Here is a 282,262-nt window from a genome sequence, read left to right as displayed (position 1 = left end):
TGTGTGTGTTGTAATGGCCCTAGTGTATGTTGCTTTAAGACCCACGTTTGGGGTTTTTCCAGGCCCTGCACTCAATGTGACTGTGAGTTAAGCGAGTTAGTCTACACCATTTTGTTCTTTGTTTGTAAAATATAGATTAATCTTTTAACGGTAACCTGTGTCGTGAGGTAACCTATGTGTGTGTGTGTGTATGTGTGTGTGCCATCCAAGGTTTATTCATACCTCACACCTAGTATTCAGGACAATAGGCTCTTGAACCCCCATGACCATGACCAAGATAAAGCAGTTACTAAATATGTATAAATGAATCAATAAATAAATATCTGTGTTATCCCATTAGGCATTGCCTTTATTATTCAATACATTCTAACACTCAAGGGACTTGGTCAGAGTACCAACTGTAATGATTTTTATTAACATGAGTGTCATATGATTTATAAATTATGCATGAATTACATAAGAATAATTACTCTATCAGAGATGCAATTTGATGCCAGAGTAGGGGTAGCAAAGATGATTTCAAGGATGGCGATTAACTCCATGCACCATCTTTATGGCTTTACCACTGTTCAGACATTTTTTATTTTTTTCAATTTGAATGAACACATAAAGTGTTCAGTACAATCATGCAGTGCTTATCTAAGCACAGCTGGGCTTTTATAAATATTCTAGGAGTTCATAAAACATTATGTTGTTTTTTTTTTTTTTTTAATGTAGAGCATAGCCAAGCAGGAAGTCTAGCATATTAGAAATACACTGCAAGTTTTAAAGGACGCTGTGTGAGATTGCATCGCAAAAGACCGATTTATTGTATCCAGGTCACGTCGAGTCTCAACGGATCAGGGTATTAGGCCATATCAAAATCCATCCCGTACGCTGCCTCACAGATATGGAGCTCTTATTGCTAGAGGGACTGAAATGCTGCCTTTAGGCAGGTTATCAAAGAACAGAGTATGCATAAATAAATGAACTGACCTTCATATAAAATGAACAGGACATTGATCATGTTATTTAAAATCCATTTGACCTCTATGAGGTCACCCATATAACCTTTCCTTGCACTCATTCTTATCTTACACTTGTCACACGGTTTGCATTCATGGAGGCTGCTCCTTTGTGCAGCGTTCCTGTTTTTGTCTAGCATGGCGTCCCATGGTCCTGAAGACACAACTGTCTATTTCACCCCACTGTACAAAGATACAGTAATAACACATATTTACTTGAGTATTTGTAGTATAAACTGCACATCCAGTCCAATTCTTCTCTTCATTCTCTTTCCAGTCATGCTGTTTTCTTTTAAAAATGAACCTATGCAAGATTATAATTCATCCCAACTCACATGCTGGCGTAATTACAGGTAATTAGTTACATCAGGGGTGTCACTTTGAGCATCATGGCCCAACATGCACCAGACGTTTTGTTTCTGTGCAATTAAGTAATTATATATATATATATATATATATATATATATATATATATATATATATATATATATATATATATATATATTTATATATATATATATATATATATAACATCATTTTAGGTAGGAAGGTACTATAGTGCATTAACATTACAGCTATAACCAAGAAAGGTTGTGAGATTAATAATTAATAATCCAGTGAAAGCCAAAATGTGTGCCCACCTCCAGAATGGAGCTGAAATCTCCCACAGGTTCTGAGTACAGTCATGCTGAGTGACAGATGAGCTTGGAAGTGAAAGAAATCCCAGGCATCTGGAGTCAAAGTAATGAGATTTGAGCACAGGTAAACAAAAGCTAATAATACAAAATTACAACCAATAGAGTGGGAAAATCAAAGCCTGTAAAATCGACCCAGTTCCTCTTCATAAACTTATTTTCCTCTGGTGAAAAGCTAGTCTGCATGACTCATGGTAGATCATTTAAACAGACTTGGTGCCTGAAGTATATGATCATCTTGAATGCCCAGGCAGGACATCAGATAAATTATGGGTGCTGCTGACCCCATGGACAAGGTTGTTCAAGGTTGACATCTGCTGGACAGAATAGGCAATTCAAACGATTATGACCAGGGTAATACCATTACTGAATTATACAGGGTGGCCCAAAAGTGCCTACATCAGTGGATGTTTGTGGACGTTGACTTCTCGGTTGGTCCGCAACACTTCCTGTCTTTTTCAATGTGTTAATAAGTTTGGCAGCAGTGTTACGTGTGGTGTGCTTGCCATGTTTCCTGATAAAGTTCATCGCAACATTGCAGCAGCTTCTCGATCTAGCCACGAGAATTATTTCAATACATTCCTCTTTTATCAAAGGCATTCTTAATGACTATCTGAAAAAAAAGAATGTGTGTTTATATATATATATATATATATATATCAACTACGTATGAAATGATTTTTGGTAGACATTTTGCTAGGAAGTGTTAATTTCCCCGTATGTATGGAGACTTTTTGGACACCCTGTAGTAGATGTGAACCAGTATCTTCAGTATCACCCTGTAGCAATGGGACATTGAGCTCTACTTTTCGCTCTGAAATTTGAAAGAGTTAAATAAACCTAACTTTTTAAAATGAATCTTAATTATTCATTCATTTCTGATACTGGATATCAAAAAGTATTCTTTAGCACATAGGTTATTTACTGTATTTTATCTTCTAAATTGTTTTGCACTTGCCAAACTGTGTATGTTTTTGTACTCTAGTGTTTTTCCATTGCGCTCACTGTCAGACACTATATGTTCCTTTTTCATTCATAAAAAGTTGTGAAGGAAATGTATGTGATAAAAAGGGCAGAGCTGTAGTCATCAGCTTTGTCTGCTTTCAAGGTCATCAGTCATCACAGTAATATTATCAACATGAGCCCACTGAATTTCAAATATCGGTTGGTGAACCCCTACAGAGACTGTGTCCCTCTCTGTCCTTGACTTGCCACACACCTTCTAGCTAATGTATATATTAGGAGGAATGGACTGTGTTGTCCAGTCACAGTATATAGTGTAAGCTTCAAAATCAGAAATCCCACTCATACTGTATATGGCTCACTGATATACATACAGTGTATAAGTTACATGGATCATTAAGCTAAATTAGGTAGTATTATTCATTTTTTTTTAATTTTAATTTCTTTCTTTTGTCTTTTTTATTCAAATGAGGGCACACTTCAAATGCGCTGGAAATATTTTGGGCTCACTCAGGTACCTAAATCCTATGTGTTCTGTAAGGAATAAAACACAATGGGAAATGCTGTTATAGGAAAATAATCCACTGTGGGGTGCTGTGAAGTGAAGTTATTATTTTATTTAAACAGCAAAGTATTTTATTCCTCTTATAACTCATCAATTACAAATGCAATTACAATTATTAATTGAATAATGAACGTCATGTCACATCATACTTTTTAACCATTTATAGTTACATTTAATGTTGTGAAATGCCTGTGATGCAGGTTAGTTCCTGTTATCACTTATAAACAGCAATAAACATTGAGTCGAGCACCAGCCTCCTAGAAACCAGAAAGAGCAAAGTCCTTTGTTCTGAAGACTCTCCCAGTGGAAAACTTACTGTTACAACACGCTGACACTGAAGACCCCTTCCATAAATGTTAAACAGACATCTACTTAGAGAAAGCAGCACCATATTAGCGATAATTAGTTTTTCTTTGTTAAATAACAACACATATTTTTAACAATTCATTACAAATTGTAATGAAATTTGTGGAAATGGATGCAAATACAAGTTCACTGGCAAACAAATCCAAATTGAGAGGTAGAATCATAGTCAAAAAAACATTGCATGGCAAAACCAAAACCAGAGTCCGTGCGAGATGGGAAGTGCAGTGTTCGTCGGCCATGTTGGTAGGCCGAGATGAGTCCTGGGTGAGTTCTCCTGACAGTATGTACATAATCCACCAGACAAGTTGCTGTGAACTAGTTGTTACTATAAAAAGATAATATTCTATAGTTGTTACTATAGAAATGAAATGATATTGTGTATTATAATAAACCTTGTAGTTGGCACTGTTGATAAAGCTGCTGTGATAGAAAATTAATCAACAACTTCTGACCAGTCAGAGTTGAGATTCTAAATACTTGACATTTTTTTTTACTTAAGACCACGGAAATGTGCAACCATTTCCACAACTCGAATTTGTAAAAAAAAAAATAATTACAGAAGTTAAGCTTAGGGCTGGAGGTGGAGTTTATGTTAATATCTTTTCTTGACCTTATTCATATAAATAGACTGTAATTAGAATGTAATAGAATGTAACTACTGTATATCAGCCACAATCATTCATATTAATTCAACAAATACATGGAAGATGCTTTGTATGTAATTCCAGTCTCACAAGTTGATTGTCATTTGTTCCATCATAATAAATAAAGTAGATATCAGCAGATGTTTTACACCATTGAAGTCATTAGACTTGGAGTTGAACATTTTAAACCTCCTTTAATTTTAAAACTGCTATTATTTAGTTTATTTTTCCTACGGCTTCAAAATGTATATATTTGGACCTCCCATTCCTCCAATTATACCTTCTAACACAGAATTGACATTCAATTTTAACATTTTTTCTTGATTTATTGATATTATAACAGTGTGAGACAGAAGCCATTCATTTAGAACAATGACAATGACATAAGTTACACAGCTATAATTATATCCAAATTTAACATGAATGGGCAGATTGTCATCTCAGAACAAAAACCTTTTTTGTCATAATTGGACTGCAGTTGTCACACACCATGTCAGGTGCTGATATTGTTAGTGATGAATGAGGAAAGCACGTCTCCAATGGACACAAATGTCTCAAAACTGCATCACTGAGAAGTGGAAAGTTCCATCAAACCCGACTACTTTTTAACTCCCGCTGATGGATGTTGATGTTCACAGTAAGACTTTAGAGCTATCCAATTTAGAGCAATTGCTCATTACAATCATATCCACATGGTAATTATATCATCACAATGCATCCTTGCGCAATGTCCCTGCCTTGTAAATCTGTGTTCTGAAGGCCAAAGTAGCCACTATTCTAGATACTACTGCATGTGGACCTAATACACCATTGACTATGCAGTACATCTACAACATACTGTATATATACAGTGCCCTCCACTAATATTGTCACACTTGGTAAATATGAGCAATGGAGGCTGAGAACATTTCCAGTTTCCAAGGTTAAACAAGAAATACATACAGTTTTGTATACATGATAAAATGTATATATACAGTTTTATCATGAAACAATTTAAGGAGATGTACTACTAGCAAATTATCAGCCCTGAACCATCGGGTAGACTTTAAAATGTATGGAATTGCTTGATATCTTCCTAAATATAGGGCACAGGTATGCAAGGTATAAGACATGTTTGATATCAGCAGGTACACATTGCCTAATAATAATAGACATAGTAAGGCTGGGAAACTTGCTTGCATTTTGCAGTTGCTTTCTCACCAACAAAATGATGTCTCTTCTACAAAATTCATTACTTTTAAAGGTTCATGAAAAAAAAAAATTAATTGGAAGTTTTCCCCATTCATCCATTATGCATTTTTTCAGCTAGGCAACTGTACATCTGTGTGTATATATATATATATATATATATATATATATATATATATATATATATATATATATATAGATAGAGAGAGAGAGAGAGAGAGAGAGAGAGAGAGAGAGAGAGAGAGAGAGAGAGTAACTACAGGGCAACTCATAAAATAGATGAGGGGTTGCAAGAATGTGAAATGTAACTATGTGTGCACTATATGTAACTATATGTAACTTATGTATGCATTTAGCCTTATGCATTATTTCTTCAGTAACCGATGTTTCCTGGTTTGGGGTGTTGTGGATCAGGAGTCTATCCTGGGAACACTGGGTTTGAGGCTATACGTTTATCCCTTTAACTTATACATTAAAGCGTTTTATAATATTTTGCCTTTATGCTTTATGTCATATTCACAGGTGTATAGTGAATAAGTAATTGTATTTTTTTTTTTTTTTAAATAATAGTACGTATAATGCAGTAGTTAAGTACTATTTTGGAAGATTTGTATTCAAAAGACATTTAAGAAAAACCAACGAACAAGCAAAAATCTTCTTACTCCATGTGTTTTCATTTCGACCTATGAAGTGTTTGCTACATATCTCAAACACCGTGGGTTTTGTTTTTTCATTTTCTTATTCTTTTTCTTTGTATTTTGTCTTATGCTGGAGTTACAAATTCATCAAGAATGAGGTGTGTCATTTGCCTCCCATCTAAAAAGAAATACCCACCATCAAAATTCACCAACAATGCTACAGACGTATGTTGAGTTAACTTTAATTTTGGTAAATTAACTAGTTTTGAAATGTAGCTAGTTAAATTAGCTAGTTAATTACTAATCTTCCTTATCATTCATTTCAAAAGGGTTGTTAATCAGTCAGGTTTTTAAACATTCAGCTAGCCCAGTTACAGGTTTGTTTGCGATAGCAGCAATTTTCCTTTTGTCGGATTGTTTAGTGAACTAGCAAGTCTTGCATGAGTGGGCACGGCAAACTTGTGGTTAGCTCTTTTCATCAGTCAAAGATGTTTTCTTTTATACTTGAGTACTTGATTATGTTTAAATGTGGGTGTTTCTTACTTTCACTCAAGTAGAATTTTACCTCCAAGTACTGTTTGTACTTTTTTCCACAACAGGTCATATCTCCTTTTGAGATTATTACATTTGTATTTATTTCTTTGTCTAATTGACTCAGCAAATCTGAATTGCAGGCATTTGCACCAGGTCACCATGACTGTTTAAAGTGTAGTTTTAAATGTTGTGCAGAAAGAAAAAGTCACTTGACAGAGTCGTATGTCATCCCTTTTGGTGTTACATACTGCTCTTCAAATGTCTGCTCTTGATATGCTTTTGTTGTTAGAAAATACATTGTGATAGTAAAGACGTTCTATTGCTTTTTTCTTTGAGACTTAAATTCTTTCGAGGTATGGTGTATGGCTTAAACCCATAAATGAAGATTTACACATGCAGTTTCAACCACTCGCTGTTTCCCGAAGCCGTATTAAAGTATAAACGCTGTTGCAGTGTACTCCAATAGTCTCTCTAAATCAGAGCGCTTTGTTCACACCAAGCTGTGATCCTCTGCTGTAGTAGTTCACTTATTACTAAATAGCTACAGAGAACTCAGATTTTACTCTTTTGAGTGGTGCTGTCAATATGTGGAAATTAGTTTTAGTCCATATGTGCTCTTTTTTAAGTTTGTTCTCCTTTTTAAAATGACTTGTGAATTAATCCAAATGATATATGGACAGCTCTCTGCAAACATGAAAATGCCCTGCCTTGCTATTTCTGTTGTGCCACAGCCAGTTTCCTTTCTAGTCGTAATTACTTGGCAAACATGCTTTATAACTGTAAAATCCTCAGAGCAAATGTTTGACTTTCTGTCAGAGTCTGTTCCCGGCTTGTTGCTTCCCTGAGCTTTTGAATTCATTACTTCCCTCCTTTCCTTTCGAGTGCTGCCTATAGTATGCGTCATCAAAGTATCGATCATGTATTTTATCCTCTTTCAACAGTGCAATCCTTTTACTGTATGAAACAAGATGATTGTAGTTTGGGCTTCCTTTCTGAATGTGACTGATAAAATAGCCTCTAGTGGTTTACAAAGCACTGTGTGGTGGGATATAAAATCATGGCCCTGAACCATTTTTATACATTCAAAATGCTGGATGTGTGAATGGTTGGAACACTGTGTGTGTATGTGTGTATGTATGTATGTATGTGTGTGTGTGTTGTTAGCAATTATAGAGATTCTACAGTGGCCGCAATGTTTCAGCGCAATGGGCCGTTAAACTGTGTAATGGCCCTGTGTCGTAAATGAGAAGTCCTGCAAGTCGAATAGCAGCAAAGGATGATGGTAATATCGGGAATCTACCTTGACTTTCTTTTATTTCCTTCTAGCTGCGCCGACTTGCTATCTCGAAATTTATATGATTGCAACAAACGAGATTATGGTGGCAGTGTGAACTCCAATGGCCAAACATAGGCCTGCGGAACCACTCCAGTTATTGCACGCAGTAGTTTTATGGTGATAGGCGTGCTGCTGTTGTATTGATCTTGTAATGTGATGGAAAGAGGGCCAAACAAAGCCAGGTCCCGAAGAACTCACCTATGAGCAATAAATACTTTAATGTGTATATTGGAATTTCAAAGACATTGGGGAAGGCAAGACAGTTGAGATGAGGTATATTTTTGCATGTTTGGTTTGATGCAGTAAGGCGGAAACATGCTGCATAACAGAAAGGAATGTGCTTTCCAAGGATTTGCTTTAATGTCGTTATTATTTCATCTCCTGTGTGATTTCTGTCTGAAGGCGAAATGATAGTTTACAGTCAGTACATTCATTAACAGTGTTGTGATAACTGTTTGCAGCAAAGAGAAAGAATGTGAAGGTAAGTGGTACAAATAGAAGGAATGAACAACCTACAGTGCCCTCCATTAATATTGGCGCCCTTGGTAAATATGAGCAAAGAAGGCTGTGTCTTTATTCTTTAACCTTTTGATCTTTTGTGAAAAAATTCACAAAATACTCTGCTCGCATGGATTTCAAATAATTACAACACAGGTCTATTAAAAAAAACCCCTATCTTTGTTAAATATATGTGTGCCACAATTATTGGCACCCTTTTAGTCAATAGTTTGCGCTACCTCCCTTTGCCAAGATATCAGCTCTGAGTCTTCTCCTGTAATGCCTGATGAGGTTGGAGAATACATGGTAAGGGATCTGAGACCGTTTCTCCATACAGAATCTCTCCAGAACCTTCAAATTTTGAGGTCCACGCTGTTGGACGCTCCTCAGGGGACTGGGATGGCTATGGCAGGATCTTGATTTTGTGTTCAGTAAACCATTTTTGTGTTGTTTTTGATGCATGTTTTGGATCATTGTCCTGCTGGAAGATTAAGAAACATTAAAGAGCCACCACCCTATTTAACCGTGGGCATGAGGTCTTTTTCCATATGGCTACCTCTCTGTGTGTGCCAAAACCACTTCTGGTGTTTATTGCCAAAAAACTCTATTTTGGTTTTATCTGACCATTGAATCCGATCCAATTTGAAGTTCCTGTAGTGTCTGCCACTTGAACCATCCTCTTCACAGTGTGTTGAGACGATATAGACACACATCCAATTCCAGGTCGATTCATAACATTTCCAGTCGACTGGAATTTCTTAATTATTGCCCTGATGGTGGAAATGGGCATTTTCAATGCTTGTGCTATTTTCTTATAGCCGCTTCCCATTTTGTGAAGCTCAACAACGTTTTGACGCACATAACAACTATATTCCTTGGTCTTACCCATTGTTATGAATGACTAAGTGTTTATGTGTTCCTCATATTTATACACCTGTGAAACAGGAAGTCATGGTTTAATAATTTGCTGTTCCTAGTCACCCAGGTGTACTAAAATAATGTAAAATATCAATGGGAATATACTTCAATTATATTTTTCTCATATGAAATCATAGGGATGCCAATAATTATTGCATTGGAATACTGCAATTATTTAAACAAAGATTTTATATATATATATATATATATATATATATATATATATATATATATATATATATATATATATATATGTGTGTGTGTGTGTGTTTTGTTTGCAATTATTTGATATCCATGAGAGCAGAGTATTTTTGTGAATTTTTTGAACAAAAGATCAAGAGGTTAAACAATAAAGACAAATTTTCACAGCCTTCTTTGCTCAAATTTACCAATGGTGCCAATAATAGTGGAGGGAACTGTAGCTAAAATCCTGGTATTTCTCAAAAAACTGCACTGTTTAGAACATTCCACTCACTACTTCATGAAACCAGAGCTGTGGTATGTGTCTATTTGCTAATCCTTGATCTGCCTGCTTAAATTTCATACAAAAATAATACATTCGGTGAATGCTAAGGCCCCTATATTTAATGTGCCGGCAGCAGGACTAATGCATTTCAGGATCCTCATTGATAATTTGTGCTTGCCAGTGGTTACATTTAACTTTTGACCATGACATCTTTTACTGTGCTTGAATGGAGCTATTCTACCATCCTGCAGGTGCTACTCTTGCCATTATCGACAGTAGCACTACCTTTCAGATACAGCAAAAATTCAGCATCTGCTTTTTATCTGCATGGCTGAAAGGACACACCGGCAGATCATTAAAATAAACCTGACAAATCACACTTCTGACATGTATTGCAGGGGACAGGTGTTGAGAACAGTAAGGAGAAAAGGATAGATGGTAGTATCAGATTTAATTCTTATAGCTCAGCAGACATGGCTGTTTACAGAGCAGCACATATTATTCAACTGCCTTTGATTCTTGAATTTTAAGTAGTCAATAAGCATTTTAAATGCAATGAATTGTCTAATTAAATTGGCTAACAATGTAAATCAATGGGCTGAAGAGAAGCTGGTTAATTAAACAGACAGTTTTCCTAGTGGAAAGAACTCCAATTGTCTCAGGAACATAGAGAAAGTCTGGAGCACAGCAGAAAATAAGGCTTACCTTATGTTCAAGTAAGCACTCAGAAATTGAAACACATTGAAATACAACAACCACAACAAACTCATTATAGTCATCTTAGCACCACTTTGTTTTTGCTGTGAGGAACACATAATAATTTAGCATCATCAGTAAGATACTACTGCTTTCATTCAAATATATTTTGGTGTGATCAGCTAGCTTTACTTTTCCTAAATCCTAAGTGATGTAATTACAGATAATCCTTTAAAATGGACCATGCGACTTCCAAATCCATCAAATACATTGCAGTTATTATTAACTTAATTTGGAATTTAGACTTTGGATCGGATTATCCCCTCTACCCACTCTCGGCCTCTTACGGGCACTTAACAAACATCATTGTCATCATTTACAGTCAGTTCCAGGAGTGGGCTGGAAACGAAATCAGCTTGAGAATTTGCTTTAAAATGGCTACAGTTGTGCAAAATAACAAATGACAGTGCATCAACTAGGGTTATGATATAAGGCTACATGGGGTCCAGCTTAAAATGCCAAATAAATAAGAAAACTACAGTATAACCGAATTATTAAGAAATGTGATAAAGGTGAAACTCATTTCTATATAGTTCAATATTTTCTTTTATAAAGCACTGACTTTTAGTCAGTGAGTAATTTTTGGTTAGCAAGCAATTTTTCTGCTGCTAAAATCAGACTTTGTCAGCTAGCACTGGTGTTCCCATTTGAGAAAGATAGAACCACAAGCACTAACAGAAATTCAGAAGCACACATCAACGTGTTTCAGGGATATACACACTAAAATATACTGCTTGTATATACACACTAATATTTTGCTTGTATTTTTTCATTTGTAAGTCGCTTTGTATAAAAGCATCTGCTAGATGAATAAATGTAAATGTAAATGTAATATACTAGGTTATTTTTTCTACCCAAATGCTGGGTTGAGACTTTTGAGTCATTTACATTTATTTACATTTATTAATTCAGCAGACGCTTTTATCCAAAGCAACTTACAAAAGAAAATACAAGCAAAGCGATATATCAAGCAGAGAACAATACAAGTAGTGCTACTATACAAGATCTATTAATCGAGTTCCAGAAGAAGCAAAGTGCACAGAGTAGAGGTGTAAGTGCCAAAGTAAGTTTTTTTTTTTTTTCAGGGGTTGGTTAGGTGTTCACGGAAGAAGTGGGTCTTTAGCTGTTTCTTGAAGATAGTGACAGATGATTCTCAGGTCTGGATTGAGGTTGGAAGTTCATTCCACCACTGAGGAACAGTTAGTTTGAAGGTTCTTGAAAGGGACCTTGAGCCACGTTGAGTAGGTACTACTAAGCTTCGGTCGTTGATTGATCACAGATTGCGTTATGGAACGTAAGCCTTCAGGAGAGTGTTGATGTGGAGGGTGCTGTTCCAGACAAGGTCTTGTACGTGAGCATCAAGACCTTGAATTTGATGCGGGCGGCTACAGGAAGCCAGTGGAGGGAGATGAAGAGGGGTGTGAGATGGGTTCTCTTGGGCTGGCTGAAGACGAGGCATGCTGCTGCATTCTGAATCATTTAATTGGGATATTTTCTTAGTCTTTGGTAGTGCTTGGGTAGTTTTGTGTAACCCAACCATTGAGTTAGTGGCTGGGTCATTTTCACTGACAGTTGAATCAATGCACCCCTCCCCCAACCCGATGCATCAGCCCAGCTCCTTGGGTCAAATCAACTCAGCTCAGACTGTTTGAATTTGCCTCAGGTGGAGGTAGCAGTTTTTACTCAAGGTTTGAATCAATATATCTATCCATGTAATAATTAATACACAATAAAAAAAATGAAAAATGTGTGATAACAATCCAGTTTACATGACAATATATGCACCGCTATCTTCGTTAGCTTTGGCTTACTTGTTCGTAATGCCCACTGGTTTGTAACTTGGTTACTCAGTTCTTTGGATGTTTTAAACGTCTTCTTTGATCAAAATCTGACGTTTTCTTCTTAAATATATGACTTGAGTCGATTACTTTAAAGTCTATATATAAACACCACTTTAGCAGATCTAGCAATACATTTCTGAACACCTTCTTGTCTATAAATAAAGGAGATACCATGTTGACATATTCGTTTATAATGTGGTTTATTTGTCATTTTTTAAATAAAATTAACCCAGCGTTTTTGTAAAAAAATTAAACCATCCTTTGGGTTGAAAAACAACTCATTTGCTGCGTTAAAATTAATAACCCAACGCGAAGGGTTAGTTTAGCCCAAAATGTGTTCTGTCCTATATTTACCCAGCTGTTGGTCTAAAAATAACCCAATTTGGGTTGTTTTTAACCCAGTGGTTTTTTTTTTAGAGTGTAGTACATATAGTATTACATATAGTATCACCATTTCAGTTTTAAAAACTTACATTTTGACTAATTTCTTTTTATTTCTGCTTGTAATTCAGTTTGAATTTTAAATGATTTTACACATTAAAATATTTCTAAATATTTAGTAGTAAATCAAGGCAATGGTTTTAAAAATATTTATATTCTATGTACACTATATGGCCAAAAGATTGTGGAAACCTGACCATCACACCCATATGTGCCCACTTCCCAAAACTGTCGCCACAAAGTTGGAAGCACGTAATTGTGTAGAATGTCTTCGTAAGCTGTAGGTTTACGATTTCCCTTCACTGGAATTAAGGGGTCCAAACCTGTTCAAGCATAACAATGCCCCTGTGCACAAAGAAAGGTCCATGAAGACATGGTTTGCCAAGCTTAGAGTAGAAGACCTCGAGTGGCCTGCACAGAGCCCTGACCCCACTGAACACCTTTGGAATGAACTGGAATGCCGACTCAACCCCAGACCTCCTCGCCTGACATCAGTGTCTGACCTCACTAATGCTTGTCTGGTTGAATGAGCACAAATCCCCACAAATAAATCTAGCATAAAAGCGGAAGTAAAACTTGAAAAATTGTTCAACAAGCATATATGTGTGTGATTTTCAGATGCCTACATACTTTTGGCCATGTGTTGATGCACATATATAGAAAAAATATATATATATTTTTTTTTTAAAGTTCTTTCTATAATATCGCTCTCGACCTAGAAATCATAGGTGATGATCGACACACAGAATGTAGTCACAGTATTGAATACAAAACCCCTCAGACCTGGAGAGAGGAATCCATTATTTCTTCAAAACCAGCCAATTATCTCGCCACAATACTGTATGAAGCTGATGATTCAGCTGGAAAATTAATGTCTCTATGAAAATTCATTTACTCAGTGTACAATGCAGAAGCTATAAGAGTCGGGGTACATATGTGCCCATATAGCAAAAAAACAGAGAAAGAACAAGTAGCGTGAGCAATGCGTGAGGAGCCATGCTGTTATCTTATCCCACTGCGTATATGCTGCAGAGGCCTTTCTTCCTACACCAGACAGAAATTGATTGCTGGCTCTCCCTGACTGCAGAGCTCCATCTGCTAAACTTAAATGTGAAGTTCAAAGTACAGCATCTGAGTTCCTACGTGTGCTAAATCATTCTTGAAACCTTCCAAACAAATTCCCAACCTGCATTCCAATACTGTTTTGCCCTCACCATTTCTCCATGGGGAATGCTTCATTAGCGCAAATATTCCACAATTAGGGCACCATTTAGCCCTTATATTTCTTACTTTTAGCACTTTTTGAACCTTTTTTCTTTTTCCCCCCCTCGATCTTCAAAAAATGTAAAAGATTTCATCTGTGTGAATGTTGTGGGAAAATATAAATATTGTAAAAGTATAATGCATGACTCATTGAAAAAGGCTCTTTCAAATATGATATGTTAAATGGATTCACACTTTGATGCAAAAAAAAACAAAACATTTTTGAGGTATTGCTGTGGTTATAGTTCAAGGTAAAATGTAGTTCCTTTGGGCTGGGATGGACATATTAAAAAATATAGTAACACTTTTCAATACTGTTCTACATTTCATAGATAACTATGCAGGAAATATGCAGTAACTAAGCAGGAATGAATCAGTAGTTCTTCATAAATTTTTCACTTATTCCTATTAACTATTAAGAACTACTAGTTAATTACTAAGCTAGTATGTATGTAGTAGTGAGTTCATTATTAAGTAATTAATCGAGTCTTAAGCAGTAATTACTGAGTCTTACATTTCTCCTGCAGAACTGCTAGTTAATTATGACTCTTTTATAATAACTACTGATTTAATAATCCACTAACAAAGCCTTACCTTCTTCCTGGAGGTCGACTACCATAAGAGCAGCACAGTGTCAGAGTGTTGCGTTTATTTAGCCAGTCAAGATCTAAAGAGAGAAATCAACAACAACCTCACAAAAGTACAAGGCTGTAATGAGTAACAAATATTCTCTATTAACATACTTTCCTTTTTTTTTTTTTTTTTGGGGGGGGGGGGGGGGGGGGATAATTGTCTTTTATATAAGAAACATTGGTAATGAATTGGCATGTGTAATACTGTTCCACATCATTAACTACTGAAGAACAACACACTAACACTTCAGTCATTAGTAATGGGTTTCACTTTATTGCTTAAATTCATATCCATATAGTTAAAATACATGCAAACAACATTATTCAGTGATTCATATATAACGTGGAGCTGTTATGGTACAAAAAAAGGACAAATTCATGTAAATGTTGCATTTAAATTACTTAAAACATGTACATAAAATAAAAAAATAAATAAACTCAACACACATTTAGACTACCGATTGCTCATATTACATACAACACAAGGTTATTGTTGTTGTTGTTTTTTTGTTTTTTTTTTTAAAAATCTGTCAGTTATTAGACAAAAAAAAAGAAAAAGAAAAAGAAAGAGAAAGTAATGTTATATTTTTATCATTTACTTTAGTGCTTTATATTAATATCTATTTATGTACCTGCCGTTATGTTTTAGCCCAGTTATTATTTCGTAGCCGACTCGAATCTGGGTAAAGCCCTGCGATCTCCATGGTGTTTTTTAATTCAGAATCTCAAATGATTTCCTCTCTACTAGCGCCTCTCACTACATTTCATTTTAAAGTTATAATACAGTATACACTTTAAACACATACTTTTGAAACTGGTATATGGAAGTGCAAATTGCAATCAAGTTTGCAGCCTTCAAGATTCTAAAGATTGTTGCCATCTTAGTATACAAAAGACATCATGCACTCCATGGAATGGAAACTCTGAGTTTCTGAGGCTAGCAACCTGTCAAGGTCAGGTGTTTTGCAACACGCTCAGAAGAGAAGGTGCTCAACTGTACCATTTCATGGTACTGCAGTGGTACCCTCAATGCTGCTTTTTTGTACCTTTAGACCTTTTTTGTACATTCATTTATTTCCTTCTGCAACTGGCAGAATAAAAAGTAGAGCTAAATGAAAACAAAACATTTATGAGAAATGCAAAATTGTGTGTTGATCAAGGTTAAAATGTTTTCAAGGTTTTAACTCTGGTCTGTCTGTCATCAGATTTTTTCTTGCCAAAAAAATGTGATTGGGTCAATTGCACTATATGAGTTAAAAAAAACCTCCGTGAACATTTAACTAATAAAATAACACTCCAAGGTTTTGCTTTATTCTAAGTTTCTTTTTTTTTTTCTGCTAGCAGCTCCGTCTTGTTTGCACACATATCATTTTGAGAACCTTACAAAACTGCTACCATTAATATACCACCTATAAAAGCAAATATAAAACATATATAAAACATAAAGTTATCAACATGGAAAGAGCAATTGTAGAAAAATCATTTAAAGTTAAACAGTTTTAGTGGTATACGAGTTTGCTATCAATAACTATGTGAATAGTAGTGTCTATGGTAAATGGTCTACACTTATATAGCGCTTTTTTAACCTTAGTGGTTCCAAAGCGCTTTACACTGTGTCTCATTCACCCATTCACACACACACACACACACACACACACACACACACACACACCAATGGTAGCAGAGCTGCCATGCAAGATACTAACTTGCCATTGGGAGCAACTTGGGGTTCAGTGTCTTCCCCAAGGACACTTCGGCATGTGGAGTCATGTGGGTCGGGAATCGAACCGCCAACCCTGCGATTAGTGGACAACCCGCTCTACCACCTTTTGTTTGTCAAACTGTGAATATTTAGAGATACACAATATCTGAGTATTTTGCTATTTAATCTGTTAATACCGATGTGGCAAATACAGCATTATCCAGCTGGACATACTGTAAGTTCTTGGCTTGGATTTGTCTGATACATTCAGTTTCCCAGTTCCCAGGGGAAAGATAAATGCTAAAGGTATAAAATGTGCACCACCTCAGTGACACAATGATACAGTTGTAGTTTCCTCCCTTCCATCCCTTTGTGCTCCAGGTGGCCAATCGTTTTATAGCTTTTATATACTTCATGCCATATTGCATACAAGTAATGAAGGAAAACTGACAAAGATTTGCACTTAGGATAGTTAAAAAAAAATTTCCTCCATTGTCCTCTGCGTGTCGCAGTGTATGTAGCAGGCCGCCATGTGGACAGTACTACTCTGAGATTCTATTTCAGTCCATTAGGCATTGATTCCTGTTTGTGGACGCATGCAGGCTAGGCAACAATGGAGTGAAAGCAATTCAGGTGCAGCAAATTGTTCAGAAATGAACTTTTCAATTCCAAAATAGTACTCAGTGGCTGAGTCTTATTAGCTAAATGAGACAGAGGAATGATAAATCCTCTTTTAAATCAGCCTTAATTTAGAACTGGTTTGTGTTGTCATATCGTCCTACAGCTTTCATTGTTTTGTCTCACAGAAAACTATTACTGGCAACTACTCAAACTTACTGGCAACCTGGGTTTACATTATACTTGATGGTCTGTGTTTGCTGGTGAGCGATGAGTCCGGGTACGACGATTCATCAAAACAAAACAGTATATTAGCTTGGTAGGCTACATTTGTAATGCTTCACCTCTATGGCTTCACTCTTTAACACATTCCGACAGCACGTTCAGACAACACTCTAAAAAACACTAGATTAAAAACAACCCAAATTGGGTTATTTTTAGCCCAACATCTGGGTAAATATAGGACAGTAGAAAGTAACAATCGAGATGTAAAAATCTAAGACCTTTGTTGTAATTTTATCTGTAATGAGATAATGATACATAATTTTCAATCAATAGAATATTTCCATGCGCAAAGTATGTATTAAATGGCACACATTTATTCAGGCACAATATAGAACCACTCGTTAAGGAGAATTCCATTCGAACTCAGCTCACATTTAGTATTGGCTCGGCTTGCTTGGAACGACGACCGTGGCGGTACTAAAAAGTACCAGGTACTGTGCACAGTGGAAAGCCCCCCAAAAAGCGAGCCGAGTCGAGTCGAGTCGAGCCATACCGGGCGGTGGAAATGCGCCAATTAGTTCTGTTAGCCACTGACTGTCTGTGCCCTAACCCATCCTCCTAATACTAATTACTACAACTTGTCTGAAACACTTGCAAAATGTAGTTAACATCAACCCCCTCTCTGTATTACATCATGGTGAACCGCTGTAATGCTAAGTTATCGTTAACACTCAAAAAGGTGGAATGGGAAATTGGTATAATGGGTGTGTCTAACATTACCACGAGCAGTATGCTAAAGTAATGTTATTACCTCAAGTGAGTGTCTATGTTAGCATCATTCATCCCTACTGGTGACAGCATCCAGCTAGCTAACCCTCACTCGGATGCAGACCCAGAGAATTATGGAATAACCTCAGTCCATATTTCACAGCCAACATAAACACATGACACTAGTACTGTAATGCCAACACTGAAGAATCAGCACATGATATTCACTTCTGAAGCCTTCGCGATTGGTAAAGTTAATTATCATTTGCTCAGTTACTGTTATAAAATGAGTACTGCCTAAATATCACAAACTCGGAAAGGCATTTTCAGCAGCGTTAACGCTAAATAGTGATGAACGCTAATTTTCCTGCGGTCCGTGTGAAAATACCCCCTGAGGCGAATTCAAACTGAATTGATTTGACCCTAGGAGCTGGGCTGATGTGTGGGGTGGAGATGGGTGCGTTCATTCAACTGTCAGTGAAAATGACCCAACCACTAACCCAGTGGTTGAGTTACACAAAACTACCCCCAAAACTACCCAAGACTGAGAAAATAACCCACATAAAATGACCCAAAAGTCTCAACCCATTGTTTGGGTAGAAAAAAATAACCTAGAGTGTAAATCCTAATACACAACACTGAAAAGAGAGTAAATGTAAATAGCTTAAATACAGGCAAATTGATGTAATATTTCTCACTGCGATGACAACGTAGTAAATATAAGATGCTTAACCCTTTTTCTTGGTGTTTTTACTAATCTCAAGCTTGCAGATGATGTTGCTTCTTTTCAGAAATTCAATTCAATTCAATCATAGAATTATAAGCTTGCTAAGATAGGTTTGCAGTGAAATTGTGCATTCTAGTTAATAAAATAATATAAAAGCTCTATTACAAATGCAAAACTATTCCAACACTGATTGGGTATCATTCCAGGAAGTTGTGACAAATCTGGTGTTTTCCATGGTGCATGTACATTTGTGTGTGTGTGTGAGTGTGGAAGACATTTCAGCCAGAGGGACCGGTACTGGGACTGGGCATGGTCACAGCAGGGCAACATTTGTGTAGCAGCTGTGTGTTTTTTATTGCGCGCTGTGCCAGTGTGAGCCCTGCAGGGGAGATGAATGAGAGTGAGCCAAGGAGTTGGTTTTCACCTTGAATGTGACATCACTCTTCCTGACTAATCCTCCTCACTGGCACTGTGCTGAGCTCAAGTCAGGTGGCTGTTAGTCAATGACACAAGAAGACAAGGGCTGCATCCGGAGTCTTCCACACCCATACATCACCCTGCTAAGGGCTTAACGGGGCTTAAGTGCTCTATTATGACCCGCAAAAATTCGGTTATCTCCCGGCGATCTCTCATTACTTCTTATTTGGATATGGCCAGTGAAAGATTCTGAAGATTGTTGCCATCTAATCGTGTGTGTGTGTGTGTGTGTGTGTGTGTGTGTGTGTGTGTGTGTGTGTTGTCATGCAATATGATTAACCGTCTCTCCTCCTGTTTCTTTTTTTTGGCTCTGGGTGCTGTGACTAGGCCCTGATAAAGGTAGACTCTGAATGCAAATAGCACAGAGAGAACTGCCTGCAACCACTATTGTGATTCCAAAGGGAGAATGAAAAATCGTTTTCTGCTCTCCCTCTCAGAGGGCTTCTTTATCTGTTTGCCTTCTGTTTTATTCCTTTTTCTGGTTATGTCAGGTAGAGGGCAGAGGAGGATTGGAGAAAACGCACTCAAAAGGAAATCTTGTGTGCTTCCACAGACACTGGCTGGCTTGAGGGAATGACAGCATAAAGCAAGCATCCTCGGCTTGTCCCTCACCATAGCAATTGCAGGAATGTCATGTTCTCTCTATGTCATTACCACTGCCTGTGCAACCCACTGTGACAGCGGGGAGATGAGTCTGAATTCTTTGTCTTCCCCACCAGTGCCACTGCCCCCTCCCCAATCATCCAGCAGATGATGCGATAGCCTCAAAGCACTATAGTGCAGAGTGCTGGCATCAAGAGACTCAATGAAGCTACTGAATTCGGGCTCAGGATTGTACGTCCCTGCAGAAGTTAAGGTTTTGAATGTACTGTTCTAGGTGAGCCTATTTCCACAGAATAAATCAGTAGGGCCTGTTACTACAACCACCACCTACCATTACCTACCACCCACCTGCTCCATACAATAGTTTGCAACCCAGCTGCCACTCCAGATTCTCTAATGCCTATTGATCTCTACAAAGGCATGACGAAGGAATGATGAACAGAACAAGAATTTTGGATCTGCAGGCTGACATGTAAATCCAATAGTTTGAGCATTTTCCAATCTCATTCCAAAATGTATCTCGGGCAGGGCACCTTGAGCCTGACTTGTGCTAAAATGCACTGAGAATGCAGAATCTGGAGAAGCAGCTGGCAACTGCAGACTGAAATATGAAATGAGCTCAAAAGAGAAGCTGCAAACTGGAGTGGATCGACTGGTTTTTATAAATGTTAAGGAGAAGTGGTAATAATCCTTTTATCCTGCATTAACTATTTGTTTCATTTGACAAGCATCATATGAGCACATAATATTTATAATGTTCCTAAATGATTATTCAGCATTATCGGACTTTTCCCCATTGAAATTCCCATCATATTTCGATCATATCTCCGTTTTTTTTTTTTCTTGCACCTTTATCTCTGCATTTTGTTTCTAGAGGCAGATACATACGGCGCTGGTCCAGGCTGCTGCAGAATGATCCTTTGGCCCGACAGCTAAAAAAGATCAGATTCTTGCTGACATGAAAGATGAGAGCCTCCACGGGCTGTAGAACATCCAACCTTTGAGGAGGAGGAGAGGCCGGATCTTTGCGGGCAACCAGAAACATATAGAGCAAATGCAAGAGCTGTACCGCTCCTTGAAGTTCCCAGGGGGCTCAACTATTTTTCATCTTATCCAGAAGGCTGGACGTTGCAGGAGAACAGCCTGTCTCTGTGCCTTGCCTGGCACCAGACTGGTTACTATGCCAATAATCTAATGTCTTTTGGCTACTTTTGCTGTGCTGACTGAGCGTGATGGGGGGAAAAAAAAAGACCTTGAATTCTGTGAGCCAAGATGTTGTATAAGTGGTAGTTTTGACTCCTGGACATAATAGTGGAAGGGAAAACAAACAAGTCCAAAGCTGTGACAGGATCAAGTGTGAGTTAAGACAGCACTTAGAAATAATTGGAAGCTTTTACTAGGATAGGTTATGAATTGTGACTCCAGAGACAAACCAACCTCTGAATCACTTGTCTTGTTTACTGCAAACTGTAACACTTTTTAGGGTCTATATACATTCGTCACAGTGGTGTTTTTATAACGATTGATTAGTGTGCATCAGAGGTCCAGTCATTGCTCATCAAATCCACACAGTATCTCTCACTTATCACTTACAGCTCTCAGTCCAAATAGAATTGTGATAAAGAAGCTGGAGTAGATGGAAAAGCAGGGTACTCAAGCCCTGTGGCAGGAGTGTAGTGTTAATTCACCAGCGCTGATACAACACCAGACTGACAGAAACCATCTCCCAAAGTACTCCGACCCCTTGGAATCCTCTGGTCCTGCCTGTGGTTGGTGAGGTGGGTTTGAACCATGCCATGTCAGGCACAGGCCTGGAGCAGAGCTTTCATTTTGATTAATGGACCCCTCTCTGCCCCTGAGTGAGCAATTATCAGAGGGTCAACACGCTCGTTCATCACTACAAGCGGGCAGCTCCGTCTGTGCCACAGAGCAGCGTGAGGCTTGGTGAAGTGGAGAGCAGAGTAGATAAGATTTCCCTAGAGCAACAGTTCAGCTTAATTTTGGATCTGCTTCCCTGGCCGTGGCATGAACCCTTCATCAGAACTCCTGATTGCATCTAGACCAGAAAGCACAATTCCTCACACCTTACTCGAGTGGCTTACAGTTCCCACCTGTCCATGTGGCTCCTTTTTCTGCTCCAGACAGCAGCAGTCTAAACAGATAATGATCCTATCCTTTATATTTTTTTCTCCAGGTGCTAGCAATTCATTTTCCATGCTTTGTATTTATTAGCTAAATTGTTCTCTGGATGTCCTTACTGTGTGTAACTGTGAGTTTCAGAGCAGGTCTTGAAAACATAATATAGAGATAAATCTCATCATGTGTACATTTAAACCTATCAAGGACATCTGACAGATGAAATACATCATGTGCTTTATTCCTTGGCTGATGCTGACATTAAAAGCGGTATTAGACAGCCAACCAGTGATCAAAATCCCGGTGAGGCATGATCGATATGTAATTTTCAGAAGTATTATTTCTCTTGCCAGGTAACACATTAGACAAGGCACTGTGAGTCTGTCTGAATAGATTTTTGCAGGTTGCTTTGAATAATCCACTCTTCCTATACTCTCAATCCATATTGCCTGACAGCCAACAACCTTTTGGAGCACGATACAATTATAAACAGGAGAAATTTTGTGAGCCACATATTCAGACAGTGCATTGACTGACTAAGTGACCTTATTAGCTTGCATCCTGGGGTCAACTAGCCCCATGCCTGTGCATGTACCTCTATTATTACCAGGTATGCCGGGCTGTTGCAAATAGATTTGCAAATAGATTCTATTATCACCAGGCATGCAGGTTTGCCCCACTTTGCAAATAGGTTCAGCTTTAGTTCCACCATCTCAGCATATGTCATGACTGTCACATGGCCCTAATTTCCATGTGAAGAATGAGGCTGGATGCATTTCATATGAGGGGAAATTAATTACTGGCTGCTTTCTAATGGGGGGAAAAAAACTGGGCATTTTTTTTTCTCTAGGTATCATCACCTTCTGGCTAGACCTGTATTTTAACTGCTCTTTAACAGTAAATATTAGTCCATAATCAGAGTGGCTTCAGCCAGACCAGATGAGTTAATGGGTCTGGAGGAAGGCCAGGATTTGATTTCTTTTAAACACAGTCTAATGGGATGTCTGCCTATGTATTATTAATGCAGCCCATTGAAAACCAATCACTTCTGCACATTATTAGGGTGTTTTTCTCCTCACTATGTTTTTGTCTTTATTTTTAGTTGTTGATTTTATCTTGATGATAATGGATGCTGCTGCACTTCCTTACTTTTCAGCTACGGTTATTGGGAGGGCATCTATCAGTTGAATGGCTGATAGCAAGGTGTTATAGAACATAGATTGGTTTTACCTCTGTCTGTAGAGATACAATACAAAAATACTAGATAATTCACAAATCATCAACATTGCTGAATTAATACCCACATTTAATCCATTTGAACACTAATGAACAATGTTAGAGCTAAATCAGCATGTAAGTTTTGCTTTGTGGTATCACCTTCAAGGAAGAGACATTATGGTAGACAGCAAATGACTTATATCATGGCTTAACTCACATGATTAAACAAAAATAATAATAGTAATAATAATAATAAATACATTTGTCACATTTGTATTTTTTTGTTTGTTTGTTTTTTTTTTTACTTATAGGTACATTTGTGTGTTAATTATTCATAATAACAAGTACCATTTTCGTGTTAATATCCAGGAATAAACAGTGAGGTCCATAAATATATTTGGACATTGACAAAGTCATTGTTATTTTAGCTATATGCCACGGTTGAGATTGAATAACGAATATGTGTTAATTTGAGGTGAAAATCAGGTGTAGGAATTGGTAGGAATGGTGTAGAACCACTTTTTTCTTTTTCTTTTTTTTTTTTACACAGTATTTGGTTGCCCTTTTTAATGAACCAAAAGTAATTGGTAAATTGGCTACAGAGCTGTTCCATTACTAGGTGTATGTTATTCCCCTCATAATTTTACTTACAAGTAGCAAATACAAGCTCTAGAGTAGATTTCAAGTGTGGCACTTGCATTTGGAATCTGTTGATGTTAACTCTCAATATGAAGTCCAAAAGAACTATAACCTACCAGTGGAGCAAGCAAAACAACTGTGGTGGATGAGAGAAAAAAATTATTTTCTTGGTGAAGAAAAACCCTTCACAACAGTTGGCCAGATCAATAACACCCTCAAGGAGGTAGGCATACCTGTGTCAAAGGCAACAATCAAGAGAAGATTTCACCAAAGTAAATAAGGAGAGTTTACAACAAGATGTAAACCATAGGTAAGCCTCTAAAACAGATTTGACTATGCACTGAAGAAGATCTAAAGAGCCTTTACAGTTCTGGAACAATATCTTGTTGAGAGATGAGACAAAGATCAACTTGTATCTAAATGATAGAAAGAGGAGAGTTAGAGAAGGAATTGAATTACTCTTGATCTGAAGCATAGCACCTGATCTTATAGTGTGGGCATGTATGGCTGCTGGAACTGGTTCCCGTGTATTTATTGATGATGAAGCAGCAGGATGAATTCTGAAGTGCATAGGGCTATATTATCTGCTCAGATTCAGCCAAATTCTTCAAAACCCATTGAAAAGTGCTTCACAGTACAGATGGAAAATTACCAAAAGCATACATCAGAAGCACCTAAGACTTTTTTAAGGAAAAGAAGTGGAATGTTCTACAATGGCAAAGTCAATCACCTGACCTGAATCTAAATGAGCATGAATTACACTTGCTGAACAAGAATTAAAGACGGCTGCGGTAAAGACCTGGCAGAGTATTACCAGGGATGAAACCCGGCATCTAGTGATGTCTGTGGGTTCCAGACTTCATGCAGTCATTGACTGCAAAGGATTCGCCACTCAGAAATAAAAAAAAGATCATTTCATTTTTGATTACTTATGATTAGATTGATATGACCACGTATAAAAAGCGCTGCAATTCCTACACCTTTCATCTGCTTTGGGGGAAAATATCTTAATATTAAAAATCTGAACGTCTGCACTTTGTGCTCATATTCATTATTTAATTTCAACTCCATTATACTGTAGTAGACAGCTAAAATAACAACAACTTGGTCGGTGTCCAAATATTTATGGACCTGTTGTATGCAATGAATCAAAGGACCAAAATGGTACAATGTGGGTGGGTAAATATTGGGCACTGCATTATACACAAATATGCCAAAAACATGAAAAACCGTTTATATGCTTGGGAGCTTCATCCTTGTGCCACAGAGTTTTCTAGCAAGGAAACCAGCTTTTCAAGCAAATCATAGATAGTGTGATAGTGGTTAAAGCTCGGGGTTATTTATCAGAAGGTTGGGGGTTCAAATCCACACTCCACCAAGCTGCCAATGTTGGGTCCTTGAGCAAGGCCCTTAACCCTTTCCAGGAGTTCCATTTCATGGATAACCCTGTACTCTGACCCCAAGTACCTGGGATATGCAAAGAAAAAAAAATTACTACAATGTGACAAATAAATGCTTTCTTCTAAGTTCCTTAGAGCTGTGATTAATTTACTGTTCTTTGGCAGGCAGGCAGAGAATGCTACTGAGCATGTGCAGAGTGAGTGTCACCACAGTAAGTTGTTGCTAGAGCAATTGATAGTCTTACAACTGATCCAGTCTCTCCTATGTCTACAAATTATATCTTGGACAAATGTACCCCTATTACCACCCTTCTTACTATAACCATTATAATTAATCTGTCATGGAGCAGTCAGATGGACACACTTGCAGGTTTACTGGTTTTGTTCAAAGCAATTTAGCAAGCAAAACAAATGGCTAGGCAATACTGGGAAATGTGAGGCAGGCAAATATTCAGGTGATGTACAAACAGGCATAATACTGACAAGACTAAATCAGTTAAAGTGAAATAGGCAATGTTCCGAACACTAATCAAGACAAGCACACAATAAAGGCTTATGATAATCTCAGATGCAATACTGGAGCAAGACTTTACAAAATATCACTTAAGAATCTTGGATATAAAAAGTGCAATGGTCAATACTTTTTTAATTTCTTACTAGTACAAATAACCTGGAGTACCCTAAATGGCCAAACGTTGTGGTTACCTGTCCATTATACCCATATGTGAGCCTTCCCCAAACTGCTGCCACAAAGCTGGAAGCACACAATTGTCTAGAATGTCTTTGCATTAGCATTAAGATTTCCCGTCAATGGAGCTGCAGGGCCGAGACCATATGTGTGCCAGCACGACAACGCCCCTGTGCACAAATGGAGTTCCATAAAGACATGGTTTGCTAAGGTTGGTGAGGAAGAACTCGAGTGGGCTGCACAGAGCCCTGATCTGAGCACCTTTGGGATGAATTGGAACGCCGAAAGCACTCCAGGGCTTCTGTCCTGATATAACAGCCTGACCTAGCTAATATTCTTGTGGCTGAATGAACACAAATCCCCACAGACATGTTACGAAATCTACTGGAAAGGAACGTTCAAAAAGTACATGTCGGTGTGATGGTTAGGTGTATACGTACTTTTGCCATATAATGTAAATGCAGAGGCAATAAAATCATAATTATTAAGTGTCTGAAAATAAACATTTTGAAAACTATCACAGGCTACTGTGCTTGTTTGTGTTTACATGAGCTTTTTTTATTTTATGTTTTATTTTTTATAAACACTCCCCAAAGCCTCTTCACTCCACCCCATCTCAATCTGTTTGAGATAGAAAAAAAACCATGGCTGAAAGCAGTAAACTCCAAGCACAGCCAGATATTTCTCCTGTGAGCAAAAAAAAAAAAAAAAAAAAAGCTGTAGTTTGAAAAAAATGTAACAAGCATTGCAGGCAAAAACAGAATAAACGTTGCTAGCACTTTTCCGAGATGGAGCATTGTATTACCGGTGAATGGGATGAAACTGGATGCAGAATGAGTGATGTTGCTCCTGGACATGTATATGAAAACACCATCTGTATAATGCTTTGAAGTGTTTGACTAGCTTTATATAACAAATCAAGTAGATACATTTTGATCACTTTTTATAAGGCAGTGCTTTGGATGAAGCAATTTCATAGAAATGTATGTAATGCTAGCTAACTAGCTGACTTCCATTAGTAATCAGGTGACTTTAAGTGGGAATAATTGTGTACAGTAACTAGAGGTTATGTGATGTCTTTGTGGGCTGAGGAACATGGGAGTTGCATATGCAGGTATTACATGGTGTCACGGTGACATGACAGAGATGCCATGGTAATGTTCTAAGATGCTTCATCACCTTTATAGGCTTAATTCCCAATAACTTTACCTTTTATATGAAAGTACTAACAACATCAGCAATGGATATTTACTCTCCATTGCATCCAATTCACTTTTTAAAAACCATGTAGTCATATATTAGACTCTCTTAGATATGGCTAACCAACAAGCTTTTTTTTTTCCTTTGTGGGAGACAAGTTAGCAAGAATAATTGGCCTATCTTGAAAGCTAGATATACAGTCAATACAAGATTTAAACGCCGTTCAGTGGAATTTATTGGATGTTTTAATAGCGCTCAGTTTCAGTCAGTTATGAAAACATGTAAAATTCTGCATGTTCAAAGAGAGAGGAAAAATCTACTAAGATATCTCACTGCTATTTAGATGGATGAGCTAATACAACAAACCTGAATGAGACAAAAAGGAACCAGTGATTTTCCGACATAGGCTTGAAATGCTACCTAGTGTAGAGGTATGCATTTTGGTGAAGTTCCTATGGGCACACTGACACACACATAAAAAACAAACCCTCTATTTGGCACACCGTGTCTGTTCCACTCCTACTCCAATTTAGCTTTAGTCACTCTCATTAGTAAATACAGTTTGAAATCCCAAACACAGAGTGTATGAAAATAGCTCGTATGAATTAAATTTGCAGGCTAAGCTAGATATCACTAAAAACACTACTTTGAACTAGGCTGCAGGATTAGTCTAGGCTGTTTAATCCAGGGTAAGTTTACAGCTTTGAGTTTCCAACACTTTTGCTACGCGACAGTTTCTAACATTGTCACATTATTTAAAACCTTACTCTTACCTTGGTTTTAAATAATCTTTTCATTTGTGAATATTCTCCAGAAAAAATGTAGACACCAGTAGCTGCTACAAAAAAAAAGGTCTTTACTCCCACTCATCTTCTTTGTACAAGGAGAAAAAGAAGTGATTGAAATTAATAACTGAAGAATTTATACACGTCCCCCATCGTCCCATATCAAAACCCACTCTTGTGTTATTTATTACTTCCAATGTCAGTTTACTGATTGCAGTGTTGATGTTTGCCCAATATGGTACAACCCAGCAAAGTTAATGTTCCATTTTGCGTAATTACAATGTAATATTTAGTCTTATGGAGTCTTAATAATTTAAAGCAAAACATCTGAGGAAAATAGTGGTATTGTTTCCATTGTTTTTACATTGTCAAGTCAAGTCAAGTGGGTTTTGATTGTCATTCCTCTATAGAGCTTGTATACATTGGAACGAAATGACGTTTCCTCAGGACCATGGTGCAATACGGAACAGCAGGCAAGACTACATAAAGTGCAAATACACAACAGTAGCCAGGTTTCCACTGCAGTTTAAAAGCGATATTTTAAAAATGTCGACAAAACATAAATGCCAATGGTCTGCGTTTCCTTTAAATGATGTGATGCGATAAAATCTGGGTTTTCTCCTCTTGCAGTAGTCATTACAATTAAACATGGCGACGAATCTCCAAGATCTGATGAGTGTTGGCACGGTGATTTCAATTGCGTCCACAGCAAGACCCGTGATAGTGTTTAAGAGAAGGCGACGAGGGCATGTAATGAACGCAATCATGGAAAGGCAAGCCCCTTATATCTGGCAGCGGCCACGTATCCGGGAATTCTGGGAGATCATAGTCTGTAATGATTTTACAAAGGTCCTGTGGATCCAAAACTTCAGAATGCTTTGCTTAACATTTGATGAGTTATGCAACAAAATAGGATAGCGCTCGTAGCGCCTGCCATATCAGGCCTGAAGGAGCCAGTTCTGACCGAGAAGCGCCTAGCCATCGCCATGCGAGAAATGTGTTTCCATTTCATTTTTTCGAAATATTGCTTTGTCGAATTCTCTGAAAAACCACCTCATGTGAGCGTATAAACTTTTTTGCAATATTTGAGAGTTTTTTCAAAATTCTCACGTTTCCATTATCCGTTTATTAGTTCGCAATTTCAGATTGCGAATTAAGCAGGTTAAGCAGGTCACGCTAGTGTGAGACGAATGCAAAACAATAAATACACAGAACAAAACAATAAATACACAGGACAGTAGATACACAGGACATGGACTGTAAATTGTAAACATGGACTGTAAGCTATTGTGTAATGCACAAGTATAGCAGCAATACTGGCAGCAAAAACGAGTTCCATAGTGTAAAGTGACCGATGCAGCAGTGTAAAGTGCAGTGTAAAGTGCAGTAATCTATAGTGAAAGCCTTAACAGGTGCTAGCTAGCCAAATTGCCCCATTCATTAGCGAGCTTATGCTCAAATATCCAGACTTCACAGTTTCCTAGCAACCATGTTACAATGTTAACCACTTAAATCTGACCTGCAAGCAGGCTTTGTTTGCCTTTCCATGTTGAAAGCAGAAATTCAGTTTTTTATCTATCAAGTGATAATGCTGTGTGAGCAGCTGTAATGTAAGCAATATTGCATTACCTTTTCAAAATTTTTCAGTTATATAAAAAAATAACAATACAAGCTACAAAAAGAGTGAATGTTATTTTTGTAAACTTTTTCAAAACCTGTTTTATACAGCACTGAACATTCTGATAACATTCTCTGCTAGCTGGTACAACCCCGTTTTTGTGCATGACATCCTGTCAGGAATCAAATGGACCAAAAAAATAAAAATAAAATAGCCACACTTTTCGGGGTTTGGAATTGCACACAGTCTGAATGGGCTTTCTTTTTCCTGTTTGGATCATTGTGAGTCTATTGCACCCCGTACATTTGGAAGCTGTGCAATGCTGGGAAATTTTTTAGGTTTGATTCATTAAGCCCATCCAGGTCATTTGTGGCTGTGTGTGGTTCTGAACTTGCTGCAGAAGTGACCTCGAAACTGTGAGCAGTCGAGCAAAGGAGCCTGACTGTGACATTCCAGCAACTGAAACCGCAGCGTTCTGGAAAAAACATCCTGAGGCCAGAAAGTGAAGGGCGGTAAAGGAGGGCTTTCATGGTTTGGGACAGCATATCGTTTTCTTTTGTATTTGTTCCAAATATTCATTTTAGTATGACTTGGCAGGAGATGTGTTCACAAAAGGGTCAATTAAAAATTAATACTATGTCTTTTGGTACACGTTGTCTCTGCAGGCATCAATGTCTACTCTGAGCAAAGCTAGTACCAGAATAACTCCAACCCTCTTTGTCCCTAAATAACACCAGCTTTTCAAAGGGCTTAAATAGCACACACTATCACAAAGGCAGTAATTACTATCAGCCTTGATCAATCGAAATGGCTAGTTTATTACAATAATCTCCACCCAGTATTTTGCACTTTGAGACAGAAACTCCCATAAATGCAATCAGCTTTTAAAGCTTAAAGAGTGCTTCTAATGGCACATAATGTTAGTAACTCTGCCGTATAGACTTTATTGAATCTGGGCTGTTAGAATGCAGTTCCACGTTCAGAACAAGCTTGAAGACTCAATTAGTACTAAAGGTTGACTGTCAGAAGATGAGCTCATGTCACATACAGCTTTTGACAGCACTGTGATATCATGTTGTGTTCCTTCTGTCCTTGGCAGCCCGGTGACCTGTTGTATTGTGTTTGAAACAGAGCAAGAGCAGAACAGAGCAGAAATCATTTACATGCCATTTGCTTTTACATAACAATGATCAGAGCTAGTTAATATTAATGACAGTGTTTCTTGAAGTCTATTCATGGGTATAAACTTGCCTGTAATTGTTTCTTCAGAATCGTATTGCCTTAGAGTAGAGAATAAGACACTTGAGTTAAGACTGATATTTGAAGTCTTTATATTGCTTTCATGTCTGCCCTTTTATGCCTCAGCTTCGTCTCTCACTTTTTATACATACCACCCTTCTTCTTCATCTATTTCTCTCGTTCGCTCTCTTATCCTCTAGCCTCCCCGTCTCTATCCACAGCTCAGTTTTTTTTTTTTTTTTTTATTGCAATTTTCACACAGTCAGTCGGAAATCGAGTCGGAGGAGGACTGGGTAGCTGGATAAGACAGAACTGTCTTAGAAGGGATGAAAATAAAAGTCAATTTCAACCAGACCTGATAGCCCTTCTCCCAAGAGCAAGCACAGCACCTGGAGCATCTCAACAAGCACTCTGATTATGCAGAAAAGAACTTCTACTCTTTCGAGAACAGCTTGTGAGTTTTGCCTAAATGTGGAGGTCAGATCATTAACACATCCCTGCACACATTCTCTCTCTCATAGCACAACTGGCAGCTAAGCTGTAGCGGATGTAGTAGCATTGCATGTGTGCGGATGTTGTCCTACCTTAGAGGCTATTGTGATATGCACCAGAGGGCCAGATTACAAGTAAGCCCTGCTGCCCTAGATGAATTATCTGTCAATGAATCAGGTGCTCTCTGGCTCAGTACCTCTGATGGCAGCAAATTACTGTGACAAAGTAGCACTGGGCAGCTGTCAGGCATGAGCTCTCATCACGCACTACGCTCTGATGGCAGTGCAATCGCATTGCAGGTTCACCAGGTCAAAGCAGACTCTCTCACATTGACGAAAAAGAGGAAGGATATGTCCATTTCACTACCAGTGAAAGATCCAGGTGGAGCATTTGAGTTTTTTTGTGATAGGTATGTGAGGAGGTGCAGCACAAAAAAGGGACTTGAAGTAAAATGTGCTCACAAAGCATCTGGCCTACAATTAACCAAGGCTGATCACACCAAACTGCACCTGGGCTGTATGTGAAACACATATTGGTGGAAGGATCAACAGAGCCGTCACATATCTTAGGAGTAAAGTGCAAGTTTATGATCAATAACAGATATACAGTCAGGTCCATAAGCATTTGGACAGCGGCACAATTTTTGACACAATCAAGATGTGTAGATTTTCATTGCATTAACCGTTTATGAATTACAGCCATTTTTCCTTTCTAGGGGCAAGTTTCACATGCTCAAAAGTAATTGGACAAACAAACGTAATCATAAATATTGGGAATATTTGTAATACTTGGATGCAAATCATTTGCAGGCGATAACCCGAAGTCTGGAACTCATGTACATCATTAAATACTGAATTTCCTCCCTTGAGATGCTTTGCGGGGGATTTACTGTAGCTGCCTTCAGTTGCTGTTTGTTTGGGCCTTTAGGTTTATCCTTTTGGGCCTTTTAGTTTTATTTAGTTGTTAGGCCTTTGGTTTCATCTGCAGTAAGAGAAAAGCATGCTCAATTGCTGGTTTGCATCAGTGGTTTGCATCTTGAGGTAAACCATCTATATTTACATTAAAGAAGGCATCTCTTGATTGTAGACTTTGACAATGATACATCTATACCTACTCCAGAGTGTTCTTGACTTGGCTAGATTTTGTGAAGGGGTTTTGTTCTTCAACAAGAAGAAAGAATTCTGTGATCATCTACTTTAGTTGTCTTACATGGTCTTCCAGGCCTTTTGGTGTTGCTGAGCTCACCAGTGCACTCATTCTTTTTAAGAAGTTCTTGCTATCTTTCTGATAGGACTGGGTTGTTTTTTTCCAGCCTAACGATGGCCTCCTTCACTTGTATCAGCACCTCTTTGTACAGCGTTTCCACGGACAGCTACCAAATGCAAATTCAATGTTTGGGAATAAACCCCAGACCTTTTATCTCCCTAATCTGTCATGCAACAATGAGGAATCAGGCCATACCTGGGCATGAAACTGCTTCTCAGTCAAGTGTCTAATTACTTTTGAGCCTGTGAAAAAATGGCTGTAATTCTTAAACAGTTAATGCAAAAAAATTTGAAACTTGAATTAAATTAAAGCTGAAAGTCTACACTTCTATCACATCTTGATTGCTTCATTTCAAAACCATTGTGGGGGTGTACAGCTGCAAAATTACAAAAAAAATTGTGTCACTGTACAAATGTCATAGTGGTAGGTTCAATTTTTCCATTTTCTGTAACACTTATCCAACACAGGGCCACAGGGAGCCTGGAGCCTATCCCAGGGAATAAGGCGGCACATCGCAGGCACATTCACACACAACGGACAATTTAGAGATGCCAATCAGCCAACAACGCATGTCTTTCGACTGGGGAGGAAACTGAAGAACCCAGACGAACCCCCGACCTTGGAAGTGCGAAGCAAATGTGCTAATCACTAAGCCCATGTGCCCCTGGTATATTTAATATTTAGTTAAAAAAAAAAAAAGAAGAAAAAAAACTTTCACATTACTCCACACCCACTCTTGGTTTAAATTTGTATAGGGATACAGATATGGATACAAACAGTGGCTCTGCGTTACAGGGGCAAAGAGCATATGATCGTAGGCAGGTTTAGGCTCACATACTAGGTTAGTACATATCACACAGGTATTTTGGCTTAAAGAGCAGCCTAATTGCATCTGAAAATGGTTTCAAATAGCATAATACATCGGGTCCACAGTCTAGTCACACACAAGTCAAATACTATAGGATCAATACCATCCCAGGCTGCTAATCTGAGATACAAGATATTAGCCAGTGAGTCACTGAAATGCCTGCAATTTGTATCTGATTCTCCTACTAAGGTGATTGCGAAAAGAAAAAAAGAGAGAAGAAAAAAGAAAAGAACCATCCTCAGTTCACCCCAGCAGAGAAAAGAACAGTAAATCGCTTCAAAAGGCCACCTTGTTCACATGGGTGAAAAGGGTAAGTGCTGTCAGGAGCAGATATCTGAGTCAAATGATGGAGAATGCAAAGAATAGGAAAGAAAACCTTTCACTCTAACAATTTTATTCCTCTTATAGGAAGGCGTAGAGCTCAAGGATCTTTACCGTGCTTTCACTGAAGTGTAGTTTCAAAGCGTATAACCCCTTGAAAATGGACAGACACTCATGATAGTTACTTATATCGAAAGCCAGTAAGAAAAGAATAAAAGTAGCATGAAGGAATATGTATGAATGAGACCGATAGCTGACCTTTGGTTTATGACAGACCATTATTCAGAGTCAAAATAAGTCAAATTAAAAGAATTTTTGCTGATGAAACTATGCAATCTCTATAGGTCTGTATGCAATCTCCAGGGTCCCTGGTTCTATTGGGACCTCAGGTTACTGTCTGTGTGGATTTGTTCATGTTCTCCTTGTGTCCATGTGGGTTTCTTCCAGGTTCTCCGGTTTCCTCCGACCTCCGAAAAACATGCTGGAAGGTGGATCGGTGTCTCTAAATTGCCGCTATGTGTTAATGTGTGTGCATGATGCCCTGTGATGGATTAGTATTCTGTGCAGTGCGTGTTCCAGTCTCATGCCCAGTATTCTCAGAGATAGACTCCAGATCCAGCGCAACACTGACCAGGATAAAGTGGTTACTGAAAATGAATGAATTTTCAGAATTGTCAGATGGACTATATAATCCCAAGCTCTTGATATGCACCACTTAGTCCAAAAGGTGAAATATGCAATATCACTGGCTATATACGTAAGGGATAATCCATCGCTATGTGTGCATTAGACAGTTTAACGCACGACTTGGAGGCGAAGAACCTCTCAGAATGCTGTAATGCACACCTAGCTGTGGATTATCTCGCTTATACCATGGTCACTTGCCAGCATTGACAAGTTAAAGTTGAAACTGATGCTTGCAGTGCAAAATTTGACTGAAAGGATCAAAATAACGCTTCATTTTCGTTAGTTATTTTATATATGGGTCCTTAGATCTAGAATTCTCAGTCCCTTCAGGATTTTGCGATTGCAGAAATGAACGCAAAATCAAGGAAACCCTGCAATATTCTACAGGAGCTTGCAATTTTTTGCGCAACGCCCATTCATTCAAAGCCCTCTTCGATTCATGTGAACCGAAAATGAGTACAGCTAGCAGGCCTCCTTAAGCAAAAAAACATCACTGCAAAAGACCATGTAAAACAATTTTGTGCAATTTAAATAGTTTTCCGGGGGAAAAAACCCCAGCTTAAAACTCAACAAATTGCATCGCAAATGTCAAAAACAAAAGCGCAGCAAAATCAAGCATTTTTGGCCACAACAATCATTAAAAAAAAAACCTGTGAAATTCTGTACTGACTGCATTCTCGAAATCACACACAGCGATAAAGTAGCATGATAAAATTACATTTATTTTGAATGAATTATAACAAATAGTTATTAGAGAGAGACCGAGAGAGCGAGAGAGAAAGATGGTGCGTGTGTGAATTACCTGCATCTCTACTAATAATGGTGCTGTGAACACCATTACGAAAATAACTGAATTCTCCCCATTAAATAGCTGTCTCTCTCTGTATGCAAGTGTACAGTAACTGTATGTTACTATGGTCACAGTTGTTTATAGGCTACGCATTCATTTAGAACGGTGATTAAACTGAATGGTACCACCGGTTCATTATACGGGTTGAACGCACACTTTCCAGCCAATCAGACTCGAGTATTCAGACAGACCATGATATAAATGCTCTTATATTAGCTACTGGTATTTCATCACAATTTTGGGTGACTTTCATGCTTTGTCCTTCAATACCTTGCTAGATCAACTAGGCAGAGACTGTGTGAACTTAACCTGAATACGTTTATCATGCGGCTGTTTTGCTTGCATGTACAGTACATAATTCAAAAACTGCAGATAAGACAAAGATATGTATCATGTTTTCTTTGTATTTTTAAGAACAGAGAGCGGTAAATCAAAGTCAGAGATGTCACCTTTTTTTTTTGGTGAAATTTTGCTCGGGCTACATACAAACATTTCGAAAAATGACAAGTGTTTTAGTTCACCGAAACTGATAGTAATTTCTAATCGGTTCTGAGGATAATAGAATACGTAAGGTTACGTGTTGAGAATACCAAGAAGGCAACTGTTCTCCATTACTCATATGCAAATGAAAAGCATTACAATTGTGGGGAAAGACACTTCAAATGATTAAATTACGTAAGTGATTTAAAGCAATTAAGAAAAACATTACAAAATTGTCAACAATATGGCCTCCAGTACCACCAGTCTTTTTAATTGAATTACTTCAGCTGCAGATGACAATCGTAAAGAGGCGCAGAATAATCTGTAGCAGAATGTAGTAGAAAAGTCAATTTTCACAGCCTTGTTCTGAGCTAAAAGTATCTAATACCCAGGGTTTTTGTTGAGGCGCAAAGTAGTGGAGTGTAAAAATCAAGGTCTAGGATTTTCTGATTGTTCACCTGCAGGCACTCGGTCACGTCTCACTGCTACACATTCCAGGACATACAGTAGCAGCTGAGGAAAAACAGACACCTAAAGATGCCATCCATGGAAAATCCATGACACTATTTTTACATGAAAAATCAATGCGTTATTAATCTATTCAGAGAGTCTTTTTTTAATACGTTACATTTTCATTACCCTTTCTCCTGTTTAATAATATGTTTACTTACAGATATGCTGTTGTCAGAGATATATGACTCAAAAGATATTTATTTAATGATTGAGGTGATAAAATAGGGTGGAGTTCAATCGGGTATGTTATAATGGCTGCTTAGTAGAGATTCCATAATTCATGATGCCTCCTATTGTTTTTAGTTCAGGACGGCAGCCGCCAGGAGACAAACTGTTCTTGACTCAGAAGCAGAAGAAATCTCTGTGAAAATAAAAGAAAATGATGCCCTTTACAACAGGCAGACAGGATGACAGACTTCAGAATTGAAAATGAAGATTAAAGAAAATGACTCCTGAAGAAAGAGCAAGAGTTCATTTAGGCAGTCAGATGCAGTCTAGCCTGAGATTTTAGTTGGGTTTTTTTTGGCATTACGACAATGAATTGAACGAAAAAAAAGAAGAAAAAAATACAGGTTAATAGCATTGAATGTAATGTATTTTTCGACTGACAGCACCGAGTCCTCAAAGAAGGGCCTGGATGAGTCATATCTGACTCAGAACACAAAAGAACTCAAGAGCTATACTATTAGTTAGCTGCCAGCATCCTGATGAACTGTGCTGTAATTGCTTTTTGCAGTGTTACTGTGGACAATTGATTCCAAAAAGGCATATCCCCTGATTTTTATAGAAGTGTACACTGTGTGACATTTAATTAGCTGAAGTTGTGAAATTTACAGCACTTGGTGTTACTGTCAACAAATGTCATTGTGATTATGCAAATTAGCTCACTGTGTTTGAACTTACACGTCCACATGCGGATACACATGCCACACATAGCGATGACGTTAGCGATGCTGAGCGCTCTGCCACATTCTGGGCTCATCAGGCACCTCTTGGTACTCATGCAGCACCGCATGCAGCCGTTTGGCCCCGAATCGGCGCGCTTGCTCTCGGAGTAGCCCTTATCCACATTGCTGGTATGCTGCTGCATTATGACATCAGGGTGGCTCCTCTTCATATAATCCTCCTCCATGGCTAGTATCCAGACTCGAGTCTGTGGGAAAGTGTGAAGAAGATAGGCCGTGACAGACTCTCGAGCAAAAATAACCAATCGATAGTAATTATGTTACACTATCTGAGGCCACCCTTTCATTGTCATTAACTGATATGGAAATGGGTCGATAGTGTATGGATCATCGAGCTGCTATCTGCACGCTGCTGACATATACTGCGCCTTGGCAAGCCCCCAAAAGAACACCCAAAACCTTCAAGGGCAATTAGCCACAAATCTGACTGGCCTTAGTAGTTTCTTTTTCCAACTGTGACGCAATTTTGAAACAGGCAATGCACCTCCTCGAGTGTTTAGTCCCATTTTTGTACCATGACTCAGAAATCACATAACACATAACCATAAAAAACGGTACTCAGATAGCTAACTACTTTTTTACTATAGCATTACAGGCATAGAACAATGGAAGCACGTTTTAAGCTTTGGATTTTTCTGAACTCTCACAGTGTATGAAGAAGGTTATAGGAAAGGCCCAAATGATAAAACAGCAGTGCACTTTACCTCTGCTATAGCTTCCAGAGACTTTTATGTGTGTTATTGTTCTTGAATTGTTCTTAGGCCCTTGCGGATGCTATTCTTTTTTATCCTTTTTTTTTTTTTCTCAAGAAATCGAATTAGCTGGAATTAAAATCCTCAATCACACTGCTGTCACAGAAGGAGAGAGCACAGAACACAATAATAGCTGAGCCTTATCAAGTATTCTTTATTTACCTCTCAAGCTTCCTCTTTGTCTTCTTTTTCACCCTTCAAATGCACTCCAAATGAACCAGACAAAATCCTTCACATCATCTTCAGTTCTACCGTCACAGCTTTTTCGTTGTCGATAGAGTTGTTCTTTAGGGCAGTGGTTCTCTTTAACTCACAGCACAACCAAAATACTCAGTTCTGGGTTGGTGCATTTTTGAGGGTGTGTATTCTTGTTTTTCCAGCCTGTCAGCATTGAGTAAGACATTGTAATGTTCCCTGCATATCACAGATGCGTATGTGCTACCTTGATTTATTTTTTTAATGTGTCTAATTTTAGGAGGTGGAAAAGTACCTAAGGTATGTATTAGAGATGGACTGATACTAAATTTCTCAGCCGATAACCAATTATTCAGAGTGATTTCGGCCGATACCGATAACCAATACCGATAGTTCTGCCTTTTATGCCTTCTTTTAAATGTTTAATTAATTCCACAATTCTGAAAAAAATGCAAATAAAAACTTTATTCTCTCCAGTTCAACAAGTAACTGGTCTTATAAACAGAAAACACATTACTTAAATTAACATTAACTAAATTCTGAAGATTAAAGTAAGATTTCTTAACTTACTGAATGTTATTCATTCATATTAACATTCACACTAACCTCCTGTTAGGCTTCACATTCACTCACCACGGCCAAAATCATTTCTACTTCATCACTGACATCAAAATAGTAATATATAATATATCGGTGCAACTCTAGTATGTATATAAAACCAGCCATTTTGATTGCTATGAAATGTCTACATATGTTTACAGAATAGAGTGCTATCTAGATCAAATAGAAAATAGTGTCTCTTCATTACTGGAATGTAAATCAATACTGGGTTTTCACACACTCTCAGATGATAATTATTAAACCCAATTTAGTTGCAAAGTGCTGAAACTGGTGGCAAAATGGAGATGTGAGAGATGTTCCCATCTGGACCAAGGACTCAAATTTTCCATCTGCAGTTCATGTCCTCAGCATTCTAAACCACTTGGTCTCTCTTTTAAAGAAGCATGAACAGCCCAGACTAAGAAATGTATCAAGGAAATTGCAAAGCAGACCCATTTAAAACTTTTCTGGTCAGAGCCAGATCACCCTGCAGCTCTCGCTTGGTTTCCCACTGAAGCTAAGCAGGGTTGAGTGTGACTAGCACCTGGATGAGAGACCTCCTGGGGAAAACTAAGGTTGCTGATGGAAGTGGTATTAAGGAAGCCAGCAGGGGGTGCTCACCCAGTGGTCTGTGTAGGTCCTGATTCCACAGATTAGGTACACTATACTGTAAAAACAGCATCGTGTTTTGTATGAGACGTTAAACTGAACTCTGAGTCCTGACACTCTGTGGTCATTAAAAATCCCTGGACACTTCTCTTAAAAGAGTAGGGGTATAACCCCAGTGTCCTGGCAAAATTCCCCCACTGGCCCTCCACCAATAGCTGACGTTCTGACACACTGTGGCCGCCGTCACATCATCCAGGTGGATGCTACACACTGGTGGTAGTCTGAGGAGATTCCCCCCACCCCCATACAGTGTAAAGCAATTTGAGTGCCTAGAAAAGCACTACATAAATCTAAGGAATTATTATTACTAAACATGAAACTTGTTTGTGCTTGGCTCAATTACTTACATGCAAAAAATGCAAATATATTTAGTAAATATAGATGGATAGATAGATAGATAGATACTTTACTGATCCCACGAGGGAAATTGTCATGTTACAGCAGCAAGAAAATTGCAGAATTGCAACACTGAATATTAAAGATATGTACAACATGGAAAGGCGTAATAGTGATACTAAATAAAAGAAAAAAGAAGGAATAAAATCAGGTGTGCAGTGAAAAATATATGCAACATATTTGGCATATATTGTGCACATATTGGTTGTGCAGTAGTGTGTTCACATATCACACAGAGATGAGCTGTTTTACAGTGTTATGGTGGAAGGTAAGAATTATTTTCCTAAAACGTCCATTATGGTAGCGTAGCTGAATGAGTCTGCTGGAAAATGGGCTCTGCTGTCTTTGTAGTGTCATACAGAGGGTGGGCTGGATTGTCCATGATGAAGAGTAGTTTGTTCAGTGACCTCCTACTCCTCACTGACTTAAACGTCTCCAGTTTTTGTCAGATAATAGTTTGGGCCTTGCAGATGAGTTTATTCATCCTGCCAGCATCTCTGACAGTGATGCTGCTCTGCTAACAGACCACAGCATAGTAGATGGCACTTGCAACCACAGACTGGTAAAATATCTCCAGCAGCTTGGTGCATACATTGAAAGATCTGAGCTTCCTCAGAAAATAGAGTCTGCTCATCCCCTTCTTGTACACAGCATTGGTGTTGGTTCTCCAGTCTAGTCTGTTGTTCAAGTGGACATCCAAGTACCCAAGAGTAGTGCTCGACCAGTCCAAAGTCCTCACCCATGTTGTTTATTGGCTTGGTCGCAGTTCTCGTACTTCCAAAATCCACCACCATCTCCTTGGTCTTGTTTATATTTAGGAGCAGATGATTCCTGCTATACCACTCCACAAAGTTATCCACCAGTTCCCTGTACTCTGACTCCTACCCATCTCTAGTACACCCCATGACTGCATCAGAGTCATTAGAAAACTTCAACAGGTGGCATGATTCAGAGTTAAACTGGAAGTCTGAGGTGTACAGCGTGAACAGAAATGGAGACAGGACGTTCTCCTGTGGCTCTCCTCTGTTGCTAACCACCACATCAGACAGGGAGCTCCTCAGCAGCACAAACTGGGGCCTATGCGATCTGAAATATGAAACAAAATAGTGGTTTTAGTCACAATGTCTCATGGCCTTAGTCAATTCCCTTTGCTAAAAGGTTAGCAGGGCAGGGTGGTTAATGGCTGAACACTGTAAACATTTGCTAGCAAGCTTAAACTCAAATGTTATGTCAACTGGACAAAAATAACCCATGTTGCCTATAGTCCACAGAGCTAAAAATGTGCCATAGTAGTCACCCACCCACAAACACATTAACCAGAAGAGGCAGCTGCAGCAGATGTCCACATACAGCTGGCAGCAGCAGTCATAACAGCAGTCTCCAAATGGCCTATGTTACTATTGGACACAATGGCGTTGCTCTTCATATGAGGGGATGTGCTGGGGTCTTGCATCATTTCAGCCCCATTGTTTTCCTACAGTATTGCCTTGGGTTTACTACTTTACTACTACTACTTTATTTTAGTTGTTAGTACTAAAATAAGTAGTAAGGATTAGACCAGGAGCTTTTTTTTTTTTTTTTTTTTTTTTTTACAGATGAAGAGAGATTATTTTTTTAGAATTATTTTATGTACATAATCCAACTATTCAAATGTGAAGGTAAGTATGTACATGTGTGCAATTATATTTTGATTGTATATTGGCACCATAATGTTTTTCAGTACTTTCCACTTCATTTTGGATTACAATTGTCATTTTATAGGCCCACATGTTTTTAACTCTTTGAGATTTGGATTAAACCCATTCAGTTGAAATGACCGGTCAAAAAAAAAAAAAAAACCAACCTATAACAACTCCTTAAAAACCATAATAACTTTGATAATGGTGTGGTTTCCACGACTGCAAAAAAAAAAATTTTGTAAAAAAAAAAAAAATTAATAAAAAAAATCATGGCTCCCCTGGCTATACTTCATGACCCTACTCTGAGAACTGTGGGAGTAGATGGATTGTCCCATGATTAGCAGTCTTTTTGTTGCCTTCCAACTGTTTGAGCAAAGCTACAGACCAGCAGCATTTCCAAAACCACACAGTGATCAATTCACATAAGCTTTTATTTTCCTGTCAAGATGAAAAAGGAAGTGATTGTGCTTGTTTACTTTGGTATATATTATCAGTATGTATAACATTTCCAACACCATTGAAACACACTTCACTGAAGACAATGGCTTTGCCATAATGGGAGAGTAAAGGCAGCACAGTCAGTGTTTCTCCTTCAGAGCGGATTCAAAGTAGATCCTCTTTAGGATGTTGAGAACACTTAAATGGCCACTATAATGGAAATCAGAATTTTTCTCTGCATCCAAAGAGCTTAACATCATCGACTGGTAGAGGAGGAGGATGCAAGTGCGGAGAATGTATTGTATAAAATACAAACAAAACAACCAAAAAAACTGTGAAAACATGAATTGTGGATACAACAACAAACAATGACTATAACAATACAACAGGAGCTTAAATAGTGGTGCTAACAAGGCATAACAAGACACAAGTGAGAGTGATTAGTGAGACATGTGACATGCTGGGGCTGATGGGTATTGTAGTTCTCTGCCCATTGGCGCTACCATGACAACCCCCACTTAACACCTGGCACCCGAAGTGTAAAACACAGTCAGGAGAGAGTCCTGGACAACCAAGGGAGATGTCTCTTATTTAATAAGGGCCCTTAGGCTCTGTTTACGCTAGTGCGTTTCCGTTTTAAAAAGCATAACTATTGCTATGGTTATATGGTTATGTAATTTTTGACGTTCGAAAACGGAGACTTTAGGAAACGCCGAAGACCCCATTTTAGTTTGAAAACTCCAGGCCCGCATTTCAGTGTAAACAGACCAAAGCGAAGACTTTTGAAATCGAAGGCGTGGCTCCACCCACATTCACCCCCTGATTGAGTCTTCTGGATCATTGTGTATCCTTCCCTGATTCGTCAAACTCCTACCATATGATCATTACGCTACCTTGATCGTATACACAACAGCATGGAGACTGAACAGCAAGCTTTGCTGGCTTTGTTGTCATTCTCTGCAGCCATTGTGCAGTTCAATTCTGGATTTTATAATACTGCAGCTGCCTACATGCGCAAGAGGCGAGCTATGATTAGAGCAATTGGTAACAACAACAACAAGCAGCGTAAGCCCTACATGGAACACCGGTTTGTTGTGCCTGCCTGTGACTAGCAACCAATTCCTGTTTACACTTGTATGTGCATGCCCAGTGTGCATGAATGGTCATGTGACATGCGTATTCGCTCATGTAGTGTGGACGGAGATCGTTTCTGAAACACAGCGGAAACACCAGTGTGGACGAGGACCGTTTTCATTTTAAAACGCCGTTTTGAAACAACAAGTTTCATTGGGAGTAATATCCTTAGCATAGCCGACAGGAGACGCGACATTGTCCACGGCAGTGAGGCGGAGCGATCTCTTATGTATAGCTAAAGGGTGGCACAACGTGGAACTTTAATAGTGGTGCTAACAAGACATAATGATACACAGGTGAGAGTGATTAGGGATTAGTGCAGGGGCTTGTGGGTATTGTAGTTCTGTGCCCATTGTTGCTACCATGACACTTAATAGTGTCTCAAGTCTCAAAAGGTACCACTCCAGTTCATAAGGTCGATTTACAGAAACCAAACTCCAAAAACAGCCCATTTTGTATTTCTTGTTTCTTTGACGTCACAAAAGTGAACCTGCTTAAATATACCTGCCCAGTCATTTTACAATAGGTTAGCCCCACCTAGTCCTGATGACGTCAGCAGCAGTTAGTGAATGATCCTGGCTGTCATGAAACAAAATATATCTCTACAAAAGCATTCAGAGGACCAAAACATTCAAAATGAGTGGCTGAAGTTGATTTTCCAGATGTTCCTGAGCATTCCAATCTAAAGTTAAAAACATGTTTAGCGCATTTCTGTCCTGACTGTGTTTTGACTGTCATCTCCCAGACTTTCTTACACAACTCCACAAGTGATGTGGGGTGATGTGTGAGGTGAGGTGACTATCCAATCAGTAACAAAAACAGCCTGTTTAACTCGGATAGATTAAAAGAGGGAGCATTCTCAGGAGCCACACCTGATTTCACCTGTAGATCTTGCATTTCAATAAACAGACTATCAGGTGTGGCTTCTGCATGGTTGGAATGAAAACCTGAACTAACACCGGCCCTTTGTGGATAAGATTGGATACCCCTGATATATAGTATATAGCGCAAACAGGAGATGAGTGTAATGACCAAACACGAGTTCAAAATTCAGGAGAAGGTTCCCTCTGGTGGCATGGTGGAGAAGTGTTCATGACAGATTTGAAAGATTAGAAAATGGTTGAATTACAATTGGGTACATATATATATATATATATATATATATATATATATATATATATATATATATATATATATATATATATATGCAGTAAAGCATGGGTAGGTCATGCTGTTAGTCTAAAATCACTATTTCCTCATTTAACATGCATGGGATCTGTTGTCCACATAGGCTGCCTCATGCTCTCACTGTTTATCAAGTAAACAACTCAATTTACGTTGACTTATATTATTCATTTCAAACAACTGTTGGTCACTGTTTGTCAGGGTAGCAGTCACTGGACTGTTCTGGCTGCCGTGCAACATTATTCATTCAATGTTAATGGCTGCAATCCACTCAAGTCTGTTCTCAGACATGCTAATGGTGTTGCAAAACACAGACAGGCTATCCAGGGTTAATTGCTTCAGAGTGATAGGGGCAACTAAACAGATAAGGCGTCGTGCCTTGTCCTGAAAAGCTCTGTCAATGATGCTGGTGAAAAGTCTACAGGATTATGAGATGATAGTGAAATCTGCTGCCAATCATTTTTGCAAATAGGAACAGACAATCACAACCTCAGACAAAAGCATAGGAGAAAACTGATGGCTGTGCCTATTTATTTTAGCCTTCCAGTGTTATCAAGACACAATTTCCTTTCTTTTTGGCAGCTTTGATCTTCGTTTTGCAGCAATTTGCGGTGATTCTGCTAAGTAGCCTCCAGATCACACACACACAGAGTGTTGCTGAAGACTGAGATATCATAGCTGACTGGGCTCAAGCACATGAAATTAAACTGCATTATGGCATTGGGAATATACTTCATCTCATGGAACCAAAAGCATTACTTCAAGCAGATATGCCAACAGAGCTGAGTTCCTGCTAGAGGCTGTGAAAAAGAGTGATGAAAGATATTGTGATGCTGTGGAGACTGAGGGTAAGGTGGACAACGTAGTTTATTCTGTAAGAGAGGGCATCCTCAAGAGAGGGCATCCACTATAGTATACCACGTGGAATGGCATCGAGCTTCTGAAACACTCCTATTTTATCATGATCTCTTTCACTGGGGTTCTGGATTCCATAAACCAGCCATTCCTCAATAGCTCAGAGAGCATGAAACTGTTTTGAAGATGGTACAGGTGTTAGTGTGCATATACAGTATATGGGTGTATGTCTGAGTGTAGCCTCCTGATACTCCATGAATACCCCTGGATTCTGAATAACCTTTATTCTTGTCTCTATGTAAATGAAGTCCAAGCATGCGTTTGATATATTGCATTGTTTGAGTTTTATGGGAATGGGAAGAGTAGTCTGATGAGCGACCTCGGTGGTTCACATTGCATCATAAAAAAAGGAGTGAAAGAGCTTGTTACGCCGTTATGCTTGAAAACAAATGATCTGAATACATAACGGCTATATAACAGCGTGTATGCGGGCTAAATGTTAGTCAAGGTCTCTGAGTTCATATTAATGCTGAGCTACAGTCAGCATTCTAATTTCATGAAAATTACATCAAATAAGTGAACCCGCCTCAAAGATATAGGCGATGGTCGGATGTCATGCGGCAGATGGTTATCATGTGTCTGAAACACTGCATGAGTGATTGATGTTCTGAAAAAGATCATCACAGCATTGTTTTCACCTTGTCAGTGCAGCTTATTTCAATCATTAACCTCTGTCAGTCACTCTTTCCAACTCTTTCATAACGTCAGCCACATAACATAAGCCACCCCCCAACGAAAGAAACTCAGCACCTAAAAATCCGGATACTGTTGCGGACGCAGCTAAAAATGATCAAACGGGACAGCTGGGATATAAAAGGATGGCTGAAATAAATCTATTCTCTTAGCTGCACAGCCTGACTCTGGAGGGAGAGCTGCAGAGATGGCAGCCGTCAACAGGCTCTTCGCATCATCTATCAAAGGGGAGAATGCGTTGTTAGAGAGGGAGAGTACACATCACACTGGGGAAGTGCTGAATGACTGCTGATTTATGGACCGAGACTGACAGTGGCAAGCCGTGCAGGCAGGAAGGACTCTCTCCAACACCTGAGCTCCAAAAGAGATGGAGATAGAAGGAGAGTGAGAGAGGAAGAGATTGAGAGAAAAAGATAAACAGTGTCTGAGTGAATGTGTGTGTGTGTGTGTGAGAGAGAGAGAGAGAGAGAGAGAGAGAAAGACAGGAGGGAAAATCAGTCCTGTAAGTTTTAAACACATCCAGACAAATGGCTATAAAAAGCTTTCAGACTTGGTTTTTAATTTTAGACTTGCTACAGAAATCTGAACATTAAAAAAAAAAACAACGACAGTAGCTTGGAAAAGTTGAGAACGCATACACATGATTCATTCAACATGTTTTAGGTGGACCCAAGTTTTAAGTGATGCCTGTGGGTCATGCAGCAATGATGAGGAAAGTCAGGCAGCAGACAATGGCCTGATGGGAGATTTATTGGCAGCGGTGATGCCTGAGGGTGAAGCTCATGGGAGACTCTGCTTGTACGCACTGATAGAGAGGGACTAGCAGGCTAATAAAGCAGCAGGATGGAGCCACAGGGGCTAGCTTCTTTAAACGCCTGGGGAGTGTGCTAGTTTGGTATTTGGATATGTAATACATCTTTACACTGAAACACAGCAGGGCTTTTTGTAGACAAACCGGCACATGAGAAGGTCTGAATTATTGATGTCTGGCGTGGCTGACTCACTCATTCAAAGCCCAACGAACCAGAAGCCTAGTGCTGCAAATATGAGCCATGCAAATTTAATGATTTAATGATGAATGGGGCGTATGGAATATGTATAGTCACGCCGCTTACATATTGTACACGTCCAGCATCTTATTACTTGTTCTGACCCTGCATGGACTGATTTTTTTCTTTTTAATTCCATGAGGCACAAATTCCTCTGAGGCACCCAACAAGAAAATGATTGCTGAGTGTAAGAAGGAAGCTACATGACAAACAAACAAACAAACAAACACACACAAATATTCCCCAGTAATTTATCCTGGGTGGTTAAATATAAATTGGGAAATAAATCTTTTTAGCACCACTAAGCTCTTAATGTGCAATACAGGGTTCCACTTTCACCACCTGACCTTTTTCTATGGTCTTCGTTCAAACATGTGTATCATCCATAACAAAGCTCAGAGAGTCTGACAAAGGGAGCGTCAATAAACCAACAAGCAGCTTATGTTCAAAAGGAACTTTGTGTCTCACACCTCTTTCGCTGTGTACTGTTCTGCTCTGTAATCGAACCGGGACGTGCATTGTCCAATTCAAGGGAAAAGCGCAACAAGATGCCTATGACTATACAAATCCATAAATAAGGCCAAATTCAACTTTGTCTTCAAAGTCATTGTGTTTAAGCTCTGAAGCCTGGACTTGTACCGCTCCAAAGATAAATGGTGCGTGTAAACGAGCTAGATGATATGGTTAATGTGTCATGGCACACCTATGTCTGTTGCTCCTGTGACCTTCTCTCTCTCTCTTTTTCCCCCTGAAAGACACCATAGCAGATGGTTCGGCACATATTACAACAGATCAAAAAAAAAAAAGGTTGTGTTTATGCAACTTGTGTTTAAAGGCCATGCAATTTCATCAGCCACTGTGTTAATTGCATGTTCCGCTCATCAGTGACCTAAAAGAGCAGAGGCTCTCTACTTCATTAATGTACACGGTGCCCTAGCTCAGATTACTTCCCTTCCATGCTGTGTGTGTGTGTGTGTGTGTGTGTGTGTGTGTGTGTGTGTGTGTGTGTGTGAGGTTCAATAATGCCTAGCCTCACACCGGACCCCCTCTTATCCCCCTTTCAGCCAAAGTCCTTTATATGCACTGGGATTGCTTTGTCTGGGAAATGCATTCATTCAAGGTCATAACTGCAGAGTTTTCTTATATGAGTAGCTCAGAAAGACTGTAAAGCCTTCTTCTGAGGAAGTGATACCCTATTTCTACTTTTTCATTGAGTAGAAGCAACAGATATTTAGGTTCAATTGGATGATATTAGAGCACCTGCACCCTGTATTGGATGAAAAATGAATTCCTATTTCTTGTCTAATCCACTTTGGCTGAGATTAATTGTGATAGGCGGTCTGGTGTTCATTTCAGCTACCTGACAGCTGAGCTTCTGTAGGTTTACTGAAAATGTGTGGTTCAATTCATGTGAGATCAAAACTGTACAAGCTTTTTTCCTCTTTGTAAGGGTTTTATAAGGGTGTTTTTTCTCTACTGGATCCCCAGGAAGTAGATATATACTGTTTGATAGTGGTCCATGAAAACACCTTTCATTCATTAATTCATTCATCTTCAGTAACCGCTTTATCCTCATCAGGGTCCCTGTAGATCCAAAGCCTATCATAGGAACAGTCTGAATAAGATACCAGTGCCTCACATGGCATCATGCCCATTCTCATTCACATCTAGGGGTAATTTAGCATAGCTAATCAACCTACTGGCTAATTTTTGGGAGGTGGGAGGAAAGTGGAGAACCCAGAGTTAAAAAATAAAAGTATTTTAATATGAATTTTGTATATTTGACTTATATACAGTACATGTGGCATAAAAAATCATGTTTTTTTCTGGGGTGTATTTAGTTAATTAGCATTTTCCCATATTTTTAGTTTTGTACTTGCTAAGCGCAAAATTTACCATTAAAAACATGGTTTGTATATGTATATGTATGTATGTATACATATATGGGGATCATAGACATGATATTAGATGCTCAGTCAAAATTCACTCAACTCTACTCTCCCTCACTTCACTTCACTTTGCGGTCATGGATGTGAACATGCACTGAAAACCTTAACAAGTTGACTGTCCTCAGTTGACTGAGTAAACGCGTTCCAATAATCCATTCATCCATTTTCTGTACCGCCTAACCTACACAGGGAGTCTGGAGCCTGGAGCCTATCCCAGGGAACTCGGGGCACAAAGCAGGGGACACCCTGGATGGGGGGCCAGTCCATTGCTAGTCACAATCGCACACACACTCACACACTACGGACAATTTAGCGATGCCAATCGGCCTACAATGCATGTCTCTGGACTAGGGGAGGAAACCAGAGTACGTGGAGGTATGGGGAGAACATGCAAGCTCCACACACACAGGGCAGAGGCAAGTATTGGTCCCCCAACCCTGGAGGTGTGACGTGCTAACCACTAAGTCACCGTTCCACCCATTCCAATAATTTCATTGCATTGCATAATAATATCTCCCAAAACTTGTATATTTAAGTTCACTTAACTTGGTGGTCATGTAGACTGTACTTACATTGTTGTGTTCACGTAATGTAGTGTTCATATAGTGTACTTAAATAAGTAAGGTCACTTAACTTGTTCATTTCAAGAGTACTTAAATACAGGGTGTCCCAAAAGTCTCCATACATTGGGGAATTGACCACTTTTAGCAAAAAGTAACTTTATTTACAAAACATCCTATACATGATTGCAATTTCTTTGTAAACACACAGAGTCGCCTCTCCTACTCATTATGAACTCTTGAACTTCACTACACCGGTACCAGCAACAGATGAGAGGAAGAGGACCATCTTTTTCAATTATCTACCAATCAATGTATTAGTTCACTTGTTGCATGGCCAATCACATGAAACCAGAGTGAGCTATTTTCATAAATCATGTTTTGAGTTAATAACACTTGAAATCTTAAGCTTATGTATTTTGTAGGTAAATAAGTTTTTAACATTTTAAGTAATGTTCAGTCTTGAGTACTTGATTGTTTAAGTAAAGACAACATTAGGGTTTACAGTGTGATATTCCACTCTGTGATTGAATACATGATGTGTTTGTCCATTCTGAAAACATCTACGTTTCTGGAAATCTTCACCTTTGGCCTAATTTACATCAAACCTGTATTTTTTTTTTTTAAATCTGAATTAATTTGCAAGATTTATGTGATACATGATATTCATATTCAAATACTTTTGTCAGCCTCCAAGCTCCATTAAACCCATGCAATGGTATTTTTTAATAAACTACTAGATTAGCTAGCCAGTTATGCACCAACCTGCATGCTAAAATTTTCATTACTCTAACTTCCATCAAACACTGTGTTAAAGTGGACTCTATAACTCTATAGCTCTAAGTCAGCAGCCTACCTCATGATGGCCAAATTTCGTCCTGCTTTTCAAAAAGTGTACCTTCACATAGTTCTAAAAGGATGCTCCCAAACTCATATCCAAAGGAATTGTGTGAGTGATTGGTTTATTCAAAAGCCCTGTTATCTTGCTTTCCACACAGAGAGCGACTTAATATTACCTATTTTAAATTTCTAAGTTTGGAGCTTATTTTCTTTGGGGGTTTTATTTATTCTGATTGTGGTCTGAATATTTTTATGCCTCTTACGTAAAAAAAAAAAAAAAAAAAACCTCCAACCACTCCATCCTAAGAGACAGGATTAATTGCTCTTGTGTAAAGAAGAACTAAAACGTAACATCAATCCTGCACATTTCACTGGTCCAGATGCATATTTGTTAGGAGGCGTCTGGAGCTTGTGAAAGACGGCATTTCTGTGAACTAGCCAAGCTCAACCCCAGGAAGGTAATGACTCAATCCCTATGTTTGGTTGAATGTTGGGTATCTGCAAGCAAAGTAGCCACAGTGATCGAAGAAGTTATTAATCTTCTCTCTTATCTACTCTTGTCTCAACTGTTTGTTCCCCTCAGGCCACAGATGGTGTCACACAGGAGCTCCAGCATGGAGCTTTTAATGAACACTGAGATGGCCAGCATCAGCTTCTCCACAGGGCCTAACTTTATATTAAATCTGCTATTGATTGCTGTAACTTTGTTATAGTTATAATTTAAGTTTGGCTCGATGGTTTTAAAGGTTCTATGAACTAGAGCTAGAGTCGACATTAACATTAACAGTTTTGTATCATCCCTGAAGGCTGCCCATCTTTTTTCACCAAAATGACACAAAATGGATACTGTGAATTTCAGAGTGCCTTATGAAGCTCAGTTTTGTTTCAGAATACTCAGTCTGTTAAATCGCTGATATCCGACCATTACTGGTAAAGCTAAAGAACAGCGAGTTCCTTTTTTTGTATCTTTTGTCTCTCACGTCAGTCCTACTCCAATTAGGCTTTTGTTATACTTTTGAAGCTGTCTTGTGAAGGACTGCTGATGAGTTGTAACAGTCACACTTTTGCAGGAAAAAGGAAAAAGATCTTTTGTAGAATGAGGCTCAAGCAATACTTAATAACACAGTAATAAACCTTTCATTGCTCATAAATGTCTGATGAAAAGTGTGGTGGCAGTTGATTCAGAGAATGAACATACCAAGCAAAAACAAGGCACCAAGCGTATGCCTCTTACAATGGGGGAAATAAGTATTTTTCAACATTTGTCAACATTTATCAACATTTTTTTCAGTAAATATATTTCCAATGAGGTTATTCACAGGAAATTTTCACCAGACTTTAGTATTAAGTCAAGAAATCCACACATATAAAGAAATCCAAACATTAAAGTCCATAAATGAAGTTATGTGTAATAAAGTGGAATGCCACAAGAAAAAAGTATTGCACACGCTAACTGAAATTTATTTAATACTTAGTGGAGAAGCCTTTATTTGTAACGACAGCTTCAAGACGCTTCCTGTATGAAGAAATTAATCGGCCGCAGTATTCAGGTGTGATTTTGGCCCGTTCTTCTAAACATATTGTCTTTAAATCTTGAAGATTCCAGGGCACCTCTTGTGTACCTTAATCTTTAGCTCTTTCCACAAATGTTCAATTGGCTTCAAGTCAGGTGATAGACTGGGCCATTCTAACACCTTGATTTTTTTTTCTCTGAAACCAATTGAGAGTTTCCTTTGCTGTATGCTTTGGATCGTTGTCCTGCTAGAAGGTCCACCCACGTCTCATCATCATCATTCTGGTGGATGGCAGCAGATTCTTCTCAAGAATCTCCCGGTAAAGGGCACCATTCATTGTTCCTTCAATTATATGAAGTCTGCCAGTACCATGCGACGGAAAAACAGCCCCACACCATGATGCTTCCACCTCCAAACTTCTCTGTTGGTGTAGTGTTTTAATGGTGATGTGCAGTACTATTTCTTCTCCAAACATGGTGTGTAGTATGACAGCCAAAAAGTTCAATTTTGCTCTCGTCTGACCAGACTACACTCTCCCAGTATTTCATAGGCTTGTCCAAAGGAGTTGTAGCAAACTTTAAACAAGCTTTGACATGCCTTTCTTTAGTAATGGAGTCTTGCAGGGTGAGCGTGAGCAGTGGAGTGCATTGCCTATTGTTTTCTCTGTGACGATGGTATCTGCTGCCTCCAAGTGTTTCTGGAGCTCTTTCTGAGTGGTCCTTGGCTCTTGGGCTACTCTTCTGACTATTCTTCTGACTCCTGGTCAGAAATCTTGCAAGAAGCTCCTGTGTGTAACTGGTTGATGACGGAGTGATGTTGCTATCACTTGTGTATAATGGCCCCAATGGTGCTTACTGGAGGATTCGGAAGTTTTGAAATACGTCTGTATCCGAATCCATCAATATGTTTCACAACAATAAGGTTGCGAAGGTCTTAGGAGAACACTTTGCTTTTACCCATCATGATATGTTTCTTGTGTGACACCTTGGTAACAGAAAGCCTTTTTATAGACCATCAGTTTACTAGCCCCGCTGATATTAATTTGTACAGACAGGAGGTATAATTACATTCTAACAACTTACAGATTTCAGCTGGTTGCTTGCCTTACCTTGCCTTGGAGAACTGCTTTTTCTTTGCGTCTTCAATACACAGCAAAATCACCAGTGTTGATTTGACACCCACAGTGTTGAATTCACACTCTTCAGTGTTTATATGAGTCCACTGAATTAACACTCTGGGTGTTAATTCAACACTAGGGATTTTACTGTGTATTTTTTTCTAGTGTCATTCCACTTTATTAACCATACCTTTATTTATAGACTTTAATGTTATGAATTCTTTGTGAATGAATGAATATTATGAATATTTGCGGCTTTCTTGAGTTAATACTGATGTCTGGTAAAAATTTCATTTGAATAACCTCAATGGAAATATATATATATATATATATATATATATATATATATATATATAATGTTGACGCGTTCAATACTTATTTCCACCACTCTATATTCTACTACATTAGTTGCTGCTATAAGATCACTATGGACAGAGATTTCTTTTTGTTCCTTTTTTTTTGTACAACTTATCTAACCAGGCATACAGCATTTTCAAACATGGAGCCTGTTTCTAGCTACTGCATGGCACTCGCTAAAAAAAATAAAATAATAATAACACAATGCAGCATAGAGAACTCCTCTTCCTACTGAAGCGAGCTGGAGGTAATCTAATGGCCCCTCTGAGAACAAGTTTATTTGCTATTACTCAGCACAATATATCCCTGACTGATCAGGCACTCTTTGCTTGTTGAAGCACATGTAAATGATTTCTATATAATGAGAGCAGTGAGGACAGCAAGAAGGTGGGCAGGCAGTGAAGACACTATTGAAAGGATGCAGGGAAGATGTCTCATACCATTAAGGCAACACAGTATCCCATGGTGGAGCAAGCATCGTGATTGAATCAGTACTTTTTTCATCTATCATTGGATGCACCGTGGTGAAATGGTGTATGGATATTAAAAGGCTGTTGAGCTATGACGGTGTGGAAATGGCGGTTATATCAGTTTTGCATTTATAAATAAACGCTTTCCCAAACCGCGTGTGAGCTCTGTGAAATGAAATCTACCGAGTCGGGCAAATATGAGAAAGGCTTACACACTGGTGTTTAAAAATGCTCCCTTTGCATACTATGCACATCCATCATTTGAATAAGCTGCTTTCCTTTACCGTGCTGTAACATTGTACATCAGCTCAGAGGAACAGGATGACTGGAAATGGTTAAATTGTGGCATTTGTATCACTTCAGGCTCGTAGTAGTAATTTATTCAAGGGCTCAGAATGTGCCTTCTTAATGCACAACATTTCTCTGTGTGTCGTCCACGGAGACCAGATGCACAAGAGCCCTTAGGGTCATCGATTAATGTGTATACATGGCAGGCCCTCAACCCAACGCATAGGCATTCGACACCTCTATGAGTGAGGGGGAGTGCTAATTTGGTTTTCATAGATTTTAAGATTTTAAGAGGGATTCATGTGAGAGCTCCACTGAGAAGGAGAAAAATGTATCAGTCTGATGATTCATAGGTTCTGTTAGCACCATGGTTGTTTTATCCCAGCGAGCTGGCATTTTCCAAGTTTCAATCTGCAGCTTGGCTACACAACCGTCTCAGGGACAATGCTGCGTCTGTGAAGGATGATTTCTCTCTGAAGGGAATTCGGATCTTTCCACTGAGGTGCACTGTTTAGTAGCAGTGGAGCAAGACTGATTCTGGGATATCACGTAATTGTGGAAGTGCGAGAGAGTGGGAGAGACAAAGTCAGACCATGTCCACAACCAAGTTTGTATACAAGCATATGTGAAGTAGGCACACTTTAGACTCTAGAGGGGTGAGATTATCAGAAGAAACATCTGTGCCACATTAGAACAGCAGCCACAGTGGGAGATAAACCAAAAGAGCTGCAGCATTAATGAGCTGCCTGCATGGAGCTGCAAAAACAAGCTCGAAACCCAAAAGTGCTAATCAGACACTTAGCATGGGGCATCTTACTGAGCCTTTGTTAACAGTCCGTGGGGACAATATATGTTCTTACTGGATAAAAAAATGTGCACTATTGTTAATATTAAGGTGTAACAGTAAAAGCAACAAGTTGGGGAAGTGAATGTCTTTATTGTAGTACTTTTTTCTATTTCTATATACATGAATCCAACTGATCTTAAGAGAAGGTACAAGTTCTTCGTTTACTCCTTCTTTGGAACAGCTTTATATCCTTATTTATAGCAATATTTCTTTAGTTCAGTTTCTAAACAAGCATTCAGAGCTATTCCATTATGCCTTTGGGCTATTCCATTTGGTCTGGTTCATTTTAATGGCAAGCTGAAATTGTGGCTTGGTTTTCTCAAGGCCAAATAACAGTGTTACAGCTTGATAGGCAGGAAATTGAGATGGAATTGACTAAACAACTAGCATATAGGCTGTTCATATAGATATCTGGGTTGATTTGTATTCATCCGAGTTGTTTCATTAGCTAATAAAATGGAAGGTGTAGTCTTTCTGTTGGATGATTGTCATTTCCGAACCTCTGCCTGACATGGAACGGGGATAGGTAAAGCCCTTTATGTATGATATATCTATACCGGGCTGAGCTCAATATGGAATGTAAAACAGTAAGCGGGCCTCTCTTAAATATCAAATAAAATGTGTGACATTCTTGTCTGCATCAGGAACAAGTAAATTTAATGGATCATCACAAAATTGCCACCTAAATCAGGAATCACTAAAGCACTACAAACTCATTCCAGTACTGAAAACCAGCCTGATTAGAAAACAGAACAATAAATTATGTATCAAGATCTGAAATGCATGAGGTTAATCATGAGGCTGCTCTACAGTGAACCACAACACGAAGCATTGCTCTTCCTCCTTTCTGTTGTAGGCAGCAGGAGATGGTTAAATATGGACAGATACACCATTTCCTTTGCATCGGAATTAGACTCAGGAATGGCTTCCCAATATGAGCACCTCGTCATCACTATATCATGAGTCTTGGCACCCAGCACACTTCAGATCATCATGAGTGAGGAGTTACAATGCTGTAGTGGTGCACTACACTCTTATTTGTACTAATTATACTGTACTTTTCTACCAGGCTACAAAGCAGTAATACTTTTTAGACATACTATAGTGCCACATTTGTGTGATGGTCTCCAAAAGCAAGAATTTAGCAAACAGAACAGAACTGAATGAATTAATCATTGATTATTTCCACACTAAATGTTAGGATGAACAGAGGTCAGTCGAGTGAAGAGCTGTTTAAATGCTGTAACTTCTACCTCAGGTGATGAGACAGAGATTGATGTTAATGATTTAACATTTGGCAGAAATGTTTTTTTTTCTTTTTCTATAAGTAGATCAGGTTATACCTGATGAGGGTGGCAGGTCATCTTTCAGTGGAGATGTAATGAAAACATGAAATGCAATTTTCTCTCTTTTCACTTTTGAGAGGAACCAGAATTCAAAATGTTAAAACTTTACTTCTGGAAATACATAGAAAAGCCTATATTTTTAAAAAACTATAGCCTATATATCACATCACTTTATGAATGTAGAAAAATATCTGACAAGGGTCATCTTGTTATTTTTTTCTTTCTTTCTTTCTTCTTCTTCTTCTTTTTTTTTTTTTTACATCACAGAAACCTACAATTTTAGTAGGGGTAGGTGCAGACTTTTTATATCCACTGTATAATAGAAAGTGTCCATTTTTTCCCCTTATGCTATTTAATGAACCGTATGGTTTTGGGCACTCATTTCTCTGAAGTATGTTGTAATATTACTTAGAGGTATGCAATTTCAGATGCTACCAAGAAGAGAGGCGAGCATGACAGAGTGGAGCACTCTGCAGGCACACACACATGGCATAGACCTCCGCCAGCAACATATTGCCTCATTACCAGATAGGCATCTCCTTGAGGAAACCAGGGCAGGGACACAATGCCACTGGTTTCAACCAACAGAACCATCTGAAGTACTGCCTCAAATGGGCATTATCTATTTAAACCACACCCTCATAGCTTATAGAACCATATAGAAACCATAGGCTTTGTTTAATACAGTAGCACTTGTATTGGTTGTGTTTTCTTCCCCAGACAGGAACAGATGTTAGTGCTATTGGGGGTGGAACAAACAATTTGCTTTATGATACTCATTCTTATTCAAAATGTTGTTGGAAATCCTCTTTGGTACACCCTAAATCTAAGCCTTTCATCATTTAGAATTATAGTGTTGCTATCCAGAAGCTGAAGATGCTATACACATTACTGATGCCTTTGTGTTCTCTTGTAATCTTGATCAGCATGATGACCATGACTCATCACTGCCACTATCAACAAAACTCCTATTTTACCAAGTATGAGGAGGATAATTATGATCTTTTTTATTTTTCCAACGTCTTTGCCTGATTCAGTCTACTTTTTGAATGTGACCCGCACAGTGGCACAGATATATGAGTCGTGACTATGCCTGGTAATCAAGCTATTCAGAATTCAAAACCAGATTTGAGCTCTCAGGATCAAAGCAGGAACTGAGTCTGTGAGTTTCTGAGAGGGAGTTACTAATATTGCCGGGGGAAGAATTCAAAACTCTCTGTCCCTCCACTGACAAAATCTACCTTGCTCTGTTACATTTTAATGTTTCCTTTTTGGTATCACACATCTAAAGAAGTGCGTTACTCTAGTGAAATTCAATTTACTGGATTAACAGATTTTCAAGTTAAATGTAGATAACGCTTACTTAGAAGCTTCAAATAGAAGACGAACATTTCATGCTTTTAAATTAAGCCTAAATCATATAGACTAGTTTTAAAGTATGAGGCCACAATGTACATTAGTGTGAGCAGACTGTGTGCTCTAAGACTGCCTTTCATTTCTTTTAAGGCAAGTGATACAAAGGACAGTTATTGAAAAATACTACTGTATGCACTTTTGTGTAAGCAACCTTGTAGCAGTCCTCAGGGACCTCCAGGCAGTCCGGAGTTTTTCTTGTGTTCCATCTCCTAACTTACCGGAGCAAGGTCAGTATTCTCCAGCTTTAATTACCTGGCTCAGGTGTGTAGAAGCTGGAACAGATTAAACAGATTAAATATAAATGCTATCTGAGGTCTCTGAGAACTGCAATGGGAAACACTGCCCTATAGCTAGCTTAAATCTTTAAGGAATTGACCTAAATAAAGTACACTTGGAGCACAATTAGGCTACATTTTAGGACAGACATTAGTCTCAGGTGGCATGCACCCTCTAAGAAAGATGGGGTCACTCATACATTGTTCGGATGATTTTAGCTTTAAATGGAAACTGGTACATGGAAACACTGGTACATGGAACATTTAAGCCCTCTACCACCCAGAATAAACCAAACAAAAAACCTTTCAGGGTGTTTGATGGAACCTTTTTTTTTTTTTTTTTTTTTTTGAGAGAGTATAAAGACTCAGCTCCAAAAGGATAAAGGTCTTATGTTTCAAGTGAAAATGCACCATAGTTCCTCAGTCAAAAAGATATTCACCATCAAATCAGTTATTGTTCTTGCTTTCTTGATAGCCATTATTTGCTCATCGTCTTTTGGTTTATACTTTAAAATGATTCAATCTGGAACCCTTAGAAATTTTAAGGAACCCAACCTTGAAGATTTTAAGGAAACTAAAAACCTTAATTATACAAAGTACCTCTTGAAGAACCCCTTTTCCAGTCCCTCCAGGATTTAGCGATTTTGCAGTCTCAGAAATGAGCGCAAAATCGAGGAAACTGTGCAATAATTGCAGGAACTTGCAATTTTTCAAAATTACTGCAAAATTTCCATTGGTATTGTCCAAGACGTGTCATGTGATGTCATGAGAATGAGCATTCATCCAAAGCCCTCTTCAATTCATGTGTGTCAAACATGAGTACAGATAAAAGGTCTCATTTACCAATTACTTTTCTGCAAAACAAGCACAAAAAAACTCAAATTGCAGTGCAAATTTTGAAAAAAAAAAAAGAGAAAGCATTATCATAATCAAGCGTCTTTGGCTGCAACAATCACAAAAAAAAAAAAAAAAAAACCCAATGTGAAATCCCCTACGGACTGTTATTCTAAGAGTGTAGGTTATTAGCTAGATGCAAAAAATTATGCTAGTTAGTTAGTTTCAGTTACATTTTTTAATGCTAACATTAAAAAAAAAAGCCAACAACCAAAAACTGGCCACGTTGGTAGGAATGAAGACTGAAGACAGTCTTCTTAGCTAGGTAGTTTGCTAACAAATCTCTTTGCTTGTGCTGATGTGTTTAGCACAAAACGAGTGTGAAGCAAGCTATAGTGCATCAAACAATCAACTGATATTTGTACTTAATTAGCAGATCAGCCAAATTAAAAACTGTAGAGCTATTAAATAAAGAACTACAAAGGAAAAGAATGAGGAAAGGAAATAAAGAGGTATGGATAATGATGCAGTTTCATGTTCGTATTTCTAAGCAACGGGGGCAAGAGAGGTGGCAGCACCTAATTATGTTTATAGGGAAAAGTACGTTTGCAGAATACTTGATTTGTTCCTGGATATGAAATAAATGGCCACATAGTGACATTAATGCATTGACTTTCTGAGAGAGTTGGTCAAAATAACTATACCTTACATTGATGATTATATTCACTTAGCTTCAATAGGCCTGAGGCTGTATGAATTTCATAGTCCTTTCAGACCTCTAAGTCAGAGTTGGAGTGGCAATTGGTGTGGTAAGGTTTTTTTTTTTCTTTTCTTTTTTTCCAGAGTGGCTACCTGCTGGAATATCTCTAATGACTTGGAGCTGTCATAAATGGTACACGTGTGGAAACGTGTGTGCTTTGTTTAAAACAAAACAACAACAACAACCAAAAAGTAATGCACATTTAGCACTAAGTAGACTACACTAAGGCAGTGCTTCTTAATGTCGTCAGCACTCCCCAGGCATCCCAGACAGCCAATATATTTAATCTGCTCGAGCTGGGAAAACACACCTCTGCGCTAAAGCGTGAATGTGCAGTCCTCAAGGTGAGGGTCACGCACTTCGGCCACGCGCCGCACGGTGGCGATCCTATTCCAGCGCCGGCTGCCTCACTCATTCACCCGCACCCGTACAATTACTCGTGGCTGAGCTGAGCTCAGGGTGTACGGCGAACGCTGAGGGTGGGGGGGAATACATATGCCAAAGCGAACGGGATCGCCCTTGTTTTTCCTCCAGTTGTTTGCGCGGCTCGCTGATTCTACACCGCCATCTCTCCCTCGCGGACTGGAATGGAATCTCGCGCGCGACACAACTTCACCGAAGGCGGCTTTACGCTGAGGCAGTCTGTCTGCTCGCTGGTTTGTGTGGAGTCGACAGATTGAACTCTTTTCCAGCAACTTTTTAACGGAACCCGGGATACTAACGAGCAGACGCGTTACTGTGCAGTCCGTCTAATTCTTCAACCAGCCTTATTCGGGTTTATTCACATTCATTCAGACAGACTGAGCGCGCGTGACGCACCGCAATCTCTCCGAGCGCGCGCGCAGGGAAAAAGTGGCACTGACTTCCGAGCAACACGTCCTCTCTCTCTCTCTCGTTCTCTCTCTCTCTCTCTCTCTCTCTCTCTCAGAGACTCTGAGGAAAATGTCCGGCTGTTTGTTCACCCTGAAGCGGGGGACCGGCTGGATTCTGCTGTTTTCCGTTTTTCACCTCACACATGCTCAAGGTAAGGACGCGGGTGTTTTCAATTTGGAAACGACTTCGAGTTTGGACACTCTTTTGATTTATTTATTTATTTGTTTGTTTGTTTGTTTAAAAAGCATTCGCTCCATCCTCGTTAAGAGTCGCCTCAGTGGGCTGGGATGCTGTGAGCGACATTAGCATTTTTAACATACAAACCTGTCAAGACTGTCAAATAAAGGTGTGTTTTGTTTCGAATATGACACACACACACACACACACACACACACGCACACACACATAACGGGTTGTGGAGTCTTCTTCATGGACATAGAGATCAGATTCCCTTCTTTACTTTTAAACAGTGGTCATGTGACCTAAATCCAGCTCGTTTTTAACACAGAATATTTTTTTTTGGTAAATATGGCTTCTTGGAGAGAAAAAGCACTTGTAGAGTGGCCACTTTATTTGCCCTGTAGCTGCACTTCCTGGACGTTAAGGTGCACTTTGTAGGAAATTACTGACTCTGGTCCATCTGTTGCTATGTATAATTTGTCAGCCCAGCTCTCCTCTGTCCATCAGTGGAAAGACCACCACAGGACCACTAGTGAGCAGATTTGATTTGAGCGGTGGACCATTCTCAGCACAGCGGTGACACGGTAGTGAGTGGTCAGATAACGCTTAAGACAAACTGTACAAGGATAAATAAACTAACTGTCTACAACATGGACCAACAAGGTAGGTGTGTTCAAAACCCCTCTTATTCCTTATACGTTCTTACCAGTTCTTACACACACTACCGTGTCAGTATGGAGGGCTTTTTCCACTGATGGATCGTGATGTGTCGTTCATGAACGGTTCGTTCATTTTGAACGAATCTTTAGTAATGAGTTGCGCTGCACATGCGCTGCAACATCCACATGGGTTCTGTACAGGAAACAGAAATGACTAGTTCACGTCTCGAGTCTTCAGGTTCGAGTCGTTCATTCATTACGTCACAGCCCCGCGGGATTCAGCCTACGGGGCGGTCACGGGATGAACGAACGACTCGGACCCGAAGACTCAAGACGTGAAGTAATCATTTCTGTTTCCGTGGAACAGACGTGACGGATGTGACGTGAAAAATGAAAGAACGACTCGGATCGGGAGGTGAGGTGAGGTGAACTAACAGACTGCATCGCCCGAAGACCTAATTCTAAGCTATTAATTAATCATTTCTCTTTCTCATAATTCAGCCTTGGCTGCGTTAGCCTATAGTTTATTTTTGGCGTAAGTACTAGATGTGCTGGGGAATTTAACATGTAACATTTTAATTATATTCAGCAGAAATGAACGAAATGACTCGAAAAAAGATTCGTTCATTTTGCAGAACGAGATTCAAAGATCCGAGTCAGTAAAATGATCAGAACTTCCCATCACTACTGATAGATAAAGTAGAGGGGGTGATGAATTGCCTAATGCAAAAGATGGGCATCATTCGATATTTATATACCTACAAAGTAACGAAAATGGTTCCTTGATAAAACAGCAGATATGTGTATGCACCCAATACTGTGGGCACTGAATGAGTATACTGTATGTATATATTTAAATTATATCTCACTGTGATTACAAATAGCCCGATTGAGCTAGTAACCACACAGTCTAGCAATACTGTCCAAGCTTCCTGGAGCGTTCTGAATCATAGCTGTAACATGCTCAAATGGCCCATTTACACCATACTGCTGGTTGAATCACTGCAAAGCGTTTTCTCATTCTTCAGGTCGTTGTGTGAGACGGTTGCCATTCATGTGCCAGTAAAGCAGCAGGTTGACCTCTGAAGATTAAGCTGCTGTCATGTTTTTGGATCAGAAATGGCAGTGATTGCCATTTTTCAGCAAATCAAATGACTTTCCATTTTGGTCTTGAGGAGATTTGACCTTTCGACATGTTTTGCTTTGTCAGTGGGGTCCCTTAGTTGCTGTAAAAATCATCCAGCTGTCCTGAGACAGATGGTTGATATACAGTCCAGTGATCCATTTTGTTCGACGGACCTCAAAGTACATGTCTCGGTGATTCATTAACTGCAAAGTGGCTCGGATCTGGTATTGTGCATTTGATAATCACAATACTTTAAGCACCCCTTTGCTGAAAGCAGCATAATCCTTCAGCTTCGTCTGTCTTTGAACAAGTCACACTATTATCCAAACGCTGCCAGCCTTAAAGGAGAATTACTCAGACATACCTGATTATGCATGGCACAGTGGCATGGCCACTTATTAGCTTCCTGCTCTGGTTGCGTAGGCTAGAAAATCACTACTCAGAGTTTGTTTAGAATCTCTCGTTTTTTTCCCTTATTGATTTAAACCTTGACCTTGCCTTCTATGTCCTTGAATGGCTTTAAGGGAGCAGGAACTAGAGATTAAAAGGCCACCACCCTCCAGTCAGTCAATGACCAGAGAGTGAAAATGTTCTCACTGCCACTGTGTGCTGATAAGCAATTATGGGAATCCACTTGGGGCTCCTTGGAGGTGTGAGACTGCACAGGTAACTTGGGGCTCCTCTTAGGAGAGGGTGCTCACCAGGAGCAGAGCCAGAAAGTGGCATGATCCTTCACAGAAGGTGGTATCAGAGCCACCAGCTTACTCTGTTTCATGCTCTCTCTCGCTCTCCTCTCACAAAGCTGGAGTATTTATTCTGGGCCTGCTCGCTAATGAGCCTCCATGCCACTGCCTCGCTGTGGTAAATAGAATGGGCTCAGTCATCCTCACAGAGCGTCTGGAGCTCAGAGGGTTGCATAAATTAGGGGAGCGTGAAAGCTGAACGGGTCCCTGGAGAAGCAGAGGTGTCTTGTGTTTGTCTGTTTTTTTTTCCCCTGTACCGAGAGACAAACACAATTCTCCTGCTGCATTAACAGTTTGCCGTGCTTTAATTCAAATGGGGAAACCTGACAAAGTCCGCGCAGGAACCTGCTCCAACAGTGGCACACATGCCAGCTTATTTTATATTCACTTAGATGTCTTAAGAAAATAAACCTCTGATGTCACGATTTTCACCTTGTGCAAGAAAAATCACAAAGAGGTCAAGTGGTGGTGAGGATCTCGGAGTACATTTTCGCGGTTTAGTCTAATATACTTGTGTGAGTCTGGGTGTGCATAACCATGTGTTTGGAAGAAATCATGGTTTCAGCATTGACATTCTGCGAGTCCAAGACGGAAAATTCAAGCGACAGCTTTCTGACATTTCACAATCATTAAATCTTGTGATTATATTTGATAATCCAGCATTGCTCAGAAAAGTCATTCTTTTGAAATACTCAAATCCTGACATGATTACAGGCATTCTATTCTGTTGTTCATTTAAGATCCTCTACAAATGCAACCACACGCAAATAAAATAAAAAAAAAGCACATGCGTATACGTCAAGTCGTCAGCACACATTAGTTTGTGCATAAAAAGGTCAGAATAACACAAGTTTACGATTTACTCAGATTTTACTTAGAGTTTAGACCTTAGAGATTCCCACTCTTTCTGCTTGTTCCCCACAAGGTCTGGGTTTGATGTCCCGTAAGTGTTGTAATGAGCAAGGAGGGATATGGTACTCCCATTGCCATGCCATAATTATGCACGCACACACACATTTTTTTGTGGCATATTTATCAGCATTCTGTGTGACACTTATTTAATTACATGTCTCCAAGGCTGGGTTTTCGAATGGGAACAGATGCCTAGTGACTTTAAAAAAAAAACCCCATCTGTTTCCAACTGCTCCAAAGTCCGGGGTGAATCTGGATGAAGCCTGATTCTAGCTGTGACTCGCCAGCCGGTGCCCTGCTGAACCATGTCTACTGCCACAGTCTTGCACCGTCTTGCACCGTTCATTCATCCAGTCAGGGTGCAGAGGTTGGTCAGGAGAATAGTGAAATCAGCAGGAAATCATGTACCCCGGTGACCCGCATATACTGCTGTGTAGATGGAATGTCAAATGCTCTTCTTTGTTTTGGCTCCTGGTTAATTTGCCAGAGGATCGATAGCAGTCTGATAGGAGAGGGAATGTCGCCTCTGCATGTGCACGCTTCAGGAGGCCTTTTAACCGACTCACTCGAGCGGCAAAACTGTGTTTGTGGTTCAGAATGGGAGTGTAATCAGATTAGTTTGGACTTTAGGCCTTGGCACACAAGGCCCTGCCCGGTAATTGGCATGAGCTGCAGGGGTATGACTGTCAGTGTGGATGTGGGGCAGAATGCGCCATGTCTAGCACCAAGGCCATGACACGATGCCATGTAATGTCACCCCCAAAGAGATGTGATTCTCTGCCCACGGAGCTTCTGTACTGCCATGCTGTGAAAAAACCCATTCCATTATTTCACTGTTTACAACGGCTGCCGGCTCAAATTTGCCCATTTTCTATGCGGATTTAGTCAGTTCTTTCGCAACCCAGTTCATAAAATTCCCCTTTGTGAAATAGATAGCATATTAAAGTCCTTTACGTCTTGATGTGATCAAAACCATTCCGGATACGTGAGTAAAACGATTCATTTGATATAATCTGATAAGGTGGAAAAGAAATGAAGAAAGGACAAAAAAAAAAGAAGAAGTAGGAAGAATAGAAAACGAAGGAAGAGTGATGGTATGTACTTCTAGATTAAATACTTGATGGAGGGGGTACCAATAATTCCACAGAAAACCCACTACTTCAAGGCTCATTTAAATCAAAGCCGTAAAGTGAGTTTTCTTTCCGTGTTGGGTTGTTTACTGACAGTGGAAGCAGAAGACCCCTAGGGTGTAATACGCTTAATAAATGTTCTACATGCGAACTTGCTTGGGGGGTGGGGGGGGTCATGGCAAATTACAATATAACCAGCAGGGTATAATTTGTACATTGTTGCCAAACTGTAAATAGAGTTTAAAATGAGTGGGTTGGTGAATTGTATGCAGTGAAGTGAAATATTAAGAAGAGAGCGACAGTGAGATTGTTGGGTGTGTCCTCACATGGTGAGGGGCGGATGCTCAGCCAGCGCCGAGCAGTCAAACCAGCCTGTTTCCTAGGAACAGACCTTGTTCACTGATTCATACAGAGCTTGGGATGGTTAGGACTACCTTGGGATGGCTCAACTGTACCGAAGAAGGAAATATGGAAATATGGTGGAATTGTGACTGTGTCATTTGCTCAGTGCATGCAGGCTTGTTTCAGCCCCTGGGCTTTTCAGTGTAAACATTTAAAGAACAGAGCACATCAGCTCAAAGAAAACTGCAATGAGAAACAAAGCCTGCTACAGCTCCTCTCTCATTCAGTCTCCCTCCCTTGGGATACTGTGAGCTTATTCTTGTCTTGTGAATAAAGTAGCAAAAAAAAAGGCACAGGCAAAAGAGACGTAGTGATATAACCACTGACAGAGATTGAAAAAGAGGGCGGGAGGGAGGGAGGGAAACAGAGTTTGGTTGTTGATTTTTTTCCCCCTTTATTTCACGTGTAAAATAAAAAAGCACCCATTTTTCTACAAAGGAATATATAAAAGAATGCACTCAGCTCCACTCGTATAGTTGTGTTCCCCCAAGTTCTGCAGGAGGTAGGGATTTCATCCAGGTATAGCCAATTAAAATGGATAAATTTACCCACCATACAACCTGGCTCTTATTGGAAAACACATCAGTAGGACATGGTGCAGTTCTGTGTCACTAACCATGGCATGGATTTGGTCATGAACTGTTGCTTTCATTAGTGGTAGTTCCTTTCAAGCAAGTCTATGCAGAGACAATTTTGGACAGAATGGTCTTAAGCATAAATAGGGCATCCTGAGCTCACTACCAGGCTTCAGCCTAACCAAATTTTACTGCTTCTTAGTACATGCTTCTTGATGTTTTTTTTCTTTCTCCTATATTCTGAATGACATGTTTTCTAGTAAAACTATGTAGTGCTTTTTATTTCAACACACTTTTGATGCAACACTGTATTTCCATTAGAACTATCAGAATGGAGGTCACTCAGATTTCTAGGGCTGTAACGATACACTCATGATTCAATTCGATTCACGACACCGGCTTCACGATTCGATTCTATTCGACAAAATGTTAATCAAGAAAAATTATGACCGAAAACACTCCTTTTTTTTTTTCATTTCAAAATCATAAACAATGCAAAAGAATGTCCATTTTTGTCTGTATTCAACAAAAAAAAATGTAACTACATTTTGGTGACAGGAAGATGTTGTTGTGGGTGAATACATAAAATGAGCACAAAGCATTAACATTTATGATAAAAGTATGACATATTGTGACCCAACTTTTGTTTGTGTATAACTTGTGTATAACGCTACTGTTGTTGACGTTGCTGTGGTTTATGGCAGTAAAAAAACGACAGGCTAATTAATGTTAAAATGCAATTTCAATGCAAGTCAAAAAAAAATACTGAATCCTTGAAGAAATTTAATAACCCTGTCATAATGTTTATTTTGGATTATTTTGAGATCTTTGACACAGTTCACATTTTCATTAAAAATAATACATTCGTGATCCTACGTAAAAGTATCATTTTGACATTTTTTCGTTGTATCAGTGCACAAACAATTAAGAAAGATCACAGACGAATCATTTATTTTTCCCATCCCTACAACAAAACACACATCATTCCCAATATTCTTTTCATGATCATTCACACTGTACATAACATGGGCCTTGTTTATAGTCTGCTGAAAGCCATTATTCTTTCTGTTTTAACGCAAGAAAGCCAGCCAAGTTGCCTTGCATAACAAATGAGTTAATGTTAATTAGCGTACTGTTAATGATAATTTGCTTGTGAGTAGGCTTGTAGCCAGTTGGCAAGTCTGGATTGAGTATTTAACATGGATAGTCATATTAAAACCTGTTAATGCTTTTTTATTAAAATTGATTTAGCAAATAAACAATTCAGAAAAGAACACTACGAATTCTCAACAGTGGTGCCTAATGCTGGGATGATGCATCAGGTACTACACAAGAAGTGTTGCCCAAGAGTGATGAAGCTGAACCTATTTTAGCTGTAATCCCGTTGCAGGGTTGAGTCAGTTGTGCATGGCCCAAGCTTGGACAATGACACAGTAGGGTTGAGACCCTGGTTGCAGGTCCTCACTTCGGCAGTCACGTCTCTGCGCATATTTGTTCAATATGGTTCAATATAAAAAAACAATTCTTATACATGCTGACCAAGAGGGCACTAGTACATTATGATTACTATTACTAGTACACCAAGATCCCCCCCCGAGGTCTGTTCCCACTTTCAAGGGGGGAAAAAATCATCTGAGTCCCTCTGAACATGCTGTGAGCCCACAGTTCCTGGACCATAGGGAGGACTATGCAGAAACCTCCCTCTCCTCTGTCTTGACATCGCGAAGGGTAAATGATGGAAGGGCTCTTGTGGCTCTTTGTGGCTGTGGGCATTTGTCACCGCTGCTCACGGCATTTGTCCTCTTCCAGTTCACCCATCTTCCCTCGGTTTTGGCAGGTAGTTGAGACCCCGGCCTGGCTTGGAGCCTCTGGATGCATCTTACATCTTACTGCTCGCTATTGATTAGCACAAATGCAACGCACTTCCTATTGGTGTGGCCAGAAGCCAGGGAGCATTGGATGGTTGGATGATGCTACCATTTGTCTCCTCATTATGTTCCCTGCTTTCCTTTTTTTCCCCTCTTTGCCTGTACCACAATACCCTGTAGTAATGCGTCTATAACTAGATCTTTGTCACTCACTTGCAGTTCCTCAAAATAAACTTCCTTCCTTGCATGGTAAATCTGATGAGGCATGGCCTGGAAGAAATCAAAGTATCGGGGTGGTCTCCTTCAGTGGGTCTGTATGTCTACACAAGGAAATGTGTGCATGTCACTGGCCTCAGCAGTAATATATGTGTGTGAATGCCTTGCCAATCAGGCTGTGTATATGTCAGTGATTCACCTCTAATCTCTTCATTCCTGCAGTCTTTATTCGAAGAGTCCGTGTGCTGTGTGACTTCGTTATTTGGCATTTCAGGAAATTCCAGGTCGATGGTGATATTTTGTTCATGCAAATCAAACATCTCAGAAATGTTTGATTTCCTGTCTGTGAGTCAGGAAATATATTGGGTCCTCATCTGCTCAGGCTGCTGTTGATGAGCTGAAACACCGGAGCAGTTGAGAGAAGAGACTTTAGTCTGCATGGACTTTCCCCCCCAAGGCCATGACTATGAATGCCTTGTAAAATTAACAGCTTCGCTAGACTTTTAGATTAGTAGCAGTTAATTAGGTCCATTGTTATGACAGTGAGGTATAAATCTTAAAAAAACGTTAATTCCTATGTGGCATAGGCTTGTGGCCTGAATGATTTAATAGTAGCTTGTGGAGTTTTGATAGACTGGGAGGTTAAACGTTCTAACTGTGGTGTGTGGCAATTTGCACCTCTCAGAGCAAAGAAGCCTGACAGGAATAAAAGAGATCCTTGACAGATATGTTTGGCTATTTATTTTCATTTCAAAGCACAAAAGTAGAATCCAATAATATCGCTTTGATGTGTTTAAACAGATGTGAAAATATGCTCGGAATGCTTAACTACCGCAAATTTTGTCTGAGAGCTACCCAGGTGCATGCAATTGCCTGGCAGGCTTTAACATGATGACGTTGCAAGTGGGACATGAAACGCATCCAGAGCTGGCTGCCACATGAGCTAAATTCACCATGTCTGCCATTTAAATCAATTCTGGTCAGTGAGGGACGGAGTTCAGAGGAGAACTCTTTTTTAATATCTACTGCCACAGCTACTGTATCTCAGTTTATTGGATTCAGCAGCAAACCTCTGGCACTGTTAATAACTGTTGGGCGACTTTATAATATAAATCATTTTATTGATTGCACTGCTTCAGAGCTCAGGTTTGTCACTTACTTGAACCCATGAGAACTAATGCAGCGAATAACCAGAAATCAGTTTCAAAATGTATACACTTATATAGAAAGGTCAAAAAATGCACTGAAGAAGCTTTTGTTTTTTGAAGTAATCCAGAAAACTGAACGTAATACACAACATTTAAGCATTCAGTCTCCTAACTTAAACTATTTTTAAACTGTATTTGGAAGTGATAGAAAAATGTATCTTTTGTTATAATGCTCAGGATTCCTTTATGTAGTTAGTAAGCAATAAGACACACTTATTAGAAGCCACAATCCTTAAACATCACATTACCATAGCATTAAAGTGCACCTATTGTGGTTTTTCAAATATTACCTTTCAAATATTATATTTCATGTAGTTTTATATAGAAGTTCCAAAAACAAAGTGCACGACAAATGGAGTTATTGACTCCCAAAAAAAGGAAACGATTCTGAACAGCTGAAACGAGTCGTTAGTAATTACAGCCTTACTTCCTGTACTAATCTACAGGTTTGTAACAAAAAGCCCCGCCTCTGGTCTTCATTGGCTGCTCACTGACAGCGGTAGACCGATCACAACATACTGGGACATCTGACCAATCAGAGCAGAGTATTCTCTCTGAAAGGAGGAGTTTAGAATGAATCATTTAGAGCGGATCATTTAACGATTCGTTTGTGGCACTGGGGAAAAAAAGGTAATACTGCAGTTTAAATTATGTGCACATTAAAGCGTTTTTTGGCCTTAATGATATGCATGTAAATCTATTGTAGGAGACCTTTAAAACAAAAGTAGACACATTTCAAAACCATAATAGGTGCGCTTTAAGAATGACTCAGTGTAATGAATGATCATTTTTGAAGGATGGTAATGGTTAAAAAGTCCACCGTTTCAGACACGAGTACCCAGAACATACTGAGGGAAATTCTGACATGAACCTCTAACTGTCTCACATGTAATTACCCTGGAAGCAGAGCTCATTTTATTCAGGCCTTTGAACAGTTTTCGAACAGTCAAGCATGTATTAATGTCTGCAAAGTACATGCAGTAACCCTGCATCGTAGAGCACTGAACGGTGCTGTCCTGGTTTTTGCTTGGCTGAATTCATATTTTCAGTGTGATTTCTTTGGTCAGAGTTGTGAGTGTGAACATCAGCATTCAGCATAGTCCGTCATTGAGATGGAGCATGCCATCCATTCCATTCTGGACATCACATTCGCCACCAGCGTATAAAGCGCTCTGGCTAAGAAGCCTATCTTATACACTCTACCCTCTGGTAAGGTCAGACCTCCTCTAAACAGTTTTATTGTTTTCTTCTGAAGCATCTTGTAAGACAATATCTCGGGCTGATGCACTTTGACTTGGACAACCATGGCATACAAAGGTCACTGATGTATGAAGGGAAGGGAAGAAGTAGAAGGAGAGAAAAAAAATATTCCAGACATATCAAAGATGTCATGGCTGAGGGGAAAGGACGCTTCCGTCAGCCCGAATCAGTACAGCATCCCATGATCTGAGCGAGAGCCTGACGTCAGGGCCCAAAGCTTCAGACCTGCGGGGTTTCAGGACTGAAAGCTGACACGCACAGACACACACACAGCTCTAATTTAAGAGTCAGATGGTATACCTAAATATACTTTTTGAATGGGTAACTCCTCTTGAGTTGCTGATTAGGGTTATATAAATTGTTGTTTCGCTCAAGATTGTTAACAATTTCAAACAGTGATTTAAAGTGAATTAAAAACTGCTTAAAATTTTTGGACCAAAAACATCAGAGATTATAAGGCAGCAGTTTACATGGAAACTTGCCTGCTAATGCTGGTGATGAACAAAATAAAGAGCTGAGAATGCTAAGGCTGAATCTGGTAATCGAGTGTTCTATCAAGTATCCTCATGACTAACTGATTCGTCAGATAAAAAAGTTGTCCAATAGGGTTTGTGATTTGTTGATAAAAAAGAGTAAGTATAAAAGTAAACACATAGTAAGCATCATTATATAGTCTAAATCAACTGTTTTATTATTATAATTGATATATTTTTTGAAAATGTCATAGTATGAGAAGATATTCAGTCCGCAGTGTATATAGTGGGGGTCAGTTTCCTTTCTATGTGGAAAGGAATTTTCATTAGGCTGAACTTAATTATTCATATTTAAAATTAATATAATGCATATTTCAAATTATAATATTAAACCATACTAATTTGATTATGAATATGAAATGTAAGAAATGATTGAAAATCCTGTTTATATATATATATATATATATATATAGGTAGCCTATAGTGCCAGTAGAGAGGGGACTCACTCCACTAGAGAAAGTTCTATTTTAAGGGAATGTTTATTATAATATAAATGCACAATATGGCTTATTTACATAAGTAAATACTTTATAAAATTATGTCTATAATTTTTCATATGGCAGCATTGATCAATGGTCTTTTATAAAGTTTCAACCTAACCTACTGTTAACAGGTTAATAAAATGGTTGCCTGCGAATACCAGAGTCTGGTGCCTTGCCTCTGTGAATGGATGCTTCCTGTTTAAATGCTGCAGCATGGATGGTATGAAGTTGTGAAGCTCCAGCTCCATGTTACAGAGATTACAGACCAGTTACATATATTTTCTTTTAGTTTGGATGTGAAGTGTTCCCAAACAGGTTCAGTCCGTCCTACTTTCTCTCTGTGCCTCCATGAATTCAATTTGCAGTCTAATGTATATTCATATACACTCACTCTGTATATTATTAGGAATACTTGTACACTTCCACATTCATGCAGTCATCCAATTCACTGAAACTGGGCAGTTTCAAGATTGGAAACAGACCAGGCAACATATTTTCCAATCTTTAACTGTCCAGTTTTAGTGAGCCTGTGCCAATTGTAGCCTGGTCGTGGTTGACAGCAGTCGGACCCGATGTGGCACTTTGTTGCTGTAGCCCTTCTGCCTCAATGTTCAATGTGCGGTGTGTCCTGAGATGCTTTTCTGCTCACCATGGTTGTAAAAAGTGGTTATTTGAGTTACTAAAGCCTTTCTGGCAGCTCAAACCAGTGAGGCCATTCTACTCTCATCTCTCATCAACTTTTGCCCACAAAACTGCCGCTCACTGGATGTGTTTTGTTTTCCTCACCATTTTGTTTTGCATAAAAATCCCAGAAGATGAGCAGTTTCTGAAATATTCAGTGCATCCCTTATGGCACCAACATCCATGCAACGGTCAAAGTCTGTGAGATCACATTTTTCAGCCATTCTGTTTGATGTGAACATTACCTGAAGCTGTTGACCTGTATCTGCATGAATTTTGCATTGAGCTGCTGCCACATAATTGACTGAGTGGATAAGTGCTTAATGCACATTAACAGGTAGAATCTTAAAATGGAGGAATACATTTGTTAATCAGTTTTGGGTAGAAAAGGGGAGCTCAGCTTGTTAAAAGTTTAAGGCTATCAGAACACATTTACAATACTGCAGTCTGAACAGCCAGAAGAGCTTAAACACAGCCTGTTTGCACCATAGGGCATTCAAGAGGGAAAATATAATTGTTCAGCCAGAAGGCTAAGAGAGGGAAGTGTGAGGAGAATAAAAGTCAGGGGAGGCTGTGTAAAGTATAATTATAGATAATTAGTTTTCACAGTGCAATGAGATACTATCGGTCAACATAACCTAGCTTATGTTTAACACTATGGTCCTTTGTTTCAGAAACAGCTATCTGGTGTTAATCATCTTAATAATCCTTATAAATTCGTGCGTGCATGCATTTTTCCTTCACTCTCTTCAATACCTTTTAATGCACTCTATTTAGGAATGAGGCACAGATGTTTGCATCACATAGTGGGCTGTTCTGTTTGGTTCTGGAATAGAGCAGTATTGAGAGGAAAAGATGACAAGTATAGAAAATGTTTACATTGGATATATATATATATATATATATATATATATATATATATATATATATATATATATACACACTGCTAAAGGTAGATCTGAAACCTTCTTTTCTCTATTCAGACATTAGATTAGAAAAAAGTAGAGATGGCATGATGCCACTTTTTCTTTTCCCATAACAATTCTAAAATACTAAATACTAAAACCTTGTGTATCATCTCATATCAATACCCATTCTATATTTTTTTCCCGTTAAAACCAACTAAGCTTTAAAATTATGTTTCTAAATATATTTTGGAAGCATTTCACTTTTTTAAAAATACATGAAAAGACACATAAAAAAAAAACATGACTTGCACAAAACGCCCGGGTTACGCATGCAACGATGAGACGTTGCCTGAGCTTCACGCTGTGGGAAGCGCCCTCACGCCTGACTGGTATCTGAAGCTTGTGTAACATCATGACTATTGATAGGCCTGCTGTGATCAGGTGACGTGGCAGTTAAGTGTGTCGCGTGATATAAAAACGGCACCTGTGAACCGCACCAGCCTCTATTATCTGAAGCGAAGACGCAATTCACAGGCATGCGCCAGTATGACAAAGCTATGCAACGTCTTATTCCCTTTTCAGGGAACAGGGTTAACCCAGGTATTCCCTTTCAAAGGGAACTCACCATTGAGTGAGTTTCACACTGTGGGAACGAGAATACCCAAGAATACAGAGAATACCCATGAACGTGTGTAGCGTAGATCACCACGCTGCAGCACACAAAACCTGTAAGGGTACTAGTGGAGGCAACTCCCCTAGTGGAAGTGGAATGAGCCCTTATGCCCAGAGGCGTAGCGAGACCACGCACCTCATAAGCGATAGAGATTGCTTCCACTATCCAATTACAGACGCACTTCTTTGACACAACATCATTTCTACTGTAGCCGCCAAAGCAGACCAGCAGCTGCTCCGACTTACGCCACTGGCCAGAGCAGTGGACGTAAGTACAGCGAGTAAGAGTAAGTACTTACTGGACACAATAGGTACAAGTTCTATTGTTCAAATGTGAGGAACGGAGGAGGACAGCCACATGGACCCTGATTGTATAAGGAGCCAACCCTGCTGAAAAGCATCCTTGTAAGAACTACAGTCCTGGGACTGTAGCTATTGCGCAGTTTACTGTGCAACTGTGCACTAGGTGCGCTAATGTTCAACATGGTCTCTACAACCTCAGTTATGAGACCAGAATCTATGAGCTGGTGCCACTCAGGGGCCAGACCCACAGTTTCCATAGTTTCGGCCGAGGGTGATAAAGCTCTGGCTTGAGACAGTAGATCCCCGTGGATGGGAATCTCCCAAGGAGTGCAGCAGCAGGGATAATATCTCTGAAAACCATATTCGAGCTGGCCAATAAGGTGCTACTAGCAGAAGACATAGACGGTCTTGCCAAACTCTCGCTAGAACTTTTGGGAGCAGAGTGATCGGGGTAAGCGTACAGATGTGACCTCTACGATATGTGCACCATGGCATCCAGCCCCAATTGGTGTGGGAGGAGTGAGGGTGAACTCCTTGGAGGCAAACACATCCACTTCTGCTTGGCTGAACCTCCGCCATATGGACTCCACCACTTGTGGATGGAGCCTCCAATCCCTGGGCCTCAGCCCCTGCCTCGACAGGATGTCTGCCCCTACATGTTGCCTGGAATGTACATTGCACTCACTGACAACAACTTTCCCTCCACCTAGAGAAGAATTAGTTGTGCCTTCCTGAACAGGGGGCATGCACATAACCCTCCCTGGTGGTTGATATATAAGACCACCGCTGTGTTGTCTGTCATAACTAATGCATGGTGACTTCTCAATTGAGGAAGAAAGAATATCAGTGCTAGAAATATGGCCCGCATTTCTAGGTGATTTATTTGCCATTCCAGATGAGGGCCGCACCAGAGACCATGAGCTGGACAGCCATCTAAGACTGTGCCCCAGTCCATGAGGGAGGCATCGCTCTTGCTTGCTTGCTGTGCCTCCCTCGCACTAGCACTGACCCCAGCTCCACTCGTGGATGCCCAGGCAAACTTAACACGACGAGAAAGGAACTGGTTGAACGCCGCTGTATGTCGAGCTCACTCAGCAAATCTCCTTGGTAGGCCTGCAACACAGCCATTGTATGCAGTGACCCACAAGCGAGACCCGTTGCCGCATAGGCCTTGCCCACCAACACCGAGGTGGCCTTATATGGCTTGGATGGCAAAGCTGGCCCCTCTAAATTACCTGCTATCGATGGAGAGAGGTAGATCGCAAGCCCTCCTCCACCTATAGCATAGCTAAAAAGCCATGCCGTTCATTCCCCACGATGGCAGAATAAGCCGACGTCATAAGGTTATAAATGCGGCTAGTGTATGGTTTTCCCCAGAAGCGTGATATTTCATCATGCACTTCTGGAAAAAAGGGGAGTTTTCTGCGGTGTGAGGGAGATTTATTTTCACTGGGGAAAAAGTGCTCGTCCAGCCTGCTACGAACCACTTCCTCTTCCCTGGGCCAGTCTAGATTTAGTTTTCCAACTGCCTCAGTAATCACTTCAAGCAACTCTTTATATGCTTGAGAGCTGTTCTCAGTTTTTAGTGCATTGGCATCCCCTTCTGGCTCCTCTGAGTCAGAGAGGATTTTTTTCTTGTTTTTTGGCTTTCCATAGTGGAAGGAGGAGTCGCGACACAAGCTCCAAAATCCAGCGGAGAGCCAGACCCAGAAGACAGAGCAAGAGATAGAGCAACGCTCGTCTTCCAGATCCATAAGAGATCCAAGAGATTCGCGAGGCTCTGAAACCAAACTCCCTTTGGCCGAGAAGAGAGCGAGCCGCAAGCGGAGCTGCCTAATTGTAGACTTCTCGAGGCTGCCCTGGTGTGCTCCATCCCTAGACATTTCACACAGAAAGTGTGTCTGTCCCCCTCCATGATGAAACCGGAGCAAGGCATGACACACTTCCTGAATTTTCTCTCACTCATACTTTTCTCTCTCATTTTTTTTTAAAGGGACAGAAGAGTAAAGAGATTTTTCTTCCTTTCTTTGAAAAGATAGAGAGAAAATGAAGAGTCTTTTTGTGAGTGTTACACAAACGACTGACATGAAGTCTCGACGAAGATAATAAGGCTGACGGCGTGGTTCACAGGTTAGGCCGTTTTTATATCACGTGACGCATTTAATTGCCACGTCACCTGATCACGGCAGGCATATAAATAGGCATGATATTACACAAGCTTAAGGTACCAGACACACGTGAGGGTGCTTCCCACAGCGTGAAGCTCACGCAATGTTGAGTTCCCTTTGAAAGGGAACCACAGCGTTTTTTAAATTCAGTTTAACATTTTCATTTACATGGCCAAAAAATATTATTAAGTATAAAGTATAAATATAATAAAATCTAACAGAAAATATAGTGGGAATATATAATGTCTCTCTTTATACGTAAACATTTACAGTTCCAAAAAAAAAATCTTTCCAAGTTCAGTTCCAATCTTTTCCATTTATTAGAGGATTGGATTGAATTCGTTCACCCCCCCAAACCCCCCCCCCCCCCCCCCCCCCCCGCCCTCTGATATTCAATCCACAGTTTTTAGCTGTTATCAGCCCAATGGTGATCCTGGGTATCGTGGAATCTCTAAAAAAATTTAGCCTTTTGATGAAAACAGTAAATAGTTTAAGTCACATTTTATTCATTTAGTTATTGTTATATTTAGAGTAAATTTAATTGATGAAATACTACAGCTCTTTAGTCAATATAAACAAAACTAAAGGTTTTGGTCTTTAATTTCTCAAATTTCCCCAATGAACAGCAGATTGATTTACAGATTATGGGTTTACTAAATCTCCTTCTTTGATGTCTTTTGTTGAAATACATTTTCTGCAGTGGCTGAAATTTCCATAAAGCTATGATTGAGCTCTTTCATATAGAAGTGGGCTTATTTAATAATGTTACTCTAAGGAGCACTTATTATGCTGCAGTCAGTTAATAAAAGTAAATTAATTTCAATGAATGTAGCGGGGTATCATCATTTATTCTAGTTTAAGCTAGCTAAACTAAGCTTAACAACACAGACGGGAAAAATGCATTTCCCTTCCTTATCTAAAAATAACATAACATTTTTATACTCTATAACAAGTAAAGATATCATGGTATTATAGCATTTTTCCCCAAATACTCAGTGTTACTATACAGTATGCATACACAGATCTATGCAGCGATGTGTGAAACCACAAGGGCACCCGATTTCCCCTTGCTTATTGCCGTGTGCGGCCAAGTGTATAGTGCGCACGTGTGTTCATTAATTCCTTTGTATAATTGCCTTTACAAAACGAATGAGCAAAATGAAAGGAAAAGTTTCTCCATTGTCCAATCAACCAGTTCTGACATTTTCGTCTAGTTTTTATATCCTGAGGAAAATGTAATTACATTTCAGCATATATTCAGAGGTGAATTCTTATTATTTACTTTTTGCCATGGGAAAGAGGTTGTTGAAGATGTTTCCCCTCAGTGTTCCACAAAATTAAGTGCAAAACACTGTGTGAGTGAAATTACACTTGATTGCTGTGTAATTGGATGTACAGTAAGTATTCAAAAATTGTAGACCACTACCAAGAACTGATTTTATTCCCTATGTAAGTAAAAAAAAAAAAACAACACCAAAAAAAATTGTGTACAGAAAGCATAAGCAATCATAACAGCATCAACATATGGTCTTCATCATTAAAAGACAACAAAAATTAATGTTGGGTGGTAATTAACACCGTGATAAATATATCTGTTGCCTTGAATAGAAAAACATATGTTCTCACATCAGATAAAAAAAAAAAACAATGAGAAAGTGTGTGAATAAAATATACAGCTTCATACTGCAACATTGTTCAATTCTTGATTTCTGATTGGTCAGAAGTAGGGCTGCAACAACTAATCGCTAAAATCGATAATAATCGATTATGGAAATCGTTGTCAAGAATCTCATTAGCGATTAGTTGGTCTGCGTGCAGCACTGGGTACGTTTATTCATTGCGTTACTTGTGTTCTGAAAACATCAGTGAGTAAATACTAAAGTTGTGTCCCAAATGAAGTACTATACACTTACACTATGCACTATCTACTGTACAGTCTATGAATTTTAGAAAGGTAATATCATCTCAACTGGAACACTATCGGGTTTTTTTACTAACCGGAAGCCTTTTCCCCGTCGACTGCACATGACATCAAACGCACGTAATGTGACGCCGCTAGCTTTAGCAGATACCCAGAGTCAACGACAGTTAATTTCTTCAGTTTAGTGTCTATGTCAGCGTTACATTTTATGCCCAACATGACCTCAGTCACCATCAGACGGAGGCGTAATCGTCAAGTGACAGCGGAAAAAAGTGGACGACCTCCAAGTCCTCTAAGGCAGGGGGGCATTTTATATTAAATGCCACGAAGAAGATCAAACTTTACGAAGCGGAGCTTGTGTAGCACGGACACACGGCAGTGATGCACGAGCACAAACTTATGTTTTTATCCCAAAATGCTACACAGTCTGCAAGGGGTTGGGGAAACCGGTGCAAATTGCTTAAATGGTTTAGTTCAATTCAAGTTTATTTTCATTATATGCTGTATTTGTGTGATACAGTGTAAATTCTGTAGTTCATTATAACGGAAGTGATCTACCACTATCACTCGCAATATAGACATGGTGATAGTTTATATATATATGTAGTCTTTTGCAGAAATGTTTGTTGGTAAATGAGACCTTTTATCTGTACTCATGTTCGATGCACGTGACTCAAAGAGGTGTTTGGGCATGTCATGCTGTGATGATGTCACACGATGAGTCTTTCAAGCTCCTGCGAATATTGCGGGCTTTGCTTGATTTTGCATTATCGCTATATTATTACATTATCGCAAATCGCTAATTCCTTGAGGGACTGTCTTTTTAAACAGCTGCTCATTTTGTATCACACTCAGAGAAAAGTGCTATTTGCCCTTTTCTGCATATATGAGCTCACAGATTCCTTCGATGTGTCGGTTTAATTGACAGCGGAGAGACAGGCCCTGAGAGCAGGGCCAATTTTGCGCTCTTGCCTTTTTGGTTGCACCACTCTGGAGCCCCAAACAATTGTAATATTTAGCAAATTGCTGTGATATATGAGAAATAAAACACGTCAGGATCATAATAGCGTTTCCCCAACCTATCGCTGATTATTTTCCTTTAACAGCACTCCCTGTCGTGTTTTATTCCTTACATATTATATACAGTATTTACAGTTCTAAACATATACTTAAGTAATGCATTTATCGATAACAGAAGTTTGGGTTAGTTTTGACAATTAGTAAAATGAAAGGAGATGTCGCTGGTGCACTCAGACCTACGTACCGTAGCCCAGAAGTGTTACATATGCGTTGACATATGATGCTGGCGGTAATAGGCGCTGAGGCTTGTTAGCATTTCATTACTGAAGAGAAAGCTATCAGCATGCGGGCAGGCTGCGAGGTGAGCTGACGGCTCCCCCTGACCTGCCTATTGATCCTGCAGCCTCATTAAAGCCTCTTGTCCAGTTGGCTTTCACGCAACAGACCCGTCACTGTACTCACCAGAGATGAAGCCATGGCAGAAAGCACACACACATGCACATGCACACACACTACGTACTGCTGCCTTCCCTATGCAAACATGAGGTTGGTGGTTTTTAAGAGATTTAATCATGCCAGTGTTGTGAGAGCTTTGGCGCCTTTCCCTTCCTCTGAAAGCTTAATTTATTAATGGAGCCCTAGCACACAGGCTGGAGAGAATGGAAAGCTTGAGGATGAACAAAAGATGCCCATGCAGTCTGGGGGTGGGGGGACGGAGGGGGGGGGTCATAAAGGAAGTTGGGTCATAAAACACTTCATTAAGACCTCATTCTTAATGGAAGAGCAGAGACAGTTCTATCCCTCGAATCTAGCTCCTTTTATTTGATGTGTGCTTCCCAAAAGTGATTGTATTCATTAGTAATGAATGTAGCGGACATGCTCTCTAGTTGCAACTTCTACATCAGATGCAAGTTAAAAGTTTATCAGGATTCAGTCAAGCAGGTTTTACTCAAGTTTTGTCAGTGAAAAACTGGCTCATGGCCTAAATTAGGCTCTTTGATTTTTACCTCAAACCTCAGGCCATCAAAAATATTCCCTGCACAATGGACGATAAGCACGCCCATGTGATTTGGCCCTATTTTTTGCACACATGCACATGTACACCTATTAGCTAATGGCTCGTTAGCAGCCAGCGTTCACACCCTGCACTATTCCATGCAATTAAGAGCTTGCCGTAGAGATGTTACGAGGCAGAATAACGTGCTCGGTCAAAGAGATTTAAAAAAAAAAAAAAAAAAAGGGCCTAATTAATTCCCACTCAAATTAACGATTTCTCATTTCAAAGGCACTAAAACAGCTTTTTAATATTGAGTTATACATCGTTTGAGCTGTTATTGAGGAGCGAATGCTTATGGTAGGCTCTGAAATCAAAAGCCATTGTTGCTTGACAGAAGCTACCTTTTCCAGTGATTACGTGCGTTATTAATTTGTGAGATGAGGGTTGCTGTCACAAGCTCAAAACGGTGGGCCTGCATTTAAGAAGAGCTGTTATGAATGACACTCAAGTCTAATGAATGTGAATACATTTATAAAAATAGGCTTCTGAGTAGATCGGGAGTGATAGACACATTGACTAGGATGGGCTGATGAGAAGGGACCAGGATGCTGGAGATAAAATGCAGCACTTACTGACAAACGCACACACACACACACACACACACTGACCAGTGAGTTGCAGTGTATCCTGAGTGCGGTGTTGACCCCACACTCATCTCTTCTCCTGACATGTGTCACATTGCTTTTAATGGTTCTTTATCGAACCGTTATTGATCGCAGTGTTTACTCTTTGTTCTTACACTAATTCAAGGAGACGAGATGTTCCATTTTTCTTCTTGCATACAAATTACACCTGATACATCTTGGTGCTTTAATGACTGCTGGCAAAAATAAGGCAGAAGCTGCAGCAACAAATTTACATCTCCCCACACTACAGCTGTATCAGTCAGCCATGTGGAGCACATTGGAGCTAAAACAATGCATCAACAGCTTTCCTCTTCTATCATTCATAACCATTATCGAATATTGCTCTCTCTCTGTGACTGCGTATTAATTCAGATGGTTGTTAAATGACGGCGCATTGACTGATGTTTGTCTTCAAATAAAAGTAAATTGTCTTTACGTCACAGACATGAACCCTACTGTCTCGCTCTAATGAAAGGAAGCAGTACTATTATTCTTTCCTGGCCTTTCAGTTTTGCCGAATGTCCAGAAGAAGAACAAAAGAATGATCGCCGTGCCCCCTCATAGTATAGTAGTCACAGAACATGCTTCATTTAGTTATCCTGAGGTTCTCTACAAGTATTATAAACAATTTTCTCTCCTTAGTACATGGAGCTGAATCCAATCTACATAGACTTAAGACACATGCTCCCTTAAATTAGATAGCCTTTGCAAGCAGCATTTTGTAGTCTTCTGGTAATCAACATTAAAAGGCTTTTCCTCTCCTCAGCGAGCATGCAGTCGGTGTGTACATTCTGCTGGGAGCTCAGATAAGCAAGATCACAAAACACAAATATGCAAATAGGTTCATCTGGCTCTCTCTAGGCAGCAGTTTTAATTGATTAATTGTAGCTATTTATTTGATCAGTTGCAGCTTAGTAACCCAAAACGTTATTTGTCGAGCTGTTTATTACGGAAGCATGATTTGTGTGGGGATACCTATGAATACATATTAGAGCAACATTTACTTGGTAAAATTGCCGTTGTGTTTGGTTTTTTATTTATTGTGGTTTATGATATACGATGATATATGACTTAATCCGAAAAAAGGACTAGAAGATTTCACCCATACAATACATGCATACACAACAGGTTGTACATACATATATAGGAATCTGAGCTATTGGACCTGAGGTCAATTTGTTTCTCCCTAGATTCCATTGACATTCAAAGCCAAGTTATTACTAATCAATCCACTCACGAATATCTGCCAATAATGTAAAAGTTAATCCAATTTTAGCTAATCTAAGAGTATTTCTGCTGCCCTTTAAAAGGCTTTTGGGTTAATAAAACAGAAGTTGTTAACATTTGCTTCCCTTAGTTAAAGGTGCAGTAGTCAATATTTTTCATTTCTATCTAGTACAAATACGTTTGGAGAGCAGTTTTGAAAATTAACATCTGGTCTGGAATATCTGTCTGTGTTTGGACCGGCCTCTCGTCAGTCATTTTATAGACACATCCCCAATGCCCCTTTACATCCTCATAAATCATTATGAGGAGAGGTTGCACCTTTATAGCCAAGTATAGTAACTTGGCTTTCAGGCAGTTGGATATCCGAGTGTGCTTGAAAGTGATGTCATGACAGTCCATGCTAATGGTAACTCTACTTCAACCATGATAAATTTTGGAGGCGGAGCTTTGTGTACATGGGTGGAAATGGGGGTGGGCTCAATGAGTAAAAAAAAAATAATAAATTAAATGTTTAAACTCCACCCATTGTGTTTACATAACGTTTATATAATCATTTCCATTTTTAGTATTCTTTTGAGGCCAGAATGTGAATATGGACATATATTGAGGAGGGTTTTACTATTCACAAAGAAGACTCCCAAGTTCTTATTCGGCACACATTCTCATAAATGTTTTCTTTTTTTTTTATATGTTTTGAATGTACTTCTTCAACTTCTTCGGATCCTTTAGATCAGGTACGTAGAAGACCCTAAGGACAGCAGAAATATCATCTATTTAAGCGCATAATAGACTTTTGGATTGATGACACATATAAGAGTGTTTGAATAACAGCATTGCAGTAAATGCAACAAGCTAAAAGAAGGAGTTGAATACATTTCCTCAGCTTGTATGCAGCACCCATTTTGTGTATATAAACACATGCAGCATCAAGTGTGCATGTGAGAGAGAGAGAGAGAGTGTGTGTGTGTGTGTGTGTGTGTGTGTAGGCACTGTAGGCAAAGACATAAAAAATAGCACCGTGTGATTGAACAACTCCATTGAAATGTCAAGAGTCATCAAGCACTATTCAATCACAATCACGCCTGAACTCTCCTTGTAGTACATTTTCAAAAGCCATGTGATGCACCACGACTGCTTTCTGATTTAGCCGCTTGTCTTCGCCACAAGCTTTTTTCTTTCACAGGATTTCAGAGAGAGGTCAAACAAAAGCCCTTCTTTGGGTCAAGGGTCGATCATTGAACACTCATTGGAGAGAAACAACAGGCAGCAAGAAGGAAACACTGTCTGTGATTCTCCTCGTCTCTCTGGCTGCTGGTGAGCACAGTGTGACCATGTAACGTCATATATATGTGCAGAGATTGCATATTGAATGCATATTGCAATCACAGCCCATGCTGGTCGAAGATGAAGTTGAAATTGGAAAATGGCTATCATGCCCTCATGAGAAAACCCATTTGAATTTGAGGCTTGTGGGGGTGCAGCTGAGTGTTTGGAAGACAAAGCTGCTTTTACCTGACTCTGTTCTATGGTGTATCCTGTCTGGGGTAGACAATGGATATTTTTCCCTTTTACCCATTTTATTCTCTGTTACTTTGTCACAACTTATATATTATAGGTATATACACTATATGGCCAAAGGTTTGTGGACACCTGACCATCACACCCATGTGGTTTCTGAACATCCCATTCCAGATTTAGTCCCCCTTTGCTGTTTGTTACGTCCTCGGTTATATTTCTGTATGTACTGTGTGTCATTTGTGGTCTATGTTGGTGGTGGGAAGGGTGTCTTTTGTCTCCTCCTCTTTAAGGCCTAGACCCCTGCAACCTCTCATGTTCCTGCTAACAGCTTGCCATTGGAAAATCACAACATGTACACACCCTGCTCCCGCCTCCTGCTTCGGGATTGGTTGGATGTACTTTTCCGGATGTGTATTTAAACCCCATCCATCTACATCCCAGCGCAGGTTATTGCTTTTGCTTTGTCCTGTGTAAACCTCAACCCTTCTGGGAAGGCTTTCCACTAGATTTTGGGCTGAGGCTGTGGGGATTAATGAAGAGTTAGGATTAAGGGCCTTGTTCAAGGGCTCAACAGTGAAAGCTTGGCAGTACTGGGGCTTGACTCCCCAACCTTCTGCTCAGTAACCCAGAGCCTTAACCGTCGAGCCACCGTTACTTGTTCACCCACACGAGCATTATTCAGGTCATGCACTGATGTCAGGTGAGGAGGCTTGGAACGCAGTCGGAGTTCCAGTTCATCGCGAAGGTGTTCAGTGACATTGAGGTGCACGCCATTCATTCGAGTTCTTCCACTCCAACCTTGGAGCTCGCTTAGTGCATAGGGGCATTGTGTTGCTGGAACATGTTTAGGCCTCTTAGTTCCAGTGAAGGGAAACAGTTAAAAATACAGTTGTGTGCTTCCATCTTTGTGACAACATTTTGGGGAAGGCTCATATATGGTCAGATGTGGTGTGTGATGGTCAGGTGTCCACAAACGTTTGGCCATATAGTGTATTTATGTGCCTGTTTATAAATGCCAAGCAGAGAAAACTAGTCAACATCATGCACATAAATTGATATAAATTAGCCTAGAATAAATGCAAATTAGGTTGTACTTTACTCCAAGCTTTCCAGTACATGCATAATTTAGCATTTCATGTTTAAAGAATTAAAGCATATTCTAGAAACTTTGACAATCTCAGGTGTCCCACAGTGCAAAGCCATTCTGTGTGAACTCTTACTGGTAATTAAAACACCGTCAATTGATAATTGATAGTGATGCCAAAGAAGTGAGATACAATAAAAAACAAAACAGAGACAACTGTTACTTGTTTAACAAGCTAACATCTAACTAAATTGTTCCACACAGTGGCATTTAAAAATAGGCCATTATTAAGAGTACTGTAAGCAAATGGAAGAATTATGACTCTAAATGAACAGGAGAGGTAGCAGGTCAGACTAGGGAATTCCAAAAAGAATAGCGAGCTGTTCATGAAGCCATTTGGATGTCTAAATATAGGACAGCCATTGACTAATTACTGTGTGAGAAGACGGTGCCCTCCAGAATTACTGATACCTTTCACAAAAATGAGTGTATAAAATTAATATAACACACAATACTTCACATTTTCTGCTCCAACAAAAGGAGAAATGAGTTACCTTTGTTAGAACTACTTTTAGTAGCTTTTTTTTTAGCATGTGCCAAAGGGATTGTAAATAAGCCTAAACAAATTTGAAACTCTTGAATATATTATGGCATAAATCTAAAAGCCCTTTGTTGTCTATTAATATGTGGGGAAAACAAAGAACCTTCAAAACATGAGACAGATGGATATTGACTTGCACAAATTAAATAATGGATATAAAAATTAATACTACTTACAGTTAATACAGTAAGCAGTTAAAACAGCATTGTGTACTTTTAAGGCCATAACAAAAAGTTTTACATGTCTGAAACAGGCATATATTTTTATATACACCCCCCCCCCATGTTATATACCCAGGTTGCCATCACTGACCCACTGTGTGATTTCCTGTGATCACTGTAGTTTTAACAGTCTGGCTCAGAACAGCGTGATTCCATGCTGTAGTCTACAGGGTACTACTGAAGTGTACACACAGCACTACATAACCGATGCATCAATGTTGGTGTATTCAACCCATTGCTTATTCAATAAAGCATGGGAATATATTGGCAAGAGTTGTAAAATGATGGTGAGCATCTCACTCGCAAACACCTTGATCTACTGTATGTGTAGGTGCGCACACATATTGATCCTAGGATGTGTAGCTATTTAAACAGTTAGATCCTCCCAGTCACGAACGTAACAAGTGGTGTTTAATTGTTTAGGATTTGTGTAGATGGGACCAGATCACATTACTACATAAAATATATACCAAATATTTGCTTCCAGAAAGGTTGGTATTTGATAGGGATGCACCGAAATGAAAATTCTTGGCCGAAGCTGAAACCGAATATAATGAAAAACTTGTCCGAAGGCCGAATACCGAACACGGTTTTTCGCGTTTTTTCCATATATTTTGCCTTTTTTTTTTTTTTGCATAAAATTTGCATAAATTAAATAGTTAATATGTGCTTTTTGCAATTTTTTTCTTGCTTTTCAACGAAAAGGTAAATTACAAAAACTACAATTTCAAAACATTTATTTAACACTGAACATTTTTCTTAATTCCAGCAGGGATAGGCTACCAACAAGGCACAATATAACTAAATAAATAAATTAGTAAAAAAAATATATATTTTGATGTGGTCATCTTTGAGGCCCCCTTGAATAGCCTACAATAGCCTTGAATGGACCCACAACAAATGAATAATTGTCCTAGTCATATGCCTACTTCTTTAATAAAAGCGTCATGTTCTTCTTTATGAAAAGTAGCTTCTCTGCTTTCCCACATTCAAGTCGGTTCAGGGTATACAGGGATGCGGGTGTATATCCCGAATATAATCAGTGCTAAGTGCTGGCAGCTGAAAACAATAAAGCCACACCCCCGAACAACAACCAGTGACAAAACAGGGAGGAGACAGAACGGAAACTGCCGACGTTCCTTCCAGAATTTCACGTATCAACATACAGTTCGTCTTCATTATGGTACCGTATACAGTTTTGGGTGTTTTTATTACATTTTTTTACGAACACTTTAAGTGCGGTTAATTATTTGTCATGCTGTACGTGCTGATAGACAACTGCTTGAAGCCGTGGGCTGCGTCCCAAACCGCGTACTTACCGTCTATATATTAGCCGAGACACGTATTTTTCCCCACTACAGGCCTATAGTAGGCAAGTGTGCGGTTTGGGACGCAGCCGTGCTCTTTTGTTCGCCATAAAATGTTGAGCACTGCCATGTGTGATCGTGTCCTGTCGCAAAACTGCGGTGAAAACTCTCACACGACGTTAATAATGTGATTAAGGTGTTTACATGTCTGTAATACATGTAGATAATGCGACTAAAGCAGGAGTACTCCACATGTCTTAATTCCATTAGTGTTTAATTCGAGTATGACCTTAATCAGATTAAGGTAATTAAAAATTGCTGTTTACATGGTAGTTTCTTAATCACAGTATTGTCTTAATCGGGTTAATAGTGGATTATTGTTGTCCGTGTAAACGCACTTTATAATGCACGTCGATAATGCGACTAAAATACTAATACTCCACATGTCTTAATTCCATTAGTGTTTACTTCGAGTATGACCTTAATCAGATTAAGGTAATCAAAAATCTCTGTTTACATGATAGATTCTTAATCAGAGTATTGTCTTAATCTGGTTAATATCAGATTATTGTTGTCCATGTAAACGCACTGACTGACATGATTAGAGATCCTTGCTCAGGAGAGATGACTTGATTTCATGCTGGTTTTCAGGCTGATACACAGTTTAGAAGACAGGCTAAAAGGTCTGGAAATGTGCTTGAATACGTGTGTGCACATCTAGTCAACAGCTCTTTAAAGCCAAAGATACCCGGACACTTATAGTGATCCACATAGCATTTAAATGTATTGTGCCATTTTGATTTCTTAACTGACTGTCCTTAATGGCCTTCAGTTGTGGCCATGTACAGAGTGCTTAGAGGCTGATAGAGCAGTGGTACAGTAGCAGAAAAGAAGGACAGAAGGAAAGAGCAAGAGGAGATATCTGCTGGATACTTCCCAGTCTGGATTCAATTACATAGATCTTAAGGAGAAGGAGCTACAGGCAAGCACTGTGTAAGAAGCTTATTAAGGTAAGAGATGATGCATTTCATGATGGGTGGTTCAGAGGTATTTTGCTGGCTGTGAGAGAGCATGCGAAGAGAGAACCTTCTTAGAGCAGGTGGTGCTACTAATAGCCCCCCTCTACATATAGACTCCATTAGACCTCAGGGCTTCATGTGCCTGGATCTCCACCTGAAGAAGAGGAAAGGGGAAATGGCGTGGTAACAAGAGCAGCTTACTGAAAACATCTGGCACACCGGTTCTTCCTCCACTGACCCCAGTGTCCCTCTGGACTCTATTAAAGAAGTTAATAAAAGACATTTGCTTTCAGCAGATTTTTTTTTTTTTAGAAAAGCAATGCCCCATGTTCTTTTCATGTCAGATATGGAAGAATGAGTCCCAGTTTTGAGGTCAGTGTCAGTTAGTATCAATTGAGTAGAAAAAGTATAACTTTTTGAAACTGCCAACCTTACATTGTTAATACTTCATTGACAAAGTTGTTTGTATTGATTTTTGGGAAAAGTGCATTGTCATCATTTTAGCTTGTTTGCTGGTTTGCAGTTGAAGAGGTCATATAAAGTTAATGATAATGGGTATTATTCACTTCTGTGTCGTAGTATCTACGAGCATGTACAGGAGTTGTGTTCCAAAGGTTATTTTGTGGAAATTTTACTCTGAAATACATCTTGCATTAGTTCATTAGAAAACTTTGCAGGTGGGTAGAAACAGAAATAACTGCTGGTATAATCAAACGTGGGCGGCACGATGGTGCAGGATTGCTGCCTCACAGTTCTAGGGTTGATCCTGAGCTAGAGTTACTATACAGAACCTCACATGGTCTCTTCGTGTCCGCAATGGTTTCCTCTGGTTTATTAACACTTCCAGGCGTTTTCCTGCCTCACTCCCAGCATTCCCCAGATTGGCTACACTAGGAGCCATCACCCTGACCAGGATAAAGCATTAACTGAAGATGAATGAATGAATCTGGGTTGGGAAAATAATCTTACATGGTTCAGGTCCCAACACCAACAATACTGGATACATTGATAGCAATCAGCAATTGCCTCAAGCATAGCCTGGCAGACTCCCACAATGTGTTGAGAATTTGGAGGTGTGCACGTCAGCCTTGTGTATCTCTGTGTGCTGTGCTTACCCATAATCCTTTTCTCTGTGTAGCAATGCAGAAAGGTGTATGCACAACAACGCAGACGTATAAATCAGCCTTCACTGTGCTGACTTGACACCATTGCTGACTTGACCCCCCCCCACCATGAGGCAGTTCCTGTTACCGCTGCCTCACTGAACCCTTTCAGAGCCCACGGACCTACAGTGCGTCCTCCAGATCCCTGTTTTGTGTAGGCTGAAAGGAAAACCACTAAAGCTCTGCCAGGGACTTTTTGACTGCAGGTTTTGGAATATGCAACATCAGGACAAACAGTCATTTTGGTTTGTGGCGAATGGCATTCTGCCAGACTCCCGCAAACAGATGTATTTGGGGAGCCATTGTTAGATACTCTGTCTGCACGTTGTTTGCATACATTTAGCATGAGTGACACATGGTTTGGATATAAACAGAGTTTAATTAAAAGTGCAAAAGTACTGCTTTTGAAGATTCTAAACACCACTCACGTCATTAACAGTGTGGACCAATTAAAATATTTTGATGTTGCTGTTAATTAATGCTTTTTGTGATGCTGGTGATACAATTTTAGGTACTGTGTGTAGTCTGTGTTTTGGCATTATGCTTTGGACATTTACTGTATATGTTTGTATAATTTGTATATAAGTGTATAATTTGAATGTGATACAGCTAGCAAGAAGTCGTCTGCAATCTGGTTGCATTGGTTGAAGGTGGTGTATATTTTTCTACTAACTGATGATTTTTGTTGTTTTCATGGCTTACAGTAACCAAATAGGCAGAAGTAGTCAGATGAGGGTTGCCATGGTTTCCGAAAGGACACATGGAGCTTCCATCCTCTGTCCTGTTGCCTTACTGTGATAATAACAAGGTTTTTGACATTTCTGATTTTGATTTGGTCCATTTGCAGGTTGGCAGGTCCCAGCAGGATGTGCATGTGGCCCTTTCAGTGTGTCCTCAGTCATTATGAGTCATGACCAAGCTTTTTCCCAGCCAGCTGGACTAGAAGAGTAGACCAGATGCCACCACCACTCCAAGCCACATTAAATAGTAGCAGACTTTTTTGCCTCCAATGTAAATCTATGTTGTTTTGTTATCTGGTGCCCATTTAAGGCAATGATTTGCTCTGCATGGTGTCGTTTTCATATCTTGGTGGCGTCCCCACAAAGATAGGAGTTTCTGCCAGTTTTGACATTTGGCTGGTTCCCATGAGGAGCACTGCAGATTTTATTTTAAACAAAAACAGTATTGGTTTTTTACAGTATTGGTTATTGAGGTTAAGTTATTATTATATTTAGGTGTAGCAGTAGCATTAATTAGCATTAATAATTATGTCCTCACAAGGATAGGAAGCCGTGTATGTGTGTGTATATGTGTGTGTTTGGAGCGTGGTCAGTGAAAAGGGCGGAAGGAAATGGAGTACATGTCGGTCAAGGCCATGAAAAATTAATGATCAGAGTTACGACTAACTACAGGCTAATTCAAGAACACCTGGAATGGGCCGTGTTTTAATAGCCATCTTGTTTGGTGACAGGACACAGTGTAGATAGAGGGGCAGAAGTTCCAGTCTGTAAGTGGCTTTGCAGTTTTCTTAGACCTCACAGCCAAGAAGGATTATGGGGAACGTTAATTAAAGCTTACTGCACATCTTGAAGCAATGTCTGTGGTTGACTTCATTTTGGTTATTATTTCCTGTAATTTCTTTTAATTAGCGCTTGATGGTGATTTTAACTCCAGCAATGAAATGCCCTCATTACCCCATGAATTTAATTATTCACATGTTTACATAAACCTGACTATTTTCTTTCTCAGTCTGGCTTAGTACGCTTAGGCATCGACATTTATGTGGATATTTTCATGCATTTCATAAACTGTTATGTAAGACTCAAGAATAACAGTGAGAACTGTGTAACATGCAGTAGAGAACAGGAAACACCAACATGGCCAAAAGTTCATTTCTTCATTCATCTTCAGGAATTGCTACATCCTGTTGAGGATGAGAAATATAGTGAACACAAGGATATGTATGGACTGATGGAATTACTGCTGAAGTTTACACTTGGATCTTATCAATAATCATCATTCAAATTGCAGTTTGTAGCATGGGAGCATTGGATTCAGGAGTGTATTGTCACATTCCAGGGCTTCAGCGCAAGGGTAGGATAATAAAAGAAAGCAAATTTAAATTGCAGATAAGTTACAAAATATGAAATTACAGTTTACAAAGTACCAAACAAGTCAGCAGACATGATAAATTAAGTTTCTGGAATGCAGAAAAAATGGGGCCTTAGTCTATTGGTGAGTAAGTAACATGGAATGTCAGTGTGCCAGTGCTGCAGATCAGTGTAGCAGCTCACATCTTAAAAAAATGTGACCCCAACGCAAAATACACAACATGTTTGTTTCATTCACTGAGGTGGATTGATTCATGGTCAAATCGTGTCCTCGCTGAAATCAAACCATGCCACGGTTTGCTTGGGTGTGACCTATTTCAAGCGGTCTCAGACTGTTGATTTGTTCTGCACTAGATTGCGATTGCTGTATTCTCACCTGCCCAAACGAATCACACGTTTCAGTCAGTTCAGTCTTGTCTTAAAATTCTCTTAAAGTAAAATATAAGTTCACTGTCACCCCTCCTAACCGTCAGGGTGGTGAGAAGCACCTATACCTTCTTGGGCATGTGTATGTATACTGTACAAACCAAGACCTTCCAAAAAATCAGTCAGCCATCTTCATCACTTCACATTCTTCTTGCCTTGTACACATTTCTGCTTAATTACAGTTTGTTGGAGCTACAGGAAACTTGTCCTAGAAGATGGTGATAGACTTCTTTCATCTCTTCTAGCATAGTGAGTGTATTTTTCTCTCACACTAAATGTATTTTTCATTTTGTGTTTTCTATGCTTCGACTTTCATTTGGGTTTTCCCACGTCAGCAATGCATTCCACATCCCTCACTGTCTACATGCTGTGTGGCTGAGTGGCTCAGAGCGTTCCACATCCTCTCCTGTCTAGCCAATCAGCATGCCTATGGATTTCACTAACAGGCAACACTGGTGTCTGGAGTCACCATTGCCTTCATACAATGGACTCCTTGTTGAGGTTAACCAAACCATGCTGCAAGACACTCATGCAACCAGTGTCAGAGTTCCCTGGATCCCGAACATGTGCACTTACAATTGGATCACCCAGGACTCATGTTATTGCCAGGTGTGATCAGGGCAACAGATACACACTCCAGATCCAAATACCTCAACCCCACCCCCTTCCACCTGGTGCTCAGGACAGAGGCACAATCAAAAGCTAAATTTAAACAGTTCGAAAAAATGATTCAGAAGAATGGTGGCAATTTTTGTCCAATTCTAGATTTGGCGGTGGTGAATTAGTTCCTAATTACCCTAATTAGACTACTGGAGTGTTTTTAGAAGTATTCAAGCTAGGAGCCAGAAGCCAGTCATCCAAAAGTGCCCCCACGAAAGAGCAGGCCATCAAGTACACATCCATCCTCCTTGCACACATTGCAGGATCATGATTAACTCAGGAAAGAGCTCTTTATCATTGGAACAAGCCACACAGTTTACTGAGAATCACTGAGAATACTAACCACCCTGTCACCCAAATGTGTGGCAGAAATTATTCTTGCCAGTCAGAGTCAGGCAGGTCCTGTTGAGTATGATGGCAGATCATGCCAGCTGCAGAGGTAATCCCCCTAGGCTTGCTGGAACTACAAGCATTTCAGAAGTCAGTTATCAGCCTCTGGCTGTATCCCAAGCACCATAAACTAAGACATGTCCTTTTTTCAGCAAGAGGGGAACAGGGTCTACTTTGCTGGGGATGCAAGACGTTTCTAATGGTCAGTTTGGGAGTAGTTCCTAATTGGCGAGAGATCATGGACGCTTCCCCCAGTGTTAGATGACGACATCTACCAAAAAAAAGTCCAGTTGGCCCTCACATTTTTCTGATTGCTTTTGACAAGAATTGATGTGATATTCTGAGTCGATTGATCTTGCAGCAATATATAAATGCAAGTCTGTGGAGTGTTCCCTTGCATGGTGGACATCGTCACCATGGCCATCACCATGACAAGTAGCATTTCCTCATAATGGGCATAACTTGGAGACAGGAGGTCTGCACTGCTGCTATCTGGGCATAACTGTAAATCATCTTCAGGTTCTACAAGATTACCCCTTGTCCCAGTGGTATGAGTGTGTGCTCTAGGCTATTTCCTTGCTGCAAAACTAGTTTTGAGGTATTTTGTTGGATTTGATCGATCAGGGTGGGGTTTTAACTCTTTAGAATTCATTGTGATGCTACTGTCAACAGTTACATTGCCAATAAAGACACAATGAATTCTAAAGAGTTAAAACCCCACCCTGATCGATCAAATCCAACAAAATACCTCAAAACTAGTTTTGCAGCAGGGAAATAGCCTGAGGTGGATCACTTACAGCCTATGCTTGATTCTTGTATTTGGTGATGTGATTTAGTTCTTGAAAAGTTTCTGCATTTTAGCAAAAACGTGTACCTGGCCTCTGTTACAACTAATCAGACATCATGCATTAGTAACTTTTGTAGTTGTTTAATTTTTTCTCTCTTTATGATTAAACTATATAAATAAATTATTTAATAACAGTACCACTGTCTTTAAAGAACTATAGCTGAAATTCTTCCAGATTCCTTTCAAACCCACTATGCTGGAGTACACAGCCAAAACAGTAACATCTTTGTTTATGCGCAGATATTTCTGGGCTACATTGTGTGTGTGTGTTCTGGCCAGGTGCCACCTCCAGGTTGTGGTTCGTTGCTGCTGCAATACAGGGTGGAGCTCCAAGACTAAGAGTGATTGTCATGTTTTAATCAAGGCACTGGCAGAGATCTGCAGGGAGTCTCTTCCTGTTGGATATCTTATTCCTTACTTAACATGACATCCAGGCAGTCTGTGATTTAGTCTGCTTCTATTAGTTTTACACACAAAGTCACAGTATGCACGTTGCCTATCCCCTGCTGCTGATGAGACATAATACACCAGCCAACGCACGTGAGTGTCATCTGTCTACTATCACTAACACACTGAGGTGAAAACACAACAAAGTTACTGAGGCTTAGCAGATGTGCCCAAACCTAATTCAGCTGATAGTGTATATTCTGCAGAATACTGGCCATCAATACAATACTGCAGCCGGGATCTAATCTGAAGAGCTGCTCTTTAAGTGATATTTAGGTTAAGTAAATTGCTTCTGTCAGTATTATAAACATATTAAAAAACATACACAGATTATGTTTGGCCTAATGATAGCCTTGAATCCTGAAACCATCTTAATGTGCTTTAGTGTGCATTTGGGTATAAACCAGAGATACAAGCAGTACCATTACCGGTATTAGAAGTGCAAAGATGACAACGTGCTGATGCCACTTGTACTCACTGGAGGAAATATTGAGTGCATATGGAATTAGCATACTGTTTATAAAATTTCATTATCAGATTTAGCTCCACTCGCACATGGTGCTATCTTGGTGTGCTACTTTATTTTATCCTGTGCAACAATCCTAATCACAGGCTTTAGCCAGCTCATACATGTGAAAAGATCTGCTTGAGACAGTCGGTTGATCCTCTATAGCCGTCCTATTTCTACCACTCTAGACATGAACAGATTATGAGCTGTAATCTGCCTGAGATGGTGCAAACATGGCCTTGGGGCATTTGGAATCACTCCATTTTACATCCTCCACTCATATTATTCTAATCTAGGCCTCTGCCGATGCCCACACTGCCCCCAGGGTCTGTATTACGTCACTACATAGCTGCGGGGTTTTTGTTGTTCAGAACTGCTCTAATAGCACTCTTCATCTCCCAACTGTCTCCATCGCTCCAACAATGCTGTCTCCGTCTCTAGTAAGGAGAGAAGTAGCATGATGTATTTTGACCACAAACACCTCACTGAATAATACATGTACTTTTCCCAGTTTCTATTCACAACTGTTTGGAGGAAGCACCACGCCTGCAAAACAAACATGTTTTTAAAGGCATAATTTGTAATATTTTTCAAATATTAAACTGTGTGTGTGTGTGTGTTGGGGGGGGGGGGGGGGGGTGTTGCATGTGGAACATGGGCAGAGAATTGAGAAGAGCAAATAATTCCTTCATGTGGAAAGCCGGTAATTATCTGGGGATGTCAGCCTTTGTAAAGTATAATTGAGTTCTGGATGAAACGAATGTCTGTAATCTGAATGACACTGCTCTGTCAGTCAAAGTTCCAGAATTCAGACCAAACTATCATGCTTGTTTATGTATTATGGTTTGACTTCCAGACCATATTTCACCCGTGACAGACTAATTTTGCAACATGGATGCCATCTTGCATATCGGAGTTTGGTTGATGGAAATTTATCCTGATGGAAATGTATTTCAACCCTATGCGTTGTTAGATTTTCAAGTTGTAATTTATTCTCACTTTTCGAGCCATTAGGAGTTTGTTTCACTTGAGTAGCAACATATTTGTGGTAAGTCCAATGAAATAACTTTGTTATTTTTTTACGTTCTTATTATCCAGCCCAGGATTTTGTGTCATCAGTCACAATATAAATACAAAATAGAAAAAATGTAAGAGACCTCAATTTCAAAGGTCAGGAACAATCCTGCTTTTTCAGCAGGCAGCCCAATCAATAGTATCCGACTCCTATGTAATAGGTGTGAATTACCCTTTTAACATCCTTACCCTCAGTGTGGCATCCTCAAGACCCGCCTCAGAAATGTCAGCATTCAAAGCCACTCAAATATCAGTGGACAAAAGACTGAGAAAGGATGGTAAACTTAAAGAAAGGAAAGGAGAGCACGCTTCCTCCATTGAGTGCACATAGAAAATGGTTGTTTCCATCCTCTTTTCATCATGTCCAACTAAGTTCCTTTAATCTCTGTCATGTTTATTTTAACCCTCTTATAATAAGGTGTGGGGACCAGACTGATTCAAGGCTTTTTAAAGAGAATTCTAATAAATAGCCTGTGCTGTTAATGGTTGTCTAAACTCTCACCAGGGGTCCTGACCCACCTGAAAAGACATCAAACACCCCCTCACTGAGACACAGAGGGCTGATATCACAGTAGATTAAAGTCTGCCTGCTAAATGGCCTGTAGTTAGTGAGTTCTTCATGGTCAGTGTTAATCATGGTGGGATCAGGGTGTTGATAGTGTGGTAGTACAGACTGGTCCATTAGCTGTAGAATTAATAGCCATGTTAGCCCCCAGAGCAGGCCCCTGATTGACTCATGAGAGACGTCATCATTGCTGCAGCCATGTATGCAGCCGTAAGTACTCGACTAAAGTGTCCTTGGAGAAAGAATGAATTGCTTGTTTGGCTCCCTTTGAAATGTAGTGATATGACCGTTGGGTAGCTTTGGTTAATGAGGTATATTTGTACAATGGTCAGCATTTTACAGATGTCACATTGCTTTCTTGGGTGTGATACAGCATTGTTCAGCAGTGTAACATAAACAGATGTGGAGATAACTTTCAGTGCAGGGCTGGGAGGGGTATTTTATCAAATGTATTCCAGTACAGAATACTGATTACGTGATTAAACCTGTAATCAGTAATGCAATATTAAAGACTACACAATGCCAATAATGTATTCAGATTGATTTAAATTACCTTTGAATTGCATTTCATTTAAAGGTCATATTGTAAAGTTTAAGGTGAAATATTATTTGCAGTTTCCTAGCCAATCAGATCGCATTTATTAGTACATTTATCATGCCGACTTTTCGTCTCTTTTAGGTAATTACTACTAATAAATTGCTGTTTTTCTTTGAATGTGTTCCTTTATTCTTTCAGTTTTAAGTGTTATATACTGTATGAGCCTGATTTACTGAGTCCAAAAACTTGCATTGATTTTATGCATGCTAGGAGATGTGTGATTTACAAAGAATAAGAATATGAGTTGAAACCTATATTAAAAAATGCATTTTTGATTGTTCTATTTGTTCTTGATAGCCATGTAGAGTTCAGATTTGTAAGTGACTCATTTTTAACACGTGCATAATTGTGTGTCCAATTGTTAGTTCTACACATTCACTCTCACGTTGATTTTGATCAGGCACACCTGCATCCAATTCACAGCACAATCACAACCACAGTATAAAGGGACTTTCATGTCACTCACTCTTTGTGAAGTATACGTGCTATTCCTTGTGTTTGTGACGGTACTGAGCTTGTTTAGTGCGCTGCCAGCGGTTCCGTTATTAACCTTGTTTTGCCAAGTGTTTTTGATATTGTCCTGCCTTTGATATCCTGTTTGTTGATTGCCTGACCTTTTGCCTGTTTACTGGATCTGATTTTTGCCTACGTTTTGGAATTGTCTGTCCTGATCTGAATAAACACCTCTACGTGCGTTTTCATCTGTCTGCCCATTCCATCACGTGACACCAGATGTAATGCCAGTTGAAGTTATTTAATAAAATACAAATAGTTTAATGCCTAAAACATTTGAATGATTTTGAGATACTGTGGCATAATCTTAATAAGCCTTTTAATTGTATAGTTTTGTTTTTAAATGATGTAAAATGGACCACAAATATGATACCTGCTTGGCAGTTGTGTTCATATGTATTTGCAATCAGAGGTCCCAAAGTCACATTAAGGTTTAGTAAATCATGCAGGCACTAAATTTATCTATTTGCATAGATGCCATCTTTTAGTTAGAAAGCTCCAAATTGCATATTCATTAAGGCAGACACAAATTTCCCATTTTGTTCAAACCTTTAGTAAATCAGGGCCTGTGTTTTGTTAATCCTCAAATCTTTTCTCTTTTTAGTATGAAGGATTAGGATCTCCATAGTGCTTAGTTGCATAGTTCATGCCTGTAAACTTACTTGCAAAATTGCAAAAACAATCCCCAAAACTGATATTTGATATCCAGTCCATTTTGCTATAGTTTTTATGAGTGACTAGCTGAAATGCTCAGTGTATCAGGAAAGACCATGGTAGCATCACTGGACATAAACAGACAAAGGTAGTAGGAAAAATTAATATTTTTTGCTTTCTTGAAGTAATTTAATCACTGAAATCAGAGAATTTCAGCTGATGTGGAACATCACATTCAATTTATTTCAATGTTAATTGGATGAGTCTTTCTGTTCCTCTTTGAGTTGCTAGGGTTAAAAAAATATATTTTTTTTATTTATTAGAATCTAGATACAGATTTGAAAATTATTCTTCACCCATTGAATTAGTTTGTACTAGGCTGAACCAAAAACCCAAAAGGAACTTCATGCTGTGGGAAGCGCCCTCGCACTTGACCGGTGTCGGAAGTCTGCGTAAAATCATGCCTATTTATAGGCCTGCCGTGGTCAGGTGACATGGCATTTTGCGTGTCGTGTGATTATAAAACCGTGCCTGTAAACCATTTCATCAGCCTTCTTATCTTCAAGACCACATGTTGGTTGTTTGTGTGAGCGCTCCTATAAACTCTTCACTTTCTTTCTATTTTTCAGAAAAGAATATATATATATCTTACTTTTCTTCCCCTCACCTCTTTGCGAGTATGATTCCGAGAGAGTTCAGGAAGTGTGTTACTCCTTGCTCCCGTTTTATTACGGGGACAGACATACAGACACTTTCTATGTGAAGTGTCTGGGAGTGGAGCATGGGGACGCAGCTCTCGAGGGGGCTAACTGCGGGCATTGTGACTTCTTCACAATTAGTCAGCTCTGCTCTCGGCTCACTCTCTTCTTAGCCAAAGGTAGTTGGGTTTCAGAGCCTCTGGGCTCAGGTCCTGGGGGTCCTGTTTGGATCTGGAGGAGGAACCAGTACGAGCACTGCTCTATCTTTTGCTCTGTCCTCTAGATCCGACTTTCTGCTCCCGGTATGGAGAGTCAACATAGCCTCTCTCTCTCCAGAGGTGGGAGCCAGTGCACCAAAAAATGGAGAGCAGCTCTCAGTCATATAAAGAGCTACTTGATGTGATCACTAGGGCTGTAGAAAAAGCTGAATTTACACTGGTCCGGGGAAGAGGAAGTGGCTTGTAGCAAGGTGGAAGAGCTCTTTCTCCCCAGTGAAAAACTCTTCTTTTTTTCCAGAAGTGCACAATGAAATATCGTGCTTCTGGGGAAAACCATACAACAGCCGTATTTATAACACCGCAACATCGGATTATTCGGCAGTCATGGGGAATGACAGTATGGGTACTTGGCTATGCTGAAGGAGGAGGAGGCACTTGCGATCTACCTCTCTCAATCGAGGACAGGGAATTTAGGGGGGGATTTGCCATCCAAGCCATGTAAGGCCACCTTGGCATTGGTTGGCAAAGCCTACGCGGCAGCGGGTCTTGCTTGTGTGTCACTGCATACAATGGCAGTGTTGCAAGCCTACCAAGCAGACCTGCTGAATGAGCTCAACAGCTGGGAGCGAATTGGGCCTGAGGCAATGGCGGAGCTTTGCCACACCATGGCTTTGTCTCTTTACAGCGGAGAGGCACCTAGGGCTCAACCTCTGAGGAATGGGGGATAAGGATAAGGTCTCCCTGCTGGACGCCCTTGTTTAACCTTCCTGCCTGTTTGGCGGCACGGTTAATGTTATCGCCAACAGGTTTCTCAAAGTGAAACAGCAAGGGGCAGCGTTCAGCCAGCTCCTTCCCCGTTATGTTGATTTTGCCCGGGCATCCACAAGTGCAAGGGAGGCACAGAAGGCAAGTGTGGTGGCCCGTCTGCCATCATGAAAAGTCAGGGGTACCAGGCGGCCACAGTCGCAGCCTGCTAGTAGGCCTGATCTATGAATGATCACCCTCGGCCGGAATTATGGAAACTGTGCGTTTGGCCCCTTAGGGGCACCAGTAAATGGATTCTGGTCTCTCAACTGAGGTTGTAGAGACCATGAATGCTAGAACACCATCCACGAGGAAATTGTATGCACTCAAGTGGCAACTTTTTGTTGTGAGGAATGGTCAGAGGACTGTCAGTTATGGAGTGAGGAACGTCAGTTAGACCCAGTATACTGCGCAATAGCTACAGTCCTGGAGTTCTTATTGGGCCATTTCTCAGCAAGGATGGCTCCCTCTACAGTAAGCATCTACATGGCTCCCATTTCGGCCAGCCATGCCCCTATTGATTCTGACATCACTCAAGTGATTTGGAGATCTACAAGCTCAATCTGTTGCGCCTTCCTGCCTTGGCTTAGAAATTGCGCCTAATGGGTCCAGTAAGGGCTCTCTGTATTTACGTCCACCGCTCTGGCCAATGGTGTAAGTCAGAGCAGTTATTGGTCTGCTTTGGCGGAGACAGTAATGGTGATACTGTGTCAAAGCAGCACATCTCTAATTGGACAGTGGAGGCAATCTCTATCACTTATGAGGCGTGTGGTCTCACTATGCTTCTGGGTATAAGGGCTCATTCCACTAGGGGGGTCACCTCCTCGAAGGCTTTACCCTTACAGGACATGTGTGCTGGGGCGGGGTGGTCTACGCCGCACACATTCATTCAGTATTACAATTTGGACATTGATTCCACCCTGTTCTCGCATGTCTTGCAGTGACCCTCAGGCTCTGACATTTTTGAACAGGCCATACCCTCAGTATGACAGAGTGGGTATACTTGTTACCACAGCATGAAGCCCATTCAGCGTTGAGTTCCATTTGAAATATAACATCTGGGTTATGCATGTAACCCTGTTCCCTGAGAAGGGAACGAGACATTGCGTAGCTTTGTCATACTGGAGCATACCTGTGAATCGTGTCTTCGCTTTAGATAATAGAGGCTCATGATATGGTTTGCAGGCGTTGTTTTATAATCATGCGATGCACGAAATGCCACGTCACCTGACCATGGCAGGCCTATAAATAGGCGTGATTTCACATAGACTTCAGATACCGGTCACGCGAAGGCGCTTCCCACAGCGTTAAGCTCACGCAACGTCTCATTCCCTTCTCAGGGAACACGGTTACATGCGTAACCCAGACGTTTTCAACTGAAAGAGTAAAATTATTTCAGTTTTGTACCAAAAAGGTTATGCTGCCATTCGGGATTACGTTCAACACCAGATCAAAATATAAAAAAGTTCTTAAAGTGATATTGTTTACGCTGCAGGAACTTGTCAGGTTCCAGCGATTTGTAAAAGTGTATCAGTCCTGAAGTTGTAGGCAGGAGGAATGTAAATTCATGTTTCCTTGTCACAAATTCCCCCTTTTGGCATACAGTGTGGTTCAGAGCGAGACAAGCACTGCTCTTATGTTTTGAGTTCTCTCTATGTGCTTTTTGTTTATATTGCCATGTGCCTTTATTTTGGTTCTGTCTCTGCCCTATCCCGTTATTCATCTGTTACCAAATGTGTGCACCTGTTCTGAGTTTAGCCTTTAATTAGTTTGTCTATCCCCCCCCCCCCCCCCCCCCCCCCCCCCAATATCATTATTGGATTTGCCCAAATAAAAAATGCTGAATTTATGCACTTTCCTGTCCATCTCTGTTGAGTGTTACACTCTTGCCCAATTTCACTCATTCTTAAACACAAGCTTAAATCATTAAACTTATCATCACTGATGGATTATAAGAAAACACATGCTTAGCCAAAAAGTAAAAAACAAAAAGACAAAAATCCACATTTAAATGCGTTTTCAGTTTTGGTTAAACATTACAAGTTAATTATTTATTATTAATTACCCTGTGCTTTTTCAGTTTTACTCAAAATCATAAATACAAAGAAAATTAAAACATCACTCTGTTTAAAATATATCTAACAGTAGAAAACAACTAATTAATATACCTGGTTGTTTTTTTTTTTTGGTTTTTGGCCAACAATGTTTTTTGTAATGTTGTAACAGGATTTTGTTAAATTGATTTGCATTTGAAGTGCTTGATCCTTTTGTGTCTCAGTCTTTGTTGTTGTTAATTTCAAGTTCATAGTCTAAAAAGTACAGTCCAAAAATGTTCTTATCATAGACCCTGCTCCGGCCAATGCCGACAATCACCAACTATTAAAAGTTGGCTGTTGGATTTAGAATGGTGGGAAACACGACTGTCATGTTCACACTGCCCCAACAGAAACAAATAAACTTTTTTTACGGACAATCAGAGTGGTTTAAAAATGGATGATCCTTTTTACCACAATCGAGTAATTTTACAATTACCAGGGTTCCTACGGTCATGAAAAAACTTGGAAAAGTAATGGAATTATACAATACCAATTTCCAGGTCTGGAGAAGTTTTGGAAGCGTCATGGAAATTTCTCTGTATAATAGAATATATGTTTAACTGCTAATATTGGTTAAACAATACTAAATGTTTTGGGTGATTAGTCACTTCATGTAACGGTACGTTCTCTGCATGGGGTAATGTCTGGCACAGTTGCACCTTGTGCTTTGAGCCAGGGCCGTAACCACCATAATAGTGCATAATAGAGTGCATAATAGCCCTGCTGCACTCTATTATGCACCGCTATGTATGTTGTTGGGATGACAAAAAGTTTAAAAAGTAAAATACTGTTACTTTTCATAACATAAAAGAAGATATTTTTATATATTGATATATAATTTTAGTTAAGATACACTGTGCTAATTTTTGACAGATTTTTATTTTACATGTATACGTAGACCTTTCAGGGAACGTGTGGTCATGAAAATTTGCCTCAAAACTCATGGAGAAATCATGGAAATTTATTGGAAAAATGTGCATGAAACCTGAATTGCTAGTGTCTTTCTATGTCGTTCTTCACCTGGAAAGACGAAGAGTGAAACAAAAGAGGTTGTGGGTGGATCCTTGTTTGTTGCGATGTGAGAGAAGAGCGCTTACTTACATTTATACAGAGAACTGCAGACAGATGATGCATAAAGCTTTAAACATTTTGCTCGGGTTGTTCAGGTTTGGGCATTCAGGGCTGTAGCCCCGAGGCAAGACCAATCAGACAGCGTTTACAGGAAATAGGTGGAAATACTCATGTCTTATTGACTGACATGTCTCAATTCTGCCAAACACAATCTCACACAGCCAGTGTGAGGGAAAATGGATATATGGGGTTAAAACTGAAACACTAACATCCTCTCATGAGCAGGATTACAAGGTGTGTAAATGTCTATATGAGTTCCAGTTTACGTGAACATAATATGAGCAGAACATAAGAACAGCTAACGTACTTTGCATGGCTCTGCAGCAGCTATACCCATACAATGATAGCTTAGTTGGGCCTCCTCTTTGCATGACACCAAAATACCCCGGTCTTGTGTTAGATAATTCTTTTAGACCTGCAAACAGTGGTAACACCCGAGGCAAATTTTATGATAAATCCAATTTTTTTGTCTAAGTTTCACATTTTTAAGCAACTAGCCCTCACATGCAATAAACAAAATGCATGGAAACAGTCTATTTAGAAGTATTTGCACCTAGCACACAGGCTTTCGTTTCTATGGAGTTTACAGGATCATCGTCATGGCAAAGGTTCATGTCCAGGTCAGACTGAGAGAGGTCGGAGTATGTTGGAAAATCATACCACACTGCTCAGACTTTAAACGACCCAACAAATGTGATAGAACATGTTCAAAAAAATGCAGACAAAACTAGACAAACGGGTCTGTTGGCATTGATCGGCATCTGCCTGTGCCGTGTGAACCGGGCTGATTGGCATTTCCAAATTGTCTGTAGTGTGTGTCTGTGTGTGTGCGATTGTGCCCTGTGATGGGTTAGCACTCCATCCAGGGTGTTCCCCGAGATTGTGCCCTGCGTCCCCTGCGATAGGCTGCAGGCTCCCCTGTGTAAGATAAGCAGCATAGAAAATGGATGGAAGGATATGCTTGAACCTCTGACACAGAAGACCAAAGTATGGTTGTTGAAATATCAGGATAATAAGTTCAGTTACTAAACTGTGTTTATTGCTGATATTGTGCAGCTGAACTGTGACATTTATACATAGTATTTAACTAGCTTGTCACATCCTCAATTTACATTATACCCTCAAAGATTTTTCCTAACACCAGCCAAAAAATACTGTACCACAACAACCAAGATCTCTTTAGAACTAAAAAACGTTAACTACCTAGTGCAGCGTACATGTCCTGTTGCTACAGTTACGTTGTCATTATTCTCTTATTATTAGTATATTTTAGCATATCAGGTCAAGATATGTTCAAGTTGTTGAGTTTGTTTCGTAAAAATCTGAAACGTAGCTCATACTTGTTTTGTTTATACAGAATATAAATGTGTAACATGGGCAAAAATATATACACTAATGAGCCGTTCCGTGGGAGCTTGAGTGCAGGACATGTTCATTCTTCTATTGCCATTCCTAGCATTAGCATCAGAATTGTGTAATGATATATTTTTCAGCATTAGGAAAACATTTGAGTTCTGACCTGAGAGTTACTTAACAGAAATGTTTCATAAGAACTTTTACATTTGAGGTCAAATGCATAAAAAACACTGCAAGCTCAGAAACCCAGAAAGCCACACAAAACGTCTATGTGCAAGATGTCCCTAACCCATCTCTTTCCTGTTCACCAATTCTTTTTTATTCTGTGTTTTTCATTGCCTGACTTTATGCCAGGCCACCATTTTTTCTTATTGTAAGGCACAGTCGGAGTCAGTTGGCTGTATTTTCAGCCCACAGAAATGCCTGTGGTAAAAATAAAAAAGCCATTGTTTATTCTACATTTGCAAACACTGTTACTATATATAGCATAAAGGCAGTTTAGGGCCAATGGAAAATGTTGAATGTTTTGAAAATCCCCTATAGTTATTGCGTCGGGGGTTCGATTCCCACCGTGGCCCTGTATGTGCGAAGTTTGCATGTTCTCCCCGTGCTGCGGGGGTTTCCTCCGGGTAGTATTCAAGTAAGAAATTGAATAAAGCAATTCAATGTAAAATAAAATAGACTTCACTGTATGACATATACACAGTGATTAATTTTAATTTAACTGAAGTTATTCAGTCAAATGAGTGAGTGAGTGATTTTCTCTTTGTCTTGTGTTGTTTAGTTTGGATCTAATATAATGTATTGACACACCTCCGATTTTTCCCCAGCTGTTTACATTCATTTAAGACATAACTGTCTGTGTTTGCATGAATACTCGGCCAGACCTGCATTTTGACATGATGTGTGTGTATTTATTTTACTGTCCAAGCGTAATAAGCCGCTAAAGACAACTCAAACCAGTACTCGCATGATGAGGTGCTGTCTGTGTGCGCTTCAGGTGTGGCAGGGAGACATTCATTAATTTCATGTTATCTTAATTTTATTCTGACATCCCACCCTGCAAAAACTCATTTCAGGGAGGTAGCTCCACCACCCCTGCAACCCCATCTCACCCAAATATATATATACAGACACACATATACATACATTCATTTTTAAATATTTTGTTGCCAGTCTCAATGCTAATAGCTAAATGCTAAATGGGACGTTAAAATATGTACTTGATATGTACTATTATATTATATTCAACTCATTTAGTCGTTTTGTTTATTCTGTTACAACTTTAAGCAAGTCTTCAGGGAGTTCGCAACATCACGTAGGACATCAATAGAGTAGCTCCTTAGCAGCTATCCTGCTTCTTTAAATAACATTAGCTATGCTAATGAACAAATGACACCTGTTAAACTCACCTCAGCATGTCTTTTACAATCATTTAACCCACCACGGGCAATCGAAAAGTCGCTGTTGAAAACTTGCAAATCTGTTATTTTGGACCCCTATAAAGCAAGGGTATACTTTAGTGTAATCTACGACGAAGTGCGTTTTATATGGTTTTTTAAAAATATATATAGTGTTATGTAGTGCACAACACTACAGTGATGCTGAACTACAGTGGTACACTGAACTGATGGATGAACTGAAGAGTGAGAGAGGTCGACTTTAGAGCCCATCCACAGAGAAAACTGATAGGTCTAGCTAACAGAAAGAGAGACCAATCAGGATACACTCTCAGTCACTCACGCTCTGCTCCTATTGGGCCCTCGCTCACTCTCAAAAAAATAGGTTTCCTGTGGCGGTCAAGGAGACTCCCGGAACTTCCAGTAGAGCTGGGAGGTCTGTTTATGCTGTTTATGACGCAGATTCGACTGTACTTGGAAAAATTAGCGAGCCCAAAATGTCAGAGTCTGTGTCAAGTTCGTGTAAAAATTTACCCGAGTGTGTGACAAGTCCGAGTTTCTTCATAATCGGACTCGAGACCGAGTCCGGGATCAAATACCCTTACTCTAAAAAAAGCTGTAGTCATAGGATTTGTACTCTTCCAGAAAATGTTGAGCTTCATTTCAATGGCCAGCTATACCGCTGTACAAGTTGGCAAGGGAAGCTTACAATTACTCAAAAAGTTATTAAGTAGATTTCGGCTTAATGGAGTCCAGGTAAAATAACGTGTAATCGGATCACTCATTCAAATCATATGTTACAAACTACAGGCATATAGATGGCTAACAAATTGAATGGAAAAACTGATATCTCTGTTAAGCCCAAAGTATACTTCACTGTTCATACGTACACTAGGAACAGCATACAGTACGTGTGATGCATGTGCTGGTCACGCATTTAATTCATTTGTACTATTTAGTTGTTCCACAAGGTGGCAATAGTGACCCAAAAGTGGCCGTTGATTCTCAAGGAAGGCAAAGAAAAAAAATGGAATAAACGGAAGCGATAGAAACGAGTGCAGCTAAGAAAGTACCTGCATTTGTATAATTCTAGCCCTAAAGAGTATAAGGATTTGTATATGGGTGCTAATTGTCGTGAGAGATTGCCCAAGCATTGTTCTTTGTGTTGTTGTGATTCTTCTTTGTTGTCGTCCTTCGCACCAGAAGACCTGCTTTACTGCTCTGTACTGACTCTTGTAGGCCAGGAGAGGTAGTGCAAGTCGTCGTAATGCGCATACGTCGACCCCCTGTGTAGGCGTACATGTCAAATGGAGTATACTTTGAAAGGCTATGCGTACACGTATGCATAAATAATGCTGTGGGGGCATTTTGCTGGATCTAATTGTCCAATTAGAGGCCTCACTGCATATCATTCCAACGTTATTCTGATGGATCACCTTTATCCTGTGATGAAACATTTCTTTCCCCATACACCGTGCATGAACAGAGCTCACTGAAAAGGGTGATCACTATGAAAATTATGTAAATCATACATATGCTATGACTTTCACAGTAATCCCTAGTCTCAACCCAGTTAAACACCTTGGGGATATTTTGGACCAGTGTGCTAGAAAGCACTCTCCACCACCATGACCGAAACACAAATTGAGGGAAATCAATCTTTTGGAAGAACGGTGTTCCCATGTCTCCAGTACAGTTCTAGAGACATGTAGAATCTATGCCAAGACACACTAAAGCTGTCATGTAGACAAGTTGTTTTTTCCCGCCTTAATATTGTCACCCATTTGTGTATATAAGCAAATATCATTTGATAGTTATATGTCTTATTTATATGCACATCTAGTGCAAATGACTTAAAATGAAATTCCCAGATGTGAGGTTAACTAGCTAAATGGTCCAAGGAAATTTTTGCCTAGGTAAAGTCTCGGTGTACAGCTTACTGCCTACTAAATCTACGTGTACATAGCATCGTTTTTGTAGTGGGGTAAACCTACATGTTTTAAACACACAATTTGATTGGCTAACTGTGAGTATCAGGGCAATGTTTTGGGACCATTACTGGTGCAAGTAGAATGCAGAGGAACCCCATATTGACATGCTCCACACAGATCTTAACCTGACCTCAGGATCAAACCTGAGCTGTGATGTGGGAATGCTATCAGCTGCAGCACCATTCCACCCTATTGTTTAGATAACTTGCTTTAAAGCTTTAAAATCGAGCATTGACCAGAGTGACTTACAGAGACCAGAGTTCATATATTATTCTAGGTCGGCATCCATATGACACGTTTGTCTCTGCTATCTGTGTCCCGTGTTGTACAATGTCTTGTGTATGACTTGCTCCTTCAGGGTCTGCTTTTGAAGATGCTGATCACGTCCGAAGGTGAGCAGCAAGTAAGCAGACATGCTTGTGTGTGTGTGTGTGCCTGTTTGAGTGGGTGCATCCAGAGTTCCTGCCTCAGGGATCCACAAGTAGAGGTTTGTGATCAAAAGAGAAAATACAGATGACAGCAGTCGCTTTCCACTGGACCAGCAGAGCAGCTGGAGCATGGCATGCTTTAACCACACTGTTGATAGAGTATTACTGAAACCTGCCTGAATTTGCAAAGCACTCATGATCATCAGTGAACCTTAGGGGAGGTGTTTATGGTGTGAGGGAAGCAGGTTCACTGATGATTCGATGGGTTCCTGCTTCCCTCACACCATAAACATCTCCCCTAAGGTTCACTGAACCCACCGAATCATCAGTGAACCGTAGGGGAGGTGTTTATGGTGTGAGGGAAGCAGGTTGATAATCCCACTATTCCAGGTACTGTTCACACAAGCTTTTTACTCAGTTTAATTAGATAAGATTATTATAGACAGGGTGTATATATATATATATATATATATAAAGGGCTGCTGAGTTTGATTCCAAGCCTGAGCTGGAAGAGGAAGTTTACTCGTAATTCCAGTGGTATATTTATTTGGATAGAGATTACAACATAGCAGTGCTGAGGTGGTCCACTCCCTTTGATTATATGGTAGTTGTCAACATTCCTGTTAAATAAAATGTTAAAGGGGGCTTGTCAGTTTGTGATCGATTGTCCAGACGAATGACCACGTGTTTGGATTGGCATTTTGCAGTATAGATTTAGAAAAGCATAAATGTTCCTTTGCACTTTTGGATCGGGGTGGGTGGGCTGTGCAACTTTTATGTTAAAAGCCTGACTGCAGTGCATACTCCAGAATTATTGGCACCCTTGAAAAAAAACCCCCAAAATTTCAATAGAAATAAACACGTGTGTAAACAATAGAAATGACACAAATTTTACTTTTCACTCAAAGTATAGCTTTCAAGCAAAAATATTCCTAAACACTCCCAAGAGGTGCAACAGAAAAGCGTTTGCCCTGTTGTCTGGAGATCACGAGTTTGAATGCCGATGCTGCCACAGCCATCCATTGACGGGTGTCAAGGGAGCACAGTTGACCATGCTCTCTCTGTGGGAGGGATGGCATTACTTTTTCTCCGCTGTCTATCATAGCAAGGCTAGTCAATTATAGGCATCTGTGAGCTCAAGAAGGTTGAGAAGGACAGATAGCACTTTTTTGCGAATGTTTTATGCTGCCCTGTGACACAGCATGAGCAGCAGTTTGAAAAGATGCAGATGGCTGGCTTAATGTGTCTCAGAGGAAGCACATGTTAGCCTTTACTCCCCTAGTACCCCGAAACACCTCCCCCACCCCCCACCCCCGTCATAACACAGGGGAATGCTGGCTGTTGGGTAGGAATTAGCAGGTGACCAGATTGAGGAGAAAATGGAGAATAAATCCAAGCAATATTTAAAAAATAATCCAAGCAAATCTTGACATAGTCTAAAGAAATGTTATTGTTGTGTTTGACATTTCCTGTTACACTGGGGTATAAATATGAAGTTGGAAAATCCCTTTATCGTCCACCGCCACAGGGATACACCAAAGAGCTTTCAACCTGAAAGAGACAGAGTTGACCTGTACAGGGTAGGATTGGAGATATAAAAAATACATAAATAGCACAGTCAGGGCCAAATGAAAGGTAACAGAAAGATCATTTCACAGCTACACAGTTTATCTGATTCTCAAAATCAGATAATAATTTAAAAAAATCAACTGCTAAACCCCACCTGTATAACAACAAGCTGTTTTCTGAGAGAAGAATTTCCTGAAAACAACGCTTAGAATTTAGCACCTTAACTTTGCAAAGGGTTATTGGAACTATAATTACAATAATAATGGTCTTTGAGACCAAAATCAAACTATTTGTTCATGCACACCATCAGCATGTTGATAAGGACAAGCACCTGATATCTGATGAACTGCTTTGAGCCTGTTTTGGGGCTACTGTTCCACAGGCTTTTGTGAAGATTGATAGGAGTAGAGAAGACCACGTGCATAAACCCGCACAATGGCAAAGAACCATCTACAGTGTTTCTAGTCTTGTACATTACAGTGCTGAGACTCAGTACTGTTCCTATATAACCAGGAGGCTTTCATCAAATATTAATTTTGAGGGGGCTTATTTCGAGTTTGGAACCAGAGTTTGGGGAGAGAAATACATTGCTTATGAAAGAATGTTTGAAAAAAAAAACATTGTATTAAATAAACCTACATAGCCACCTCATATATATGGCATTTTTTGCTATTAAAAAAACAACAACCAAAATGTAGAGTCTTATAGAAACTGACTTGATAAAATGTAAGAAAATAAGAGGACAGCACTGTAGTATTATACTGAGGAGTAGCTCATGATGCCCACCCTCATCCTTTCCCTCTTTTGTATTAAAAAGAGCCCAATTTGGATACTGGTGGACTTTTAAAAGAAGGAAATGGTGTTCCACTGACCACAAGAGGCAGAAGGCCCATTCTGCTCAGAAGCAAACCCTTCGCAAGGCACAATCACACACACATTCAGACACGCATTCACACACTAAGGACAATTTAAAGATGCCAGTCAGCCTACAACGCATGTCGTTAGACTGGGGGAGGAAACCCCTGAAGCACTGGGAGAACATGTAAACTCCCAGTGTGAACACAGGGTGGAGACGGGAATCTCAAACATCTCACTGCAGTGTCGCTCTGTTCATTCATTCATTCATTTAATGCAAACTCGTTTCTGTGAACAAGTACACTGTATTTTAAGGCGAGGAATTTTAGGTCCCATCCAGATCGATGGCTTCACTGGGAATCACTGTGTCTCGGCATGGGTTTCACATAGAAAAAATATCTCAATGTTTATCAGGCAGTGCATTCTTCACTTGTCCTGCCCAGACGCATGGCTTCTCCGTATGATGATTGGAAAATGTCTCAAAAGGGGTCGAATCTTATAACCAACTGCCATCCATCAAAACAGTAATGAACATGACTAACATCTCAAACTTAAACATATCAGCACCAGTCAGATCCACAGAGTGCTCAGAGCTGCAGTAGTGGTCAGTACCCTAATCCATATCTAGTATAGATTCTAATTTTATCATTGCAATTGATATATATTGTAAATAAATTGTAAGTATAAAGTCACGTTTGATTAGTTGCCTTTGCTTTGGATTTTGTTCGTATGTTTATAGGTCTAACTAGCTAGCTGTCACTATCTTCTTCAGTGAAATTTAGCTAGCTAGTTAGTAGCTTAGATGCTTTTTAGAGCATCATGGCAGATTCTGTTAATGCTGTTGAACTGATTTTGGGAAAGTATTTTAAAAAACCCCAGCCACCAATGAAATACCTATGTGAATAGGAAGCAAACTAGACCATACAAGACTAGATTCCATAGGGTTTGTGGTTGAGACTAGAGGTGTGCATCAAGACTGGGAGAATGCACCACAAAAATGTAGAGCAAGCAAAAGGTTTTTACTTTCACGGGGTGCAAGTAAATGGTCAGATACGAAACTGGCAAGGCAAAGAAAGATCACATTCAATAAGCATGCTATGTTTAAACGTGATGCATTTACAGAATCCTTAGTATCTGCCTGGTGAGGGTGACAATGGTTTGAATTTTTTTTGGTTTTTACCAGCTAAATTAATTAGAAAATATCTTGGGCAGGTAACAACAAAAACATCAGTAGTGTAAGCAGGAGTAGGAACGATTCAGAATTCACAGACTATGCTACAATGCAAGTATTTTTATGCCTGGGTTATGTTTTTTGCAGTGTTTTCTGGGGCATAGTGGTCGGGTTCATATTTAATGAAAAAAAAAAAAAAACCTTCATGTTTAGGCCACATCCACTTTTGGTTTAAATTCAAATACTGAAGCAGACACTTATTTGGAGCACTAAACGAATACAGATACAGTACATTGGTAATGTGTTCGACCTCTAATGCAGACAAATCCTCAAGAAGCTCTCCTCAAGACCATGCATTATGCTAAAATGTTCACTTGTTAAGACTGGTGAAAAAAAGAAATATAGCCACAAAACTAGAAAAAGAATAAGGGAGATACAGAGGAAGAGACGTCGAGGTCACACTATGAAATTAGAGCCCTCCGTCCTCCCCCCCCCCCCCCCCCCGTCTCTAGAAATGGAGAAAGTAAATACCCATCCTATCCTCAGAGATTTCTTCCTGACCAGAGACACCACAATGGAAACCCTGATGAGAAGCACATGCAATTACTCTCTCTTAATAAAATCTCAAAGTTCCAATTATACCCAGGCACAATGGCCACTGCACTTGTCTGCTGATTGAGTTCATACTCCGTGGGACTTCTAATAGTGCTCTCCCCCCTCCCGTGTGCTACGTGGGTTTCCATCCCTCAGCTCTATTCATACCATACAGTCCACTTTTATTCTTGATTCATTAGCTCCTCACCAAGATCCCATCATCCGTAGTCAATCCAATTGATTTGAATCATCTAAAAAACATTATTTTACAGATTATTGAGCTATTAGATGACACACCAGTTTACGTCAGTGTCAAGGCTATCAACATGTTCCCACCTCTACACTGTCATATATTCAAGGTGTTAAACATTAGATGAATAACATTTATGTATATATATATATATATATATATATATATATATATATATATATATATATATATATATATCTTGAACTCTTGGTGTACGTTGTGATCTTACTCTACTATTCTACTTCACTATAGGGCACTTCTCAAAAGGTTGGGTTTTTCATATCGCAATAGAATCTCCACTCCATGATGAACACAACAGATGTGGAGAATCTGGTCTATTCTGTCATAATGTCTCATCTTAATTACTGCAACTTTCTCCCACTGGCATTCCTGATGAAACCATACATGCTCTTTAATTCATTCATCTCCAGTATTTGCTTTATACTGGCTAGGGTCGTGGTGAGTCTGGAGCCTATCCTGGAAACACTAGTTGCAAGACAGGAATACACCCTGGATGAGACGCCAGTCCACCGCAGGGAACCATGCACACACATTCACATCAAGGGACAATTTAGAGTCAGCAGTCCTCCCACTGGCATGTTTTTGGGAAGTGGGAGGAAACCGAAAAACCGAAGATTGCCGATCTATGTTCAGAGTGTGTATTTAAGTGTGAGGTGTAACACAAAACCACTATCCATGTCTTCATCTGTCTAGTGGTCCAAAGATTCATATCCGTATATGGGTTTAAACCTGAAGTGAGGCCTAAACTGGATTTTTGAAGAGATGTGCATTGCTGCATGTAAAAAGTAATCGGATTACTAATGACTTTACTTTCAAGTTACTTTCAAATCCTATCAAACCTACAGAAATACACTACAAAGTGAAACTCATAGTTCTTTCAGTAATTTTAGCGTGCGTCAATGTATGACACCATCAGAAAAGTCGAATTTATCATAAAACTTGCCTCAGGTGTTGTCACTGTTTGTAGGACTACCAGACCGATAAAATATAAAACTAATATAACTAGGTTAGTTTGTTGTCGCTAGCCAAGGGGAGGCACAGCTAAGCTATCAGTGTATGGGTTTAGCTGCTACAGTTCCATGCAGAGTACTTTATCTTTCCTTATGCTCTGCTCATATCATGTTCACGTAACCTAGAACTCATATAGACATTTACACACCTTGTTTTCCTGCTCAGCATCAGATGATGTTACTGTTTCAGTTTCAACCCATTTACGGGTTTAAAAAAAAAAACCCCGGCGTATATCCATTTTTCCTCACACTGACTGTGAGTTAGCGTTCGGCAGAATCGAGAGCTGTCAGCCAATAAAACACGAGTATTTCCATGTATTTTCCTGTAAACACTGTCTGATTGGTCTCGCCTCCGTTCACTGAAGATATAAAATTACAACACCCCAAAGAAAATTTTTTTCGGGGCTACAGCCCCTAATGCCCAGGCCAGGTTACACCCCTGGCAGCCACGCAAAACGTGATTTATTTTAAAAATGCATTTTACTTAATATTGTTTTCATAATAATAAATTTGTAATGCAAGTAACATCATTTTATTGACATCAGTAACTGAAATCAAATTACATCAGTTTAATATGTAATGCGTTACATGAATGCGTAATCAGAAAAAGAGATTAGTTTACAGTAACGCGTTACAAAGTAACCCAACTCTGTAAATGAACATTGTCTTTCTTTCTCCCACGAGTTTCATATCTGACCAGTCACCTGCATAATAGTGTGCCTCCTATCTGCATTTGTATCTGTTTAGAATAATTTCTTTGTATTCACTTACATCCCTAGTGCGAGGAGCTGCCTGCCAATATTTAAACGCCCCCTGTGTTTCTGGGAAGGATATACTGTCAGCTGAATAATATTCTATTTATGTTACAAGTGTGTCATTGTATGATCTTCTCGTGCACTATTCATTTCCCCTCCTATTTTTACACTTGTTCAAAGCTCTTTGTTATTTCCAATCATGCGCTGTCATGAATACAACATCAGTGTCGATACCATTGTGGCTTGTGGTTCAAACTGCATGCATATATCACTGAACTGATGCACAGGCAGTTTATTAGAGCTGCTTTTTCTTGTAGCCCTCACCTTGCATCATGCATCTTGCTACTATGTCAGTGCATTGCTTCTGGCCTATACCTCTTCACATCCTACATGATTGGAAATGCATGTCACCACTGCCTACAAGAGTAAGGATTAGTGTCTTACGACTATTTTGAATTCAGTCATCTTCAGTTGCCGTAATTCTTGGTGGAAGGGCTACGGCCAGTCGTCTCCTGTTTTCTATCTGTGTATCACCCAATGTGTATTTTAGTTCTTCCAAGGTGATGGAAGCTGCCAGTGTCTCTAGTGTCAGCAATCTAATGTAGGTCAGGAAATTCACTCAAATTACCCCCCCCTTCCAAACACACACACGTGTGTGCTCGTCTGCTGATTATGTCAGATTAATTTCATATGGAGCTTTCAATGTGTTTTCCTTTGATGTACTTTGGCTCGAATTATTTCTTTGCTTGTTCATCATTGTCTTGTGCTGGGGTAAGTGCACACTGATAGCATGATAAGGACCACAGTATATTTCCTGTTGACAAATCTATTGATGTCCCTGTGTCTCATCATTCTGCTGGAATGAGAGCCTGAGCCGAAGAGTCCACATGGCAGGAGCAGAAGTCTCGCCCTCACATTGCCAAAGTAAAGGCAGACGCGAGACTTAGAGAGAAATAAACAGCGTGAAAGATGGGAAGAGAAAAAGAGATGGGGGGAAGAAAGAGTGTCACTGATTTCTACATGGCTGTCTACAAGCTGGCACCCATCAGTAATCTGTCTGTGACACCTTCTTGCTGTCAAGCACACAAAGCTCACTCTACACCGTACACCATACTATCCCCATGCACAGACACATTAGCACGCTTAGGAATGCCAAGCTCTTGTATTCTCCTGGGCTGCTGTAGCTTGACAACTGGAAGCTTTGATGAGTTTATACTGAATATGATGAGCTCAGGAGGATGTTTATGTGCTGTCACCGATGAGCAAAGGAAGAAATTGTAAGTCGTCTGCTGCTCTGTAAAAAGAATTAGCTCTAAACGTTATCAATGGTGGAGTGGTGGAGTCCTGAGCTATTCCATGTGTCTATTCTTCCCATGCCGTCCCATTTCCCCCTCATCGACACATTACCCGGTTGAAAAGCTCCAGGATCTGTGGAAGAACCATAGTGTGTAGACTCATTCCTGGCCCTGAAGAAAGTTCCACTGATGGGTATTCATGTTCCTCCTCACTGCTAGGCTTTACACTGACAAGAGACCCACATGGTTGAATGGTGCTGATTGATGATCTCACTATTGATCACAACATGTGTGGGGGGCTAAAAGAGTGGGATGTGCTGTATGGGCAGTGTGGCTTAATGGAGAGAAGCTCAGTGCAGCCTGCCTCCTTTGATCTGCTGAGGATTATTGTGGCTGGCTGGCTACGGAGCCAGTGAGACTCTGAGCCGGTAGACAGTTCGTCCAGCCAACGTGAGCAGAATGTGCAAGGCGGCTGGCAGGCTTGTAGAGTGTGACTCGCTGTCATACTCAACTGTGGTTCATTCATAGCAGCATGTTGGCCCCCATTTTAATCAATGTCAGTGTAGCAGTGCTGATGTAAGATCAATTTCATCTGCATTCATTTAGTCTATTTCTGACCCTTGCCCATCACAAAGAGCCTAAAAACACTGACCTGTTATGTCGGTGCTCAGTTTGTGAGAAATAATTGTCCCTCTGGAGGAACCCTTAAAGGCTGTATGTCAAACCCTATAACAGAGGGTTGTTCTTACAGGAAAGCATAATCCCTTTAGGAAGATAGAGCCTTTAAAGGAAAACTCCACTCTGAAACACAATGTCATTCTATCTGAATGGCATTGTGGGTAATGTTGAAAACCGTTAACCAAATTGGAAAAAAAATCGATATGTCCATAAAAGAAGTTTAAGCAAAAAAAAAAAAAAAAAAAAAAAAAACCCCTCAGAATTTCAATATAAAATAAGTCTTGGATGCCACTGAAGATCACGTTATACACAGATCAGCCATAACATTAAAACCACCTGCCTAATATTTTAGGTCTACCTTGTGCTGCCAAAAGTGTGGTATCTGCCACCAAGACATTAGCAGCAGATCCTACAAGTCATGTAAGTTGCGAGGTGAGGCCGCCATGGATTGGACTTGTTTGTCCAGAATGTCTCACAGATGCTTGATTGGGATTGAGATCTGGGGAATTTGGAGGCCAAATCAACATCTTGAACTCTTTGTCATGTTCCCCAAACCGTTCCGGAACAATTTGTGTAGTGTCGCAGGGCGTATTATACTGCCACTGACATTAGGGAATACCGTTGCTATGGAGAGGTGTACTTGGTATGGAACAATGTTTAGGCAGGTGGAACGTGTCAAAGTAACATCCACTTGAATGCCAGGACCCAAGGATTCCCAGCAGAACATTGTCCAGAGCATCACACTGCATCTGCTGGCTTGCCTTATTCCCAAAGTGCATCCTGGTGCCATCTCTTCCCTGGTAAGCGACACACACGCACCCGGCCATCCACATGATGCAAAAGAAAATGATTCATCAGACCAGGCCACCTTGTTTCATTGTTCTATGGCCCAGTTCTGATGCTCACAAGCCCACTGTAGGCACTTTTGACAGTGGTCAGGGGTGAGCATGGGTACTCGGACCGGTCTGTGGCTATGCAGCCCTATACACAGCAAGCTGCTATGCACTGAGTGTTCTGACACCTTTCTATCATAGCCAGCATTAACGTTTTCAGCAATTTGTGCTACAGTAGCTTTTCTGTGGGATCGGACCAGATGGGCTATCCTTCGCTCCCCACTTGCATCAGTGAGCCTTAGGTGCCCATGTTGCCGGTTCACCGTTTGTCCGTCTTTGGGCCACTTTTGGTAGGAACTAAGCACTGCATATTTTGAACACCCCACAAGACCTGCCATTTGGAGATGCTCTGACCCAATCATCTAGCCATCACAATTTGGCAATTGTCAAAGTCGCTCAGATCCTTACACTTGCCCATTTTTCCTGATTCCAACACATCAACCTCAAGAACTGAATGTTCACTTGCTGCCTAATATATCCCACCCCTTAACAGGTGCTAATGTAACAAGATAATAAATGTTATTCACTTCACCTGCCAGTGTTTTTAATGTTATGGTGGATCGGTGTATAAATGATAACGATTAAGATGCAAAGATTTCAGGGTGGCTTTTTCTTTTTACCATCCAAAGAAACCTTTTAGTTGTAAGTGTACACAATATTGATCTGTGGATGTTGACAATCCTGATTGGCACACTTTCTCCACAAAAAGCATCTTTTAATGTTGGACCCTGAAAAAATTAACCGATTGGCTTGTTCTCTCTGTATCTACATGGTATAGTGGATGCCAACGTAGAAGCAAATATCCATCTATAATTTAAACCTTAAACCCAATATCAAAACTCTCTATCCCATCTTCATCTCGAACCCCAGATCACATACCCGTAATGATCTTTGCTGTTTATAACAAATTGTGTTTATAACATATGGTTAGTTTACACATGAAACTCTTCCAGCTATTGTTCTGCATCTTGAAGGGCAAACGGTCCTGAAACTTTTGTTGTATTTCAGGATTAATTAAGCTGTTTAAACAGGCAGCGAGCACTTCATTCCTTCTCTCTGCATTCCACACAAACACCTCTGGACGTGTTCTATATTCCAAGCATGGGCAGATGCTGAAGAGCATTTCAAACAGCGCACTGGCGTAGGCCGAGTGCACCATCTCCCCAGTCCCGCCTCTCTTGCTGATTAATATCCTGTAGCATCCTGCCAAGCCTCTTGCCTTCATCTTTGTTTGTTAGCTCCCGTCTAATACACTAAAATAATGTTGTTATTGTCAGCTCTCGCTGTTGCTTGGATTAGTCTGATCTTTACAACATCAAAAGCAACAGAGACAGCAGAGTAAAAAGCGTATGAGATGTTTACAGCAGCATCCCTTCTTTGCAAGATGGGGGAAAAAATGTGTAAATCAATAAGATTGTGACTTGATATTCAAGTCAACTCCTGAGCTGGGAGGTTGAAGGAAGTTGGTACAACCAATGCAATAAAAGTTGAGGGTGCTTACTCAGAAATGAAGTCTAACCCAGATGTTGAAAGAAAACATTTGGACAGTGGGTACAAGGAAAAGCTTTGATAACATCCCAGCTGCTTCATAAAAGTTTAACATGCTAAAAAAGTAATTGATATTTTAACAACTTGGCAGGCTGCTTTCCTCACTGCGTTGTCTCTTTGGCAACCGGGCATTGAGGTCATCTGCAGGCACTTCCATGATCTACTGCAATCAAATATTCCCTATTATTTATTTTTTTTATAAGCTGTCACTATTTCACACCAGGACTGCTTATTTAGAAAATAGGCAGAATGTAATCCTTCAGGTTCAAAGTTTCCCTCTGCCACCTGACTAGGGCAATATTCAGCAACATATTAGTTATGTACAAATCCTGGGTTGAAAGGGATGGCGCATTAGAGCAAAGATCTGTGGCTTTAGGTGCAATCTGATTTATTTGCAGCACGCCAGACACAGTGAGATAGTCACTCTAGGTGATGAAGCGGAACAGCAGGTTTGCGCTCCTTGTGGTGCCGGCACAAATGACTAGTGGCATGTGATCTGCGCTACAACAGCTTGTAGGACGTTGCAGACTCTCTGATCTCCTCTCCTGCCTGATTTAGGGGGCACACTGCAGATCTGAATAGCTTTCACAAAAGAGGCTTTTGTAAAGCACCTGTGTAAAAGCCGAGTCAGGGGAGCAGTAGGGATTGAAAGCCGAGCTATGAACAAAGCTGCGACGACTTGGAGGAGAAAAGCGCATCCGGAGAGAGAGCAAAAACTCTCCAGGGGTGGCAGGAAGGGCGATATGCTGAGCATTAGAGCTAAAGCCTGTGAGCTGAGAGTGATCAACTGCGCACACCGTTCACGTTCAAAACGTCCTATCATGCATCATGCATTCTTGTAAAATCTTTTGAAACATTCGAGTTGATGTTTTTCATCGGCATTTGAATATTGCCTCCGCTGTGAGAATGAAATATAGATTTTTTTAATCTTCAGACTGTGTACCTCTCATCTGGCTCAGGAAGACAGCTTTCGGGTTCAGGTTGACAGCACTCTCTTCTTTTCTCTCATCATAAACCAGTTTTGTATGACTTGTAAAACGGCATCCTCTCCACAAAACCTGAGAGGTAGCCCAAAGAAATGCTGTCTGAAACTCTCTCCTTCTCTGTCTCTCTCTCTCTCTCTCTCTCTCTCTCAGACACTCATACAGACACACACGCACACACACACTCACTCTCTCTCGTACTGTTTCACTTTCAGGCTCAAGAGGCTTCTTCCTCATCTCATCTTGGCCTTGAGCTTTGTCATGTTGTGAGAAAAGCAAAGCCAGCAGCTCTAGCACATGAAGTGTTTACCTTACTTTCCTTTTTCCCATACAAGTTTTTTTTATGGTCTCTTCAAGATATAAAGGAATTGGAGAGATTCCCATTGTTTGCCTTTACCGGTTCATATTAGCACGAAGGAACCGTCTATTGCCCTTAGATAAAATTCTTAGGGGAGTCGTCTGATAAGTGTCTGTGAGCGTTATTGATCTTGTTTCGATACCCGGAAGTTAGTCGTTCTCCACACAGCTAGTTGGCTCCGCCATTCCAAGAATACAGCTCGATACGTGGGCTAAGGCGTCTGTATTCATACCACGTCTTGCCAGTGATTAAGTGTGCTTTGCATACTGCCACAGTGTCTCTCTTTACCTTATTATGCCTGAAATCACAGAGACCATTCAAACCCATGTCTCGTACCCTCGCCTGGAAAGGAGTCACCGTATTTACCATAGTCCGCTCTCTTGTTTCCTCTGTCCTTGTGCGGCGTGTTGGCATGTTGCATCTACATGTGTTTTTGTGCAGCTTTTGTCAAGGCATCACAGTCGTGACCCTGCACACCTCTACTTTGCATGAATCTTGCATCGTCTGTCGCTCTGTGGGCACCTGCGTGTGTGTGTGAGCGAGAGCGAGAGAGAGAGGGAGTGAGAGAAGCAATGCGAGGAGAGGTGCTGAATGTTTAAAGACTATGATGTCTGACTCCCTGTGCTTAGCAGCAGCTCCAGCAAAGTCCACTAGCTGTGGATATTTCAATTAAGGTTTGCTCAGGGGAGATTGGGTAAGAGCACAAGGGATTGTACACACCGCTGCCCTGCCACCATCCCCCTTCCCTCATCCACTGGTCTGTTGTCTCTGAACAACAAAGGCTATTTTCAGACAATCCAACCCACAGTGGGGTGAGAAAGTAGGCCTCGACAATAGCTGTAAGAGCATTCATGACTTTTTAATGGGTGGCTGCGAAGAATCAAATCTTTCACCCCTCCATCAAAAGCACTGAGGCGTATGGAGAGAAAGAGATAAGAAAGGAAGAAGGATCGATGACAAGGTGATGAAAAAAATGGAGAAATGCCGTTAGAATAGTTAGGATTATGAGTAAGACGCTTCGAGTTATTTTCGTATAATGTTAGGTTATACTGTAATATGGTTATAATAAACACAACGGGGCGTGGTTGTGTAGAAAAAGAACGAGGGGGTGGTTCGGTGTGAAGCGGAGGGTTGTTACCACTCAAAAGGTGTTCCTCTTGTACTACAGCCGTTTGGCAATGAGTGCAGTTTTTGTATTATCGCTATAGATAACCTTGCAAATAAAACGTACATTGTAATCCGTCACCAAGCATTATCTAAAATTCCCCCTAGTTTCTGCTTTGTCAGGTTTCAGGACTAGTCCTCACTGTTCTAAATTGTAACATGAGCTGTTACTTACGAAAATGATTTTCGACTTTGAAGATGACAACAAGATGGCAAATTCAGTTATTCTGTATATTATCTAATGATATGTGACAGGAGCAAGGTTCTGCATGAGAAATTACACTGCAGAGACTAAATTGAGTGACATGGCTTTCCAAGGTTAGCACTAAGAGATGCCGCAACTGCTCTTGGATTATATATAATCTCCATAGCACTCTCAGAAATTTCACTAAAATGACCATATTACACTGTATGACCAAAGGTCAAGTGTCGAGTGGCTTCATTGTCATTTCAACCATATGCAGCTGGTACAGTACACAGTGAAACGAAACAACGTTCCTCCGGGATCATGATGCTACATAAGACAACACACTAAACCACATGAGACGACACAGAACTAAATAAGATCAACATATTTCTACATAAAGCAATGCAAGACAGTAGAGTAACTACTAAAACAGGACAATAGGCACAGTAAGTGACAGTGTAGCGCCGAGCAGTACACAGTTCTAGTGTGGAAGTGTCTGATATAACAGCTAGTGCAAAAGATTAACAATAAAAGAAAAATGCTGTGAATGTAAACATAAACTATGACATAGTATTCAGCAGATTAGCTTATACCATATATGGACATATATTATTGCAGTAGCAGCCAGGTAAAGAGTATAGTGGTGACAAGAATTTTAATAGAATATTTTTTATAAATACAGAAGCAGCAAAAAATGCAGGTAGTCAGTACAGAAATGTGCAAAAATTGCAAGGGGAATGTATGTGTGTGTGTGTGTGTGAGTCCGTGAGTCCAGTCTCTGAGTATTGAGGAGTCTGATGGCTTGGAGGAAGAAGCTGTTACACAGTCTGGTCGTGAGTGCCCGAATGCTTCGGTAACTTTTTCCAGACGGCAGCAGGGTGAAGAGTGTGTGTGAGGGGTCTGCGGGGTCATGCACAATGCTGGCAGCTTTGTGGATGCAACGTCTAGTGTAAATGTCTGTGATGGAGGGGAGAGAGACCCCGATGATCTTCTCGGCTGTCCTCACTATCTGCTGTATGGTCTTGCGCTCCAATACGGTGCTCAGGATGCTCTCAATAATCCGTCTGTAGAATGTAGTGAGGATGGGGGGTGGGATATGGGCTTTTCTCAAACTTCTTAGAAAGTAGAGACGCTGCTGGGATTTCTTGGTGATGGAGCTTGGGTTGAGGGACCAGGTGAGGTTCTCCTCCAGGTGAACACCAAGGAATTTGGTGCTCTTGACGATCTCTACATCAGCCATCAGCCGTCAGCCATCGATGTTTGCTGAGTGTGGTCGCTCTGTGCTCTCCTGAACTCAACAACCATCACTTTTGTTTTGTCCACGTTCAGAGACAGGTTGATGGCTCTGCACCAGTCCGTTAGCCACTGCACCGCGTCTCTGTATGCTGACTCGTCGTTCTTGCTGATGAGACACACCACGGTCATGTGATTGGCAAATCTGATTGTGATTCAAGCTGTAAATTACTGCACAGTGATGATTCAGCAGAGTGAACAGCAGTGGATTCAGCACACAGCCCTGGGGGACCCCTGTGCTCAGTGTGGTGGTGCTGGAGATGCTGCTTCCAATCCAGACTGTCTGAGGTCTCCCAGTCTGGAAGTCCAGAATCCATTGTGTGGTCACCTGACCGTCATACCCATATGTGGACCTTCCCCACACTGTTGCCAGGAAGTTGGACTCATACAATTATATAGAATGTCTATATGAAATGTCTTTGTATGCTTTAACATTAAGGTTTACCGTCGCTCAAATTAAGGGGCCCAAACATTTTCCAGCATGAAAGCAAGGTCAATAAGATATGGTTTAATGAAGTTGTCGTGGCCTGCACAGAGTCCTGACCTCGACACCACTGAACACCTTTGGGATGAATTGGAATGCTAACTGGACCTCAGGCCCCCACACTTGATATTAGTGCCCGACTTCACTAATGCTCTTGTGGCTGAATGAGCACAAATCCCCACAACCATGCTACAAAATCTATTAGAGAGCCATCTCAAAAGTGTGAAGGCTGTTACAGCAGCAAAGAGAGGACCAACTCCATGTTAATGCCCATTATTTTGGAATGGGATGTTCAACTTCACATATGAGTGCGATGGTCAGGTGCCCACATATTTCTGGCCATATAGGGTATTTGCTCTATGAAACGTGACTAAAAATGGATGTTTTGTGAATCACACACTTGTCTTTAACCTGTAGTGTGATTTGATTATCATGCTCGGCTCGCATTCTTGCATATTTAATAATGATTAGCTGGTTAATTTGTTGTAATTATGCAGTCATTATTTAAAGTGCACCCATTATGGTTTTTCAAATATTACCCTTCATGTAGTGTGTTATATAGAGCTGCTTGTGAATGTGAAAAGTCTGCAAAGTTTCAAAAATCAAAGCGCACGACATAGTCATTGACTCCCAAAAGAATGAACCGATTCTGAACAGCTGAAACGAGTCATTGGTGATTCCAGACTTTACTTCCTGTACTAACCTACGTAGGTTTGTAACGAAAAGCCCCGCCTCTAGTCTTCATCGGTTGCTCGCGAACAGACGGAGCTGAAACTCGTTATGGTAGTGGGCGTTTCCTTTTCGAAACACGCTCACAGCGGTAGACCAATCACAACAGACTGGGACAGCTGACCAATCAAAGATGAGAACTCTGAGAAAGGAGGAGTTTACTGTAGAATGAATCCTTAGAACGGATCATTTAACGAATCGTTTGTGACACTGGGGAAAAAAGGTAATGCAGCAATTTAAATGATGTGCACATTAACGTGTTTCTTGACCTTGGATGCATGTAAATCTATTGTATGAGACCCTCTAAAACAAAATTAGGCACGTTTCAAAACCATAATAGGTGCGCTGTAAAACAGAGAACGGACTCAAAGCTTGCCTTGTCCTGAACCACAGAAGGAGGTGGACTGTTCTTCAGTGAATGGTGAGTAGTCGGTGATATGGCCAAAAAATGATATCATGGTAGTACACATGGTGCTCTGCAATGGACTCACAGGTGTAACACCCTGTGTTTCAGGGGTCCACTGTGACCATGACTGAGAGAGAGCAATCTACTGAATCTTACTCTCCTTTAGTGCAGTCACAGAGCGGGACTACACAGTAATTAGCATTCCCTATCAATACAAATACATTTTGACAACACTTTTTTTTCTTTATAACTCAACACGCAAATTTGATTACTAACCAATCAGTGACAACAATTTGGAGGTGAAAGTATGAAAGTGAAAAAGTGACTGAAATAGAGACAGTGATTTTCAGGGGATGAGTGACAAGTGTGCAATTGAAAATCATATTCTTAATTTTCCCCTTGATGTTCAGTTTTTTTCTCTGTTAAATCACACACTGTGTGTATTATTTGTAATGGTTCATTTACTTATATGTGTTCCATACCAGTGTGACAGTATAGGAAAAATACTTTAATACAATATACGTTAATTACAACCAATATAGATGAATCGTCGTACCAATAGCGAGAGTATTTTAATAAGCTATTTGACCCTGTTTTGATCTATACATTATTTTGATGAGCTGCTTTCACAATTTCAGGAGGTGATGAATGTTGGATGGGGTTGTTTGTGAAGAAATGTGTGAAATACAGCACCATCCCATCATGTTCCCTAGACAATATCAATTTCATTTCTTTTCATCAAAACAAATGAAAACTCAGATTCAATACTGTCGCAACTGCATCGCTAATGTTCAACTCTGTTTGAGCACAACTACAACCTTTTTCTGTTTCTCTCTCAGGCAGACAGTTTAAAAAAAAAACAAACTGTAATTGATCAGAAATTCTTGATGGCATCATAAATTGCCTCAAGCCTTGTGTAAGATATTTGCAGCTTTTTTCTCCCTGGTTTACCCTCAGAAACCAGGTACTGCTCTGTATGTAAAAATAGTAGGGCTGCAACTAAGGATTTTTTTTCACAATTGATTAATCGGTCGATTATAATTTTTATTAATTGACTAATCAGATTTAAAAAAACATTCAAGACCATTTTTTAGTTTCCAGGTAATATTCTTTTTCACAGTATTTTAACATAAAATGCTCCCGTGCCTTAGAGCAGCGGTTCTTAATTTAGGGGTGGCAAAGCGGTAGCTGGGGGGTCACGGGAAATCTTTTCTTTTAAACTATTGTAAACAGTGCTTCACTGGAAGCCACTGGAGGCTTTTTTTTTTATATCCGTGCACGCTGAATACCGAGAACTGAGTGACATGGCAGTGAAAAAACCTCCCAATTCACATCGAACTGTCTCTGTGAGGCTGGTTCGTCAGCACTGGTGTACCTACTACCCTTCCTAAATTCATACACTAGACGGTAGAGTACATAGTACATAGTACATAGTGTAAATGCATAGTGTGTGATATGTCATTTGGGACACAACTCTCTGCCATATTTCCAAAGCGTGTTTTTGCAACAGAAGTAACGCAATGTGTACATATGCCTTGTGCGGTGCGCAGACCGACTATTCGATAATGAGATTCCTTGATTATGTTTACATGGACAGCAGTAATCTAATTATTGACCTTACAATGAATAAGACAATATTGTGATTAAGTTGTTTATATGAGTCGCTTTTAGAATACTCTTTTCACGTTCCCGTTTTACGTGTTATAGAACATAGATCGATTAACGGCACACGTCGTTACGTCCCCGCACCACGCCGTCTGACGTTCCGTCCAGAATTTCACGTATCAACATACGGTTCGCCTTCGTTATGGTACCGTATACAGTTTTGGGTGTTTCATTTTTAATTTTACGAAAGCTTCAAGTGAAGTTAATTATTTGTCATGCTGTACGTGTAAATAGACGACTTCTTGAAGCCGTGGGCTGCGTCCCAAACCGCGTACTTACCGTCTATATAGCAGCTGAGATATATGTATTTCTCCTACTATATACATGTATTTCGCCTACTATATAGTAGGTAAGTTTGCGGTTTGGGACGCGGCCGAACTCTCTTGTTCACCATAAAATGTTGAGCACTGCCATGTGTGATCGTGTCCTGTCGCGAAATGCGGTGAAAACTCTCACACGACGTTAATAATGTGATTAAGGTGTTTACATGTCTGTAATACATGTAGATAATGCGACTAAAGCAGGAGTACTCCACATGTCTTAATTCCATTAGTGTTTACTTTGAGTATGACCTTAATCAGATTAAGGTAATTAAAAATTGCTGTTTACATGGTAGTTTCTTAATCAGTATTGTCTTAATCTGGTTAATATCGGATTATTGTTGTCCACGTACACGTACTGATTGCCGACTATTTTCATAATCGATTGTTATTGATCATGTACCTTTTTCCTGTAAATTGTCAAACTTAAAAGTAATTATGGTACATATTTATGGTACCACTTAAGGACCATTGATTTTTTTTTTTTTAAAACCCTTTAAAGGTATGCTTTATGCACCTTCACAGGATAAAGATACAAGCTAAAAGTACAAAAGATGTACCACTGATTCCACCACCCCATTAACAAGAAGTGACACAATTGAAATCAAGTACATGTATAACTTTCCCAAAGCATCCATTATAAAATATACCTGGTCCTGGAGTTAGAGTAAGGAACGGACCTCCGGTATAATTATTGCAAAGGCTGAAAGAGAAAGAAATAGTGAGAGACATTTAGTTCCGGGGATTAGTCATTTTTCTACATGACAGGTCACTCTTTAATTGTCTGTCTCAAACAAGAAAAAGTGTTAGGATGTTCTTATGGAAGAAAGAGTGAGGTCGGGGAACCTGGAAGTGTTTCATCCTGGAAGACAATTGAGAAAGTGTACTCCGGGCCAGAGGAGACAGAGCTGGTGACAGTGATGAGGTAGACTCATCCCAGGAGAGGCTGTAACTGATGTACCTCTAAAAAAAAAAAAGGAACATGTCACAGGTCGCAGGTGTCGAGTGATAAACAGAATTGCAGACTCTGACACAGATGCCCTGCATTTTCACTATGTTCATATGAAAGCGCGATACGCTAATAAATGTCTTCATGGTACAGACCATGTCTGACCTTTTGGGTTTAATTATGTATGGAGACATTTAAAAAAGATATCTATTTAGGAATAAAAACTGTATCTAAGTGAAAGTCGAAGACTCTCTGATAAATTATGTAGACCTCAGACAGCTGAAAGTGCGAAATGTTGTTAGCATACCACAGAGACGTCCTGTGTCAGGGCTTATGAGGCAAAAGACCATATGAGCTCTTGTCAGGTGTGGACAAGTCAGTAGACTAGGCACCCAGGACAAGCAGGTTGTGTGTCCGAGCTATTAGTTTTTTATGCATAGCTGCCTGGTGGATTTAGTTTGTAGTAGGTACAGTGCTGTGATTTCTTCTGTTTTTGTGTATTTCTCACATTAAATTGTTTTAGATCTTCAACCGAAATACAACATAAAACAAAGGAAACCTGAGTAAACACACAAAACTGTTTTTTTTTATTGAAGCAAAAAAAAAGTTATCCAAAAAAAAGTTATCCAACACCTATCACTAATTACCCCCTTACACTGGTTGCGCCACCTTTAGCAGCAATAACTGCAACCAAATGCTTCCGATGACTGGAGATCAGTCTTTCACTTACTTCTAGGACTAGGATTTACTCCTTCCTATGCTTTGGATCATTCTCTTGCTGCATAATCCAGCTGCGCTTGAGTTTCAATTTATGGCCTGAGGACCGGACATTCTCCTTTAGGAGCAGATTTAATGTTTTTCAGAATGCAATGTTTTTCAAAGCATCCTCACACCATCACATTTCCACCACCATGCTTGACTGTAGGTATGATGATCTTTTTGGAATTCTGTTTTTGGTTTATGCCAGATGTAACAGGACAACTGTCTTCTAAATAGTTCCACATTTGACACATCAGTCCACAGAACATTCTCCCAAAAGTTTTGAGGATCATCAAGGTGTGTTTTGGGCAAAACACTCTTCCATGGAGGCCATTTTTCCCCAGTGTCTTTCTGATAGTGGAGTCATGAACAGGCACCTTTATTGATGCAAGAGAGGCATGTAGGTCCTTTGATGTTGTCCTTGGCTCTTTTGTGACTTGCTGGATGAGGCGTTGCTGTGCTCTTGGAGGAATTTTGGAAGGTCAGCCACTTCTGGGAAGGTTCACTGTGCTGAGTTTTTCCATTTGGAGATAACGGCTCTCACTGTGGTTCTTTGGAGTCCCAGAGCCTTTGAAATAGCTTTGTAACCCTTCCCAGACTGATGTATTTCAATCACCTTCTTCCTCAACATTTCTGGAATTTCTTTCACCTTTGGCATCGTTTGTTACTGGGTATGACGTTTTAACCAACTTCATGCTGTTGGAAAAGTTCTATTTAAATAGAATAGTAATCAGGACAGGTTGTGTCTAGTCCAGATGAACCCCATTATGAATGCAGTTTCAAACATTTGGGGAATTAGTCACTACGGGGGCAAATACATTTTCACACAGGCCCAGTTGGTACTGGATAACCTTTTTACTTCAATAAATAACATTATCATTTAAAAACTGTACTCAGTTGTTTTATCTTAGATTTTGTTTTCATTTCTGAAACAATTTATGATGAGATATGCACAAAAACAGAAGAAATCAGGATGGGGCAAATACTTTTGTACAGCACTGTATAAATAATAGTGAGATAGTGACTTTACCAGAGAAAGAAAAAACGCCATACTGTGTGTAACACTGCACAAAATTCTAATGTGTTATGATACAGTGGTATCTTGATGCATCTTGGTGCTTTGTTTTGGCAACAGATAACATTTTCAGATGATTAAAACATTCAACATTGTAAAAGCACAATAATTAAAATTTTATATTGACACAGTGTTTGTGTGATCCAGCCAGACTCTAAGCAGCATATAATTAAACAAAAGCTGTGCATTAAAATGTAACGAAAATAAACATCCCGAATTAAACATTAGCTCGGAGGCGAAGAGCTCTAATGTGCGCTGATGTGCAGTGTCGCCAGAAATAAAAGTCCTGAAACACCTGAAAAAAAACACCTGAAACTGGTCCAAAACTCTGGGCACTGGGAAAAGGGAATCACATTTTTTTCTTTTTCTATACCTGTGCAGGGGAAACAAGTGAACTTTCCTTTACTTTCACGCTGTCTGTTGTTACCCAGATGAGGACGGGTTCCCTTCTGAGTCTGGTTCTTCTCAAGGTTTCTTCCTCATATCCGCTTAAAATCTGTCTCCTGTGTTTATATATTTCTGTAAAGCTGCTTTGAGACAACGTCCATTGTAAAAAGCGCTATACAAATATTTGGATTGAATTGAATTGAAGTTCAGCGTGATGCACACCTGTCTGATTTCTTGTTTGAACACTTTATTTCACATTCTTCTGTTAGCTATTGGCGCTGTGAAAGTCATGCAGCTCTTTGTGGCTTAAATGTGTTTTTATATCCTGTGCTCTCCACATTCTGAATATGAACTTCCCAACTGCTGCATTGATTCCTTTAAACGTGTGTGTGTGTGTGTGTGTGTGTGCGCGCATGTGTGTGTCATTAGCGCCAGCTAATATGCTAGCATACTGGTTCATGAAAAGCAGTCTGATTAAGAGAAGCATGTTTTTTTTTGTTGTTTTTTTTTTAAAACCCTGTAGCCTCTTCTGATTTAAGATATAAATGAATCTACTTTTTCAGAGGAGGGAGTGTTGAGTAAGTTTAAATGTTTATTACACTTCACGTAATGACAAACGACAAAGTCTGTTGAATGTATTCTCCAAAAACACAGATGTATTGAATGGAGAGACTTGTAGCAAGCGGTGTAATATGATACACAGTATCGTGACAGCCCTAATGTTTAAATGTGACCAGTTCCAGTTGCATATTGTTTCACGGGGGAATAGCGAATACTACTAGTGCACTACTCACCACCTGCTGGACTACACACATCAACCAAGGATGCATTTGGGGACCTATTTTTATTATGGTGACTAGGGATGTCATAAAACATCAATATATATTGATTGGAACGTTATTTTCTCGATCCTGGGTTTCACCTAAAAGACTGCATTTGTCGTTTAAAAAGCCAATACAACAATTTGGAATGTCTGTAAAAAGAAAGAAACCACTGGTGTACTAAAAACTAGTCTTGGAACAATTCAGAAGTCTACAGAAACATCCTGTTTGCCAATTTACAGAGAAATAAATCCAATGACCCAAAACACACTGCCAATACAAAAAATGTCAGGGGGAAAAAAGTGGAAGGTTTTACACTGACCAAGTCAATCACCAGACCTTAACCCAGTTGAGAAGCATTTCACCTCCTGAAGATACTGAGGGGAGAAAACCCCTCAAAAACAAATAAGAACTGAATGAATCTGTAGTACAAGCCTGGAAAAGCATCACGGAAGAAGAATGGTGGTGTCAGTGAGTCACTGGCTTGATGCAGTTATTGCGAGCAAGGGATATCAACCAAGTACTAAGTGTTCTTTACTTTAAGACTATTTGTTCCTACACTTTTGCTCACCTAAAAATTGTGTGGTCTGCTACCAAAGGTGCCATGCATTAAGTTGTTTAACACATCTAATTGTAAATATCAGGAAATTCTGATCTCAAACCCAAATGTCTTCTGTGTATAGCAAAAACAATAGAACTGGCCTTGATGTTCCAATACTTTCAGAGTGGACTGTATTTACTGCACAGCTTTCTCCCGATTCTTCGGGGGTTTCCTCCAGGTACTCCGGTTTCCTCCACCAGTCCAAAGACATGCTGTGTAGGTTGATTGGCATTTCCAAATTGTCTGTAGTGTGTGAATGAGTGTGCGACTGTGGCCTGCGATGGGTTGGCACACCATCCAGGGTGTTCCCCGCTTTGTGCCCATAGTTCCCTGAGATAGGCTCCAGGCTCCCCGAAACCCTGTGTAGGATAGGAATATAGATGGCTGGATGGATGGATGACTCACTAATACACACACACATACACAAGAGAAACAATTTGCCAGCCTCCCATATCTCCCCCCAGCCTCAGATTAAAGATGTTATTTATTTTCTCAAAGAAATCAGGTCTAGCAGGAGTATTCATAGATTCCATATTATGAAGGCATATTACTTAGTGTCTCAAAGATGTCTTTAAGGGATTTTAATCAAATTCTCCACATTGGCTTTTTCAAACCACCGCCTCTGTGATTATCACACTAGCGTTAAAGTCTCTTAATGGGTTTCAAGTAAAGATGTTCGTTTGTGATTTTCTCTACCGCTTCATCTTCCTGAATATTGTAGATTGTAGAGATTAACTAGGGGATTATAACAGAAATGTAAAAAAAAAAATTAAAATAAAAAAGCCTCGTGATGTGTGTTTATCCAGAGCTGAAAGTGGGTCTCACATATTGAAAATAAAAGCCTGAAAAATGTGCACCCTGCCAACCTCCATCTGGCATTCTGTCGGCCATTTACTGATAATCGTTTCTAAAAGTGGAGGACTAACAGACGTTTTATGATGCAAATCACAAACGGATTCTCAGCGTAGAACGGCGAGTGCCATTAATCCTAAATCACTCAGCCTGCACACTGGTGCCAAGAACATTAGGGCCCTTGTTAACAGCACAGTGACTTTATTACTAGTTCTAGCAACTTGAATTTATTTTTTTAAAAATCCATTTTTAGTAGATATTAGCTACTTGCATGCACTCACTTTGCAGTAGCTCCATGAATTCTCTAATAGCTGCTGGTTAGGCAAGATGAGAAAGTCGGTTACACTCATCAGCCACCAGCAGTGTGTCTCAATCCTGCATGATCCCATGGGCCAAATAAGGCATAAACATGACCGGTTGTTCTGTTATAGGAAAATCAACAATGATGGGGTGGTATGATGCTACCTTGAGGTTGATTATTTTCCAATAACAGCGCACCTCAATGTGTTGCCTTTCTTTTATACCACAACACTTGCTGTGGAACGTCTGCAAAACACATTCGTTTCTGTTGTCACTTCTGTTATAACAGCTATACGTAGTTGTTCGCCTCACATCTCCAGGGTCGGGGGTTTGATTCCCACCGTGGCCCTGTGTGTGTGGAGTTTGCATGTTCTCCCCGTGCTGCGGGGGTTTCCTCCGGGTACTCCGGTTTCTTCCCCAGTTCAAAGACTTGCATGGCTGATTTGTGTGTCCGTAGTGTGTGAATGTGTACGTGATTGTGTCCTGCAATGGACTGGCACCCTGTCCAGGGTGTACCCCGCCTTGTGCCCGATGCTCCCTGGGACAGGCTCCAGGTTTCCCCGAGAAGATGGATGGATTAAGTACTTCTTTCAGGAAAACGATCCAACAGAGTTACACCGTGTATGGTCTCTGCATATCTGTTATATTCTTGAAAAGTGCTAATGGTAAATGCATGACAGTAAAGATAGAGCTTTACCGCTGACTGGTACAAAGTGTTTTTAAAAAAATTAACTAAACAACGTGTCCTTACAGAAAACTTCACCATATTTACAATTATAATCCCTTTACATAGAGCATCTGACTATGGAAGCCAGAAAAAAATTGTAAAAACGTCATTGCGACTTTATATCTCAGAATTGTGACTTTATTTCTCACAAGTGTGACTTTATATCTCGCAACTGTGACTTTATTTCCCGCAATTTCGAGTTAACATCTCGCAATTCGGACATCGTGTCTCGCGATTGCGAGTTCATAGTGCACAATTTTGACGTCATTTCCTGCACTTACAAGTTTACGTCTCACAATTCAGACTTTCTCGCAGTTTAGATGTCGACTTGACATTTAGCGAGTTACAAAGCATGCACCGACAAAGCACCAGTCATTCTCTATAAATAGGCTATGTAAGAACAACTCTCAACAGCCAGTCAAGGCAAGGAAAACCAGATGCTAGCATGTGCTCATTACTTGAAGTTAGTCACATTTCAGGTACTGCGTCGAGTGGATGTCTAAATTGCAGGGGAAAAAAGACAGAATTATGAGATGTAAACTTGCAAAATTGCACGAAATAAAGTAAGAATTGCGAGATATAAAGTGGCAATTACCTTTTTAGAGGTTTTTTTTCTCCGTGGCAGAAATGGGATTCCATATCTGCCAGTCCCTGTGTAGGCTGTGACTACAGAAACATTAAAGTATTATAATGGGTATACTGTATATACCTTGCAGCCAGCACGATTGTTACAGCTCCTAATGCAGAAAATTGATCAACACCTTCAGAGCAATCAGAATCGAGCATTAAACAGCAATGTGGTAGTTCTGTACGTGTTTTTTTTTTAGTGTCTCCATTTACAGTTTATAAGTGCAGCAGTAAATGCATTTATTCTTGGACCAAGAGATGAATCAAATGTAAATTTGGCAAAAAGAAGCTAAAAGTTTTTTCTTTTTTTTCTTTTTTTTTTTTTTAAAGTTATGTAACTTCAACAATAACCTCTCTCACAATGTAGCAATGTAGCAAAAGTGCTGTGTGTGTAATTCCACCCCCCCCACACACACACACACACTCCTTCCCTCTCTTTTAAGTGCTCCTGAATATTTATAAGATTGTGTCAAAAAAAAAAAAAAAAAAAAAAAGAGCTAACCTTGACATTACGACATAAATTCAACCTCATGTTGCACCTTTTCCAGGCACTGCTTCCAATACTCTTGCATATAAATTGGATTTGTTAATGGAAGGATACAGATTCATCTCCTGGGCGGGATGGAAAGTTTTCCCAATCTCAGTAAGGTACTTATTCTCGCTTCTTCTGTAGCTGAGGGAAGAGGGTGGAGTACAAAAAAAAACACACCTCTTCCAAACTCAGACACGCAAAAACAACACAGCACAACCCAGCTGCCAGAGCTTGGAATAAATGGAAGAACAAAATTGGAGTAGCCAACTATTGCCCAAAAGCAATGAGTGCAGTGTTTTTCAGCACAAGGCAAGACTTCGTAATGCTGTTTGAATGGCTATTGATTTGTCAGGGCCGGGTTTGTCGGCAGGTGATAGCTTCATCAGGATGGCAGGAAGGATGCTGTGTGCTTTCTGTATTCATTCACTGGCAGGACAGCTGGAGATGGCATCAAATGGGCTGATTTCTAAGGGGAACTAATTGGCAATGGCGTTCTTCTTAGCGATAATTAACGGTAGCAGTGGAACAAAACATCGACCCGTGTTTTGTAATGTCTTCCATTAGCAATGTTGGCAGAAGGAAGGGGCTTAAATTCCCTTAAAAGTGTGAACTATTGGTCATCTAGGTTCGTTTTCTATCTCTGGTTAGAAAGGGCTAGAGAGGGTTTTATCACTCTAAAATGAGCACACGAAAAAGACAGCTCCATTCTATGTTCTATAGTTTTTCTAAAGTGCACAATGTGCTAATTCACATCGGCTTTCTCCTTCATGCCCCGCCCTTCCCCAAGTCTACAAGAAACCGCTTGCATATTTAGTCTATTTTTAAAGGTGTGGTCAGTCTCGCTCCCGCTACCGAATTCCAGGAAGTTTGTCTGTCTCAGTGCCACGTTAACCACAGTGTGTCCACTCAGCCTGCCTCAGTTCTGCTGACTTCAGAGGTTACTTGTGGCCGTCTGTTCTTGGCAAGGCCATCACTATCTAAATTTGTGTGTCCACCCATGAAATAATTAGTGCTCCCAAATAGAGTCTCTCCATTCTTTTGTTTTGGAGCCATGGCCCTCAGCTACCACAGCAAAAATATCCCATAATTGAGAGTCAGAATGAGATTCAGTGCAGAGTCATGTTAATTAAGCTGAGGGAATGGTGAGGGAAGAATAATACCAGGCTTTGAAAGCACGTCTGCAGTGTTTTTTTTCCCCCCTCCTTTCTGCTTCTGCCTCCTTTTAAACAGCATCGCTCTAGCTATCCAAACACTGGTGAGAACAGTAAGGGGGTGGCCCACCATGCGCTGATACATGGCTCCGGGGTCAGGAGGCACTGATGGGACATTTATGGAAGCTGCACTCCAGCGCTGGCTGGACAGGGACTGGAGCCAACAAGTGCTTTGGGAGTGGGAGGGAGTCCCAAGGCACCGATAATTACGCTATCTCTGTGCACCAGCAACTCTGTTAGGAAGAATGATGGGAGAAAATGGTGGTCAAAAGGTCTGCTGGAAGTGTGTGCACGAAAGTGGTGGGACATATTGTAATTTGCCAGCCCACCACCTAGCACAGGCCTGGACAGGAAGACGCCATTTACGCAACTGATTGTTTCATCTCTAGGTTCAAAGTGATTTTTTTTTGCACACACTATCCAACCAGTCATGTACCTCTATCAGACTCTAAGATTGTTTCATGGCTGGCTTGCTGTGTTGCCATATACACTGCTGCTGTGTACTTTTGGGTTTTTTCTCACTGAAGTAGGGTTTCCTGACTATTCCGTTGGCTATAGCCAGACTGGTAGGGGTGCTTGTTTGTTTTTCTCATTACCTTATTCTTATAACAAGCCAGTCTGGAGTCATGTGGCAAAATCTAGAACATGTTCTTTTCTGGTTACTGTTTTGGCAGGCAGTTCAGAAAGAGAAGCTTGTGTGTGTATGTGTGTGATTTATGTGCTGGCCATTAAAGTATATTCACAAATAAAACTTTACTAATTGTATTATTGGTGCTGTGGACCATGTCCCTATATGGCGATGTCGACATCAGTGATAATTTCCCTTCTGTACTGACCTCCTACCAGCATTTTTTATTGCATATGCATTACTTTTGTACTTTTTGATCATATTATTCAGTGCTCCTTTTGAATGTAGTGTGTAACCCATTTTTCATCATTTTAACTGTCAAATCATTTTTAGTCAGATAATGACATACTCATTGTAGCACCGACAGCTTGGGCACTATAAACTGTATTTATGCAATCTATTTATTTATTTATTTATTTTCCATTATTTTTAATTCGTTTCGTTTATAGCATTTGCTTCTATATACCATATGGTGTATGAGTGTGTGTATATGTGAATCATATTGAAAGTGAATCAAAGTGACATATACATATATATATATATATATATATATATATATATATATATATATATATATATACACACACACATATATATGGTATTTCAACCATTTTTGTCACTTTGATTCACTTTATAAGATAATTATTCTGGGTTATTTAAACATAGTTTGGCTGGCTGCATTCATTCATTCATTCATTCATTCATTCATGTTTAGCGACCACTTTGTCCTGGTCGCAGTGAATCCAGAGCATATCTGAGGAATACCGGGCATAATGCGGGAATAGATCATGTATGGGTTCGCAGGACACCATTTACACCCTCATTCACACCTTTGGGAAATTTAGTGTCGCCCATCCACCTATAGGCATGCACCAGCATGTGAGGTTGAAGGAAAGTGGAGAACCCAGCGGAAACACACACACGCATATGGAGAACTGTGAAAACTACACACAGGCCCAAGTTCAGGTTCGAACCTGGAGCCCTGGAGCTGTGAGGTAGCAATGCTAACCACTGGTGCAACCTTGGCTGGCTACATTAATTCACAGCTTATGATAAGGACGATCAAGATTTATTTGGTCTTTCTGTGCTCTTTTTATCAGCTTGGTTCTCTGTGAGCGTTCATGATGGTCTGACCGATGAGCTCGGTGCAGAGTGGGAAGTTAATTCTGGAAATGATGAAAAGGCCAGAGAGAGAGAGAGAAAACATACTATTGATATAAACTTAAACAATTGGAAAATACTCAGCACTAACTGTTTTTAGGTCAACTTTAAAAAAAAACAATACAGTAGCAATGGTCAAATGTTAAGTCAAAATGTGCATTTACATTCACATTCACCAAATCGGCCCTGCATTAAGATTTAATGACATAATCACTAAAGCAGCCAATTTGTCTCAGTTTTACAGAACACTTGTAATATTTTGAGATTAAAATGTGCTTGTTTGATGCACACGGCTGATTGGTTCGAGATGGATGTGAGTGTAGAGTGTTTTATATAAAGCGATACACACATCGACTAGGACGACATAACATAAAACCAAACATAAACTCGACAAGCATGAAATACACATGGGCATGGCATGAACACAACAACATGTAACGACGCTACTCACACACTCTAGACCACACGTGACCTAAATATTACTGCTCATTAAATCAAAATGTAAATCAGGTGCAAACAGTCATGTGACACGAGTGTCATGATTAGGTGGGATGCAGTGGTTGATGATCATAGTCCTGCGCCGCATTCAGAAATGAGGGTGAAGATTACTACTCACTTCTGCATGATGGTATACATCACTAATGGACATTTTTGACATTTACCCCAAGCACAGAGTGTAAAAGCAACATCTGATTTAAAAACAGTCATGAAACCTAATGGTTTTCACATGAAATTAAAAAAGGATGCCAAACATTACGTTTAACATATACAACGATATCTGAGTAATAATGAAAACGCGCAGTACCGAGGGAAAGATTTCATTGATTGGTTGTGTTGTTCAGACGGTAGATATACATCACAGTACATTGTGCAGGTAGTTCATTGTGTGTAGGGAAAGTTTAAGAGAAAGCTCCCAGAGCTAGTGCTAGAACCGAGTTTAAAAAAAATATATCTTAGATAAAAGCCTGGTGAATGGTGACAGTGAATGCTTGACACATGACAGAATGATGGATTCTTTTGAAATATGACTCACGTACCCGTGAGCAATCAAAAGCAGTAAAGAAAAAGCTGAAATGTGTGTGAACGATGTTCTTTATGTGAGACATGTCCCTCATCCTTGAACCAGATAAATGAAGCAGTGTCCAGGCGAGCCCCTCCCTGCTTTGGTAGACTGGCTGGTGTAAATGTAATGAAGGTGGATAGTAATTCTTTTCTCTGTCAAAGCCCCACATCCATTAGCACATACAACCAGCCCTGCCACTCAGAACTACACCACCCAGTCCTCTTTCTCTTGCACTCCACACGCTGATAAGAATCACAATTGGCAGTCTTTCCGAACCCGTATATTACAATGCCAGCCTCTGGATACAGCACAGTGCTGAACCATTAACACATGATCAATCTCCCCAGTGCAGGCGGGTCATGTGGAAGTGACGCATAAGGGGGAGGAGAATGAGATAGTGCTTGTTACCCTCCATCCTACATCTCTCAGACAAGGTTTAAATGACAAATAGAACAGATGGGCGACTGTGGTACCTCTAATTAATTAATCTAGTCTCTTCTATAGCTGGGATGCAACCAAATCCATGATAAATAAACAATAGTCAGTATGTCTACATGGACAACAATATTCCCATATTAACCCGATCAAGACAATACTCTGATAAAGAAACTATCATGCGATTATTGATAACCTTAATCCTCGAAGTAAACACAAATTGAATTAAGACGTGGAGTATTCCTGTTTTAGTCGCATTATTGAAGTGCATTATAGACATGTACACACTATAATCACACTGTTAACGTCGCCGCATTTTGCGACAGGACACGTACACACACAGCAGTGCTCAACCGTTTGACGGCAAACAAGAGAGCACGGCTGTGTCTGAAACCGCGTATCTCGGCTGCTATATAGTAGGTAAGTACGCGGTTTCGGACGCAGGCCACGGGTTCAAGCAGTCGTCTATGTGCACGTACAGCATGACAAATAATTAACTGCACATGAAGCTTTCGTAAAATTAAAAATTAAACACTCAAAACTGTATACGGTACCATAACAGAGACAAACTGTATGTTGATACGTGAAATTCTGGAGGGAAAGTCGGACGGCGTGGTGCGGGGACGTAACGACGTGTGACGTTAATCGATCTATGTTCTATAACACGTAAAACGGGAACGTGAAAGGAATATTCTAAATATTCACAATATTGTCTTATTCAGAATAAGTTCAATAATTTGTTATTTCTGTCCATGTAAACGCAGTCAGTGTTATTTAGCCTCTAAATAACAGTGGCGTTATGAGTCCTAATTGCACGGCCTGTTTGTTTGTGGGTTCATTCAAAACCTATCAAGAGTCGGGTCTTATGGACAGCGTGGCACACCGCGAGTGCAGGTGTCTGGTCATAATCAAAACTCGAGAAATCACCATGTGCTGAAGGAATGCTTTCCGACCACGCTGTCAGCTAATTAGGATCTAATTATCGAGGCGAGTATAAACAATCTCAGCAGATGGCGGAACGTATGGAATTCCCATTTCACCGTCCTTGTTTGTTATCTTCCTCCATTACTGTTTGCCCTAGTTTCTAAATTCAGTTCATTCCTTCCTCTGTATTGCTAGGAGAAGGCACTCGCTTGTCTCCTCTTCCTGCAGTGGGCTCTTCCTGCCTCTCTTTCTTATTCTCTCTGGCTTTTTCTTCCCCCTAAAAATCGTTTGTCAATTTACTCTCAGCAGTAGCACCTAAACTTGATCTTTGTTCTCACTTGTTATCATTTACACTTATTTCTGCCTGAATTCAACTGAGCAGACCTTTGGTGATGTGATTTTCCATGTTAAGCAGCATGTAATTACAGGATTAAGGTCGCCTTGTCCAAGAATGAAAATTGTTTGCTGTGCAGGTCCATCAAAGGCATCAGGCTTCACAAGGTTTGCTGAAGGAGGGGGAGAGATATGTAGGTAGATGTGTATTGCCTGCCTCTGGAGGCTTTGCCCGGGGGGTGGTGGTGGTGGTGGGGGGGGGGTGTTGGAGGGGGGCAAGAAATAGTTGCGTAAGGAAGATGTAGGTGCACAGCGTCTCATTAATCGGTGGTTGGTGTCCATGGGTATACATTGTGCCAAGCACTGTGGTTCCTAATTAAGTCCGAGATACACATCCCAAGACGCACAGATTTCCCTGATGCTGCGTCAGAGAGAGGGAATTAAAAGGTAGAAAGGGAGAGACGAGCAAAGAAGAGAAGCAGAACGAACATGCAAGGAGGAAGAAGATAAATTAGCATTAAATCTCATATGGAATGAAAGAATGAAAGAATCAGAAAAGGGTTGTGTGCAGGCATTGTGGTGATGCAGCTGGCAGGCTCTGATAATTCAATCTGCTGGCCATTGACTGCCCCCCTTCACTGCACTGTCTTCACTCCTAATTAGATCTTGGTTTGATAGCTCAATGCTGCCTCTAATTGCGTTTGAGCAACGTCACCGGGCTCCCTGCAGCTCCGTAGATCAAAGTCGCAATGCCATGCTGCATTACACCTCAGTTAATCTCATCAATTACACATCCATTAACCCTCGGCGACCTATTCATAGTCTGCACACACACAGTCGCGCCCAGCCTTACCCAGCAAGGTAATGAAATTCAGCTCCGCATATTGTCATGCAGATTGAATTGTAACCGGGAATTAAACAAAGTAATACCAAGTTTCTTATTGGTCCCTCCATCTCATTTATATAAATAACGCTGAGCCTTCACCGTTTTGCACAGCTTCCTGCTACACAACGCCTCCATGGCATTTCCAGTAGTCCTGCGTAGGCTTTACACGCCATAAACACATGTTGAGCGAGCAGCATCTGTCATGCACTTGAGCTTTTATGAGAGCTATATAGATATAAGCTCATTGGCCATTACTAGAAATTAATACAGAGAAAGATGGATCAGGGGGAGTGCCAATATTTTCCCCCTCGCCCTGTACAGATGCATGCTGTTTGGTTTGAGCAGTAATGGGCTTCTTCACCTTGCTGCCAGGGCAGAGGGCGGTTCTCCCACTCAGGGAAGCTGATGAAGTATAAATCGACGGGGTGCTGGTTGTCACGGTGACGAGGCTTGCTGACAGAATGACAGAACAGGCTGACCTTCAACGCAACCCACGAGTGGAGAGTGAGATTGTCCCTCTGCCAGCCCTTACAACTCACCTAAAAGCAGCCATACACATACATAGGTTTACTGGGCCAAAGGCACAAACTCTGCTTTGGATGTAGATCATTATCACGTAGGGAAGACATAGGGAAATGTTTGAGGAGCATGTTGTTTTAGACACCCTGCCTGCTTGTTTGTTTACATCCTGCTAAGGTGGATGCAGCACTGTGGTGAACTGGCCCTGATTGGCTTTCCCAGACGCACACGCAGGTGCCAGACAATGATTAAATAGAGCATGATGTGGCTACTTTATCCATTGAAATATAAAAGGGGTGGGGGGGGTGGGGGATTGCGAGTGCTGAATGCGAGCCCTCTCTGTATGATTGCATGCCAGCATGATGCCCTGCAAACGAATAATGGGGCATGTTTTATGGATCCTGCCTGTTGCCTATTGCCTTTGTCTGGCCGCTATTAAAATTCTGTGTGCGCAGCAGGTGAGGCAAGAGGGGAACAGTACCACCCAATTTGACTTCAGCCATTAGGTTAAAAGAAGGTGCTGTTTTTGTGGCGGTTCTGGCATACACACTGAGCACAAGGACACTCCAGAGGGGTGGCCAGCATCCGATGCTTGGAGGCCAACCGCTAACACGGTTTCCCCACAGCAAGCTCCTGTGCTACTGAGAAACCTCCCTCAGGCTCTCCATCTGGACCTGTGTTCTCTGGCATCTCCGCCTCTGCTCATACTCGCACAAGCTGAGTGTAAAAATTACCTCCACAAGTCGCACTTGGCTGCCGACCTGCGTAGGCCGGCACAAAAGAAGGGAAGCGTGTCCCTGCCGACCCCCTACTGAATACCTGTAGCAAAAGAGTACCTGACACCTCTAAAGCATATGGGCTGTAATGAGAAATGGCAATTACATTACATCTTTGGAAGGCTGCATTTGGGATTTTCCAGACCAGGGGATTCTATTTGTGTATCTGTCTGTAACAGAAAGAGAGATAGGAGCCCACTGTGAGTGAGAGGAAGTGCTCTAGTGTCTGACATAGCTCCTGTAGATCAAAGGCTTACATTGAGCTGCTCAGTCTGGACCACCAGCATTCACTCTCACGCACACTCACACTCTCATTGTGGAACAAACTCAGAGTGGGATTGTACAACCCTGTGTATAAATAGCATTTGTCTCTTGCTCTGTAACGCTGCTTATCATCTCTGGCATGATGCAGCGGAGAAGGTAAAACTAATTACTCCAACTTTACATCAAAAGTTTTCAAGTAGTTAAATTGTTCCAAACTGTAGCAGTGCACAGATTTACAAAAAAAAAAAACAATTCCTCCACATCTGCGGGAAAACAGACATTATTAGCCAGCTCTAACAGTGAAACTTCTACCTGTTTTCTCTCTACTATTCCACCCACGGACCAACCCTCGCTCTGCACTGAGGGAGCAATTACTGCGAGCCTCAACCCTTTTCGATGGGGCCGCTCATCTCTTTTCAAATGCAGGTGCATTGTTATAGAAGAGCGATCTGCACGGGGCGCACATGCCTTTCTGTATCAGCGGGTATATGCGCCGTGGAGCCTCCATTGGCATTGGCACGCAGTTGTCTATTTTGTTATCTGCTGCTTTTAGGCAATCAGTGCTGGGGTTTGGTTTTTGCATGTGGAGGTCCCTAATGGTGCTGTATTTATGAAGCTGGATGGCTAAGTGGATGGACCTGCACACTAGCAGAGGAACATTTACCCAGAGGAGGAAATGAGGCTATTGTTGAAGGCTGGAGGGAATTGTGCTTTGGGTAGGTGGTGGGGGGTTGTCATTTATGAAGGTTATTACCCAGTGGTAATGATTTGAGGAGTAGCAGGGGACATTAAATCGTTTGATTAGGCTGCTGATGGTCTTCCAGTATCAAATATGGAGGATGAGGAGGATCATCTTTTCCTAATTGAGCGTGCTGGTGTGTGTGTGTGTGTGTGCAAGAGAGTAAGTAATAAAAGTTCTTTGAATGTATTCATGCAGGTGTCATGTCATACTTATGTGTCTGATCTCCACAGATATGCCCTGAAGCACATAACCATCTGTGTGTGTATTAAAGTACCTTTATTACACAGTCTACCCTCTTCTCTATCAGCTCATTGTCTTCTCCACTGCACCGAGGGCTGTATGTTCCTCCCGAGCTCCCAGAGGGCAGAAAATATCAGTAGTCTCTGATTCCGGATGTAGCAGTTCCACCAATCACTCGTTGCAGAATTCAGCCGTGCCGCAGGGCATGCCAGCTTAGTGCCACAATTAATATGAGCTTTAATTACATTTCACCAAACACTGTGACCATCAAGTCTCACATCGTCTATGTAGAACAAGTCAGCGTGGTCGCTATGTCGGGTTATGTGCTAATCAAGCATGGGTAATGAAAGCACTTTGTCTGCTGGGTTCGAGGCTTCTGCCTGTAAAGTGTGCCCCCGAGTCTAGATAATTCACCTGTATTAGAACGCCTAAAGATGAATGGAGGCACAAGGGGATCATAGCTCATTCTGTCACCTTTGCCAGGCAAACTGCTCCATCTTCGAGCACTCTTGAACGTCTTCGCTCAGTTATGCCAGTGCAGCGCTGGGAGTCATACTCCATCTTCTGTCTAGTATATGCTCACACACTCGCTGAGCAGCCCTTCTCTTCGAGGTACACTACAGGCTGCATTCCCAAACCCTCTTTAAGACTGCTTGCACGAGCAGTAGTGATTTTTCACTGAATGGCTATTTTGTTGTTCATGACACGCTTTAATCTGTGTACTGGACCAGAGTAACCAAGCATTTCATAAATAAATCAGCGGTGGCTCAGCAGTTAAGGTTCTGAACTAGTTGTAAGTTCAAATCACATGACTGCCCGAAAGCCACTGTAGTTGCCTTGAGCAAGCATCAATTGCTTGGATTGTACCCAACATCAATTGAACAGTTGGATTCAAAAATGAAATGTGGGTGTAACTTGCAATACGACAACAATCCAGAACTGTTAATATAATAGTTTTGCCATGACCCACTCAAGCCCAGATTTAATGGAGTCAGTGTATGATCTTCCAGAGGTATAACAGATAAGTCAGAAAAGAATGGGCAAATATTGGCCAAGCAATTTGACAGAGTTCGAACCAACACTGTTGGAAAAATGTGTGGGCGGGTGGATTAGCGGGCAGATATTACAACTGAGACCATTCAAAAGCTATTCAGAGGGTATGAAAGAGGTAGAGGGCAGTTCTAAAGCAAATAATGATAAAGTTATTTTTAATTTTTGTTTTAAATGTAATATATTAAGAAAGGAGGATACGAGTATTTTGCTTGTGATGATCACATATGCAAAACCTAATATTAAATGTTTTGGTAAAAATATCAGTTCTTTGATTACATTTGATGAAAATGTCCTATCCTGTTCTGTCCTTCGCTGTTAACTATAAAGTGCACTATTTTCATGTGGAGCCATTTTACAGTGCGGGCCAGATTCTCAGCAGACAAATGATATTCCCTGGATAATACCCTGTAAAATTCTATATATATATATATATATATATATATATATATATATATATTTCTTTTTACAAAGCCACAATTTTATCAGAGTAAGTAAAAGATGTTGTTAAATTATAACTATAGCCAACAGGTGCTTGTTAGTGGTATATTTAATATAAATTGACATTTATCATTAACATGTGATTTGTTTATCTAATGGTGTGTCACAACGATGATGTGCGAACTCGCTAATTTGCGTTGTCTAAATTCAGTCACAGTTTCTTTCATTTCTGCCTCTTCTATGTAGTGCTCCATATAGAACAACCTATAGAGTAAATAGTGAATGACTACATGATGGAGAGACTTCAGATACAGCTTAATTAGTCTTTCTTGATTTTGCTTGTAGGGGATGCAAACTTTTGCACTCAAATGCAAGTCACTTTGGATAAACGTGTTTGCCAGAGGAATAAAAGTCAATGTAAAACAATACGCTTTTGAACCGTACTCCTTAATATGCGAGAAGATGGTGGTCGACTTCAGGAGGAAGAGGACCACAACCAGACTAATAAAGATCATGAGACAAGATGTGGAGCTGGTTGACACCTGCTCCCTTTTTGCACAGTTCTGATGTGGTCGTGGAAAGGAGGACACTAAACGAACTAGTGTCTATCTGGGACATTGTGTCACATCCCCTTCATGATTTATTGGACAAAGAGCAGAGCAGCTTCAGCAACATTCAGCAAGGAGGTCTTTTTTTACCCACAGCAATCACCCTGTACAAAAGTCCATCACTGTGCCAGGACATTATTGTGCATTAGAGCCTATTCCTTGAATAAGCTCATCAGACATCGTTTTGCATTTTTGCCCATGGTGGCATTCTTTTTACTGCACCGCTACTAACTCACCATATAATTGCCCTATACAACTTATTGTGTACACTCTGCTGATCATATCTACTTTGCTGCATATTTGTAGTTACTACTTGCATTGTCACTTACATTTACTCAAAGGACTATTGTTTACAGTTTTACTTTATTTATGTTTTTTTTTTTTTTTCATTACTATTTATAATCTTACCGAATGCGTTTCATTTATTACTGTTGATTATTTGATTGGTCCATGTTGAATTATAATGTGTTTCTCTTCACGTAGATGATGTTCCACCCTACTTCAAAATGGAGCCCGTGGCAACCCAGGTGCACCTCGAGGGCAACCGTTTGGTTCTGACCTGCATGGCAGAGGGCAGCTGGCCACTCGAGTTCAAATGGCTGTACAATGGCACGGAGCTGACCCGCTTCTCATTGGAGTACAGGTGAGCTCTCCATTTGTCATTCCTGCCACATAATTACTGAAACAAATAGACACATTAATCTCAGTTTACCTTTTAACAAATTTCTCATTTGCGGATATTTATTCAGATCCCCGCTCATTTCTATGCATTTATTCAGAAATGGCGGAGGATCATAAGCCTCTTGAGATATGGCACCTCATTCCCCATGCAGGCGTGAAATGACTCTCTTATATCGATTCATTCCTGGCACACATTAGTGCATGTCATTTCCTGCTTGGTCATAAAGAAAAGGAGGGGGAAAAAACGGAAAAGATTTGGCCCACCCCTTCCCCCACTTGTTTTTCGCTCTATGCATTCTCCAGCATAATGGAGCGTCCGGCATGTGTCAGGAATATAGAATTATATCCATCAAATCATTGTCATGGAATGCATTATGCTCCACAGCCACAAGAGCCATGTAATATTTATTATTGTAAAAGCAAAGTGAATTGCCACCCCCCCCCCCCACTTGATAGGTGCATTGCCGTCTTTCTTCGCTTTATTAAGTAACACACAGTTGCGCTGACCATGGTCATTTCTAACTCAGTCAACCTTTAGAATGGTACTAATGGACTTAGTCAAGTGGGTCTAAATGGCAGAGAAAACCTGCGTGATGATTCCAAGTAATGGTGGTTTTTTCCCTCTTTTTAGGGTTATAGAGAAGTATTCAGTGCAGTTAACAAGCTCTTGTTAATGAAAGATAAATAATAAACTGTAATAATACAGTTTGCAATTTCAGATGTATTATACTGTACAGGTGATGATCAGTTAAGAATTCTTTTTTTTTTTAATTGTAATTCTATTTTCTAAATACAGTATACTTTTACTCTTTTATCGCCTGTGATTAAAGTTGGATTTGACCACCTGTGGCTAAAGTTGGATTATGTAGTGTAGAAAAGCATTTTTAACCCCACCAGTGGTGAGGCTGAGCTCCATCCCAGCCCTGAGCATGACCCTTATCTTTAAAGAAAAGCAGTCCATTATTTTGTAAAAGCCTTTCAAGATTCCAAGGAGCCTTAGTGTGAGGTCCCAAGTGAGACTCCCCACCTGCGTCCTTCTCTGCAGCCAGTCAAGCAAAGACGTGTGCGTGCGTGTGTGTATGTGTGTGTGTGTGTGTGTGTCTGTGTGCATGCATTCGGGACCGTCGGTGACAGAGACACTTCGGCCTCTTTTTCATCGCACTTCTGATTAAAGAGAGAACCTGAAGCCACTCGACTACAGTATCAGGAATCTGTGAACGGCACCACAGGGAGAACTGAAGCAGCAGATAAGGAGCTCATTGTGAGCAGCAAAGTGAATTAGGATTCACAGAACAAAAGTGGCACCGGCCATGTGTACACATCAAATGCTAGAACTCCATAACCGGCAGCGTTCAGACCGGTTCCCTGGGGTGATTTAGAGAAACTCGCACACCTCACACAGCTCCCACGTGGCTCGCTGAAGCACCACTTGTACATAATTTCCAACTCCCATTGATCAACACAAACACACACACACACACACACACACACACACTTAGACGTGCCATTTATGTTCTCTGTTCTCGTCTGCTTTCGCACTTAATAACCTCTCAAATTGTATGCTGTCCTGATAGCATCAAGTAGTTCGGTGAAAGTTTTCCATTATGGGTAAGTGGGCTTACTTACAGTTTATAAGTTAAATCTCAACCAAGCTGGAGTGCAACAGCTAATAATCGTCACTCAAGCACAACGCTAGTTATTTATAACCAAGGAATGATTAGCCTTGTTGATATTATTTCCTTTGTGGTGTTTTAGCACCAGCAGCAGTGTGTGTATCTGTGTATCCTTTGGATTGGCCCCAAAACTGCTTTTTTTTTTTTTTTTTTTTTTTTTTTTTTAAGAAAACAAACAAAAAAAACAAACAGAAGATTTCCTTTTCGTTACTGTGTGTGTGTGTGTGTGTGTGTGCGTGTGTGTGAAACTCTTTCATAACCGATGAGAATGTGCTGTTTGCTAGGTACCTCATCCCGTCACTACACCGCTCCCACGCTGGCTTTTACAGGTGCATTGTGAGGAACCGGGTCGGCGCTCTCATGCAGAGGAGCACTCAAGTCCAGGTTGCCTGTAAGTGCAAATATGTCAGCAGCAAGTTTTACAGCAGAGGTAGTGGTGGGCTTCTAGACGTTATGTACTGTCATTTCAAACCCTACAAAATGTGAGGGGAGAAAATAACAGAAAGTTCCCGCTAAAAAATATATTTCATAAAAATGCATATTATTTAAACGTTCTGAAAATGCACATGTCGTTCATAACATAAATCAGCTGTGATGATATACAGTGAGGGGAAATAAGTATTCAGACACTATTGTTTTTGTTATTTAATATACTTCCAGTTCATATAGCTACTTCAGATTTGTGTTTAGACTTTGTACTTTATGGACTGTAATATGTGTTCATAAGCATGAACAAAGATGTGTTTAAAAAAAAAAAAATGAAATCGAAAGGGGAAAATGTATTCCGACACCGAAATGAACCAAAATTTGTACTTTCTTGCAAAGCCGTTGTTGGCAGTTACACCTGCGAGATATTGACACGAAGAAGTAATCATCTTTTTGGAGCATTGTGGTTTGAATTCGGCCCATCGCCCTTGGCGATTCGTCTTCAGCTCCCCACGGTTACGAGGGTCTCTCTGATGGACTCGCAATTTCAAGCCTCCATAAATTTTCAAGTCGGGAGATTGACTAGTCCATGCAAGGCCTTCTTGAGTTATTTTTAGCTGGATGTCTGGGGTCTTGCTGAAATGTCCATCTTCTCCACAAATTCAGTTTCTTGGCAGATGAGATTAAATTCTCCTCTAATACGTCCCAGTACCTCGCTCCATTCGTGTTACCTTTGATGACGTGTAATGCCTCAGTACTGTTTGCAGAGAAGCAGACCTGTAACACGATGCTCCGTACTCTGTGTACTCGTTCGCCGTGGGTAAGCTGTCCTTGGTATCAAGTGCGCAGCACTTCTTTCTCCAAACATGATCTATTGTTATTTCGTTGGACCAGAGTATATTGTTCCGAGGGCTCTAATTTGCCTAAATGCTTTTAAATCGGCTTCTTTTTTAGTAGAGGAGTTTCGTATGGGGAGTCGAAACCCAGGTAATGGCTGTGCTGTTCATTGCTTGTTATTCTCTCTGTAATTGTACAGGGTGTCCAGAAAGTCACCATACACAGGGGAAATTACTTTTTAGCAAAATATCTTCCAAAATCTTTCATACGTAATTTATAGCGTGTGCATGTGTGTGTGTGTGTATATATATATATACACACACACACACACACATTCTTAAAGACTATCTGCAATATATATATATATATATATATATATATACACACACACACACACTCACATACATTATATATATATATATATATATATATATATATATATATATATATATATATATATATATATATATATATATATATATATTGCAGATAGCCTTTAAGAATGTCATTGACAAAAGAAGAACGTACTGAAAAGTTGCGATAGACTTTAACAGGAAACATGGCAATCACAACACACTCGACACCGTAGTCAAACTTATTATCCGGTTCAAAAAGGACCAACCGAGAAGTGGCCGTCCATGAACATCCACTGACTCATCCAACCTGGTGCTGGCAAACATAGTCCCCTATGTATGGAGACTTTTGGGACACCCTGTAGTTTCTGCTGCGTTCAGGTCACCCTGTAATTCTTTTTGAGTGACTGCTGGTGACTTCCTTCTTACTTTCCTTATCATTAGTCTGAGAGCACGCTGTGAACAGGAGTGATTAGCTATGGTTTCATCAACTTCGTACCTGCATATTATTGAACCAGTTGTGCTGACAGGGAAGTTTAAAGTCTTTGCTATGGCTCTGTAGCTTGTTTCCTTCGAGCGTTGTTAAATAATGTTGCTCCTGAGAACTTGAGGCAATCAATCCGTCACCCTTCAATACAGTGCTTTTTTAAACATATCCTTGTTTATGCTTTATGAAGTCAAAAGACACTATGTATGCAAATTTGAAGTAGATATATACACTGGAATTATCATTAAATTACAACTAGTACGTGAATACGTTTTTCTCCCCCTCACTGTAAGCAGGACACTGCATAAAAATGAATGCGTGTATATTTCGGTTACTTCCTCTTAATCTGGGTATTTTAGTGACTTCCTCTTGGTGTGGACATTTTTAAATCGTTCCAATTCAGATGTATTCGTTGGATGCTTTTAGCGATAGACATTGTAACAAAGCAGCTTTGCAGGAGTCCAGGGGTAGAGTTAGACCCTTAATGAGCAAGCCAGAGGCGACAGTGACAAGCCAAACACCCTGAGACAACATGAGAAATAAACCTTAAGAGGAATCAGAGACAAAAGAGGCTTCTGGGTGACGCAAGCCAGAGGGATTATAAATTCATTGCAGGTGCGAGTGTAGAAGAGTAAAAGTCAAACAGTACTAAGTGTGTTCAGAGGATGTTTAGTATGAGAATATTGTGAATACAAGTCCTGGAATTCCTCCTTTCTGTGGGTATTTTAGTTACTCCCCCCGTACTGTGGGTATTTCAGTTACTCCCCCCGTACTGTGGGTATTTTAGTTACTCCCTCCTTTCTGTGGGTATTTTACTTACTCCCCCCGTACTGTGGGTATTTTAGTTACTCCCCCCGTACTGTGGGTATTTCAGTTACTCCCCCCGTACTGTGGGTATTTTAGTTACTCCCCCCGTACTGTGGGTATTTTAGTTACTCCCTCCTTTCTGTGGGTATTTTACTTACTCCCCCCGTACTCTGGGTATTTTAGTTACTCCCCCCGTACTGTGGGTATTTTACTTACTCCCCCCGTACTGTGGGTATTTTACTTACTCCCCCCGTACTGTGGGTATTTCAGTTACTCCCCCCGTACTGTGGGTATTTTACTTACTCCCCCCGTACTGTGGGTATTTCAGTTACTCCCCCGGTACTGTGGGTATTTTAGTTACTCCCTCCTTTCTGTGGGTATTTTACTTACTCCCCCCGTACTGTGGGTATTTTAGTTACTCCCCCCGTACTGTGGGTATTTTAGTTACTCCCCCCGTACTGTGGGTATTTTAGTTACTCCCCCCGTACTGTGGGTATTTTAGTTACTCCCCCCGTACTGTGGGTATTTCAGTTACTCCCCCCGTACTGTGGGTATTTTCGTTACTCCCCCCGTACTGTGGGTATTTTAGTTACTCCCCCCGTACTGTGGGTATTTTAGTTACTCCCCCCGTACTGTGGGTATTTTAGTTACTCCCCCCGTACTGTGGGTATTTTAGTTACTCCCCCCGTACTGTGGGTATTTTAGTTACTCCCCCCGTACTGTGGGTATTTTAGTTACTCCCCCCGTACTGTGGGTATTTCAGTTACTCCCCCCGTACTGTGGGTATTTTAGTTACTCCCTCCTTTCTGTGGGTATTTTAGTTACTCCCCCCGTACTGTGGGTATTTTAGTTACTCCCCCCGTACTGTGGGTATTTTAGTTACTCCCCCCGTACTGTGGGTATTTTAGTTACTCCCCCCGTACTGTGGGTATTTTAGTTACTCCCCCCGTACTGTGGGTATTTTAGTTACTCCCCCCGTACTGTGGGTATTTTAGTTACTCCCCCCGTACTGTGGGTATTTTAGTTACTCCCCCCGTACTGTGGGTATTTTAGTTACTCCCCCCGTACTGTGGGTATTTTAGTTACTTCTGTGTGTATTTCTTTTTTCCATGACTATTTTAGTTATTTCCACCTGTTTCATATTTTATCCTGAGTATTTCAGTTAATTCTCACTTGTTTATCATTTAGCAGAGCATCGCTGTTACTTCCGCCTTGTTCGTTGTCCGTATTTTGTTACTGCTCCCTTGTTTTTGATACTTTTGACACTCTAGGATGGTAATAAATGATAAATATAGCATTTACAACAGCTGCACTGCCCTAATCAGATCTTTTCATTTATTATAACAAACGAATTCCTAGTTTGCTCAGTTTTTAATTAAGCTGTATTTATTGCAAACGTCGATCAGTTTCTATACTTTCGGCCGTCATAACAGAAACGTTGTGACGTGCAATATTTGCATGCGTTGGATGTAGTTTCAGGCTTTTGCTTACATTTTTTTCTGGCCCTGAAATGAGCTCTACCTATCCTGAGCTACAGCTCAGGTACAGCTCTTTAGAGCTCTGCTCGCATTTAACCTAAAAGACAATCCACGAGGCATAAAACTGAACCCACCAGCTGCCTGTATTCATTTGACAATTCGAATATGGCTGTAGCACAGAAAAGAGAAGACAAGTCATTTCAGTTTTATCCAGAGAGTTGTAGGGTGCAACAAGGAGCAAAATTAAGCCAATATGACTGAGGCAGGTAATGCATTTGAATGTCTGAGAGCCCTCAGTGTAGCACGTAATAACAAAGAGATAACTGAGAACATATAACGTTAGTTTGCCAGCTATTAATATTAACACAGAGTTTTATTATTTTACTATTCTATTTTATTATTTTGCTGTTATATTAATTTCAGAAGTCTTGGAACGCCATTTGTCCAGCAAAATGAGTGGACCAGAATTAATGTTGATGTGATCGATAATTAATCAGTAGTTATTATAAATTTAAAAAAAAAAAAAAAAGAGTCATAGTTAGCTAGTAGTTTTACAGGAAAAATATACAACTCATTAATTACTGCTAAGTAATTAATCTTTTGTTAATAATGGACTCCTACTAACATTCTTGCTGTGAAATTAACTAGGCATTCTTATTAGGTAATAGGCATAAGATGTTCCAGCATAGTTACGAGTTTTTGACTGATGCAAAGTGTTAGGTATCTAGACCATCACCGTTAAAAATAAACAGTTGTCTTTAAGCTATATATAAAAAATTTAATAAAATAGAAAATAGACAGAAAATTGAGATTGAAGGAGCTTTTTTTTTTTTTTTGCTGTCAACTGCGATATGAAATAACAAAAGCAAAAGCAAAAGTAATTAGAAAGAAAGAAAGACGGAGTAATATGATATATGAATGAGAATATGGCAAGAATTCAAATCTAATAGGAGACAAGTTTAATGCTAATATATTGCTGCAAGAATAGTTCACATTGTAATTATCATGTTAATCACCGCAAATTTGTCTTCATTTAACGAAATGATTATAACATAGCATTTGATCCAGCACACATTATTGTTCTGCACATTTCAGTAGAACTACATCACAGAAAGCTTGAAGCAGCAGTAAAAAAAAAAACCGTATCTGGGCAGGAGACCAAAAATATTTCGCTGTTTATTTTTTCATCATGTTCAAGTTAATTGTGTTTTGTGACAGTTATAACCTTCAATGGTAACCCATAGTCTTTTATGTCAAAACATGATTTTGTTGAAGGGAGACACCTTGATTAGACCAAACGCTGCTCCTCAGACGCTGCTCCTCACTCAATTTGATATTGCATGTAACAGAATCTACACTCTACATGCATAACTCATGTGCAAATGGTAAAATAGTACTTAAGTCTGCCTGAGGGTTGAATACTGACTCCGTCATGAACTCCTCACTATGTGCAAGTAATTCAGCTAGGAAAACATCCTTATGTGCACACATGAGGTGCGTTCCTATTTATAAATTAGGTGTCAATTAGGTGTGCACAAGCTCTAGTTTCAAGAGAAGGATGAAGACTATTGGGGGAAGGAGACATTAGTGCATTTTTGTACATTTTTTATTACATTTGATTTGGGATAGATGCATAATATAACTGCGCAAACTTGTTGCTTACTTTAAGTAGTGAGTTTTTTTTCTGCCTGCCTATATATTTTTCTCCATTGTTCTCTATCTTGCCCCATCAATCACGCTATATTTTTCCCACTCTCTCAGATATGGAAGACTTTGTGGAGAGGGAGCGATCTCAGGTGGTGTCAGAGGGGGAAGCTGCGCTCATAACCCCCCCAAGAATTCCAAGCTTTCCCCGGCCTCAGATCACATGGTTCCGGGATGGCCGCAAAATTCCCCCCAGCAGCCGCATGTAAGCATGCATAAGTCTCGAGACACATCATCACGAATCAATTTTAATGTGCGACACAATATTACCTTACGCCAAGAGAGCCTGTCCCATTGTTGTTTAATGTTCTGTTTCATGCTGGTTCTCCTGTGGAAGGCTGTGGTGAGCTGATATCACGGCCTCTCATTGCAATATTGATAAAGTCAACTATAATAAGAGCCCCTGTCGATTGTGTAGCGGGTGAGATTGAAGGCTGGAGAGAGCAGACAGCAGGGGAGCCAATTAGACAAAGTGGACAAAAGGCCTTTATTGACGATCTTGGCTGATTGACAGAGCTTTCTCACACTTCCATGCACCGTGTGTGTGGCTGCATGCCTACCCACATGTGTAGTCAGTTTTCTGCATGTCTTCACAATCAGCTGAGAGTAATTTACCTGGGCAGGCGAATGGGTGAGAACAGCACCGTGACATGTTCAGCTGATATACACTAAGCTTTCCAACATAGGTGAAGAACACTGGCTGCAGCAGTGCAGAGCCTTTTTTTCAGCAAGGAATGTCAAGATATTCCTCTCTGCAGAACCAAAAGTCCATAGTGAGAAGATGTCTCACCTGCTATCAGAATGTCAGCATGGTGTTGTCACCAGTCTTTGATGCTGAGAGGCTCCAACAGTGTAAAGTTTGTTTACTGCTCATTGGCCATGGCTCTCCGGGGTATTGATATTCCACTGTCATGCTCCATATGAACCCTCACTCTAATTGCGCGTGAGTCGGTCTTAGTATGGCTTGATCGGGTTGCCAATGACAGCTTGGTGGCATCTAATGTCTCCCCACACAGTGTGTCACTCTCATTTGAGTGTGCACACCCCGGCTATTCCATGCGAGCATCATTATTAAGCCCTTTAATCTTACCTGGATAATGATAATGATAATGATAATGATAATGAGTCTTTATTGATCACATATACATATGCACAGTGAAATTCATTGCTTAAGACAATTCTTTTGTTTTTAGCGATACATGGAAGGCATTTGGATTTGAGACAATAGGTCAAAATGTCAGTGTTTATTTCATGATATTTTATATCTAGATGTGAGAACTACTTCGAACATGGCACCTTTTTATTTGAACCCACCCATTTTTCAAGTGATCAAAAATATTGGACCATGTGACTGACAGGTGTTTCTGATTTGCCTAGGTGTGACATGTTAGATTGATTGTTTAAACAATTAATGAATGTCTGATCTTGTTTTGAGTCCTGGGTTTTGCATGTGAAGAAAAGCAAGCCATTTTGAAGCTGAGAAAAGAGGGAAAATCTATCAAAGCTACTGCACAAGCATTGGGCATAGCCAATGCAACAATCTGGAATGTAATGAAAAAGAAAGAAACCACTGGTGTACTAAAAACCACACGCGGAACAGGTCAGCTGAGGAAAACAAAGCAGTTGATGACAGGAACATTGCGAGAGCTGTGAAGAAAAACCTAAAAACAACAGTCAGTGACATCACCAATACCCTCCACAGGGCAGAGGTGTAGGTATCACAATCCACAATTCAAAGAAGATTTTGAGAGTAGAAATATATAGCCCAAACACAAGTTGCAATCCACACATCCACTCAGCAGTAACAGTCAGAAAGACAGATTGGAATTCGTAAAAAAAAATACAGAGATAAGCCACAAAAGTTTGGTATCCAAGATGAACCTCTACCAACATGATGGAAAGGCCAAAGTGTGGAGAAAGAAAAGCTCTGCTCATGATCCAAAGCATTTAAGCTCATCAATCAAGCACGGTGGAAGTAGTGTCATGGCTTGTGCTTGCATGGCTGCTTCTGGAACGGCCTCACTAATCTTTATTGATGATGTAACTCATTCGGGTAGCAGCAGAATGAATTCTGAAGTCTACAGAAACCTTCTGTCTGCCAGTTTACAGAGAAATGCATCCAGTCTAGGGAAGAACTTCATCACGCAGCAAGACAATGACCCAAAGCACACTGCCAACACAGCAGAGGACTTTATCAGGAGGAAAAAGTAGAAGTTTTTAGACTGGTCAAGTCTATCGCCAGACCTTAATGCAATTGAGCATGAGTTTCACTTCCTGAGAAACCCCCAAAACAAACAACGGCTGAAAGAAGCTGCAGTACAAGCCTCCAGGCTTGCATCACAAATGGAGAATGCAGAAACAAAAGAATTGGCCTTGCTGTGCCAATACTTTCAGAGGTAGGCTGTATCTGTCTGGCACAAGTGCCTGAATCTCTTTTCAATTTAATTTCTCCTTCCAGAGCTCTCACTCTGGACAACACCCTGGTCATCCTGTCTACAGTGGCGCCGGATGCAGGTCGCTACTATGCCCAGGCTGTCAATGACAAGAATGGCGAGAACAAGACCAGCCAGCCGGTTATTCTCAATGTGGAGAGTGAGTATGCCAGAGGAGCCAAAGTAATTTAAATATAACCCTGTGTTTATGTTCAATTGCATCCTTATTCACATTTCACATTACACTGACATACAGAATTCAGCTGGGGAGGTGATTTTCCAGGGATGTGCCTGGATTTTTCAACAGGTGATTTGAACACAACTAAGACATGCAGCTCTTGTGCCCCCTAGTGGCTGTCTACTGATCCTCAAGGGCTTGGAGAGACTGATTTTTACTTCCACTCAATATTTTGATTCATTGTCCAGTCCAGTGTGACATGTGGTGTGGCCAAGTGTGGCTGCGGGTGATCTGCTGACTCTCACCCCGCCTCAGTGACAAAGTGATTAAGCAGCCTTGTAAAATCAGCCCGTCTATTTAATAGCCCCCCAGCCCACAATGGCAAATTTATGAAAGACATGATGCAGAGAAAAGGGGGAGAAGGAGACCCACCTGCTCAACAGCTGCTTACAAAAGAATTGCTAAGGAGTGTTTGAGAGAGGAACAGACAGAGAGAGAGATTGAGAGCGAGGGAGAGAAATTGGTCATTAAGGGCAGGGAATCGATACCTGGGCCGGTGCCTTTGCTTTAGCCACTGAGTGACTGGTGCATTTAATCAGTATGTCTGCACCTCTCAATCAGGCTGCATTCAAAGGCACAGTACTGTAATGATGGTATTACTGTGCACTGTGGAGGCTAAGAGGTTGCTTTCTCTGTTCAGCACAAAGAGGGATTGAGCATGATGCTAGTTATGTCCACAAGTGTAATGGCAATGCTTTGTATGAAAGCAAAAGACATATTGGCAAGTGGAATGGGAGGTTGCCAGACAATTGGCAGAAACGGTGTTGAGATTAGTGGCGATTAGGGAAAGCTAAACAATGCCTTCTGTAAAGCATTATCTTCTTTTTCTGTTTTTCTATTTGCTCTCTTAGATGTAGGCGGGCCTGCAGATCCGATCGCTCCCACCATTATCATCCCACCCAAGAACACCAGCGTGATGGTCGGCACATTTGAGGTCACGCTGGAGTGTGTGGCCAACGCCAGGTGTTTATTTGCATGTGTGAAAACAGCCCTGCCATCAACACCTAATAATATAGTTCTTGCAAGTCCGTTAGGTAAAATCTGTCTCTTTCTTTTCTCTGTCCAGACCCCTCATTAAGCTCAGTATTACATGGCGTAAGAATGGCATGGTGGTCAGTCGAGGACTGAGGGACTTTGGTCGACGACTGACCATCAGCGGGCCTCTGGTCAGTGACAGCGGGTATTATGAGTGTGAGGCATCTCTGCGCAGCAGCAGCGTCCCAGCTGTCACTGCAGGAGCTTATCTACATGTGATTGGTAGATCCCTCACATACCTCCTCTTCAAATTCACACATTTCATTTGTTATCAATTCTGATACAAATAATTTACATACACATAGAGGAACCCTTATTTCATTACTTATTTTACTACAAAGTCAGTTGGGTACATGAAGCGTTTAGCTGAGACATGTCATTCTGTCAATTTAAGCCAAATACAATTCTGCTATCCTATCTTAACTTGCAATACAACAAGCAATAGGTCACAAAATGCACCCCAAAGCCTTCCATACACTCAAATGAATCATTGTACAGCTCATGTGCTTATGCCTTCAACTCTTATTAAATAGACCTGCAAGATTTCCAAATGTTGTTACATAAACGGTCCGTACAGGATTCTGCTGAGGTTGTTTTTTTTGTGATTGTTGTGGCCAAAAATGTGTGATTTTTCAAAAATGTGTAATGCAATTTGCAGAGATTTTTGTGCGTGTTTTGCGGGAAACTACTTGAATTGGCGAAATTGTTTCACACAGTCTTTCGCAGTGATGTTTGTCGGTAAATAAGACCCTTTAGCGACACTCATGTTCAATGCATGTGAATCGAAGAGGGCTTTGGCTGAATGCGCGTTGTGATGACATCACATGACGTGTCTTGGCCCAAATCTGTGTAAAATCTGCGATAATTTAGAAAAATTGCAGGCTCCACTGAATATTGCGGAGTTTGCTTGATTTGGAAGGGACTGCATAAATAATACCACAAACAAGCTGAATAATCGCTCTAATAAGCTATCTAAATATTTTATACCACAGATAAATTCATACATTAATTTATCTTCAGGTCAGAGTGGCAGTGGACCTGGATCCTATTCAAGGAATACTAAGCACAAGGCGGGAATAAACCCTAAATGAGACACCAGTTGATCGCTGGCCACCATGCACGGTCACACACTCATTAACACCTAGGGGCAATTTAGAGTAGCCAGTTTTTCGGGTGAGGTTTGAGAGGTCGGAGGAAACCAGAGAACCCAGAGGAAACCCACACAGACACGGGGAGAACATATGAAACTCACACAGACAGAAACTGAGCTAAGGATCAAACTGTGAGCCAGCAAAGCTACCCAGTCATCCACTAGACATAAATGCCACAGTTATATGTAGTTGTTATTCAGGATAAAGCACATTTCATCTCAGATATACAGTCATAAATCTCTCGGTTTTCACTGCTTCATATTTGGGATTGCTGATTCGCATGCACCAGCAAAGACATGATCAGCACTTAAACATAAACAACTACCGAACATAATGCTGCTGCGATTGCATAAATCAGAATTCGCCAGTAGCCCTGCAGAGGCTTGTGAGAGACGGGGGTGGTGGCCAAGCTATGACTATCACATTTATAAGCTATTCATTGTGCTTATGGAGCATAATCACAAAGATTATCAGCTTGATGTGATCTGCGACTACCTTTCTAATAGATTCTAATAGATTTTGTTGTCACTGTTTGCCTTTCAAGGGGATTGCCTAGTTTTAATATATGGATGCTCTGCTTCTAATGGAGCCTAATTGTATGTAGCACTGGAGATGTTTTAATTAACTGAGTAACGACTGGGACTGATCTGGCTGTTCTGTCTGTATAGAACACCCTCAGTTTGTGAAGGAGCCAGAGAGACACATAACTGCTGAGATGGAGAAGGTGGTGGACATCCCATGCCAGGCTCGTGGTGAGTGTGTGTGTGTGTGTGTGTGTGTGTGTGTGTGTGTGTGTGTGTGTGTGTGAGATCTGTCAGCTAGCTATTTTTTCCATACTTAAAGCAAAAACTCTTTCAGGACATCGCTATTTTTATGCTGTTCTATTTGTGTAGCAAAGAACGAGTCAAACCACACATTTGTAGCCATACACAGCCTATAAACAAAATGTCCAGCTTCAATGTTCTTCCCCGTCTACTTTGTTGCTGAACATGGATGACCTGGCAGCACAGCTGATTCTGAAACCGAGAGCATGCAGCACGGGGTAGAAGCTCTTTGTAGCTTAATGATGGATGAAGGATACAATGTCTACAACAGCATCTGGGAGGTTCAACTCAGGCCCCAGCAGCATCAAAAAACGAGTCTGGAATGGTCCCTTTGAGCTTGCATGCGCTGCTGATCTGACTCTAAACTAGCTGACGGGGATTGAATAGTGACGTGCAACCCGTGGTTCTGAATCCGCTGTTTCACATAATGGAATTGACTGTGACTCAGTGCAAGGGTTTTATTACAATTTTGTTTAGCTTCAATGGTAAACAGATATTACTGTGGGAGGCAGTCAGGGAGTAGGCAGGAGTGGCAAGACTCTTGTGCAGTTGACTGTAGAACTGGCTTCATGTAGTCTGAAATATTTTCAGACTAACAAAAAAACATTTAACCAGCATTCTATTACATCTTCTTAGCATCTTCTTCTCCGTTTGTTTCCAGTCTAAGCAAACTCTTTTGTGTATATGAGTAATCGCTCAGTCTAACGCTTTCTCTCCACTGTACTCAGGTGTTCCTCAGCCAGACATTGTTTGGTATAAGGACGCTGTGCCCATTAGCACTGTGAAGACCCCACGCTACAAGGTGTTGGTGGGAGGCAGTCTGCAGATTAATGGCCTTGTTCCTGATGACACCGGGATGTTTCAGTGCTTCGCCCGCAACCTGGGTGGAGAAATCCAGACCAACACGTACCTCGCTGTCACCAGTGCGTTTGGCACCATATGCCCTCCTAACATTTGCCAAAGCATGTTTTTTTTCAGCTTCCCCTCTTGTTCAGGGCTTACCTTCACCATGACATTTTTTATCTTTACAAGTCTTAGATCAAAAGAGAGAGGGAGAGAGAAAAAGAAAGTGAGGGATTATATATATATATAGTTGCAGGGAAAATGAATGATTCAACCCCCATTGCAAATCAGGTTTATTGTCACAATTTACAGACTTTCAGCTGTTTGCAATGAACAAATCAGACTAGTTCAACACAATGAGTACTTCAAGTGGTTTCCCCAAATTCAACTGAAAATGCCACTTATAGTGACTTCTCCAGTCTCAAAATGATTCAACTCCCTGAGTAGAATCCCTCACACCAGCACAAATATGCAGAACAGGTGTTACCTGGTGCAACTAATGAAGCCCTTGATTAGTTGCAGCAGGTGTGCTTGAGCTGGAACACCTGAACTGGGTAGGGGCAGAGAATACATAAAATACCTGGACAGGGCAGAGAAAAGAAGCTATCAACAGCTGCAACCAGATTTCTGAGAAGGCATGTTGTGAAAAACCCTCGAGTGACTGCAAAACACCTGCAGCAAGACTTGGTGACAACAGGTGCTGAGGTTTCTGTGAGCACATTAAGGCTAAACGCAGAAGGTTTCCATGCCAGAACTCCAAGACGTACACCACTACTGACCCAAAAGCACAAGAAAAGTCAGCTCAAAATAATTTTAAAAAGCCACAGAAGTTTTGGGATTCTGTTCTGTGGAGAAATGAAACAAATCTGGAACTTCTCAGCATGATGGATCAGCGGTATTTCTGGAGGAAGAAGAATGAGGAAAGAACACTCTGTCCACAGTCCAGCATGGTGGTGGCTTGGTGAGGCTGTGGGGCTGCTTTACATCCTCTGGCACTGGAAACCTGCAGCGTGTGGAAGGCAAGATGGATTCATTGAAGTATCAAGAAATCCTAGGAGAAAACATCATGCCTGTTTGTGAGGAAGCTGAAGCTTGGGTGTCATTGAATCTTCCAATAGGACAATGATCCCAATCATACCTCGAATTCCACCAAGGCTTGGTTGCAGAAGAAGTCCTGGAAGATTCTACAGGGCCATCACAGTCACCTGACTATAAGCCCATAGAAAATCTCTGGTGGGATTTGAAGAAGGCGGTTGCAGCACGCAAACCCAAGAATATTACTGAACTGGAGGTCATTGCTCATGAGGAAAGGGCTAAGATTCCTCAGGAACGCTGCCAGAAGCTGTGCATCTCATTTGCAGCAGGTCATAACAGCAAAAGGGTGCTCTATTAAGTACTAAAGTTGCTTGCCATGAAGGGGTTGAATAATTTTGAAACTGGAGAAGTCATTATAAGTGGCATTTTCAGTTGAGTTTGTGGAAACCACTTGAAGCATTCGTTGTGTTGAACTATTTCAATTGCTTTTGTTTGATTTTTCATTGCAAACAGCTGAAAGTTTGTACATTTTGACAATAAACTTGAGTTGCAGTGGGCGTTGAATCATTTGGATTGCAACTGTACACACACACAGAGAGAGAGAAAGAGAGAGAGAGAGAGAGAGAGAGAGAGAGAGAGAGAGAGCCTAGTTAGAGGGCTTTTCCCAATGCATTTATCTTGCCTTGTGATCAAAATTTTGATAAGACATTTTGCCAACGCATGAAAGAAAGTGTTCTGTGTCTCATACAGACATCATATACCCCATGGGTCACATACTCCCATCTGTATTGTGTTAGAGCATAGGTGTGTGTATGCATTATCTATCTTTATCTTCCCTGCCCATTTCAGGCATCGCACCAAACATCACAGCAGGGCCTACGGACAGCTCGGTGATCGACGGCACATCCGTTATCCTACACTGTGAGACATCAGGAGCTCCGCGGCCCGCCATCACATGGCAGAAAGGTCAGGAGCTAATCAGTCATCTCCTGCGCACTCACACACCTGCCTCAACGCACTTCTGACAAAAGGAGTTTTATCAGGTTGCCTTCTGGTCCCAGATCCATCAGAGTCACAACAGAGCCTATGTGATTGTGGGATTGATTGTAGACTGCAGTGGCCTTTTGATAAACACAGGAGACATCTGTTCTCAAATCTCTTGCTTTAAAATGCTTAACCCTCCCCACTCAGCCTCTTTCTTTCTCCGTTCAATTCTTTTGAATTCAGAACTAGACGAACTTAAAGGAGAACTAAATAGTAGGTGGGAATTGGAGAGGACTGAAGTGGGAGAAAATGGGGCAAAATTCTGAAGAGAAAAAAAACACCTTTTGTAATATTTTGCAAAGATTTTCTGACATTCTGGCAGCTGTCAATTAATTATCTGCTCGGAGGAAACGTTCCTGTCAATCAAGACATGGAGGCATCTGTACTTGTGTGTCAGTCATGTTGCCTATCAGTGTTCTGCTCCTCTCTCTGCCTTACCTCACCTTCCATCCCTATGTGCAGGTGAGCGTGTGCTGGCAAGTGGCTCAGTACAGCTGCCCCGCTTTACCCTGCTGGAGTCAGGCAGTCTGTTGGTCAGTCCTGCTCACCTGTCAGACGCTGGCACCTACACCTGCATGGCGAGCAACTCCCGCGGCATTGATGAGGCCTCTGCCAACCTGCTGGTATGGGGTGAGTGGGCTGAGATTACAGGAAGGGGAAGGAATCCATTGTTTACTGCTGGATCCCAAATTATATACCGCTCTCTACTGTGGTCGGCAAAGATCAATTCTTTCCGATCACAATACAGCTGCACAAAGAATCATATTAAAGTCACAGTCTTGATTTGTTTCTCAATGCAATACCATTCAAGTATGATTTTACATTTGCACTCAGGCAACCATTATATAAAACAGAGCCCCACTTTTCTCGTGTACACACCAGAAGCATACATGTTTATAGAAAAAAAAGGGGAGAAACAATATCTGAAAAGTGTGAGTGAATTTTAAAATGCCGCTTGTAGCGAGAAGGAACTAAGTCGTCCTAAACAAATGCTTAATGTTACGTACTGACTATTAAATTCCCACTTGCTGAACAGATGCTAAATGTTTGAAATGAATGAGTCATGGCTGCATGAGTCCTGCTCAAAACACACCGGTGATGACCAGTGACACATAGAGCGCATTTATCAACACCAGTTTTCACCCACAATGGCTTATGAGTTACTATTTGTAGGAGTACAGACTAATTATTTAACCGGCTATTTGCTGGGTTTTTTTGGGGAGGACCTGCTGCACTTTTGCCATCTTAATATGGGTCATTTTTTAAATACTAAATAGCTGTTATTTTTTGGACAGGATGTAGGCTATTGTAATTAGAGATTCACCGATGTAGCGGCCGATACGGATTACTATAAGGCAGTTTTTCACGCTATGGGCCATCGGCCAATAGTTTAAAAACATCCGATGATCAGGGCCGATTATATCCTGTCAGTCAAAAGAGGGCGGGAAAACACAGATTTCGTGCTGTGAGTAAAGATAATGTCTCTTGTGTGGATTGACGACAACACTGCAGTTTGTAAGCTCTGTAATCTCTGCACTGATAAAATGTTACACCGGAATTGAGCAGCAGTGAAGTGGGAGTTTCATTGGGTCTAAAAAAATGTTTTGTGCCGCGCTGCTCGAGCTGAATTAAAGCGCCAGTATACTGATGAAAGATTTAAAGATAGATGAGTTGACAAAAAAGTATATATTGCACAGAAAAATATATTTGTAGAGTAGTGTATTTCATATCCAGTTAATGTTAATATATAAAACAGTTGATATTATATATTACCAGTTTGATGTTAATGATGAAGTAGAAATGCTTTTGTTTGTGGTGAGTGAATGTGAGACTAACAGGAGGTTTTTTTTATAATTCAGTCGATTAATTCTGTTAATATGAATGAATAACAACAGTAAGTTCAGAAATCTTACTTTAATCTTCAGAATTGAGTTCATGTGTTAATGTTCATTGGAGTAATGTGTTTTCTGTTTATGAGACCAGTTACTGTGAAACAACTTGTTAAAGTGAAGAGAATGAAGTTTTTATTTGCATTTCTTTCAGAATTGTGGAATGAATTATTATTAATTTAAAAGAAGGCACAAAAGGCAGAAATATCGGTATCAGTATCGGCCGATATCACTCTGAATAATCGGCTATCAGTATCGGCTGAGAACTTTTGTATCGGTCCATCTCTAATTGTAATACAAAAAAGTCATTCAAAATGACTGTTCCACATAGAAAACACTACACCATGGCCTGTTACAGTAATGTAATAATGTAATAAATGTACTAAATATAAAAATGATTGTGGCAAGTGGCAAATAAAAACAATTGCAAGCAAAAAAAATATCTTGATTTCTATTTCATTAAGAATCATGCAGCTCTAGATCTCAGTACAACAGGTTAACATGTATATAATGTGTTCTGATTGTCTCCAGCCCGAACCCGCATAACCAGTCCTCCTCAGGACCAGAGTGTCATCAAAGGCACCAAAGCCACTATGAACTGCGGTGTGACCCATGACCCCAGTGTCACTGTCAGGTAACGCCAGTGTCTTTCTGTCCATACACCAGGATCTCCATTTTAAACTCATTACTGGTCCATCAGTTTCTCTGCCTGCCATGTCGGATCTCTGTCTCTTTCTCGCTTTCCCTCCCTCTCGCTCATCGCTTCTTCTCTGATTAATTGTAATGCACTCAATGTTGGCGGTTCTTTATTACACTGGGTCTCATAAAACGTTGATTTAGCTGTCACCTGCAGATTGATTTGATCGAGAAAAACAGATGAATATGTAAACAGAGCAATAACTTCGAGTCAGACTTTAATTAAGCAAAAGACACAGGAGATTAAACAGAGCAACCGATGCAGCTGCAGTTTGTGTGTGGTGTCTGATTATGTGTGTGTGTGTGCGTGTGTGTGTGTGTGCGTGCGTGCGTTTGGAGCTGCATGGCCATATGTGTTAGGCGTGTGTGTGCGTGTGTGTGTGCGTGTGTGGGTGTGTGTGTGTGTGTGTGTGTGTGGAGCTGCATGGCCATATGTGTTAGGCGTGTGTGTGCGTGTGTGTGTGCGTGTGTGGGTGTGTGTGTGTGTGTGTGTGGAGCTGCATGGCCATATGTGTTAGGTGCATGTTTGTGTGTGTATGTGTGTGTGTGCGTGTGTGTGTGTGTGTGGAGCTGCACGGCCATATGTGTTAGGCGTATGTGTGTGTGTGTGTGTGTGTGTGTGGAGCTGCATGCCCATATGTGTTAGGTGTATGTTTGTGTGTGTGTTTGTTCCATTTTGTTACACCCCTAGTGTCTTTAATTGAATTTGTGTGTCATTTGTGCAACTGTGTTCATTATGTATAGGGTTTGTAAATATGTGTGTATATGTACACCAGCGATTCATACAGTAGGATTGTATTCTGCTATGTGCCCCAGGCACGTGTGGGAGAAGGGAGGCCTGGCCATTGATGTGAATTCAAGCCAGCGGCTGCGGATGGACCCCAACGGCACCCTGCACATTGCCCAGACTTGGTCTGGAGACATCGGCACCTACACTTGCAGAGTAACCTCTGTAGGAGGCAATGACTCCCGCAGCACTCACCTCAGAGTCAGGTCCTCTTCACTCTCTATCTCTCTCTCACTCACTGTTGCTTGGATGTTTGGATAGCTTGTACCATCGTCTGCTATTTCTATATCGATTTATGCATCTTTGCATTAATGCTTCCCTATATTCAAACTGTCTAACTCTCTCAGTAAATATTTGGACAGAATATCTTACCTCTATCTGTTACGGTAAATTGAAACTGTAGGTAAATGAGCTCTTGGGAGAGTGTCACAAACTGAGAGTAATTCCATTTGTCTCCACCATTTGCCCCTTGCAGGCAGCTCCCCCACGCTCCAGAGAATCCAATTGCTACATACAGCTCCTCAGAGAAGCGCTCCATCAACCTCACATGGGCGCTGGCCTTCGATGGCAACAGCCCCCTCATCCGCTACATCCTGGAGGTGTCGGAGAACAGTGAGTGGACAAGAGCTTATTTTCAACTGTAGTGTGTAGTTCTCCTGCGTGTACTGTCTAGTAATAGTAAGTCAATGGGAGTGGAATTTACATAGCTGCATGGCTTTGTCAGGTGTCTTGAGTGGTGGGAAAGTCAACTGCATTAAATGCAGTTTGATTTATTTGTACCGCACGTTTTAAGCATAGACATCGACGTGAAATATTATTGCAGAAATCCATTTGTAAATTTAGATTCCTAATGAGCAAGCCAGAGGCAATAGTGGCAAGGAAAATCTCCCTGAGGTGACATAAGAAAGAAACCTTGAGAAAAATTTAAAAGGAAACTCATCCTATTCTGGGTTACACCAGATTGTGTGCGATTATGCAACAGTACTAAATTTTGTTAAATAATATGGAGTGTGTGCTTATCATCATATTGTGAGTAAGAGTCCTAGAACGTGCAGGTATAGATAGATGGATAAATAGATAGGTAGGTAGGTATTTGTGTGTTTTTGTACTCTTTTTAAATGACTTTTCATAATTTTTAGGATTTCTAAAATAACTTGTATGACTTTTATAAAACTGTATAAGGGACAGGTATGGAACATGAATGATATAAAAATGATTCTGAACACTAGAACTACTTTGAACAAGAGAACTGTGCTGTAATAACGTGAACTATTTTACATGTAAAACATGTTGCAGTACATTCGTCCTGCATTCTAAAAACATTCGCATAAGAATGATGTAAATTGCGACGAAGGGCACGTCTCGTTATCCACGACGTTGTTAAACCTCCGCCGCTCTCTCAGCCACTCACTGAACAGAGCAGACGCAGAGAGAGGTGTGAGTGCAGCGGGAAAGCAAGACCTCGTGCTTGCAGGACAGTACTGCTGACATTTGGAAACTTGCTAAGGCTTGTCCAAAAAGTTGCTGGATTTGTGTTGCTCTGTTTTTTGCACACAAAAAAAAGTGGCTAAAGGGGACTGAAAAGACGTTAAGTTGGCAACACTGGTCTGCACGGACAGTTAGATAAAATTAAAGAGAAAATACAGAGGAAGAGAGAACGCAGGGTTCTTCATTTATGCACATTCTATTTGAAAAGCAATAAAATACACCGAGTACCCAAAATGATCCCCTGGCTGTCTTTTTTTTTTTCTTGAAAACAATTTGCGCCCCTTCCGATCTCTCCAGGTTGAGAACCACTGGCATAAACTGTTTTAAGCAAGTGCAAGTCCACAGAAGATTATCCACAAATACAGGTGGCATGAGTAACAGACCTTGAGATGAGGCTCAGGATCAATCAGGCCACAGGAGGAGGCACAAAAGAAATGTGTCATATATAGAACACCTCATTTGGTATGAAAGCAACATACAGTGTGATCACAGTGCAAACGCAGACTCTGGCAGCTCTAGCTATGACAGCATAAAAAAAAAAGGAGCAGCAGAAGGTAACACGGGCATGAAAGCACTCTGGGACATGAGCATCTCATCAGTCCTCCGTCATCAAAGCTGAGTGATTGCAGGAGAGGGGGGTGACAGCATCCAAACATCACAGTTAACCAAATTCTGTATGCATATACAGTGGCTATAAAAAGTCTACACACCTCTGTTAAAATGGCAGGTTTTTGTGAGGTAAAAGAATGACACTAAGGATAAATCATTTCAGATCTTTTCCTGTCTTTAATGTGAAATTATAAAGCATGCAAATAAAGTGAAAAACAATCAGAAATTTTTTTTAAGGGGAAAATGAACAAATAAAAAAAAAACCTAGTTGCATATAAGTGTGTACACCCCTAAAACTAATACTTTGTTGAAGCAAATACTTTTTTGATTTTATTACACCACTCAGTCTTTTAGTAAGAGGCTATCAGTGTGGCACATCTTGACTTGGCAAAAATCCCTGCTCTTTCTTCCAAAAAACAGTTTAGTTCTGTCAAACTGTGAGGGCATCTCCTGTGCACAGCCCGCTTCAAGTTCTGGGCTCTGGCTAAGATGTTCAAAAACATTGATCTTCTTTTGGTCAAGCCATTCCTTTTTTTGATTTGGATATTTGAAAGGTGAAATTCCATCTTACTAGCAGACATCTGAATGTTGTGCACTTAAATCAACTGGTATTGGTAGCTATTCATGATTCCCTCCACCTTGATAAAACCCACAGTTCTGGTTAAAGAAAAGCAGTCCTAAAGCATGATACTGCCACCACCATGCTTCACCAAACGAATGTATGGTGATTATTGGTGATGTTTTTTTTTTTTTGCACAACATATCTTTTATAATTATGCCATTATTATAACTTTATAATGTATATTATTCATTTTATATTAACTTTTGGAATTTATGTCAACAGACCATAATACATTTTTCCACATAGTTTGGGGTGATTTAGTCGGGCTTGGATGTGAGGAATGGCTTTCGTCTAGCCACCCTACCCCACAGCCCAGACATGTGAAGAATACGAGGGATTGTTGTGACATGCGGAGAGTAATCAGTACTTACCTTCTTGGTAAGTTTTTGTCTTGTCCTTTTATAAATTTTGGAGGGACGTCCTGTTCTTGGTAATGTCACTGTGGTGCCCCATGTTCTCCCCTTGTTGATGGCAGCCTTCACTGTGTTTCATAGTACATAGTTCTCCTGATTGATATCTTTCGACAACTGAGATACCGCACAATACATGCATTTTAAGCTCTTTGTGGACCTTCTGTAGTCAGATGAAGCCAAGATGCCAAGAAAATCCTACAGAAACAGCTGGTCGTTATTTGGGTGTAATCAGAATAATTTCATTGACAGCTGTTTGATAATTACTTTCGAGCATGAGGTTGAACGTGATTGGTTCATTTTGAACACAGCAACATCCCCAATTATAAAAGGGTGTGCAGACCACCAGGTTATTGTAACTTTTTATTTGATATATTTTTCCCTAAAATGTTGTTTTTTTTTAACTTAATTTTTATATGTTGTAAGCATGGAAATAATTCAGACATGATTTATCTTGGTTTCATTTTTTTAATATATATTAAAAATATCCCCTGCCATTTTAACAAGGGTGTATAGACGTTTTATATTCATAATAAATCCACCAGATCTGCACCATTAACTAAGATAAGTGCTACTTAACAATGTGCCTGACTAAACAAATAGATTTTCTACCTAGAGTTAAAGATTAAGTCCATTAATCCATTTTATCTATTGCTCTGTCGTCAACTGTGGTGTTCATTGTCCTAAGAACAAATAAATCTTCACCTTCTGATTGACGGAGACTTGGCTCACCATAATAGACCAAAAGTTTGCTCAGGTACCGTGGGGCAAGAGCATTCCATGCTTTATAGGTCATTTATATAATTTTATAATCAATGCAAATTTTTTACTGAAAGTGGTGTCTGGATAGAACAAGCATTAAATTGTGAAATGTTCTGGATCTAGTCAGGACTCGGTCTGCTTTTTGGGCTAACTGAATCTTGTTTTGTACACATACTGGAACATCAAGACAGCAAGATGTTATAATAGTTCAACCTAGAGCTAACAAGTGCATGAACTGTTTTTGCTGCATCCTGTAATGACATTATAGCTTAGCAATGTTCCTGAAATGGAAAAAGCCATCGTAGTTTTCTACATGAATATTAAAGCCAAGACTAGCAGCAATACTCACACTAAGGTCTTTGACCTCTGTACTTGATGTAACTGAAAGCTCAGTAAAGAGCTACTACATAATCAGAAGGCTAGTAGGTCATAGTAGAGGTATTTTTGTCTCGTTCAAATTAAGTAGGAGGTTACTCAGGGTCCAGTGTCTAATGTCCTTTGTTAAGTTGGTGTCTAGCATCTGGTTTGTCTGGAACATAGAGCGGTGTGTCATCAGCATAGCAGAAGTAGATAATACTTATTATGAATAAAGGTACCCAGAGGTATCATAAAAGGGGTCCTAGAACCGTTTTAAGATACCAACTTTTGCTTTTATATGGCTAGAGAAGTCAGCGTTAATGTTTAGAAATTAACAGAGCTCTGTGCCAATAAGCTAAGTCAGCTGTTATAGTACTGATGTTACTTTAAACAACAACAAAAAAAGGACATTTTGAAGCAAAGATGATGTGTTTGTAACAATTACATTTTTCAGTTTAGATTCATTTATATAACACTTTCAACAATGGACATTGTCACAAAGCAGCTTTACAGATATCCAGATAGAAATGTCACATTTTATGTTAATCCATAATGAGCAAGCGTGAAGCGATGGTGGCAAGGTAAAACTCCCTGAGACTGCATGGGGAATAAACCTTGTGACAAGAAAGATGCAGTGGCTTATGTTTATGTGCTGTGTGCATATGATGGCTTGCATTCCTGCAAGACAAATTCCAGATCCTTTGTTTACTTGTTTGTTCAAGGTTGTAGAAGCAGAAGCATGAATACATTTGTGGAAAAACTTGCACAGCTGGTATATAGCGCAAGTATATAGCGCATTTATTTTTTGTTGATATATATATATATATATATATATATATATATATATATATATATATATATATATATATGTATACACACACACACACACACACACACACACACACACATATATATACTGTTGTGCCCAAAAATTTGCATACCCCTTGCAGAATGTGCTAAATCTTAATACTGTTAAGAAAATAAGAGAGATCATAAAAATCCCATGTTATTTTATATTTAGTCCTGTCCTGAAGAAGCTGTTTCACATACCAGATGTTTACATATAGTCCTCAAGAAAAGATTATAGTTGAATTTATAAAAATTACCCCGTTCAAAAGTTTACATACCCTTGATTCTTAATACTGTGTGTCGTTACCTGGATGATCAACGACTGTTTTTTTTTGTTTTGTGATAGTTGTTCATGAGTCCCTTGTTTGTCCTGAGCAGTTAAACTGCCCACTGTTCTTCAGAAAAATCCTCCAGGTCCTGCACATTCTTTGCTTTTCCATCATATTCTGTTTATTTGACCCCTTTCTAACAGCGACTATATGATGTTGAGATCCATCTTTTCACACTGAGGACAACTGAGAGACTCGTACATGACTATCACATACAGTGCAAACATTCACTGATGCTCCAGAAGTCAACAGGATGCATTAAAAGCCAGGGGGGTGTAAACTTTTGAACAGGATGATCGGTGTAAATTGTTAGTATTTTGTCTTCTGGGAGACATGTAACTATGTTATTTAGCATCTGAAGGGCAGTACTAAATGTAAAAAAAAGATCTTTAAATAAAATAACATGGGATTTTTATGATCCCTCTTATTTTATGATTTAGCAGATTCTGCAAGGGGTATGCAAACTTTTGGGCACAGCTATATATATATATATGTTTGCTGAAGTTTCTCAAACACTCCGGACATACATGATATCAGTGCTGCTCCAGCTGCTCTTCCTGCTGTGTAACTGATAATGTGCTTTCTGTCTGGATCAGATGCTCCGTGGACTGTGCTGTTGGCCAACATAGAGCCAGAGGCGACTAGTGTGATGGTGGGAGGCCTCATTCCTGCACGATCCTACCAGTTCCGACTGTGCGCTGTCAATGACGTGGGCAAGGGCCAGTTCAGCAGGGAGACAGCAAGGTGGGTGGATGCTATTCTAGTGATGCTATGAGGTGCAGGAAATGCCCAGGCTTTTCAAACTTTCAAAATGCATCGTAGGAGAAGTTAAATGCTGTTCTTTTCATATTGTGACTTATTTCCTATAGATGCTGTAACGTTTAGAGCTTTAGAGTGTGTGTTTCACTAGAGCGTTAGTGCATGTCAAGAAAATGAAAAAGAAAAAAGAGGTGGAACAAAGGCTGCATTCCCAACACGGCCATTTAGTTGAAAAAAAAAACGAGGCCAAATGCCTGATGAAAGAATGCGAAAGCTTTCATGTTGCAGGCTAGCTATCCAGGCCAGCCGAGGTGCCTTATCCAGTTGTAATGGTATGGCACTTACAAGAATGTTCAAGCTTTCACAGAGATTTATCTGCTTTTGACTGAGCTGTGTGGATCCGAGTGAGAATCTGAGTGTGCTGGAGCTTCAGAAAGAAAGAGGCAATCGCTCCTTCAGATACGCGGGTCTCGAGAGAATGTGTTGACATCTGCAAAATCACGCACAAATGCACACACACAGTGCTGTTCTACTGTTTTTCCGTCCTGTATTATTTTGGAAACAGCGTCATTGACAAAAATGTCAGCAACTACAATAATGACTTGGGACAGCAAATAAAAAACTTATATTTACTGACTGATGAGTGATAGGGAGATGGAGCTTATAGGAAACTGGGAATACACAAAAGGTATTATATGATATTATATGTGTGTGCTTGTGTCTCAGGAACAGGATTTATAGGCACTCATATTCAGATCCAAACAAGTTTCATAAAATGTTTTGACAAATGTGTGCTTATTCTGTACCCAATGTAATATAGACTCAAGATAAAGAAGGGCTGCATTCAGAATGGAGTTAAGCATGCATAGTCAGGATTTAATACCGAAAACACAAATCACTATCCAGGCTTCAGAATTAACTACAGATGAATTAGGGTCATTCCATCTCAAGTGGTCCAAGGCAGGTTGCTCGGCCAGTTTTAATTTAGAATTGAGTGATTACCTCTATGTATTGTCATTGCAAAATCGCTAGTTTGTTTTATTATTATTATTTTACTTGGTTTAACTAAACCGGCCCTCTTTGTGTGATGGCACACAAGAAATTTTGGTTATACAGCTGTTTACGGAAACCTCAATATCTCGGCTCAAGCTGGTCCTAGCTCCTTGGAGCAAAAAGAACAAGAACTTGGAACAAAAACTGATCTCTATATAAACATTTTGCACATTTATGTTCCTTAAACTTCAAACTTAAATCCAAATGTAATGCTCAAGATTGCTCACAGTTCCACATTTAGGGTCAGTTTATAATGGCAAGGGTTCGGGTCTCAGTCGTAGTTTTTTAGGGAGTACCTAGGTAAGTATAGCGTGCGTGCAGAACATTTCAGGTTTGAGACATCTCTTTTTGTTTTTTCTCTTATGAGGGCGAGAATGTGCCATCTTTTTTCAATTTCCCTCACTTACGGGTTGAATATCTTTGGTGGGGGAGCAGATACGAACCTGAAATTTTGACAGGAATAAGTCCTCTATAGTAGCATTCTGCTGTAAAATTTGTGAGTTTGAGATTGGAGGTGAACTTTGAAGGACAGTGGACCTCGAGGGCCAGATTAGAAGAACCAGCCTGATCTATCACGTTGGAACAGGTGTACAGTTGTTATGTGGAATAGATTTTATCGAGATATGGATGTACAATGTTCAGTTGGGTGTTTTACAAATGAACAGTGGCATAAATAGAGCTATTGTATTTCTCCTCTGATAAAAGCAGTAAGTAACTTCTGAGCTGTAGCCTTGTGCTACTTTTATCAATAATCATGACCACGACTATTCATGAAAATCAACCTCGATATATTCACCATATATTTGACTACTATTCTTTGATAGTATTTACTTCATTTTAAATCCTCCCCCAAAAAAGACAATTGCCTGATTTAGTAGCAAAATCTTGTAGCCTAGAAGTTACTGACTACACACAGGTCATTTTAATAATCTCATTGAGCCATGTAAGCCACGTAAATATTGACATATTGATTGAACTTAAGCCGTCAACTCTGAATATGGCCCTGAGGTCTTTAGGCATTCTTTTATTTTCTGAACTAATGCGGTCTCCCTAATGCATATCATATTTTATGTTTCCTACAGTTATAACGGCAATAATGTCTGCATTGGGAGGAAAGAAGGGAAAAGGATGAAAAGCAATTTGATGTTGTGTAAAATAATGTTCTATTTTAAAGAATGCATGAAGTTGATGACAGAGGTCCAGATTAGATCAAATTCAGGGGTTTGATTTCCAGTAGAAATGGATAGCTTTTCCATTTTGAGTGAGTTTTAGATGGTTTAGATGTGTTGATAGCTGATGTGTTTCCTGCTGGGCAAGGGGGCAGGGAATAGCAGGATGTAGAAGCCCAGAAGAAGATGCAATGCAGCAGTGACTTCTTGCCCAGAATGTTTAATAGGTGTGCTGTTCCACAGAGCATATAAATAGCTATAGGGTGTGTAAATCCAATTGTATAAAATGAACTCGGGTGTTGGTCTTGTACAAGATTTGCTTGCAGCTTGCCTGAGATGTTAATTAGGTCTGATAGTAATGAATTTCTTTTATGTTGTTTTTTTCTTTAAAGGATTTATGAACTGCGCTGATTCCCTGTACTACCTTTTCCGAACAAACTGAGGACAATAATATTGTTTTATCAGATGTATTTAAAATCATGCTTTTTTCCAATAAATAACAAGGAATCTAGTGTTTCCGTTGTACAGAAAGCAGAAGCGTTCCATATGGCAGTGCCGTTCATGAGTGAGAATGGGGAATTTGTGATTTGTGGGATTTCCAACAAGCTGTCAAGTCGGTCAGATTGTTAAGACACTCTGCATAAGGGAGTCTGCCAAATGCCATAAATGTTAAGAATTGAGATTGATGATAACTGGGCTAATGGGTGAAAAGTCTGAGATCTTAATTTCTCTGATCTATAAAAGAGGTCTGTTATTGGTTGAGATGAATTCAGTTGATTATGTGTTAAAACTGTTACATTTCTAAAGTAACACTGGAAATGTTTGGAGCTTTAAGCTTCTATGAGTTTAATGGTTTGCAGTATGTCTAATATAATTCATTGGAAATAATGGTGTCTCGATCACTGGTCCATGTAGAGGTAAACGGGCAGGGATAATTGTAAATACATTTATTTTTGCTTGTCATATTTATAAAAACAAGAAATGAGCAAACTCTGGTTTTCTTAGCTGTCTTAGGATTGAATAATGTGGATAACTGTTCCAGACAAGGAAGACATGCAATTAAAATTATAATCAGGGAGATTTGTGCGTCTGAGGTATTCGATTGTATCGAGTTGCTGATTTAAAAGGAGTTAATGTGTGACTGATGGCTAAGTAAGAAGCATGAGAATTCTTTTGCTTTTGGGTGTTTTAATCTCCAAACGTCGTTACGACTGTAGTCATTCATTAACTGACTTGTAATTTGGGTGAATGCTAATTTGGTGTATTGTTCAGCATTGAAGGATCTGTCTAATGGCTGGATGAATGACTGAATCTGGGCTATTGAGGGAGACCTGAAGCGTGGGTCATCAGTTTGTGATCTGTAAATAAACGCAATAGGGTTGTTGCTGGGGTTTTTTTTTTCCTCCATGCCGTAGATTATGATTTGAAATGTTTATCTCAGGATCTGCAATGTAAGTGGCATTATGAATAAATGTTGTGTTTCTGCTGATTAGGATTCATAGTCCTCTCCTCATGAAATTGTAGTGGGTGGAAACGTTTTGATTAATTTGTGCTGATTTTAATTTAAGATTAGATTCAGAGAAATGAGTTTCTTGTAATAAGCATATATCTGCATTTGATTAGTCGTTGCTTAGGGAACGTCGAGGTTCTGGGGTATAGGTTTGTAGGAATGTAAGAATGCAGCATTTATAATAATTGGAGGTGCAGTATGTGTTTATGGCTATGTGCATGTGGCATGAATAAATGTGGGTATTTTCATTGATGTTGATGAGGGTAAGATTTTTAAATGCACAAGATAAGACTACAACAATATCTTTTGAAGTGGAATGGAGAAGAGCAAGACGTAGATTGGACGATAGATTGGTAAGAGTGAGAGAGAGAGAGAGAGAGAGAGAGAATTATACAGAGGAACCTAGAATAGCCAAGGGGTCACATTTTTATCACAGTATAATTGGCCAAAGTGTAAGTTATCTACAGATATTACATCCTTCTTTCATGCTTTTATATCTTTATTACATCCTTCCTTTAGGCACAGTTTTCAGATTTTTAATAGTCTTTTCTTTTTGTCCACTATTTCACAAGGGAATTGGTCATTAATGCCATAATCCATTCCTCTGAGTTCAGTGCCTTTGCTCAGGACAAAATTTTGTCAGATTTGTCAAAAATGGGCTGTTGACATTTACTTTTTTCCCCCTGCACACTGTGCATGTGATGGAATGGAATATCTGATTGACTCCGGCTGTATTTTTTGTTACTATAAATTCTTTTATTAACCTTTTGCCATCCTCGGGTGAGTGCTCTAGAATACAGGAAAAGATGAGATTGCTTCTCATGCTGCTTACCGGTAGATCTACTGTTGTTTTCTTATTTTATTTCTCTGATTTCTCATTACAGAAGACAGTCGGGTCATAAAGGTGTTGAGGGAGTGCTGTAGCATCTTATTTTCGCTGGTTAATGATGTTATTTGTAGCTGACTGAATTCAGGCTCTCGCACTGCGCCTGGTATTCTTCATGTAACATCTCTATGAGAGAATCTTGCATCCAGACAAGACCGATTATTTCTTATTTCTATAAGTCTTTTAGCGGTAGGCAGGTTTGGTTTACCATTATTCTTGTCTACTCTTTTATCCTTATTCTTAGTGGTGCTGATGTAATCTACAATATTTTATTCTAAGGCAGGGGCTCGCAGACGTTTTGGGCAAATGACACCAAATGGACATTATGAATTATCTGTGACCCCAAACCTTGACCCTACATTTTATTTTTTAAATTCTTGATTTATTATATAGAACTACTGTACCATTTGAACATTTTATTATTGTATGTTAGTACCATATGTATATGTGGCATTCATATGCTGTGACTAAAATCCAAAGCAACATTCCTTGCACTGACTTTCCATTGCGGCATTGTTCACACACGCACTACGTATCTTATGTGATACTAACGTGATACTAACTGGACATGTCAGTGCCAAAACATCCGGGGCTATCAGATTTTCAAGTCAAACTGTTAAATGTTTCGCAATTTAACTTTCTGCACAGCGGCGTTTCAAACACACTGATAAGCTCTGTCTCTTTTAATTAATACCCCTTCCCCACCCTACGTGATTATTTTCAGGAGCTGCGTCTCAATTTGCAAACGCTGATCTTACATTCAAAAGTATTTACTAGCCTCGAAAATCCAGAAGTCTGGTACACAAAACAGACCTTTCGGTAGGTTTAAAGGTTGCCAAGAGTGCCAAGGTTGGTGTGGAAGATCTCAAGTGGCCTGTACAGAGCCCTGACCTCAACCCCACTGAACACCTTTGGGATGAATTGGATTGATGGCTGTGCACTAGGCCTCCGTGCCTGACAGAAGATCCCAATCTCTTGTGCTCTTGTAGCCGAATGAGCACAAATCCTCAAAGACACACTTCAAAATCTAGTTGAAAGGCTACCCAGAAGAGTGGACGTTATTATAACAGCAACAGGAGAGGAACCTTTACAACTTGGCAATGAGATGTTCAACAAGCACATGTGGGTGTGATGGTCAGGTGTCCACATACTTTTGGCTCTAACGTATATTTGAGACACAATTCTAGTTTGTTTAGGTAGATGGATGGGGAATTTGTCCATTTTTATTGTTGAACATGTTAGTGCAGCATGTCAGGATAGTGAAAATGAGTCAAATAACATGCACCCTATTCATTTTAAATGTGGATTGTTTGAATGTGAATCCCAGTAACATTTTGTAATACAACCCCAGGCAAAAATTATGGAATCACCGCACTTGGAGGATGTTCACCCGGATTATTTACTTAATAAAAATAAACAAATCACAGATATGACACAAAACTATTTTTGTTTAATAGATGAACATTCTGGCTTCATGAAACATACCTCAAACAAGTTACATTAAATTGTTTTAATTAATGGCATATTTTTTTTTCCAGATCAAGTAAAGGAAAGAATTATGAAATCACTCAATGTTGAGGAAAAAATTCTGGAATCAGCAACAACAACAAAAAAAATCACAATTAATACTTTGTTGCTCCTCTTCTGGCTTTTATGAGTTCTTTGAAGCGTGGACTTCACTAATGAAAAACAATATTCTCCATCAAGTCGGTTCCGAATTTCTCGCATAGCGGCTGACAGATCAGCTTTGCAGGATGGAGCCTTGTCATGGATCTATTTTATTTTTTTAAATTTCCACTATAAATTTTCAATCAGATTGAGATCTGGACTGTTTGCTGGTGGGAAATCGATGTGTTTTCCCCACACTCTTTTGATTGACAGGATATAATCGGCCCTCAGCATCGGATGTTTTTAAACTATCGGTGCATCTGTAATTAGAACTGCACCAGACAAAAGTTCCAGCATCATCTCCTTGGCCAATGCAGATTCATGATTCATCAGTGAATATCCATCCATCCATCCATCTTCTATATTGCTTATCCTTTTCAGGGTCACGGGGAAACCCGGAGCCTATCCCAGGAAGCATCGGGCACAAGGCAGGGTACACCCTGGACAGGGTGCCAATCCATCGTAGGACACAATCACATACACACTCACACACCCATTCATACACTACGGACACTTTAGACACGCCAATCATGCATGTCTTTGGACTGGTGGAGGAAACCGGAGTACCCGGAGGAAACCCCCGCAGCACGGGGAGAACATGCAAACTCCGAACGACGGACCCTGGAGGTGTGAGGCGAACGTGCTAACCACTAAGCCCACCGTGCGCCCTCAGACAATATCACTGATGAATATTTGCTTGTATTTCCTCATTTGTAAGCCGCTTTAAATGTAAATCTTTCTGCTAGATGAATAAATGTTTTCTTCTGTTTAGGTGTTAGTGCTAGTTTTCATTTGGCGTTTCTATACGTAAATCCCTTTCATTCAGATGATTTCTTAGTTCTGTCACAAACACTGACTCCTGTTTCCATCCCTTTGTTTTTTTGTTTGTTTTGTTAAGCATTTTCTCTTTTCGAGGCATATTGCTTTTGTTTTCTATCCTGACGTTTGCTGTCTTCCTTGGTCTACCCGTAAGTTTTCCTTATGTAATCTTCCCATTTTGTTTATACTTGCACCAAATTTTAGACACAGCTGACTGAGAACCGACATCTTTTGCCACACTCTGATACACACACTCTGTCAGATTTCCTTCTTGAAGGAGTTTTATAATCTTGTCCATTGTTTTAATTGACAACCATTTTTTGGGGGCCATGTTTCCTTTCAAAAAGTTCAAGGTTAAGGTCTGTAAGCACTCTTAACTGCAGACTAATTTACACTTTTAGACTCGTGCTGGTATTTTACTTTAGAAATACTAATTACAAGGTGATTCCATATTCCATTCCATGTTTCACGAAGACAGAATGTTCAGCTCTTAAACAAATCACAGAGTGCACAAAACAGTTTTTGTTTATTTGCTACGAAGTAAAAAAGTGTGGTGATTCCATCGTTTTTGTCAGAGGTTGTATTAGCACACAGAATCCGTCTTTGATATTTCAAATATTTCAAATCGAATAGAGCAAACATAAATGAATGAGAAGAGGAGATGATATGAGTTTCTTTTATAAGCCCATTTGTAAATCAAGCGACCCCATGTGGAGTTGCAGCTCGTAGTTTGGGAACCCCCGTGTTGGGAAATAAATACAGAAAAAAAAGGGAAAACATTGATTTATTTAGTACTAAATTTTAAAAATTGTTTCTCTAGCAGCAGGAGGCCAAAATCTTGAATCACACACTGATGTAGTGAGTTTGGAAAATTTAAAGCGCACCTATTATGGTTTTGAAATGTGACAAATTTTGTTGTAGAGGGTCTCATTCAATAGATTTACATGCATCCAAAAGGTCAAAACACTTTAATGTGCTCATGATTTAAATTGCAGCGTTACCTTTTTTCCCCAGTGTTAAAAACGACTCGTTAAATGATTCATTCTAAAGGATTCATTCTAAACTCCTCCTTTCAGAGAGCATACTCAGCTCTGATTGGTCAGATATCCCAGTGTGTTGTGATTGGACTACCACTGTGAGCGTGTTTCAAAAAGGAAACGCCCACTACCATAACGAGTTTCAGCTCCGTCTGTGTGCAAGCAGCCGATGAAGACCAGCGGGGCTTTTCGTTACAAACCTACATAAGTTAGTAAAGGAAGTAAGTCTGGAATCACTAACGACTCGTTTCAGCTGTTCAGAATCGGATCATTCTTTTGGGAGTCAATGACTCTATGTCGTGCGCTTTAATTTTTGAAACTTTGCAGACTTTTCACATTCACAAACAGCTCTATATAACACACTACATGAAGGGTAATATTTGAAAAACCATAATGGGTACACTTTAAAAATGACAAGAGGGGGTGCTGTCAATGACTTGTTTATTACTGTAGCTATATAATGTTATTCCTACACTTAAACCTAAATCAAATCCTAATGTTAACTATAGCAGCCAAAAAAATATTTCTCATGGTATTTCAATTTCTGTAAATAAAGCTTTTTTTTTTTTTGGCTTGGGACCAGCCAGCTGTTCTCAGAGTATCAAAAATTGGTCAGAAAGCTAAATACATGCCTGTGTTTTATCACCCCGAGGAGCAGTTTAAAAAACAGAGCAACTCGAGAGACTCTCCAGGAAAAGGATGTCAAGCGACAGTTTAGCAAGCACTTGATGTGTGGGTATTAATATTAATAATCCTCTTGTGTATTTGCCTAATAAAGGAGTAGCCCCAGTTTGACTTAAAGAATACATTAGTCCATTAAATGGTTCATTTGCATGCATTTGAGTTCAGTTAATCTATCTGTACTGTGCAGAATTGAGGGTTTGGTCTAGTTTAAGGACACCAATACATACTACTCATACTCATAACAGTGCTCATATCCCAACATCCAATACTACATGCTACTATGTTGCATAAGCCTAGTGTGTTTTGTCATGACGATGACACAAAATGCCAGCGATATAAAACCAAAGAAACATAAACAGCGCTAAATAAAATGTACTGCGATGCCGCTGACTTCTCAATAGTAAGTAGGTGACATATTTTGTTATTGGTATTGGCATCGGTGTTGAAAAGTACCAAAAACCATGTACTCATAATAATAATTGTTCTGAAAAAATGCTACTGATTCATCTTCAGACTAGTTGCATTCTTCAATCTTCTAAATCAGACCAAGGTTGGTCAGTGTTTTATTAGGAATGTTGTTATATCCTCTCATTTTAAACATGAACATGGATGTATTCCTGAATCCATCCACTTTAATAGGAACACCTGCTCATTCCTTCAATTCACACATCAGGTCTTCCAAGAACAGGAATCTGTTGAAGATTTGAAAAAGATTTGAAAAAAACAGGTGATGATATTATTCGTTGTGCTGCTGCCACGTGATTGGCTCATTGGAGAATTGCATGAAAGAGCAGTGGTGTTCCTATTAAATAGTCCTGTGAGTGTGTATCCATATCATATGCATATCAGACAACAGCAGCAGTGCAATGTGTCCCTTGGGATATGGAAGCCCTCTCTTTTTTATGTTAATCAAATCCACCATGCTGGCAGGCTTCCACATGCAAGTAAGGACTAAAGCAGTAAGCATGTAATGCAATGTCTCTTGCTTGCATTATTAACCACTATATGGGGATTTTATTCCTGCAGTTTGTCTTCATTCTGTCGAGTAGAGCCTATGATATAGGCATATTCTCTGACATTTGCAATTAAGTTCGATAAGCTGTTTTCCTCAAGCACGCCGTTTGGGTTATTAGTTTAATACAAACAGTGCTCTGCCCAGTCTCTGCCTATTTATCTAAATATGACAATGAAGAAAATCCATACCATTCTAGTACTATACTTTTAAAGTAAAACCATATCAGAATAACCCTGATTATTATAAAAACACACGGATTGCAACACACTTAAAAAGAGGCGCAGAAACACTAATTAGACCTCACTAATGCTCTTGTAGCTCAACGAGGAAATCCCTCAGAGGTACGTTCCATACTCTAGTGGAAAGCCTTCCCAGAAGAATGGAGGTCATCATAACAGCAACAGGGGAATTAATCTGGAACGGGATGTTCAGCAAACACATATGAGTGCTTTGGTCAGGTGTCCACAGAGTCGTCTGACACATCTGAGTTTTGAGATTCAGTTCATTTGGGTTTAAAGGTAGTACTCGTGATTTACAAGGCATGTTAACAATAATAAGATTATAAGCTTGTTGATTGGCTGGCTAAAACTAGATACTGTAACTTCAGGTCACAGATAGTTACACTACTCTCTGTATTAAATAACATTTATTTTATAAATATATTATTTGCCAATGTAGCACACAGTATATATAATTTTATAGCCTAGATTTGCAAATATTATATTACTAAATAAGAATGCAACAACAACAACAAAAAATGCAGAAAAGCAATATGAAGGATTTATTCTGCTGTACTGAAGAAGTACTGCTGCATTTTAATTCGGTCTTTTGTGTTTTACAATAATAGAATCATTTCGACAGGAAGGTCCTTGCCAAGATTTAGTCTAATTGTGTCTAATTGTGTCTTATGCTCTCTCAGGTCTCATTTGCATTTTTGTTCATGATGAGTGTAAGGTTTGGTTTACAAATAGCAGTCTATTTGCTGGAAGAAAGCATGCTGAAAATGAATAGTTAAGCTATAAACATTAAAATATTAAACGTCTAAAGGTATGCCTAAAGCCTGGGTACATGATTGGAATGTAATCTTAACGTTCAGTGTATTCTTCAACATTGCTGGTCACATTAATTACTACTATTTTAGGGATTTGAGAATGAGAGAGATTATAGATAATGGGGGGGGGGGGATTTGTGAATGTAGTCAATTGTATATTCTGTAGCATTTTCTCAGTCCTAGTGTTAATTAATTTCAATGTCATCTAAGGTCAACAGTGTGATAAACAACCACACACACACACATCTAAAAGTTTTTTAGTTTTTTTTTTCTTCACCATTTCACCAAGTCATCATTTATTCTTTATTCAGAACACATTTTGCAGAAGTACTGATGGTCCAGGTTAATGGCTGTTTTTATATATATATATATATAAAGGGACTACAGTTACTACCAATTAGTTATCACATACTTTCATATACAGGAGCCAGTACTACTGAAAGACCTTAGAGGAGCGGCAGGGTAACTTCAGTAAACAAAGAACTAAACTAAAAAAAGACGCAATGTGTCTGGGATAAATCTAATCTCAGGAATGAGCTTTTATATCGTGTCATAGATTTCTCCTCTGCATGCTTCCGGGTTGACATTGATTTTGTTTTGGTCTCTGTCCTGTTTCCACCCTTGTCATGTTCTTGGTTGTTTCCTCAGACGTCCCAATCATTCTTAGCTGTTCCTTGTTACCCTTTTGATTAGTTTGTGTACTTATACCCTCATTTTTCAATCTTTAGTCGCAAAATACTGTGTTTCTGTGTTTCGCTACCAGAGTCATACCAAGTCTTTGATCCTTGTTCTTTGTTTCGTGGGTTTTTTTTAAATCCTGTTTTGTCCTCGTGTTCATGGATTCTTGTTTTGCTTTGTTTTGGTTACTCGACTTGGATTTGTCTGCCTGCCTCTCAATAAAGCCTTTTATGGCATTTGCATCCGTCTGCACCTATCTTACATGACATTTTGAAGCATGTGAAAATGTTAAGCAGTTTTGAGAAAGCAGTTACTCAGTATGGCATAGCGAAGTTAACAAAATAAGGCTAAGAAATGATATGGCGTTTGTGACTAACTGGCTACTAGCTACTGTAAGATTGGTGGGACGCTGCTTTGATACTACAATGAACATCTCATCTATCCATTTTCCCGACCACTTATTGTACACAGGGGAGCCAGGAGCACAAAGCAGGGGATACCCAGTATGGGTTGCCAACCCATTTCAGGGGTCAATTGCACACACATGCCAATCAGCCTACAATGCATGACTTTGGACTGAGGGAGGAAACCAGAGTACCTGGAGGAAACCCCCAAAGTACGGGGAGAACATGCAAACTCCGTAGGTCGAAGGCGGGAATCGAACCCCCAACCCCAGAGGTGTGACGTAAACATGTTGACCACTAAGCCACAAACACCTTCTGAATGTTTGTTAGTGCTGGTGCACCTGGGTTTTTTTTGTTTTATTTGCACCAGTTCTAATGGATGAAATTTTTATTAGCAGCAGATCGCTTTGTAAATTGCTTCCAAATCAGTCATAAGAAATTATTGAAGAATGCAAAAAAAAAAAGCCAAGCCGAATAGATTTGTTTCACTTTTTTTATATTGTTTATTTGACTGCATTTATTTTATATGAAAGCAGGTCATATATATAAAACGTGGATTATGGAGGAATCTTTTGCAGGGTCCAAACAGAGAGGAAAATGTGCAGTGGTCTAGCCCTTTGTAATATAAGTTGATGCACTTTCATTTAGAATGTAATGAACAAATGTAGTGGACCACTTTAAAGCAAATTCCTAGATTTTTGTTCCACTTGTTGATATTGCAGTTTTGGGCGTATTTTTTATTTTTTTTCCATTTTTAAAGATGGATTAATCATATACTGGTACTGGTTATAGATTTAAAGAGATATAAAATAAAAAGGAAGTCATAAGATAGAATGTACTTCTAAGCTGCAGCGACATGTTTGGGAAGAATTCTTTGGCCAAAGCATATTGTTTCTGTGAGAAGAAAAATGTGACAAATTAAGCATGACACTACAAATAAATCTGTCCCTTCTCTTTGTCCCCTTTTTGTCAGGCTTTGTGTAGCTTGTACAATAGCAAACTGACAAGGCTGTGCAATACGGCAGAATTGATGTGTCAGACATATTGGCTCATCAAACAGCAGTGTCCAGGCATGTAAGAGACAGAGCCCAGACTGTTCATGACAGTAAGGAATAAGAATCCCAGAGACTGAAAAAAACTGTAAAGATAGAAACTAAACCCATTATCGCAGTGATTGGACACAATATCACTACTGACTTCCAAAAAGTGCCATGCTTGTCATGCACCATTCACTATAAAGACAATGATTTCAATCTCGGGTTTTATTTGTGGCTGCCTTCACAGATGGCATTTCAAAGCTGTTGAAAATCTTTGCAGTTTGCTATGCTGCTTTTGGAATTGACACGCTACTATTGGCACGCTGGGATATATTCATAACAGTGCTGTGCTGCCATTGTTATCACACTTCAGAGGTAGTTTAATTGCAAATGCATCATTAATGTTCGAGCAACTTTACCCCTAAAAACCCCCAAGGTGGCAAGGTGGTCAGTATGTCTCCGTCCACACACCAGGTTGAAGTGACACAAATCCAATTTTCTGTTTTATCGTGAGACAGATCTGATTTTTTTTTTTTTTTTCCAGGACTGTGGACACAAAAAGCTGATCGTTTGTACATGAGCCACTTTGTATTCATATATCATAGGTGGGATACATACATGTGGCTTTTTACTTGAGTGCGCATGTGCATATCATCATCATCATCATCATCATCATCCAATGTTGTCAACATGGCAAAATACACAGTAAAATCCCTAGTGTTGAATTAACACCCAGAGTGTTTATATGAGTCCAATGGACTCATATAAACACTAAAGGGTGTGAATTCAACACTGTGGGTGTTAAATCAACACTGGTGATTTTGCTGTGTAACAATAAAGGGCAGCAACAATGTGACTGTGACTATATTCTGTGGAAGGATGGGGAAATTGTTGATTTATTTGATATTTTGGGAATTGATCCAAGATACAACTGGAAGGAACCTACCAAACTCGGGTATTCAAACAATTGGCCAAGAAATCGATGTGTGCATGTAGGGTGTTTCAGAGGACATGTGGGTTCATTTTGAAGACAGATATGGGTCACATGTGGTTAGAGGTCGACCGATAGTGGATTTTTAACGATACGGATAACTAAGTTGGGCAGTACCTGCCGATAACCGATTAACCAATCGATAGTTTTTAATATTGATACTGAATAACATAACACTCACAAGTAAAATATTGCTGAACTTTATTACAAAAATAAATAATACTGTACCATGAAAATGTACCGTACTTTTTTAAATGAAATAAATATATAAATATTAATATACGTTAACTGTTAATACATATGTAAGCAAATAAAAGATATACATCCATCCAACCAAAAACTAATAAAAAAAATAGAGACATCCAAAATCAATCAAAAACACTTCAAATAACACAACAAAATTTGTCAGTGATAGATTTTATTTTGCTCTGGAGGCTGCTCTCGTACTATATAACTATATATACTACATAACCGCCAGACCTCCACCTCCGAAACAACCCAATCAAGTATAAAAGCTAACAATTCACACTCACGCTTCAGTGTGAATGCCTCTCAGTGTGGTTTGTTCATTGCTAAGTCTTGTTTGTGGCCTTCAGACTATATTTCTTATATAGTCTTTTTGCCAATAGCGATATCCTGTGTATGACTCATGATCTTTTTGCCCTTTGGATTTCCCTTTTGTGCTGCTGCTGTAATGACACGGGACTATATACAGGAAGTAAGCGCAGGAGCAATGTCTTTATTTTCAAACTGAAATCAGGACACATTAAACGCGATCAATACTGAACAAGATTAACTAGATTAAACATAAGATTAAAGTCTAGGCATTGCACGAGAACAGGCCATGGAAATAAGACCGCTTTGCGAACGTAACACATTCACCATTCAAACACTCAGTGAACATAAATACTGCGCGAAGTGCACAGCCACACGAGGGGTTTAAATAACAAACACAATCAACCTAAAACATAGACGCCTGGCTTAAATCAAGACACACCCTCGAACATCAACCAATGCTTAAACGGGGGGAAAACCAAAACAAACAAAGACGCGTGTCCATGTACAAAAATCTCGAGCACGCGTGCTCTCTAAAGCCGCGTGTGCATGTTGACGCTGCAGTGCCATCTGCTGGCGGGAGCGTAACAGCTGTTGTGTTTTAGATAACTCGTTTGAGGTTTTTTTTTTTTTCTGCCTGGTTATTTCACCTCAGTTGCTTGCCTCATTGTTGTTAAATAAAGTCCATTATCTGTTTCAACCTATGCATGTCTCCACCATCTGAGTCTGACAGCCATTGATGTAACATGACTCCTGGACTAATTTTTGTGACACTTTATTCAATCTCTAGTGCTTTCATATGTGGACAAATCAAATTGTTATCAGTAATACCCTCAATTAACCTATATTTTTCCAAGCACATTTTGTCTAAGAATTTGTTATAGCCTAAGCAGATAGTGCCAATATTGCAATTGAACTCAGTTGGTGTGTTTTTGTTTCCTTTTATAATGGAGGAGAAAAAAAATGCCAACTTTTTTGGTTTGTATTTTGGGAATTTTGATCTGCTGAGATGAATGGAAAATATTGCAGATGGGGTTCACGCAAAAATACAGTATCTGCCGGAGCAAGCAGGAGTGGCTAGGGGAGCGGGCTGGCACAAGGTTAAACAAACGTTTCGATTAAAACATACTACATTATTTCTTTTAAGAAAAAAGGGCTTCAAAATATTTAGCAGGAGCAGGCTGAAATTCTGCGTGCTGATGCAACTCTCGGCCAAGTGTGAGACACCTTAAAGGCAAAAGGCAGATAGTGTAGGGAATTCTTTCAAGTTTTTCTGCTTGCAAACTTGCACAGTTCACAACAGTGCTAAAACAGGCACGCAACTCGTGCCTTGACTAACATACACACCAGTGTTATCAAACGCTCCCACTGCATCTACGCTCTCTCAGACCAGAGGCAGTTCTCTGTCAGTGAACAAAGTCTATGCGAGTGACAGGACTGCGTAAAGTACAGTGCTCCTGAAGCATTCGCCTTTCATCCCAACCAGCCCATTTTATCTTTGCCTCAGAATTTTCAACACGCTCACTTGGGAGAAATCAAAACATTAAACTGACTTAAAGTGAACTTGGCTGGGTTTCTGCTGCACCACACTTACCATTTTCATTCTCAGTGCCTTTGATTATCACTATTCTTGGCTACAGCTCATCTCTCCGGGTCTTCTGCTGAGAACTCTGAGCGTTTCTATGGACTCCGACAGTTTGTCTGAGCATGAAGCAGGAAAAGAGATGTCCATAACTGTCATTCTCTGGCATTTAAACCAGACACACTACTAATACAGCGTCCTAGTCATTATCTTCTTATGGTTCATAAAAGCTGACGTTTCATACGAAACCATAAAACACTTTTTTGAACACATACACATGAACTCGGTCTCTCCATCCCTTCTTTTTATCTTTGGCTTTATCTCTCACTCCCACTTATTCTCCGCTATCAGGCTGACATTACCTGAGGAACCACCCAGCGCCCCTCCTCAAACAGTCATCGCCAGCGGCCGCACTAATCAGTCCATCATGATCCAATGGCAGCCTCCTCCAGAGAGCCACCAGAATGGCCTGCTGCAGGGCTACATTATCAGGTGAGACTTTACATTCTCTCTCTTTCTCTCTCTCTCATACACACACAGACATATGCTCACACCACCCCCCACAACACCCCCACAGCTTCGATTAATCTTCAAGTCCTGCACGGAAAGTCAAGCAGCTGTCCCTGCAGGACGTGGAATGCGCAGCAGTAAATTCAGCACTGTTGAATTAAGACTTCCATTGCTCATTCGAGACCGGTTGAACTCTATGCGGTGGAAATTGAACTTGAACGCTGTTAGAGCTAATGTGACCACAGTGATTTTTACAACATACATAAATTTGACGTAAGACATATTCACTACCATACAGATCCCAAAAGGCATTGTTTCAAGTTCAGAAGTGAGGTTTTATGAAGTTATAGCCCTCTCCTCCCTCTGTCAGTTCCTCACACATACTACACCAAAAGACTGAAAGTATTTGTATGCATTTGTATATACATTTATATAACTATCTTAAATGTAACAACCGCAACTATTCTCATAGAGCTCATTCTCTGCAGCTCATTTCTGATCATTAACTTAAAGTCCGGGTGGGGACGGTGGCTTAGTGGTTAGCATGTTTACCTCGCACCCCCGGGTCACAATTCCCGCCTCTGCCCTTTGTGTGCAGAGTTTGCATGTTCTCCCCATGCTTCAGCGGTTTCCTCCGGCTACTCTGGTTTCCACCCCCAGTCCAAAGACATGTGCTGTAGGCTGACTGGCATGTCTAAATTGTCCGTAGTGTGCGAATGTGTGTGTGAATGTGTGTGTGATTGTGCCCTGCGATGGGTTGGCACCTCGTCCAGGGTGTCCCCTGCCTTGTGCCCCTAGTCCCCTAGGATAGGCTCCAGGCTCCCCCATGACCCTGTGATGGATAAGCGGTACATAAAATGGATGGATGGATGTTTCAACTGATTGCTTCTGTGTCTGTGTCGGCTTAGGTACTGTCTGTCAGGTCTGCCAGTGGACTGTCAAATTAAGAATATCACCAACCCTGACCAGACCAATCTCCTACTTGAGGACTTGATCATTTGGACCAACTATGAGATTGAGGTGGCGGCCTACAATGGTGCGGGTCAGGGTGTCTTTAGCCAAAAGGTCACAGAGTGGACCTTACAAGGAGGTGAGTCCTGGCATAGTTTAGTCATTAATTAAATTAGTCCATCGTTGTTATATGATAGTGGAAAGCTATCATTTGGCAAATGGTTAAATTGGAAGAAAATGGAAGAAAAATCCAAAGCAAATATGTCCTGCAGCCAGACATACTGCTTATCCAGAATCCATATCTGATTCAATGTAATTATTAACAATGTTTTTGCACATTTTACCCTAAAATACCATATTTGATGCATCCTTTATTCTGTATTCCTCGTTCCATGCTGTGCAGTCCCCACAGTACCACCAGGGAACGTGCAAGCAGAGGCCGTCAACTCCACTACAGTTCGCTTCACGTGGAGCGGTCCAAGCCCTCAGTTCATCAACGGCATCAACCAGGGCTACAAGGTGATCCATCATCCTGCTGCCCTCTAGTGTTCAGAGCAACAAAAAAAAATCACAGTTTCTGTGGTACAATTCATCTCAATAACGTCTCAGTGACAGCTGCACAGCACATATTGGCATTTTCTCCCAGGGGATTGAGATGGACGCTGTGCCCTCTGATCTCTTTTTCTCGCTTTCTTTTTTCATCTTCTCTGTAATGTTCCCCTCAGCTGCTGGCCTGGGAACCAAGCCATGAGGAGGACGTGGCCATGGTGACGGTGAGGCCGAACTTTCAGGACAGCGTGCACGTTGGCTACGTCACTGGGTTGAAGAAATTCACAGAGTACTTCACTTCGGTGCTGTGTTTCACAACGCCTGGAGACGGCCCACGGAGTCCTCCGCACCGAATCCGCACCCATGAAGACAGTGAGTGTCAGAGCTTTAGACTGAATACCTAGCTGGGTTGTTTTTTTGTGCTGTTGGACTAAATGTTCCAAGTGTGTCTCCAGCCCCAGGGCCTGTGGGTCACCTGAGCTTCACCGAGATCCTGGACACGTCCCTCAAAGTGAGCTGGAAAGAGCCACATGAGAAGAACGGCATTCTCACAGGTGCCATTATGCTCATGCACATACACACACTAGACACTGCATTCAAGCATGAATTAAAATATTGAATATTCAGTTGAGTTATACATTAAGCTTTACATTACAAGTCTATACTATAATACTGTGGGAATGATAAAATCATGTAAGGTGAAATTTCACTTCTGTGCTGTTCCTTTAGCAATGTCAGGACCTTCCACTAACCATCTTTCTTAAGCAAAGAAAATCAGAAGGACCTAACATCATAATGACTTATCCACAATAATGATTTCTTGTAACTAATATTTTTTAGATCATGAGTTTACTTGAAGGTGAAGTGACATGTGGAGAGAAGCAGAGATCCAACGCTCGTATTTTTATTTGAACATCAGTAGGGCTTGGGTGCAGCTGTCTGGGACCATCTGTATGTTTATTGTTTTTTTCTGTGACCAGACAGTTGGATTGTACTTCATACCCAACCCATACTGATAGAAATCCTATGTCTGTCTGTACAGTCGTGACTAGTGTCACAACAACTGGGGATACAGTGTTGATTAGGAGGTGAGAGCACACAAAAGAATGGTGCAAATCAGAATCTCCCAACAATCATGATTAGTGACAGCAGCGGACAAGGAGAAAAATATCAGCTTACACAGAGGTGTGAAACAGGCATGTAACATAGACATGATAAGAATATAATGATGAGCCCAAAACACAAAGAAAGATAATACAATTATTGCCATCAAACAGCGAGCATAAATGCCAACTTCAGTACAAGTTAAACTCTAATTATAAATGCAAGTATCTCAACCTGAATTCCTCTGCTTACTCACAAAATTAAAAAGGGAGAAAATTGCATTTATAGTTTCCATACAACCTGTGGTGAAGCTGTAGTTTGACAACCGGTGTCTGATTACACACTGGACTGATTAAGCTTGTATATCCATTTTCACTACATAGCTACCCACAACTTCAAATTCACAGACCATATTACACTTAGCTATACACAAAAATGATTAAAATATTTACATCTTATGCTAACTGAAATCAATATAAATTAATGTATGTAATATTACATAGATTTTTATATATATATATATATATATATATATATATATATATATATATATATATATACCCTCTTTATTATAAACCTTACATTTCTCCTACATCAAACAACACCATTGGCCAAACCCGGATGTTTAGGACATACCTAGAACATGGAAAAGAAGTTCAACATGGGATCTTACACATTTGACTTTGGATTTATATAAATATTGTGAAAATTATACATTATTATTGAAACAGTCCTGACACACATTTTATTAGCTCCATTGGTATCCTCCTTATCTGTATTCTTTGCTTGCTTATTGTAGGGTATCGCATCTCCTGGGAAGAGTTCAACCGCACCAACACACGAGTCACACACTACCTGCCCAACCTGACACAGGAGTACCGGGTCACCGGCCTGACCGCCCTCACCACCTACACCATCCAGGTAGCTGCTATGACCTCCAAGGGCCAGGGCCAGCTCTCCTCCTCCACCATATCCTCTGGCGTGCCACCAGGTCAGCCCTAACTCCCATAAACAGCAGCAAGCATATGTGTGACCTCATACACTATATGACCAAAGGTTTGTGGACACATGACCATATGTAGTTCTTCCACAAGCTGTTTTCATAAAGTTAGAAGAGCACAATTGTATAGGATGTCTTTGTGTGCTGTAGCATTATAATTTCCCTAGACTGGAACGAAGAGGCCCAAACCTGAAAGCATGACAATGCTCCTGTGCACAAAGGGAGCTCCATGAAGACATGGTTTGCCAAGCTTGGAGTGGAAGAACTTGAGTGGCCTGCACAGAGCCCTGACCTCAACCCCACTGTACACTTTTGGGATGCCGACTTCGTTCTAGACCATTCCAGTGCCCAACCTCTCTAATGCTCTTGTGGCTGAATGAACACAAATCCCCACAGCCTCCCTCCATCTAGTGAAAAGCCTTCCCAGAAGAGTGGAGGTTATTATAACAGCAAAGGGGGAACAAATTTGGAATGGGATGTTCAACAAGCACATACGAGTGTTATGGTCAGGTGTTCACACACATTTGCCCATATAGTGTATTTGTATGGCTTTTGTTAAATAAATGAGGGGTTTTTTTCTTAAGCAATATCCCCATGATTGGTTTGTTGTGGGTGCTCATTTTTAAATACCAGACTGTTCTACTTTTTTTTTCTCTGTTCTTGCAGAAATGCCTGGGCCACCGACCAATATCGCCATCTCTAATATCGGCCCACGTTCCGTGGCCCTGCAATTTAAACCTGGTTACGATGGCAAGACCTCCATCTCCCGCTGGATAGTGGAGGCCCAGGTAATAATATTGGTGCTTTTGATGTCACACATGGAGTTTTTTTTCTCAACACAGCAGAGCACTTCCAGTTTTCCAGTGAAGTGCCTTTTTTATCTTTTGACCAATTAGGTCAAGAAAAACAAACAAGGAGGACAAAGTGATGGTGCACATTTAGCCTTAGTGAATATGAGGAGATTTATGACATGCTGAAGTGAAAATATTTCATTGCCAATATTCCAGTGTTGCAATATACATATAACTATAAATAACCTTTTGGGAAATTCCCCAAAAAGGTTTTATTATTATGGGAAATTCACTGGTATGCAATGTGACCGTCCAACTTGAAATGGCTTCATTCAGTAAAGTCACTCAAGCAGCTCCTTTTCCATTGATTTCTTCCTCTAAAGTTACAGCAAAGACAAACAACGAAGCTTTATTAAAACTTATGGTAATAATAAAATTAATCTAGAATCTATCAACCTAGGCTAGTTAGTTAGTATATTTTAACAGCATATTTTCCATAAAATAAATGAATTATTATAAATAAAAAGCTTAGTGTGAAAGTACCTGTGATGAATCTGCCTGTGTGTCTGTACATTAGCTCAATACAAAGTGAATATGAAATCGTCTGTTTCTTTATTCCATTCTCTCTCGCACAGATCGGAGTAATAGGGGAAAATGAAGAGTGGGTCATGGTCCATCAGCTGACTAACGAGCCTGACGCGCGTTCTCTCATAGTAGAGGGTCTCAACCCATACACCTTCTACAGGTACACTCACTTCTACCTGAACCACCTGCACACACCAGCTTCTCCTGCTTACTGACTGCTCATTGAACTGTATTTTAGGTTCCGAATGCGTCAAGTAAATATAGTGGGCACTAGTCCTCCAAGCCAACCCTCTAGGAAAATCCAGACCTTGCAGGCACCACCAGATATTGCGCCTGCCAACGTCACTCTCCGCACAGCCAGTGAAACCAGCCTCTGGCTGCGATGGGTGGTAGGTGAACATCTGAAGAATTAGCCATGTCTGACTGTGCTTGCTCTATTCTCTATTCAGTAGATACATGCACTCTGGTCTTCTACAAATATTTTAAAATATGAAATATATATTTATGCCTTAAAATGCACAATATATGTCCAATATTTGCCAACGATCTCAGTTGTGTATGTGCAAAGATCATTTTTAGATATTCATATTTTTCAAACTTTAATTTTACCTTGTAACTTTCAGACAAAAATGACATGCATGTAGTCTCAGTTATGTGAATGTGATTCTAAAAAATGTTCAGCTATAAAATGTGATGTTTGACACATAAGAGTAATGTGTTGTAGCCCCTGCCAGAGTGGGAGTACAACGGTAATCCAGAGCTGGTGGGCTACAGGGTGCAGTACTCTCGGGCTGGTTTGAAAGGTGGAGTCCTGTCCCACATCATCTCTGACAGGCTAGAGAGAGAGTTTACCATCGAGGACTTGGAGGAGTGGACTGAGTACGAAGTACGTGTGCAGGCCATCAATGGCATCGGGGCGGGACCATGGAGTCAACCCGTTCACGCCAGAACTAGAGAGTCAGGTGAGAGAGCCTTTACTTCTTTCCTCTTTCTCCTATAATTTATATAATATGGGTTGTTAGTAAATGTGAACACTTTTGAACACTTGGTGGCTTTTACGCACTATAAAAAATGAAATCATAGAAAAAAAATCTCAGATATGGGCAAATGTGTCTCATAATTTTCACTATGAGGTTATTTTATGAGTTTTTTTAAATTTGTGTTCATTTCTAGCTTGATTTTTTTTTTTTCTTACATAAAGCATTTCTAGAAAGAAACAATTATAGAGTAATCAGAAGCTTGATATGAGTAAAAATGTCTATGAACAGGCTTAATAAATGCATGTTTCATCTCATAATGAAAACAGATTTAGATTAGAAAGATTGGCCTATGTACAAAATATTTACCCATGCTAAGATACTGTATTATTATATGCAGTGTAGCTCCATTATATTTTAACAGAAATATTAAGCTGCTGTGTGCCATCATTGTTAATATGGCTTTTGGTTGCAGTGCCTTCTAGTGGACCAGCCAATGTCTCTGCCTTTGCCACGACCTCCAGCAGTATCCTGGTCCGGTGGGGTGAGGTGCCAGAAGCTGACCGTAATGGACTCATACTGGGCTACAAGGCACTGCAGATGTTAACCACTCCTTGTATTTTTAATCATTTTTCAGGACAAGGCTGCCTGTCAAGGAAAGTGTATGAGAGTCTCTGCTCTATCTCTTATAGGTAGCGTACAGAGAGAAAGACTCTGATTCGGCACTCCGCTTCTGGATGGTGGAGGGGAACACCAGCCACAGTGTCCAACTGACCGGCCTAGACAAGTATGTCCTGTACGAGATCCAGGTTCTCAGCTTCACACGCATAGGAGACGGCGCACCCAGCTCACCCCCACTCCTGGAGCGCACACTGGATGATGGTAGAACACTATTCTAGACTCTAGATATACTTGCCTTCATGGGAAAATTGCTTTGTGTTGTAATCTTGCTGTAACTTTGCTGTAACTCAATGAGTTATTGCTTGCAGTTCCTGGGCCTCCGGTAGGAATCCTTTTTCCTGAGGTCAGAACCACTTCGGTGCGACTCATCTGGCAGCCCCCTGCTCAGCCCAACGGCATTATCCTTGGTGAGTTTCTATCTATGATGATCAAAAACCAATAATTCTCGTTCCATGTGTTGTTTTCGGACTTGTGCGACTGTCCTCTTGATCATATGATTTATATCTCTTTTAGCTTATCAGATCACTTACCGGCGAAACTCCTCCAACACCAATTCGGCCATAGTGGACGTGCTCAGCCCCAGTGCACGGCAGTATACAGCTAGCGGACTGAAACCGGAGAGTGTTTATGTGTTCCGCCTAACAGCCCAGACCAGAAACGGCTGGGGAGAAGCTGCTGAGGCCCTGGTGGTCACCACGGAGAAGAGAGGTGCACAAGGCAGACTTATTGAATGATTAAATTAGAGCTATCAAAGAATTAAAATAGCTCACAGCTCCAGGGTTCCCAGCTCGTTCCAAGTTATGCAGCTGCTCTGCATGATCATATGGGTTCCCTCTGGTTTCCTCCCACCTCTCAAAAACCTGCCAGTAGGTGGATTGGCTGTGTTCATGTATTTGTGCGTTGTGCCCTGTGATGGACTAGCATCCCATCCAGGATCGGCCATAAGTGTCCGCCAGCATTCAGTGCAACTCTGACCAAGATAAAGCTGTTATTGAAAGGCAATTAAAGTTTGGGTTTTTTTACATTATAAAACCAAGCTAGTCTTTGTTTAAATCATTTTGCAACGTTCGTCACCATTTAATCCTAGCAAGTTTAAGCATTTTGGCTCAAGAATATTTTTACAAGAATTTGCAATTTTATAATAATTTACAATTAATATATTAACTTTGACAGCCATAATTTAAATACATCCATCTTACACAAACACACATTAGTCAAGTCAAGTCAAACTTTATTTATCGAGCACAATTAAACACAACAAAAGTTGACCCAAAGTGCATTATAATAAGAAATATAGTATCCAGAGACAATGGCAACAAAGGCAACAATAACAACAGTACATTTACATTAATCAAAAGCTAAAGAATAAAAATAAGTCTTAACTTTAAAAGCACTCAATGTTGGAGAGGCCCTGGAGTTAAAATGTAGACTTAAGCGCATCAACAGAAAAAGCCTGATCTCTATTAGATCTACAACGTGAACGAGGAACAGTGTCTTATACACAAATAGAAGAATCTTAAAATCAACTCTACATTTAAAGCAAATGCAATGAGGCAAGAACAGGAACCATCTGCAACTGAGATAATAATGATAATGAGTCTTTGTTGGTCACATACACATTACAACACAGTGAAATTCTTTTCTTCACATACCCCAGCATGTTAGGGTCAGAGCACAGGTTCAGCCATGATACAGCGCCCCTGGAGCAGAGAGAGTTAAGGGGCTTTGCTCAAGGGGTGGTAGTGCTGGGGCTTGAATCCCAGACCTTCCGATCATTAACCCATAGCCTTAACTGCTAAGCCACCACTGCCCAGATAGAGATAGAGTGGATTGAGGGACATACAGGGAATTACACTATTCCAACCAAGATTAAATGAGTACATGGATCACAATTTCAAGGTCCTTACAAGAAAAGCATTGTTTTAATTTTGCAGTAGATCTAAATTGGAAAAATCTACTCTTTACAACAGCATCAATTTGCTTATCAAATTGGAGCGGGGGATCAAAACAAACACCAAGATTGTTTTTTGAATAACTATACAAATTGTTACTTAGGGAGCCTAACTGATTTTTAAGTGAATTGTTAGATACATGAGAGCCTAGCAAGAGAACGTCTTGTTTTATTTTCATTTAATTGTAGGAAGTTATTTACTATCCAAGTCCTGATTTCAGCTAAACATGGAAAAAGATGGTCAAATGAACAAATATCGTCTGGTTTCATCGGAAGGTAAAGTTAGAAAAAGGTCAGCATAACAATGATGTATAATGTTATATATATTTTTTGAAATATGGAACTCAGAGGAAGCATTTAAAGGGAAAACAAAAGAGGGCCCAGAATGGAACCCTGTGGAACGCCCCAAGAAATGGGTGCAGGTGATGAGGAAAAGGACCCTATGCTAATGGAAAAAGTCTGACCCTTTAAATAAGAAGTAAACAGTAATACATTACATATTTCATTGTTATCCATGATATTCCTGCAAATAATCATTATATTAACGCTTTCCTTCTCAGCTCGCCCCCAGCCCCCGAGTCGCCCCGTAGTGCCTCAGGAGGATGTGCAGGCTCGTAGCGTGCTGCTGTCATGGGAACCAGGCAGTGATGGTCTGTCTCCAGTGCGCTACTACACCGTGCAGTACAAAGAGCTTCCCAGCGTCAACTGGATCGTCTATTCAGCATCAGTCAACCATGAGGCCAACTCCTATATAGTGGATAAGTAAGTCAGCACTCTAACATCACTAGTCTAGTGCTGTCAACAGACATGTTAGTGTTGAGAAACCTGACCAGAACTTTTGTGCTTTTTACAGACTCAAACCTTTCACTTCATACCAGTTCCGTGTTAAGGCTACTAATGACATAGGAGACAGTGAGTACAGTGAGGAAAGCGAGGCTATCACCACTCTGCAGGATGGTAAGGCCAGCTCACACTTTCTGTGTCAGATCTGTAAATAAAAATCAGAAACTGAAGTAGCTAGACGTCATTAGTGCCAGTGCACTTTCTGGAATTGTCAAAAGAATATGAGTGTGTGAGAACATTTTCTTCTGTTAACGGAAAAATCCACCTTACATATCAATATTTATCATCAACTGTGCACAGGAATTATTTTGTCATTGAATACTGAGTTTCATCAATAAATTGGTCTGTTTTCACTTTGGCTAATGATTTACTACATTACCCACAATGCCATTCATCTATCTGCTGATTGTGGTACCAGTTGGACTTCATTTCCTTCTGAAGAGAGCCATACAGCAGCGCTTTAATCCTTTAGTCTGTCCAGCTCCACATCTGGACACTCTGCTCAAACAGATCAACCTACAAAGCTTAAATTTTCATTGCTAATGCCATCATCAGTGCCATCATGTTTATCATCTTGTAGATCGTTATCTAGGTTAGCGCGTTCGCCTCACACCTCCAGGGTCCGGGGTTTGATTCCCACCATGGCCCTGTGTGTGCGGAGTTTGCATGTTCTCCCCGTGCTGCGGGGGTTTCCTCCGGGTACTCCGGTTTCCTCCCCCAGTCCAAAGACTTGCATGGTAGGCTGATTGGCATGTCCAAAGTGTCCGTAGTGTATGAGTGGGTGTGTGAGTGTGTATGTGAGTGTGCCCTGCGATGGATTGGCACCCTGTCCAGGGTGTACCCCGCCTTGTGCCCAATGCTCCCTGGACTAGGCTCCAGGTTACCCCGTGACCCTGAAAAGGATAAGCGGTATAGAAGATGGATGTATAGATCCTTATCTAGCCGAGCCGAGTGTCTGCCATAAATCAGCCCAACTGTGTTGTACAGCTGCGTTACGTTCTGGAACTCTGAGTAAAACATGTGCAGTCTCTACTACTTCTGTGTTGGGCTTCTCATTAATATGACACTGAACATAACAGAAAAATGGTGAGAAAGCAAACTTGATTTTTTTGTTTTTAGGGGTTATCAAATGAAACCTGAAGGTTATCCCTTAAGATTGTTAATTTTTTTTCTCTTATTAAAAATCATTTAAACTATACAGGAAGTGTCTTCCTGTGATGTCAGCATGGCACACCACTGTAAATTTCTCCAATGAATAATGAAACTACAGCACCAACCTAAAACTGCTAAGCACATTACAAATATTTTTGGCATAATGATATTTACTGTGTTCCTTTAATGCTTCAGACCCATGAGTGTTCAGTTGCAGTTCAGGAGCTATTTTATGTTTATTTCCTCACAGCCCCAGACAAAGCTCCCACAATCATCTCCGTCACACCACACACTACCACCTCGGTGCTGCTCCGCTGGAAGGTAATGCTCAGAATGCTTCTGTTCACTGTTATTTTGGGAATCGCACTACTAACAATCATGTCACTAAAGGACTTGATAATCAGACCTGATGATCTGTCTAATCCGCAGACCCCCTCTGAGGAGCAGATCAACGGCATCCTGCTGGGGTTTCGGATTCGCTACAGAGAGCTCCACTATGATCGCTTGCGCACTTTCACTGTCCGCACCGTCAACAACCCAATGGCTAGCTGGGCTGAGCTCACGGGTGAGTCATAATTTAACCCAGCAGGATGAAATTGCTTCTCAAGTCTTTGAGTGAGAGAGATGCAGTTTGGTAAATGGTCTGCACTTATATAGCACTTTTTTTAACCTTAACAGTTCTACAAAGCACTTTACACTGTTTCCCATACACTCCACACCAATGGTAGCAGAGCTGCCATGCAAGGCACTAACTTGCCATCGGGAGAAACTTGGGGTTCAGCGTCTTGCCCAAGGACACTTTGGTATGTGGAGACATGTGGAAGATAGACAGATAGATAGGTAGGCAGATAGATAGATAGACAGATAGATAGATCATTAGATAGAGAGATAGGTAGATAGATAGATAGGTAGATAGATAGATAGATAGATAGATAGATAGATAGATCATTAGATAGATAGACAGATAGATAGATCATTAGATAGATAGACAGATAGATAGATAGATAGATAGATAGATAGATAGATAGACAGATAGATAGATCATTAGATAGATAGATTGTTAGATAGATAGATCATTAGATAGATAGATAGACAGATAGACAGATAGATTGATAGATCGATAGATATATAGACAGATAGATAGATCATTAGATAGACAGATAGATAGATCATTAGATAGATACATAGATAGATAGATAGATCATTAGATAAATACATACATAGATAGATAGACAGATAGATCATTAGATAAATAGATAGATAGATAGACAGATAGATCATTAGATAGATAGATAGATAGATACATAGATAGATAGATTGACAGATAGATAGATCAATAGATAGATAGATAGGTAGATAGATAAATTGACAGATAGATAGATCATTAGATAGATAGATAGATAGATAGATAGACAGACACACAGATAGATAGATAGATAGATAGATTGTTAGATAGATAGATAGATAGATAGATAGACAGATAGATAGATAGAACATATAGTTTGTCTTGCTTCCTGGTGCATTGTTCACCCTATATATTTATATAGTTAGATGTAAATATGTGTAGTGGCCTGGGAAAACCCATTCCATGGCCAATTTTTGAAATTATGTAGTAGTTCTAGTAGTTGAGACGCGAAAAAGGAGAAAATGGCATTTTAAAAAACACGTCACTCTACATTTATACTCTCATCTACTGTACTTATGGAAAACCAACATTACCTCCAAAGTTTAAAGAATTGTAAATTGTACATTTACAACAGGAAATAAGTTCTCACTTTGATTATCAGCATCATCCACATCAGCCTCTGTATCATCACCTGAAGTAAGAGCCACTCATAGCGTTTGAACATGAGCCTCATCATCGTTTCTTCACAGGAATGAACACTGAAATAACCACTGATTCATTCAGTCTTCTCTATTCCTTTGGTGAATTTCTTGTTATTGATTAAAAACTTTGTCAGCCGTCATCTGTACCGAATGTAAAAGCTCTCTTCTCTGTATTGACAATGATGTGACCGCAAAAAAATAAAAAAAATTCCTTATAATCATTGCATGAGGAAAGCACATTCAGCTAGCAAGGTTTTTAGACATTTTTAGGCAGACTGATGGTTTCACCACTGTGCATAAGAAATGGTCTCCTTACCGGAATTTCTAAATATAAACATTTCCGTGTTATTTTGATAAATTGTATGCAGATTTTCTTGTCAAATAGAGATGTCAAAGTATATGACTGGCAGAAAATGTTCAAATGTTCAGAACCAAACATCTTAGTTATAGATTTTTGAGAATTTAGCCACAGCGACAGGTTTTCCCAGACCGCCACACGTATAGGCTAGATTTCAGTTTAGTTTTCAGTTTTACTGTCTGTGTGAGTGATGTACTGAGTAACAATTCTGCCATTTTCTTTAGACCCAAATCAACACACAGTGAATAAAAATGTCTTATTTAGTGTTTAAACTATTCTTTCATTCCGTTAAATTATTTAGTCAGTCTGAAATGCAGTGTAAGGCTGAAGGGTAACCTGCATGCTGCACCTGAGGCCCAGGAGATGCCGGACTGTTTAATACTTAAGTGCCTCTCTCACGCAATTATACCAAAAGATGTGTACCACAGAGTACTGTGATGAATAGTAATAATAATAAAAAAAAGTAGAATCTTTTCCTCACAAACATCTTTGCTGGTTTTGTGTGCAATCCTAGGCTTGGCACTGCTTTGTCTCATTAACAGGCAAGTAGTCAAAGCTGTTCCATGGCTCAAGGCGTTGTGTTTGTTTCCGAAGTTGGACTGCAGCCACTACACAAGCTTGTGCCAATAAGCTGCTTTTACAGCTCCCAGCTTTTCACTAATACACTAATCCAAATTCTTCCCTTTTCTCCTCTCTGTGTTTCACCTTCTCTCTACTTGGCCTGCTTTTCCTGGTTTGACCTTCTCTGCTCCTGCCATTCTCAGCTCCCTACAGTATCAGGAACCTGAGTGAATCGTCACTCACCCAATATGAACTTGGCAGTAAGTCTCAAGACTGTCCGTCCGTCTCTCTGCGCTTTCATCAGCATTTCTACACATTTCTTTCATCCCACGTTTTTCCCCCGAATCCTAAAAACGATTCAGATACTCTCCTCCCTCATTTCAGTTTCCACTGTGTGCTTTCTCACCTCACTGCTATGCCCTGAGCTCAGTATTATAAGGTTCTTTCTGGCACTTAGGTTGAACAAATTTTCATCACCGTGGGCTTAATTCTCTTGTGGTGTTTTTATTTTGTATTTTTTTGTAAAATATTTAAAATGGTTAAAAGTTCTATCTCTAAACCCACAGATAAATTAGTTTTTACGTGGTTCTACCTGCTAGCCAGTCGTCCAGGATGAAAATCGGATGAACACAAAACGGTCTGCCTTGACCAATTGATGTCCATGTTTTATTTACGTGCTGACAGAAAAGACTCGAAGCCTCAGTATGGCAAGTTGCAGAACAAAGTAACTTCTAGCTGTAGATCTGCTGCATGTGTTCCTTGAGAGTAATCAAAAGTAAGTGTTCAGTACAGGTCCAAAATGCTCGCTGGGTTTACAATATATAAATATTCTGGCACTTTAGAAAATCTTGAGCACAGCAGACGGTTCATATTGTGACTAACATCACATAACATTAGCATTATATATTGCTGACTATGCATGCAATGTGCTTAATAAACTGAACGTTCTGCTGCAAATGAGTCTGGGGTTCAGATGGCGGACGTGTAAGACATGTTTTCACTGACTCAGTATTTGAGCTTGTACATTTGAAGTAAACTTAAAGTGTGAGCTAACGTGCGCTGTTTTGCTAGATGGAATGTTATGCAGCTGGGAAGCTGGCAAAAGTAAATGAATATGAATTAGATATATTTGAATTCTATTATATGTAAAGTGTCACATTAAAGTTTTTTCTGTGTTGTATTTAATACATTTTTGTTGATGTATTTATTTGTTTTGAACTTGCTAGAGGTAAGCATTTTAGTTTGAAATTGAGATTTTAAAAATGAGAGCGCTAAATACAGTTGAGATTTTCCATACATCCATCCACTTATCCTGCACAAGGACACTACACACAATTTAGAGATGCTAATCAGCCTATGGCGCACGTCTTTGGACTGGGGGAGGAAACCGGAGTGTCCAGAGGAAACCCCTGAAGCATGGGGAGAACATGCAAGCTCGTGCCCACAGGGTAGAGGCAGGATTCAAGCCCCCAACCCTGGAGGTGTGAGGCAAACATACTAACCACTAAGCCACCGTATCGTATCGTGTCGTGTCGTAACATTTTGAAATTTGCGTTAAATTTGTTATAAATGTCAAAACCTTTCATTTCAAATGTTATGTTTTTAAAGGCAAATCTTCCCCGTAGCAAGTTCTTAGAAAAGCATCAATTTATTAAATATGCCACAGAACAAATATTTTTTTATTTAGTACGATGTGTATGTTCAGATAATTTGTCAGTTCTAAGCTCCATAGAACGCCAAAGTTTTGATGCCTCATATCTTAAAAACAGCTCTTCACCCAGATGCAACCTTATAATACTTACGGTCACAATGTGTCAACACTAAAAAGTTTCTTCTATAATATTAAAGGTGTGTTTTTACATGTGTTTGCTTTTTCCATTGCAGATCTGAGTAAACACAAGCGCTATGAGATCAGACTGAGTGTGTACAATGCCGTCGGGGAAGGGCCCATCAGCACACCACAGGAAGTGTTTGTAGGAGAGGCAGGTGAGTGTCTCTCACTCCAGACCAGAACTTCAACCTTATCACCACTACAGGAATGAATATCCACTTCAATTCGGAGCTGTTTTTATTCACTATGCCAGTGCTGAGTTTAATACTCATTTTTATATTCGCTAGTTCCCACTGCTCCACCTCAGAACGTCGCTGTTCAATCTTCCACTGCAACCCAGCTCGATGTCACTTGGGATCCTCCACCGCTGGAAGCTCAGAATGGAGACATCCAAGGCTACAAGGTGGCTGCAACATTTATTTCAGCCTCAGAATTTTATGACCTTGCAAGCGCTTCATTTAATAACGTTTTTTCCTCAGGAGCTCTCTTAAGAGAAAATGATGACCTTGCAACCAGTTCATTTAACATCTTTCCCTCAGCAACCCTTTTTACACGTTCGGCATTTGTCCTTAAAGCTGTGCTTCAAATGAGCTGATTTGAAATTAGATGTCTCTATTGCTTTACAAATTGCACATTATAATAGAATGTAATAGATCTTTATCCTAGTTTTGTGGTAGTGTGAAGGTTGAATCTATTACCTTCTGTGTGGATTGTTTTTGTTTTTTTGTTGGTTTTTGTGGGGGTTTTTTTTTTAATCCACTTTATTTTTTCCCTTTTTTTCCTTTTGTGTGCCTGATTATATTACAAAAGAGTCATGCCGTGACAGCCGGTTGTGATATTAGATAGGAGGCTTAATCATAATAGCTATCAATAGCTCAATAATGAAACTATTAGAGTTGAGCAATGCATTAAATCATGAGGTCTCACTGATGCAATAATTAGAAGGATGCGAGGCAAGCTATTACACACACATTTAAAGACAAACAGGCAGCTGCATTCGTGATTTCCAATTTCTTTAAGAGTTTTAAGCTCGTAATTTTTGTTCTTATGTTGGTTACTAATCATTAAAACAAATTAAAAGTGGTAATTGGGCTTCTTCTGCAAACTTCAGATTACACCTCTACCGTCATCTGTCTTCATCTGAACCTTGAGACCTAATGGCCCTATATATCCCCTTTCCTTGCACAGATCTATTACTGGGAGTTCCAGCTACAGAACGAGACGGAGAGACTGCGGACACTCTTCCTGCCTGAGCTGGGGGTGAAGCTGAAGAACCTGACAGGCTACACCACTTACATGATTAGTGTGGCCGCCTTCAATGCAGCCGGGGATGGCCCACGCTCTCCGCCCACCAGAGGGCGCACTCAGCAAGCAGGTACACCACTGTTGCAGAAATCGCTGCCACCAACTGCCCGTCTAACCACCAGTTTGACTCTGGGGAAAATGTAAATCTTTCTGTGCCCACATTCTTCCCAGAGTTTCCTGCTGTTTAGATTGTAGGTTTTCAATACAAGAGGTCACATTTTACTGAATGCACAACAGCTATGATATTGAAGGCCATGAGGGAAATGTCATCCTTAGGTTCTTTTTGGGTGTTTTTAAATGAGATTTGACAGTTTCAGGGTGGCTTTTGGCATATTTCGATGTGAAGGCTACAGAGAAGGAAGCATATGACAGCATGATAGTGGGAATTTGATCATTTGGGCAGCATGTGGTGTGGGTCTTGGCAGGACCATACAATAGGAGCTGTGTTCTTGCTTCCCCATGCTCTCCACTAGGGTCTCAGCAGAAAAAGAACTTTTAAAAAAATAATAAAATTCCTCTAGCCATTTCCTCTCCCTCAAAGACTTTGACAGTATACTTGGGAGGTGACGGCAGGAACTGATTCTAGGCCTTCATGCAGTTGAGATCCCGGGACATCAGCCAATACAAGCTTCTCTATTTCTTATTCTAAAAGAAACTGGCATTGCTAAAATATTAGCCTGAGACAAGAAAGAAAATGATACACTTCTATAACAAATGTGAAAGTAGTTTTAAACTTTTACGCCTTGCTCATTGAAGTTATTAGCAAATGCACACGTCCTCTGCTTGCATAAACCAAAAAACACTGAAAGCATCAACTAAGATGCACTAATTCCATTTCCTCCATTGAATTTGATCTTGAGTGTACTTAGCTTGGGTTTTCATGAAGACTGTCATGTTCTGTTTGTGCAAAAAAAAATCAATACGCTAATGATGTCTCTATCTGTGGCTGTGTGTGCGTTTATTTGTTCCTTCACAGCCCCTAGTGCCCCTAGCTTTATCCACTTCAGTGAGCTTACCACTTCTTCTGTCAACATGTCCTGGGGTGAGCCCAAACATCCCAATGGCATAATTGAGGGCTACCGCCTGATCTATGAGCCCTGCACACCCATCGATGGTGAGAAACTCAAACCTGTTTCCTGAGATATATTACACTTGATATACAGAGAATGTAGGCTTGATTTACACTTGGTTTTATTCACTAAAGCCCTTTCTCAAAATCAGTCCAAGCTGTTGTTCTCTTCTGTGAAGGAAAAGCATGTAATAGATGGCATACTTTAGCTAATATTTGCCGTCTGCACCATGTCATGGCATGGCATCAATCGAGCCATGTTTTAAACACATGTTAGGGAATAGATGCCTGGGTAATTATGTGACGAATTAGAGAATTCAAGCCTAGGGTCATGGTTTATTAAGAGCTTCAGAGCATTTGGGGTCTAGGAAAGAGACCGTTGTGAAGCTTGAAATGTTTTCACAGGGTCATTCTCTAAACTGCATGTATGTGCTGTATGTGAGCTCTTTTTCTCTCGCTTTTGCATGTATCTAGATTTGTAGTGTCTCCTTTACAGATTCCTCTCCTCACACTCCAGGTGTCAGTAAAGTTGTTACAGTGGATGTAAAAGGCAGCGCCCCCCTATGGATGAAAATTAAAGACCTGACTGACGGGGCGACCTACAACTTCCGCATCCGTGCCAAAACCCTGACCTACGGGCCGGAGGTGGAGGCCAACATCACCACAGGGCCAGGAGAAGGTCCAGTTGTCTGAGTTGTCTTTATTCTGTTTTAGATCGTGTCACATTTTATAAGTGCTATTCCCAGTCTCTTACCATTGTTGTTGTTGTTGTTGTGTGCAGGTGCTCCTGGGCCTCCAGGTGAACCATTCATTTCACGGTATGGCACGGCACTCACACTCCATTGGACAAGCGGTGACCCTGGCAGAGCGCCCATCACACGATACGTCATAGAAGCCAGGCCATCTGGTATGTCCTAAAATAAACAGAGAAGTGGACTAAGATTCAGAATGTATTTCAAAACACAGTCTCTGACACTAGGACCCATATGTACCCTGCGAAATGAATAGTGCTATACCTTCATGCACTCAAAACATTAAATGAAACTGCAAAAAAGGGCCAAATATATAGTATTAGATTAGAATATGTGAGATTAATTGTAGACCCTTTGAAACCCTAACACTGATTTCTTATTCTTTACTAAATACTGTAATAATACAGAATATATGTTCATGCTTAGACAAGAATAAATAATCAAAACCATAGAATTGAATCATGTTGCAATTCATGTGTCTAGAAAGTCATAATGCTCAGCTTTGAATTAACCGGAAACCTGATCATGTTCTTTGTTTCTGGTGCTTAAGCTAAGAAGGCTTTGTACTTTTGTTTGCTAATACCTCACCACACAAAACACATTGTGGCCCCTTTCATCTGCTGAAAGTAAATATATTTAATATGGGTAATGGAGTATTTTCATTTCAAAGCTATTTTTTGAAAAAGATACAAGACTGGTGTGTTTCCTCCCAGCTCCCAAAAACATGCCAGTATATGGACTAATTATTTTAATTTAACTCACAAGTGAGAAGTTGGATTAACAGTGCTGTGAAAAAGTATTTGCCCCATCCTGATTTCTTCTGGTTTTATATATATCTCATAATAAATAGCTTTAGATTTTCAAATGAAATACAACATAAAACAAAGGCAACCTGGGTAAAAACACAATATAGTTTGATTTTATTTTTTTATTGAAGCAAAAAACATCTATCACCCATGTGAAAAACTAATTGCCCCCTTAAGCTTAAAATCTGGTTGTGCCACCTTTAGCAGCAATAACTACAACCAAACACTTCTGATAACTGGAGATCAGTCCTTCACAGCACTGTGGTGGAATTTTTTCCCCACTCTTCATTACAGAACTGCTGGAAGGTTTTTAAGCATGAAGTGCCCGTTTAAGGTCCTGCCACAGCATCTCAGTTGGTTCAAACTTCGGTTCAGACTTTGACAAGGCCATTCGAAAACTTTCATTTTGTGTTTTTGAGCCATTCAGACGTGAATTTACTCCTATCCTTTGGATGATTGTCTTGCTGCATAATCCACTTGAGTTTGAGTTTCAACTTATAGAATGAATACCGGACATTCTCCTTTAGGATTTTCTGGTAAAGAGCAGAATTCATGTTTCCCTCAATTACTGCAAGTTGCCCAGGCCCTGAAGCAGCAAAGCATCCTCACACCATCACACTTCCACCACCAGACTGTAGGTATGATGTTGTTATTGTGGAATTCTGTGTTTGGTTTACGCCAGTTGTAACGGGACACCTGTCTTCCAAACAGTTCCACTTTCGACTCAATCCACAGAACATTCTCCCAAAAGGTTGGAGGATCATCAAGGTGTGTTTTGTTGTTCTGGGTGAGCTGTGGTTTTCACCTCACCATTCTTCCATGGATGGCATTTTTGCCCAGTGTCTTTCTGATAGTGGAGTCACGAAGAGTCACCTTTATTGATACAGGAGAGGCCTGTAGTTCATTTGATGTTGTCCTTGGGTCTTTTGTGACTTCCTGGATGAGTAGTTGTTATGCTCTTCAAGGAATTTTGGAAGGTCAGTCACTTCTGGGAAGGTTCACTGCTGTGCGCTTCCACAGTAGTTTTTCCATTTGGAGATAACGGCTCTCGCTGTGGTTCTTTGGAGTCCCAGAGCCTTTGAAATAGCTTTGTAACCCTTCCCAGACTGATGTATTTTAATCACCTTCTTCCTCAACATTTCTGGAATTTCTTTCACCTTTGGCATAGTGCATTACTGTTTAAGACTTTTAACCAACTTCATGCTGTAGAAAAAGTTCTATTTAAGTGTTGATTTGATTGAACAGGGTTTGCAATAATCAGGCCTGGTTGCATCTAGTCCAGCTGACACCCATTATGAATGCAGTTTCAAACATTTCAAAGATTCAGAGATTTTCAAAACAGTGAACTCTAGGGTCAGTGTTATAGATTTAACCAACTAATGTGTCTGTATGTTGATTGATCTAAAATCAAATGTGACTATATTTTCATTTAAAAGTAAAAAGAGAAATTACATTTTCTTTATTGCTGACAGCGTGAACAACCATGTTGATATGATGTCATATTCTGAACCTTCTCTATGTTCAGAGTAGGAATTCCCAGTTAAGGAATTCCATCAGGTTTTTATATTTTTCTTAGTTTTATTATCTCGGAGGTTGGTAATTTTGAGTTACGAGGTTTAGTCAAACGCAGCATATATTGCCCCTGTTAATGAGTATGTGTGTGTGTGTGTGTGTGTGAATGTGTGTGTGTGTGGTGCTCTGTGATGGACTGGTGTCCCATGCAGAGTATATTCCTACCTCGTGCCCAGTGTTCCCAGGATAGTCTCCGGATCCACCTTAACCCTAACCAGGATAAAGTAGTAACAGCTGATGAATTAATGAATATATTTGACTGTAGACTGTAAGTCTACATGTTCAGTGTTTTGCTAACAATGAAAGATCCCAGATTTTAAACAAGTAACACCAGATGCCTTTTAAATGAAACCATACCATCTGAGGTTCTGTATGCTTCTAAAAGAAAAGAGTTAAAGGTTTGATGGAGAAGAAGAACATGCTTGTGGTTGACTTAGTCTTAGGCTGACCTGCAGTTTGAGAGTATATAATCTTCTGTTCTGTCCTGTTTTTCTCTACTTTTTTGGAGGACGATCAATAACTTTACACATGTCAATTACCTACAGATGAAGGATTGTGGGATATCCTTATCAAAGACATCCCCAAAGAGGTGACATCATACACCCTGAATCTGGACATGCTGCGTGAAGGGGTCACCTATGATTTCCGGGTAATTGCGGTCAATGACTACGGATATGGCTCTCCCAGTGCTCCGTCCCCTTCCATTGCTGGTGAGGAAATTTTGACTACTCTAAACCTTTTTCCCCAAACTGTATAAAGTTTCTTTACAAAGTCTGTCAATGTGGTATTATTTCTTGAATTTCCAGCTCAGAAAGCTTCCCCGTTTTATGAGGAGTGGTGGTTTCTGGTGGTGATAGCACTCGTAGGCCTGATCTTCATCCTCCTGCTTGTGTTTATCCTCATCATCCGTGGGCAGAGTAAAAAGTACACCAAGAAGACTGATTCAGGTACAACAGGAAGCAAATCGGCATTCTCGTCAAAATGGATGTATTCTATATGGTGCGAGTGTCCAATCTTACCTGGCAAGAGCCGGTGGAGCTGCAGCCACTGGCTCCTGATTGGTTGGAATGAAAACCTGCAATCACACCGGTTCTTTGTGGATAAGATTGGGACCGTTGCTGTAGGGTTTGGGAATGTGATGTGAAACTGCTGTGATCCACTGGGTTACAATCAGTTACGATGCTTTAAAAAAACATGACTAGCTAGCTTTTTCTACGGGTCAGTCCATCTCAAGTAATCCCAAAATTGTAAAGTTGGTTGCCTGACCTTTTTAATTTTCCAAATTACCTTGTAATGTGCTCTAGAGACCTGTTTTTATTCCAAGGGGCTAGGACCAACCTGAGCCGAGATATTGAGGTTTCCGTACACTGTTGTATAAGTAAAATTTTATTGGAAAATAAACTATAGATTCAATTTCTTTTCAAATTTGGGGTCATCACTGTAATAATATTGAAAAACATGATTTACTGTTGTCTTAGGTGGAGATAAAAGAGGGATGCGCTAAAGCCTCTCTTGTGAAATGGCTTAATTTATTAAATTAATTAATTTTATTTACTAAATGAACATCCATTACTAGTTTTCATGAAAATCATAATTTGCATCATTTACACTCTTTCTCTATCTTTCTCTCTCGCCCACACGCTCTTTGTTAGCACAGTTTTATAGTTTTTTATGTTTCTAAAATAACAGCTAGGAATATTTACTACATTCCTTTACTACCAACGCATTTTTACTTTCTATAATTACCTTTAATATTCATTTTGCTGTTAGTGTTATGACTATGGAGTAATTTCAGGCCTGTGGAAAATATAACAGCTGAACCTAAACATTGCCCGCCACTAATATTGGCACCCTTGGTAAATATAAACAAAGAAGGCTGTGAAAAATTGTCTTTACCATTTAACCTTTTGATCTTTTCTTTAAAAAAATTCACAGAAGTCCTTTGCTCTCATGCATCTCAAACAATTGCAAACAAAACACAGGTTTATCAAAAAAATATCTTTGTTAAATATAGGTGTGTAACATTTATATATCTGAACTATATTTCCATTGATATTTTACTTTTTTTAGTCCAATGGGAGACTAGGAACAGGAAATTGTTCAACTATGACTTCCTGTTTCACAGGGGTATAAATATGAGGTAACACGTAGACCAAATTCCCTTAGTCATTCATAACAATGAGTGGGGCTGTTTTTCTGCCGGAGGACCTGGACATTTTGTTAGGATGCATGGCATCATGGACTCTATCAAATATCAACAGATATTAAATGAAAATCTGACTGCCTTTTCCAGAAAGCTTCAAATGGGCCGTGGTTGGATCTTCCAGCAGGACAATGATCCAAAACATACATCAAAACCAACACAAAATGGTTTACTGGTCACAAAATAAAGGTCCTGCCATGACCAATCCAGTCCCCTGACTTGAAACCTATAGAAAACCTGTGGGGTGAACTGAAGAGAGTCACCAGCGTGGACCTCGAAATTTGAAGGATCTGGAGAGATTCTGTACGGAGGAATGGTCTCAGATCCCTTGCCATGTATTCTCCAACCTCATCAGGCTTTATAGAAGAAGACTCAGAGCTGTTATCTTGGCAAAGGGAAGTAGCACAAAGTATTAACTAAAAGGGTGCCAAAAATTGTTGCACACATATATTTATCAAAGTTTTTTTTTTTAAATAAACCTGTGTTTTGTCTGCAATTGTTTGATATCCATGAGCGCAGAGTATTTTTTTAAACAAAAGATCAAAGGTTAAACAATAACGACAATATTTACGAAGGGTGCCAATATTAGTGGAAGGCACTGTATTACACAGTAATATATATTACGTTATAGTGATTGCTTTGACAGATGACAGTTCACCAGTGTGTAATTGAGTCTATAAATCCTGTAACAGCTCATTTGTGACTTCTAAATGGGCTTCTAATTATATGGTTATTTAAATTTTCTAATTTTCTCTCAAATTTTCAAAAGACCTCATGCTACATGCAAATAATAATAATAATAATAATAATAATAATAATAATAAAGAGGAGACATCTGAAGGTCCTCCTCTGGTCAAGGTCACCAGACTTCTAATAACACCATATCGAGAAGCCTAGCCTGTCTGCCTCTTTATGGATTATTTTTATATTTCACAAAAGTTACTAAGCTACTGTTTTGTTTTCCTTCTGGAAAATGTGACACACAACAGCACAAGCTAGTAATAGTGTTACTGAATGTCTGTAATCTCACCCCCTGCCCACAAGACACAAATCACACTTTATTAGAGGTGCTTTGGAGGCATTTTATTTTACGTTTGCTTTGACCTGAGTTGTTATAGCTGGCAGTAGTCCTAGGCAGATAGTCAGAATAAAATATGAACTGTTCCAACCTGCACTCCATTTTAGCGGCGCAAGGCTATTAGTGAAAATTCCAGCAGGGCTGATTTTATTGACGAGCAACTAGGTTCAGCCAAATGTAGAAACTAATTTCCTCTGGTGTATGTACATATATGTTGCGTGTATCTTATCAGTAATCACTTCAATTACAGTCGCTTCATGGAAAAAGTAACCCATATGGTGTAGGGCATTGTTAGAGTTCCTGTACACTTTATCAGGTTAATTTTTCACTTGTGTCAAACTGAAAGAAACTACGCTGTAAAACCACTAGTGAAACTTTCCTTTTGGGGAGTAAATGTTTTTTCAATATCAACAGTGCAGCCATGAATAGATATTTTGGTGTGCAATGAAGCCTGAAGTACAAAGCAATGCATGCAAGAACCATAATATATTTACGGTAATATATTTAATATACATAACTCAGTCAATCAGTTCCATAACTTCAAGTCCACCAAAGCATGTCCCAACTAGACAGAAAAACTGCACGTAATTATTCCCTGAGCATTTTGAATAGAATTCACTTGGGTAACAAATCACTATCTATAGCCCTCAACGAAAGATATTGATTCTTTTTTTTTATTATTTTATATATATATATATATATATATATATATATATATATATATATATATATATATATATATATAGTGTGCCAGTATGGATACATGTGTGCACAATTTAATGTGAGTGCAAGATCGAGGTCATAAAATCAATGAGAGTGTGCTATGTAGGCTATTTTGTCCTACTTTTAATTGTTATTAATTAAATACTGCTATGATGTTACAGATAATTTGATGTGCACTCCTGTACAGAAAATGCGCCCACAAAGGATAAGCTGACCAAGCACTTATCTAGTTCCAGCTCACTTTAAGTGTACTTCATTATTTCACTCGCGTACAATTTGGTTCACAAGATAAGCAATGAATCAGATGCTGTCTGAACCTACAATCTCCACTTGGATCAATTGATTAATAGTGTCATAATTGTGTATTTACTATTGCCCTTGAATGGTATTCCATTATCTTTGAAGGTACTTACAGCCTAAATCGTAAACTTCAAGGTGACGTTGTGGTTATCTTGCTCGAGTCAGTATCTTACAAGAAAAACACATTTAAGTTCAAGGTCAGAATCTTGCATAACCGAGACACACCTTTGTTCTTGGCAAACTCCGCCCCACATGCGTAACACATGCAATTATCTGAGTAGTTTGGAAGTCTGAATGTCTGAAAACTGATGTGTGCAGGTTTGGCTATACTGCACATATGCTATATGCTTGACGTGAATAACACGTCATCCTCACAGAGGCTAATATTGTTTTTGTTTTTTTTTTGTTTTTTATGAAGATGAATCCAACATGTAATTTTGATTCAAAGAGGTTTTTTGAATCCACCACACCTTTAGGTGTGTCCACTACATATTTAGGTTGCAGTGCCACACCTGCGGCTAGGACAGTGTTCATAGTTAAATGTGCTGCAAAATAAGAAGACTGTGATTCATTTTGATGACTGTAGTCCCTATTTTACTATTGTAGTACGGCATCATTCATCGTCATAGCTACACATAGTCGCCTGAGCTCCACCTTATGTCTGACTGTATCCTGCATCTTTTGACTAGTGCGGTACACCCAAGGGTAGGTCTTTTGTTTCTTTAATTAAAGGATACATTTACTGTAGCTCTAAAAGTTACTTAAGACTTGTTTCTTATCTTGAGTGTACTATTATATTGCTTGTACCTTATCTGTAAAGTAGGCTTTTTTTCAGAGAGTGTGTATTCAGACTAGGCTGAGTTTATCATGGGGAGCAGCATACGCTCCTGTGAGGTCAGCATCTAACAAAACAGGCCTTAAGCGTTTAACAGAGCGTAGAGTGATTTAAGCCCACACAGATTTCCTGAGAGAAACCACTTTGTCCCTGCGCACACACATGTACTACAGCTCTGAGAGTGAGAGTGATGATGGAGAGGTCAGGAGTCTGGGTGTGTGTGTGTGTGAGAGAGAGAGAGAGAGAGAGAGAGAGAGAGAGTCTGGTCAGCATTTCAGTGTGCGGTGCCAGGGTTTGAAAACAGAGTTGCGGCTGGGTGAAGGAGCACAAGGGAAGTGCTTGTGTGAGGCACAAAGGGTCGCTCTCATGGCCTGGCCTCCCCTCTCCACCCCTCTCTAGCCCTCCATCCATGGTCCGCTCATCTCCCTCTGACGCCTATTTGTTTTTGCTTCATCCTGTCAGACCCGCAGGCCTGCTGGGGGTGAGATCACATAGACGAGCAGGACAGGGTGGAGAGGTCACTGGCCACAGCTCCAAACTTCCCTGGAGTCACAGTGCAGCTCCGATCACACCAGTGTGTGTGAGACAGACTGAAGGTCAGCTGTCTGGTCTCTCTATAGGCGTTTCCACCAAAGTTCTGGAAGGCTTTACATAGCGATGGGCGATATAACAAAAAATATTTGACATTTCTATGATACATGATATGCATCATGCTGTATGGGTTTACTAACAAACTGCCAGTGTTGATGAGATTAAATGATACTTTTATTTAATGTCTCCAAAAAATATTCTGTACATTCTATTTTTTTTTTTAATTATCATTGAAGCTTTACAAAACCTTTTAAGGATTTAAAACAGTACAGAACTTCAGCATCTAATTCTTTCAATCAGAATTTAAAACGTTATTTTTAACAAAACAAAAACTGTTATTAAAAGTGTATTGAGTGAAAAGTGTATTGTGACATTTTTTTTATCATGATAATGATATCATCATATTGGTAAGCCCTAGTTTTCCAAGATTCTGAAAGAGAATCCTGTTCAAAATACACTTTCTGACTTGCTTCTTATGTAAAAACATAAGGCAGGGGAAAAATGTCGCTGTGCCGGTGCTTCTTGTTTGAATCATCTTTTCATCATGGACATTTGAAACAAGCCTTAGTAATTGCTACTTAGTTTTAGTCATTTGGAGATAAACACAGACTCGTAGGACAGTTGGCCACTCGTGCAGCGAGTCTACCAGGGTGCGCTCCACCTCACTCATTCCCCGTCTGAAAAGTACCTACTCTGTAAAAAGATTCCTGAAGCTTCGGCCCAGAAAATAAAAATGGGCCTGGATCTACTGGTGGACTATGATTTTACTAAACTGTGCAATTCAAAAACTTTTTTTTATTTTGGGGGGTATTTTTTTCCTTATTCACCATCCAGAGAGCAAAATTGACCATGCCCTCTGTGTCACGTAATGGAGTGCAGATAAGTGCATTTATTAAAGAGAGGCAGGCAGACAAATCCAAATCGTGAGACAATAGCGTGGTCAAAAAACAGGCAATGTGTCAGGCGATTAGCAAACAGGCACAAACAAGGCAAAACAGGAATCAACTAGTACACAAAACACGATGAACAACAGCTTGGTATACAGAAAACACATGTAATACTTCGCAAAGACTTAGTGTTCAAACAGTCTCTTTTATGTGTGGTGTGAGTGTGTAAGATCGGATGATGGTGTGCGTGATTAGAATGAAGGTGAGGGTTCTGGGAATTGCGGTCCATGGCGGCCATGTTTGCAGGCCACAGTGCAGGATGGGAAATGTAGTTACTGGTTTGCTGTGATATGACACTCTAGGTGGGAGAGATGGCATTACTCTCTGTTTCACAGCCAATATTAGGTGTCTGTGATCTCATGTATGCAGAAGGGGCTAGATAAAATTTCCTCGGTGTGTGTTATGCTGTTCTGTAATGCAGCATGAGAAGCAGATAGAAAAGATGTAGCAACTGGCTTCACATGTCTCGGAGGATAGGGCAGAGCTGACTGGTGGGTGGGAATCGGCAGATGACAAAACTGGAGAGAAAATAGGGGGAAAGAATCTTACTTTGCTTCTATGAAAGACGTCAGACATACTGATAATCACAGAGGATGCAAAATCCAGGGTACCTTTTTATTAAACCAGTTTGATAACCTCCATAGCCATTTAATAATGATGATGATACTGAGTCTTTATTGGTCACATAGACATTACAGCACAGTGAAACCCTTTTCTTCACATACCCCAACTTCCTGGCATGGAGTGCAGAGAGGGTTAAGGGCCTTGCTCAAGGGCCCAACAGTGGCAGCTTGGCAGTGCTGGGGCTTGAACCCCTGATCTTCCAATCAGTCAGTGCGTTTACATGGACAACAATAATCCACTATTAACCCAATTAAGACAATACTGTGATTAAGAAATTACCATGTAAACAGCAGTTTTTAATTACCTTAATCTGATTAAGGTCATACTCAAATTAAACACTAATCGAATTAAGACATGTGGAGTATTCCTGTTTTAGTCACATTTTCGATTTGTATTACAGACATGTAAACACCTTAATCACATTATTAACGTCGTGTGAGAGTTTTCACCGCATTTTGCGACAGGACACGATCACGGGGAACAAGAGAGTACAGCCGCGTCCCAAACCGCATACTTGCCTACTGTAGGCCTGTAGTGGGGAAAAATACATGTATCTCGGCTACTATATAGACGGTAAGTACGCGGTTTGGAACACAGCCCACGGCTTCAAGGAGTTGTCTGTTTGCACGTACAGCATGACAAGTAATTAACTGTACTTAAAGCGTTCGTAAGAAAGATTAAATAAAAACACCCAAAACTGTATACGGTACCATAACGAAGACGAACTGTATGTTGATACGTGAAATTCTGGAGGGACGGCGTGGCACGGTGACGTAATGACGTGTGCCGTTAATCTAATTATGTTTTATAACATGTAAAATGGGTACATGAAAGGAGTATTCTAAAAGCGACTCATGTAAACACCTTAATCACATTATTATCTCACTCAGAGTAAGGTCAATAATTAGATTAACGCTGTCCATGTAAACGTAGACAGTAACCCAGAGCTTTAACCGCCAAGCCACCACTGCCCCCCTGTTTACTGCTTAGTGTTTAGTAATACCTGTTTACTGCATGCAGGTGGCCACTCAAACTGCACATCTCTGCCCCTCTCCCATGGAGACATGATGAGGATGGATGAGGGTCGATTCCCAGCTATGGAGCTCAATAACAGGCGCCTCTCGGTCAAAAATTCCTTCTGCCGCAAGAATGGCATCTACACCCGGTTTGTATACCTTTCCATAACTTTGTTAATATGTGCTCTATCACGCTATCCCAATGAGTGGGATAGCGATATTTAAACATATACAATAAAATGAGATTATACAGTGGTGGTTGAAAGTTTGTGAATCTTTTAGAATTTTTTATATATCTGCATAATTATGACCTAATACATCATCAGATCTTCACACAAGTTTTAAAAGTAGACAAAGCCAAACCCAATTTACCTGTTGATCAGTCCTGCACATCAGCTCAGAGGAATTTTAGCCCATTCCTCAGTACAGAGCAGCTTCATCTCTGGGATGTTGGTGGGTTTCCTCACATGGACTGCTTGCTTCAGGTCCATCCACACCATTTCTATTGGATTAAGGTCAGGACTTTGACTTGACCAGTCCAAAACAATAACTTTATTCTTCTCTAACCATTCTTTGGTAGAATGACTTGTGTGCTTAGGGTCGTTGTCTTGCTGAATGACTCACTTTCTCTTGAGATTCAGATCACGGGCAGATTCTCCTTTAGTATTTGCTGGTATAATGAAAAGCTCATTGTTCCATCAGTGATGGCAAGCCATCCTGGCCCAGATGCAGCAAAACAGGCCCAAACCATTATACTACCACCACCATGTTTTACAGATAGCATAAGGCTCTTGTGCTGGAATGCCATATTTTCCTGTTCTGTTCAGCCCTGATCCCTGTTCTTTAAATAATACAGGGCACTCACTCACACCTGATTGTCATTCCACTGATTGAAAACACTTGACTCTAATTTCACCTTCATATTAACTGCTAATCCTAGAGGTTCACATACTTTTGCCACTCACAGATATGTAATATTGGGTCATTTTCCTCAATAAATAAAAGACCAAGTATAATATTTTTTGTCTCATTTGTTTAAATGGGTTCTCTTTGTCTACTTTTAGGACTTGTGTGAAAATCTGATGATTTTTTTTAGGTCATATTTATGCAGAGATTCTAAAAGGTTCGCAAACTTTAAAAGCACCACTGTATGTCCTAGCAAATGGGTTTTCTTTTTAATATCACATTTTTAATAGAACATATTTCACCACCACAAAGAAAATGTAGAAAATGGCAGTGGAATTGGTTTCAAGAAGTAGACTGCATAAGAAAGCTAGACTTGGGCCTTGGGCCCACAGCTTATTTAAATTCAGCTTCCTGGCATCATTTAAATGTATTGAATGGAGAATTGGCTAAGATTCCAATGGCAGTTGTTCCTTTCCACTCTCCATCTGTCAACCTAAAAGAAACCAAAGAGACTGTGCCAGTCAGAAGCTGAGATCTGGCCTCCCCTCCCACCACATTCTCATTCTTCTTGACTTTCACAGCACACACTGGATAAAGTTTATATTAATGTAAAACTTCAGAATAACTCTTCATCTTCTTCCTTGCATGAGTACATCGTTTGTTCCACAGCACAAAAAGACGCAAGATGTGTCACCTCTCTTGCTTTTCTGCATATGGACTGAGAAATGCTCCTTCCTCACAAGGGCACTTGGTTTGCAGCACTCCTGTTTATGTTTGCACAGTGTTTGTACAAACACAGATAGCGTGGAGGTCAGCGAGCTGCCATAAAGCCACTTATGAGGGACCTAGTGAGCCGTACGTGTGGAGGGTGGAGGGGTTGGACTTGTGGCCAACTTCCTGTGGCGGTAACCGGAGAGAGCATTTTGGGGCCATTAGAGTGGAATGCGTCGATGTGAGGGAGGGGGGTTCGTACTGCTCCTCATCTCTTAACTCAGCTGAGACGATCTTCCTGAGATCAAAGCACTCTGTCTTTGAAGAGCTCTACTCGGGTGCAGTAGTGCTACAGGGCTGTCCCCTAGAGAGAGTGAAAAAGATTGATTTGTTGAGCACAGCGGGATCAGGAGAGATAAAATTCACAGCCAAAACCTGAGCTGGTCAAGCATGGTGTTTGAGACGGTAGAAAAGCAGCAGATTGTGTCTTTTTAAAAATTGGATGGTAATGGCTGCTGGGCTGTTTGACATGGCTTCATTTCTGCTTTAAAAGCCCAACCTCCACTGAATTTTAACTAGACACTTAATCATAACGCTCCCCTCCCCCTGCTCCCATGAGTTTGTCCCAGGAGCTCTGGATTAACCCTTCCAAAGCCAGAACTTCATTCCAGCATCCTGTCTTGTCTTTAGGTGGGTTATTTATTTATAAATCCTTCCAAAATGCATCGGGTTTTCTGGGGCCTCCATCCAAGTCCCTGATGTTTTTGCTTCTGCTCCAGAGTCTTTATAGTATGATAGATAATTCAGCATGATTTACAAACTAAGCTAATTGATTGCAGAACAACTCTTGAGTTCTCCTGCTTGCTCGGTTCAAATGCTAACATTTCTAGTGTTCTTGGTTTAATGCCCATCAGACCTCATTACAGCAAATTAAAGAGCTGTCTGTGCTTGAAACCTTTGGCAGGGCAGTGGTTTTCTGCCCTTTCGTTGAGAACAGAGCTCTCTGAAACATTTGTTGGTTTGTGATATGAGGGGCACCTGACTTGCATGACAGTCCTCAATCACTTATTATGAACTGAGAGACGTACTATGCAGACGCTTGCCTGAAGCTCTAACGTGAATCATGTGATGCCCCTAAGGGCACTGGTGGGCTCCACCTTTCCTCATGCTAAACAGATGCCTCACTATCTGTCCAGAGATCAGAGAAGCTCAGGAGATTAGGAGCTAATTAGGAATGGCTGAAGTGTGGAAGCACAGCTTGTTTCCAGTGTTCCTCCGAAGCAGCCTGTTCTTCCTAATATCCATCTGTCTGGCTATTGGTGAATCTCCAGAAATTTATTAGAATGCTCTTTAATCTGTGGATGTAATGGTATTAGAGTCTGTGCTTACTATAGGATTTGTTGGAATTAAATGAAAAGCAAGCTCACGTGCAGTAGATTTCTTGAGGAAAAACCTGTTTTTTGAAACCAGCAATCTTTCAGAAAAGGAGAAAAATGTGTTTTTCCTGTCGCCAAATCACATAATGTTAAAAATCAAAATGGTCAAAATGAAGGTGAATGTTTTCTTGCAGCAGCAACAGTATTAAGGTTCGGCTCAGATTTGGTATTAAGATCTGGTCTCAGGTAATCTGATCACAAGATGGATAATCGTTCACCCCTGGTATTTCCATGTGTCTTGAATGCTTCTTAACCATTTGTGATCACATTTCATCAGAAACAGGGTTGCCAAATCTACCAAAAGAAAGACTCTAAAACCATTCCTAACTAGCCTGATACCAAAACTTAAAAGAACAAAGTATAGCCTATTTGTTGCTATCAGCATGCCACTTAAGAGTTATTTGACCAAGGTGCTACAGTGTCTTGTACAGTTGATTGTCATAAATACAGAACCCAAACCAATTCACTGACATCAATAGCCTACAGTATATTGATAGAGTAACAAGCAGAACTGTAACAAGAACATATAAAAATGAGACCACCCTGATATGGCCATTTATATAACATTAAAAAAATAACCCTCAGAGAAACATGATGTGTATTACCATTCTAGAGTAGGTTAGTTCAAAAATTTAGTGATATTGTGAGGCATCAGGACACATCACTGTTCACAAAACAAATGTTATGTGTCCGCATGTATCCCAGAACACCCCGTAATGTGGTGTTATCCAACAACCCAAGATGGATGTTAATGCCAAGTCTAAACAGGGCTCTAAATAATCTCCTTTACGGTCTCTCAGAAGCACACAGCTGTGATCATTAAACGTTTTAGAGCAGGCACACTTATCACATCTAAATTGCTACAGAAGAGCTTATCCTAATTCTGCACGTAACTATTTTTAGCGTTTTTCATACTCTCTGTCCTCTCCCTGCTCCAGGTCTCCTCCGCGGCCCAGTCCAGGTGGCCTGCACTACTCCGATGAGGACGTCAGCGCTAAATGCAATGACCTGATGCCAGCTGAGAACAGCAGTCTCACTGAGAAACCATCTGAGGTATCCGACTCACAGGTATCTCAATCCTCTGAGATTAGAATCACATCTGTGCACATATACACACACCTTGTTTCGTTTTTTATTTCAGTTGTAAATTGTAACGAATGGCTTGCTACAAGTGTTGCAGGTATTTCTGTTCATTTCGTGGAAAACAACACCATTTCTTCAGTATGTCCAAGCACAGCTGCTTTAAGATAAAGCATTTTTTTCAAGCTGTGAAAATAATGAGCTGACATGCTATTCGGTAAAGACAAGCGAACCTGACATTTGCCTGAGAAATTATGCTATATATCAATACAGAGCCACCCATCTCTTGACACCATTTTATTAATCTGCACACTGCGACCTCCTTCATTGGAAACAGATGAAAAGCCTAAGCTGATTTCACCCTACTTCTTTTATAGAAGTTAGATTTTATCCAGATCTTTTTCCTCAGTTCAAAGCAGCATGACTCAGCTTTGAAACTTGAAACAAGGGCTAGAGTTATAGTGGAGATGACATGTAGAGTCTTAGGACTCAGTGCTGAATAGGAACTCAGGAACAACTATGAAACACACTCTTGTGTGAGCAGTGTGTATCTCTCACTACACATTCTCACTCTGAGTTTTCTCCTGCAGACACCTGTAGAGTCAAAATAGTGCTTCCTGGTGCCACACTGGTTTTCTAAAGAACCAGCACCTTGTTTTGTTTTTGTTTTTTTTTCATTCCATTCATTAAAACCATTTAACCTGAATGAAGCTTTCTGGAGTTATACCAAGGAACTAAAATCAGGACCGGCTCTTCTGGTAAAAGCCAAACATTAGAAGGTTCTAATCACCATCACATAAGCTTGCTCATAAAGGATGCTAACACAACAGGACGAAAGACATTAAAAACATGAGTTTTCACTTTTATGTTCTTACCAGATGTTCCTATTGCCAAACATTAGCATTGTTTTTCTCCAAAACCCATATGTATTCAATTTTTTTCATGTCAGTTCTGCAGAGATTTGAAAAAGGCCAAACGGTTGCATGGACAGTTGTTGACATTTTTCGTCCTCTCCTTGGCATCTGTCAGTTCTCTCTAAGGATCATGAAGTTAATCAGTGTGCTGGAGAGAGTAGAGCTTTGATGTACCTTTGAACAAAATGCCTGCGGTTGGATGGACTGAATTTTGAGTAGGTGTTTTACGCCTGGGCCACACCAGAGGATAATCGGGATTTTGAGGCCAATACGCCCCAAACTACCATCGCAAAAAGCTGGTTTTAAAGGATTATCTTCCCAGATTATCCGGTGATGTAGGGTGTGTAAAATCTAATCTTAACCCTTCTGATCTACTCACAGTCCAGTCATGGTTGGCCCAGTGTTCAGTATTTTTAACTCATTATCTTGTAGTGTAGGAGGAACACAATCTTGGTGTCAGGCATTTAAATAAAAAAAATTAATAAAAGTCAAGTTGACCTGTTGTTCACGGGAATTTCTACAAAATCCAAGAGTCAGGATTGTTGGTCAGAACTGATTCATGACCATAATCTGAAAGTGTGTGGTGTGTTAGTTAGTCTGGGGCGATCATATTATGGAATTTTGATGACTGAAGGACGCTCCACTACAAAATATCTGAAATGTCATTATATCTGAGGTTTCTCGCAATTTCACCGTCAGTCAGGATTGTATACAGTAATGCTGTAGTGTGGTCCAAGTGGTAGTCCGTTAAAGCTGATAAAGCCTTTTTCTTATAAAGTTGTCCCATTTTTGGCAATAAAGATTTGATTCAAATAAATAATTGGGAGGTCTGTGAATGAAAAGTGTTTCCTCCCTTCCTTCTGATCACAGGGCAGTGATAGCGAATACGAGGTGGATCCAGCCCATCAGAAAACACACTCGTTCGTCAATCACTACATCAGTGATCCGACCTACTACAACTCGTGGCGTCGGCAGCAGAAGGGCGTCTCACGGCCACCTGCGTACAGCTATGGGCAGGCAGAAGGTGCGACCGAACAAGAGCCACGCCCCCACGCTCCCCCTCTGCCACCGCTGCCTCCTTTGCTGCCCCACCACACACCATCTCCACAGGCCACGGGCCAGGGCACGCTGTTCAGGCCTAAGGGTAGCCGGACTCCCACTCCATCTCTGCTGTCCTCTGAGATCCACAGCCAGCACGGCCTCTACAGGCCTCCCAGCAGCCTGGGCACCTCCACCCAGACCCCAACTACAGGCTTCTCGTCCTTTGTTTGATATGAGACTCTGGTTCCGTTCACAACACATCTGATTGGGACTCCCATGTGAGCAGCAATTTGCTCCTTCAACATCACTGTCGTTGTGGTTTGTTAATGATTTTATCTATTAAGGAGCGCTGAACATCTTAGGTTGCATTTTTTGTTTTTTATGTATGTGTGGTGTGTGTCTGTAATAGCATTGAAAAACAGACAATCATTGAGCACATTTGTCTTTGTGGTTTGAGCAGAGCAAGTCACTTAGCCAGTCACATCTAAACAATGCGTAACCCGAGAAATTCCTAAACCTTATTTCTAAACTCTGATAAAAGTGTCAAAAGATATTTTTTAATGAGATTTCTGTGAATAAAAGAATGTAATACGTATTTAAGCAGGAGTTCAAAACTTCAAAATGGGTTTTGCATGTAATTTTACAAATGACCCAAAGTGACCATCTTGAGTGTACATACATTCTGGGTGTATATAAACATTTGCTCATTCAGTCACGTCTAAATGACAGCACTTTGCTTGACGAATAATATAATAAATGAGTTGTCTTAACGAACGGATACGATCTTCCTGGATTTGACATGTCTCCGTTTTTAGTGAAGGTTTACATACGTCTCGGCCGCAGTTCTATTTTGAGTTATAAATCAGCACACAAGCTATTGCTAAGCTAGAAGTTGTGGGTTCTATGAAAGTGTTTTCGCTAGTCCGCTTTGTTGTGTCACTGTATTCTGTCATACGCATGTATTATGTTCATAGTCATGGTTTTAAAGGCGCTTTCACTGGGAAAGGCTGTTCAGGTGTGACTTGGACCGTTGCCAGATTGTGTAAAACGTTTCTCTTGTACTTGTACAGGAGATCCTGCAATTACTCTCCTCCTACTGTGGTAACCTGGTCATATCTCCATAACTAATATTCAAAAGCAGTGCTGTTATATTATTTCTGTGAAATGAAATGAGGAAATGACACCAAGAGGTTAAAACCTGTGCATATACTAACGGAAATGCGACGAAGCAGCACTTATTGTTTGCAGTTGTATGGATGAAGAGATTATAAATACACCTGTTAAAGAAAAGCTGTACACAAGAACTCCATGTAGGAGGAGACATCGAGTGAACACACTGTCCTCATTTTAGCTCATTTGTACTGTGAGTTATTAAAAATAAAATAAAATAAAATAAAACATTTACTTATGTTCCGAGAACCTGAATTTGGAGGACATAAGATAAACCTTTTCCTCTCACAGAGACTGAAAGTAATGTCTGTTTCTTCTTGCATATGTATTTCTCTATTATATTGTAGAATGTGTTTTTCCTGCTCACAGTGAGACACCGTGTACAGATATGCCTACATGTATGCAGATATGCTTAATTTATTTATGGTCATTCGATCATTTGCTTTTATATTCAAACTTAAAAAGTGAAGATAGACTCAAGAACTGGAATTGATGATAATAATAATAATAATAATAATGATCCACACAATTTCTCGTCTTGTTCTCTGTGAGGTGACTATCACTGTATAAATTCTTTAATGAATTATAATGGGCCAGGCAATGGTTCTTTTCCAAAATAAATTCTTTTATTTTTCATTGCTTCTACTGAGATCTTTCTTTATACTGTAATTTATATAACAATACATTGTACTGTTAAAGGTCCACAGTGAAATTTTAAGTCCTAAATACTATATAAGAGGGGGAAAAAATCATGCATGAATTGTGTCCTTCGTCTATCTTGTCTCTTCAAGCGTTCCATCTTTTAGATTTCTTGATCATAAGAAAACCTCTCACTTCATTGGGTTTAGATCCATAAAAGGAACTGGCTCGGTGATTTGGGCTGAATGAGAATGCTAAGTGGGTGTAAAATTAATAATGATCCAGGGAAACTGTGCCGAGAGTCTGGGGGGAGGATGGAAGAGCTCGTCTGGAGATAATCTCTTTATTCCGGACTGCAAAGCATTGATCTGGTTAGGGAAGGGGTGTCAGAGGGGAGAGGGGGAAAAACTCCATATTGAGGTGGTGGGAAGACGAGAATGGGATATGGGCTCATCTGTCTCTAGACCTGCCAGCAACAATAGCCCTGTCAACATTCTGGATTGTCTCTGTTTCAAAGTATCTCACTCTGAAGTGATAGCTTTCTTTTAAAAAATCACTTTTGACCTCAGTGTCAGGTTATATGAGCCTTGGATCTGGGAACATAGCCAGTGAAGGAAGTTAGTTTTAAACATTATTGAAATTCTTGCCTCTTTAGTATACACTCAGTCAAGCTGTCTATAAGATTAGGATATATCACTTTTCGAAGTCTTCAGCTCTTTGGTCCTATTATACAATAATTTGTTAGTGCAAGCATGCTAGATGTTAATTGCTCCTCGTGTAGAAAAGTTGTACTCGATTAATCGTGCTAACTAATTACCGTGGTACATAATATCTTTCATTGTAATCCCTCTATGAGACTTTTTCTCCTTTGAAAACACTAATAACTGATTTTTATCATCGCGTCTGGCCATGGGTAATGATCTAAGTGTTTAGACATTCCACTTATCTTAAGCACAGTGCCACTGGCTTTGTCTTGCAAGAGGATACATCTCCTACAACGCCCCATGGCAAAGGCATGAATTACTCCCATGGCAGGCTTTTGGAAAATGAATACACAAACAGGGTGTTTAGTCCTCAGGCAACATAATGGACATCAGACATGTTGAATTGGCCTGGCAGGATATTACATTTCAATTGAAAGGCCAGTTAAACAGGTCATCAATGAAGAATGCAGCACAGCTCATTTCTTTGTCTCACATATTTCCCCAGGTTGGTCACTGCTAGTCAGAATTTCGTAATGAAACCTTGGTTGAATAAATGAACCTGCTACAAGAATGTAAGAATGAAGATAAACCAGGTATAACAGTTTCAGTTCTATATGCTCGTGCATTTAAACAGTGTATATATTTGTACATCAGCTTTAATGTGTCTCCCACGACTGAGTAGCCCACAAGTGGCTAGTGTTCAACTGAAATAGCAGCTTTGGCTACTCAATCCGCTGCAGGCTGAGATCAAGTGCTTCGACATAAATGTGAATAAACATGATGCACTCTGTAAGGGTACCAATGCCATGAGCCATGCTGTGAATAGATTCTCCATTGTCCTTCAGCTCAGGCGGGCTTTGCGCGCATGCGCACTGGAGGCGTGCCCACAGAAAGAAACGGCTGAGCTGCGCGAGCTTCAGACCGAGCAGAGCGTTTACTCGTTGAACGGCAGGAAGGATGCGTTTCTTCGGTTTATGTGGAGTTCATTTCTGTTGTCGAAGTTCACCGTTGATGTGTGTTTACGCGTGTTAATTCACAAATTCACGAGAAAGTAGTGAGGCGAATGCGAATAGTGAAAGGGGAGGAAACGGTGAAGCTAGTCACCTGGGGATGAAAGTACAAATCGTCGGTTGCACGCGAGACTGTTGATAAAGGTAGGTTACATTGTAATCTTTGATCTTTTCTGTAACTTTGTGTCCCCACCACAAACAAGAAGGTTTTATCTTCTGTTTGTTGATATGTTCACTATTCATGTGTCCACCAGGTATGAAATAAGCCCCGTTGACTGTTTGTTTCCTCAGACTTCAGTTAAAACCGTCGAGTATTAATTAGTGATCCATCACCTGTCCCATCTCTTTATTAAAACACCACGTGCTTGTCCTTCGTGCTTTATCCATTCACTCTTCTATGTATTAATTGTCCTTCAATGCCAACTCGACCCTGTGCTCATCATTGTTCTTCGTTCTGGTCTTTTCATCTAACACCACCACATTACTCTTATTCAACTTCCTGTCCCTGAACTTTAATGACGATTTGATTGGACTGTTTTATTTCATGTATTCTGTAGTGCCTTGTTGTTGTTGGTATACCTAGCATGTTGTTGTTCATCACACAGTTTACTGTGGATATCCTGATCTTTGGTTACACTATCGTACTAAATAATTTGTCTTCTGTGCTGGAGAGATATTTTGAGCTTTAATTAATTAATTAATTAATTAAAATTAGATCCACCCTTTGACTAAATGCTATAAGAGCCTAAAGGTGCAGTTATCTGAAGCGTAATGAACCCCAGAGTGGCTACAAAGCTTTATTTTGGCAGTTGATTTCAGCAGGTGAAGCTGTTATGTCTCAGAGCTTCTCTAGTGGTGGTGTAAATCATTAACAAGGTGCTGCAAGGTCATGGGTAAACTTGGAGAGAGCAGCCAGGAAGCACCTAGTCCCATTTTGCCCATGTTTAATAACCACGGTTGGTTAGGCGGTACGTTGTGCTTTTGTTAAAATGATAATATTGGAAATTAAGATGCCAAACTGTACTTGTTCTGGTTGCTTGGGTGTTACTATCAACATTTAGTATGTATGTACAGCTTTCTAGGTGAATCAGGTCTAAATATACGCCTTCAATTATTTGTAAAGGTGCACTATATTGACATTTCCATAGTAAAGATGATAAGCATGAGTACAGTTTGGTTGCTTTATTTCTGACAGTGTAGTGTGCATAAATTTAGTGTGTTGTCTAAATGGTGGCACGGTTTCATCACCATGTTTTAAACAGATTGCTTAACGAGTGTTACTACCCTGGTGGTGTCACTGACCTGGATGTCAGAGCGCTGAACTTAAACTGTACGCAGGTCATCACGTGCTTCTCTTTCAGTTTTATAAAGAAGTCATTCGCACATCTTTTAATTCATCTTTAACTTAGATTTCACGTTATAAAGTGGCACTGTATGTTGTATAACCATACGCAGAGATCATAAAAGTAATTATGGTTGGTTTATCCCACTTTAATCTCTGGTGTTTATTGTTCAAGCTTCCTGAGAAGTTACCAGTAATCAGCAGGTGAACTTTCCACATATCAGTCTTTCAGCTTTAGAGGTTGGTGTAAGTCTGTTATTTCTTGAAGTGCGCCACTGGATGCTGCACCAACAACCCTTATTAGTAAATACGTTTACATGTACAAAAGAATCAGGTCAGGTACGTAAAGTAAATTTTGGCACTAATTCACCCTGCACTATAGATGCACTAATGTAACCTGAAACTCTGAGCTTAATACGAGTCAGCTGATATAATTGGATTCTTTTCTAGACACGTGACTGACTGCTCCACTGCTGTTTCCTTACAACCTACCAATGAACCAACCTACCAATAAAATTCCAACTTCCTGCTGTTTAAAATAAATAAATAATTTCTGCTTTGCTTGGCGATCATTATTTAGGAGTTTTATGGTTGCACAGCTGTTAATTCTCTCTTTAGTCTTTAGTACTTTCAGTGCAACTCTTCTCTAATCTCTATGCTCATCTGTGCTGAATAACTTGGTCATTTTTCCTAAGAATCCAGGTGTGGCTTACTTGAAATGCATTAACAGCATTAATCTGATCCATCACATGATTGCTCGAGTGAAATAGTAACTGCTGAAATCAGATGCTGCTTATATTCTTGGTGCACACTCTCGGTCTTCAGCTTCTCTAACACACCAGCCTGACCTCTTGATGGTTAATGAGGTGATTTACCTCAAAAATCTACAAGAATAAGGAGTCCTTCCACTGGAGTTGGGGTTCTGACACTGCACAAACATTGCACTGATCCTAGATCACCTTTGAATGGTGGTAGTAGTAGGAGATTTATGGCGTTTGTGCCTGCGAACACTGTAAGCAAAAAGAGGATAAACTGTATATAACATGCAAATATTTCACTTCAGATTGCAGCATAAACAGGAATAATGCTTTTGTCGTCTTCTTCCTCAATCCTTTCACTTGAATTATGCCTTGAGCACTGAATCACAAGATTTAGTAGAGTTCGGTGTATTAGTTAGTCCAAAACAACATTCTTGCTGTGTATGTCCAAACCATGCCAGTCTTTTGATCCACAGGCTCTTCAAACTTTCTATAACCCTGCTACCCTGAGAGCAAGGTCAGCCATCCTCATCCAATTTGTGTATCATATTTCATTCAGTGGATGGCTCATGCAATGTTTTCAGACATTCTTTGTTCGTGTTTATTGTGTCAACCTGAGGTATCACAGCAAATGTATTATCTTTTTTAAAATCTATTTTTTTTTTATACAGGTTCCATGCTGTTATTTATGGATTATTGAGAGTGTATGGCTGTGTTGACAGACAGCTTTATATATAAACACAGCTCCTCATTTAATTATGAAAACAGTCATGGATCCCATGGTTGAGAACATTTCAACAGCCTATTTATTTATTTATTTATTTATTTATTTATTTATTTATTTATTTATTTAATGTAAGTGCTACAACCTTGTACGTTTGTTGTTCTGCAGTACGCCATCACTCCTGTCAGTTATGCTGACACCATGAGGGTGTTCACACCTGTAGTCAAATTGAAGGTGTCCTCATTCACACATTGGTTTCAGGTCTGTGGCTTAATTCAAACTTAGTATTACACACACATGCTGCGTTTAACATGTTGCTTGGGCTTGTTCTCAGAAATCATTGCTGCATGACTGCATGTTGGAGTATTAATGGAAACACTGTCACTATCAATGGAAAAGACAGTATTACATAATGCCAGGAGACTGACAGAATCATTGCTGGTTCTCAAATCACCCTTTCAAATGTTAACAAATTGTGGTGCTAAAGACAACACAGGTTTATTTAAAAAAAAAAAAAAAAAAACTTTGTTAAATATGTTTGTACCACGATTATTGGCACCCTTTTAGTCAATACTTTGTGCTACCTCCCTTTGCCAAGATAACAGCTCTGAGTCTTCTCCTATAATGCCTGATGAGGTTGGAGAATACATGGCGAGGGATCTGAGACCGTTCCTCCATACAGAATCTCTCCAGATCCTTCAAACACTGGTGGACTCTCCTCTTCAGTTCACCCCACATGTTTTCTATTGGTTTTAAGTCAGGTGACTGGGATGGCCATGGCAGGACCTGGATTTTGTGGTCAGTAAACCATTTTGGTGTTGATTTTGATGTATGTTTTGGATGATTGTCCTGCTGGAAGATCCAACCACGGCCCATTTGAAGCTCTCTGGCAGAGGCAGTCAGGTTTTCATTTAATATCTGTTGATATTTGATAGTCCATGATGTATCCTAACAAAACAACCAGGTCCTCTGGCAGAAAAACAGCCCCAAAACATTTAAGAGCCTCCACCCTATTGAACCGTAGACATGAGGTACTTTTCCATACGGTTACCTATCGGTGTGTGCCAAAACTACCTCTGGTGTTTTATTGCCCAAAAGCTCTGTTTTGGTTTCATCTGACCATAGAGCCAGATCCCATTTGAAGGTCCAGTAGTGTCTGGCAAACTGAAGATGCTTGAGTTTGTTTCTGGATGAGAGTAGAGGCTTTTTTTCTTGGAACCCTTCCAAACAACTTGTGGTGATGTAGGTGACTTCAGATTGTAGTTTTGGACAGTTCTCCAACTGTGATCCTTGGAGATTTTTTGGCCGTTCGAACCATCCTCTTTACAGTGTGTTGAGACAATATAGACACACGTCCAATTGTCCAATCAATGTCAAGTTGATTTGAACTTAATTATTACCCTGGTGGTGGAAATGGGCATTTTCAATGCTTGTGCTATTTTCTTATAGCCACCTCCCATTTTGTGAAGCTCAACAACTTTTTGCCGCACATCACAGCTATATTCCTTGGTCTTACCCATTGTTATGAATGACCAAGAGAATTTGGCCTATTTGTTACCTCATATTTATTCCCCTATGAAACAGGAAGTCATGGTTGAACAACTTCCTGTTCCTAGTCTCCCATGTGTACAAAAAAAAGGTACAATATCAATGGAAATATAGTTCAGATACAGTTTTCTCATATGAATTCATAGGGGTGCCAATAATTGTTACACACCTATATATAACAAAGATATTTTTTGATAAACCTGTGTTTTTGAACAAATTATCAAAAGGTTCAACATCAAAGAATTTTTCACAGCCTTCTTTGCTCATATTTAACAAGGGTGCCAATAAAATAAATATTCGTGGAGGGCACTGCACTGTATTGAGGGCCCTTACAATTAAACCATAATTAAAAAGCTACACGAACTCCTCTTTCTGCCTGATCAGAATTGTCAGATCGTATGTTGATGGACCGTTGCATCTCCGGCGACTTGAACAAATCCTCCCAGTGGGAAAGTGTGTAAGAGTGATGTTGGTGTGTTTTGTACACACTTCTAGCAGCACAGCACATACAGAACCCTGCAAAATCAGGTAAATGTGAACCCCAATGCTATTCCCCCTTTCCTCCGCAGTATGCAGAAACCGTATGCGTATCTCATATGCTTAATAAAATACATACAAATTGGTACTACTGCCCTCTCATTTAACTGCCTATAATCACGGTGAAGCTCGGCAAGATCAGATTAACTACAAGACCTTTCTGTTTATAATGTTATGAAATTGTATCATACAAATGCAATACAAATATGGGTTATTTAAACAAACACAGCTTGTCCACTTTTTACGGTATTCGGTCGATCATGATTCTCTCATAGTGCAGCCACTCTGCTAATGTACTTTACCATTTAAAAAAAAAAAAAGCAAGGCTGAATTACTCACCATTGCTGCATATCAATAATTACTACGCTAAAAACAATCTATATGAAATATTCTAACTAACTGTGGTTTTGCTGATGATCTGGGACAGAAAAGAAGCCAGTTCAGTTTCTGTGGTTGGGATAATGTTTGCAGTTGTTTATTTCTGATTGGTACTATCATACATCTAACTTCACAAATATGCGCAGCAGTTTGTGAAAACACCTCCGCTGTCACTGTGGCTGAATTCTGTAAACCAGCTAAGAATGTCAGAAAACTGGTTGTAACCGAAACCAAATGTCTCTGCCAGTAATATTCTTTTATATCTCAGATTTTAAAGAAACAAATACACTATGTGGCCAAAGTATGTGACACCTGACCTTGACACCTGACCATCACACCCATATGTGGGCCTTCCCTAAACTATTTCCACCAAGTTTAAAGCACACAATTGTACATAATGTACGCTGTAGCATACATAATTCATCTTTACTGGAAATATGGTGCTCAAACATGTTCCAGCATGACCGTGTCCCTGTGCACAAAGCAAGGATTCTAAATTTTCCAATCTCTGACCTCCTTGTCCAACATCAGTGTCTGACCTGAGTAATGCTCTTGTGGCTGAATAAACACACATCCCCACAGCCACACTCCACAATCTAGTGGAAAGTCTTCCAAGAAGAGTGGAGGCTGTTGTACCAGCAACGGGGGACTAAATCTGGAATGGGATGTTCAACAAACACACATGGGTGTGATTTGTCATGTGTCCACATAGTTTTGGCCATATAGTGTATGTTTGACTAAAATGACAGAGGAATTTTTTTTATTTAGGTTGATAATTTGTTGCCATTGCTGTCTGTCTGCAAAGATTATGTCTGGTATGGAGCCAGTTTAACAAATGCAGCAGTAAGACCACTTTGCCTAAAGATGTAAAGGGTTTTCCCAGGACACCACCCAAATAAGCCCAATCAAATCAAATTGTCCAGAAAAAAAAGAGAAATTTTGAAATCTTTTGTGGTCAGTGGTAAATTCTATAACTAAGCTATAGCTAACAGTAAGAAGACTATTTTTAGTATGTAATACTGTTTAGATCGTGTATTTGTTTGTTTCTTAAATAGAAAATAAATCAGACCCCACTTTTGACAACAATGACTGAAAGCTTTGAATAGTTTTTGATTGCTGCTGTTCATTTTTATCACATGAAAAAGTAGTAGCCCTGGATCTGCCCTCTAATCAATATAGTCTTTAATCATTGAGATGTACAAAAACATACACAGATGAGCCTTTGAACAATGCCTCATGCATACCACTATATGCACGCTCGCACACACACAATCAGTCCTGTTTCCAGTGATGGAAACTAGCCTCATTATTGCGTATACCCATGGAGCTGTTTGTTTAGAGTATGATCAGTAAAGCTGTAAGTGATGTGTTTATGAGAGTTCAGGAAGGGTGGTGTCATGGATTTCCGCTAACATGGGAGATTACTAATGGCTCATATACAGTTCGTCTTTCTTGTCTGTACCCCCATAATGAACCCATGCGATGCTTTTATATACAGTACATTCTACTGCTCCCAGTTGGGCTGGCGTGGCATAATGGGGGTTGGTGCAAATGGTTCTGGTATGGAAAAAAAAATGCTTTAAACTGCCCATCCCCCAGATATTTCCCTGCTCTAGGCAAGATAAAGGTTTGCTCCAACACCTGATGTCTATTCACATACTCTAGATGCAGCAAAGTAAAACTGAATGGATGAACAAGTTGAGACAAAGATGTAGGTCTGAATTATAAGAATGAAACTGCAATTCTTCAAGTTTACGAAAAATGTATACCAATTGTTGTGTAGGAGACAGATTTCTCACAATATAAAAAAATAACATCCTTATACCAACAGCTTATAGTTACTAATCCATTTAAACCTAAAAAGCTACATAGTTAACAGGATTTTTACAAAAAAAAATCCATCCCACCGCTACCCTTGCTTCCAGTCTATCTCTCTCCTGGCCCTTGTCTTGATTTCTGTTTTGTGTCGAACACTTTAGAATTCCGAACTCGGTTTCAGTTATACACGGCATCAATAATATTGAGCAAGTGAAAGATGCATGCTCAAGAATGTATCTTTCTTACATTTACATTTATTCATTTAGCAGACGCTTTATCCAAAGCAACTTACAAATGAGGAAATACAAGCAAAGCGATATATCAAGCGGAGAACGCAAGTAGTGCTAATATACAAGATTTATAATTGAGATTTAGAGAAGCAAAGTTTGTAGACTAAGGGTTCTTTTTTTAATATAATGTGGGGGTTGGCAGGGCTTAGTTAAGTGTTCACGGAAGAGGTGGGTCTAGCCTTTTTTTTTTTTTTTTTTTTTTTTTAAATGGTGACCGATTCTGCTGTCCATTCATTCCACCACTGAGGAGCAGTCAGTTTGAAGGTTCTGGAAAGAGACATCGTGTCTTGCTGAGTAGGCACTACTAAGGAGTGTTGAGGTAGGGGGATGCTGTTTTTTATATTTATTTTTATTTTTTTTCTTGTACATGATCATCAAGACCTTGAATTTGATGCCAGAAGCTACAGGAAGCCAGTGGAGGGAGATGAAGAGGGGTGTGACATGGGTTCTTTTGGGGAAAGGTTTTGTTTTTACATTTATGACATTTGGCAGATGTCCATATTCAAAGCAACTTCCATTTTATTTTATTTATACATCTGGGCCTTGCTCTTAACACAACAGGGGTGTCTTGGCAGTGTTGGGCTTAGCCCAATGTTTTAACCACTGAGCTGCCACTGTAGTTTTATAGGCTGGGGTAAGAGTTTACGTTTGTTGGCATCTGCTCCTTTTTCTGTTCTTTAGAGAAATCCATATAGTTGTCTTTAACAAGTTTTGCATGTTTATCCTGCTGTCTCAAACTAAGCCAAAAAGCCCCATCTGCTTCTTACAACATGGTTAAATTCTGTTTCCCCTGGCCCAGCCTCAACTATCTACTTATGATCAGCTTAGTCATTTGTGACCTGCAGGAGTAAAGTGTAGCATACATCAGAATGAAAATGTCATCTGCAGACATGTTTACAACTTGATTGAGGCTACTAATGAGGAGATACTAAGCTGCTTATCCAGGCTTCACACTCCGATCCAACATTATCTCAGATGCAACATTATCTAAACAAATTTGGTGGTATTTTTGCATATCCTCTGCCAACTGCCGGATGCACAAATCCTGTCACCAACTCCGATGCTTTATGGGTCTGTGTTGCTCTTGTAACCTCAGTTAGTACAATCTACTACCAAACCAATTTTCTAGTGACATTGTTATGCTTAAGACATTTTGTAACTGTGGTTATACACACGTTTGATTTTATTGCCTTTTTGAATACAGTACTTTTTTAATGAATATTTATGGTAGTGCTTGTCTGATTCACTATGTACTTGTGTACTAATTCACAGCCATGTAAATAAGCCTAAAACTGATCTCTTCATAGTTGCTATCTCTCTTGTATATTCATAGATAATGGTTACTGTTGGGACCATAAACATTCTTAAGATTTATAAGTACCTTTTATTGCTACTTCTTGTTGTTGTTGTTGTTGTTGTTGTTGTTGTTGTTATTTCCACAGAAAGACACAACCATAGACACGACCTTAGAAAAATACTAGTTTAGCAAGACAGCATTACCTCCGTCATTACATAAGCTGAATCTGCAAGAACGTGAAAGCCATTTTAGATACATAAATAAATGATGGCTGCCTTTATTGGAGGTGTGAGAACCCAAGGGCATGACTCTTCCTGGGGTATTTGGGTGAGTGATGATGGTGCTGTTCTCACGTTGAGAGGTGTCAGCCTTCACTCCAGGTGTGAGGGAAGGAGGTCAGGTTTATGAACCTACTGTCTGTATATTGCAGGAATCCAGATTGGCTCCTTTATCTCCAGTGAATGGCCTAAAAGCACTCTGAGCTGATCTTTATCTCTCTAATCCCATTCCAACTGCTCTTTACACAGTTGAAAAACAATGACCTGTTCAACATTTGTCAATATTCTTAATTACCTGAGTGAAGGGTTGCTTTAATGTGTGGGTATTTAGCTGCAAGCTGTGGCTAAGGCCAGTTTTCAATTCAGATTCTTTAGATTTTGGTTATCAAGTTGGATATTGGATATATGCATGTTGCAATGCAAACGTCTGTGTGACTATAAACATTTTAATATTTAATTCTTTATTATAATTTTTTAAAAAAGATTTGTGGTTAAAGTGTTTATTTTTTTTATTTTGTATTATTTATTTGTGCATGGTCTGGGCATTTGCAGATCTGCACTAATATATGCATTGTGCCATAATGAAGCTTTCTGGGAGGTGGCCTCAGGACATCCAGCCTTCTGTCCAGGTCAGTGGCTCTAGAGAGACTCTTCTGCCAAAATGCAGCATGATCCACTTTCTGCCACATGCTAGGATACACCGCACCATTGTCTGTTTGGTGCAACGCATCATTATAACACCAGAGAACTAGTGGTAGTTAAGGCCAGCTAAAGATCATTTCACTTCTAGCCCCACAATTTCGGCTGTATAGTGCAGTAGTGTGAGTTTTGGAACATCGCCAAACAAACTAGCCTAGCTACCATTGTCATGCTACTTGGAATCTGTTTAAATGTTCTCCTTTTGAACTGAAAGTGTCTGCTCGCTTTCTTTTGATTTTTGTTGTAGGGATTGGTAGAGAAGGCTCAGTGCTCTTTGTGTGCTCCAGTTTAGGCATACTGATGCCGCATACTAACTCGAAATTTCTCTTGTTGCTGTTGAGAACATGCAACATCAGGAAAGGTGCTATTGCTTAATATCAGAGAGTCTAAAACACCTACACAGATCATTTCAGATACATATTTGGATTGCTTCGTCTCCTGTTGGTGTATTTTTGAGTTATAACGTCTACAAGCATACTCCGAATTTCAGAGGTCCTGTGCAAAATGTGTAAAGGTTGTCAGATCTGGTAATACCATATTACACTGATTATCATGACGGTGTAATATCGTCTAGAAGGCATTATTATATCATACAAGCCTATGCGCACTCCTAGCATGTAACACGCTCATGTACTTCAGCTTCTTGCTCTGTTGATCCAATTTCTATTGAAGTAAAGTCCTCTAGGATAATGATCTTTCCTGGCATCATTTCTTTGAAAGGCAGATATCTGTGGTCATAAGAAGACGTGCAGTTCGTTTAGAAATGCTTGCAGATATGTGCGTCATTCCCAGTTGACTCTACTATTTGTGTATATTTGTGAATGTGACTAGCCGGGCCGCACAGGGTCAGAGGTTAGTATGTATAGGGTCATTTAGGCTGTGGGGATTGTGAAATGGATGGATGGAGAGGGAGGGAGGAAGACGTGTTCAGTATATGAGGGATCGAAGAAAGCCAGCTGCTCCCCTTGCGTTGTGCTGCTACTGACATGGATGTCAGAAGGGGCTGTTTGGAAAGTCACTGGCAACATCCGAGGCCTTTGGTTTCCCACGCTGCCTTCTCATGCTCCCCGTACTCTCCTCATTTTCACACAGAGCTATAAATAAGCCCCACTGCCCCGATCTGATAGAGCAGCTATGAAAAAGTGCTCTGGAATGAACACTATTTAGCTGTGATTATTAGTCCTTCCAGTAAATCATGTGAATGGTGTGATAAATAGAGCATTGCTATGTATGAGTCAAGCGCGTGCGTACATGTGTGTGATAGAGGGAGAGAGAGAGTGAGCGAGCGAGAGGTTAACTCCTGTAGAGGTTTTGGGGAGTTCCAGGGAGGATTAAGAGTTTCAATCTTTAGTGATCTGCTTGTTTTTCTTCCAGCTTCTGCCACCCAGTAGCAGTGCCCCACATAACCTTGCCGTTCTTTGTCTGGTATGCATTATTTATTATTAAACTAATAGTTATGTATATTTGTTATGCATATTTGTTGAAGACCTCCTCTCCTCCATCTTCAGTGCGTCACATTGTATTCATTTGCCCATTTAAAAAGTAATTTACGAGGAAGAACGATGGTGTTAATTTGAGATTGTACAACGGGGCGTTTCATTATATTTTGTGGATATAATTATACTCTGAGCATCAACTCAGTGCTGTGATGGGAAAAAAAAATGTTAACAGAAAGCAGGCTTCTAGCATTCATTGTCTCTGGTTTAAGGGTGAGTCCAGCAGGCTGCATGCGTTCATTCAGCCACAGATGAATAACAGAAGCCACTGCATAGACTATAATAATTTTAATAAATCTAACAAATAACCAAATGGTTTGAGATGCATCCAAGATAAATGCAAACTGTGTGTCTGCAGCACCTGAGTAGCTGTGCTCTCTATGCTTACTAATGAAATGAGCATTATTTAGTTTCAGTTGTGTAATGTGTGCAAAAAACCCAACCCAGTAGCATCATATCATCAGGGCTTGAGGTGTAGGGCTAGGCACAAGGGCTGACTGCTATGCTCAAAGATAATAAACATGGTTTTCCGCTGCCTTAAAAAGAAGCCACGAGCCAGACGACAGGAAGTATCTTTGTGTCGCATGCTGCAAGGTGTTGCCGTGGCAACAAATGCAGGTAAGCAGCTCATCAGGAAGTGAAGGCAGTTCTGACAGACGAAGGAACAATCAGATCGAGGTCAGTGTCAGATGGTGCACCACCAGAGATGACTTCACTCTGCTATTGTTTCTCTAGAAAAGGGGAGGACTGATGAATATTTCATTAGCATCAGCTGGAGAAACCTGTTTGGCCTGCTGAGCACTTTTCCTTTCTCTTAATCTGAAAGGCCGAATTTAACGTGCTGGGATGAGTGTGACGCTACTATTCAGACAAGATTTCTGGACATGTCTGTACGCATTACGATTTGCTTGTGTCACGCAATCTCTGTATAAATCACAGAGATGGAAGTGTCGTCTTCACCATGTCTGCATGGCTTTCACACCAAAAGTTACATGCATATTATGTAATAGCATGTCTTTAATGCCAACAGATTGTTCTGACGATTATAACTGCTCGATGTAGGGCTTGTGGCCACGGACATTGTGTTCGATTATTAATAGGACACATGGCCATAACATACATGTGTTAAACCTGTGATAGGAAGTTAATAACTTACCACAAAACCCCCGGAAGCATCGTTTCTCTGACAAGCTTTTTTTTTTTGTCCATGTTTAATTGTTCTGCATTTTAAACTTTGCCAATACTTGCTTTCAGTTTAATTTTGACAGGAGAGGATGGAAATAAGCACTCCATTCACCTCTTTTCCTACATTTTATACTAGATAAAAACAAGGTGTTTTATTTCTGAGCTCAGGAGCACTCCATCTGTAGTAATTATATTGACATGATCGAATAAGGCTTAAGAGTTCATGTGAACATCATCAGCCGATAGCGTTTTATGAGTCTCTGTCTGAGGTTTTACATTGGACTTGCTGGTTTATTCATTTAAAAGGGTTTCTGCTTTGATAAAGAGAATCAGCTGACCTTTATCCTGGACCTCACTGCTGTCTCTGTGTGTGATTTTCTAATGTTGGGAATGAGTATGTTTTGATGAGCAGAAAATAATGTTAGCTACCTACATTTGTTAGTAGATGGATCGACTCAGAGGCGTCATTGACATGGATTCATGACGAGGCCTACCCGCTGTTTAAAAACTGGTGATCAAGACTGCTCCTTATCGTAAATGTTTAGATAACAGTTGTTCTAACACCTTGATATATTGTACATAGAACGGGAGAATGATAAATTCTGGCACATTGTTCAGCCAGGCTAGCTACTTTCTCCACCAAGAATGTGTGTCAGTTCTGTGTTCTTATCTTATCTTAGGATTGACTAAATCCTCTGGTCTTCACAACCCAAAGGTTCAACTTGTGTACTCTGGGTAATGGCGCAGCAGACGTTTCTGTCTGACTCATGCCAGGGCAGATACACTGCATTCTGGAGTTTCTAATGGTATTCAAGACTGTCTTTGAGATGAGACATCTTGGAACTGCTCCACCACTGACTCTTCATTACAGAGTGTAATGAAACAGCAATAGTGGAATGCACTTAGCTTAATTACTTTGGCCTTTTGTGCTGTATGCCTTTTGTGATTTAGAACATCTGTTTTGTTTTGTTTTTTGTTCAGAAACTTAGTGTTTTGTTTTTGTTTCTTTCCACAGGTTCCACAATCTCACTGGAAACTGCATGTGCCTTCAACTGTAAGCTAATCTTACAAGATACAGATTAACTGGATTTATCTTTTAGTTGGGAGTATAAATTTGCAAAGATGCCCATCTTGAAGCAACTAGTGACAAGCTCATCTCAGACCAAGCGACGCTCTCGCATGGACCTTACCACGGAAATGATTAGTGCTCCGTTGGGAGATTTTCGTCACACCATGCATGTGGGCAGGGGTGGTGATGCTTTCGGGGACACTTCCTTTCTCAGCAGCCACTCTGGCGAGCCCCCACAAGATGCCACTTCTAATCCCCGCTCTCCCAAGCTGGGCCTACTGTCCAGAACCTTCAGAAGCAGCAAGCGGTCTCAGTCAGTCACTCGTGTGGACCAGCGAGACAACACACAACTACCCCCAAGTGACTCACCAAAGTATGTGAAGAATGCCTTGTCACTGCCTTTTCTGAATGATGAGGATCGGGATACTGAAGGCGGTAGGATGCTCAAGAGCCTAGCATCTAGTCCCATGAAGCAGCAGGCCTCCAATGGGGCAGCCGCTCATGGCCTAGACCTGGAGCTCCACGAGAGGTCCTTCGGGGAGCTCACAGACTTGCGACCCTCTCTACCTTATAATGGAGGAGGCATGAAACACGCCGAGTCAGTTATGTCCTTTCATGTGGACCTGGGGCCTTCTATGCTAGGAGATATTCTAGGAGTCATGCAGAAGGAAGAAGATGACCTGGGCTTTGAGGAGGGCAAAAACAGCGAGGGTCAGGCTTCCCCTCTTCTCAGCCACCAAGGAGTACAAGAGGAGGAGGCAGAGGAAGATGAGGAGGTGGAGGAAGAGGGAATGAGAGGAGAGGAGGAGCAGGAGATGGATTTGGAGGTGGAACATGACGCTACTCTTCATGCCCCCAGTTCAGTAGACCTGGAAATTAAAAGTGAGGTCATCAGCACTCCTGAGCCTGAACACAAACAGTTGCTGCACTCTGACAGTTGCTCTGTCTCCAGCTCTGGCTCCCAAGCCGTGGAGGACAAACAACTCTGCCAGCCTTATCAAGGAGACATGGACAGTACCAACTACAGCTACCACCCTGGGGAGGAAGGAGCCTTCTCTGCCTTCTTGGAGGATGAGGATGATGAGATCCGTGTGTGAGACTCTAAGCCTTGTGGAATCTGTATGGGGATAGAGACATGTAAGCAATTTCGACACTGTTAATGAAAATGAAGGTCTATACCTGCTCCTGGACCCTGTGAGGGAAGTGAGCAAAACATATATCTAATGGCCCAGCAGAGGACCTCATAGCACCACTGTCAGACATGTTCACTCAGCCTGGGTCTGGCAGCTCCCACATTTTGCCACTGAACATGTCAGTGATGATGAGGAGACTCATGAAGATGAAGAAAAAAAAATGTCATTAATGTCTTAACCTCATCACTTGCCTTTGCATCTTCTGATTCCAACATTGCGTATTTGTGTAAAGGTTTTTGGTCATGTGTACTACAAGTGCTGGCTAATGGTATCTCCTGACACAAGTATATTTTCACTACACAATAAGCAGGCTCTTTGCTGAAGGTTTAAAAGGCGCATGTAACTAATGCTGGTGTGCCCACAGGACATGTTGCATATCTGCCTGGCCTGTGGATGAGTGCAAAATCTTTGACAGTAATTGCAACATTGTAGTGCATGTGAAGGGTTATGCTTACACATCCTGTTCGACACCGTCATTAGGGCAGCTGACGGAGAAAGATGGGGAATCATTCTGTAATAAAAATAACAAACCAGAACCTGAAACGGGTGCAGTGGCCAGATGTTTTGTGTTCCGTTTTCCCTTCCACTAACTGTCCATAATTTTGCCGTGCTGACAGCTGGGAAGCTTCATGTTAGGGGGATTCATGTTTGTAGAGGATTTTGTATAGACATTGCATGTGTGGTGTCGTTATCTCACCACTTCCTTCCTCATCACGTGACAGTAACTATTTAGCTCTGCAGCTAGCTGGTTAAGATGGTGGAGAAATGTTTCTGTACCTCTGTATTAAGGAACACTCTGTGAAATTGGGTTGAAATTGGGTTTTCCTACCTTGCTTTATTATAGCAAATAAAAAGACACTGCACTAATTAAGCTAAACTCAGTTTTGGTATACAAGGCAGTGTGTTTCAGCACCACTGTATAGTGTTAATCACCTGGGTGAGGGACAGCTTGTACACTAACTTGTACTTAGTTTCTTTTATCATTTGTTCACAGAAGTCATGTTGTAAAATGTGAATATGTGAGGCCTTTACTGCTGCCCAGTCTGTGCTGGTGTGCTTGCCTATTATAGCTTACTCATTTCTATCTTTTGTAGGCTACAGAGACTAGCTGTTCTAAAAAATAAAATAAAAAAAAAGATAAAAAATAAAATGCTGAGTTGTAAGAAATCCTTGCAGAGCTTTTAGCAATAGGGTTGTCTTCAGCCTTAAGTAGATATGACAAAAGTGCCAAATTTAATCTGCCATGTAATCCGAAGTAAAACTAGCAATTTGTATATCATCAAAGAAGGGATTTTACAGTCTGGGTCCCTAAGTGACTTTATTCAAATAAGGGGCTCAAACCTCGTACTTAATTCACTGAATTGCTTGAGTGTATTTGCTTAACCCGCAGAAGAGCAAAATCACAGAAGTTCCAAGATATTTGCCTTTTTTTGTGTGGAAAATCTGTTTTGAATATGAAAAAGTAAATATGAGGAAATAGCTCCAGATTTGCTGTGCCAGCTGAATTTTAACATTCAGAACACAAACATTTAGCTAATCTTTCTTATTTAAAGTCCTCTTATGCATATATTTCTTGCTTGGATGGCCTTGTTTTGAAAATGCAACATAACTATATTTTTCAATAAAATGATATCACCAAGCAAGGCCTGTGTGTTGTTTTGTCTAGGATTTTCACTTTGAGACAGTCCTATGGTGTGTGTACAGTATCCTTATGAACCCTGATTAGATTAACAGTGTAGCTTTATGGGAGGCCACTATCTGTAACTGAGAAATAGGGAGAAATGACCCTGACTGGTAAAATGATGACATGCTCACAGCTAGAACAGCTTGGCTCCATAACCACAGATTGAGTTGATTTTATGGAAAAAGAAGACCTTGCTGCATTTTAAATCTAGATTTTCGATAACTCGTACTGTGGACCACGGTCCAGCTGCAGACCCAGTAAAGTGTTTCAGTGGATTAAACTGAGTGCTTGAAAAATACTGTAGCAGATAAGCATTCAGAGACTCTGGTTTTCTAAACATAAACCATTGCAGCTTCTGTAGCAAATCCTCTGATACAGTTTATCCAATCACTTGGATTTATGTAAACTGTTTAGCTGAAGGCAGCTCATTGACTAACTACAGGTCTAAGGGGAGAGTTTTCATAAATATGAAATATGAAATAAAATGAAATAGCTAGTTCATTTCATTTAACTTCCATGATCTACAGTTGCAATCAAAATTATTCAACCCACATTGCAAATCAGGTTCATTGTCAAAATTTACAGACTTCAAATCAAACAAAAGCAATTGGAATAGTTCAACACAATGAATGCTTCACGTGGTTTCCCCAAATTCAACTGAAAATGCAACTTATGATTTCTTTTAAAGATAAATAGAGAGAAGTATGTTTATTCGAGCAAATTCAGAACAAATGTGTATTATCAGTTCAGAGTACATGCTGCTAGTCAAAAGTGGTATTCTAAATTTTACATAGCTGGACCATGACAAATGTTAGTTGCTTACCCCCACTCTAGTACCATGCTCACTCAGTGGCAGTACAGCATGAGTGCATTATGTCAGTTTATCAGTTTGTGTACCCTGACAACAATCTCACCGCCACCCAGTTCCTTTGTGGAGTGAGGGTGACCTGAATCAGTAAAGGGGGACTACTGTCCTTACTGAGCTCTTAAATACAAATCTTATGTGATGAGTCCTCATTGCACTGGGAGCAGTGCTGAAGAGCCTCAGGGAACTTCCTGTTCATGACCATTCAGCATCACCCTTACTGCTGATTTGGACTCCCCAAACCCCTTCTGCTGCACACTCAATATGTATATCTAATACCCAACTCTAAAACAAATTCACCGCTTGCCTGTTCATTGCACCATTTTGCCTGGCTTTCCTTCATGTCTTTTTGAAATGTAATCCATCTCCATCTAGCAGGGGTGTGTATTAATAGGCCCCCTATTCCCAATTCTCATCTAAAAGCAAATGTGTATTGATGGAAGGCTTTGAAAAGAGTACAAGCTCATGATGTCTCTTCGAATTTTTGTTGGCTTCTGCCACCTAGTGGCACTATATAAGATCTTTGGCACATGAGATTTTCTTTGTGATCAAATATTTATTGTCAAATTGAGAAACTATGCCATCTGAGGCTCTTTGGGTTATAAATCCTCTAGGACTGCAATGAAGTAAAACCATACTTTTAGTTTTATGGCATGCCTTATTGAGCTTTGTAGTCATGAAGTCTAGTTGCTATTTTACTAGAAGCACAGCTTGAATAATTGCATATATATATATATATATATATATATATATATATATATATATATATATATATACACACACACACACACACACACACACACACACACACACACACACACACAGTATCTCACAAAAGTGAGTACACCCTTAACATTTTTGTAAATGACACTTTGCTACAATGTAAAGTAGTGAGTGTACAGCTTGTGTAACAGTGTAAATTTGCTGTCCCCTCAAAATAACTCAGCACACAGCCATTAATGTCTAAACCGCTGGCAACAAAAGTGAATACACCCCTAAATGAAAATGTCCAAATTGGGCCCAATTAGCCATTTTCCCTCCCTGGTGTCATGTGACTTTTTGTGTTACAAGGTCTCAGGTGTGAATGGGGAGCAGGTGTGTTAAATTTGGTGTCATCGCTCTCACACTCCTTCATACTGGTCACTGGAAGTTCAACATGGCACCTCATGGCAAAGAACTCTCTGAGGATCTGAAAATATATATTCTATAACAAATGGTCTGTAAGGTATTGCCTAGTCCTCATTAATGAGTGTATATATAGGGTTCATTTGTATGTGTGTGTGTATACAGTTTTTAGGATAAAAAGGAAAGAGTGCTATATTGGATCTGATTTGGGTTGGCAGATATAAGACAAGCTCTCCTTTCCAAGTTTTTTCTTTCCTTTTTTTAATTTTATTAAAAATCACTGAGTTTGTATTATATAAAAACTCTTTTATGTAATGTCCTCTCACATTCAACTGCTTTTATTTCCAGCATATTTTGTAACGTGTAAAATTTGCATTAACATAAAAACATTCGACTGAGACACAAACTGAACAAATTTGACGAACAGAAATGGAATAATGAGTCCCTGAACAAAGTGGGGGTGAATATTAAAAGGAACAGCCAGTATGTGTTGTCCTCCAGCTGCTTTAAGTACTACAGTGCATCTCATCCTCATGGACTGCACCAGATTTGTCAGTTCTTGCAGTGAGATGTTACCCCACTCTTCCACCAAGGCATCTGCAAGTTTGGGGGGGGACACACATGGTTACATGTAATTTTCCACTGCAAGGACTATCAGCTGTCCTTCCTGTCCCCCTGTAGCACCGTCTTAGGCGTCTTACATTACAGACATTGTAGTTTATTGCTCTGGCCTCATCTGCAGTCCTCATGCCTCCCTGCAGCAGGCCTATGGCATGTTCACGCAGCTGAGCAGGAACCCTAGACATCTTTCTTCTGGTGTTTTTCAGACTCAGTAGAAAGGTCTCCTTACTATCCTAAAATATTGCCACTGTGACATTAATTGCCTACCGCCTGTAAACTGTTAGTGTCTTAAGGACTGTTCCACAGGTGCATGTAAAATAATTGTTTATGGTTCACTGAAAAAGCATGAGAAACATTGTTTAAACCCTTACCAATAAAGATCTGTAAAGCTTATTTGGATTTTACAAAACTATCTTTAAAATACAATCTCCTTTAAAAGGGACATTTTGCCAAGTGTGTGTATAAAACCAGGGTCCCTGGTTTGACCCTGAGCTCAAGTTATTATCTGTGTGACATTTTGCAAGTTCTCTTTGTGTATGTGTGGGTTTCCTTCATATTCTCTGGCTTCATTCCGCCTCCCAAAAACATGCCCTCAGGTGTGGAAGGTTCCATCCACGGTGTATTCCTGAATCCTTACTTCCTGAATGAATGAATGAGCTACAAAACTTGATATGCATATTTCGTGTTTTGGTTACGCTCTTATACTGTTTGTTTAACCACAGACCCATATATGTCATGATTATAGGTACGGCTGAGTAATGACACATTGCCCCTTCGTTTTTCCCCTACTAATACTGGATTTGACCAGAAGAGGGCCCTGCTTGTTAATATATGGAAGAGATCTGCAGTCTGCTGCCAGATCTGCTGTCCTTTCTCCTGAATTCCATGGCAGGAGCTGCACAAGACGGCCAGCAGGAAGAAATCTGGAACACATTAAACAACCTGCTAGGCTGGAGATTTTGGGCAGAGAGAAAGAGGGGGTGGGTTACAGCTCATACAGAATGCATGATTGTTCATCAACTTCTTTTCCTCCTGCTTTACTTCCACTCCCCCCCGGGTCTCTCAGTCTCTCACTCACACTCTCTCTCTCTCTCTCTCTCTCTCTCTCTCTCTCTCTCTCTCTCACAAACACACAATTGCATATACACATGACCAAACCCTCCCTGGATCTCAGTAGGAAGCATGGTCATCAGAGTACTTTGAGAAATCTGTCTTGCCATAGCTTGTTTATTCAGTATCACATTGGTGTTGGAGATGTCTGCACAAGCTGTGACAGTCTCCCGCTATTGTCTTAATGGCATGATGGCCCAAAATGGATATGGGTGGTTTGAAGAGCACACAGAGTCATGGACATAATCCAGGCTGCCCTTCCCCTTGAGTGAAAGTCTCTCTAGAATGTCCCATCCACAGAATAATGTACACATTCACAGATCCAGATGCTCATGTGTGAAAGAATCCCTCTGGAATGAAGGGACAGAAAAGGAATTAATGGATGGCTGGGAATTATTTTCCCAACAATACCAGTTTACATCAACAGCAGAGTCTGATCTTAGCTTGAGCAGAGAAAGTCTGAGATGTGTTTGCTTTAACAGTATTACATTTCAGGGAATGAAATGCAAAAAAAGCTTTATTCTGTTCTTTCTCTGCTTACCAATTCAGTGGATGTGCAGATAGGCCAGGCTACAAAAGATTATAATTGGGTGTTTGAATAGTTTTGACAAGAACATGCTGTTCAGATTCTCATTTTGCAGCATTTCTTGTTTTCCTGTATTTCCTTCCATTGCAAAACTCAAAACCTCAAAGTTTGGAAAAAAAAGACAATAAAACCCAAATGGAAAAAAAAAAAGTATTACTCCTGCTCGGACTGTGCCTGGAACCTTTCTCACTGTAGCACTGCTTTTTCCATTCCGCATTTTCCACAGAGCATTTCAGCAAGAGCACTATCTGTTATAGAAGTGCAGAATGAAGCCTCCAGCTAGTTGTGTGAGTAGACTGATCAATGTAAACACCAACTCCTGTCCTTGAGCTCACGGGACTGTGCATGCACACGGGTGAGACTGGGGTAAGCAAAGCAGGACTTCAGCTGGAGCATACCAATGACAGTCTTACTCTTGTTTATGAATGTATGAAAAAAGATGTATCACTGCTCGTCTCATTAGTATGCCAAATCTGTGTCCTAATAAAAGAAATCATCAGGACAAAGACAGAAAGAGAAGTTTGGCTGTCTTTCCTGATGAAATATTGCACAGACTTTCACATATTCTTGCTCCAGTTTGTGTTGCAATATGCAGTTTCCTGTGTAAATCCCAGCTTACTGGAAAAGACTCAGATGCACCACCTTAAATCTCCCTACCCCACTCACGCTAGCTGCATTTGCTCACAGGACCCTAAATGGCAAGTATTAAAGAATAAAAGTCATCCGAAATATATTATTTAGCGTAGGAAATGCAATTCATAAATATCTCTTTCAAATACTCCTCAATCATAATGTAATTTGAAAAACTTCTATATTACGCACGATGAATTTTAGATGCTGTTATTCTTTCCCATGGATATCGCTGACAGGATTTCTTAACGTCTCTGAACCTCCTCATCCCCATTACGGTCTTTTTATCCTGTATACTTTTTCCACACAGCGGAGATGCACTGGGCTGTAAGTCCAGCACATCCACTTGTCTCCATAATGGATCCTCTTGACCGAGTTCACCTGGGCTGCTGCCAGACCACACAGTACTTTTCTCTCTATTTACTATTCCTCGTAATCACACTTCTATGTACAAGATTTGATAAAAAAAAAAAAAAAAGATATCTGGAAAAGGCCTAGCATATGTTTGTTTGTTTTTTAATCTAGACAACCTCCATAACCTTCAGATTCCTCTGAAGGAAAATGTGCAACACCCAACAAAATTGATATGATCTGAAATTCGGTGCAATGCAGTGGGGTGATGGGGTCAAATCTGGCCAGGAAGCAAGGAATCACTAGGGGTCATTTGCTTTTGGCATGCATTAAACTTTAACCCCTGGAACCCTGCCGACTTTGTGTCCGCTTAGTTCCAGAACTGTCCTTTCCATCAGTCACTCTGAGATGTTCTTTATTTGTCTTGAACTAATATCCACAGCTAGCAGTATAAGCACGAGCAGGACTCATGATTTCAGTATGCCTACAGGAAAAAAAATGGATTCATTTACAGTAACATTACTATAAAAATGTGGGGCCATATATCTTGACTCTGGTGTGTTTGCAGATCAAATATGACTGCTGAAAGGAATATCAGAGCCACTGAATCTATGAAAGTATTGGAAGTGTCAATATGCAACAGTATATTAAGGCAAGACAGTGCCGGTTGCCTTTTGTGGTAGAACTTTTCAAATATTTATTTATGCAAAAATCGAATTATGTTAAAAAAAAAAAAATCTGATTAAATCTGCATACATTTGCTTACATGATCATACAAAAATTCTTTTGATGTTGTTAGTATTTAAATGTTTATTTCACTGTTAAGATGCTCTCAAAACAATGCAATTTACAGAAGTATAATTTCTTTAAATATACATATAAGAAATATAAATTCTTTGGAATTCGTAAACAAAAGAGACTATACATTATGAGCAAATATTTTATGCCATTTTAGTATAAAATCTAATCTGAATCCAACAATAATCAACCTTTTGGGAAATCTCTGTCTAATTCTAATTAGTGATAGGAATAAACATGTCAAATGTAATTAATGCAGGTCATCTAGGAACTGAAATTTTTGGTTCTGAATACAGAAAAAAATCATTAAAAATACAATGTGATTTAATAAGTATCCACTCTGTAAGTGTGGTTTATAGTGTTTATAATGTAATTTGACATGTATATCATAATGACATATAAACTGACATACTGTATATCAGGAAACATGCTTTTCAGCGATATGACACAAACTGATTGCACCAAGTGGGTGGAGCTTAAACCTTCATGGTTGCAAGGTTTCCGAAAATGTAGTTATTAGTTGTAGTTATTTTGAATTACTACACATTAAGAGAAGACAGAGAAACTATTTATCCAAAAATCTGGAAAAAACATTATTGACCAAAACTGTTTCTCTCTGTACTGTCTTGTGTTTTCAAATAAAGCTTTATTGAAAGATTTTATACATTGCCCTGATCAGAAGAACTGCTCTGTTTCTAAACTGAGATGACAAAGGAACATGTGGCCTCTCCACCCTCTCTCCAAGCTGCAGAAAGCTGTTGCGTGTTGAAGGCTTCATAGTTATTTACACATTTCAAAAGCTCCCTCCCATATGGCAAATCAGAAGTAGTTGTTTTTATATGGGAAACGCCTACTGATGTACACTGAGCGTGAAGCAGGATCTGCGTGCACATTCCTGGTTTAACAGTTAAATAGTGGCCATAGTGGCCAGCATATGCTCCCATGCTGATAATACAGCAGAGAAAAATAAAGCCTTTTCCTTTATTATCCACAGCTCTGTGTTTTCCTTCGCTGTTGTTCCTGCCTGAGAAGTAGCCTTGCATGTTCTCCCCATGCTTCAGGGGTTTCCTCCTGGTACTCCGGTTTCCTCCCCCAGTCCAAAGACATGAGTTGTAGTGTTTGTAGTGCTGAATGTGTGTGCAATTGTGCCCTAAGATGGGCTGGCCCCCTGTCCAGGATGTCCCCTGCTTCGTGGCCTGAGTTCCCTGGGATAGCCTCCAGGCTCCCCTGCAACCTTGTGTAAGATAAACAGTACAAAAGATGGATGGGAAGAGTGTAGTAAATGATTGGTGTGTCAGTACAGAGAGCAGCCGCATTGCTGGAGCCTGCTATGGCTCATCTGTGTGGATGCAGTTTGTGTGAACAACTTTCTGAGCTTCTCCTCTTGCTAACACACTCTCATAAGTGAGCTGGATAAGAGAGGGGAAAATACTGCAGACTCTGGCCATGTCACGGGTCTGTGTGTGCTCGACCCAGTTCAGGCCTGCTCCAGGGTCAAGGGACCTGTTAAAATCATGCTGTCATGCTGCACTCAGATGGATAGAGAAGGGGAAAAAAGCCAAGGTCAAATGTGTGTGTGTGTGTGTGTGTGTGTGTGTGTGTGTTTAAAAGTACAGGAACACAATGTAATTTCTAGACTTTTCATTAACTCTTATTTGATTCAAAACTGGACTGCCTCTACAGACATCAGATGAACAGTCATGTGTTAACGTGAGAACACTGTGCTTATACGCGACATAATATCAAAAGTGATAGCCTGCATGATTCCAAATAGTTGTACAGAGGGAGGATGATTAATAGGATTAGGCTTTTGACACAATTTTGAGCTCAATCCCCATTCCCCTTTTCTGCAGTTGTGTTCTTGTCCTGGAGTAATGCAAATATGATTTAAAGGCAACAACATGTAAAGCGAGCGTGTAAGTTAGCATCTCCCATGGTTTTTGAATGAAAAAACAAAAAAAAATGTGCTTCTGTTTTACAATGTAGCTGCAAATAAAAGGAATTACAAAATGGAAAATGAAATGCTTGGGTGTGTCTTGTAAGAAGGAAGAAATAGTTTTTCAGTTTTTCAGTCTCCGGACCAGATTTGAAGCCAGCATTTTATATGTCACAGTTATAGAAATGGCAGAAAAATGGGGAAAGATAGGCGACAGTGTAAGTAATCTTGCAGTGTCAGAAAGAAACGGGAGGCTGAATATTACAACTGAGAGGATCAGCGGTAGTTATAATAGTAAAGGCCGTGTGTACAAGTAACCCATCCATCCATTTTATGTACCACTTAACCTACACAGTGTCACAGGGAGAGATTCAGGAACCTATCCCAATGAATCACACACTACGGGCACTATCATACACTACGGACAATTTGGAAATGCCAATCAGCCTACAACAGAGGTCTCTGGACTTGGGGAGGAAACCAGAGTACTCGGAGGAAACCCCCTCAGCATGGGGAGAACATGCAAACTCCACCCACACAGGGCAGAGGCAGGATTCAAACCCAAAACCCTTCTGGTGCGAGTCAAACATACTAACCACTAAACCATTGTGCCCCTCTACAAGTTATTAAACAATATTTATCAGATTCAAAATGGAGGAAAACCAAAGTATTTGAAATGACATCATTTTGATTTGTCTTCTTTATTGTGTCTAAGGCTGTGCAAACTCAACGTTATATTAAAGAAACAATGCAATATAGTTTTATTACCATGTTTCATTTGTCACCTCGCTCGTTCTCCCTCTCTCACGCAAACATATGTAGACATGTGTAGATAATATGTGTAGAGAAGGGGGTGGAGGTTGAACACACAATACAGCTTGCCTCTGGGACAGACAAGAGGCCCTGAGCACAGAGTTACGCCCCACTACTGCACTCTTTGCTGCTAGCCTTATCGAAGACAGCTGTTAGAAGCAGGACATTTAAGACAGTCCTGGGGACTCACATCCCTGCACACTTAAGTGTTTTCCCTGCTCCCTTTTTTTTTCCATGTGGACACAGAGGACATAGCTGGCATTATACTGGCTCGCGTGGATATAAATCTCTACAGATTGATGTACAGTAAAGGCAGCAGGCAGGAGCTCTGCATTCAGCAGCCTTGTAATAAAGACTACTATACCAGTCGGCTTTACTATAATGAGAGCTCACATAATTGTTGTGAAAGGGTAACTTTATAATAGGGGAGAAAAAATCAAACAAAAACAGCCTCTGGTTTCAATTAAGGATCCATCCCCCATCCCATCATACAGAAAAGGAAGAAAAAAAACTGTATAGTTTGTGAAGGGTTTTCACACAGGCTAAGGAAGTAAGATATTCAAATTTCCGAGTGTTTAGAGCTGGCTGCAATGTCAGAATCTCATCTGGAATGCATAACACCCTCCATTTCATGAGATCTGGCTGCTAACCAAAAATGGGAGCCTGAAAGAGGTATGCATCTGTGTTTTAAATGTGCATCTGTGGAAGAGGTGTGGGTCAAAGCACTGTCGATGGAAAACTCCTTCCTCTCGTCACTCATTTTTCTCTTCATTCTGATTCGTCTCTTATTTCAGTTCCTGTGGATCAGGAAAACAGTCACAATGTGTTTCAGACTTTCTTCCAAGTCTCCAAGGCTGCAAATGAGTCAGGCGCATGCATGCGGCATCGCCTAAGTTCTCCTGAGATTTCTTTTCAAAAGGGACTGGCCAAACCACTTGCCATAACACATGGCTTTACAGAGTGACAGTGTTGTTGCACATGCCAGGGGAAATTCATCTTAGGCTAATACAAAAAAAAAAAAAAACACAGCTGCACCTAAAAAACTCTGTATGTTCATGCGTGTATATGTAGTTTATGTATCATTTGTTGAATTTCTGGACTACTGGACCAACATTGCCCATCTGCCTGACTGTCTACTCAAGTGAAGCTGTGCTGTGACAAGAATTTGAAATCAGATGCAGCATTGTTACCTTTTAACCTGTTACCCTTAGAGAGAGAGAGAGAACGAACTCTAGAGAACTCCAATGGACCCTTTTATTTATTTATTTTTTACAGCAATGGTGGATCGTGGAGCCTCTCAATAGTTCCTGGAAGTTAGCACCAAATACTTGCACAGTCACTACATCTGAATCAAATTAACTTGTACATTAAAGCATGCTAGTGAATCATTCCTCACTAAATTAGTAGGTTTAGAGGATGATATCAAATAACAGATAGGCTACTGGATGTTAGCAACATAACAAACCACGAACAGCCTGTTAAATAAATTGTAAAACTTGTTCTCTTAATGCAGTTTTATACATGGTTGTGAAACTGGAGGAAAAGGCTTCTAAACGTGATTTGTTTTTGCAGGGTGGGGGAGGGTTAAATATTAGTTCAATATAACATTGGGGCGTGTGATTATGGTGGGTGGAAGTGGTAAAATGAGGATATCTATTTTATTCCTTATTACACGTCCTTATTACATTCCTTATTAAAGAATAAAGTTCTTTATTGTTGGAAGAGAGCTATTTTTACGATGCATTCTATTGATATATCTCTGTTCTCATCCCTTGTTTCCTCAATCTTTGTAACTGATATAGTTGAATATATATAAGTATATATATAAAATGTATAAAAATATACAAGTTAAAGGGTAAATGATAAATGGTCTGCACTTATATAGCGCTTTTTTTAACCTTAGCGGTTCTACAAAGTGCTTTACATTGATTCTCATTCACCCATTCACACACACACACACACACAGTCACACACCAGTGGTAGCAGAGCTGCCATGCAAGGTCCTAGCTTGCCATCGAGAGCAACTTGCCTGACTTCGGCATGTGGAGTCATGTGGGCTGGGAATCGAACCACCAGCCCTACAACCCGCTCTAGCACCTGGGCCACAGCCGCCCATTATGTTCATGCATATTATACCTGTGTCACCTGTAACACTATAGCTGTGATCAGCAGCAACGTGCTCTATGTTTATAGGTCCAGCGGTGCATCGTGGTGCAGGGGCCGTCTACTTTTTTAACATAGGACGATGCACAAAGATAGTGGGAGTAGCATCTGTTCTCAGCCAAGTCTTGGAATTTTTCGGTCCTGACAAACTGGTCTGCCTCAAAATGTGTGTGCAGAGTGACTTGAGTTTACTTCCAACACACAGCCCCTTTTTGTGTACCCACATACTGTACATATACAATAGTGGTTAAATGCATTAGGGAACACTTTCTACATAGTTAAAAGTCAACTAAGAACATGACACAACGGCCTGAAGACTCTCTGCAATGAGACAGCACTCTCACCATGAGTCTCAGCTCCCTGAGTTTTGCAAGTCTTTCTCTGTTCCTTATTTTTAATAAACCTAACATTAAAACTTCACCAAGAACTTCCTGGAACTACCTGAAGTCTATGTGAATCACGTGACGATCAAGTGTTTTGAACTTCCATTGACGCGACTCTCTCTCAAGGGCTCTGCCCTTTTCTGTGGATAATGACAGTCACTTGAAGTATCAATATTACTTGATTACCATTTTCATCTTGATGATAATAGTCACTTAATTGTGGTGCTGATCCTTATCGATGGTGAGATCCACGTAAATGCCGGTACTGACCTTATGTGAGAATCAGAACGACTCAAGTGCTGATATTGTTTCTTTTAAGGATTAGAGTCTACTAATGATAACATTTTATTAATTGTGTACTCTGTCGAGGATGAGAAAAACTAAACCTATTAATCAAATACAGGAGATCAGGAAACTGAAAAAATAATTCACAAGTTAGAATGTATGATCATATTTAGTGATGATATTAATTATTTTCTGCATGCCAACACATACAATAGGCCAGGTGTCTGCTATCTAAGTCAAGGTTTAGTATACTTTGTTAGTGGTACTCGCCTAGGAAAAGAGCACACAGGAAAACTCCACCAGTTCCAGAAGGAAACTTCCCTGGTGTTACGGTTGTAAGGAAGTAAAACAAAATGACGAGTTTCTTTTCGGCGTAACATAGAGGTGAGAAGTCTTGAGAAATTGAATCTTGAGCCATTTCAGGATCAAGAAGCATCTTAAGCTCAAAAAGTTCCTGACAATACTAATCTTAATGTTATCATCATGCATTATAAATATGGAAAAAAGGACTTCATGAAAAAGACTGAAAGTTGTTGTTTCATGACATCATACCCATATGTGCTTGTTGAACATCCCGGTATAGATTTAGTCCCCTTTGCTGTTATAATAACCTCCACTCTTCTGGGAAGGTTTTCCACTAGATTTTGGAACATGGGTGTGGGTATTTGCCCATTCAGCCACAAGAGCATTAGTAAAGTCGGGCATTGATGTTGGGTGAGGAGGTCTGGGGTGCAGTCAGCATTCCAGTTCACCCCCAAAAAGTTTTTCCACTCCAACCTTGGCAAACCATGTCTTTATAAACCTCACTTTGTGCACAGTGGTATTGTCATGCTGGAACAGGTCTGGGCCTCTTAGTTCCAGTAAAGGGAAATTGAAATGCTACAGCATACAAGGACATTTCCAGTTTCAGGAAGACCCACATATGGGTGTGATGGTCAGCTGTCTACATACTTTTAGCCACATAGTGTATTGCAAATTGCATTGCTTGTGGATTTGTGCTACAATACCTGCAATACCTACAAAATACATTTCAATTTATATTTACATGAATTATTTGGCAGAACAGTTTGACTATTAAACAGTTGAAGGCACATGGATACAAAGTGCCTAGCTCATCGATAATCAGTCCATACAGGATTTCGCTGAGTTTTATTGTGATTGTTGCAGCCAAAAATGCTTGATTTTGCTGCAAAATTTTTCAAAGTTTGCGATGCAATTTGCAGAGATTTTTGTAAGTTTTGATTTTGTATTCATTTCTGCAATTGCAAAACCCCGGAGGGACTGTATAATGATTCAAAGGCTGACACACAAATTGTCAAGTGTTCTAGGTGTTTACAAAAAGACTATTTCAACCTTACTACATAAACAATATAAAATACAATCACTGACAAAAAAAAATAGCATTCAAATCTAAGTTCATGAATAATAATAATAATAATAATAATAATAATAATAATAATAATAATAATAAAGAAAAAAACAAAAGAAATAAAAAAATCTTAATTGAAAAAATATCTTAATTGCAAAATAAATGCACAGAAAATTTAAGTATTATCCTAGACAGCGTCTAAAGAGGAAAGTCTTTAGTGCTTTGCGAAAGCAATAGAGGCATGGCAATAGAGGCAAAAGAGGCATCTTGCCCTGAAGATGAAACCCTGAGTTGGCGAATAGGTGTGCAGTTTTAAACCAGGGTGGGTATATAATGCAGTGCAGAACCCTTTAAAAACTGGAATGCAATAACAAAAGTGTTTAATTTGATTCTTTCTGCAACAGGAAGTCGATGGAATGACCTCAGTAGGGGGGTCACATTATAGATTGATTATAGAGATTTAGAGGCGATATTACATATGAAGCCCAGCAAAAGAATTCCAGTAATCATGTCTAGAAATAGTTGGACATTGAGTAGACTGTATAGTCAGAAAACCTGCTCTTTTCAGTGAATCAGATCATTTGACTCATCTCACCAAAGTTGATATTTTGACCAGTGATTGTTCTTCTTTGCCTAACTATGGCTGAAATGGTTTCATGAAAATGTATTCTACCCTCTAATTTAGAAAATAACTTTATAACCAAAAAATCCCCCGGCTTATATATGCAAGTCAACATTCATTTCAATATACCAAAACTTTAATGTTTTGAGAGCAAACCTTCACTTAACTTAATTCTCCCTACACTCCCAAACCCAGTAAAGTGTGCAAGTACTTTAGTGAACATCCAGAGAGGTTTGAGTGCAAAAAAACAAAAACAAACAAACAAAAAAAAAAACACAGACTCATTCAGTCATAGATTTCTATGGCTGAATCGCAAATCCCTTTCTGCACTATTCATGAGGGTATCACTTCCCTTATGTTATATCCTATGTAGGGTGCAAACGAAGTGAATAGGAAGCCACTGGATTGGATTAAATGGCTTCCTATTTTACTTTGTAGATTTTTCATGGATTTTACTCCATATAATTTAATTCCATATAATGTGGAATATGATCCATCTACATAGGATAAGAAAATTTTTTTTTTTTTTTAAATCTGATACATTAAATTGCTGTTTAAAATGGCTGGCCTGTTAAATCTGCCAGAAAAAGAACTTTTGTAATGTTCATGAAACTTAATCAGGCACTACTATAGCCTGCTTTGGCAATTTTTGTGCCAACAGAGAAGCAATTCCAGCCAGAACCCTTAATCAGGACATATGTGATGACTGATCAATGAATGGTCTTCACCATTTTCTTTTACTGTGTACAGTACATGGGTAAAAAAAAAAAAAAAAAAAAAAAAAAAAAAAAAAAAAAATTTAAAAAGAATAAAAATATTCAACACAAAAACCCAATTTAGGACAACCCAGCTTAGGGGTGAAAAAAGCTACAACGTGGTGGATTATGGGTAATTTGTAGAGCTGAGCCATGTTGTCTGGTGAAAAAGCATTATATGTGGACAAAGAGAAATATCTGGAGTTTCTTGGTCCTAACCTTGAATGCTCTCACTGTGTGACCGAAATGGCCAAGTGTGCATGCTCTTATGCATGCAGAGAGAGAGAGCGAGAGAGAGAGAGAGAGCGAGAGAGAGAGAGAGAGCGAGAGAGAGAGAGAGCGAGAGAGAGAGAGAGAGAGAGAGAGAGAGAGAGAGAGAGAGAGAGAGAGAGAGAGAGAGAATTTACTATAAGTATTGAAAGAGGACCAACACCCAGGGATGAGCTAATCACTTGGCAATAACAAGTCTCACAAGAGCAGAGGAAAAGCCTCCTACCTCTCCTTCAGGTCAGATCATGTGACCCATTTTGCTTGAGGCTGTTGTATCTAGAAGGAGTCATGACTACTGGTAATAGAGGGAGCCTAATAGATGGAGACTTTTCACCCACATGGAGCTAAACAGAATGCTAGTAGTACTAAAAACGTAGTAAAGAAAATGTGACCAGTTCTCATATTATGGGTAACACCAAGGTGATATTATCAGTTTGTAATATAGATAAGAGTGCATCGTGGACGTTCACTGAGGACTGTTGCAATCTTGTTGAACTTTGCCTGAGAGCTGATCTCAGAAGACTCTGTTTCAGAGGCCAGGCAGATGTCAGCTCTGTGCAGACTGGAGTCTGTCTGGATTCTCCCCTCCTCCCCCTCATCGGGCAATAGTCAGACGACCCCTCTGAGTGTGTTCACTCAAACCTGCAATAGGGGTGTGTGCCGATGACACAGTCTCAAACAGGAAGCCAGGGCTAATAACTAGCAGATGGTGGAAGTGATTGAAGCGCCAGGGTCTGGCTTTCGTCATGGTCTGTGACTGCGATTTGTTTAGGTATTGTTTCTGATCAGTCCGGGTGAGAGAGAAAGGTTGAGTTTAGGATCTCACACCAACGATCTGACAGAGTTTCCCCTCCCAAAAAGTCTCAAAGTTTGACTAACTGGGTTAAGGCTGAAAAGATTGCTATATCACATTTGATCATTGCACAACTGGCCCTCTCATTTGGATTTAGCTGCCGTCTGGTGTAAAATATACAACTAAGACTTGTGAGAACTAAAGATAACATTCAGCATCCAGAGCGACAACAACGCTGAGAGAAATTCATGGAGCTGTCTATTTGTAGTCTCAACATCAGTGTGTCTGTGTATGTGTGCAACTTCGAGAAAGTTTGTACGCCACCATTTTAAGTACAGTGACTGCCCACTGCTTTCACTAAGGCTGCCTTGGGGCCCCCCTTTGGCTCCGCCTTTGAGATCTGTGGCCTGTTATCTGATAGTCACTAAGTGGCGAAACATAAACAGAGAGAGAAAGAGAGAGGGGGAGAGAGAAAGAGTTCATAGGATCTCAAAGATCTCAAAGATCTGAAAGGTTCCCTTTCTCTATATAAGTGCAGACCATTTCACTACAGGAACTATGCAAAATCAAGAAAATAGAAAGTGAGAAAGGAAATTGCAAACAAAGCATTATCATTTATTGTGTTAAAGAGCTGTAACCTTTGATTTCCAGCTATGGTAAGATGGATGTGCTGTGCAAACCTAGGAGTTTATCAGTCCATCGTTGTTTTTAATGTTTACATCCTATGGGACGAAACTGAGTCCCAAGAATCCCAAGAATCTTCATGGCACACATTTTTACCACTCTCCAAACGTCTCAGCAAAATAGTGTAAAAATATATATTAATTTGGCCCGTTTCAGAGTAATGACACCTCAGAGTTAATGCTCATCCAGCTCATAACTATGGCATCATACTGTTCCTCCATCGACATACACTGACCTGACACAATTCTTCACTATGTTCCTGAGCCTTAATGTTTGTTCCTGGTTTCTAACATTCTAGTTATCACTCTGCAGTGGGTGTCACCATTCCTCTCCTCTTACTACCAGCCCATGTGAGGTTCCCACTGCAGCTGTTTCAACCAGATGTGCCTGCAGTTGGCCAGCGGAGGCCCTCATTCCCTCTGATCACATTGACTTTTGATATTACTGAATGATTCTGCACACGGAAATGTTTAAGTCAGCATAATTAATTTTTACAACAACATAGATGTTGCATTTATTAAGATGGAGCCACATGGTCTGGCTATTATACACTGCCAAACGGATTTGTTGTTGTAAATTGTTCAGAGTCAGCCTCGTACTTGGTGTCTAAACACATGGATGTAGTTACAATAGATGTACAACCTAACTTTAAATAAAAGATGGACAAAAGTATACTATGACACATTTTGTCCATACATAATTGTGTCTTAACTGATCACATTTATGTTAGGGAGGGATTCTGATGCTACGTTATAATGCTATAATGGCAATATCATTTTGGGTGTGGGGGAAAATGAAGACTTCATGCAGTTAATAATCATGAGTTTCCACATACCTATTGTATGTGATACACCACTATCTAAGACCTAGTCCACACAAACACTGGTCAACATACATTTTTGCCTCTTCATCCACAATAAAAGGGTAACACTGAAAATGTACCCCTTCAAAAATGCTGTATGATTGACGTGATCTCCACAATTCCAAGCTGAGGGAACTTATTGTGATGCTGCATTTTAATTTCACAACTGACTGCTTTGTTTCATATACAAGTAACACTGGGGCATACATTGTTCAAAACAAACAAAATAGCAGAATTATATAAAGGCCATATATGTATAGGTGTTTTAGTATTAACACTGTACTCACTGTGGCTAAAACATAAAAATGGTAGTGTGTGTTAGGTCTAAATCACATCTCAGAGATGTCAGGATCTGGTTTTTCACTGCTCCTAAACACAATAATGGCATTACCCTGACAGTGGTGTCATCTTCATACAATCACACTGATAATGATTATGTAATTTGTACTGCTACTGCATCACACAAAGAACTGGTGAAAGCTCCACATGGACCAACAAACATCAAACCACTAAACTAGCTCACTTTGCATTTCCGCTCTGTTGTCCCAGACAGTATACAGAGGGATTTGAGATAGGCTGTGAAATACAATGGAGCATACCATGTGCAGTGAGTCATCCTCAAGCCTGCACTCAATTCAGCACTCGTGTTGTACCACCAAGGGAGCAATGAGCAGATCACCCACAAAGTGATATTTATATTTATGGCCCTTTTGCCACCTGCTACACTGAGTCAGAGCACAGCAGAGTTATTGCTCCACTGCAGCTGCTTATGGTCATCCCTCTCTTGCCCACAGTCCTCCATTCGTGTCCAGGCTGTGGATTCAGAACTTAGGCAGAGTTAGGCCTCGGAGCCACAGATCAGGGCCTGACTCCAGGACATGCCTACGCCACTGTATTTACAAACACCGCTCCAGCAAGAAGGCGTGGCAGAGACGACGCCTTACCATAGTGCTCTTTGAAAACTGTGGGGTTGTGACGCACAGCACAGCGACAGTGTTGCCAGGTCTGTGGTTTTCCTGAAGCATTGGGCCATGTTTGAATTGATACTGCACGCTGTGGGGTGTAGTTTGGGCATTGTGCTTACATTATGTTCATCAAAATTGGTAAAATGAAGTTTACTGCAATTAGTTAATGCACGTAATATTGCACATGCATATACAATGGTTGTGATTCAAATGTACTTGCAACAAGAATGCAACAATCTGATACTGAGTGGTTCTATACTAATCCAACACTGAATTATCTATACCTAATTAGCTATAACATTAATAACTAACACTGGATTAGCAATGGATCAAACTTTACATGTTTTCCAAACAAATGTATTTTACACTGTATACATGTCATATTGATTCATCCAACACAGATCTTGCATGTGAATACAGGACTACAGTCAATTCATATGAAATCTACTGAGTGAATGCACTTACGAAAAAGATGATCATTATTGGGGGCAGTGGTAGGTCAGTGGATAAGACATTGGCCTTCTGATCAGAATTAATTCAAATTGGGCCCCTAACCCTCAACTGCCCAGTTGTATAAAAAAAAAATAATAATAATAAAAAAAGAAATGTATGTGCTTGGAAGTTTGTGAACCCTTTAGAATGTTCTATATAGCTGCATAAATATTATCTAAACCTCATCAGATTTTCACACAAGTCCTAAAAGTTGACAAAGAGAACCCAATTAAACAAATAAGACAAAAATATTATACTTGGTCATTTATTTATTAAGGAGTGGCAAAAGTATGTGAACCCCTCGGATTAGCAGTTAATTCGAAGGTGAAATTAGAGTCAGGTGTTTTCAACCAACAGGGTGACAATCAGGTGTGAGTGAGTGCCCTGATTTATTTTAAAGAACAGGGATCTATTAAAGTCTGACCTTCACAACACACGTTTGTGGAAGTGTATCATCCTGCTGGAAAAGGTTACAAAACCATCTCTAAAGAGTTTGGACTCCAGCAATCCACAGTCAGACAGGATTGTGTACAAATGAATGAAATTCAAGGCCATTGTTACGCTCCTCAAGACTTGTCATCCAACAATGATCACTCTATGAACAAGACGTGCAATTGTCCACAAGGTCACAAAGGAACCCAGGGTAACTTCTTAATGTTTGTTTAAAACATTAAGCAACTAAAGACCTCTCTCACATTGGCTAATGTTAATGTTCATGAGTCCACCATCAGGAGAACAATGGAGTACATGGCAGGGAGAAAGTCATTGCTCTACAAAAAGAACATTGCTGTCCTTCTGCAGTCTGCTAACGATTACATGGACAAGCCAGAAGGCTATTGGAAAATGTTTTGTGGATAGATGACCAAAAGATTTTTTTTGTTTATTTAAATGAGAAGCATTATGTTTGGAGAAAGGAGAATACTCCATTCCAGCATAAGAACCTTATCCCATCTGTGAAACATGGTGGAGGTTGTATCATGACTTGGGCCTGTTTTACTGCATCTGGGCCTGAAAGGCTCGCCATCATTGCTGGAACAATGAATTCTGAATTATACCAGCTAATTCTAAAGGAAAATGTCAGGACATCTGTTTGTGATCTGAATCTCAAGAGAAAGTGGGTCATGCAGCAAGACAACGACCCTAAGCACACAGGTTGTTCTACTAAAGAATGGTTAAAGAAGAATAAAGTTATTGTTCTGGAATGGCCAAGTCAAAGTCCTGACCTTAATCCAATAGAAATATTGTGGAAGGACCTGAAGCAAGCAGTTCATGTGAGGAAACCCACCAACATCCCAGAGATGAAGCTGCTCTGTACTGAGGAATGGGCTAAAATTCCTCTGAGCTGATGTGCAGGACTGATCAACAGTTATTGGAAATGTTTAGTTGCAGTTATTGCCGCACAAGGGGGTCAGTATTGTAATACTGGTTCATTTTCCTCAATAAATAAATGACCAAGTATAATATTTTTGTCTCATTTGTATAATTGGGTTCTCTGTATCTTAAGACTTGTTGGAAAATCTGACGATGTTTTAGACATCTTTATGTTTAGACATGTTTTAGACATATTTACACAGATGTATAGGAAATTCTAAAGGGCTCACAAACTTTTAAGCACCACTGTAAGTTGCTCTGCATAATGGTGTCTGCCAAATGGCATAAAAGTAAATCTAAATTCCTGGTAGCTCAGGTGTGGAGTTTTGCATGTTCTTCTCCTTCTCTGGTTTTCTCCAGGTTTCATACTACCTCACAAAAACAAGTATTGTGGATTGGCTACCTAGGTGTGATTGAGCGTGGCATCCCACCCAGGGCGTATTTCGTCCTCATACCCAGTGTTCCTGCAATAGGCTCCGCATCCTCCTCAACGCTGTCCAGAATGAATGGATGACATTCATACCTATCTCAGACCAAATACTGAAGGTTTTAATACACAGCATTGTTAAACTGCATTGTTTGTAAATATTTGCTATAGTGTTGAACTTTCTAAGTAATGTATAGGATTTGGCACTGTTTTTGCTTTTGTCACAGTGTTAAATATATTAATTCCATAAACATGAGCATGCCTGAACAGACCTAGATTAGCATTATGTCTCTGCAATGAGTGCTAGAGGATATATCTATAATAGCCTTCGCCTTATTTGAGTTCCACACTTGATAGCATTTGAGTAAAACCCACATGGAATGGTGAACATGGTGTAAACATGGCGGGGCTGTGACTCACTCCTTCACAATCCCTGCTGCGCACGAGGGGTTTGGCAAAGTTTAAACGCAGCTCTCCCACCCCAGCTGTCGGAGTAAATAGGGGTGTTGTTACACACGCCGGCATTCTGGGCATACCGCGGGGCCACTGGGAGGGGCACACACACACACACACACACACACACACACACTATTCCGTTAAATAACTCACTGTGCAAAAACTCACGAAAGCTAGAACACCTCGAGCTCACAAGAAGCGCGAGCGCGCGTCTAAACGCATTTTCAATTTCTGCGCGAGCACCAACCAAAGCACGAGCGCATTCGAGGTGCACTCGAATAAATAGTAAACACACTGCTCAATAAAAACCTCCATAAGTTCTCGTTTCGTTCTGAGAGCCGTCTGTAAGGCACCAAAACACTGTAGTAACCCCAATCATGCAGCAAGTACGTGTGTGTAGATGCAGAGGCGTGTATGGTGACGTAGAGGCGCTCACAGGGCGGTGTTCTCACGTTCCTGACAAAAAAAAAAAAAAAGAAAAAGAAAACGGCAAAAGAAAATCCACATCTGGAATCCAGAGGCAGTGGTTTAGGGGAATCTATACTAGGATCTCGTAGTGTAGTAAAGTAAAGGTGGCTCGGTGTTTTTCTCCAGCTTCCTCTCTCTCTCTCTTTCTCTCTCTCTAACTCTTTAACTCTTTTCAAGGATTCTTCACTTCACCTCGTAAGTTGGAGTTTTCTTTTTTATTTGATTTATTTGTTTACAGTTTGGACAAAACATTCACATGCGTAGTTGAAGGATTATCAGCATCACAGGAGTTGGGATTTACCGTTATTTTTCATCATGGAAGAAACTTTCTACATCATTAATGTGTTGTTTACCCCTTTTTTTTTTTTTTTTTTTTTTTTATCGCAGTAGGATAGTTATTGTAGGCTATGTGAGGTTTTTGTTTGTTTGAATCTTTTTCGCAAATCAACAACTTTTACTGTCGTTTGTGTTGTGCATGTGCGCAGTGCAGGTTTAGTTTTGAACTGATGGGCTGCGTGTAGCCCACGCCCCAATTCCAAATCTCTACTTAAAAGTGTGGAGAAAAAAAACAACCAGCTTTTTAAAAAACGGTATCTGTTACATGTCAAGCTCTTATATCATTAAAAAAACAGTGAATAATTAACCTAGTTGTTTACATTTTTTTTTCTAAATTAAACTTGTAAAAACTTTGTAAACTTTGGCCTTTCCGCATCTTTTCCAAGCTCAGTTAGAAATTTACTCAGGTGTTTACATCTTTTTTCAGCTATTTTTCCTCCCCTTATTTGTTACTACACGCAGACGTGCAGTATTTTTTATTTATTTATTTTTTATTTGAAGTACACATTAGGGCCAAGATAATCTTGCAGTAGTTAGAACAGAGCGCCTCCTGCTGTCCTGATAATGAACTGCATGTGAGAATGGACATTTAAAACACCAGATGGTGGGAACTGTTGGGTTGATGTTTATCTTCTGTAATGCACTCCGTCCTAAACCACATACTAATATCTTATTAACTATTCTGCTACCTCTATTTTTGCCTCAGGTACAGATTAACGCAACCATGTTGGTCGTCCTGGTTGGAACAGTTATTTTGCACCTTCTGGATCTGATTCTGCTGCTCGTTTCTACATCTGTGAATGTGAGTATGAATGTTTATTGCACCCTATACCCTATTGTGGTGTGTACGTCAGTTTGAACTGATTAGCATATCCTGGGTATGCTTTTTTTTTTTTCCTTAAATCAAGGCCTGGGGGAAAATTAATATGAAGAGTTATGACCTCTGGTATGACTGCACAACAACCAATGGAGGATATCACTGCAAAGATGCCGAAAATTATGGTAGGCAAGATGTTTGTCAAAAATAAATGCCTTTAAGTATTTTCAGAATGCTGGGGCTAATTTTGGTCTCCTGGTTTGTTATTTTAGACTGGCTACAGGCTGTACAGGCTCTGATGATCCTAGCCACAATCTTCTGCCTGTTGTCTTTGATCTTATTCATTTGGCAACTCTTCACCGTGAACAAGGGAGGGCGATTCTTCTTCACTGCTACCTTTCAGATCCTCTCCAGTAAGTATTCCAACCAGATTACAGATGCATGCCATTGATGTGACAGAAAAGGATTGTTTGAGATAGAATGGGTGTGTCCCATCATTTCCCTTGTTCTCTTTCACCTTACTCTTGCAGGCCTATTTGTGATGAGTGGAGCTATAATCTACACAGTGATGAGCCCGGGAACGCAGGATAGGGACCATTCGTTTGGCTTTGCCTTTGTGCTAGCCTGGTTGGCATTCCCTCTCACTCTGATAAGTGGCCTCATTTACATCGTTCTGAGGAAGAAGGAATGAAGGATCAGCGGAGAGATCCCCGCTGTCATCATTGAGAATGACACTCAGTCCACAGACCCCAATGGCCTTTTCTTACTGGCCTGTATAACAATGCCAAATGTATGATCATGCAAAAGTGACAAATCATGAAGATCCAACTCAATGTCGACTCAACAAGGACGAGTCTGTGGCTTGTGATACTATTTATATCACTTTTACATAGTTTTTGTACATATGAATGTTGAAACCTTGTTGATGAAGGTCCATATTTTGAAGCTGACCACAAAGAAGACAGTATAAAGATCATTTTTATCCTTGTGTTTTACTCCATATCTTGTATCTAATATCTAACAGAAGTACATTCTTAAAATCCAATTTCACAATGATTGTATGATGAAATTATGCTTAATAATTTGTATGTGATAAACCAAAAGGATTCCCCCCCCCTAATTTTGTTCCGTTCATATTTTTAAATAGTGAAATGGTGCTATGTTTATTTTTTTGCCTTCAATTAATAACTAGATATACATATAAGCTCAAATTTTGTTAAATTGAGCTAAATTATTTTACATTGTGTATTGTATGTGTCCCAAAATATCCACTCAAAAGCTAATTGTTTTTGTTCTGTATGCTTTTTAAATAAGATTTTAAAAATAAATAAATAAATAAATAAATAAATAACACATAATTTCCCACCTCATTTTGCTAGGACACCAGAGGGCACATGAAGTGTTGAATTGAGTGTAATTCTTTGCATAAGTTTGCTGTAATGTGTTGTGTCTCTATTGAGATGACAGTTAAACTTGCAATGTTAAAGAATCAACTGTTTAAAAAAATGGAGCAAAACCCCTCTCAGGGGATACTAAAGAGAATGAAATCATCATTTAAAAAGAATTTCTTCATGGAAGGAAAAACCAGATGTTCTAGCTGACTAATGTGTTTGCATCTACTCCATACAAGAAGGCAAAACCTTGCATAACTCTGCAGGGCTGCATGTATTCTACAAGGCTGATTGTGAGATCAATGGATATCTGTGGATTAGACCAGGTCAGTGTCAATGTTTAAAATACATTAGTCCGTTTAAAATACATGTTGAGATGTTATCCGCTGAGGAGTCCTGTATTTCTACATAAAATATATTTAAAGTTGCTGTACATAGTTTTTAATACAACAACAGTTCTATATGAGGAGCATGCTGGTGCAGTGGGTAGAACTGCTCCTTCACAGCTCCAGGGTTTAGGCTTCCTGTTTGGACTTCTGCATGTTTGCCCGGTGTTTACATGGGTTTCCTCTGGGTTCTCCAGTTTCCTCCCACTGTCAAAAAACATGCAGGTAGGTGGACTGGCTACACTAAATGGCCCCTAGATGTGAATGAGTGTGTGAATGGTGCCCTGTAATGGACAGATAGCCCATGTAGGATGAATTCTCCTATCTTGCGCTCAGCCAAATCAAGTGGCTTTATTGTCATTTCAAACATATGCAGCTGGTACAGAACACAGTGAATTGAAACAACGTTCCTCCAGGATCATGATGCTACATAAAACAACACACTAAACCACGAGATGACACAGAACTAAATAAGATCAACATATTTCTACACAAAGTGCACATGCAAACGTGTGCAAACAACACACGACAGTAGAGTAACTACTAAAACAGGACAATAGGCACAGTAAGTGACAGTGTAGCGCCGAGCAGTACACAGTTCTAGTGTGGAAGTGTCTGATATAACAGCTAGTGCAAAAGATAACAATAAAAGAAAATGCTGTGAACTTAAGCATATTATACTATGACATAGTATTCAGCAGATTAGTTTACACCATATATGGACATAGTAGCAGCTGACGGTAGCAGCCAGGTAAAGAGTATAGTGGTAGTATTGGGTCTTAGTCCACTTTTTTTGAGTTCAAGTTGAGACAAAGTCTTTAACCAATCAAGTCTGAGTCTGAGTCTTAAAGGGGTTGAGTCGGACTCAAGTCCGAGTCCTTTATGGCCGAGTCCGGCCAAGTCAAGAAAGTAATTACATTTTTTAAAATTGCAGTTGCAATTGTAAACTCATCACTGAGCTGTTAAATGAATATTTTAACCTTCACAAACAAAAATGCCATTTAATATTTTAATTTCATGTCATCAGCACCTCATCTAGTTTCCTATCAAAACAAGGTTTTGAAGAAAAAAAAGGGATATAGAGGTATATGTAGAACTTTTATTATATTACAAGTGTATGAAGATACAAATGAACCTGTTTTGTTATTGTATCGCACTATATTGTGTCCTCCAGTTCGAGTTGATATTTACAGTACAGAGTAGAGTTACATTTAGCAGCATGTCATAACATCAAGCTTCATGCTTCATTGCTACTTTTGCAAACTAATTTGTGAACACAGCTCTGTTCTTGAATAATTTTTTATTTTTTATTTTAATTCCTAAAATAAATTTAAAAAATCCATATCAGCAGGGTTTATGATATTTATTGCATTAAGAAGTATATTTCACATTCGTCCATCCCCTATACCACTTATCCTTCAGGGTCACAGGGAACCTGGGCACAAGGCAAGGTACCCCAATCCATCGCAGGCCACAATCACATGCACATTCACACCAATGACTTTGGACATACCAATCAGCCTACCAGGCATGTGGGAAGAAACCTGAGTACCCAGAGGAAACCCCCACAGCACAGGGAGAACATGCTAACTCTGCACACACGGGGCAGCGGCGGGAATCAAACCCCCGACCCTGGCAGTGTGAGGCGAACTTGCTAACCACTCAGTTAGTAACTGTGCGCCCCTTATGTTTCACATTGGAATCACCCAATTGTAATGTTTAGGGCTGGGCAATTTGACTACAAACTTATTTCACGATAATGATACGTTTTCTCAGGTCTATCAGTAGTATTCAAGTAAGAAATTGAATAAAGCAATTCAATGTAAAATAAAATAGACTTCACTGTATGACATATACACAGTGATTCTTATTAAATTTAACTGAAGTTATTCAGTCAAATGATTGAGTGAGTGATTTTCTCTATGTCTTTTGCTGTTTGGTTAACATTAATGATACCGATAGCAGCAGGTTTATTAGACTGCTTGCACTTTAAGACCAGATCCTGTACAGATCCAGATACTGTATTGACACACCTCCGATTTTTCCCCAACTGTTTACATTCATTTAAGACATAACTGTCTGTGTTTGCATGAATACTCGGCCAGACCTGCATTTTGACATGATGTGTGTGTATTTATTTTACTGTCCAAGCGTAATAAGCCGCTAAAGACAACTCAATTCAGTACTCGCATGATGAGGTGGCTTGAACTTGAAACGTGCGCACAGAAAGCCCCTGGTCAGGGGGCAGGGAGACATTCATTAATTTCTTGTTATCCTAATTTTATTAATTTATTTATTTTTAATGTTATTTATTTTTGAGTTTTCATTTCATGTTACACATGACGCGGACTCGACTGTACTCCAAATTTCCGAATACAAAATGTCAGAATCTGTGTCAAGTTCGACTACAAATATACCCAAGTGTGTGACAAGTCCGAGTCTGGGATCGAATACTACAACTCTAGATAGTGGTCACAAGATACTAATTATGATATTTTTAGAAATACAGTAGCAGCAAAAATGCAGATAGTCAGTGCAGAAATGGGCAAAAATTGCAAAGGGAGTGGGATGGTTTTCAGTTATGGCTGCAACAACTAATTGATACATTTGATAGTTATCGATAATTAAAATAATCAACAATGTATTTCATTATGGATTAAGTGCTCTGTGGATAACCCCCCATCAGTGCCGTCACTTCACAACGGTGAAAAACACATCTGAAAACCAGAGGTCACAGAGTGAGCAGCTGCGAGAAAAGTGCATGATCCAGGTCGTCCAAAACATGAGAATGTTTTATATTAAGCACTTCAAACAAACTCGTAAGTGTATTAACATGGTTCGTCGTGTCAGATGCTGTGACAGATGCGTGAGCTGTTTAATGTGTTCCAGACGTGTTTTCTTCGGTGCAGAAATGACATTTGACCTTTATATCCTTATCTGTAAATGTTAGAAATTCATGCCAGTATCTCCGTTTTACATAAAATCTCGTCCTGACAGCAAGTGAGTCTCCATTAAATTTCACTGAATGACTTGGAGGAAGAAGCTGTTACACAGTCTGGTCGTGAGTGCCCGAATGCTTCGGTAACTTTTTCCAGACGGCAGCAGGGTGAAGAGTGTGTGTGTGAAGAGATGCAGCGTGTAGTGTAAATGTCTATGATGGAGGGGAGAGAGACCCCGATGATCTTCTCGACTGTCCTCATTATTTGCAGTAGGGTCTTGCGATCCAATACAGTGCAATTTCCAAACTATGCTGTGATGCAGCTGCTTAGGATGCTCTCAATAATCCGTCTGTAGAATGTAGTGAGGATGGGGGGTGGGATATGGGCTTTTCTCAGCCTTCTCAGAAAGAAGAGACGCTGCTGGGCTTTCTTGGTGATGGAGCTTGGGTTGAGGGAACAGGTGAGGTTCTCCCCCAGGTGAACACCAAGGAATTTGGTGCTCTTGATCTCCATGGAGGAGCCATCGATGTTCAGCGGACAGTAGGGCTGCACAATTAATTGAATATTGATCTCAATTACGATTTGGACTGCCCACGATTACATGAACATGATCGACTGCGATATTGACTTTGAAAGTTTGTCCTCCGCTCATAGAAAACTCCGCTGCATATCAAATCAAGCGTGTCCTAAACTTACAGCCAATCACCATACAGTGGCAACAGGGAGGATGTCATTTTGTATGCCAAAGCCCGGAAACAAGGTAGCATTTTAGCACTTCCGGTTCCACCGTCCCAAAGTCAGTGGGTTTTTTGAATGGGATTTTGGTTAAAAGCCTGAAATAAGGTCTTTGGTGAACACAAGCGCAAAATGTTTTCACGTTTTATTCGATGACTTAAAATACGCCAGTAAAATCCCACTCATGATTTTTTTAAAAAGCTTTTACGTGTATTGAAAAAGGCGCTTGCTAACTGTCACGTTTAGGGTTTAGGACGGATGCAAGAGCAGACAAGAGCTTTATTGAAGAGAGGCAGACAAATACAAAACGTGGGACAATAACGTGGTCAAAAACAAGCACAAACGGGGCGGAGACAGGACAGAAATCATAACAAATGCACAAGTAGAAAGTAAACAAAGTCGATGTCACTAAAAAAAAACGCTTCGGGTTTCAGAGTGTGCTGCAACCTCCAGCGCTTTGCACGAGGGAAATCATGACACTAACAATGTTGTCGGTGTCATATCACAGCAAACCAGCGACTACATTTCTCATCCTGCACTGCGGTCTACAATCATGGCCGCCATGGACTGCAATTCCCAGAACACTCACACTCATTCTTATCACGCACACCTGCGTCCAATTCACAGCACTCACATCCACACTATATAAGAGACTTTTTGAACACTATGACGTTGTGAAGTATTACGCTCAGTTGCTTAGTCTCTGTTGTATTTCCAAGCCTTATCTCGTGTTTGTTTTCTGGTTATAGACTTTGTTTACCCTGTTGACCTCGAATCTCTGCTCTGCCTAGTTTGGCCTGTTTGCCTGATCCTTTGACCCTAGCCTCCCGTGGACTTTGATTTATGCCTTATCCTTTGTACTTCTTATAGTTTGAATAAACTGCCATACGTGCACTTGCTTCTGTCCTGCGCCTACATTATGTGACAGTCGGGGACATTAAACGTCATCATGCTGAACAAGAAAAACTATGCAGATAAACCGGTTCAGGTGTGCTGTGCACAAGTCCCCCAAAAAGACGTAGATGAAGATTCATCCACAGAGTAAATCCATATTATGGAAAATGTTTTAAATCAAGTTTGGAAAAGTAGTCGGAAGCTACGTGACCATAGTGTAGTTCGTTTATAGCGTACGGTGAGCTGTTCATTTCTGCCGATTGTATTTAAGCTTCAGATTTCATAAAAGTTGTGTTCATTTGTGTAAATTATCTTGATGGACAAAACGTGTTAGTATTGTAAACTTTTGTTGATCTTATTTTTTGCGATAATCCAAAAGTCTATGGGAAAATGCTATTGAGTTTTTGTCGAGGGAACCGGTGTGATATTAACTTCAGGTTCCGGTAGAAAATGACGTCATCCCTGAGTCACTCTATTGGGTGATTTCGCTGTGTCTCTCCTCCTGTAAACATTGTTATTGCCTTTTCTGCATTCACCTGAATTCTTTTCATTTGGTTGCATATTGTTCTATTTCATGCATATTTTCATTTGGTTGATGGCATTTTTATTTTTACTTATCCTATATTTTGGGTACAATTATATTTATATTTTGCTTCTATGAGATGATTCACTTTAAGGACCGGTCTAATTTGATGTAAAGATTTGTACATTAGCAGGAATGTAGCAAAACATGCAGGTGAAAGCAGCGGTCTGTTTATTTAAATATGAAAGTGCAATAAAAATGTTGTCTCTAAAATCAATGAATAATCGTAATCTCAATATTGATCAAAATAATCATGATTATCATTTTGGCCATAATTGTGCAGCCCTAGCAGAGAGTGTTCGCTCTTTGCGCTCCTGAAGTCAACAACCACCTCTTTTGTTTTGTCCACATTCAGAGACAGGTTGATGGCTCTGACCAGTCTGTTAAACGCTGCGCCTCCTCTCTGTTTGCTGACTCATCGTTCTTGCTGATGAGACCCACCACGGTCGTGTGATCGGCAAACCTGATAATGTGATTCGAGCTGTGCATTGCTGCACAGTCATGATTCAGCAGAGTGAACAGCAGTGAACTGAGCACACAGCCCTGGGGGGCTCCCTTGCTCAGTGTGGTGGTGCTGGAGATGCTGCTTCCAATCCAGACTGACTGAGGTCTCACAGTCTGGAAGTCCAGAATCCAGTTTTAGAGGGATGTGTTCAAGCCCAGCAGGTTCAGCTTTCCAATCAGGTGGTGAGGAATGATTGTGTTGAATAGTGAACTGAAGTCTATGAACAGCATTTGAACATAGGTGCCCTTTTTGTCCAGGTGGGTGAGGGCCAGAAGTAGGGTGGTGGCAATGGCATTACAGTGGATGGGATGATACACAAATTGCAGGGGGTCCAGTGAAGGGGCCAGCAGTGTACCATCACAACCTTGACTAGGATGAAATGGTTACTGAAGATGAATGAATGAATGAACAATTCTACTGTATATAGGATTTCCAGCATTCACGTTTTAGGCACTCTCACACCACTCTAACGTGCCACACAAAAATCATGAACCCCTCTTCCCTGCATACTACAAAATGCAGTTGGATTACAGTATGTGATAATTAGCATTTACCATACTACTATAGTCACGTGACTACATATTGAATTCAAATTCATTGTAGGTCTTCGTTTCTTTCTGTATTATCTTAGACTGCTTTATTTCTGTGCAAAGATTTTCAACACTGACTGTGAAATGTGCTCACGTACAGTTTGTACAGTATGAAGCCATGGAGAAAGGCTTTAAAGTAGTCAAGCTAATTCGCTTTCAAGTTTACAGCATACATAGTAGCATAAATGGCTAATTTCCTCTTTTGTGTAAAATATTAATTAAGTAACAAATACTATCTTGCATTTCTCAAACAATTCCATAAATAGTGAAATTATAGACAATTAAAAATAAAGTTTATTAGACACTTAAAAACATACGGCCCAACTGATTTTTTTTTAAGCAGGCCCCGATGCATTGTGGGATGCAGTAGTAGGCTACATCAGTGGTTTTCAAAGTGGAGGCCGCCAGGGGGCGCCCGGGGGCCCTCAACAATTTGGTGTGAAAAATAAATAAATACATGATTTTTTTTTTAGACACACACACACACACACACACACACACACACACACACAATCAATTCCTAATGTAATGTAATGTAAAGATATAAGATGTAATTATTAATAATAAAAAAGGGGGATATATTCAGAAGTCTGTATTTTTAATGTGTTTTAAAGACATCTTGCAAAAGGGGGGGCCTCGGTCAAATCTTAATGCAATTTGCCCTGGAAAAGTTTGGGAACCACTGGGCTACACCATGAATATCAAGCTAAGCAAAGATGAAATTAGAGCTATTTTAAATAGCATATTTATTATTTCAAATGTCAATTGATTTTATTTTTGTGTGTGTGTGTTTATTTATTTGTTTGTTTGTTTGTTTAGACTTGTAGTAAGGGCTTACATTTCATATATCACCACAAGATGGCGACAGAGTCTTAGCCACCTACAGGTGAGCGCAATAGTGCAACGAAAAAAGGGATGCAATATTAGCCTACCTACCAAAGACTCATCTACAAAGACTATGAATTCTAATGAGTTATAAATGAAATTTAGGTGTATCGTGTAGGAACATAAGGAAATTGAACAGAAAATAGTTTTGGCAGGCAGGGGGAAAGTGTTTAACTATGTCCTGGTTCAATCCTGAGCTTGGGTTCCTCTTTGTATGGAGTTTTGCGTGTTCTCCTAGTCTTTGTTAGGATTTCCACTCGCTTCTCTGGTTTCCTGCCACTGGCCAAAACATGCGGACTGACTATGCTAAATTTGGCCCTAGGTGTGAATATGAGTATGATGGACTTGCCTGACTAGAATAAAGCAGTTTCTTCAGATGTATATATATATATATATATATATATACACATGTATGTGTGTGTGTGTGTGTGTGTGTGTGTGTGTGTGTGTGTGTGTGTATATATATATATATACACACACACACACATACATACATACATATACATATATATACATATACATATATATATATATATATATATATGTATATGTATACGTATATGTATATATATGTATATGTATGTATGTATGTGTGTGTGTGTGTATATATATATATATATATATATATATATATATATAGAGAGAGAGAGAGAGAGAGAGAGAGAGAGAGAGAGAGAAAGAAAGAGAGAGAGAGAGAGAGAGAGAGTGGGTAGGATAAGCAGTATAGAAGATGGATGGTTGGATGGATGGAGTGAGTGGGTGCCCTAGCCTATATAGCAAGTCACATGGTTCTGAAAATGGTGCTGGTTGATCACATGAAACCTCTGTAGGACTTTTTACATTGCTGCATCATGGCTGACCCTGCGCTCTGACCCCAACTTTCTGACATGCTCGGGTATGCGAAGAAAAGAATTTCACTGTGCTGTAATGTATATGTGATCAACAAAGACTCATTATCATTATCATTACAATGGTACCTGTCAAGGGGTAGTCAATTAGGCAGCCAGAAAAAATGGGCAAGCGTAAGGATCTGAGCAACTTTGACAAATTTGACCGAATTCTGATGGCTAAATGACTGGGTCAGAGCGTCTCCAAAATGGCAGATCTTGTGAGGTGTTCCAGTGCTTAGTTCCTACCAAAAGTGGGCCAAGGAAGGACAACCAGTGAACCGCGTTGGGAGTGAAGGCTAGCTTATCTGGTCCGATCCCACAAAAGAGGTACTGTAGCACAAATTGCTGAAAAAGTTAATGTTGGCTATGACGGAAAGCTATCAGAACACACAGTGCATTTAAGCTTGCTGCATATGGGGCTGCATAGTCGCAGACCAGTCAGAGTGCTCATGCTGACCCCTGTCCACCGCCTACAATGGGCACATGAACATCAGAACTGGACTATGCAGCAGTGGAAGAAGGTGGCCTGGTCTGATGAATCAAATTATTTTACATCATGTTGATGAACAGGTGCTTATGTGTTGCTTACCAGGGGAAGAGATGGCACCAGGATGCACTATGGGAAGAAGGCAAGCCAGCAGATGCAGTGTGCTGCTCTGGGTAATGTTCTGCTGGGAAACCTTGGGTCCTGGCATACATGTGGATGTTACTTTCACACGTACCACCTACCTAAGCATTATTCCAGATCAAGTACACTCCCTCGTGGCAACAGTATTCCCTAAAGGCAGTGGCCTCTTTCAGCAGGATAGTGTGTCCTGCCACACTACAAAAATTGTTCAGGAATGTTTGAGAAACGTGACAAAGAGTTCAAGGTGCTGACTTGGCATCTGTGGGATGTGCTGCACAAACTAGTCCGATCCAAGGAGGCCCCACCTTGCAACTTAAAGGACTTAAAGGATCTACTGCTAATGTCTTGGTGCCAGATACCACATCGCACCTTCAGAGGTCTTGGGGCGTCCATGCCTCGACGGGTCAGAGCTGTTTTGGTGGCACAAGGGGGATCTACACAATATTAGGCAGGTGGTTTTTGTTATAGCTGATCTGTATTTATATATGAATGCAGACTTCATAGTACTATTAGCCTTTAATTTGACTCTATGAAACACAGGGAGAAAAACAGATATGCATTTATTCAATAATTCTAGAAGCTCATACAGGCATATGGGTTTAAATAACTATTTAGTTTACAGTGGGGTTTGATGATACAACAATACAAAATATCATTCCTACCATTATGTTTTGGTATCAATACACAACTGTTTTTCTAGCACTCTATAGCAAACCTAGGTACAGCTGTAAATGTTGTGTATCTTGAAAATGAAAATGTATTTTAATTTGATATTTTTTGCCATATTGCCAAGGAAGTTTGCTGTCATTCAGGAAATTATGGAAATAATTTAAGTTACTTACCTTCTGTAAGAATCATGGGGTGTCATTTCATAAAGTGGCATGACATTCCAGTTTAAGACAATGTATATCTCATGGTATCACTCAGTACAAGAGAAGCATTTAGAAGTCTTAATGAAACTGTTGTCAGTATTTAGATTAGTGTATAAATAAGAGATGCTGCCAAAGGTATTTCAGTAGCCTATGAATGTGGCATTCTAAGAATGTGGCATTTCATGAATTGTTTATTTATTGCTAAAACAGCTCAAACTACCTTCCGCATTCCTAAGTCCGAATTAGTACAACAGCACTTGACATATTGGCAATGTCAAGAAAAACTCAGGGGGCCTATAATAGTCTCACAGCTCCATTTCAAATGTGGTTACACTTAAGGGTTATTTATCACTGCCAGGGTCATGGAGGGACAGCCAGTATTTACTACAGGATGTAGCGCCCCTCATGTGGGACAAGACAGAGCAGGATGATGAGGATATTGTCCAGCACTTGTAGATACAACTCTCCATGAACTAACGCTGGTGTTAGGCATTTTGTTTCCATCCTCCAACTTGATCAAGTAGGCATACATTAACTGGGCAAGATGTTTTGGATGAAGAGTATCAAGTGTCCTGGTGGTCCTACTCACCTTGCACCATGCATCAGCTGATAAAGGACTCAAAACAAGTGTCTCCAGCCAGACGGGGGAGCGTCCCCTTGCTTTCTTTCTTTAGATTGGCCATCTTTTTCATCCCAGGCGACCGTCTCCAAGAACAAAGGCAGACCCTTTAGATGGGAGTAAATGATGGAGAAAATGGGGAAGCTGGGGATATTCAGGCCCAATTTCATCATGGCTATAAATCTCCCCAAAATCAAAGCATGGCCCCCACCAGAGCCCCTCAGCAGCCTCTTTGTGGTGCTAATACACATTACAGTGCGGCTGGCTGCTTTCTTTGACTGCCTTGGCGAGGAGACCTGGCCCAAGTTGCAGATGCACAACCCGATGACGCCTTTGACCTCTGACCTCGGTGCTTAAATTGCTAATAGTTTGACTGATGGGCCCTCTGAAGATACAGGAGTCTCTCTGCTCTCACTTCCAGCTTCATGGAAGCTTGTATGCAAAGATATATCAGTACAAGCAAAGAGCTAAGAAATGAGACAGAAAGCAAAGGATCTGTGAGGAATATACTGCTACCAGAGTTTTTCTTTCCTCAAAAGCACACATTCTAACAAAAATCTATGACCCAGTAATGCACCCCGAGAAGAGGCTTTTTCAGAAACTCTAAATAACCCATCTAATGCACTCGTCTCATCCTCTTGCTTTTCTTTTCTGTGACCTCTTCCCCTCTTGGTTTAGTTCTCAAGTCAGGCAATCCAGAGGAACACAAAAGCTTCTTCCACGCTCAGCTAAAGTGAGTGATCGTCATGGAGTCGATGTCTTAGCTCGTTCTAAACTTTCAAAGCTTAAACAGTTGAGCATTCACTTCCCATAAAGTTTTTCCTCTACAGGGAATTAAAATAAGCAACACACAACAAGTTAGGACTTGAGGACTTCTTAACCTAAATATTGGCTTTCTAACTTTCTGGAATCTTTAGGAATTACCACAAAACATTAAAATGCACTAGTTCATGTACAGTTTTGTGCACTGCATGTGTCTACACTTAATTACCCAAGTTTGTATATTTTCTTCTCCATGAAAACACTTACATACCTCTGCTACTCTTCCTCTTTCAAGTGTACTTCATGCTTTTTTTGCTTTCACAACACCTACAGTCATTTCCACAATTATTATCACCCATCATGAAAATGAACCAAAATGACTGACATGTACTGTGCAAAAGTTTTACGCACCCCCTTTTTTTAGTACAAACTTTGTTATACATTTTTTATTTTATGACTTCTACATTATCGAGTCAGTACAAAAAACATTTTAGATTCCCAAACATTAGTTTTCTAGCTCAAAATTAAATGTTACAGAAAAGTCTTTGTATGTCATTAAAGAAAGCAGCATATTACGTAAGAGACCACTTTTCAGACAATGGCTGCTGAGTTTTGCTACAAAAATAAGAAGCAAGTGCGATAGTCAAAGTCTCCAGAAGAATTGTGGCTGGTTCTGCAAAATGTTCAATAAAACTTACAGCTCATTTCCTTATAAAATTATATATATATATATATATATATATATATATATATATATATATATATATATATATTTGTCATAGCAAATATTGACTTTAATGTTTACTGCTCTTTATGCTATTTATTTTTTTTTTTTAAAGTAGAAACATTTAATTTCATAATTTTTGAAGGCATCTTTGCTCTACAGCATTTCTTTGCATGTGCCTACAACTTTTGCACAGTACTGTATGTGTGAACGTATGGGGACTTTTTTTTTTACACAATATTTTGAAATCTTACATAGAAAACCCTCTACCCACCCCTAACAGTGAATTTGACAACCGCTCCCCTGAACTGAATAACAGCAGAGAGCATTTTCTTAAAGTCTAACAAGGTTAGAGACACTTGAATATTTCAGAACAGTTCAAAATACTTTATATTCTTAGATCTGTGCATGTTGACTGCCCTTGTCAAGTCACACTACATGTAATGCTATTTTAAGTTGTCCTTAAAAATGTGCAACCTCATATTTGAAGGCAACAATATAGTTTGTGGGGACTGAAACTGTAATGTAAAAAATGATTTTCAAGGATGAACATTTGCTGAAATAATTTTTTTTTACAATATAAGGGTTGGCTATTACTATTATCTTAAAGAGAAACTACTATTATCTCTAAGAGGGTCTTATGATTTTGATAAATAATTTTAGCCCATTTTCTTGAGGTGTGCCAGCAGTGATTAGTTTGACTGTAATACGTGAGCTCTGTGACTCTAATCTCTAAAACTCTTAAACTATTGCCACTAATCCTTAACTTGCAAGCAGGGACATCTTCATTGCTGTGTCTTAAGCCTTCATACTTGCATCTAATTACAGCTCTCTTGCCTCTTTCATTTTCCTTCACTGTATTCTTAGTGTGGGGCCTAATTTCAACTTCAGTGGTTGAAAAAGAATTATACTTATTATATTAGTGGTCTACCAGATTTTTGGATACACAATGAAGATTCATTTTTGGACACCATAAAAAGAGTTTAGCATTTTAATCCCTGTGTAGTGTTCACTTATAGATGAGTGTTTTTCACATCATATGATTACACATTTTGCATAATTATATGCTTTTGTTTGGACAAGCACTACACAGTGTGTGGTAATTAGACTGTCAGTGGTCAGAGTTTACGGCTCTGTGTCTCTGTATTCAGGGAGTGTTATTATGCCCAGCCATCACCAGGTTAAACCAGTTCACTGAGCTTCCTCTCCAACAGACGCCTGATTAAATAGAGGAAAACTAATAAAGGTCAGTGCAGGTTCATCTACTTTAACCCTGCTGACCTCAGTTGGAGCCTTCGGTGTACTTGTGGGTTTGTTTGTTTAGTCCTCGCAGGACCTTCTGTTTTAGTGAGTAATGAATGATCAGTGGCCTGATAGGTCTGATTCAACCTGAGATAAATGAGAGCTTGCATTACACCCAGCAAACATTTTAGCCCCAAGATGGATGGAGGCTTTGAAGAGTGTAGCTCATACGTATCACTTGACAGAGAACAGGCTTCAGGTAAACACTTATAGAAAGATACTTCCTCTAAGTATCCACTGGCAGCGCAATCAGACAGGCTCATATCCCACTAGCACAACAGTGCATTTGCTATTAGTGTCAGCTCTGCTTAGACAGATTGGATGAGTCTGTATAAAACTTATCTCTCTATCTTATGAGTATGTTTCCCATTGGATGAGCTATAAACAAGAAAGAGTACGCAGCCACCACAGACTGATTGGATCTGATCTACCCATGGTGTTATCTCCCACAGCCATCCCCCATCCTCTCTGCCTGCAGGTTAATTGCCTTGCAGTAAGCTTCTAATCACTCCTGACTAAAAGCAGGAGGCTTACTGTATATCTGGGACTTTCTTTCTCTCTATCTCAAACACAAAAATTTTTATAGTCATTTTAAGTGCATTTCACAATCCAGACAGATGGACAGAGTACCTCAAATGCTCCCATTGAGGTTAACGAAAGACTCTGAGAGAAAATTGCATACTATCAACGGATGTTAATGGTGTATTCAGTAACCAGTGCATTTGGACTGAGCTGTGTATCCCTGTAAAACTGTTAAAAGCCTGTGAGATACAAACAAATGATTTTGCAGAGAGGGGAAAAGAGCCAGCAATGAGGGAGGGACAAAAGGTGAATGGAAGTTCAAGACTGCACTATGGCTATGAAACATTATAATGTAAAGGAGGGTTTGCATCGTTTCTCGGTTTGCTTATCTATATCTGAATTTCCTCATGTGCTCTCAAGAGAGAGTTGTCAAGACAAATCCCAGAGCTCTTTTTCCTAACGCGTCAACATGATGCAATTCCCATGCTGTTAATGATAACATCTTATTAGTGTTTTACATTTGTGTGAGTGTTGGATAGATTTACAGGCACTGACCTTCAGTTTAATAACCTTTCTGTCTTTTGCATGGATCACATGAATCTGATTGAGTGTCAAATTGTCAGGAATCTAGTGTGAAATCCTAATGTGGATTAATGACTTGAAATTAGAACATCTTCTTTAGATATTTCTACAGATAACCTTGTTGTCAGTATGCAGTTTCTGTATTTTGCACCTCAAGTTCAAAGAGAAAAAGATAAAAGCACTCCAAATCCTGGGGCATAAATGAAGTATGTTTTGAATTAAGTAATTTGGGGAATAGAAAAAAAAAAAAAACAGAGTGAAATGCAAGCATACTTACTTTTTTTCTTGTACAGCCTCGAAGACTGACTGATACATTCACAATGGGTTTCAGCTATAAATAATGAAAACTTCAAAGCTTTTTTTTTTTAACTCGTGAGATACATCACATTCCATGTTCAGGTAAACACCTATTGAAATATGTCCATTTAACTCCTGAGGTATTAACTCCTGACTATTCAAACCAGCTTTTATCAGTCATGACAATAACTCCATGTCTCAGCAAGATTTAATATCATTATGCTTTGGCAGGTCAGAGCTACATGTTTTGTGGTTTATGACACTTAACTATAATTTTTACAGCAAAACATAGCCTCACCTAATAGCACGGAAAAGACGTGAGGTAAGTAAAGTAAGAAAGAGACTTGCCAGTTTATTGACAAAGCATTAAATCTTGCATGCAGCATGACACTTGTGAGTCTTGCCCACGGCTAGACCAGGAATGATCTCAGA

The 282,262-nt window shown here is 40.0% G+C and overlaps 3 protein-coding genes and 1 long non-coding RNA gene across 7 annotated transcripts; 3 read left to right on the top strand and 1 right to left on the bottom strand.

Annotated features, from left to right (window-relative positions):
• Positions 1 to 35,126: 35,126 nt before the first annotated feature.
• LOC108261372 (uncharacterized) lies at positions 35,127 to 38,314 on the bottom strand. The gene is made up of 3 exons (XR_001811474.3): positions 38,148 to 38,314; positions 37,172 to 37,421; positions 35,127 to 36,629 (listed from the first exon to the last, which is right to left on the bottom strand). It is a non-coding gene; the product is annotated as an uncharacterized LOC108261372 (long non-coding RNA).
• Positions 38,315 to 59,919: 21,605 nt separating this feature from the next.
• Positions 59,920 to 225,358, top strand: sdk2a (sidekick cell adhesion molecule 2a). Of its 2 annotated transcripts, XM_047149719.2 has the most exons (45): positions 59,920 to 60,535; positions 145,712 to 145,871; positions 147,867 to 147,973; positions 153,732 to 153,879; positions 156,133 to 156,266; positions 157,196 to 157,307; positions 157,411 to 157,601; positions 159,199 to 159,282; positions 160,083 to 160,277; positions 162,082 to 162,198; positions 162,739 to 162,906; positions 164,697 to 164,799; positions 165,678 to 165,854; positions 166,124 to 166,260; positions 171,671 to 171,818; positions 188,324 to 188,464; positions 189,391 to 189,572; positions 189,837 to 189,952; positions 190,159 to 190,354; positions 190,438 to 190,536; positions 191,886 to 192,077; positions 192,753 to 192,874; positions 193,513 to 193,622; positions 193,701 to 193,851; positions 194,187 to 194,424; positions 194,915 to 195,030; positions 195,132 to 195,321; positions 195,429 to 195,527; positions 195,634 to 195,828; positions 197,632 to 197,833; positions 197,925 to 198,028; positions 199,317 to 199,387; positions 199,496 to 199,631; positions 202,016 to 202,072; positions 203,697 to 203,798; positions 203,931 to 204,046; positions 204,832 to 205,018; positions 205,925 to 206,062; positions 206,535 to 206,696; positions 206,799 to 206,924; positions 209,693 to 209,857; positions 209,954 to 210,094; positions 217,469 to 217,613; positions 221,456 to 221,585; positions 223,382 to 225,358. In XM_047149719.2, the coding sequence occupies exons 1-45, from the start codon at positions 60,454 to 60,456 to the stop codon at positions 223,781 to 223,783; spliced, it is 6,594 nt and encodes a 2,197-aa protein (XP_047005675.1). In that variant the 5' UTR covers positions 59,920 to 60,453; the 3' UTR covers positions 223,784 to 225,358. The 2 variants fall into 2 exon arrangements, with proteins under 2 accessions (XP_047005675.1, XP_017317317.1); XM_017461828.3 differs by lacking the exon at positions 202,016 to 202,072 and having other exon boundaries at positions 206,514 to 206,696.
• Positions 225,359 to 226,924: 1,566 nt separating this feature from the next.
• Positions 226,925 to 243,326, top strand: cdc42ep4a (CDC42 effector protein (Rho GTPase binding) 4a). Of its 3 annotated transcripts, none has more exons than XM_017452606.2 (2): positions 226,925 to 227,219; positions 240,441 to 243,326. In XM_017452606.2, exon 2 carries the CDS (start codon positions 240,548 to 240,550, stop codon positions 241,589 to 241,591), a length of 1,044 nt encoding a protein of 347 aa, XP_017308095.1. In that variant the 5' UTR covers positions 226,925 to 227,219; positions 240,441 to 240,547; the 3' UTR covers positions 241,592 to 243,326. The 3 variants fall into 3 exon arrangements, with proteins under 3 accessions (XP_017308095.1, XP_047005684.1, XP_047005682.1); XM_047149728.2 differs by lacking the exon at positions 226,925 to 227,219 and adding an exon at positions 234,705 to 234,789; XM_047149726.2 differs by lacking the exon at positions 226,925 to 227,219 and adding an exon at positions 237,613 to 238,169.
• A 21,241-nt stretch (positions 243,327 to 264,567) lies between these two features.
• pmp22a (peripheral myelin protein 22a) lies at positions 264,568 to 267,082 on the top strand. Its single transcript, XM_017452619.3, has 5 exons — positions 264,568 to 264,766; positions 265,614 to 265,709; positions 265,816 to 265,909; positions 265,997 to 266,137; positions 266,255 to 267,082. The coding sequence occupies exons 2-5, from the start codon at positions 265,632 to 265,634 to the stop codon at positions 266,413 to 266,415; spliced, it is 474 nt and encodes a 157-aa protein (XP_017308108.1). The 5' UTR covers positions 264,568 to 264,766; positions 265,614 to 265,631; the 3' UTR covers positions 266,416 to 267,082.
• Positions 267,083 to 282,262: the final 15,180 nt, after the last annotated feature.

The sequence above is a fragment of the Ictalurus punctatus genome, chromosome 2 (assembly GCF_001660625.3).
Source record: "Ictalurus punctatus breed USDA103 chromosome 2, Coco_2.0, whole genome shotgun sequence".
Taxonomy (NCBI): domain Eukaryota; kingdom Metazoa; phylum Chordata; class Actinopteri; order Siluriformes; family Ictaluridae; genus Ictalurus; species Ictalurus punctatus.
This window is presented reverse-complemented; position numbering and strand designations above follow the sequence as displayed.

Coding starts and splice junctions, on each gene's coding strand:
- sdk2a (XM_047149719.2), top strand. CDS start 60,454: ATGTCCGGCTGTTTGTTCACCCTGAAGCGGGGGACCGGCTGGATTCTG. Junction 165,855..166,123: donor AGCACTCACCTCAGAGTCAG/GTCCTCTTCACT, acceptor TGCCCCTTGCAG/GCAGCTCCCCCACGCTCCAG. Junction 193,623..193,700: donor AACCCATACACCTTCTACAG/GTACACTCACTT, acceptor ACTGTATTTTAG/GTTCCGAATGCGTCAAGTAA.
- cdc42ep4a (XM_017452606.2), top strand. CDS start 240,548: ATGCCCATCTTGAAGCAACTAGTGACAAGCTCATCTCAGACCAAGCGA.
- pmp22a (XM_017452619.3), top strand. CDS start 265,632: ATGTTGGTCGTCCTGGTTGGAACAGTTATTTTGCACCTTCTGGATCTG. Junction 265,710..265,815: donor TCGTTTCTACATCTGTGAAT/GTGAGTATGAAT, acceptor CCTTAAATCAAG/GCCTGGGGGAAAATTAATAT. Junction 266,138..266,254: donor TACCTTTCAGATCCTCTCCA/GTAAGTATTCCA, acceptor TTACTCTTGCAG/GCCTATTTGTGATGAGTGGA.